This window comes from Cololabis saira, chromosome 22 (genome assembly GCF_033807715.1).
Source record: "Cololabis saira isolate AMF1-May2022 chromosome 22, fColSai1.1, whole genome shotgun sequence".
NCBI classification, from domain to species: domain Eukaryota; kingdom Metazoa; phylum Chordata; class Actinopteri; order Beloniformes; family Belonidae; genus Cololabis; species Cololabis saira.
In genome coordinates, this window is record NC_084608.1 from 23,672,553 (window position 1) to 23,960,910 (window position 288,358).

Here is a 288,358-nt window from a genome sequence, read left to right on the forward strand (position 1 = left end):
ATTGTTTCATTTGACTACGTTTTGGTTCATAATGACAGTTTACGCGCCTTACCATGTAATTTTAGACCCAGGGTTGTTTTTAGCGCTGGAATTTTTCTATTTGAAGCCTTTTGAACTCTACCAACACTTCTGTCTGAATACTGCCCAGGAAACCGGTCAAGTGACACATAAAGCTGCACTGTACTTGGTCCTTCAATGCGGTGAAACGTGTCTGATCAAAAAGGATGAGGCCTGTCTGGTTAGGAAACAGTCTCGTGCTTGATTTGTCTGCGGCCTAATTATACGCCAACAAACGAGTTGCCAATCACGACTATATATTGTCTGGTTTTATCTCAGGAGCTCATCAAGTCAACCCAATTAAAACCTGCAATGAGAAAGACATTGGCAGTGAACAGGGCTCTCATTCAGTTAATTCATGATTGCCAATTAAAATAGAATAGCGTACAAAGTTGTAAAGCTGTCAGGAGGGCCAAGCTAAATTACCCTTTTCCACTTTGAATGATGGATGCGTTCATCGTGGTCTCTTATCTTATTTATTCTCTGGGTAGAAGAGGATGGGTGGAGGGAGCGGGAACAGTTTAAGGGATGCGACGCTAATGAAGACGCTTCCTCTTTATGGAAAACCAAAGTCTACTGGTGGAAATTTATTCAGCTTTTAAAGAAGAAAACGTAATCAAATAAGAGAGTCCTGCATCCAGAGATGCATCACAATCCGTGAAACATGAAAGCCAAAGAGTGAGACAGCACTCAAAGTTAATATTTATATTGATATTCCTGTCTGGTAGCTGCAGGTGCATTAATATGTATCCCTCTTCCAGAAAAATCAACAAATGTTGACAGCATAAATCATGCTTCTGCACCAATTAAAAACATTTACAGCCGCGACAATACCTCTGTAATGCGAGAAGGTAACTTCTGTCTGCTACACTATCAGCCGCTGTTGCTGAACTATTGATGGCCTAATTAAGACGTGTCAGGCTGAAATATGTCACTTTTTAAAATGCTTAAATTGATAGCTCACAATTAATTTTCACTTTCTGAAAATGACCTTTAATTTCGCTCACCAAAAGCAGCCTTGTGTCTTCACCGGCACGCCCTCTTGTTCCCGCTCCTGAAATAATATGTCAATTTGCTTTGACAACGGACGAAGGAAGGTAGCTGTTTGGAAGAGGGAAGCGTCTCCAACCTTAAATTGAAGACCCTCTCAGACTTTAAATATCCATCAGAGGATGGTATTTCAGCGCTGCCTTGTAGAATATTGGCTTCTGTGAATTTATTCAGATCATTATCATCTCTGATAATAACCCACCTCCTCCAGCTTACTTCCTTTGACAATTTTCTCACGTTTTCTCGTCTCTGATTTGTTTCGCTTTTACATTTTTTTTTTTTTCTGCCTTGGAATTTTTCATGTGAAAGGAAGAAAAACAAGCCCCGGATCCAGACGTGTCACCGTGTTGAGGTTTTCCCTGAAACATGCCAGGAGAAAGTGATAGTTTTTTCATTTGTGTTGCCCCGGACAAGGGTTTGTTCCCATCCTCGGGAGAAGTGCTCCACAGGCCAAGGTCTTTGCAGCGGATTAAAAGAGAGTGTCACTAATGTCACCCAGCTGAGGGATCAATGGCGAAGCGAAGGAAATGAAAGCTGTGACAGACATGGACGGCCACATCAGCTTCTGTCACTGCACGTCTGCTCAGAGCACTGTGTTCACCCTGGCAGCCGCCGGGGGCCTGAGGGGGGGCCCTGTCAGCCGCAGCCGGCATGGTTCCGGGCACATTCCTGATCCATGGGAAAGCCCATGGGAGCGCTTCTTGAAAAGGCTCACAGAGCTCCAGAACATCAACCCAATCAACTTCAGCCACTCTGAGCTTCGCCTCGCCGCCGCTGCCCGTGAACTTGGATTCCTACCCAAGTTCAAGACAAAGGAAAATCAATTCAATATGAGAGGTGAAGGAACAGAGAGCAGTTAAATCTGAACCTGCAGTGTGAGCCTTTTTTTTTTTAAATCACCCTGATAAATATCTGAGCTCATCATGTAATCTTAATTTCATATCCTGATTGCACCCCCCTTTTTTATTTAGAAAATTAATTTCATCACCTTTTGTCATCTTAACCATCTTGTATTTTTTATCTCTCCTTTCTTTGTCTGTTCTTTAAATCTCACACTGTTGGGTGTTCAGACGAAAATAGCTTGATATGTTTTCTCAGAGGAGTGTTGACTTCATTTGATCTGAAGAAAACCAACTGCTAACTAACTGGCTACAACAATACTGTGCCAATATTTACGAACACTGCTTTACTTTTATATGTTGTTGTTATTTTCATCCTTTATTGCCTCAGGTTTATTATTCTTTGTTGACTGTTGACATTGTTTATCAGTTGTACGGCACTTTGGTCAACTCCTTGTTTCCATTGTGCTATAGGAACAAACTTGGATGTAGTGTTCACTGTGGACAGTTTAACACTTAAAGGAGCATGAGGCTCCTTTTAAGAAATGAAACTCTCTAGCGCCACCCTTCACCACGACGGCTGTCGGGGGTACTGCAGCCAACAGCGAAGCCGGTGTGAGTACCAGATTGTATCGGGCTGCAATATTTTCCCCGGAAGTGTGCATTTTTTCCCTGCGATGGTATTTTTTTGCCATGTTAAGCTAGGAAGGTAGTTTTTCACCACGTCTTCACATTCAAAACGTCTTTTTTGGCAATTGCGGATTAATCAGTGAGCGCTTAGTTGACGTTATATTTTTTTAATTCTATTTATATAATGTATTATGACTATTTTGCTTAGACATTTACAGATTCAACAATGAGAACATATAGAGACAAACACTTCTGTAAAGTCAGAAGCAGCAGATCATAGTGGAGGTAAAAGGGAGAAGAAACATAACTGCTGTTCACGACACGACCTTCTTTCAATGACTTCTCTCTCTCTCTCGGCTGCTGTAGTCACTCTGTTCCTGGTCTTTTCACGCAAACGGTCAAAAGCCAATCACAAGACGGAACGTCATCACGTACGGGAAACCTCCGATTAAAAAAAAGCAGGTGGGAAAAAAAAGCACCGGCACGGGAGAACGAGGAGAACGCACATGCAGCGTCATGTGACGTCACATCCGCAGCCCAGCGCGGGAAATTCGGGACCGAATTGCAGCACATTTTGCAGCACACAGCCTGTTCAAGGCAAAGGAGAGATACACTAGAGGGCTCATTCTTTTGGGTTTGGAACGCTTCATCTGACATTATTACTAGAAAACTTAAAATGTATACAGATTTTTTTCATAAATCTTGCCACAATCCGGCCTCAAGCTACTTTAAGTTCAGCTCACTTTATTTGTGCAGCACTGGTTCACAACAAGAGTCCTCTCAAAGCACTTTTTTTTTACAAAGAAAACCAAGTCAATACTGTCCACTTCACTGTAATTCACTTAGTTCAATTTATTCCAAATTTCATAAAACCCAACGGATTGCATCAAATCTTCAATCCTGAGCAAGCTGAGAAATACATTTAACGTAATTGTTTAACATACTTTCTTCTACCTCAGGTACCGGTAAGTAAGAGATTTTCAATTAGCTGCCAACCCTAACCTCCTATAATTAGATCATTACCAGCGGTAACTGTTTTAATGGGCACCATTTGCACCATGAGTTGGTTTAAAAACTGTTTTATGTTGCCCTTTTCCTCCAGGTTAATTTTTAAGAGGCAAACACATGTAAAATGGATATGTCAACATATTATGAATAAGTGCAGAGAGTAAAGCAGCTTCTGACCTTGAAACAAAACAATGTACATGTATAGAAATACAATGAGGAAGATGACGTAAGAAGCTGGAGGGTGGTTAGTTGTGGACTCCTCCAGGAGATCCACATTTACCTTTGCTTTTAAACTGCTTAGCCCTTTTTATTAGTAATATTTTGGCTTTAACACTAATTTTCACAGATGTTCGAGAACATTATGGTCCAACTTACTGCAGACTGTGGTTCAGCGTCTGGATGCATGTGCACGTTTGATTGGTTGTCCTTTTCAGGTCGGCTCCACCCTCTCCTCTCCTGTTTCCCATCAGAGCTGCAGTATTTATTCAACAGTCTTCCTCCTGCTCATCGCCACATTATTCTGTCGCCTCAGTGGGAACTGCTGTCAGATTTAGTTAACTGTCTTGTCTCTCAGTGATCTCAGTCGTCTGTCTTCTGGAATTGTCACCACCACAACTGTCAGAAACCACCCACAGCTTCCCACCAGGAGTAACAGCTGAGCCACGTCTCCGGTAACCAACCCTCAGATCTACAACTTCCCTGCCCACAGCTTTCTCCATGAGGACAGCTGGATTCTCAGGAGGTTTCTGAGTCTAAGTCACCATTTTGTTTGCCTTTACCTTTTTCTCTGTCTTCTGTATTTTGGGTCCTGCAGTTTAACAAAAAAACGTAGCACAGTTCTCATTTTTTCTTACCTTAATTTGTGATAATCAACACCAATATAAAAATGATCACTTTACAAATTTGATATGTTTAAATAAACAACAGAAGAAAAAGATGAATTATTGTTAATGTTACTTATGTCTTACCCTCTTGGTGTTGCGTTAACGCACACCTGAATTCTCCAGACCCACATTTAGAAAGATGTAGAGTCTGAAAAAACAACCCCATCCAAGGGGTTGGGGACCCCCTCCATTGGTCACTGGTTGCTTATCAAACTGCCTTTGCCCGCAGTTGGTTTGTGCTTCGACCAATCACAGCGATGGCAAAGGTGATGCATTCAGAGCGACATAAATGAGTCAACAGGAGAGTGTGTAGTGTAGAGGAGTAAATTAAAGTTTTGCTGTAGCCTATCAGCTAAATAGATCTACCGTGCAAAGAAATGATTTGAGTGTTTTCTTTTGTGCAATTTTCAGCAAAAAAGGGGCAAGTCCTTAACTGTCGATGCCAAAGCTGATTCAAACGGCCGTTAATCCTCGGCTGCAGCCACCTACACTGTTTACATCCAGACTGCAGCGTCGCTGCTCTGTCCTCATTGTGCAGAGACTCGCTGAAAAAGAGTCTGATTTTAGTGGCTCACCATGACTTTTGGACATAATTGATGAGCTTGAACGGAGGGTCGCTAGACATACCTGCAAAATTTGCGACCGGTACGTCTAGAATTCTAGGCTACTCCTAACCTGCAAACTGCCAATATGTCTCCGTACACTTGCTAATTATCAGTTCGACAAAGGCTGATAGTTGGCACCAATTGGCTGCTGCCGACCCTCTTAAAAAACGGAAGCATTAAGGGGGTACTTAGTATTGCCCATATTTTCTTTTTTTTCACTAATAATTGATACAGAGAAAGGTGTTAGCTGCTGCTGTTTGTCTGAGGGTGTATTTGCTTAATACAAAGTCGCACTACCACTAGAGGACATAAAAGAAGAAACAAAATCATGGGAGTAAAAGACGTGGTACTTACTAGGGGTGTAACAATATATCGTGCCACGAAATTTCGCGATACAAAAACGCCACGAAACGTGTCGTAGAGGTGACAAGGTGTATCACGATATTGGGTTATTAAAATTAATCTATTGTGTTGCGCATCCGACCCCCATGATCCGACCGCGCGTGGCGACCGCGCCTCAACCCACGGACCAAAATCTTACTCCGCTCAGAAGAAAGTAGTACCTTTTTGCGGTCCCGATCACGGGACTCTAGCGGGGTTTTGAGCTCTGAACTTTTAGGTCTGGTGTAAGCCTTACCTTATTAAATTAAAGCTTTTTCGGGTCGTGAGTAGGATAAACACGGGAAAACTTCTTCCGAGTTGGAGTGTACTTTAATGTCCGCTCAACAGTGTAGGATTTTAGAACGTCAACACAGCAGCTAGTGCCGTACTGTGGCGTATCACTCCCCCCATTCTAAAACCAACTAATCACTAGATAAACTGACTGTCATTATAGTCCCTGATTTACATCAGAATATAAAGAATATATTTATAAAATAATGAACCCTGAATTACCAAAATAACCTTCTTAACAAAAATAAGTCTCCTCTTACACTTATAAGCTGAGCATTAATCAATCTTTTTTATGATTTAAAATGGTATGTATTTATTTACTTTTATTTATTTATTTATTTAATTTTAGTTGTTAAATTTCTGGAAAAGAAAAAAGTCAAATCATACATGAGAGAAACTATTCAGTTTGTGGCAAAATATTTTTATTGTATGAAACTGGAGATGCATAATGCAAACCTGACATTTACTTTTAGTTCAGTTTGTGGAAAATGGTTGGCCTGGCTTTCTCTTTAAAACTTAAACAGTTATAAAGCATTACAAACTGTAACAATAGGGCAAACACACATCATTGTTTTGTATTTTGTGTCTTTCAAATAAAATACAATTTTTTCCAGTCATATGTTCCTCATGCAAGGTTGTTAAAAAAATACTGCTATAATATCGTATCGTATCGTTATCGTGACCTCAATATCGTGTATCGTACCGTATCGTGAGATTAGTGTATCGTTACACCCCTAGTACTTACCCAGCAAAAGACTGTACGCTGAAACTGTGCGATCAGTGTTTTGGGGAGCAAATCCTTTTAAACCAGAATCTACATGGGAAATTAGCAATTTGAAAATGACAGCCTTTCCAGTTTAATTATTTGTTTGCACACAGCACTGGCGGTTTCATAATTATGTTGTTGGTATGCTCACAGTTTATTCCAGTGTGGGGGAGATCCGGCTTACTAAAAATCAATGACAGCAAGTACTTGTCTCTTTATTTCTTATTCTGAACCCTGTGTTCTTCTGATGCAAGTTTGTTTCCCCCGTTGTATTATTTTAAAACAATATATTACTATAGTATAACTTTCTGTACTCAAGGAGAACCTGACCGGTGAGAGTTTTGTTCTCTTCATCTTTCACCCACTGACTCAGCAACTGCTTTTGGCTCATACAATCCTATTCACATAAAGATGCAGAGGAAACTTAATGGGCCGAGCAGAACCTCTCGGTGTTAACGAGAAATATTTCAAACATTCCCAAGAAGAGGAAAGAGACTTGTTATGCTCCTCCGGCCTTCATTATCCGGGGTATTCGGTCAAGCTTGGCTCTCATGTTTTTTCATGTATTCTCATTTAGCACGCGTTGGTTGAGTCCATTATACTATCACACTTTTTCATTTCCCGGAGACTGGGGATGAACTTCTGTCACCGGCAGGAAAGGTTCAGGCATCGCAGGGGCACCGGCTCCAGTTCGACTCGACGACATTTGATTTTCAGACATTTTTTCTTGCAGGACGCAAACACCACCTGGGCTTTTGGCTGCGCCGTACGTGTTCGCTTCTGTCTTTCAAGGAGAATAAAAAGGCCCCGCTTGCTTCCTTGTTAGATGGTGGCCAGGAAACGGGGTGGCTTATTGAAGCAAATAGAATGCAGATGCTCGTGGTGTGGGAAGAAAAAATAAGTGATGTGGGAAGAAGAGGAGCAGGCAGATGAAGGGACTGGTTGGAGGGGGGGGCAACAAGCTTTTTGCCAGCCAGGCAACCGTGAGTGCGATTGCGCTGCTGGAGTGAATGCAGCAGGCTTGGGTTTTTCAGCCTGACTGCTGGGGCATGTGGACACACATCTTCCCCCACCACGTGAGATGAGACTGTCATGACAAAGCCAACGTCTTTGCTTCTGTTTTCTTCTACTGTCCCATCCCGCTGCTCAACTTGGCATCTCTGTCTCATCCTGTCCTCATTTCAGGCTTGCTTGTGCCTCCTTCTTTCATTCTTCCCCATTGTACGCAACACAGGGGGACATTATACCCCCTCCCCTCCCCTTTTTTTCTACAATGAAAGAAAAGCATGTAGGTGAGCTTGTAACATTTGACATCTTCACAGAAATCCAAATTTCAAAGCCAGGCGTTGAAATATAAAAAAGAAAAACAGAACACAAACACCTAAAATGAGCATATTTGCAGTCTGATCCACAAAGTCAAGCACTTTTCTTAATTGATTACACGTATTAATGTAAAGAACAAAGCTGCTTTTTTTCTCATGAGAACGACTGCTCTTCATTGTAATATTCCACACAAAATGCATCTTTTTATGTATCAAAAACTCACCTTCTGTAGATCTGGAACACCTTTGTGAAAGTGTATGTTGCTCAGATGGCGGCGGCTGCCGTCAGCTCGGATTTAAATCAGTTACAGTAGATGAAAGGAATCCAGGCTTAAAAAAGACGTATTGAGACATCAACTGAAACTTCCTCCTCAGTAAAATACACATATTTTCCTTATTCTTCTATTTGCTCAGTACTCACACCTAAATATGGATGCCCCACATTTGCTTGGAAAAGAAAAATCGCAGCACTCCGCTCTTTTGCAAATTTGATGCCGGGCTGCATTTGATCAATAACTTGTGGCTACACACATTGTATACCGACTACAGGACTTTTATTTAAAGTGGACATTATTTTCTGTGTTTGTAGATTTATCTGAAGTGTTGCAACAATGGAAGATTGCATATGCGGGGTTTACGCTCTCACGTAGAACCAAAGATGTAGGCCCACCGTAGCGGGGAACCTGACTTGGATCTCCAAGTCATTGATGAAAATGTAAGTAATCCGTTCATGTGGCACCCCTTCCTTTCATGGAGGGCAGAAATGTAACCAACCAGAAAACACTTCACACGAGAACTTAATTGTTTTAATCCATTACAGAGCTGAAACCCTAATGTTGAAGTCCACAAGATACAACTAAAGCAGTTGGAAATGGTCATCTGTTGTCCACTTTAAGTTCACCACTGTAACTTTGCTGTGGCCTGATCTGGTCCACCTGTCGTCTTATTTCAGTACATGGAGAAATCCGGCTCAATTGTGTCTGGGTCACCAATGATGTGACATTTAATATAATGTGCTTAATCATAGCCTGCGTCCCAGTTCAGGGTCTGCATCTCAGTTGGTACTTTTGTTTTAATTAAAGCTACTATACTTTAACCTTAATCATGGAGTTTATGAAGTCTAACTTCACCAAAAAGTTTTAATGCATAAAACGCCAATTAATCAGGCCAACAAATGAAATTAAGTTTCGAGTTCACTTTGATTGATTAAAGACAAACATTTTAAGGTTGCTATTCAAAAAGACCTACTGCTCTGAGGTACAGTGGGCAGTCTTTGTAGAAGTGGGTGCTCAGGCCGACTTTAACTTCCTCTGTGGAGTAAATAAGATTCCTCGAATAACAGCTAAACTTGTCAACATCTCTGTTCGAGTCTATCATACGCAAGTCAATGAACATGCATTGTCCATTGCAGAACACCACACAAAAAGACAACAGCAACAACAACAGCTTTATGCCCAATGTTTGCCCCATGAACACCTTGACAAAGCCCAAAACTACTAAGTAAATGTTCTGTGGCCTGATAAAGCAAAAGTTGAGTTGCTCAAGGAGAAAAAACAAGAAGTATGGTGGAGGTAGCATCATGATTTGGGCTTGCTTCACTACCTGTACCACTTATTATTATGGAGGAGAGAATAATTACCCAAATTTACCAAAATCTCCTGCAAGATAATGTCAGGGGGGCTATCCCTGCGCTAACACTTGGTAGAAGTTGATTGACGCAGTAACACAGTAAGTATAAAATTTAATCCACCATAAAACATCTGCAGGAAAAGAAAATCCACGCTTTAGAGCGGCCCAGTCGGAGCCCAGATTATAACTCCATAGAGACGCTGTGGAAAGAACATAAAAGAGCTCCTCACACCAGAGATCTTACAAATGTGAAAGCAGCTCTGTGTGAAGAAACAGTCAAACATATTTCCCTAATGTTGTGCAGGTCTGAGCCAGCACTTATATGCAGTTGCTGAGACTCAACCAGATATCAACTCCAAGGGGTTCACTTAGTTTTCTTCCAGCACTGTGAATGTTTCAGATTAATGCAGAAATCCACTCAATTGCAAAGGGTTCACATACTTCTTTTTTACCATTGCAGCAGAAGTCACTTAATCACTGGGAAAGAGGACAAAGTTTCTTTCCTTATTTCCCCACCAGCATTGCTTCTTCCTGCTCAAATAAATTGTACTTTACATCTTTCAGATGTCCTCAATTTGGCAGGTTATTTGAAATTCTGTTGACATTGTATCCATGGCGCCAGCCTGTAACTTAAGGACATTGTGTCTGGCCACCAAGTCATTTCAGAGGTTTTGATTATTTTATGCCTTCCTGAATAGATTCTGTTCAACTTTTGAAACCCTTAACACAATGGGTCTGCCACTGAAAAAGGAAAAATACAAAACCTCCCTGGAGAGAATAAGGTTCACAAGAGCTGAAATTATAGGTTTCCAACTTCTACAATGAACAAAAAGGAAAAAACTGTGCAGCAACAATCTGATTGAGCAGCTCATCGCTGGTGGTTTGTGAGTATCAGAAGCCATTCTCATTTGTTTGTGGACACCTGATAACTTGTTGATGATAAAAACAGACACTGATCCAGTTTTCAACACTTCTGTTTGATTTTTAGTTCAGTAAACAGTGAATTGCTTCCACCTTCCTGAGGTGCATCTTACAGGATAAATGACTGCCCAGACATGGATCTCTCCTGTCAGGATTGTTTCCTTTTCGAAGCCGCAGATTCGAGTGCGGATTGAGAGCGCGGCCTGAGCTGTGACACAGACAAATAAATACGAGCAAGTAGGTGGGTCATTAGGATTCAGATCAGGATGCTGGCTCAGTCGACACAAACCGAGGTGAATGAACACGTCTGTCCACAGTGAGACGCTTCTCTTTCAGAACTTGGCGTCGTGTGCCTGGAGGGAAATTACTAAGGACGACCTCCGCACCCGTCTGTTATCCACGCCTCTTCGCAATCTCAAGTATTTACGCCAATATGTTTCTTCTCTTTTAAAGTTCTCCGTCCGGATCCTCTTGAGGAAGGCGTCGCTTTATTTCTGGATCTGCCTTGCAGAGGTGATACTGCGATATGAAAGCTGCCATAATTTCATGATAAACTTTCAGTGACATTGATTATTCACACAGTTGCAGAAGACTGTCCTTGAAGAATGACTGTCTCTGCAGAGTTGGCAGCCAGTGTCACCAACGAGCAAGTCATAATTTTGCTTGCGTGCAAAATTACATCTGCAAGCATGACAACATTCTATATCACAACACATATATATATGTGGCAGATGCAACCAGAGGCACTGTGTTGCAGAACTCACTTCAGAGAAAATATAGAAAAAGAATTTTGTCAAAGAAGCATGGTGGATACAAATCTGCAACAGTAAATTATTTGGAGTGTAACCCCGCTGCAAGTCAAGATCTAAGCTGCAACTCAGCGAGATTGCCATCCTTCCTGGGTAATCTATTTAACCCTGAAGGGAACAGCAGAGGTATGGGCTAAATTAGTGTAATCTCAATGAGGGTTTCTTGAATATGGTGGTTTTAGCCAATGAGGCCATGTATCCGCCTCCAGCTTGTGCGGCCTGACACACAATGAGGATATGACCATCTGAATCGATACAGCCAATCCCTCATGATTAGGTCATCCATTAGTTCACTTGATCTTTCGACCCTGTTGCAATGGATCTGATGAAAATGTAATCGCTCGATACTTGCTGGACGATTTGTCCAAATCCCTGCTTTTCAAAAGGAAAGGAGCGTGAATGTTTGATGCAGCATATGCTAATTAGTTTAGCCTTTTGTATTTCAGTCATGGTGCCGGAGTTGGGGAGGCGTCAGTATCCTGACCTTGCTTTTAAACACTGAGGCCTCTCTGCTGTGTCTGATCTTGAGCCCTCAGTCTGCCTGTGAACTTAAAATGCGCTGAAAGCCGTGCTCCCATACTGCCCGCTATGAGGAACCCACGCCAGCTGGGATGTGGTAAGTGAATCATTGGCCCTGGTGTGTCTGAGATCAATGTAAGAACAACAAAAAGAGTTGAAATAGAAAAATGAAACAACAAAAAGACTTCAAACACATCATAATTTGATGACCACGAGAAACTAAGTGTCAAGAACACTATGAAAAACATCACTTGCACTGCTAGCATTATAAAAAAACAACCAAGGGCAACAAAATGAAGTGATTCTTTTCCCTATACTCAAGGGCAGAATCAAACTAATAGAAGTATAGATATGGTGTTATATTACAGCCAGAATCTACGTCTCCATACCATCATTGTTTTGCTGCTCTTGGCTGTGCGCCTGCATTCGTACAGCGATGCTCGTAAAAGGTAACATATGTTATGACAGCTCTTTAGATGTGATCAGGACTAAATGTTTTCTTTAAATGTTCTCCCAGAAAATCAATATCTTGTTTAGAGCTGAAATTGTCCTGTCAATGGCACATTTATCTGTTTCCAATGACAGTAAATGGCATTTAGAGGAATGATAATGTCAGCTGTTCCAGTCCATCCAGAAATCAACACCTCGGATCAATTTATCCATTTATTTTCTAGTTGAGAAGTTTATCCACTTATAGCTTAACAATATACGTAATTGGTTACAGCAGAGATGTCTGTCTCGATGTGGCCCAAGGGAGTTTTGGCTGTTTACTGTAAAACAAGTCTGGAGAGAAACCTTGGTGAAAGTGTTAAAATGGGTACCATAATGTAATAAACAAACTTAATGAATGTGCTGTATTAATTAGGAAAGTGGGAATGTAAAAAGCAGACTTTGTGAGGAACTGAAATGTCATAGCAGAAACTTTTTATAGCAGCAAAACTTAAGGCTTCTTTCCTTTGGTGTAACTGGGATTTTGTGACTTCCATCTGTCTCGTCATATAGTTAACCGACCGCCATTCTTTCATCTTTCTGCTCGTGATGTTAATGTACTGCTGTACTGCTTTACTGCTGGACACTCGCCGACTCATCTGAAACTGCGGACAGGCTCACCCGTATCCATGGAGACACGTCTCAGTCATCATTAAATGAAAAGTTGCAAAGTGATAATCACTGTTCTACAAGAATCCCCACAGTTATGGTACCTGTCCCTTAGGGCGCTCCTTCCTCACTGTCATATATTTAGATTCGTACTAATAACAGAAAAATATAACTTTATCCCCCATATCAGAATGTCTTATTTTAAAAACAAATGATTGAGACTTTTCTGATATTTTTGACAAAAACACAAGTCTGCCTATGCATTAAAAAACAACAACAAAACCACATGAAAGCCTTTACTTAACATTGCTTCTCAAAACAATCATTACACTTTATTTGCTACTCACAAACAGTATGTTTCATCAGTGTCGCATATATTTATTTATTTGTAGACAGAGATCATTAGTTCCTGTTTCACTGGAAGGATTTTGAAATCCTAAGGATTCCTCCAAAACACTGAAATTGTACCATCCTCCTTTAGCATTTCTTCACCACGTTGACTGAAGTTTTTTCAAATTGGACCGGAGCTCCTTAAATGTTGACCAGACCAAGTTTTCCTTTATTCTGCCTCATGTTTTCCAGCCAGATATCAGATGCAGGAACTCATTGAGCTAGTTTATGCGAATGCGCACTAGTGTTCATACTACTGTGTTACTGGTTGTGCAATTATAACGTGAGAGAAACTTGTGAGCACCTTGACCAGATCTCTCAAATGGCTCCTTTCGATGCAGAGGGATGGTGACTCTACTATAAACCCCCCAGGTTACCAGTTGACTTGCTGGATCATTGAGCTACTCACCTTAGCACATGATGTCAGACCAGAAACCCTTCAGAGGAAGCTCATTTTGGTTTCTTGTAATTGAGATCTAATGTATTTGGTCTCATACCTCATGACCATGGGTGTAAGTTGGACCCAGATCGACAAATTAATCGATTGCTTTTCTTTTTGACTTGCTCTCCCTTCACCATTACACAGCGCTAAAGTATTGCCATCTCCCCAGATGTTTCCACAATCTACCTGTCAAGGTCCCGCTGGATTCTACCCCAGTCATGAACAAAACCCTGATATACTCAAATGTCTCAACTTGAGACCTCAGTCCTGGTCCTCGGCAGGTGTTTCACACATCACACGGCTTCAAATAGCTCCAGTGACTGGTGGACGTCTCCACTCAATGCAGCCAAATGAGCTGAAGTTCCTTGCAAAATCAACTAAGAAACAATCGTACTCAGTCACTGGAAAGACTTCAACCCCCATATTGCTAAAATTTACTCTGACTTGCAGCTGGCAATGCGAAACAAGCTCTCACTCACATTGTACAGGGACAGAAAGGCCCAGAGCACAGGACCCAATATTCCCATATTCCCCTATTCCCAGAACAACACAAGAGACATGGCTGTAAGCTTTCTCCAAGTCCCCAAACACACGAGGAGCAATAGGGCAAACTCACACACACTCCACTATCCTTGCAAGAGCAAAGAGCTGGTCCAGTATCCCGCAACAAAGATGAAAAACATAATCTGGTGAAAGTAAGACTCCCTAATTCAAAGCGCAAAGAGGGATTTCTTCTTGATTTGGATTGCTCTGCATAAACAATGACGTGGTGTACAATATATTACTCTTCTTACTTTTGTCTTATTATCCTTTGCTTGTGTTCACTTAGACATATGGTGTCAAAATAATAATACATGAATGTGTTAATATTGCACTTTGATTTTCAACCCACTCCATGCTGCAAAACAAGATCTATTGATTTGTATTCATTGACAGCATTATATATTATATTTGCATGAATGCTAACAAAAAAAAACAACAAGAAAACAAATGTGGGTTTATTAAATTTTAAAAGGTGAGGCTAAAGGAGATTGGGGAAGGAGTGAAATTGAGGACTAGCACCCATGAGACCCACAACCTTTCAACAGCTGACCTGAATACCATTTTGCGGGTGACTGAGCAGAGGTAGAGGGTTACAATGAATACTGAGGGGTGAGAGAAGGGCGGTTAGTGTTATACATTTATTACAACGTATACTAGCTGTAATGCATTACATATCACAGCAGTCAAACTGTTTTTTCATAACAAGTCATGGAGAGCACAGGACATACCTTTTGTTGTGTCAGGCTTCAACTTCATTCAATTGCAAAGATGTATTACTTTGTGCACAAAGGGGAGGAACAGTGCAAGTCTACAGCCTTGTCTCCGCTACGCTGAAACTGCTACACGATCATATATGCGAGCAGAAGAACGGGAACGCCCCAGTCACGGAGGAACTCAAACCATTTGTTGGAAGTTGAGAAACGTAAAACTAGATCAACAGAAACAGTTGGGTGTGGTTGGTGTAATAAAAAAACAAGTTACTTAAAGATTTACATGAAGCTGGGTAACTGCAGTTCAGAAAAACAAGCCGCCACTTCTAGTAGTCCAGCGGCCCCATCGCTATACGTCAGACATCAGATGATGAAAAACGTAGTCCTTCAGGCTGATATACAACTTAAGAGAGGCACACAGCAGATTTCCATTACAAAAGAAAAATATTTTCATGCCTTTTTCATGTTTCTGCACATAAAAAAAACCATTGTCGTGTCCTTGAAGGTCAGATTTCATTAAGGTGCCATCAGCTGCAACAGTATCTCACCACTGTTTTTCTTGTTAGCCAGTGTAAAAAAACAGCCATCAAGCGGAGCCTCACAGGGGAGCAGATAACTGTAGACCAGGTGAGCAGAGGTCGGAGCATCTGGACCGGGGGGTGGAGGTGAGGGGGCTGCAGTGGGTGCTGGGTGTGTAATCAAGGCATGGCAGTTAAATGCCGGGGCCGAGTGTGGGATTGGAGAGGGTGAGCGGGACGCAGGCCACATAACCTCAGGCATCTCCTGACCGTGTGTGATTGATGGCGAAGAGCTGACGAGCCAAGCTCCCAATGTCAGTCTCTAATTAAATAACTCTCACCGCTGAACTGCTGCGGACCCCTCCTCCTCCTCCTTCTGCAATAAGCCTCCCTTTTCTCCTCCCTTTCACCTCTTCCTCTGTTATCACACTCGCTCTGTCCCTCTGCACTGCTCACATCCTTTAAGCTGAGCTCTTATTTACTTTACTTTATGCTCCCTCTGCTTTTACTGTCCAGACATCATCCAACCTTTGCCTTTGTGTCCACCGACAGTAGTGTTTCTCTTTTTCCCAGTACAGTCCAGAGTAGCTTATTTTTACCTGCTGTGTCTTGAATTTCAACTCTGCCAGCTGCTCTTCCAGGTATGACAGACAGAGGCTGCTCTTTCTATTAGTTTGGGTCAGTGCTCCTTTCCTAAATGACAGAGCTGAGGAGACAAAAGGAGCTGTGCTATTGTAATACAACTGTCTCCAAAAAGGCAAAATACTCAGAAAAGAATCCATATGTGACTAATTTACTCTTAAATTCAAATTAAAACGAAAACAGGTGTTTTAAACTGTAAAAGTTTGTAAACCACCAGCTTCAAAGCAAATTCCAAGGACCGATTTGGAGATCCTGACAAAATTTGAGAAGAAAATGTTTTATTTCTGGTGTATATTGTATCTTTTGTGTCACTAATTAGCAAAAGTGGTTGGTCTGAAGGTGTAGAGGTGCCGTAGTTTGGAGAGGCCAGCCATATGCTGCATTTTTCTGTCACCACAGGAGCTCAGTTTGCTGCTAATTGGACGAAAAACTAAACTTTTGGAGCACAAATATGGAGCTTCTCTGCACATTTGGACCAATTGGACATTTTACACTGCGTGATAGACAAAAACTCTGCCAGCCAAACTGTTTTCATGACAATGAAAGTGTGTAAAACACAAGGAAATTCTTGTGGGGGATTTAATTAATTCTCAAGGTGAAGTGGTGGAGGGAGGAGGAGGGTGGATTTCCTCTCATTGGTAAAAGATGTCAAGAATTTAGTACTGATTTTCTTCTCACCAACCAAGGCTTTCGTTCACCAGTACACATGCCATCTGGTGCCAAAAACTTGGCAGGTTCGGATTTCGGTTTTCTCTCGTCCCTTGTGCCAGAAGCGCGGCGTGTGTTTTCTGGCTCTCTCTTCGCCAACTTATTTCGGTGAAACTCTTTCGACGGGCTCCATCTTCTTCTCCTGCAGTCGGGGAGAAGATCTTGGCTCGGATGAGAGCGGGTTGCTGTCTGGTCCGGGGTTGTTCCGACTGTGCTGCACGTCCCCAGTCGCTTCAGAAACCCAAAAAAAAGCCTGCAGCTGGGGTTCCCTGCACACGGGCAGCACTGCGCAGGATAGAGGAGGATGAGGGAGGGAGGGAGGGAAGCAGAGAGGGAGTGAGAGGACTCAGAGTCGCCACATCCCTGCGAAGGATGAGCATTTACGCGCGGTCCGGCGGCCACACGCTCCTCCATCAGGACTAATTTCACCAACTTCTTAACTCTCCGTCTCGACGTGAGCCTCGTTGGGGAGGACAGACCTCAACTTTGAGCAGCAGAGATCACCTTTATCATCTTTGTGGCTGTTAACTTCTTCTGTGGGTGAGTAAATCTTTAAGAATTCAAAGCGCAGACGCAGTCATCTTTTAAGTTTTCCATTTTTTTTCCCCCGCTGCGTCTTGGTCAATTTGCGCACAAGCGGAGCGCCTGTGCGTGATCCGGGGGTGTTTGTGCCACGACTTGTCCTGTCATTAGTATTCCACGGACACATGTTTCCTGCGGCGGACTCTCACAGGGATGTTTACTGTCCGAACCCCCCCAAAAAGAAAAAAAGCCTCCACCTCCAGTGGCCGTGTGCCACCACCCTCCCCTCCGATCTCCCTGAAGTTGCGAAGATGCGCAATCTTTTTTTTCTCCGCATTTTCTATTTGACTTTTACCCGTCTTTATTGATATGATATGAATACTTTATTACAGACTCAAAAGGTTCCATATAAAATACATAAAGATACATAAAAATGACAGGTCACACATTAAAATACATGCAAACATCTGTTCCAATGTTTCCATAGTCCAGATGTTTATACCTTGTATCACTCCGTTTGATGTTACTGAGTGCAGTTATTAGACAATTTTCTGACTCATGGAGTCGACACATACTTTTAAATATAAAATTCCTCAGCAGAGCATGGAAGGTGGGGACATAACAATTAGCAAATAAAGTGCTTGCACTTGTCCATCTTGTGAAGCTTAAGGAGGATCCTGAACGCATCATTATATGCTCCCTGCAACTTCTTTAGCTTGGCTTTGGTGGTATAATTACACCAAAGGTGAGCTGTGTAAAGAGGTGTACAATATAGGCTCTGAATAGATTTACTTTAACATCAGCTGTGCACATATGGAATTTACGGGCAAGCATACTGGCCTGAGCATAAAGCTTACAGCACTGACGCTGGATGTCATCATCATCACAAAGATCCTCATTTATGATGTGACTCAAATACCGTCTTAACAACATCTAAGTATTATGGATAATGTGTAATCGATCTGGTTCAGGTGCGCTCTGCAAACTTTTCCCGCATCGTGCAGGTGTTGACAGCAGTGATTGATGCTTAACGGGGGTCAGAGCAGCCAGGTCTCAGGAGTGAGTGTACCTGCTGATTTCCATTGCAAAGAGCTGCTCAGAGCACAACTGAGCCGGGGAAAAGAAGAAAAAAAATCCTATTTCATCTGTGCAATAAAGAAGGGAAAAAGCCCAAAGCGTAAAAATGAACTTATTTTCAATCAAATTAAGAATAAAGACTTTTGTTGAATTAAAAGACCTGCTCTATTTGAAGCTGAGGAAAGCCTGCATGTTTCAAGGAAATTAATAAAACTAATAACTGCAGCCAGGATAAAAAGGGACAGAGATGTACATTATTAAACCACTTACAGAGATGGATTTTTTTCTTCCAAGTGGAAATTCATTCTTTTAATCAAACCTGCTAATTTCTTCCTGATTTACTGCCTGTACTTCTGTCCAGCGTGCTTTAAAGTCAGCACAGTGAGTAGAAAATCAAGAATGGTGTTCTAGTTTTCATTAAAGGATTGAAATATCTTTCTATGTCATGTAGCAGCAAGCAAAGTAAAGGCATAAATCTGTGTATGAGTGCGCGGAATAACTTCTTAAAAGCATTATCCCACAAACACTTTACGAGTCACATTGACTTTTGCAAACATTTCCCACAAATTTATCATAAATCCAGCAGATAAAACTTCACTTTGAGCCTAGCATCCCTTTCTAGATGCAGTTGACTTTAAAAATCCATATAGGTATGAGATTCACATTCACCTAACAACTTCTTTAGTGCTGCATGTGAAGCGAAGTGAGTGTCAGTCTGCTTCAGATCTACTAGTGAGGAGACGCGAGGGGAATTCAAATGAATGTGAGATGGAATAGAAAGAATCAGTGAGAGTGAAGACCACCCTTCAGCCGCAGGGATCAAGTTCAAGCCCCTGTGGCAGCGAGCGTCTAGTCTGTTTGTTGTGTCGGCCCCGGAGGAAAACATCGAATTTCAGTTTCCCCAGCATGACACCAGTATCAATCAATGAATGTTATTATTTATGTGAAGAACTTTTTATCCCAAATAGGCCTTCAGATCTCTCGAAAACACATCAAATCTTTGATACGTGTTAGTTTCCTTCAGCAGACGGACTAAAATTAAAAAGAATGCCCTGTCTGCTAAGATAATACTTCTTCATGAAATGTCCCAAACTGTAATCAACTTAACTTCAGAGCACTTTTGTGTGGTGTTTTCTGGCCCGGGCTCTCAATGATGGAAGAGAATATGGATCAGAGTAAGCGTGTGATTGGTTACTGAGCACCGTGGCGCTGGTAATCCTGTTGTGAGACGGGCAAATGGGATTACAGCCCTGTGTGTAAGAGAAACAGAGTCGCTGGAGGACCGGGAGGCTTTACATTCACAGCTTTATCTCACATTTTCACTTAATTTAGCGCCGTCACTTTGACGCCCGACAGAAATGAGTCTCCGCGGGCAGTCCTGACTCTGACCACTGAAAGGCTTGCATAGGGGCCCGCTCAACAGAATAGGGAGTTTATTTGATGGTGGTATGTTTTTTTTTTTTTTTTTTTTTTTTTTTTTTTTTTTTAACCTTTATTTTACCAGGAAAATCCCTTGAGACTGAATCTCTTTTACGAGGGAGACCTATGTGAATTGTTTTCAAGACAATAAGAAAAAAAAAATCTTTTTTTGACTGAAAACTAGGAGGATTTGTTCCCAAAACGGGCAGGCTCAACTACCCTGGTTATCCAATTAGAATCTGCTTTTAAATAAACAATAACAGGCAGGTTTATATTTGAAATTCAAAGAAAATAACAACTTGACACTTTTCTTGTCTTTTAACAAAGTTTTGTTTCTTTTGAGTTCTTTCAACGCAGTGATGCATTCCGCTGCACACCGCTTAGTGCTTATCCGTACCGTGAAGAAGAAATGAAACCTTTTATGAGGAACTACTCTCCAGAAACGCCCTCATCATGTCTCTGTCACCGTTTGCCAGTCGAGCAGTTCATTAAGACGGGACGCTTCAATTTCTGAAATGACAAGCAACTTCATTGGGAAAAACATTGATTTCCGTCAGTGCAAGACACGCTTAATAATTTAAAAATCAACTGCAGGGTAAATCAGCAGAAGATCGTTCTGCTTTTCCGAGCTCACTTTTGTATCGGCGCTCTTTACCGGCCTCCCGTCCTCTCCGGTGTTTGGGGTTTAGCTGGATGACATGCATTCACTTGGCTCAGAACTGACCCTTTGGCCGATCTCCTCTCCCTCGATACCGGCAGCTGCAACCTGCCTTGTGAGGCTGTGCTGCCCTGCAGCCAGCTCCGCTCCACTTCCCACCTCTGCCATTACAAGATCTCAGAGAGACTTTGAACGTGTGTGTGTGTTTTTGGCGCATTATTCACTTGTTTTCTTCTGAAAAGTGCACACAGATCAAGATAGCTTTTTGCACTCTGACCAAAACCGAATACAGGATTAAGAAGCAGTACACGGTTGAAGATGCCTCTCCAAAACATGGAGGTGTCTGCAGAGGTGACAGTCATGCGGCTCTGATTTATTCCTGTATTAATTATTAGCGCTGGCTAATGACTTTCCTGTGAAGTACAACAAATCACTTCCACAGGATGTGTGTGGTGAGCTGTTTTTATTTTGCTGGGGGGAACGGAGAGGAAGTAAAATGAGAGGTGGAGGATATGTGTGGGAAGAAAGAGGTCAGTGCATGCCAAAGCAATTACCTTCCTCATCCAGGGCCCTGCCAATACTCCACACAGAGGGGAGACAAAGAGAGGTCAGAGAGGAAATAAATATACATCTGGTCAAATGCTCACTTCTCTGAATGTCTGCTGGTGTAGCTCCTGAGGTTCAAATCCTCTGCTCTCATGTGCCTCCTTTCAAATGTTTATCGAGGGATTATGTTGAGGTTATTGCTGTTCCTTAAATCAGACGGATAATAAGAGAAGTGTATGTAACTGCTCGCGTATTCCAGGCCTTGCCAAGATGTGTTGTGACATGAAGAACATTATCTGTCAGGAGCTGATGCTTCGCTCCACTCTGACAAGTCATCATGTTGTGGCATCTTGGGGGATCTGTCACAGTGATGGCATAGAGATGGATTGCCCCCCCCCCTACCCCCCCCCCCCCCGCCCACTGCACGTATGTTCAGGCCGAGCCTCGCACGCCGCCAGCCGGACTAGGGGTCAGGAACGCCCGGCTTGTCGCACTTCCGACGCCTCCGATTTATTTTCTAATCCCTGTGATGGGAACCCGCGGCCCGGCTTGTTAGAGTGGAGGGGCGAGTGTCTCCACCGTCACCCAATTGCACAAAGACAATTTGACAAAATAATGACCTTGCTGAGGTAAAGCCCAGGTAATTGCGAGCCAGCTGAGGGGCGTTATTGTTATTCCGCGCAGTCCTCATCGTCTCATTTTCCCTCCATCTTACGCTCTTTAACATGTGACCTTGTCCAATTTTCATATGTGTTGAAGCATGTGTGAAGATTGTATTTGCTACACTTGTACTCTGTTCATTTTTGACCAGTTTCTCTACGAGTGTTGAAGATGTCATTACCATTGCATCAGCAGACCCATTACTTGCTTTGTAAAGAGACGGCGTTTGTAGAGGGAGTTCTGCTGACGGTCCTTTCTCTCTTCTCTCCTCTTCATCTTTGTCTCTTCCTTTTTTCCCTCTTTCTTTCTCTTTTGATAGGTGCCAGTTACAAAAGGCGTGTATTCAATCCTCCCCAGTCGCCAGTGACCCTGTTAGCCAGCTTTAATGTCAACTCTCTGGCTCCAAAGTGGCAGGAATTACCCCTCTTTCAGTCTCCAATCAGGACAAAAAGAAGAGAAACGTGGCAAAATGCAGAGCTTGACTCGTTTTCAACCCTTGAGCTTTTTTCAGAGTCTGTCTGCTCTTGCTTTCTGGTGAAACACGAGGTCAGGACTGTCAAAACCCTCAGGGTTTTGACATTTCAGCTTTTTTTTTTCTCTCTCTCTTTAATTTTTGCTCCTCTTCTGGCTTCAGTGCATTTTGGAGGGGAGCCCAAATGATGGGTTGGTGCTGCTCAGGCGTACGCAGAGCCCTGGCTCTCCTGGCGCTCCTGTTTGTCTTGCAGGAGAGGGGCTGCCGGGGGCTGGATCCCGGCTCTGGGGAGCTGGAGAAGTCCCCGCAGTCTGATCCAGACCCCTGGGAGGTTCTGCACAGGCACAAACGCAGCTGGGTATGGAACCAGTTCTTCGTATTGGAGGAGTACACGGGAAATGAACCGCTCTATGTTGGCAAGGTAAGTGATCCGTGACTGTTAGTGGGTCAGTGTTATCACACTCTAACAATGTGTCATTATAAGCACCAAAAAAACAAAGATATCATATGCGACTGAATCTGTTTCTGGTTAAAGAACATTTCCGTTTGCTTGTAGGTATCAATAACCTGTTAACATAATGACCTGCCGAATCTGGGACACAGCATAGTTTCTCTCATTGTCCTATATAAAAATGCAAAACGCTTGAAAAGACATTTTGCAGACAGTGTGGGAAAGCCGTCTTCTTTTTATTCCAGCCGGGTTGAAGCAGACACTCTCAGAATTGTGCACTTTTAGTTTCGAGTTTGGTGGTGATGTGACAAGGTAATTTGCATCGTAATCAGTCTCCGGAAAAGGTATATATTACACAAATGTGTCTTTGTGCAGTAGGTGTACTGCCAAGGGCCAAGCAGATACATCAAAGTGATGCCTGTTTTGGCAGGTAAACAACTATGAAACCCTCCCAAAGAGATTTAAAGCAACGTAGAACTGACATTGTTAATGTGGACCAACAAAGAGGGGAATCAGGCTTTTATAACATGCAGCAACGTTGCGGTTTCTTCATGGATTGAGGCCAATATTGAAAGAAGTTTTTTGATTAGGCAACCTTAGCCTTGTTGTTTTAATGACTTCAATATCTATTTTCCAATCTTTTTAATATGCAACACACAAACAAACAAACAATTTAAGAATATGGGATCGTACATGATTTCTAATCAAGATCACTTTTTTTTCCCAAATTCAGTTAATATTTTCTATTTTCTGGCAACTACAAACAATTAAGAGATAGTTCTTGGAGTTTCTTTCTTTGCTATGGCAACTACTGCACCTGTTTGAGTTAGTTTCATCATTGTTGGTGTTGTGCTGGGAGGCGATGTGCAGATGTTGGAAAAGATGACCAGGATGGGAGTCCAAATAGTCGTGGTTTTGGCAAGCGTAGGGTTGGGGGACCGTAAGAGCTACCAGCAATCCAGTACTTCCTCAAGTTAAAATGAAATTGATACTTAGACAAAAAGAAAACTCCCTTGTATTGCTTTGAGGAGAGGACACAGAGTAAACAAGTAAGGTAAGTGGTTAACATTTTTCATAACGCTGTTCTCACAAAAGATTGTAATTGCAGTGCAGGACTGGAGATTGGCCGTGCCATAACTCAACCTTTAAATATTTGTTGTAATCTACAATCAAATATCTGGCCAAACAATCGTAATACTGTACGTCAGGCCCAGAGGGAAAAGTGAAAAAAAATGAGTCCAACTGTAAGGTAACGGTGACGTCATCATTATAGCTGGGTTTTTGTCGTGTTAAGATTCCTGATTGTGTTTGATTAAAGTCTGGAGTGAAATTCCAAAAACAGAGATTTCACGATTCCACAGAAGAAGTCTGATTGTGAGGAGAAAAGCTCAAAGCAGAGAGATTTTTTATAAGCAACAGTGAATCCGAATACACTTTTCAGGTAAAGCAGAGCATATTTGCATACAATCAGGAACCTTTTTAAGGGAGGGCAGTAGAATATCTGCAGAAATTGTCAAAACAAAAAAAAAAGCTCTTGTAGCGTGTAACTTGTAGCATTCAGTGTCATCTAAAAAGCAAAAAGTACTTTATTTCCGCTGAAATATGATGGACACCTCAAATCTCTTGTGTTACATAAGAGCTAAAATCATTATCTGTAAATAAAACATTGTTTCTTTTGTAAAACGTAATGGTCTAATGGAACGTAACTGCAGCTCCTCGGCTTTCAGCACCACAGTGTACATGGAGAGCTCCTGCTGGAGAAAATGGCAACGTTGCATGCAGTGCAAGCCAGATGGGTCTCGGATTGGTCTCTAGATCCCCGTTATCTTTGAGAATTTTCTGGTCTTATTATTAAATTAGTTTTCATCTTTCCGCTCATCTGTAGGATAATCATTCTCATCTCCGTGTATTTGCCGGGTCTGCTCCGGCAAGCCCATTTCCTTGCCGTCTCTGAACTGGATTAGTGTCTCCATCTGGAATTAGGATACATTTGACTGTCCTATTGTTCCCATCTCTGTTTTTTTTTGCTAGAGGGATGCTGGGGGGATCGGGGAGGGGGCTAGGCATGAGGGACATAGGTAGCTAAATCAAAATAAGTGTATCTGTGAAAGTGCTGGAGTTCAACAAAAGGTCATTTCTTGCCCAATTCTCCACTGTAATCCCCCCCAACATCAGCTATGTGTAACTACTTGCTTGTGAGGACCTTTAACGTCATCTTTTGATTTGTCCTTGCTCTGTGTCGGGCCTTTTTGAAAGTAAAAAAAAAAAGAGGCTATTGTCTATAGCAGAAATTTGAAGTGCCTCTTTTCTTTTATACTTTCTTGTATCTGATTGCTTTTCTTGTTAGTAAATCCTGAAGTATGTGAACAGACTGATTACTTATTCATAGATGTGTAGTTGAGATCTGCTTATCCATGTGGAATATACACAAACTCATTTGCCCGCTCCTTTCTTAGAGGCTCTCTTTTTGATTTTTTTCCCCCTCCTTACGTGTATTGATTGATCTTTTGTTTTCTTTGCTTTTGTAATGCTGCTGTTCTACCGGTCTAGGACAGAGAGAGAAAAAAAAAAAAAATACCAGCAAGGGTGTAAAAAGTCAGACAGGCTGCATCTTTACATCTGACCTCCAGCCCAGGCTGAATTCCTTTTAGAAATACAGACAATTTGATTCATTTACTCTCAGCAGGAAGAACAGGCTGCCTGGGAGCTGGAGAGGCTGTCGTATTATTTGTTCACTTGGATCATAGTTGTCACACAGAGTGTGTGTTGTGTGTTGTGTGTGTGTGTGTGTGTGTGAGTGAGAGAGTGCGTGTGTGGTCTCACAAGGGCACTCAGCTGCTGTAAAAACATCTGGGCGGGACGCCCCGACCTCGTGTGACATGAAAGGTCCTGCCATGTCAAGAAAATGGCCTTAATGGAAATGAATTCTTCATGTAGCGTCTGCACTAAAAAAAAAAAAAAATCCTGATGCAGCCGCAACTGGTTTCTCGGACTCAGCTCGAAACTTAGCAGAATTGTCCCAAGCAAAAAAGTGTCTGAATGGCATATGCAGTGATTGCTTTTGTCAGATGTGTCCGGCTATCTAATATGACAAACAATAGAACTCTCTTCCCAAAACAAAAGGCACAGCCTCGGCACAATTTGGTCATTTGTGTGGCTGGAAGCAAAAGGAAATATGATACAGTGGATAGGAAATGGGAAATCATCACTTTGGCCGGGCTTCTCCTTTTAAATCTGCAGTCTGCTTGGCTTTAATGCATTCTGTCAGATTCTGAATTTCACAACCAAACGTCTCATTATGCCTTGGCACCCGGCCCCGGGTAAGTGTACTGGCCCGGAATCAGCTGCAGTCACAACACGCCAGTGGAAACATACATTAAAGAACCTCAAACTGAACAGCCTCCACCACAAATTGGTGACACACATATTCAGAGGAGCGCAAAACGCCGCAGCAAGTCAGCCACTTAACAAACACTCGCAGTTCTGGTAAACACGACGTGATTAACGTTTTCTGCGGGGTGTTCATGTGACTAAATATTTGCAAAGCATCTGCTGAATAAGCCATGTGCGCAGGCGATGTTTGTGATCTTTGTTTTGTTAATGCATTAAGTCTCCTCGCTTTGGAGTGCTTCTTCTTTTTCTGTTCTATAACTTTTTTTTGTGCGGCACGACAAAGCCCTTCTGCTGAATCGTACTTATTTATAGAGATGCCCTCAAAATTGGCAGTCTGACTAACCATCCGAGTAATAGATGGACTTATTTCAACTTATAATTCAAGCTGCGTTCCGGCGGCATTAGCTGGGGCTCCTCTGCTACACACTCACAAAAGGATTTCTTCCAATACAAATAAAAGAATCCCAATGAGTCGCAAGAAAATGAGCATCTCCTGAAGGATAAATCTCTTTCATTTTGCTGCTGAATCCTGAAGTATGACTTGAATTCCTTTTGGTCAATTTGCTCACACTAATTGCCATTAGATGTTTTTATGAGCGTGCTTCATGAGTTATTTGTGACCTACTAATAATTCACTTTAATAATCAAACAGTATACATCACGTTCGGCAGGGTAATATCGCGGATAATTACACTGGAGTGAGCACAACATGCTACTTTGCGAGCCACTTCATTATCATTCTGTGTGGCGTTCACTGTCAAACGGGTTAGAATCATAGAGCACAAGGCGCTGCTGCAAAGGTCAGGCTCAATAGCGTCCACTCACTCTTGCTGGTGCCGCAAACACACCGGCACAGCAGCTGGGGAGCGGCGAGAGCAGCTTGTTGAGCCGGAGAGGAGGCTGATTCAAGCTGACAAGAAAGAGAGGTGGGTGTTGGGGGGTGGGGGGGGACTCGTCCACGCTTTTACCCAGCCGGAAGAGCTCACATAGTGGGGAGCTCATGAGGCTTCTCGGGGGCCTGTGGGTTGGTGGTGGGGAAGCCTTTTTTTTCTGAGCCGGGGAATCAAAGAGGATGAAAACAGCAGCAAAACAAGACATGAGGATAGTTATGAGTGGGCCAGGTGAGAGGAGAGGCAGAAGAGCGTTGTTGATGCTTCGAGTCACTTGGACTGTAGTGGGTTGGAGGCTACATCAGGAAGTAAACAGAAAGTGAGTAGACAAGTTTGCAACAACTTAATAAAGATTTCTAAAACACTAGCATATAGAATACTTTCACATCAAAAGACTCCATCAAAGTCAAAGATCAAAGGTTTTAAGGACTGGGGTAGTGATGCACCGAAATGAAAATTTGTGGCCGAAACCGAAACCGAAACCGAAAATAATAATAAACACTTGGCCGAATACCGAACAATACCGAACATGGTTCTTCAGCAGTTTTTCATTTATTTTGCCAATTTTTTCATCATTGCATAAATCAAATATATTTGATTTAGGCATGCTTTTCAAAGAAAAAAATCTTTTACAAAATTACAAGGTAGAAAATATTTATTGAACATAAAAAAATGAAATTTTTTAAATTTCCCAGCATTATGTTGTTTTGGTTCCACCTCCTGGTGAATGTTAGGTCAAATTCTTATGAGGTTAGTTTTTGGTTGGCCAACGATTTATTACGGGAGCGGCCAGTCTATTAGGTCAAATTCTTATGGGGTTAGTTTTTGGTTGGCCAACGATTTATGTAGTGCACAACGTTACGGGACGGAGCGGCCAGTCTATTTCCTTATTTTACAACGCCGTTATTGTTCGTTTTTTTTCCCCACTTATTCCACCGAACACCGAAAGTGTTTTTTTTACCATTTTCGGCCGAACAATTTCGGTTACCGAACAATCGGTGCATCACTAGACTGGGGGTCTCCTGTGGTCATTATATACACGACTTAAACCAACAATCAATGCTCTTGTTGGTTCTCGATAATAATTATGCCAGAGAATGACAGTTTCCTTGTTACAATACTAAACACCTGTGATGATGCTGGAAAACTTTCTCAGATTTGTTCAATTGCAACCTTAAACGCTGCGACTCAAGTTATGAGATCATGAATCACTCAGTACTCAAGCAACATTCTTCATGATTTCCTGTTATTGTGGAAATTTTAGCCTTACTAATCATATCCATTCATGTCATTAAAACTCAAATCATGGAACAAGTAGCCCTCCCATTCAGCCACTTCCACAGGCACAGGTTGTTCCGAACCATAGTAGGGGCAGGGCGTTACGCGATAACTCATTCAGGAGAGCCAAGACAACTTTTGTACACCCATGCTTCAGTTGTCATTTGTTTGTATACCTTTCCAGTGGCATCCAGAGATAATTTATTCTGCATCCATTGGTTTTGCCCTCTGGAAAGGAAAGTCAGATCCTGGTGAATCAGACTTACCGGTATTCTTTGTATTGAACAGTAAATGAGTTGGGATGGGTGGCTGGGTTTGGATATTTGACTGCATCTTTGAAATTCCTTGTAAAATTGAAACTCCTGAGGGAAGGCTAGGACACAGTCCATTATGAAGAGTCCAAATGCCATTTAATGAGCTTCAGAGCTTCGGGTGGGGAAATATATACACCGAACGACAAAGACTGAAACACTAAGGCCACCTAACAAACAAAAGGTTTTAGTATCCTGATCTCCATATAGTCCTATTAGGACCTAAAAAACAGATGACCAAATATCTTAATATCTGGGCTAATAAACAAATATCCTTGCATCCAAATATTCAGTCAAAAGGATGTGATTTAAAGCAGAGTCTGTCTCCCGTAAAAATCGTAACAGGCCGATAAATGGACACGATAAATGTGGTCCAACACCAAAACTAGTACTTGAAGGTATTTTTTAATACCTTAACTATGTGAGTTTTCTTCATAAGAATTGATCTGATTGGAGCTACAATTTTATGTTGAAAACTAACGTGAGATTATCAGATTTAATTTATTTTACACTAAACTGTCTGCATTAGCCTTTTTATGTAGCCAAATGAGGAAATTTAGATAACAAAAGGTACCAAACAGGGTATTTAACACTTAATTAATAGAATAAGTGCCAAAAGCAGAGGTGAAGTACCGCATTCTCTGTATGTATTTTGTGTGGGAAAACTAACGCTCGTCACTTATCTGAAACTACGACCATAGTAGAACAGCTAATATGGCAAGGTAACAAAATCCACCTACTAGCACCACCAAAGCTCACTAATGAACATCATTTTTCTCATTTTGTTTACTTTGTTGGTTGTGTTTCTGGGGTGTTTCTTTGTTCAGAGCAGTTGCTTGGCAACAGGGAGAGACTCCTGGAAGTTACCGTTGTCTGGCCAAGACTTGCTCTGATCAAATTTGCACAACTTATGCCTTGACTATGTATAACTAAGTAGGTTCTGTTGTTGCAGAAATCCTGTAATTACTGCAGAGTTGTCAAAAGTGTCAAAACTTTTTTTGGGGGGTAATGATATTCAGACTTCCATGAAAGAAACTGTTTTGCTGAAGAAGGGACATTTTCTTTCCTCTGACAGTGGAGCAGTTGAATCTCCTTATGCTTTGATAAGGTCTGCTAAATACAACCAGACTCCAACTGTCCTCAGTGTGCAGGGTAATCTAGTTATTTTATTTATTTCCCTTTAATGATATTGATTTGATATAGCTTTTTCACAAAGGCAGCAAAAGGTTTACACTTAAATTCATCTGAATGAGATGTCATTAGGCCTATGTTTACCGGCTCCGCACGTGTGCAGATGTTTGTTTGCAATTCATCCGGCTCTTCAGACTTCCAGTCAGGAGGCATTTGGATGGCGCTTGCTTATATATTATTTAAAATAAACTATTTGGTATGGACTTGGCAGAATACTAGAATCAGTCATTGGTGATCACACAGGTCTCTTTTACATCTGACCAAGACACTAGTTTTTTCACAAGATACTTCCAAGATAGTTCACGTAAAGTTAAGAGAATATAGTTTATTAGTATGTATTCCCTTATCAGAAAACAAAAAAAACTTTAGGAAATATTAATGTATAATTTTCCATATTATCCCCTACTTTTCTTATTTGAGGCTGTTTCTTACATGCAGGAATTCTTTAAGTAAGAAGTGTCAGAACTCCTTTGTTGAGAAAGGATGTAAAGATGGTTATAATGATGTCTGAGAAGTCCTAGCTGACCAGAACTGAAAACCATCCTCTTCTCTTCTCCTCACCAAATCATGCTTTGAATACCATCAAGTGCAAATAATTTATTTGAAAACATTTTATTGAATCAGAATTAGATTATTCCAGAATGTAAACATTCCTCAAACTATTCTTTTGAGATTTGGAAAACCCTTTTAAACTGCCAGTCTTGAATTAAGCCGTCACTGAATGTTCTTTGAAACAACCATCAAAGTAAAAGGAATCTGTCAAATTAAAATGTTGATCTCTAGACACACTCCTTTTAAAGAATCTACAGTTAGTGTTGAAATAAAAAGAGAGGTGCAGGTCAAAGCAGACAGTTACGTTTCATATCTTTGTTAGAGAAATTGTATTTTTGTGAAACTCAAGTTATTATTTACCAACGAACCTGTAGTAGTAGACTTGCTTCCTCTCAACTCCCAGCGATCCTCGTTAAGTTTATGGTGGTGATGCTTCACTCGAAGCAGATTTACATCACTTCGCCAGCCTAGTGTTCTGTAAACAATAAATATTCTGTTATAGCAGCAAAACTCACTCAATTAAATATTAAGTAATGTGGGCAGCTGAGAAATCCTTGAAATGGTTTGAAACTGTTGTGTATTTTATTTTCATATGGTCTTTCAGTTACTTTTTTCTTTGGATTGTTGTTTTAAAATTATTTTTGTATAAATGAAGACAAAGTTCCTGAAGTTTCAAAAACTTCTGATTTATCGAGTTTTCAACATCACCAACAAATCTGATCTTGAATAATTCAGGCCCGGTCCTCAGTTTGTGCTAAGGGTAAGGATGTATTATGAATACACACAAAGGTTAGGTGTTTCTGATATCTCTATGTTTCCTCTACAAAATGGATAACAAGAGGTTTCAAGACTGTTGTAGTTGGTAAGACCAGGCATTCCTCTCAACTTTGGTTGGATAAAGTATGTATGGCAGGGCACAGCTGCGTACAGTTCATATCAGTTTAGTTGGAGTTCTTCTTGATCTTATCAATGGCTTTTTAAAAGTTTTAAAAGATAGACTGGTGTTTTGTTAACCTTTTTGGAAATGCATACTTTTCCAACTACTAAAGTAGTTGGAAAGTGGGCAGTGCCTCTTGATTGGCAGACAGGGATGAAGGGGGTCTGCAGGGTTTGCTCCAACTCTAGGGGAATCCCAGTCCTCAGTCTCCCTGGTAGGGTCTATGCAGGGCTGCCGGAGAAGAGAGTCTGGTTGATGAATAGCTAGTAAGAGCAGTTTGTATTCTTCTCAAACTCATGTGATTTTGCCCAACCTGTGCAAATATTCTTTGTGGACCAGGATAAGGAATTTAACTGCGATCCTTTTGGGGCTGCTCCAGGAGTAACAGATACTGTGTCTGTTGCTGCAGACCATTCAGTCCTCATATCAGAGTGAGAGTTTGGGCTGCATGTAGGGTAGTTGTTGGAGTTCTTCAGGTGGGAATGGTCTTTGCCAGAGCTGCCCCTTTTCACCGATTTCTGGGTGACAAAGGGCAGCCTTATTTCAAGGAGAAGCCAAGGGACAACGAGGGTGCAGATTGGTAGAGTTAGGACTTCGTCTCTGCTTTTTGTGGATGATGAGTGAGGATCTCACTGGAGAGATTTGCAACCAAGTGTAAAATCTTTCTCATTCCGTAGTGCCTCCCTTCCAGGAGGTTGTGAGTGAGATACCAGTTCAAGTGTAGGAGTAGGAGATTGACAAGCAGATCAGGGCCGCATCTGCAGTAATGTGGACTCTGTAATGGCCTGTTGAGGTGAGAAGAGATTGAGCCAAAAAGTGATATTTTCTGTTTACTGGTCAGTCGATGTTCCTATCCTCACCTATGGTCATGAATTGTGTACAGTGACTGAAAGAAAAAGACTCCAAATACAAACAGCTATGACTTTCCTCCCCATGGTTGCTGGACTCACCTTCATATGGTGAGAAGTTCAACTGGGAGGGATGCAGATAAGGGCCACTGCTCGTTCACGCTGAGAGGAGCCAACTGAAGCAGTTCAGGAATCTGGTTAGAATATTAGAATACGTCCTGGACATCTCAAGGCAGGAGGTGCTTCAAGCGTGTCCACACGGGACAAACTGGAGAGTTTATATATCTTACATGGTCAGGGAATACATTAATATTATTCCAGAAAAACTGGAGAAGGTGGCAGGGAAAGGGAGGTTAGAAGCTTTCTGCTTAGGCTCTCGGCCAAACCCGATATGCAGAAGTTAAAAGATGGATGAATGGATAGTTGGAAAGGCTCAAATAGAGATCATATAGAGGGGGTGGGGGTGGGGTGTTGTTCAAATGACTGTGTGGAGAAGCTATGTTTCCTCAAAATGTAATGAGGGATCATGAAATGATGCTCATTTTTCATGGACTGACATTTCACATGAATATCTGTGGGAAATTGGAGCCTTCGTCTCTCGGTTTAACTGGAAGTGGTTTTCAGGAATCCTGATACGGCACTGGACAAAAGACAAAGAGCAAATGTTTCTTTAAAGGAAGACTATAAAGATATTGAGTTTCCCCACCTCTATGATGTCTCTTTCACTTCAGAAACCCTCAGAGAGTTGCTCATTATGTCAAGTGCGTTTCGAGATTGATTCGTTTTGTATTACCTGCTGCTGCTGCTGATGGCACCCAGGCTCTGAAATCTACCAAAAACTCCAGTCGATTTGATTTCAACAAACATTGTAGCTGTCTGGTAATCCAATTCTTCCCAACCTCAAGATGCAGCCCTAATTTCAGAAACATGCATCTGAGCGAGAAAACAGGTTTCTTCTTTCAGGTTGAGGGAGGAGGGTTATAATTGTGTTAAAGCAAGAAGAAAGCTAATTAGGTTGCCATGTATAGGGCAGGTTTATCTGAATTTATGAGCGTTGAGCTTGAGGATTGATGATTAGCTCAGCTAATCGGACAATTTAATGATCATTTAGTTATCATTTGACATTGGACTAATTTACTAATATGTTTTAAGTCACAACAACCAATGCCAGACTACCGCAATGAGACCCTAAATGGCAGTAGAGGCTGGGAGGGGGTGTAGTCTTCAAGTCTCTGGCACCTTCGAAGCGAGATAAGATGGATCCATGAAAAGAATTCTAAAACTAGTTTGCTTCACTTTAACACCATCAAACCTCTTGGATTGAGTCAAAGAGAAAACAAGAATGTATCTAGATGAGTTGATGGTGTATTGTAATCCAAGAAAGTGCAGAGATAGCAGATATATTGGGACTTTTGGCACTTTTGGCTCAGTTACAGAACTGTCAAGTGGCCAGATTTGGCACAGAGGTCATGAGCTGGGTTAACCATGGTCCACAGCTCGTGCTGTATGGGCCACATGTGGTCCAGTGATGACATACATTAAGCCCTTTCTCACGTTTGCACCTCGATAATCATGTTGGCACAGCCCATCTTTATTTCTGCAGTGGAGGAATCAGATCATGATGCTTCATGTTTTAAATATAAGTTTATGTTGTTCACATTGTTATACTTATGAAAGAGGTGATCGAGAACATCCACAATGCCAACTATAAGACTCAATACACATGTACATTGGTTCTTAATCCGTTAGTAGCCTATATAATACATTTGGCAATAAAGTGGAATGAGGAACCGTTTTTCGTCCTACCAACTTAAGTTACAGTATGGTATTGGTTCTTAAAATACAAACTAGAAGAAAAAGAGTTTAATGATGCACTAACACTAAATATTAACATTCACAAACCCTTACAAATATAATCAGACCACAATTCTTCACGGAACGCAACACAAAGCAAATAGCAATGTTACCCATAATGCAATGCGGTCAACACAATTACTACATGTTACTTTCTTTTACAGCTTAAATCGGAAAATATGCCCCCGAATAAATTATTTTTCCAGGCCTCCAGCTCATATTCAAATGGCTCTACTTGAGGGAGGAGACAGGGAAGAGTGTTGTTCTCCCACATATACGCTCAATTCCACGTTGATTGTGATAATCACAGTAACGTGCATGGATTTGGGCTACGCACAGTTTTAAACTTCAGAATTTTTTTTTGCGTACGCAACAATTCCTCTTAGTACATGAGGCCGCAGGTGAGGAAGTGCTGTGAAATGTGTGGACCATGCTGGCGGCTGTCGTAATCTAGTAAATGAGAGTGGTCCAAGCAGGGGCGCCATGGCTTAAAATCATCTAGAATTGACCACCTGCTCTGCTCCACTAAAAATATGCTTTGAGTCTTTTTTGGCGCTGCACTGTGGGTAAACCATGCCAATTGACACACAGGAGATCAAGCTGACAGGAGGTCAGACACTAGAATGGTACAGACAATCTGGTGAAATTTCAAAAATAAAATAGCATGAGTTGTGGTTGTGACTCCTACATGGATATTATTTAAACTTGTGGAGGCTGTGGGTAAACAAGTCAGAGAGTTTAGTAGACACCCCTCATCCTGTTTATATGTATAGTTTTAGAATGAAAAAGAAATGGTGAGATACACTTCTTTAAACTAGCATATTACTGCACTCACTCACGTGACTTTTCAGTGCCTTCCGGTAAACACATATATCTCACCAATTCAGCCGAGCAGGTACCACTCCCTCCGGATCGTGTTCGGGCCTTGAGGTCATACTGAGGACGGAGCAAAACCACTGCAAAACCAAATCACAGCGCTTCGGCTCCCGCTGGGACTGGCGGTTCAGTGAAGAAACCTGTGGGTCATGTTTTGGACCAATATTCTTTGTTATTTGGGTGGGAGTTTCATGACAGGAAATCACTGTTGGGAGAATGGTCTCATTTGAAAAGATTTGGTAAAAACATTAAGCAGACTAAAACGAAAGTAGGTTACAAGTTATTAGATTATCATCAAATTTGGTAAACCAATGCAAATGAATTAAATACCAGTATATAATGGATATTCTGATAACTAAAATGGTTTAGACACTGTCAAATTAGAGAGTTCAAGTTGTTAATACTCAGACTATCTGAACCACCAAGAAACAGTAAAAAGTTTTACATAGTGTAGGGTTACCATAGTAACTCACACCTTCTTTTGACAAGGAAACAACAGAACAATTGAATGGATTACTCTGAGCAGTATATATGATTACCCATCATGATGAGCTCTACAGTAGATGTACCATCCTTTAGGTTTAATGAGAACAACAGAGAAACTAATCAGATGCTACATTTAATTTGTTCCGTCCTCAGGATGTGTGAGGTCATCCTGGGCACCATAAATAAAAGTACAAAATAATAACAAATTGGTGTTCTTTTGGTACTTTAACCTGTAATATTAGGTAGGTTGCAAAGTTCAGGCTATTTGACACGACACACATGGACAAAAAGCACAAAATACTACTCAATTTGCTCTAACTAACCCTAAATGTAATGTGCTAGTAATCCAAAAAGACAATATTATGACTTCTGACAAAATTGCGTTACATTTTATTATAAAGCCTTTGAGTTTCTTGTAGTAACAGAACATGGCTTGTATTGCTCTGTTTGCCAAGGTTGCTTACTTTAAACTCGGGAATATCCTTAAAGGTTTGGACAGTCTGGTATGATGTGGTGCTAACTCGATTTATACTTATCTGAGCTAAAAAAAATTCCACCTGGATGTGGGCAGTGGGATTCAGAGGAAGCTTACAACCACCTAAAAAAATTATGTTACCGTACCGACCTTGCAGAGGTAATAGGCAAAGAGCATCAGATTTTGACAACTGATTATGCTATCATATAACACAGTGATGTTGTGCTACTTTTCTGCCAAGCGGGAGATTGTAATTTGTCTGCAGCTTTAAAGCCCACAGCACCGATAACTTTCTGTATAGATACTGCAGTGCACAGCTCCCACAACTCTTGTTCCAGACAATAAATATATAAATCCTTGGTCATTTATAGTCTCTCAGTTTCCTCCTGATGGGTCTAAAAACCTTCCTGTTGCAGCTCCTGTCCAATCTGTATCTGTAGTGAGCCTCGGGGGAACCTCAAAGTTATTAGGATTCAGCATCTGGGCCCTATGAATATATGCATCTAAATTAGTGCCCAATCATTTCCTTTAAAAGATTTATACATTTTTCATTGGGAGCCTAAAATGTCCTACTAATAAAGTTGGATGAATAGCCAACTCATTGTCATGTATTTATACATATTTTTTTGTGGTTCTATGAGAAATATCTGGACAAAACGATATCTCTGACTGCTGTTTTATACTAAACTGGCAATTGGCCTCATATGATCCCTTCCTCAGTATTCTACTTGTTAAACTATCAAAACCAAACAATGGGCTTTAATGCCTTTTCACTTTGTGAAATGAAAGTTCTCTTGTGACAAAGGTCTGGTACCTGTCCCATTTACATCTATTTGTGCTGATACAGAACATACCGAACCAATCACAAGACTGAAGGGGTGGGGGGATTTCTGCAATGACATACTCTACACAGGAGTGTCTGAGAGCTTCTTTTCAGAACAGCCAAGATTGTACCAGAATGGCTAACGTCTTTATTGCAAAACCAACAACAATCACTCACAGGGGCCCCGCCTAAACCACATCCTCCTTTCTCTGATTGGTTGTATGTCTATCCAATGGCATTCAGACCATTTTCTTCTGCACCTGCTAGTACTGCCCCCTGGAAATCAAAGTTGTATCCAAAGAAACCAGGCTAATTCATGGTATCAAAGAACTAGGATGGTTGGCAGGCTAACTAAATGGAAATGCTTGCCCTCATACTGTCAATGTTGAAGCAGCTGAAACTACTGAAGAAAGTTCATGAAACAATCTCTTGGAGACAGCGCCATCTTGAGCAAGCAATACAATCAGAAAGATACCAGTTTCAGGTAAATTTTACGGTGAATGGTTTTACGAAGAATTTCTGTCAGATAGATGGTTAGGTGCTCTGTTAACACCACATAAGGCGGACCGTTTTTGGTAAAGCATTTTTTGTTGTTGTTTTTTTTACTCCTAACAAGACAAACGCCTTTTTGAAAAGCTTTAGAAATGTTTTTGTTTGAAGTAACCGTAGAAAAGGCGGAGCATTCTGAAAGACGATGCCGGTATATACTGTTTAGCATAAAGCAAACCCTACGTGCTCAACGCCTACAAGAGAATGTTATTCTTGCACCTGTCACTTGAATTTACTGAACGCGTATTTAGCTTTGCTAGCTCCTGACTGGAGAGTAGTCTCTAGGTAAGATACACAACAAAGTACCTGTCTGGACAAAAGGGGATATGATATGTGGGTGGAGGGAGTCATGAGAATTCCTCTTCTGGGAATCATGATGTGATCAGTCTGAAGTGCATGCTGACAGACGAAGTGGCTAGCAGAAATGATCAAAATGGTGCTGCTGCAGTGAATGTTCTCCCTTGGGACAACTTGTCACTGATCTGACACTTATTAATGACATAATAAATACGGATAAATCAACACACAACTCATGAAAGCAACCCATGAACGATGATGGATTAAAAACACACCCCGCACATGTCCAGATCAATTTCCAAGTGATGGCTGGCCTAAATGAATTGTACTTGAGATCATTTCTCAGAACTGTGAGGTTCAGCGTCGGCATTAAGCATTTGCTATAACAAACTGTTACTTAAGCCTGTGATATATATCATTTGCAGTAAGTCCCCCATGCCAGACAATTTTTTTTTCCTCTTTGGAGAGGGTTGAGGGAAATACAGAAATGCATTATCTCACATTAATCTGATTACTCTCAATAACATGCTTTTATGTATGCCTGTACTCGTGATTCAAAATTGCAGCTCTGCTAAAGTAACTCCAAGCCCTTTACCTCGTTTTCCATCTTCACACACAAACACACACACACACACACACACACACACACACACACACACACACACACACACACACACACACACACACACACACACACACACTTTTATTCGTTCCCAACCCCCATCCTCTCGTTTCTAGACATTTACCATCCAATGCATGAAGAGACCCTAATATGCTAAAACCGGGGATGCATTGGCCACCTCTCGCTGTAATTAAATTCAGTCATAATGAATCATAGTGCCTAATCCTAAAACAGGCTATATTTCCACTGGGAGGAGAAATGACCTACATGCACTGGAAAAGCTCTTAGTAAAGCCTTTCTGCTACAGATTTCTGTCATGGAAGCATGACAAAAACACACCAAGTACAAGTACAGCATGCTTGTATCCATATCACTGCTCTCTCGCTCTATATATTTATATATATATATATATATATATATATATATATATATCTCATGAGTTGTATTTGTATGTGTGTGTGTAAACAAAATTTGGCATAAAATGATGGTGCAACTCAAAGGCTTCACAGTAAGTCATGTCACAGTTTCACAGTTTACAGTTTTTTTTATACATGTTCAAACAGAGTTTTTTCAGCCTTTTCATGTTCAGCTAATGTTTCGTGACTTGAATAACAATGTGATGTGCAAAGGCTCATTGCTTTGTTGGGAGGAATCCGTTCAAAGTAACAAGAAGCCAGTTATTGTCTCAACAAGTCAGAGGACTAATGTTGGTGATTCACCGCGACGCCTCGGTACCTTTGCCTTTTCAAGTGTATTTTATCATTTGCAAAGTATGCTGGTTGCAGCCCGAGATGTTGTCAGAGGTTCACATTGTTACAACATGTAGCTGGAAGATGGGGAACACAGGGATAATGCGTACTCCGCTTTTTTCTGTTTTAAAAGTGACGAACTGGCTGCAGTGGAAGGAAGTCCATTAATTAGGATTTTTATCTTTGTCTTGTGTCTGAAACAGTGTTTCAATTCATTAGTATTTCGTATTTAATTGCCCACAGCCGCTAATTGAATTGCAAAATGTCAGATTTCAGCTTTTCATTCAAGCCTTTGTTTTTGTAAAATAATGGGGCTCAACTTTTGAATGTGTGGCACCGCAACACAGATTTTCTTATGTGGGCAGATGTTGTTTTTGCCACAATAGATCCTCTTCTACACATCTTTTTCACGACGAGCGCTGGTCGATTCTTTCCCATTAATAAGTTATTCCTGCCAGATGTTTGTGGACTCGCTGTTTGTTACTCAAATAAATAATAATGATAGTAATAAAGAATAGGCACATTACCTGAAATTATACCCTGTGTCCAGGGCAATCTTGATTAAGATCGTTAAAACTTAAAAGTGATTGCAAATGAGATTGTGTGTAATTTTTGGACACAATGTTTGCAGTTTAAAGCCAGTTTAACTCATAAATTACAGAAAGGAGCATATTAGAGATGTCTAAAGCGGTGGGACTGAACTTTGTGTGGCCTTTTTCCTGCCAGCTCCCATTTACAAGGTCTTCAAATCATATATTTCAGCCCAGTGTTTCCCTATCTGCTGCAGTAAAGGTTTTTTATTTCCCTGTTCATTATCATTCCCTGTTCCAGGTTTCTGCATTTTTCTCTTTCCTACTTGTTTTTGTTTATGCTTTCGGTGTTGTTGTATTTTCCAGACTGGAATGGGTTTATTCATCTTTGTGTGCTGCTTGTTTTTAATAAACTCCTAGGTTTTTGGTGTTTGGTCTGCATCTTTGTAGATTTACAAGTGTGTGAAAACAAATACATGATTTGTGTTCTTGCTGTCAAGCAGGCGCTAAATGAAGTGGAGGTTAGACCAGAAGCAGTTTTGAGGTGAATTTGTGACAATTGTCAAAAAGAGGTTTATCAAACTGTCACAAGTACTTTGAGAAACATGTCTCCGTCTGTTAGTACAAACAGCTTTTTCTCAGCCTGATTTGCCTTTTGTGCATTGAAAAATTACAGCTCATGAGGTGGATTTTGGAGAGAACTGGTACGCTGTGCTAGCATCCAGTGTAATACGATTTTTTCCACCCTTTTGCTGTATGGGTTACAAGTGTTGGTTGGTTGGAGAATAGGTTTCTCTCCATCGTCCGCCGCTTATCCGTTCCCGGGTCGCGGGGGCAGCAGCCTCAGCAGAGATGCCCAGACTTCCTTCACCCCAGACACTTCCTCCAGCTCCTCCGAGGGGAGTCTGAGGCGTTCCCAGGCCAGCCGAGAGACAATGTCTCTCCAGCGTGTCCTGGGTCTTCCCCGGGGTCTCCTCCCGGTGGGACATGCCTGGAACACCTCCCTAGGGAGGCGTCCAGGAGGCATCCGATACAGATGCCCAAGCCACCTCAGCTGACTCCTCTCATAGTGAAGGAGTAGCGGCTCGACACCGAGCTCCTCCCGGGTGACCGAACTCCTCACCCTATCTCTAAGAGAGCGTCCAGCCACCCTGCGGAGGAAACTCATCTCGGCCGCTTGTATCCGCGATCTTGTCCTTTCGGTCACTGCGCAAAGTTCATGACCATAGGTGAGGGTAGGTGCGTAGATTGACCGGTAAATCGAGAGCTTCGCCTTTCCACTCAGCTCCTTCTTCACCACGACGGTCCGGTACATGGACCGCATAACTGCGGAAGCTGCACCGATCCGTCTGTCAATCTCCCGCTCCATCGTTCCCTCACTCGTGAACAAGATCCCGAGATACTTGAACTCCTCCACCTGAGGCAGGACTTCTCCACCCACCCGGAGAAGGCACGCCACCCTTTCCCGGTGGTGAACCATTGCCTCGGTTTTGGAGGTGCTGATTCTCATCCCTGCTGCGTCGCACTCGGCCGCAAACCATCCCAGCACATGCTGAAGGTCCCGGTCCGATGAAGCCAACAGGACAACGTCATCCGCAAAAAGCAGAGACGAAATCCTGTGGTTCCCAAACCGGATCCACTCCAGCCCCTGGCTGCGCCTAGAAATCCTGTCCATAAAAATTATGAACAGGACCGTTGACAAAGGGCAGCCCTGCCGGAGTCCAACATGCACCGGGAACAAGTCTGACTTACTGCCGGAAATGCGAACCAGACTCCTGCTCTGATCATACAGAGACCGGACAGCCCTTAATAGAGGGCCCCGGACTCCATACTCACCGAGCACCCCCCACAGAATGGCACGAGGGACACGGTCAAATGCCTTCTCCAGATCCACAAAGCACATGTATACTGGTTGGGCAAATTCCCATGAACCCTCGAGCACCCTGCAGAGGGTGTAGAGCTGGTCCAGTGTTCCACGACCGGGACGAAAACCGCATTGTTCCTCCCGAATCCGAGGTTCAACTATCGGCCGTATTCTCCTCTCCAGTACCCTGGAGTAGACTTTCCCGGGGAGGCTGAGAAGTGTGATCCCCCTATAGTTGGAACACACTCTCCGGTCCCCCTTTTTAAACAGAGGGACCACCACCCCGGTTTGCCACTCCAGCGGTACTGTCCCCTTCCTCCATGCGATGTCGCAGAGGCGTGTCAACCAAGACAGCCCTACGACATCCAGAGACTTGAGGTACTCAGGGCGAATCTCATCCACCCCCGGTACATGTGGCCGAAGGTCAGATGAAACGATAACAAAGTCGATCATTCACCTCCGGCCTAGGGTGTCCTGGTGCCACATGCACTGATGGACACCCTTATGCTTGAACATGGTGTTCGTGATGGACAAACTGTGACTAGCACAGAAGTCCAACAACAAAACCCCGCTCAGGTTCAGATCTGGGAGGCCGTTCCTCCCAATCACGCCTCTCCAGGTATCAACAGAACAATGTCCCCAGTTGGAGCACCCCTCCCAGGGACTCCAAGAAGGCCGGGTACTCTGCACTGCTGTTCGGCCCGTAGGCACAAACAACAGTGAGAGACCTTTTCCTGACCCAAAGGCGCAGGGAAGCGACCCTCTCGTTCACCGGGTGAACTCCAACACATGGCGGCTGAGCTGGGGGGCTATAACCAAGCCCACACCAGCCCGCCGCCTCTCACCCTGGGCAACTCCAGAGTAGTGGAGGGTCCAGCCTCTTTCAAGGAGCTGGGTTCCAGAGCCCAAGCTATGTGTGGAGGTGAGCCCGACTATCTCTAGCCGGTATCTCTCAACCTCACGCACAAGCTCCGGCTCCTTCCCCCCCAGTGAGGTGACATTCCATGTCCCCACTGTGAGGGTTTTAGTCCAGGGATTGGATCGTCGAGGCACCCCGCCACGACTGCTACCCAGTCCACATGGCACCAGCTCATCACGGTCCTTCCTGCGGGTGGTGGGCCTACGGGAAGGTGGGCCCACGACGCCGTTCCGGGCTGAGCCCGGCCGGGTCCCACGGGCAAAGACCCGGCCACCAGGCGCTCGCCTACGAGCCCCAACCCCAGGCCTGGCTCCAGGGCGGTCCTTGGTCTTGTCTTATCCATGATTAGCATGTGAACTGCTCTTAGTCTGGCCCGTCACCCAGGACCTGTTTGCCATGGGAGACCCTACCAGGGGCGTAATGCCCCCGACAACATAGCTCCTAGGATCACTCGGGCACACAAACCCCTCCACCACAGTAAGGTGGTGGTTCAAGGAGGGGCCTATGTCTACATTCTGACAAAAAAGGCCTATGTCTACATTCTGACAAAAAATTATTTGTCTCCTTTTTACGGTTTGGCAGGGTGGCAGAATCAATTCTCTTTCTTTTCATTGTCCTACCCCTAAGCATTCATTCAGTTTCAGGGACAACAGGAATAAGTGGATCTTGGCTGGTGCAGATAATGTTTTCTTTTTTCAATGACCATATGAAGCAACATATTCTCTGTGTTTAGGATTTAAATGTACGGATGGATTTCTTTTAATTTGAGTCTTTCTTCATATGAATTTTTTTTTTTTGGTTTACATTTTTTTATCTCTTTTTATTTAAGTTTGATTACTTCATAGAGTTGTAATTGTGACAACTTAATATATAACATTTAAAAACTGACCAGTCACGGACAGGGTGGCAGCTGGTTCTGACCTCTGAACAGTGTTGGGCAGTAACGCGTTACTGGAACGCCGTTACTTTTGTCAGTAACTAATCCTCTAACGCATTACTCTTTAAATAAATTAACTCACTAATGACCCAGGACAGGTGATGACGAGTAAGGGAGGTTGCTTGTTGCTTAAATGGAGGGGAGAGTTTGCCTGTGGAAAGAGGGTTCCCAAAAACAGAGGAACCATGGATCATGGAGTAAAGTTGACAATGAAAATAATAAAAACGTCATAATAAAGTGATAATTTTGCACCCAGACATTTCGGGCTGTATCTGCAAAGTGCATCAGAGTCAATTGGAGGTCTCAACAAATACGGGCGATCCAGTTAGATTGGGACGTCACTTCGCTGCAAAAGTTGTTTGAGGAATTTTTTTAATGCTCAATTATTTATTGAACTTAAATATATACCACACATCAACATTATTTAGCAAGTTGGAACATTTTCTAAGTTTCTTTGCAAACCCACTCTGATTGCTTTGTTCCACCCCCACGTATACAAGGCGTTATTTCTTTATACTTCAGCATTTCTTTCATGTGTACGGTGCTGGCATGTAAGTTTAACATTGCTGCTAGATTTAATTTGTGAGCAGCTGTTGTTATTTTTCATTTTTATTTTTTCATTTATTTTTTTTAATCATTTTCTCGCCTGACTTAAACTATTTGTTGAAAAATTACTTAGTTTTTCAGTTTGTCTTATATTTGGAACACCACTCAAATTGAGTTATAAGGATATTAAAGGGAGCGTTCATCTCGAGTTACAAATAAAAATTCAGGTAATTTTTAACGGCTTCTCACACTCTACCACTCTAGGTTTGACGAAAAAGTGATTTCCAGTCCTCGTTTGTGTGCTCATATTTTGAAAAGTGTACATCTTAGGAAAAAAGGTTTTGGAGAGAAGAGAAGTTTTCCTCCGTTTTGAAGTTTGAATCACATTTCTACCTGCAGGTATGAGAGAGCTAGGTGACTCAGAAAAGACAGCTTTTTTTTACCTCCTCTCATCCACAGTAGGCTTTTGTGACATTCCGCGCCACACAGATGCATGGGAAAATCTCCCAGTTTGGAAATTTGAAAATGTTTTTGCACTTCGTGCAAAAATTATTTGTGCGATCACTCTGAAAATTAAATTCAGGGCCTACAACTTTCTAAATTGCTTCAGAATTCTTTGAGTAACAGTGTGCGAGTGGTGAGACCCCAAAGCATTCTGGATGGCCCAAAAAGCGCACGTTTTCGCACGTTGCGCAAAAACGTGCGCACCAATTGCTAATAAAAGTCATACCACTCGATTCCCCATTAGGGCACACGTTTCTACGTTTTTACTTTTCGCGTTTTCTCAAAGCTGCGGGACTAGTTACGCGCGGAAATTTATACGGAAGAATAAATAATAAGCCTGAGCAATAATAAGAGTGCCTCTGGCACAGCCGTGGCACTAACAAGGGTTGCCTGTTGCTGGATTCATGAGATCAGTTTACCCAAAGAGTTTTAGATCATGAAATACATATTTATTATATTTTTATCCTCATGAAATACATATTTCTCACCGTGCCTTGTCGTGTTTGACATTATACACACAAAAAAGATGAGCAGTGTCAAATAAAACTATTCATGCTTTTTGAGTTCTAATGTAAATGTCAGCACCCTGTGACCTCTCCATGCATGTTACAGGGCCCCTATATGCATGTATGAATGTTGTTTAGGGCACTTGTATGTATAGCAGAGTATAAATGAAATTGTGTTGTGTACTATGAAATGTGCATTGCAATGACAAGTAAAGATACTTAACTTAAAGGAGCTTGAGGCCGGATTGAGGCAAGATTTATGAAAAAAATCCGTATACATTTTAAGTTTTCTAGTAATAATGTCAGATGAAGCGTTCCAAACCCAAAAGAATGAGCCCTCTAGTGTATCTCTCCTTTGCCTTGAACAGGCTGTGTGCTGCAAAATGTGCTGCAATTCGGTCCCGAATTTCCCGCGTTGGGCTGCGGATGTGACGTCACATGACGCTGCATGCGCGTTCTCCCCGTTCTCCCGTGCCAGCTTCACTGTTGGCTGCAGTACCCCCAACGTCCGTCGTGGTGAAGGGTGGCGCTAATGAGTCTCATTTCTTAAAAGGAGCCTCAAGCTCCTTTAACTAACTTAAAATCTTAAGTCCGCACCAGTCGACCACTGAATGTTGTTGGACATAATACTGCCAAAAGACCCAGAAAGGAGAAGAGGCAAATTTTCATTAATATCAAAGTGCGGATCCAGTTCTATTGAAGCAGAAGCCACAAACTCCTCTTTTTGCATGTATTGACAGTAGCACGCCCAACATTTGGTAGTTGATTGGTACGGACTCAAGATGGCAGCAACCTTAGGAAAATGTCAGGCAAGTTGAAATAGTCCTTTTTTAATCATTATTTGGTTTCGCTTTTGATCCCTAATTAACATTTATGCTCATTACCATCTGATAATAGGCCAAGGGTTCATTTAACTCTGAAATGTTCCTTTCAAATAAACACAAAGTAGTCACCATGTTCACGGATGTCCTGTTTGATTTTTATGCACTTTTTAATAGGCCACTTGCCCAAAGTACAAGTGGTACAAATAGCCGAGAGCCAAGCCCTGTACTTAGTAGGTGGCTAGTTTTGAACTGATGACCCAGGTGATTTTTCAGGGCTGTTGTGCCACCGACGTCGGCCACATTGGAACGCCGTATTTGGCAGAATGCCTTTGTCTTGTCATTGCTCAGGTGAAATTGTTGCCACACAGCTGAGGTCTTTGGCATGTTGGCTTCTATTCAACAGCCAAAGTGAGCTGGAACATTACTGTGGGTGACATTCAAAGAGGATCAGTGCATGCAGATGCACAGTTTTGTTGAGGTATTATCTTAGGCATATGGTCGAGCTGGAGTCAAGCTACGATAAGTCAACAACGACAGTGATGGTGGCCATTTTTGTCCTTGTTAGCATCATGCTTTTCCGGTAACACTATACACTAAAACAATATTTGGTAGCAATTATTTCAGGACATGCAAAAAGCTGCCCAGTTACTGGACAGAAGTACAAAGTATTTGATCAAAATCCAATGGAGCAGGAATTACAGTATACCTCCAGTTGTAAAACAGATAATAGATCCATGTACCTGTATTTTGTGATGCATCGCTCAATTGCAGTTTGAAACTTTTCGAGGCGTAGCACAATATCCAGAGTTTCTTCACATACACCATACATTTGGAACATTTGCCAGTACCTCATTGTCTCTTCAGCGATCAGTCAAACAAGCTAAAAATGTCCAGTGTCCGGCTGAACAGTCATTGCATGCTTGATAACAACTCAACTGCTTCTAATCTTTAAAGTCAGCGTTAAAAGAGATAAGTTGCTTCGCTTTGTTCCAAAGTATTTAAGTCGATACCTCTGCTTAATGAGCCAAAGATGATAAATAATCAGAATGAAAGAAGTGACCTTTGCTGCTCTCTCTCTCCTCAGGTGAAGAGTGCAGCCCGGCCGGTAAGCCAAATTACTAGATTCAGATATCGGATGCTTCAGTGAACAAACCCCTCCTCATTTCTGACTTCACATGACTTATTTGGAGGATTTATACATTTAGTGTCAGACTTTTGGAGCCCAAGGCCGATTCATAAAGCCAAAACCACAATTACCGTTTTGGAAAGTGCTGGTGGCAGAATCAATTCTCTTTCTTTTCATTGTCCTACCCCTAAGCATTCATTCAGTTTCAGGGACAACAGGAATAAGTGGATCTTGGCTGGTGCAGATAATGTTTTCTTTTTTCAATGACCATATGAAGCAACATATTCTCTGTGTTTAGGATTTAAATGTACGGATGGATTTCTTTTAATTTGAGAGTCTTTCTTCATATGAATTTTTTTTTGTTTACATTTTTTTATCTCTTTTTATTTAAGTTTGATTACTTCATAGAGTTGTAATTGTGACAACTTAATATATAACATTTAAAAACTGACCAGTCACGGACAGGGTGGCAGCTGGTTCTGACCTCTGAACAGTGTTGGGCAGTAACGCGTTACTGGAACGCCGTTACTTTTGTCAGTAACTAATCCTCTAACGCATTACTCTTTAAATAAATTAACTCACTGATGACCCAGGACAGGTGATGACGGGTAAGGGAGGTTGCTTGTTGCTTAAATGGAGGGGAGAGTTTGCCTGTGGAAAGAGGGTTCCCAAAAACAGAGGAACCATGGATCATGGAGTAAAGTTGACAATGAAAATAATAAAAACGTCATAATAAAGTGATAACTTTGCACCCAGACATTTCGGGCTGTATCTGCAAAGTGCATCAGAGTCAATTGGAGGTCTCAACAAATACGGGCGATGTTTGAGGAATTGTTTTAATGCTCAGTTATTTATTGAACTTAAATATATGCCACACATCAACATTATTTATCAAGTTGGAACATTTTCTAAGTTTCTTTGCAAACCCACTCTGATTGCTTTGTTCCACCCCCACGTATACAAGGCGTTATTTCTTTATACTTCAGCATTTCTTTCATGTGTACAGTGCTGGCATGTAAGTTTAACATTACTGCTAGATTTAATTTGTGAGCAGCTGTTGTTATTTTTCATTTTTATTTTTTCATTTATTTTTTTAAATCATTTTCTCACTTAAACTATTGTTGAAAAATTACTTAGTTTTTCAGTTTGTCTTATATTTGGAACAGCACTCAAATTGAGTTATAAGGATATTAAAGGGAGCGTTCATCTAAAAAGTTACTTTTAACAGTGACGCATTACCTTTTGGTGTAAGTAAACAAAGTAACTGAATGTGTTTTAGAATTAAATAACTAAAAATTTTACTTTTTTCAGTAACTAACACAACACTGCCTCTGAAAGCTAAAAGGTGCAAAACAAAGGATTTCTTATCTTTTCAAACTAAATTTCACATCATTTTCATCCCTTTTTTTATCTTCCCTGTAGATATCTTTTTGACACATACAGCTGCGATTCTGTTAAATCCAGTGGCTCCAAAGGAAGTTTGAGGGATTTCTGTGCAGATATCCTGTTCTTGGAAGCAAGCCCATTCATTTTCTGGCGGAGATGAGTTCATAGTCTGACAGTTTTAAATTATGCCGAGGGGCTATAAGGCTATGCAAAGACTATGGGATGATTCAGAGATGGATCGGGCTATGATCTGAGGTTGTTATTGAATTTGGCTCCCGATATCCTTCAGAATGAAGAATGGAGTCAGGAGAGTGATCTCCTCTCTTTTTTTTTTTCCTGGTGTGAGACTAAATATATTCAGTACTGGAGGGATTGTGTACACATCAAAAGTCTTCCTTCCCAAAGGTCTGCTCATGTTGAGGTTTAATAAGGTATTTTATTGTTTGAAGTAGTACTGCCTGTTTGAGTTGTTTATAATCCCTTTGGATCATAGCATTACAGTCAGTAGTGTAAAGAAAGAAATGGCACTAGCGTCATGTTGTCCTTTTATTCACACCAGCACTGGATTTCAGTTGCATTCTGGATTTTTTCCCCTTTATAATCATTCTTTTGTGAAAGAACTAAAAGAAAAGCTTGTGTCAGAGTTCATGCTATACTTCAATGCCAGCGGTGGGTGATAGGTACTTTTGAATATGGCAGGTGGCAACCGCATAGAGAAAAACGTGATGAGGTGAAAACGCTTCCAGCATGGCTGTAATCTGGAGGTATCTGGTGTTTGAAAGCGGTGACGGCAGCTGAAACATTTACTGTGATCTAAGTTTCAAAGAACAGGCGGTCTCATGTTATTGAAAGTGTTTGTGCAGGTTTTCTTTCTCATAACGTCTGAAAAAATGCTCGCCCTGATTAAATAATGATTGTAGCCTGATAGATCAGACCCACATTTAGAAGGATTTGGGTCTGAAACCGATCCATAGGGCTTCCCGATCCAGGGGGCAGCACCAACAGTTGCCTATCAACGGTTGGCGCTGCGACCAATCAGCAACGGAAACAAGTCAACGGGAGAGTGAGTTGTGGAGGAGTTGTTGCTGTTTTTGCAACCAGAATAGAGAACAACCGGTGTTCTCAGAACCTCAACCTATATCTTTCCACTTGTGTAGCTTACTTTTTGTGTCATAATGGGTCAACAGCACAATAATTTAATTTGGGAAAAATAAAGAAAAAGGTATCAATTTCAAATTTGAAATAACCTAAATTAAAAAAGGTCCTGCAAGCATTTCTCCTTTTTAATTTTTTTTTTTTTAGGAAAATTCAGTTCAGTTCATTTCTGTTCACTTTTATAATACAGTATTTATCCATGAACGTCATGTACATGCCATGAAACAGCAGATATTTTCAGAATTTTGAAACATTAAATGTAATTTTCATTAAAACATCATATTATTCTAATAACAGAGCAAATAACTCAGCTCATAACTTATTTGTTGTTCAGACATAAGGTTTGAAATATGGTCTCGGTGGAAGCTGAAATAAAATTCTGAATCTAATTCTATACAGTGTGTTCCTATCCTATGAATGTTTAAAAAAATTGAAAAATGAATCTGCATGTTTTCTTTCCAACGTTCCCTGACACTTTGTGGCTGTAAAATACCCCAAAATTCAATTTTGAACACAAATGCCTGCAGCAAAGAAACTTGGGCTCTTTAAAATGAGAAAACAGAAGTGACATTATCTTTATTGACTGATGACTGATACGCTGGGAGCTGCCTGTGCCTCTGAAATCTACTCACCTGCGAGAGACTGGGGAAAAGGCTTACCTGATTTCCACACATCTAACGATGTTACCTGTGCAGACGAAAGCTCAGTGTGATGCAGTGCAGGTGCCAAATAGTTATTTAAAAGACAGGCGTCAGTCCGCACTGTTATTCCACGGTGCCAACACACGGCACCTGATCGTGACTGCAGATGCTTTCATGACGATTAGCGCTGCAGCGTGATGCAGCCAGGTCAATGCGCAGTGGGATCATTTGCGTCTGTTTTATTTCCCTGTAATTATCACATGTACTTTACGTGCCATCCCATCATATAAGAGGACATCATTTACATGACATTAAGCACATGAAGTGTGTGCTTCTATCAACGCTACATGTGCGGTAATTTCAATCCTTTGCTGCTTCTGTTCTTATACGTTTCACTATCTGGGACACACTCTTAAGATTAAGACTGATTTTATTACATGCAAATTAAATTCTCATTCTTCCTTTCCCAAATTAGCACAGTAGGTTAAAAGTTTTCAAATTAAATCACATCTTTGATAAAAGCTGCAACTCTTTATTATCACAGCGGATATTAATTCTGACAGAATGTTTTTTTTGTAAAAATGCTCTAACAATGGATGTAATTTGTTGAGGAAAAACGTGCCAAAAGTTATATTTCCAAACTCTTTATCACTCATTGCAGGGTTATGGTTTAATTTTAAATCATTTGGGTCCCCCCCACACACACAAATACAATCTAGTCACATTGTTTTCATGATTTTTAAAGTCTCTATGATACTAACAGAAAAATGTAAAACCTGGTTCTCTGAAACCAATTACTGTGCGATTCTCACGTGATCTCACAAATCCGTGCCCTAGCACACTCTTCCAACCGTGCACGCTCATCAAAACAAACCAGACCTTACGGGTCAGTTGTGCTTGCTCGCAGTGCAGAGAAGACCTTAATCTCACTCACAACAACTGCATGTCCTTGATTCTGATATACTCTAAATATTGACTCTTTCTCACGGTCATTCTGTTCTTTGTGTGTTTTTTCTTTTGGTACGTTACGCCACCGGGGTTTTACGGCACTGTCGAAAATGTACTCTTGCTCTGTCACTCACACCTTCTCTCCAGCCATTATTCTCTTGATCCACTTAGTCACCTCTGCCATGATGTGTGTCGTGGTGCCGTAAAGCGAAACACTGTTGCTGCGAGAGCCAACCAGGGCAGCTGCTTTGGTTGGTTTTATCCCAAAGTAAATGAGATGGTGCTTCCTGATGCCAACCTTACAATTTGCAATTTCACAAACAATTTCAGGGCTGCATGCAGCCAAATTTCCACAGTCGGAAGAGCTTTGGTTGAGATGTGATGCGCTCCATTGGTGTCAGGCGTTAGCTGTAAAATGGCAAAAGGAGGCAGTCATTTACGGATCTTAGTCTGACGACAAAATCAAACATGTTTAAGCATTAGTTCAGGTCTTCTTGTCATTCCACGACACATTTTGTGTCACCAACCAATTCAAAATGTTGGTGTCCGTTGATCCACTGGGTAATCTGGTTGTAGTTGTGTAAACGGTGACCGAGCGGGATCCTCAATCTGAAGTCTGCGACCTAAAACTCTGGTTTTAAAGCTTTTACGTGTGAGTGGGTGTCGAGATGTTTCTAAATCTTTTTTTTTTAACAAAGTCATCGAGTGGGCTTAAGAACTTTGCAAAGTACTATATATATATGGTGTATATTGTATGTATGTATATGTCTCTGGATCTTCAGCTACAGCACTTTTCAAGCCTAAGTGCATCCCACAAGGCTTACAGAGCTAAAACCACCTAAAAATGAAGTGAAGACAACTTTACTTCCAAGAAATACACTGGGCAGCTGTAATAAAAGGAAATAATGGCATAAAAATAAAGATATTTGAGCAATTATTTCAGAGAGAAAAATAGGTTCTTAACCTAAGAGTTCCATTGAAGCTCTACGGAGCAGAGCGTCTTAAAGCTCGGTCTCAGAAGTAAAGGATGTGTTCGTGCCTCCACTGGGAGCCCAATCCACAGGAGAGGAGCAGGATAACTAAAAGCTCAGCCCGTGGGAACCGCAAGCCGACCTGCGCTGTGGGAACAAAGAGTTTTTGTCTGGTAATAGGGAATAATAAGATCTTTTAGATAGGAATGGACTGGGCCAATTAGGGTTTTTTTGTAGGACTCTAAACTCTACATTTTACAGGAAGCCAGTCTGGAGAGGCTGACGCAAGAGAAACACGATCTCTAATGGCAGCACCGGTCAGTATTCTGGAAGTACTGTCTTGGATTTTTTTCAGGGAATTGAAAATCTTGGCGATTTCAAAGAAATCACTTTGTGAAGAGACGACAAGGTTAGCTGAAATGAAATGTTTCTATACGAGCACTAAGCATTAATGATATATGAATAAATGAAACGTGGTGTAGGCCTGTGCTTATATTTGACCTCCATCCTAAGAAGAGTGACACAGGTAAACAAACCCAAGTTTACTCTGTGCTTATGGGGGCTTGTGTAACTTGGTGAACAGAGCCCTGCAAACATATCAAACCTTGAGGCAGATTCAGACAGAATAATTTATTTTCACAGACACATTTCAAATCATCTGTTGAAGAAAAGATTGATGAATTCACCTATACAGGCCTTTTCTTGTCAGTGAGCTTGACGCATTGAAGTTTTACATTTAAGCTAAAACCGAATGTACTTTTGTAAAGAGTTGATTGAACTGTCTCTCGCACTCACCTGAAAGAAGTTATCGCTAGAAAGAATACTTTCAGTGGCGTCCAGTTTTATCTTTTTGCGTGACTGTTTTCCAGGATGTCGGTGACATCTGGCTTTAATTCAACAATCTCTCGATTTTAATTAGTTTTGGAGAAGTTTCTACTCATAACTCAAAATTAGTTAACAAATACACACTTTAACGATCAGATGAATGATCTAAAATCGGCTTCTCTGTCTAAACCAGATTTTTAAGCTGATTGTATTTCTATGGTTAAGTAAATCCAATTTGGTTTACAGGTATTACTTACTCAGTCATCAATTATACAATATTTTTGAAACTTAACGGCAAATTAGTTATCGGAACATAAATATTAAGGATGATTTTACGCAGAGACTGAGCTATAAAGACTCGCCGGAGACCCGTTCTTCATTTTCACTTTCACAGTGATCCATGAGGGCACAATGTTCCCTCCCTGTGTTTTCACAAAGCGTTAAGACTTTCCGCAGTCTGAAGATGGTCCTTTAAAGAATGCCTGGATAACTGGAAACCAGATGTCCACCTAATGAAAAAAGTCTGGATATCTGAATGATCAGGCCCGGCTGGAAGTGACCTGCGCACTCTTTGGTGTTTTGATGTTTGAAAAGCTGTAAAATATTAATATTCACCAAGTCACGCACTTTTGGTTTAATCGAGACTCACGTAGCACCATAACTTCATTGCTTTTACTAAATTTCTGCTGACTGTTCATCTCTTGGCCTCAGGGTCTTTTCAGCAGATGGTACCACATGCAGCAGAGATGTCACGCTCACTTTTCTACTGTCTGGGGCACTTAAGGCAACAGCACATAACAGGAACAGCACACTGGTTTCCCACAAGTGGCAGATGAAATCAAAGAAATCTTGTTCTTGACAGCAAGATTCCCAAATGTCATGTGAGCAGTAGATGGAACACAGCATCCCATAATATCACATTCACACACCAACGTCTGCAGTGCCGGGATCGTTCAGTTCTCCCTAAAAATGTAGTTGGCCAGATTTCCATACTATTACTGTGACTGAAGGTGGAAGAGGTGATAAAAATGAGAGAGTGCAATCTCGGGGTGTAATAGTTTCTGCTGGCTACGAGTCTACAGGAATATTATCACTTCTCTCTGTCATTTAAACCACAACTCCATTTCAGAAATGTTAGAGACACTGTGCAATGATTTACAATCATTTAAATCATATTACAAGAAAATAGTGCAAAGATCAGGTGCTTTACATTTAAAATGCCGTCCTGTTGTGTCTCCTTCGATTTTCTTGATATAAGACTTCAGCTGCGCATGGCTGCTTTTTGTCATGTTTTAGTTTCATAATGCTCCAAATATTTTCCTTCGGCGACAGCTTTTGACTGCAGGCAGGAAAGTTTAGCACCTGGTCTCTTTTACTACGGAGCTGTACTGCTGTAAAAGGTGCAGGGTTTTGTCACTGTAAATAAACAATGCCCTCGCTGAGCATTGACTGGATGTCGCCTTATCTTACTCCAAAACCTGTATTTTTCAGCTATATTGGATGCTTTCAATTGCCCAGAACAGGTGTACTAATGCACCCCTATAACCCCTGTGATGCTGGCTTTACCACTGGATGCTGCTGAGCAGGATGAAGGTCGCGCTCTTCTTTATCCGAAGGTCATCCAAAAAGGAAGAGACTTCAACTTTTGACTCATCAAACCCCTTTACTGTATTTTTTTCAAGCATTTCACGAGACTGATTTGGACGCTGGGCTGCTTAAGGGATTTCTGCTGCTAATGTTTCTGGCACTTTTCAGCATTTGTCATGATGAGTGGGCCATGCCAGTGGGAATGTTGTTTGCATGTGGGAGCAGCTGATGGACTTCTCCAAAGCCTAAAGTAATGCCCAGAATAAGAGTGCAAATCCAGACGGGTTGAGGATGTAAAGGCTGTAAGGCAGAACCTAAACAGAGAATAAGGAGAAAGAAACTTAAAGCATGTATTCCTTTGGCAAGTAAAACAGATGAGTTTGGAGCACAGACGAGGACACAGTAGGAATATCGGGAATGTAGTACTATGCATTTTCCCCGAAACATAGCGAATCGTGAGATATTCCAGTACCTCTCAACCTGACTCTCAGCATGGGTAGAAACAGACTGCAGACAGTTGCAGACAGAGCAGCAACAGCAACGGTGGGGGATTGTCTTTCACTACAGATGTTTTTACTCTGGAAGTGGTTCTTTGTGAAGGAGCCTCTCTGCACCTCGGATATTGTTCTTGTTCTATGCATCGGGTTGCGCAAACCGTAAAATATGCCATGCGTCTGATGGTAGTGTAATTAAACAGTTCCTGTTTCTACTTAATCAAGTTCAAACACGATAGAAATATAGATTGCTGTAATGCTAGTAGAGGATACTGCTGCTCAACATTTAACAGCTCATGTAACATTTGCATTCTTTGCACTGCTACCCCGTCTGAGCTGCATAAAAGGAAGCTACCGCCCAAAGCAGCAGCTAATACATATAAACACAATCTACAATTTAGATCTTGTGTATGAGTTCTTACCACAGAGAAGGATAAATTTAACTTTAGTCATTGTCAGGCTATGTATCCAGTTTCCTGCGACGTTCACGCTGATACCTGGACTTTTCTTTTACACCTCCCTCTGTTCTAAACATCCAACCAATTTCCCTCTTCCTTTCTTTTCTAGTATTTTTTACAGCAGTATTGTCATTTTCCATTGTTAATAATTACCTTTTGAGAAGTAACTGTTACTCAGCGCAACTCAGTTCTTTCAATTTCAAATTAATTCATTTTTTTATTTTTGTTCGATCTGTTACAGTGGCCCTGAAATGTGAAACCCAAAAACACAACCAGCATGGAAAATCAGGCATTTCTGCATATTACAAAGCTGCAACGCTTATTTCAAAGAAGCCAAACAAAACAGAAAATATTTCAGTATAAGTACAACAAAGCAGACATAATTGTTTAAGTTTTTCGCATGTTTTTTTTTTTTTGTAAATTTATCTTACAACTCAAGTGTATTGGCTTTTCTGTTAAGTGAAAGGTTTACATTATTTCATACAGATCCTTTTTTTGAGACAGGATTGTCTGAGAGTTGTGAAAATTGAAATATCTTTGAGTGACAACAAAGTATAACAATTCATTATTTCTGATATAAAAAATTTAAGAGAAACTGTTGAATATCTCCGTTTATACAAGGTCCAATTCAATGTTTCCCAGTCAGGCTCATCGATTGAAAGTTGGTGTCAAAACTGTCTATGAATTGACAATTTGAGAATTTTCAAACCAGCGGCACCAACTCCGGCACAACAGGATTGCTGCATTAGGACATTAGCACACTGGTTGTGCATGGTAATCTCCCACAAGCTCTTAAATCTGATATCTTCTTGAAGTTTTGTCAGGTCTTCAGTAGCACCTCAAGTTGAGTTCAAATTTACATTGCGACTGATTTGCACTCATCAAAGTAAATGTGGAAGCGTTTGGGCATAGAAGCTTCTGGAGGTGCTGATGTGACTGATACATCTTCCTGCTCCAGACGATGCAGAAACTTCACAGACTCATCAGAAAACCTCTTCACGCTTCAACTATGACTTTTACTAAAAGGCCACTTTCAATAAATGTCAGGCTCCAAACATTGGTAAACAGTTTTAGCTCTGATCAAATTCCAGAGGGGTGGTATACACCGTGAGGTTGCCATGTCTGTAGGATTACATGGGTTCCACTTCGGAAATGGCACATTAAACAAATGGAGCATTTCCCTCTGGTGACAGCAGTATTTATTCCCACCACTGAGGAGCCTTGCCCTTTCACTTCACGTCCCACTCGTCCAAACGTTAAACCGGTCCCCCGCCCCGGCCCTTTGCTTGCTTCACAGCAGTTACAGAGAACTCCTGGTACAGGAAGAGGAACTGATGAAATCTTTTTTTTTTTTTCATCCAAATTTTGTGGATCAACCTTTTGGCACATTGTGCATCCTCAGTTTCTCTTCATGTTTTGCCTGAAACTGAACCAAAAACTTTGAAGTAAAGACGATTGCATCAAGCAGTTTTTACTTCCTCCTTCCTTTGATGCACACCTTTGGCTGCCTCAATGCCTCAATGTACAACAACACATTTGTATTAAAGTATTAACAGTTCAAGAGTTTAAAGTTGTATTTTAGTTTTCACAATTGATCCTACATTGATTACAATCAACTTTGTCGATGTGAAAGTGTCACATCCTGTAATATTTTCAAAATTACGAAATTCTGCTATGAGAGAGACAGTTTCGAGCTGCTGCCTTGCAGGGCACACAGAGATGGGAGCTGATTGAAGCTCAACCCAACCACCTCAGGACTGCATGTGTGTATTCCCCCCGGCCTCAGATGCTACAACGCCCAAACAAGGACTTCATGCCATCTAAAGTCTTACATGATTAAGTAATACCACTCCCCTGTTCTTCAAACTGTGTGATTTATGGCTAATAATGCGGTGGTTATCATTCTGCTGATCCACATCTCTGATATTTGGGTTGCTCATCGTCCTTGTCGGTCATCTTCATCCATGTATTCAGGATGACCAGCCCCTGAGAATAGATTATTGATGTCACTGTCATCAGCCGGTCACCTCGGGGCACTCAGTCGACTCCTCGCTGGTTCACAGGTTTTTAATCAAAATAATAAGTGCCAAAAAACAGTGGGAAAAGAAGCAGTGTCCGTAGCACAAAGTAATGTGGTTATTGTACACAATTTTGTCTTAAAGTTTGTAAATTTAGCATTAGTCTTTAGTTACAGCTATTTAATGTATTTTAAAGGTGCACTGTTATAACTGGGCCAAAGGAAAACAATTCGACTTCCTCCATCTGAAATCTCAAAAAAGCACCATAATGGTGGCATGATTAGCAAAACCACTTCTAATTACTTTAGACCGAGACCTAATATTTGGGCAACGCCACATCAACATCAACTCATTGGCAGGATGTGTTTAAGCCCTATATAGGTACCCAAATATTCTCATAGTGAAGTCATTCCTGATAAGGCGCCTGCGATCGAAGCCCTGTAAAACCACCCACCATTAATCCCAACGCTACATTGGATAGGGAATGCAGTACTACGTGCAAAGTGAAAACAGTGATCAATGCATTGCGTAACCGAGCAGTTATAACAGTGAAGTTATCCAGCATGGCTTCCTTTTAGGGCTATTTTCTCCATCTTTGCAGTGTGGTAACATATTACTAAATATCATCCTTTATTGCTTTTATTTGGACCATAATTGGTGCAAATACATGTGAATAGAATAATATTGTACATGTTGGGGTATTACAATGTAACTGTAGTTGATGGTGTAATCACCTTCTTGAGGGATTGAATATTTGAAACAACGCATTGCTTTACTGAATATTATGTTTGTGAAATGACCACTTTTATACGTCATTGAGAACAATGATGGATGACATAAAAAAAAACAATATTAGGATAATTTAAAATGTAAACATCAGATGTTTAAGCACACTTATGTCTTGCATGTAAAAACTGCACTAGAAGCATTGCTACCTTGAAACAGCAAATAACTATCGCCAATCTTAAAAATATGGATTCACTTCCATAAAATTAATTCATGTAACACACCTAAGGATTAAAAAAAAAACATAAATTGGTAGAGTGGGATGTTTGTAAAAAAAAGGTCCACTCAAAAATTTGATATTAATTATTGGAAATGGGGATAATGCTAAATTGCATATTTATAGATATTGAAAAAGACTGTGCATATTAAATCAGGAAAAAAAGGTACAGAATTACATCTACGCTGTAAGCATTTTAAAAAGGCACAAAGGAATTATTTCCATTGAAACGGCCCTAAATCTGGAGCTTTGATGAACAGAGATTCAGGGATTTAATCCATGTCTCGAGGGGAAGTTTAGCAAAAAGAGCCAGATATGAATTTACATGATGTTGAGGCTACTACATGTAATAACTCAGAGCTTCTTGTATATTTTTTCCTCGGGTGTAAGCTTTTGTCAGACATTCCATCGGGAAGATTAGGTTTTGAGGCGCAGCAGTGAAAGACACACATTTTTGATTCTTTCGCTACTATTTATGCTAAACCGATAATTTTGAACCAGCAGCTACCATCACAGCACAAAACATACAAGGAAGGAGAGTGGAGAGTCAATAACTAGACGAGGGTGGTCTGATCCAGTAAATGCCCCAATGCCCCCGATATTAGGGCACTGCGGCACATACACACATGCTAATACAAGTATGAAAATTAATATGGTTCATTTTAAGGCTAACCATGTTCCTAGCCCATAACAAGAATAGATCTAGCTCATTTCCTTAAAATTCTTATTTGCTTATTTATTTCCCTTTCCAACTAGACGCCACTTCACAGCTTAATTAACATTACTCTCACGACTCTCTTGAGGGTCATGTGACCTCATGTGTGATCTCAGCTACTCCAAACCACCTGTAATAGATTTAATGTCCATGAGCATCCACCGTTACAGCTGTTAAGACCTTGTCATGCAGATATGGTTCATTTTAAGGCTAACCATGTTCCTAGCCCATAACAAGAATAGATCTAGCTCATTTCCTTAAAATTCTTATTTGCAGTTATCTTCATTTGAGAATATTATTGGATGTAATTTGGAATCCAACTAATTATTAAAAGTTTTACATGCCAGTGATAAATGACTGAAGTTAATATCTGAATCTCTTTATCTATCCACCAAAAGTATTGTACCCTCTCTAAGTTGTGCAACTTCGTATTGAAGCTTATTTGTCGTAATGGAGGGGTGGAGCAGCCACATTCTAGAGAGGGAGGCAGGACTACCACAAAAAAGTCCTCTATTCTTAAGAGGTACTGAACCGCAGGTTATTCAAAACAAACAAAAACAACTACTTCAGGGACAAAGAACGACACAGGGAAGCAGGAACACAGGAGCACAATGGAGCAACAAAAACAGAGACACTGGTTGGGGGAAGGAGGGAAGACAGGACACAATATTCTCAAGGAGGGTGAAGATGCACGGGTGTGAACGGTCAGGGAACGCCATGAGAGCCAGACAGACTTGTAGTTTCTTGACTGAACCCTGGGGACCGACTCCAGAAATGATCTCCATGGAGGCGTAGTCTGGATCATGTAATAGCCAGCTGTTATAGCTCTAGCTGCTTACTTTTTAGCAGTGTGTTGATGCCTGAGCTCTGGATAAAGATCAAACAGTGCTTAGTCATTCTTATTTGAAAGACGATGAATGACTAAGGATGAAGCTTAGCTAAGCAGCAGGCAGCTTGTGCTAACTGTGTCTATATTTGCTAAATGATTGTAGTCTTGCGATTCTCTGGGGCTACATCACAGCTGAGTCCTGGCTGATGAATGTGGCTCCTTCATTGTAGCCAGGGCTTTATACCGAGGTTTTATCAGCACCCTATGATAGGTCTGCGGCAAGATGCTAACAAGCTAAGGTAGGCGCTGTTGAAACATGGTGTGGGAGTCATTTTAAGGCCCTTCACATACAGGAATATTGGGATAAAGAATAAAGTATAGTCAAGATACAGCTCAAATAAACTCGTCCATCGTTTGAACAAACAGGCCACAAAAATGACAAACTCAGGCTTTTCAAGAAGCAAAACCCCGCCAAAAAAACTCTCATCCCAATGTTCATCCATCGTGGTTTTCAAAATTACACCTGTCTGAGGACGTATAAGCCTCGCTAATGTAGGGATAATACGTAATTCTACACGCCCACACATCTTACGTTATGTTCCGCCTCCCAACTCACCTTCAGGCACAGGGTGGCAAATAACACGCCTTGTGTTTATGTTAAACACGCGTGCATCATCCAGCGATAATAGTGGGATCTAATTTAAAAACACCTAATGTGATTTCTCGTGACAGTATTCCATATTGCCTGTTCACACAAAAGCTTAATCAACATCGCATGCACAGCCCCGAGGAAATCTTCGCAAAAGAGCCCCCTCGAATTTTACATTCTTGCGCGAGGTCAAAGATTTCAAATGAACATTTCATGGGTCAAGACAATTATGAATCATCCTCTTCGGGCTATGGATAACTGTAACAACTCTCATTAATCTGCAATGTCAATATGTTGATATTTGAGTCTGCAGAAAAAAGGGACTGACCAGCGTGCTGGCAACTAATGCTGCAAGTCAGCTCTGTCTAAACCCGCATTAGATGTAAGAATGATCACAGAGGAAAAACTGTGATTAATGCTGGAGTGCTGTCCCAAAATCCCTTTCCAACTAGACGCCACTTCACAGCTTAATTAACATTACTCTGACGACTCTCTTGAGGGTCATGTGACCTCATGTGTGATCTCAGCTACTCCAAACCACCTGTAATAGATTTAATGTCCATGAGCATCCACCGTTACAGCTGTTAAGACCTTGTCTTGCAGATATCGTACCTTTTGATAGTATCTCTATACATAAGGATGAACAGTCTTTCTATCTTCTAATTTAAACAATTCTACAGACAGTTTGCACCTCCTTCATACCACCTCAGTGGGGGGGTGTCTACAGATGCCACAAAGGAGACTCCTGTCTGTTAAAGCCAAAAAATCATGAGACGATGTGCTGGATGAGTCACTTTACAGAGCTGACATGTAAAAAATGAGTGGGTGTGGAAGATACTGCAGTGAAGCGTTCTGCTGTGAGGATGCGGTGACAGGTGAAGACCATAGATTGTATAAGAAGAAGGAGAGAATCCCTCTGATGTCACCTGTAGCTTTATGAAGAGTGGCTTTGAGGCCAGTTTTTGGCATGAGCTGACTCCACCCACCCACAGTTTATCTAAAAATGGAACTGGATGGCACAAAGAAGCGCCATGGCTGGTTGAAACTCCCCCACCATACGTCAGTTACCACAAGATAGCTATTTTAGCTAAGATTTTGCCAACCATTAATGCCAGCTAATGTTGCCATATATTCATCCTGATTAAATCGGTCCATCCATCCTTATTTCCATGTCGCTGCCAAAACAGCATCTGAAACGAGTTCTGCCAGAGCACCAGCCAACGTTTCAGCTCGACGTCCATTTAGGGTAATCGAAGAGTCTGCGGTTTAAGGAAGTGGTCACTGCCAGTACTGGGAGCTTGCAAACTGGAAGCGGCCTGGTCGGCCGTCCTCTGGATCGCCCAACTAGCAGCCTTTTGGCTGCGGGGCTTATGTAGCTTCTACCAGCTGATTTGCTAAGCCTCGCTCCCGATGCTTCCATAGCAATATCAGAGCTTTCCTGAGTAGTCTGATCTTAGATGATCTAACACCACATCGAGCCATAAAGTAAGACTTATCGTGCTCTGTTGCATCTATTCACAGCTTGGAAAACAAATTCACTGAAAGTGGTAAAGTGATGACAGCTTGCTGTTTGATACCATAGAAGGGAGTGCAGCTGTCACTCCAAAAGAAAACCCTTTACATTTATAGTTTCATATAACTTTAGCTGGTGATGTCTATAAAAACTCATCACCAGGGGGTTATGGATGTGACCAAAAATGTTGTTTTTTTTCTACCAGACTGTAAGTGTGTCTATTTATAGCTGTAAAGTTGGACATTTTGACATGGGGTTTATTACAAAGTGGGCACATGTTCATCTTTTTGTCCACCGTTTGATAAAACAGTGTTCTGTAGAAGAACATAATGCCAAGTCTTACTCAGTTGCAACTCAAGTGTGACATTTTGGTGTTTGCCACAGGAAAAAAACCCACAACAAAGCACTTACACTGAGAGTCATCTCATTCTGACTAGGAGGAAGTAAACATGTCTTTGATATTGTTTCCATGATTCAGTTGACTTGTTGTGTGTGTGTGTGTGTGCAGAAATGAAACAGTTGCTGCACTCCTTAGAGTCATTCACGGTGAAAGGAAAAACAATGAGCTGAATTGTTCCTGCCTGCTCAGAATGTTATGTAGAAAATTTCTACCAGGCTGCGCATCCAGAAAGTGGAAGAATATTAAATCCAATGCAATGTCGTGTAAGACAATCTCTCAAAACAACTTCATAGTCTTTGTTTAATTTCTCCAATGACAACTTCTGCTTGGAGGACCAATGTCACTGGTTGATTTAGGATACACCCAATTACCTTTATACAAATAGAGGTAATCAACTTTGTTTGAAGCTGCATTTAAATGACTATATTTTGCATTTGGACATGCAGAAACAGACAGTTTGTTTTGGATTCAGAGGCAAGACACTGCTGGAACGACACTATACTTTTCCAAGGCGTGCTGTTCAGCAGCAGGATGAACCGGCTCTTGCTGAGGCGGGTATTTTCTTACATTGTAATTTCTGCTCTTCAGAAAAGTGGCTGAAACCTGAACTCTAATGCACAGATTGCTTTTTCCTTTTCTTTTGCCTTCTTTCCCCCCTCGTTCTGAACCAGACTCCTTAAATACAAAAGCATTATTTGCCTCCACATGACACATACAGTGGGTGGACTGAGCAGTCATATTGCCTTTGTAACAATGCAGGATTAAAGTTAGCGACCTCTTCTTTTCCTTATATAGGTTCTCATTATTTACAAAGGGAATGAATCATCTTTTTATTCAGTACAGACATACAGTAAATCCCTTTTAGGTTTTCTGTAATACATTCACATAACTGTAGAAGATATTTAAATAAATGTATTCAGATTTGAAATTTTATTACATACTGCAGGGTATGCTGGTCTGCTCTTCATTGCACTCTCAGATGAGAGTCGTTTTGCAGTAGATTTTGGTGCTTCAGTGACGTGCATTTCTCTCATATTTGAAAGGCGATACCAACAGAGCGAATGTGCTGCAAGCAGTCGTAATATTGAAAAATTAAGTGCACGTCTGTGATAAACTAATTGGGGAACGCTCGTAATCCACGACCTACCGCCATAGTCCGTAGGAATTTTATAGGAACACAGTTTGTCAGTGACGAGGATGAGCAGAGCTGGAGCCTGTAAACTCTGGAACCGGAGGTCCAGAACAGGATGTCAGGTGATATTTATAGCCCACTTTAGCCCGTCCTACTGTACTGTATATCCTGCACATGACCTTAGCTGTAGAAATTAGGTCTTTTTGTCACTTCTCTTGGCGTGTTTTTGTCATTGTTTGACTCAAATGCCTCAAGCAATGTCACCTAAACGAATTTGTCTCAATGGAGACACTTTTAAAAAAAACTCTGTGATTGAATTGAAGTTAGTAAACAAACTGATTGATACAACTTCTCACAGCCAGAGAAAATGTCAAGAAAACGGTTCTTGTCATTATTCTTTGCATTTTCATTTGCCCTTTTCATTTATTTAGAACCAATTATGTTTTACTCAGTTTTCACCTGTTTTTCCTATGTTATATTTATAATTCTAAAATATGGTAAGGACCAGATTATTTTTCTAAAACCTTCTAAATGAAAACAGAGTGTACTTTGTTTTTCACACGGCTGTGTTTCAGGCCCAGCAGTTGAATAATGATTTCCTTTTCCGACAATGCCTGATATGGAAACAGACCTCCCATCTGCTGCTGTGGCCCATAATCACTTGTGCCTTAAAAAGAGAAAAAACAACATCTAAAAGGGCCTTTTTTTATGACAAAAGAGCTTTGATTTCTCTATAACAGTTTGTAAGAGATTCACACATGCAGTTCATGTACACACACACACAAACATGCTGAACATAAAGAGGAACCTTTTCTTGATTGCCATTTTGATTACCTTTCAATGACAAATGAGGATGGTTCCAAACTAGAAACGGCATCTGCGCTCCTGGCTGAAAGGTTTTGGAGACACTCCTTCATGTCTTTAATTAACATTGACAACTGACATAAATGGCTTTATTGTGTTAAAATAAATTAGCAAAATCTGAATCACATTCAAAAAGGATTCGAAAGCTCACGCTGACTCAGCAGCACAGTATTCATGTCCACTTTATAATGACAGCTGATGATGATTGTTATTGTGATGGACACGGTCAGAAGCTCAATCAAGGATAATTGTAAAGGCAATGTTAGGCTTTCAATTTGTTTGTCTTTTCATTCAAGCGGGAGTCAGTTGATTGTCAACCATTGTAAGAATTATACCTGTTCTGCCCTGAATGTGTTTTAATATGTTTGAAACTCGCTAAAAACGATGTTGAGATGTTTATTAACTGTTTTTCTACATTTACATGTATTTCTTGCGCCTTTATTTTGAAAATCTCCCGAACCGGAAGTAGGTAGTACAGTGAGAAAGCAGACGGAGAAAAGTTGTATGTTTACATTGTCTCACGGCCGCAATGATGCAGTTATCCTTCAGAAAGCAATGGTTGTAAGTGTTACACATAGTTTACAGGTGTGATAAGATGTGTTAATATATTTCGAAAGCATTTTGTGTAGAAAGGAACAGTTGAATATGTTCTGCTTGTGTTACAGTAGTGTTTACTTACCTGCTAGCTTTTTAGCCGTTGAGCTAATACCTGTCGAGTTAATATTAAGCAGTTAAAACACAGACACTGATATTTTATGGCTGTTATGCTGTTTATTAAGACATTTTTTGTATCTTTCTTTTATAGTTTTACACCGAATTCAGTGCAGTCAGAAATGCTGACCTATGTGTAAGAAGAAATTAAAGGAGCAAGACGCTCACATCCTGGCTTCTGAATAAGGAGTTTGGCTGGCTGTTTAATCTACGTTCACGCAAGAGCATAACACATAGAGAGAACAGTACAATACCTATAAGCTTAGAAACAGAAACACCACACGGGGTTAAAATCCCCGTCGCAAAGTTGATCGTGGTTGGTCAATTTTGGTATTTTGTTTGGATATTTCAAAAGATATTTGAGTTAAATCAACCCTAGGTCTTTTACTATATGGTAAAAGTGGAACATTTTCTTTGGGAGCAAAATGATGTGAATCAAATGAATTCCTAGTTAGAATGGAATATATATGTTTGCAGTAAAAATTGTCAGAATTTTAGCCCGGAGGGTAAGTATGATCAGATTGATATTGATATTATTAGTCTCCAATGAGACTCAAAAATGAAAGTGATAGTGTGGTGTGCTCCCTACCCGCAATCTGAGGTAATTATACCTTTCTGAGTGTTCAAGAGAGAAAAAAAAGAAGAATTTATTATGATGTCTCAATTCCAGGCTCAGCATGAACTTCCTCACGTTCACTCCGCACAAGCAGCTATTCCGAGTCTGGTCTGTGTTGGTCATCACAACCACTGCTTTCAAATAATCAGTCTAAATGATGATACCGACAAGGCATCAGCTGCAGTCAACCATGATCCCTAGAAAGTGAGGTTAAGAGGTGCTGATAACGTCCAAAGTATTGTAGCACTGTAGATGCCACTGAAGAGGCCGAACAGAGTCTGTGTGTGTCACATTTCCCCAGTTTTGACATCAAAGACTAAAACTAATTGAAACATCTGTACGTCACGTTAAGATATTGTGCAATTGCTGTTTACCGGAGGAAGAATTTGTCAAAGGAATGAAAAACAATCTTTCTGCAGATGTGTCAAAGGACTCATCAATTGTTTTCTCATGTATCCTCTTGGTGTATTTACAATCAGAACCAAGGTTGAGTAAGAGGTTGGATGTGAAAGAATGTGTACATTATATATATTTATTTATTTGTTTTGCATAAAAGGATCTCGATTAGACCTCTAGGTCTCTGAAAAAATCCTGATTCAGTTTCCCTGAAACAGAGCCGTTATCTCTGCGGCTGGATAACTCCAGCATGTGCAGATATGAGCTGCTGCTGCCTGATGGAGACAAAAATGTTTGAATGACAGTCAGATTTCAGAAAATCAATTTCACCAAAAAAGCTGATTCTCTCGTGTGAACAGTTGCCACCTCAGAGACAAAGCAGCCTTATCCCCGCGGAGAAACTGCTCCTCAGCATTTTCGTGTTTATCCTCTAAAAAGAACCGTCTGCGCTTTTGCTTTGTACCTGCTGTCAACGCATCACATGCATCCATCTCTTTGTACTGATTCAAGTCTGTTACTCTGCCATCTGAATCAGCTTATTCAAGACAGCATACAATTTCTCCTGAATTACAAAAACCTTTGTTGCTCTCTTAAAGAAAAGTAAAATGACACTTCACTTACTTCAGTTTATATATCGAGTGCGTTCCCTGCCAACGTACACTCTTTAACTTCTAGCGCTCTGTCTCCAGATATGACAGCATACCTGCTTTTTTTTTTCTCCTGCAAATCTCACAATTCAGCTGTCTTGAATGCTAAACACAAAAATGCTGGTAATAATTTATTTTGTCTCAGAGTGTGAAAAGACACAAAACACAGCAAATATTTGCCTGGATTTGTGCGTATTTGTTTCCCCACAAATGACCAACTAAACAAGCTGTAAACTGTGTGCACGTTTATGAAAGAGACCAATAATGCCTGCAGAAAGTCCACGTTTTCCTGTTTATGCATCCATTTATGTGAATGCGCAGCTAAGCCAACCCTAAAATTTGCCTGGAGTTCTGCCTGACATTCAGAATCAGCTCAGACTTACCGTCACACGCAAAACATTTCATCCTTCAAGTAAATGTCCAGTGTAAGAGCCAAAAGTGACTTAAAATGTCATGAAGTACCAGACCAAAACATGACCCATTGGTCACAATCCTGAAGCTGTCACGATCCCCGCCAGCTAAATGGCAACAAATGGTGGGCCCCCCATGGATTTGTCCCCAGCTTCCATGGTGGGATCTATCTGAATTTTAGGTGGGGCCCAATTGGTTATTTTTCTTAAATGGGGCATTTGTCTCTAAAACTGTATGGGATCCACACAAAAAGTCTGTTCCCCATGAGGCATTATAGGAAGCCTCATGGGCTTCCTATAATGCTGAAATCATATGGGACTCCCCTCCCCTCGGTACCCAAGTAGCCCGCTTTTATTTCAGAGGGGCCCACGAGGAAATGCTGGCTGGGGATTAACACACTTATCAGAATAATATCAGAAAAGACTGATATTGTTTGCGCATTTAACACCTTAAAGCAGATATTTTATAATTTGCCTTTAGGGATTAACAAAGTATTATTAAAGCAAATAGAATGTGTTCACCTTCTGAAATTTCTGACATGTATTGGTGTAAATACTACAAAATCAGCCTTTTCAAACAAGTGTTTTCATGTCCGTCAGTGGCAGCTGGTTAAAGGGGGCGGAGTTATCACCGTAAATCCACCCCCTCCTGTGCCTCTTTTGAAAATTCAGTATTACAACTTCGATCAGACTACTTAAGAGGTAAGACAAATTCAGCAACATGTGAAATGTGGTGGAGCTAAAGACGAGTAAACTGGGTTATGAACAGTGATCCGGAGCTGAAAATGTGAACCACTCACTGAATGATAGTTCAAAAACCTCAAACAGCGTGACAGTTTTTGATTTGGGTTCAAAATCAAACAAACAATCAAAACAGAGAACAACTTGTTTCCATATGCCCCCATTAGAACAGCACAAAGGATTTTTTTTCCCTGTTAAAATATTAGTTGAATTTCATTTTAAAGAACAATCTTTTTTTCCCTGCTTTACACCTCAGCAGGTTTGAAGTGGCTAGAAAGATAATACGTGAACCCCTTGAAACCCCTGATTCTCTGCTATGGTTTATTGCAAAATGTAATTTGATCTTCATCCAAGTCAATAATGGACATGGTGCTGGAAGAAAAGAGTACATTTTGTGAAACTGGCATAGAATAAGTGATCACCAGTTTTATTGGGTGAGAAATAAGTATTTTTTATAGCCTTATAATGTGGAAATACACTCTTTCAATCTGTTCACCCAAAGTGTTACAGCTGATGCTAAATGCAGCATTCAGTGTTGATCAATGATGCACGGGGTTCCAGATTAAAGGGCAGAATGCATAGGTGCTCCAACTTTGAAACAAAAATATATAATATTTTTTTTTAAAGGTCATAATTACTATGGGTAATTAGGCACATTTCACAGCCTGCCGCTATCTTTAACCTTAACCCCTCGTAACCCGTTGTATGTCCGACACCTGCCTCTGATGATGAGTTTAGGCTCGCACATTAGCCTGGAGAGCCAAACTGTACCCATTCACTTCACCATTTCCTCTGGTACAGAATGTACCAAACTAGGGCTGAAACGATTCCTCGAATAATTCGAGTAATTCGATTACAAAAAATGATCGAGGAATTTTCTCTGCCTCGAGGAATCGTTTAATTAATTAATTAATTAATTTATTTATTTTTTTCGTTTAATTTCACCAGCTCAAATCCTCGTATTACGCCCGGACCACATTTAATGCGACACAACACGCTGACGCTGCGCACGTTAAAGGGGGGAGAAAGAGGCGGCGGATATGTTTGTTTTGTAACATGCCATGCTCAGGCAGTCTCCAATGGCCCAGACGGGAGACACATGTAGTTCAGTGCTTAACTTTTATTTTTAATCCACGCTATATTCTTCTGGTCCGTTCTCCTAATGTTCCCCCTCTAAATGTTCCGCGTTAAATCGCCGCAGAGTCTACGCCGCTCTCCGGCGAGGGCGGAGAGCGCCGGTCCGGCTGGCGGGGCTGTGCTACGGCGTAGGGTACGCAGCGACGCGCACCATTCTGCGTTGTTGTAACGCGAAACCATAAATCAGCCTTTACCCGGTATATAAACCTCTGTTCCCGCTACAGTTTTAACTAAAAGAAAAGGCAGAAAATGTCAGAAAAATAAAAACGTAATAAAGCTAGGTAGTTTTCATTTCATTTTATCTCTATAGTCATTCATGGATAAAACAAGCAGCACTGGTGTCTAATGTGCTCCAATACAGCAGGTCTCATCATTTTATTTTGAACACTCTAACTCTAACTTAAAACTTAACTAGAACTTAAAATTTGCTTGACACAAATGAAAGTTCAATTGAAACACGTGGGAAAACACCTAACATTTTAAGTTGTGTCTGATATCAGGTGTAATGGCATTTTTAGGTTAGAAATAAGAACATTTCTTGGTAAGATCCTTAGTTTTTTGAGTGAAGGCAGTGAATTTGGTCAACTGGTGTAAGTTCAGGGTTTTTAAATGAACAGCCATGAACCTACTGTATTATATAATTTAGTCTTAGTAATGTCAATTAACATCTAACATCTTATGTATATTTATAATTGCTCTTTAACTAAACAAATACATGTTTTATCCGATTACTCGATTAATCGATGGAATTTTCAGTAGAATACTCGATTACTAAAATATTCGATAGCTGCAGCCCTATACCAAACCTATAGTAAAGGGGCAGGGTTCACGTGATTACTCATGGGCGAAAATCTAATAGCCACTATTAAAAACAACCCAGTTAACTGCCATCATGATTCGTTTCAATTCTCCGATTGTCTCTACGTCTATCCAATTACGTCCAGAGGACAGTTCTTTATTAGTATGTTGGTAATACCCCCTAAAAATCAAAGTCTAATTGAGAGGAATCTAATTAATCTAATTGGCTGGCCAGGCTCTGTACACAAATATATGTAACTGATCTTGCTTGATATTGAGGATGTTTCTTGACAAAAATGGTGGAATCCAACGAGACAAACTAAAAATGCAGACAGTAAAAGCATAAAAAACAAAGTCCAGGTAAAATAAGTGTACAAGTGAAGCACATCAGGCCAGTTACCAGAAGATTATATGCACAAATCCTGTGCATCTGTGTACCATCATGTGATGGCTGGCAGTATCTTTCTTCATAATGGCCTCTGACAGAGACAGAGGAGCCGCTGAGACGCTGAGCTCCTCTCTGAGCACAGCGCCGTGGCTGCTCACCAAAACGTGGCCGGCTGAAAAGATGAAAAGCTAAACATGTCGGGAGCATGTCAGCGGCAGCTGCTGTGCTGCCCCCGTCTACATTATTGGCCCTTTTTAATTCCCATTTCAGCGGTCCTTCTTTGCCTCGTCTGCTGCTCTGTTTTATGTGACATTGGTGTTTGCTTTATTTAATGACTCTGAACTCCTCGCTAGATTTACATTATATCCCTCATAATCGCCATCATTAACTAATGATTTCTGTAGGGTTTAATGAATTGATAGAGTGTGGGATCCACTCTGTGGGAAAGGTTGCAAAATCTGCAGCACCATTGGCAGTTTTTTTTATTTCATTTGCCCCTTTTTAAGTAGGCTACACACTGTTGTACCTTTTCTGCAGATATCATGATAGTCCTAGTTCTGTGAAACATATTGTTGGCAGTTATTGATTGAGGGCCCTTAAGCAACACCAGAGTCTTTTAATGTGTTTTAATGTGTTGAGTACTGCTCACACTTTTACATCCACTTTGGTTGTGCACAGTCCTTTGAGTTGAAGGTATTGTATTCTCTTCGAAAGAAACACAAAACTTGAAATATGGAGCTTAGCTTTTGAGTAAGTAAACCCTTTCAATCAAGTGCTTTCATGTTGTGCATAAAGGAGAAAACTCAACTGGCTGACTGAATGGTGAGGTAGTTCTCGTGAAAGAAAAAGTATGATTTAGTGGAGTTTTCTTCCGTGCTTTTTACCTGTATTCTTTTCTACATGGTAAACATGCAAACACAAAGCTAACAGGTGCGTCCCCAGAGAGCCGCCGGCATACAAAGCGATGATACGTGTCAGCCCTGATTTCAGAAGAGTTTGTGTTCAGATCTCAGCCCTCCTCACAATCCCCAGGAGAGCCTTTGAGTACTCTGTCTGCCATGCGGCACCTCGCTGCATGCCCCCATCGTGGGAAGCAAGAGGGAACTTCTGAGCAACCATGTACCGTATTTTCGCGACCATTCGGCGCACCGTGTGGAAAGGCGCACCCTCATTTTTGTGTGTCATTTTTAGATTTAAAACATACATATGGCGCACCGACCCAAAAGGCGCAGTCTACAGAGCAGAGCTGCACACACGCGTGCCGCAAAACACGCCGGCCGGAAAACACACACACCCGCTGCAGAACGCACACACATGCAGAACGCACACACAAGCACACAAGCGCTTATTTAAAAAATAGAGCGGGAGCAAAACCTCTGTTTCTGCATTAAAGAGCTCCGCTAATTCAGCTGCGCCAGTCCGAATTTCCTCGGTGTCAGTCACTTTCTGCACAACAGTAAATAAACTTTTCATACCCCGTTGTGCGGATCCTCCACCGCGCAGAGCCCGTCTCTCCCCAGCGGGGTGGAGCAGCGCGTCCCGGGTCCCGCGTCCCGGGTCCCGGGTCCCGCGTCCCGGGTCCCGCGTCCCGGGTCCCGCGTCCCGCGTCCCGGGTCCCGGGTCCCGGGTCCCGGGTCCCGCGTCCCGCGTCCCGCGTCCCGGGTCCCGCGTCCCGGGTCCCGCGTCCCGGGTCCCGCGTCCCGGGTCCCGCGTCCCGGGTCCCGCGTCCCGGGTCCCGCGTCCCGCTCCGCGCTGGACCCGCTCCGCGCTGGACCGGGTCCGCTCCCCGCTCCGCTCCCTCGCGCTGGACCCGCTCACACACGCGCTGTCGGGGAGCCGGTACCGGGGTTTGTATCCGACAGGAGCTCCAGTCCGAATTTCCAGACCTGTCTCAGCCACCTGATCATCATCATCCCTTCATCCAGCCCCCCCTTTCCATTCGTCCTTATAATGACTCCGACTGGAAACGTCTTATGCAAAGTTTTTCTTTTAAAAATCCCCATAGGTTTCTGTCCATCAGCTGCGCCCGGCCAGCACCACATAAACCAGTAAGTGTGTGTCGCGCCGCGAATACACACCCGCGCATGTCGGGATCCGGTACCGGGTTTGTAACCGACAGATTTGGCTGCAAATTTCGGAGGGTGAAGCTGATCTGACCTGAGACAGACCCCAGAAATCTCTGCTCTTAAAGCGGCCGGGAACCAGGTCGATCGGACCGCTTTGGGAACCAGGAAGTCGGCTGCAGCAGCGACCATCACCGCGCTGCTGCAGCCGCTGCTTTAACCGGGGAATGTGGACGGTTCCGACATGCAAAACACACGCGCGCTGCAGAACAAGTGTGCTTATTTAAATAGAGCGGGAGCAAAACTTAGTTTGATTGTATTTTATTTCACTTTACACATCAAGCAAATCCTTAAAAGTTTTCATCTTCTGTTTCGCATTAAACAGCTCAGTGGATGGTCTCATTCAGCTTCACCCGCCCCCTTCTCCCTTTACCGTTCTCATGGCCGGCCTTACATTACCGTAATTCAGGTAATAGACACGGCGCACCGTTTCTTAAGGCGCCCGGCACATTTAAAAAAAAAAAAAAAAAAAAAAGTTGCGCCTTATGGTCGCGAAAATACGGTACATTTTTGCAAGTGAAGCAGCTTCGGTACTCTGTAAAAGTAAGAGGACTGGAAATCTCAAATCGCACCTTAAAATGGGCAGCAATGCTTTCTTTGCGGAGCCAATTTTTGTTTGTCTTGGAACAAAAAGCACATTAGCATTGATAGCTGTCGCAGTAAGGACAGAGTGACGCACAGGGAAAATGGATGTATACTACTTTAATCGACAGCTGAAAAAAGAAAAATCGGTCCTTTGAAGACTTAACAAAAATCCTGGATGCTAGACATGTATTATTAATCTTTAAAACACAGCACAAAAGAAAGATTTGTGATTTCTAGGTAAGCAGGTCTCCTTATGTCTCCTCTGCCATGATTCCTCCACAGTTTCTCCGTGTGAGCTAGTTTCATTGTTGTTTATATGTGACATAAGGTGCATTTCCATTAGCGGGGCGGAGGGGGGTTAGGTAGTTTTTCAGGCCGGGTCTTTGACGCGTGTATCCATTACCAGGAACAGCCCTGCCAAAGAGGCCTTCAGAAAACATTCCTGTAGTAGGGGAGCTGCTCAGATCGGCCAAGAGGATACCTGGCAGTGCTCCGCTGCTGACCGAGATTTCTAAATTACGTTCAGCCCTCCCACATGAACATAAATCACAAGACCACAACTCATTTGAAGCATTTGGACCAGAAACATTTTGCTACGAGTGCATTTGATGAAGATGGACATTACAAGAAAAAAAAACGACAGACAGGGTCAGGTTTTGTTAGCTTATTACGCCAGTGAAGGGGTCCACTGGGGAGTTTTCTTCTCTTTTTTCTCAATCTGATTCTGAACTGATTTTAAGACTTTTAAAGTTTTAAATGGATACCACCTCATATCGGTCAGGCTTCCTGCACATCCACACAGCAGTAAGAGCACTGTGGTCAACCTGCCAGTTACTTCCAGACACTTTGCACGAATTCCATCAATGCTGATTATAGCCTTAAATAAAGGAAGCAGTGAAGGTTTTTGAAGTTGGCTTGTATAAAAAACAGATAAAACTATGTGATCAAGGTTTTTCTTTTGATAAGAGCTCCTACCACAGTAATGATGGCCAGGAAGAAAGTAGGAAAAGCCAAACAGTTCACTGAAAAGACCACAGGGTGTGCTTGACCCCCTGACCCAGCTTGCATGCTTTGTAGCCCACCAGCTTTGTCCTTCTTGTTCATGGCATTCACTGGAAACAAGCTGCCACGGATGGCTTCCTCTAGATTAAATGTTGACTCTCTCCAAACCTGAAGGTTTGCCTCAGCCATGCTCCTGTCAGCAGGAGATGGTGAGACGGTGAATAAACATGGCGAGCTCTATGAGAGGGGCCACATATGCATTCTCAAGCTTGAGGACACAGCCAATGCAATAATCGTACCCTTTTAGCACGGCATCCATCAGCCTTCTGATGGATTCCATTAATAAAAGACCTTTGGTGTTGTATCCTCTGTTCAGCATGTAGTCCGTCAGCGCCAGCAAAAATAATATTGACCTAATCATTTTCCACCCCTGCAGCGCTAACTCGGAACCTGAAATAACACTGTTATTTATCCCATAATGAGATGCTGACATTTACAGATCAAATGAAAGCAGAATTTCAACAATAATCTCATACGAGTGTGTTGTAATATAAATCAAAATGTTGTTGGGCGGGGTTTCATTGTTGTTCGACACCATAAATAACAACGAGAAAGCCCAGTGCTTCATTCAAATCTGCTGCGGAAAGTATACGAAAGTCCTTATCTTAACAGTGGAAAATGAGGAAACTGCAATGTAAACCTTTCTATAAAAGCTTTTCAGCACAAAGTAAAATAGATATATACTTTATGTGCTCCAGTGCTTGAGGTTAGGTGTGGCAAGAATATTAAAAGTCTTATGGCATCAAAGACATTCTGTTAAGCTGTCAGATAGCGCAAGAAGAAAGAGAGCAGGCCCTTGACTTGTCATCTTTCATTAGTGATAGTTAGCAGCTGACATCAGGCAGAGATTGTACAACTGAAGAATTCCTGAATTCAAATGTCACATTGTCCAAGAGAAAGATGTGCTTGCAAAGTAGTTCTTAGCAGTGTTTACCAAGACTTAGAAAAAGCACCAAAGCTGGGGTTACATTCACAAAGACACAAAGGCTTCCAGATGCTTAACGGTTGCTGTTGGTTACAGGTCTCATCAGTAACTTCACAGTTGTGAAGGAAACAGACAACCCTGAAAAAGACATTCCAATGTGTTAACAAATGGAAACCAATTTTGGTTAAAAGATTTGGTGATGGCGGGAATAGAAAAATGGATGGATTGTGTGATGATCTTTTGGTTAGAAAACCATCTGAATCACAATTGTTCTCTCATGATCAGCTGAACTCATGATTAATTGAGTACATGGATGTCACCAAATGATGCTCAGATTCTTGTTTGTTTGGAGATGACATGATCATGATTCTTTGAGTGAGTCTGTGGTTTATGATTTAATCTTTTGTTAAAGGCAGGGTAAGTGATTATATGCAAATTCTTATTCAAGTTAATGATATGGCTCTATGTGTGCGTTGGTGAGTGGTGTGTCTAACACGTTTTGGTGTATGTGATTATGCTTGTTTGGATGTCTTTTCATCCTGTAAAGCACTTTGTGTTGCACAAGCTGTATGAAAAGTCCTGTACGGATAAAGTTTAATGACTTGATTGATTTCTTCATACATAGCCAGGCCTCTGCAAACTGAACAGAGGGGACAGCCTGCCGCCCAAACAATTTATCAGTTAATTGCTTATAGGAAGAGGTTATGTGCTTGTGTTAATTCACATTAAGGGCGCTAATTCACATTTTCTCAGCGAGCACTAGATGGAGTAATTGGGGGGGGGGGGGGGGTCATTTCAACAGATGTGACATGATTCAGAAATTACCTACCTAACCTTTAAAGTCTCTAGGTTCTGCTATGTTAAGTTTTGATCTTAAACCACCAAACACAGGAGTGGGCTCTGAGCCGAGCCTGTTTACAGCCTAACTCAACTACCGATAACTGTAAACTGACATAATAGACTCTTTGAGCCATGCCATCTGCTTCGACCACCTAGAGTGAAAACGCATGAATGGGGAAAAGAGAAAAAACACAGCAGCATGAAAAACACCTCCGGCCACCATTCACTGTGGACTGCTTCCAGGTGGAGCCTAACCAGTACCCAGTGTAACTAGTCCTGGGAATAAACCTCCATAAATAGGCTGTAGCTTCTTCTGTTGTGGCACATCAATTTTGGGATACACTCCACTGATCAATTGCATCCTGGGCACCACCTGGGTGTTTTTCACTGACTGCAGATTGTTCATAATGTACATGCTGTGTGCAGCATATTGGGGGAATCAATCCACATTAGCCCATGTTGTCCCTACTTACTAGTCCAATTTTTACCTCTGTCTTATCTTTCTGTTCTTCTTTATCAATACTGTTATTTCAGTCAGTTGGGTTACATTTAGACTTTGTAACAGCCCCCCCCCCCCCCTCTTTTGTCATTTGACGTTGCATTATATAACGTATTTCTTCTCTTAAGACTTAACTCTATATCTGTAGAAAAACCCGGTGAACCATACTCACTTCATCTCATTGTTGCCATCATTTTTTCCCCATGGCAGCATTATGACAGTTCTATGAACCTTCTAGACAACATGCTGATAAAATGGTGAAGTTGCGATAGTTCGAAGGCTTCTTCAGCTTTGCTGCACTGAGCACCAATACAGGAATTCATTCCTGCCCAAGGCAGCAGCCTTACATAATGATTTCCATTAATTACTATTTATCCATCTTTCTTTTTGCTTTTTTTAATATGTTTTCTTTTTTTTCTGTTTTTTTGGTCAGTAATATAATACAATTATCTAAGCTCATTTTGTGATCAAAATGGGCATATATATTAGGAAGAAAAAAAAAACATTTCCTGTTTCGATAATGGAACTGTACTATCTCTCGGGAGCATTTTGACCAATGTGTGACAGACATTTCATTTAGATGTCAGGAAATGATTTGAACTTACTAATAAAGGGCATATTATGTCTTCTTTAATGAAGTATTACTGAATTCCCTTTAATTTGCTTCAGTTTAATTCAGTTGTAGCAAATCTAGTGACTCTGAACAAACTATATACTATATAATACACTTCCTGTTGAAGAGAGCTTTAAGACCAGTCAAACATTTTTCATCTCCTTTTCCAAATGTAGCAGGGCGTTTAGCTGGCCACACTGTAGTGAGTTATGCATATTAACGTATCACCTCTCATTCAGTTCATCTTCAATTCAGTTTTTATTTATACAGCAATCTCAATGTGCTTTACACAGAAAGAAAAATCTTCCAAAGTTCAGTGGAGTCCAATATATACAGACTAAATTGTTGCAACCTGGTTGTAATCTATTTAAATGTTATATAAGTACAAATTCAGAATTCATGCAAAAACAGCCTACTTAAGAACCCAATAGGTTGCACTTGCCATGCCATTAAGGCATGTTTGCCATCCAGGTGGTTCACTGGCTTTTTCTGACATCATTTGTAGGAATAGCTGAGTGCCATCTGCATAGTAAAGAAAGTTAATGCCATGCTGCCTAATGCCTAATAATAGTACCATATAAAAGCATGTACGGAGGGAAGACAACCCAAGTACAGAAGCCTGTTGAACACCATCGCTCTAAGTACCTGGACAGAAAATTGAGTATGGCCCACTGTAGACTTCGTGAATTCAGTAGTTGCAATGTTGTTGATGTGCTAAAAGTGGTGAGACACTTGTTCCCATGACTTTGGTTCAAAATAACAATGGTCAAGTTTTAAAAACCAACCAGTTTTAAATATTAAAAGACATGAAATATTCTACACAAGGAAGATTCATTTTGTTTGGAATTTAGAATTATCAAAATGTCAAATCTTGGCAGTATCATGGTGGTATGTAGTTTAGATAAAGCGGCCAGAAAAGAAAATTCATCCTTGTCACTACAACAGTACTTAAATGTTGAAAGAGTGCACATTTGCACACGGGGCATATAAACGAAGTATATACTCTGCATTTAAGTGTACTCTCCAAACTATGCCATTTTGACCATTACCCATCCCAATTTTAGTGTAGGAGAAACACTCCTGGGTCACATAAACAAATAGAAATTTCTCAAACAAATATAACTTCATGTCATGATATATGTGCTGAAATCTAAGGATTGACATCCGATGATCTTGTTAGACAAATATGCCATGAATGGTGGCTAACATTTCAGACCTATTCTGCTCTGTTGTTCGATAACATAAATACAAAGATATGCAAATCAGATATTGATTCACTGACAATAAATACTTGTTAGTAAAAGTGTCACAAGTGTGCTGGATTTGGCCCCAGATGCAGGATTTCCAAAAACGTTACTTATTAACTTAAACAAAACCAAAAGCGCTGCTGTGCAGAATTAAAAAACCAGAACATGAAAAAAATCCCAAATAATCTGACGTGACACATAGAGGAAGGAAACAGTACAGACCAGCAGGGCGCGAAAGAAACACAAGACAAGATATACACAAACGGCTTAACGAGACACAGGTGCAGACGATCAGGGCAGATGGGAACAAGGGAAATCAGACGGAACTGAAACAAAGACACAGGTTTCAAAATAAAACAGGAACTAAACAAAACTGTGACAAAAAAGAGAGAGTTCAAGGCTGATACTGAGAGGAAGCATAAATCAAATTAATATCATTCTAAAGCAGTATTCTCACGGTTATTGTGAAGATTAAAAAAAATAATATAAAATACCAATATACTGTTTGTGCAGTCTGTCTGAAATATACCAAGTCATACATTTTGATTTGTAACACACAACTCTAGCAAGAATGACAGTTTAAAAAAATGTGAAATACATTACTCTAGATTGGTAATCAAAGTTGTCTTCGTACAGAATGATAACACCCATGGCTTTTGCACAGACAATTTCCACATTATGAATCGCTAATGAACCGAATGATGCTTGGATGGCACAAGACAGAACTCTGATTATGAACTTACTCTGCTTGCATAAACAATATCTGCATTCACTGTTCACATAGTCCCTGATGATGTTGGGCCAGTCGCTCCCATTCATCGTCTTTCATATTCTATTCTCTTTGCAAAATGGAGGTTCAACATCGAGATGAATAGTGCTTTAATATGCAATTCTAATTGTGTCTCAGCGGACTACACTTTTATTTAATTCATCTGGAGCGGGAAACTTTGGGAGGTTACTGTTATTTATTTAATGAAATGTTCCTCTATGGACCAGATCATATTTAGGAGCGTTTATGCTTGAATCCCTAAATTACAAAGCGAGATAAAGCCATTCTTTACAACAGACTAATGTTACCACTTATGTTCTTTTCAATAATTAAATCTCAAGGTTCGGGTGAAAGGAGGGAATGTGGGAGTGTGACGTCACATGTCAAACAAGTAACTATTTAAGAATGGTTTACTAACAATATACCTATAAATTAAGGTCATCTTGTAGAATTGTCATATATCTTGTTGGTGCACCTTCACCGCTAGTTTACTGGGTTCAATATAATATGAGCAAGTTATTACCATTTTTCAATGCAGGATTGGGTTGTTGAACTGTTTAAAGTGTCTGTAGCATCATGCTGCTTATGGTCACCTTGCTATCACTGGGAATAATGTCTGTATGAAAATAACTGTTCAAAGCTCTTTTGGTGTCACCCATGGGTTTTTTGAAGAAGTCTCTGTTTTGTCTTACCATAAAGCGCCATATCACTGATGTCACCCAACGCTGGTTAATCAAAACATGGGCAAATTGGTAGACTGAACAAGTCTGGAAGCTAGCTGAAACAAAAACACTCTAGTTCCAATAGGTTAGCGATTTTAGCTAGGTTGGTTTAGTTAACCTACGATTCCAGCTTGTGGAATCTTACATTCAATCTGATCAAAACTGTTCAAACATCCTTATTTCATATGTTGTTGCCGAACAGAATGCAAAATGAGGACAGTCAGAACTGAAAAAGGGACTAGCAGCTCTGCTGGGACCGCAGTCCGCACCTAGTGGCCTAGGTGAACGAGCAATGGGTAGCTGAGCACATTGGAGTGCAATTGGCTACCTGTTGGGTAATTTAGAAAAACTCTGATATAATTCAAGGCGCAAGTCGTTCAAAGTAGTAAAGGTGATAACAACGAGCCATTAACTACGATGCTATTTAAGACAACACACTCTTTATTATGCAAACATTTTATGTACTTCAACAATGTTACCTGATGAGGTGCTGAGAGTCAGACTAGAAAGCTGGATGAAGCTCCCCTTGTAAACCTGATACTGTCTGTCTGCAGCCCCCTGCATGGGCATCAGACACCACAGCAACTCAGTAGAGCAGTTTTATCTTAGGCAGATGCATAAATACAAGTTAATCCTCCTTCATATTGTTGTTTTGGAGGCAACAAGATTCAAACAGACTGAGAACATGACTTAAGTGCAGATGTTGCTGCCTGAATTAAGGCTAAAATGTAAAAATCAGGAAACACATGCCCTGAAACACTGACTCTCCATGCTTGACTGGTATTTTGTCTTTTTGAGGCTATAAAGACAGAAATTTGCACTCTTACAAGTACTTACAACTAAAAATGATCAATTTGCCCACCTTTCAGTAACATCAGCAGTATCCCCCTAAGATACTCTGTGATTAGCACCTTATGTTGGAGACACGAAGTCTACAGCATGTGGCTGTCAGGCAACTCTGACTTTGAACAGGATTATTCAAGGTTGGTTGCTTTTCATTATCATTTTAATTTCATTCGTCAGACATATTCAGGAGTGTTTTGTTGGAGGTGTGCTTTGAGAAGGGGTCTTAAAGTCATCTTTAAAGTTCTGACTTGTTCCTCAGTAATTTAATCTCCATCATCAGAGGAATGTCATTGTAGCGACAACAAAGATTCAGTATAAAAATGTTTTTTTTATATACTTTGTCTGTCTTTGTAATATCGCAAAGTGGATAAATATAATAGCCAAGGCAAGAAACGTTATCTAAATGATGGTCGCTCACATGTTTAAGAAGAACCAAGTTCTGTTGTAAAGATTTCCTGTCCTACTGGGTCTAAAGATGTGAGATGTGTTTCAGGCTCGTACCACAGAATTTAGAAATGTTCCCAGAAAATAAATGGAAATGACTCTGTTTTGTATCAAAGTATTAAAACCATGTCAGAAGAAATTGGACAACACAATCAAAACAGGCTTTCATTGAAATAAAAAAAAAAACAACATAATTTTTGCACTTTTCTTTGATGAAATAGAATTATTCTCTTAAATCAGAACAAGACTCAGCGGTATTTCTTTTCTTAATGCTTTGTGTTTTTACTGCATAAAAGGGTTGATTGTTGCTTGTTACTTTTTCACAATGGTGAAGATGAGATGCTTTTATCAAAACATAAATTTAAAATACATACAGTTAAACCTTGTAATTCCTTTTTCAAAAGGGTTTCCGGTATGAAAGGGTAAAGACATTTCCAGGAATGTTGTGCTAAGAAGGAAGAACATAAGTGAAGGTTATGGTACAAATGGGTGGGGGTGGAAAAGATGCACCAAAGCTTCTCTTTTCATTGTACGTGATTTCATCGAGGTGCAACATTCCCATCTCAGTGTCTGCTTTTACAAAGCATTATGAGGCTCTGTATTTTAGGACATCCAAATTTACTGTAAAACATGTGAAAGGTCGTGTCATGATATTAGCGCCTGCATTGCAAGAGGTACTAAATGTAACAAACAAGGATGGAAAAACAAGTTTACAGCACCAACCACCAAGGCCTTGAAGTGAAATTGTTTTATCCAGTGTTTGAGAACAAGGGTTGAGAGGAAGTTTGTGGGCATTACAGAATGACAATCTGAACCATGTACAGTATGCTTAAGTTGAATTAATATTTCATATTTTCAAACCAACCATAAAGACATCCTGATATAATTACCATTTGAGACCTTTATAAATAGACCTAGACACCTAGGAAATTACAAACGCATGCAGACCTTTCCGTTGTGGTTAAACACGACCCAAAGAAGCTGCGAATTGTGAAGACTTGACTAAAATAAAATCTGCATGAAAGAAACTACACACCGAAGGGATTATTGAGGGGAGACTGTTGATCTGGAGGAACCCCATTCTGTAAACCTTGTAAGCCAAAGTCCAATGGCTCGCCAACGCAGGACAACTGGGAACTTCCTGTCTGGCTCCAGCAGACCTCTCTAGTCCTCGTCTCAGCTTCACCAGCTCTCATCCCTGACGTCGTTGGTTAGTGGCCAGGTTAGTCAACTTGGAAGGGTCCTTAAATGATACAAAGTGAAAGTTGCTTTACTGGAGAACCCAGCTGCTGTAAGAGGTTGAAGCAAATGAGCTAAACATAGTCCAGCTGGTGTCCTCCAGTTCTCTTTGGCCAGCAGCGTTCCAGTGGGAGTTAAGATAGCTGCTTCAGACTGCTTTACTAAGCTTCATCCCTGAAGCAGTCTCGATTACATTTCACAGCACAACGAGCCATATTATCTTTAGATTAAGAATGATTTGGTTTATTTATAGTGTGCTTTGGCTTTGCGAGCCATCAATCAAAAGTCTATACCTGTCTTTATACAATTTGTGTATCTAATGTGGTGCACAAAATTATGAATAAATCGATAAAATAATAATGATAAATGCAAGTGCATGCTCCAAAAGCAAGTTTTCGGAGCATGCACTTGCTTATAAAGCCAACCTCCAGTGCTCAGTGGTCAGTTACTTCTGCATTGAACTCATTTCCAAAAAGCAGATGTAGTCCCTTGGTCTACAGGGACCTATCCAAACACACTTCAGTGGAGCAACACATTTGCATTTTCTTAAAATAGCAAATCATTTTGACATAGGTGGACGATCATCCCAAATACATATATTCCCCATTTTGTTGCTTCCAAAGAAAGTTAAAAGTCCTTACCACCAATTGCAGTTTTTTAACTCTGGAATGTTTCTTTAACAGAACCCTCATTTTCACTCACGAGAGGTTTCAGCTATTTATTTTTGACAGATTTAGAGAGATTTGCAAAATCCTGTTTTATGAAATGTATAAATGTTACTTAATGAACCCTTATGTCCATAGTAACAATGGATACCTAGTCCATTTGATAAATGATTGCTGTTTCATTAATTCAAACACATGCTGAAGTACTGCATGTTATGCATGTGAGAAAGTCATGTAGAGAGGTTTGATGGAAAACTATTGCTTTAATCTTTATTGAACATTGCCATGGTTAGTGAATAGTACTGCCGTTACAATAAGTGGCATCCTTTCATTTCATTCCATTATTTGTGGCAAAATGCAAATCATGATGGGGTTTTGTAAAATAATGAATGCACAAATGCTGCCTGTTTGAATCCTTTGATCGGATTTGAATATTTGTCCTACAAACACATCGTATTTGCTCTTGTTTTTTGTACGTATTAGTGGAGTCATGAGATAGAAAATCTACATGGTTTAAATATTAAATACTTTGTAAGACTTGCGCATTTTTAACAGCATCTAATATTTATAAAACGTGCTAAATTATCTGAATGACACAAAATGTGATAAAACATAATGTTTTAATTTTAATCCACTTCAATCAATGACCTTGGCTTGTTATATCTGAATAGGCAATGAGAAGCATCAACCTCATTGCTGTGTTCACAATTTAATTAGTCGGTCCTGAAAGATAGAAGCCCTGCAGTCATTGTTTATTAAGCAGAGCATCATGAACTAAATATTGAAGATATTTTGCTCTAATAGATTATGGAGTGTCTGATATGGCCACCTCTGTTCTTTTTTTCTTTCAACAGCTACACTCAGATGTAGACAAAGGGGACGGCAGGGTGAAGTACGTGTTAACTGGCGAGGGCGCCTCTTCCATTTTCACAATTGACGAGGACACGGGAGACATCCACGCCACGAAGCGCCTGGACCGAGAGGCTCAGGCGTATTACACCCTCCAGGCTCAAGCTGTAGACCGATTCACCAACATCCCTGTTGAGCCCAGGTCGGAGTTCGTGGTCAAGGTGCAGGACATCAATGACAACGAACCCAAATTTCTCGATGGGCCGTACCTGGCAGGGGTACCAGAAATGTCACCCTTAGGTGAGCCTCCCTGTTTGTGCCATAACATTTCAATTCAGTGTTTTCTTCCCACACTTTCTTTTTAGGTCTTAAGTATTTCACTTTCTCGTCGACCTACCCTCGCTCCAACTTCTGCGTTTGATAATTTTCCACTTGGCTGAATTTGTCTCCATCTCTCTGAGAATGGAGGTCGTGGGTGGAAGTGGGGTGCGAGATGTTTTAATTTCGGTCCACCGTGTTCGCTCTGCAAGACTGAAAATGTGCTTATTGCATTGGGGCTCTGCTTGTTCAAGGGCCCCACATGAATCACGGTGCGGGCGAAATGACTTGAACTTGGGGATCCCGTTGCCAGAACACGTAGCTGTGTTATGTCAATTAATAAAGACATGGACTTTTTTGCAACAAAAGTTTTATGACTAAAATATACTCTTAATGAAATTGTTTAACTTAACGAGGTTGAGATTAAGAAAGTAAAATACATATGTGCAACACGTTAACTAAACGCAAATACATCTGCAGGAGATATTGGGAGTGAAATGGCAGCGTGGTGATGAGATGACAGGAAAGAGACACCAATAAGCACAGATGAGTCCAGGCAAACCTGCAATGGGATAAAGAGAGAAACAAGATGTTTGACAGTAATAGTGTCATTTACATAGATGAAGAAAGAAGAGAGAAAAATGAGGAAAGTGCTCGAGCATCAGGGGAAATTTGCGAGCAGACTAGACAAACAGAAGTATAACTACATTTTACCATAAAATATATTTTATGAGCCAAATATTAAAGCTTAGGAGGTTGTGTTCGTCCAAAATTAACTAGAAGCTACCTCTACAAGAGAGGAGCTTGATAACTGAAGGCTCTGCTTCCCATTCTACTTTTGGAAACCTTTGGGAACCGCAGGTGTTTGAGGTGCTCTTTTGGGATAACATGGAACTGTGATGTCCTTAGGGAGTAAGGCCCATAACGGCTTTTGATATTAGATGTAAGAAAAGTTTAGATTGGAGAAATATGACCATTCATGGTAATCAGGATTCGTTAAATGGAACTGCATTTCTTTGTCAACAAAGCCTGTATTTTTTATTACTCACACAAGACGTGAATCTCCATTGTAGAGAAAATCCTTTTTGGGATCTCCACAATAATTCTAAGTTTTTCATTACTCCGCATCGTGCAAGTTTTTCCTTCATCCGTGGACTTGAAGAAAACACAGGAGTCAAGTTTCGGCCGGTATTCGTCCAAAAATACTGTGAAGGTCTTTATTGCAAAAAAGTACAATTTAAAAACAGTTCACAGGAGAGCGTCACGGTCCCGGGTCCAAGGAAGCTCTGAAAAACTTCTCTCCGGACCCCTCATTATATACCCTGTGACCTTGAACAGTTGACTACCCTCTGGGTTTTCCCCGCTCTTGTACAGTTTGCCCATGATGGCCTTGAAGTCAAAGTCATGCACTTTTGCTCCTCCTCAGGCCTCCCCTCAATGCCATCTCGCTCTCCAGGTGCTGAGGGCTCCCCCTCCCTCACCCGTGTGTGTGTAAGGCCGGTGTTTTTCCACTTTCTTAGCACAGCCACATTTCTATGAACCATAGTTTCTTTATGTTTGACTTAGTTTAAATGATTATAAAATATTCAAATGATTATATAAAAATAACCTCAACACCATCACAGAAACTGATAATACATGTCAATGTGATATATCAGTATTTAAGTGGAGTGTGGAATTTTTCTTGATAGAGATACTGTCATCATCTTTGGTTCCTAAAGGTACCACTGTAGATGGCACCTGAACCTCGGTCCAAAACGAAAAAGGAGTTGATAGTGTGGCTTCCATTAGCAGCAGTTGGGGTGTAGTTTGAAGGGATTTCCATCGCTGGTGTGTCTCCTTTATCAGAAATGACAACAAAGATTTTCAGGAAGTGAAACCAGCCCTTGCCTTGGGTTTAGTACTTCAGTGTGGCCTGGATCAGGTGGGATGTTGACTCGGTTCTGATGGGATGTGCTGTAGGTAATAGATGTCCTTTAGCCATCTAAATGTCTCAAGTTCTAGTCGTCTCTTCTCATTCATCACCAGCATTGTAGTGTATGCAAACAGAATTGCAGCAACTGTCTCAGCTACTTCTTCAGCCATCTTCTTGATTTATTTATTGGTGAACAGCAACAAGCAAAAGTGCAGACTACCGCCATCATTTGCTTACTCAGTGCATCCCACCGGGTCCATCACGGTAGTGGAATCACGACGGCTAAAGGGATAAAGAAGAAGGTCAGCCCAGTTAAAGTTGCAGCCCATGGTCGATATTTTTAGAGAATGGATTTCTATTCTGCATTTATTCAACATTTTGAAGTTTACTTGCCATAGACTACGAAGCAGGGACTCACATAAACTTAAGTTTTTTTGTTTTTTAAATGAATTCAGTGGGGCCCAGTGGACCCAGATTTCCCACATGATGCATTGCAGAAGAATAACTGGCAACAGGAACGGCAGAGGAGCTTCCTGTGTGCTAAAAGGTGTAAAACCGAGAATGCATTATAACCTAAGTTACTGACAACTTATCAAAGCAGTTTCTTTCTGCAGGATCCATCTTTTGACAGCTCTCTGCTTCTCCAACGTGTAACTGCCATTAGTGCAGAAGGAAAATAAATGGCTGAAATCCCACACTAGAGACTTTATGTCTGTCACAATTAGCAATTATTAATATAAACGTAATAATTGGAGATCATGTCTACACAATTAATCGTTGTCATATCAAATAAAATCTGCAGCATGAAACAATCGGAAATGTTTTCCATCCTTTGATAGAAATGACAGATTGATTGGCTGGCTGACTGACTGCCCATTTTCTGCTGTGGATATGTCATATCTGTCATGAGCTATTTTATTTATAGAGCTTAAAAAGGCCACTAGGGAGGTGTTACCGCCACCCTTTTTTTCAATCCATGTAACTTGATTGATTTCCTATATTTCTATACGTTGCTTCAAAATCAGTAATCAGTCTTTTCTTTTTAAACATGTTTTAACTGCACAAAAAAACAGATTGCTAAAGTCATCCAAGTTGATCCGTGCTAATCGAAATAAAAGATTAAGAGATATGTATCTCTGGCTGGTGGTGTTAGACGAGTCAAAGGATTATCAAAATTAAAGAAATTAATTACAAAATGTCCCCTAATTAGTTTTCTAACAATATTAACATATGTTTAAACTTGTATGATTTCACCTATTAAATAGTACACACTTCAGTATCAAAGTTATGATACATACAGACAGCAGACTGATAACACAACATTTACAGATCTAGAGTAACTCAACACATTATGATGATAAATACAGCTGTCCTACGCCTCAGAAGTTTATACTCTGTTGATCACATTTGCATTTACTGATGCAGAGCGGTTTGTTTTAAAAACCCTCCTCCAGGGCACCATCATATCATACCCTTCCTGTAAATAGCTGTATGGTCAAGATTTTCTCCAAGGTTTTGAACCTGCCCCCCCGAATGTTCAAAATGCAAGTACATGCAAATGAGTGACAACAACATCCTGAGGCTTTTGACTTAGCAGGTGTACAAGGAGCACAACGAGAGCGGGAGTGAAAACCAGAATGATAAGCTACAGTCAGAGTGTGTTTTTTTTTTAATGTTTAAAGTATTGAATCAATTTAGAAAAGCTGGTTTATGTGAGTTTTGGGTTTCATTTTGCAAGTAAAATTTGGTCAGATCAATAGGGAATCACCAAGAAAGCCAAATAAACTGTTCCTCCTCCAGGAATGGATTAACATATAAGTGGACCTTGACTGCTATGAACTTTCAGACATGATTTTAAGAGGGAAAGGTTAACCACAGGTAGGCCAGGCAGCGAAAACAATTTAGAGAATGAAATGTAAACAACCATAGCCAAAGTAACAAAAATGTAATCATATACACATTTGTTTCAACAAATTCTACCCTAAAATACAGAAGAAGATACAATCAAAGGGCAGGAACAGAGGATTAAGGGGGAGACTGAAAAGGAAACAGCTGCATGTGTGCTGAAACAAAAAGGAGAAATGTGATGGTGTTTTTGTCTCAATACATGGACTGGTGCTTACTTAGACGCATATCTTTAAAAGCTCTCCGAGGACCGACTAACAATTTCTGGTTTCCACAACACTCTAAGAAATTACCTTTTGTGGAGGGAATGATGTACGTGTTGAGGTTTTCATGGATTGTTCTCCTCATGTAAGTATAACATTAGTATTTGGCTCCATGCAACATTCCCTGAACGTATGCTAAACGTCTCTAATGTGGAAACCTTTAGACAACCTTTTCAAAATGTCTCAAGAAGAGACCTGCATTCTCTTTTGTATTGTATAAGGGGATTACCAACACGGCTGGTTCGCTGTCACCACAGCAGAAGTAATTAAAGTCTATATTTCCTGATGCTGATTCCTGTAAGAGATGTTGAATTCAGGTTTTCAGTCCTAAATGAATAAAAAAAGAAGGTTGTTGTCATTGTTTTCAGACCATTTTGGGGTTTCGATACGTAGTTTCTTGATGGTGGGTTTCACACTACCCTTGTTTTCTAATTATGAATTGTATAAGTTTAGTGTATAGGATTTTCTGCACACATGTGTCATAGGAGGGGGAGTGGAACCGGTCATTTAGGAGCAAAAACCCATACAGTTCAAGAACAGTTTAACCTAATACCAATAGTTTTGGTTTAAAAACTGTCAGGAGTCAAGTTGTGTTGTAAAAGTGCATAGCAAAACACACATAGTACTTGTGAGTAACTTAGGCCACCCAGCCATACCCCAATTCTCCTTTATGAAATGGGTCTGGTACCCCTTCCATTCGGAGCCATTCCCACCAGTACAGAAGGTACCGGACCAATTCCAGTGGGGTGGGAAGTGGGCTTTGAGCAATGACCCATATACATTATCAAATATCAAAATAATCAGAATGGCTTCAGAATTGCTAATGAAATGTTGAATCAACACATTTTTTAGAGCAAAACCAATGGCATTCCTACTCAACTGCAGGTTGTCTGATTTGTTGTCTGCCTATCCAATGGCATCCTTTGGCAGTTTATCTGCACCTCTTGGGATTGCTGCTTAGTTGAAGGCCAGTTTGCTGCAATATCAGTAAAAACGACTAATGGTCAACTACGATGGCGTAGATGGCATGCTTTGATGCTACAAAGAAGCATAAATCAATGTTTAGCTTTATAAATAGATACTTTTATTTAAAGCAGCGATTCTAAACTGGTAAAAGTGTTAAAAGTGGGTTGTTGACACATTTTCGGACTTTGTCCCCTAGTAAAACTACAATTCTTTTTCAGAACGTTCTTTTCAGTTCTTGCACTTTTTTATTCTATGTATTTTACAGGAAAACACCAGTTGAGTCTGTTAAAATCTTTGCTACTGAAAGGTTTTGATTGCTATGTCAGCTTTGTTTAAAGTTTGATGAGGTGGCTGAATAGTTTTACCTGAACAGTTTTTGTCATATGCGCAGTGAGTTTTTGTTTTAATTTCTTGAGTGTTTTTGGAAGACCTTCTCAGATGTTTGCATGATTTTTATTTCATGCTTGTACATGTAAGCAGTGTCAATTCTCTGACAGGTTTAAACTGCTCTATATTTGTATTAAATACATTTGAAAGGTTGACCATTTTTTGCGATTTAGGTCACAGCTTGTTATTTAGGGGTGATGCTTGGTGTCAAAGGCAGACCAGTTGAGAACCACTGATTTAAATCTCAATATTTAGATGATGAAGGTGTGATAACATTTCAATGGGGTTTGTTGAACGGGCCTAATGGGATATCTTTTTATCCACCCCCACCCCAAAATAGCTATAAATTAAAAGGCCCTCTGGAGTCGGTGCTTGGCTAGTCCAGTCTGGACCTCTGTAATAACATAGTGGAGACACAAACAGTGTAATTCATAGCAACTTTTTATATTAAATGTTCTTTCTAAGGTAATAATAAACCACAGATAGCTCTAGATATTTCACATTAGAGCTTTAATACTACTATGATTCCACAATTTGGTCAGTTAGTTTACGCTCACTGGTCCTGGGCATAAATTGACTTTCTGCGATATTTTTCTAAATAGACCACAGTTACTTGTGAACTGAAGCTCAATGTGCTGTAATTTACATCTATATCACTTCAAATATGCCAGCACAGACCTGCAGGCTCGGAAATGTTGATAAGTGACGAATGTTTGGAAACTAACTTAAGCAAACTTTGGGTCTGAATTGGGCTTGAAGCCCACAGGCATTTGTCCATAAATTGGCGTTCATACCAGGCAATGCTTTTATACCTGCCTGCTGAAAATGTTCAGATGAACACATTTCTGTCCATGCATTATCTTGCCACTTCACCGTGGCAACGCGGCATCAGAACTGGACAGACATCATCATCTCCCTCCAATTCCCCCAGGGGTTCCTACGCTGCTCCGAGGCACGCTGGGAGCTGCGGTCTAATCGCAAATGAGCCACGACTGGCAATTTGGAGAGAGAAAAACTTGGGAACTAAGTTGAAAACACACACACACAAATGTATTTACCCCAAACCAGTGTTTACCCACTTTTATGTGGGGTGTGTGTGTGTGTGTGGGGGGGCTAGTCTAGCGGTTACAGAGGTGGGATTGGGTCGGCAACCAAGGTGAACCACTTTGGGCCCCCGAGGAAGGTCCTTAACCCTAATTGCTCCCCGGACGCTGCAGAAATGGCAGCTCACTTCTCATAGTTTAACTAGTGATGGGTTGAAAGCAGATAACAATTGCGGTGTGTTTTGTGAGATGTATACCGACAAATAAAGATTATTACTATTATTATGTCTGTGAACTAAAATGTAGTTTCTTGGAAACATTGCAAATACAATGTGGTGCAGTTTAATGCCCGGCTGTATTTGGGATGCAGTCAGCATAAACAATGCAGTAATACATCAGTCTGTTAAGTTCTGTTGTAGGCCCTCCACAACAGATTAGTCATTTCAGTTATATCTCATATTACACGTACAGTAAGCTGATGATATTGAGCTGCACTGTTTATTCAAATACTCTTTTTACTGGTCTTCAGTTGTCTTCAAACTGTACAAAATATTCCAGCGAGGTTCCTAATTGGAGCGAATATAAAAGCTGACATGACTCCAGCTTTATCCTCTCTTCACAGTTTACCAGTTTATTTTAGAATTAATTTACTTCCTATTCCTTTATTTTACTTCTTTTAAAGGTTCGGGGGTGCTCTCGTAGAGCAATGTTAGCATTTATGTGGAGTCTTAGATTCCATCACCTATTAAATTTTCTTTTTTTTTTTTTTAGTCTTCATTTACTCCGGAGGGAAATATAGCTGTCTTCTGCTTATGAACTGCTAAGCAGCTAGAGAGCTGTGATAGTGGAGAAAAAAAAAGAAAAGTTATGGGCTAAATAAAGCAAAACTGAAATCGGAAAGATGATTTACAGCATCATTGAAGTGAGTGACATGTATCCCCGTCACTTGTACTGCATGTTGATAAGACAACATGAACAAATGTACTCCTCTTTTAAACTTACGTTTTATTTGTCTTTTCTGCCTGATTGTGAGTTGCAGTATTAATGAACTATTTCCTCAGACTAATATGAACATCTGGCTTTTGAAATCGTGCACGCTTTAGCAACTCAACTTGTCTAGACAAACTCTTCTTGTTCAGTCTTCTTGTAATTATGCTGTCTTAGACTTTAACATTTAAAGTCATCTGTGAGGCCTGTAGGATTACATTTATAACCTGACCATTAAAAAAAAAAAGAAAAACAGGTCTACTCTGGGTAAGATTGGCAGCTGTTTTGACTGTTTACCCCTTATAATAATATTTCCTTACTATAATCTGCTGAACACTATACCCATGTGCAACAACAATTATTTCCCTATGATTGTTGTTTATGTCTTACCCTATTGGTATTGTATAAAACAACACATGCATACTCCAGAACAGCAAACTGCTAAATGTCTGCTTTTATGGAGATCTGCCCACCTGTTGATAATCTATTTATTAAGAACTGAAGATTAGCACCGCCTCCACCTTCCATAACATTGCAGTGTGGGGTAAACTTCCAATTGCCTACATCAGTGTTTCCCAACTCTGGTCCTTGAGCCCCGCCCGTCCTGCATGCTTTAGACGTTTCCCTGGTTCAGCACACTGAGATACAAGAACCTGTGTCATCAACAGAGATGTACAGACCTTGGTGACAAGCTAATGAGGACCATTAATTAGAATCAGGTCTGTTGAGCAGGGAAACATCTAAAACATGCAGGACAGGGGGCTCGAGGCCCAGGGTCGGGAAACACTGGCCTACATGATTTTCTTTTTGTCTTCAGTTTTGTTAAATAAATAACGACACAGTAAAAAAAGGTTATATATTGCATTTATTGTATTTGCCTAATATTAAGGCTCACTATTTAACTGCATTAAACTGGGAGGTGGTAACTTTTGCACAACTCTATATTGTACTTTATTGTGAAAGAAACCAAACGTTGGCTCTTTGGCTCACGTGTGTTTGTGGTACCATCCAGGTAAGAATGAGGGACAATAAACAGGTGTTGTCGCAAGTCAAAATGGAGATTTTTGCAGGGATACATTGGCATCGGCATTGCTTAAAACACAGCTGCACAGGCACATAGATCTCTGAAGGATTACACAGCTGGCTGTCAACAGGAGGTGCAGAGCTCAGGCTTAAGGAACCAGAGGATTAGACTACAAGGGCTTGGAGTCTCGTGTCCAACCCAAGATAAGACACCAAGTCACTGCATGAACCATAGAGGAAGACGCATTGACACCACGAGTGCTGAGATGCAGGGTCACACCTCCACTTCTTTATTTACTCCACCAGTTCCCTGTGAAAGTCTTCATGACAAACTGTGAAAGCAGCAAGAGAATAATGCATCCCCTCTCTTTGTAAATATCTGGTCAAAGCAATTATCAAGGCAGTAAAGAAGAGGGAAGGGCCAAGCTCTTGTCCTCAATAATTCCTTTATAGATGTCTTTAAATCATTAATGGTCACTGCTTTGCACTGCTGATGAATGGGTTCAATTTAGGGAAAATCATGAATTTAATTAATTAAAGTCATTAGAGTTAGAGTACGTCCATATAGACCGAGACCTTATGGCCCGGGAATCTCTGAAGGCTTTTTTCTTAATCACAGAAGGGGCATCAAATAAAAGACAAGAGAGCTTGAGGACGGTTGGAGGTGTGACAATCACGAGGCCTTGCACTCACCGGCTGAGCAGCGAAGGGCCAAAGGAGCAGTTTGAGGGCTCATTACAAGCATAGGGAATGTAATGTCAACCCAAGGCCACGGCACTTGAATTTACTGCTCCCCAGTCCTATATCCAGCTGTCAAAGTTCCCGTCTGTAGGAGAGCACAGATCAAGGCTGAGATATAGGCATTTAATTCTGGAAATGAAAGAGGCTTTTCCACTTGAGGGAAAGTGGATTAAAAGATGATTCTTTAATTAAAGATTTAATTGTTCATACTTATTTATTTTTATTTTGTCATCCTATGTAGAGATGCACTACTCAAAGTGTCTTTGCACAGCTCTGATTATCGGTTCTAATTTTGAACTATCACAATTTTCTTTCCAAGATCTACAATCACCTACCTGTCTCCACAATGAAAACACTCTACCTAGTAAATCCGTAATTTTAATGCGCTTACCCCCTCGCCTGGCCAGCCGTCTAAATTATTTTCCTCTTTCATAGAAATATTTAGTCTGGTTCCTCCATAATTCCCCGTTGATTTCCAGACGCAGTATCAATAGACGCAGTAAAAACCGCCTCCGGACGCCACCGGAGATAGACATATAACCAATCAAAGAAACAAAGGAAAGGGAACGATAAGAATGGTAACTGCTCTATAACTTCATATTATTACACTATGCCAAAAGTAATTACTTATTTTACTTCTACTATTACTCTCTGTTGCATCACATAAAAGTGTTAATTGCATCCTTTAGTCGGAAAATTCAGACCTGCTGTCAAATTGGCAGAAATTGGACCCACGGTGGAGAAGATAAAGGGAACCAGGATTAGCAAACAAAAAGAAAGTCCTTTATTAACAAAAGAATCCACTTCACAAAGCGTGATATCCAAAGCACAAAAAACAAAAATCCACAATTTTGAAGCGTGGGTGGGGATAGGAAACGACATGGATGGAAGTCTGTGAACAGACGGAATGACAACGGGTTGAAAGGCAAGAAGGACCTGGCATGACACAAGTGTTAACAATCCAGCATCATCAAGTGGATGTTTTTGGATTGTGGGAGAACCCAGGAAAAAAACAACACAGAAGCACGTGAGAACATGCAAATAAAGACTATTTATTTATTTATTTATAACACACATAGTAAATATTATTATGAGAACAAATCTTTATTGTTATAGTTAGTATTATGAGAATAGCTTTTTTCACAGGAAACAAGAATAGCACTTAGAGCTTGAAACTACAGTTTTTTCCTGTAGTCATGAAACTGTACACGTCATCAGGTTAAAGACTGAATAAACTTTTGTTTTTGACCAAAATGATACGAACTGACGTGATTTTGATTTTGATTTTTGTGAACAGACAATCCACGCCCGCCTCGGGGGCACCAATACTAACATGTCGCATAACAAAATGAAGGGGAGAAACTCAGCTAAAAGCTTCTAGCAAACATTGTCACCCAAAAAAAACACAACTCAACCCCAATCAATTATATGGACATGTAGCAAAAACACAAAAACAGCACATATCCACTTTCGTAATTCCGAAAGGTTTTGCTACTTCACACACTATGAAGTAGTCAAAATCTGTAAATAGTTATAGATATTTGTTGTTGTCTTCTTGTTTTTTGATACATGTCTGTATATATTTTACATTTCATTCTCTTGTTAATATAGCTGCTATATATATAGCTGGAGTCAAAGGTAATTTCTGTTACATGCTCTTGTTTGAATGGGAAACTATCAGGAAAATGCATATAGGTTTGAGTAAATTTTCTAAATAAATTAAAAAAAAAGTTGTATTTGGATGAGATGAATAATCATAGTGATATATCAGTAAAATATAATTATTTTCCAGTCTAGTCCCTGAGAAACGTATGGTGCCAAAATGGGTGCAAAGGCCTGGTTCTATTCAGATATTACTTTATTAATTCTTCAACCAAATGTGCTACTAGTGTATGATTCAAAGGTATCTTTTGCTCAAAATAATGTATTTATTTTTTTTAATGGTAGAGATAAAGGATTTAAGTAATCTGCTGAATTTCAAATTAATTTTCTCTAACACGGTAAAACACATCTTGATTCTGAAACTTCTTTGGTAATCTTAGCTTTCTTTTGAGACCACGATTATACATACAACTTTTATACTTGTGAATATGTACTCCATCTGTTTTGGGTAAGTGATTGCAGACATGAGGCAGGAAGAAATAAGCTTGACAAATAACTGAATAATTATTAAGACTGACAAAACTCAAAAACATCATTTCACTGGCTGATTTTGTGGTTACGGGCCAAAAAAACAAACTGAGGTCATTTTAAATTAGTATGTGTACAAAAAGAGTCTGGAAACTACTGTTTGTACAGGCATCTCTGCTGTCATGAATTTGTAGAAATCAACTACGGACACACTACTGTCAATAAACAAAGCAAAAGGAGAAGAGTTCATGGTCTTTGCTTCCATAAGACTAGTTACTACCAATACATTTATGATAAAATTGGCAAATGTTTGAGGCCATGAACTTTCTTCTTTTGGTATCTAATGAAGGTACTTCTGTTGTACCTTGCAACAACGGTGGTCGACTTGTATAGACTGAATGGCAAGGTGGCAGCAAGGAGACAAAGAATGCTTTACAAACAATCCTTTCTGTACACATTGGGTACGTATAATGATATTATATCAATTTGTCTGTATGGTCCCTAACTACACTGCATAGTTGCTTTGACCACTTTGTCAACATTGATTGGGATTTTTGCTGCAAATTCAAAGTCCCTTCTAATTCAAAACTGCTTAGATTCATGTTTTATGTTCCCTAATGACAGTTTAACCTCTTAACCATCTAATAATAAACCCAACATTGTTCTAACACCTGAACTTTCAGTAGCTGAAGTATCTGAATGATACCAGTCTCCCCCTCTGATCAGGCATGCCACATTTATTTTCATTACTGGCAGATGACAAGCCCTCAGCAAAGAGACAGGACTGATTATCAAGTGTGTTTTCTACACATCTGTAGAGAATAAATAAAAAAAATTGGAAGATCTGATCCATCACTTCAATGAAGATTGACAAATATCGAAGGGATACTGACAGAGCAAATTGAGTAGCAGATGACAGTCTGGTAGAGCAGAAAGAATCTGTTCAGATATGAGTTTGTTCAGTTTTACCGTTTTTTTTTCCTTCCCTGACATGGTTGGTATTAAGAGGATATTCGTTGGATTCACAGGACAAACAAGCTGCAGAAAACAAGTTAAAGAATAAAACTTTAAAAGCTCAGCTCCATTCTGTGCTGAATGTTAATTTACAGCCTCGTATGTCACGCCGTGCGTGAAGTGATTTTAACTATCAACCTATAATAGAGATTCAGCCGTCGCCCGAGTCCTCGTTCATGCAGTCATCCTTTGACCTTGGTGTTTTAAACTACCTGTAATATAACCTGTCATGACTAAGAGGTGATGATATAATCTAGGTGTCCTTCCACAACCGGCCTGGTGATAACTTTTCCAGCTTCTTCAAGCTTTTTTTTTTTTTCCTTATTATATTGTTCACATCCAGGGCCAGAGCCTGTTAATTCTGCTTTATGGCCAGAATGGAGGACTCTAATCTTCAATTTCCATGATCACTTCATTCAGTAAAAGCCTGTAAAATACATCTCATGGGAAGAAAGTGAGATTTTTATTGGGATGTTTGCTTCAGAGTAAAATATCACCAACTTGTGGGACAGCACTTTCCGTCATACGCTACAGCGCTGGCCCGGGATTGGCCAGGTGGAGTGAAATATTCGAGCATCGACCGGCCGTCATGCGACAGACTGGAAAAAGCAGCGTTCTCTGAGAGCGGTGCTTTTGAAGGTTATTTTAACAATGTCTGGCGTTGATGATTTCACCGCTGCCGAGTATGAGACCGCCATAGGCGTCAGCTTTAAGACCAACGCTGACGCACAGTCTGACGGCACGGAATTTTCTCCACTGTTATGGTTGTTTGTGGTAATTTAAAATTTCATTAAATGTGTTTTCTTCCTCGTTAACGGACGGATATCAATTCTTTGACCTAGAATTACTTTCCCTGAAAATTAAAAAGGAACAAAAAAGAAATCCATACTTGTTAAATGAGCCCAGTTGGAACAACAAGGCTCATTTGTGCCATAATGAACGACCTATTGAAATTGATTGGCACTGATTGTAGCTGATTATGTTTTCGTTGCAAAATCTTCAATCTCTTTCCTGCTTCAATCCCCCGCCCCCGAGCCATGGCTGCCACTTGGAGTCACATCAGCTGCTACGTTTCAAGAAGAGTGCGGAAGAAGTCGCATCTGATGTTCCCTCTTTGGCCTCGGAGGAAGCGCAGGAGACGACGATACTGTGACTGCATGACAGTTGTCAGCCGAGCTCACAGTTGAGTTTGAGGACAAATTTCCCCCTTGTCGGCTGGGGTTTGGGGATTTGAAGGGCACTGCTGGACGCCATTACAAAATCAGACACTGAATCTTGACTTTTATTGAGGTCACGCAGTTTTATATTTCATCTGCTTCATACTTTGGGGCAATAACTCTAATCCACTCAATTAAATTTAAGGCTTTGATCGATAGAAAGGTTTCAGATTTGATTATGAAACAAAGCATAGATATTCTTGTAAATCATTTTAAATTAACAGATTTAAATAAAACTACTAACAAAAGCAGCACCAAAGGAAAACTTTGCTATTTTTAGATCAACAGGATTGTTTGGTCTCTGGATTGGTGTCATTTTCACTTTCTTGACTCCGTCCGCCGCCTCTGCAGTGATGTCACCTGTAGCTCCGTGGCCAGGTTTCAGCATGTGGCCATCATTGACCGTTGTTGATAAGTGACAGTGCTTCAAAGCCATATGCAGCTGTCGCGAGTAGGGATGAGAATCGAGAACCGGGTCTTGTTGAGAACCGGTTCCCAGTGTTTCAATTCCTTGGAATCGTTTGCCTTTTTCGCAAACGATTCCCTTATCGATTCCAGTGGGCGTGAATGACGTCACCAAGCACGTTGCGCACCGTGCGCATCCGCGCCCAGCAGGAAAACACGGAGACAAAGCGGCATAAATGCTCGAAAGTTTGGTTACATTTTACCAAAAAGGATGACAACAGGGCGACAATTCTTGCAATGTGGACATTTCAACAGAGGGGGGAAACTGTTAGGACTCGGCCGGCTGATGCGCTGGGAGCACGGAGTCAGCCGGCGTGTGAAGAGCTGCGCTCTCGGCCACGCGGACGTGACGGGTGCTCCTGACACAGCTGCAGCTCGTCAGCTCATCTATGGAGAGTTAAAGAGCTTCTACCGCTAGATGCTCCTTTCATCAAGGCAGGGAAGAGTATCAGGCCAGAATAGATGAATGTTACCAGCAGTGACTAAGTTTGTGGTGTTGAACATGTTACTGGACATTCTTGTGTAATTGCTATAAAATAATTTATTCTTTTTAGTTAATTGCTACAGAAGAATATTTATTTTATTATTTTATATTAAATACATATTTTACTGTATATTACAAATCATTTTGTGGGGACCCCCTGGCACCATCGAGGAGCCCAAGGCTGGGGGCATCTTAAGACCTCACTTATATTTTAAGATATAAAAGTTGATCTTTGAACAAAAAAGATCAGAGAAACAAAGAAATTGAATCAACTTTGTTTTATTAAAACAAAGTTGATACTAAAATTGTTTCTTCTCCTTTTTTCCAAATGAGAATCGATAAGAGAATCGATAAAGAATCGAATCGTTAAGCAGAATCGCAAATGGAATCGGAATCGAAAAAATCTTATCAATTCCCATCCCTAGTCGCGAGATACGACCGGAGATAAGTCCAGAGTAACTTTGGCTTGTTTTTATGGATAGTTGAGATGTAAGATCAAGAGAGCGATAGGGAAATTCATGCAAGGGCTGGACTCAAACACTTGGACTATCCAGAGCTCGTATGTACATGTCTGTTTCAGTCGGCCTCATCCAGTTCAATAATTTGTGTGCTCACATGCACCTTTCTTAGTGGGGAGGGTGTGCTACTCATTCTGTGGGCCAGACTCTTGTTCAGTCTCACTGGATGTCCCCTCTCCCCACACTCTCTTTAACTCTCACCTGAGAATGTTCATTGTCTATATCCTACCAAGCAGCTCCAGGGAATCTTGTCCCATCTCCCTGAAACTCCACCAAAAAAGCTTTAACCTTTAGTTTATTGGGTAGTTTACTGCAATGAGCTGCAGATTCAGTGCGGAAAGCCTATGAAAGAAAAAAACGTAGGTACTTATAACTAGAGGCAGAAGCTGATCATCGAGGATGGAAAGTTGGGGTTCGCCAAGTGGAAGTAGGATGCAGGGGTTTCAGAGCTAGGTCAACAATCACATTATTGAAAATGGGAGCAGATGGGCAGAGTTTGAGGAAGACAGTAAAAGAATTGTCTGATGAGGCGGCTAGTGGATTTGGAGAAATAATGTCAGCTGGAGCCCAAAATAGAAACTGGTGTTATTAGTCCTTCTCACCTTGTCCATGAAGCGTGAAGGGAGGGTCAGGTGAGAGCCACCAATCAGTTTCCTGAGGAAGAAACTCAGAACGAGGAAGATTTTTTAAGGAAGTGGGAGTGGCCCATTTGGGAGTTGGTGAGTTTGTTTGGTTCTGCTAGGTGTGAGGGAAGTTTGACATCGTCACCTGGAGCTTGCATGAACGGGGAACCTGGGTCTGTTGAAGTTGGCTGGGCTGTTTTGGCCTCGGTAGCCATTTGTTAGGTAATGGAGGTTGTTGAGTTGGTGAAGAGCAGTTAGAACTCAAAGAAGCCAGAAATAACAGTTTAGCCTTCTGGAGGTGACATGGGAAATGAAATGGTGGCAGGAAGCAGTTTCACATCTGAAGACCCCAAAGATGTGCAGCTGTCGCTGTTCACAGGCTTGTAAAGTCGAGGTGTAGCAAGGTGTTTTAGTGAGTGCTAATCCTTATGTCTACAGCTATTTCTTGTAGTCTTCTGCCGAACCTCCGGAGCCCATGAAGCGGTATTGAGGAGAAATATGCAAATCCATCCCAATCTTCTTTACTGAACAGTCACAGCTTTTAAACTATTCAATGATTTTGCCAAACATTTGTTGTCAAGCTGGAGATCTTCAGTACATCTCAGCTCAAGAAACTCTCAGCCGTTCATAGCGATTGTTTTTGGACCAAATCATAATTACACACGTCTTGACAACCAGAAATGAGTAGAGCTATAACTATTATGTAATTTAATGAGATGTATCTTATTACTCTCTAAAACTACTGTTATATTTGCCATTTTAATCAGGCAAAAGTAACATTAAGGAATGTTTTTGGACATTTATTGGTAAAGGTTTTTCATATTGTTGCATGTTTGTGTCTGTTGATTTATTGTTATAATTGTCATTATATATTGATGCAGCAACCGATTTTCAAAATATCAATGTTTTGATCATGTGGCAAAATATATTTATTCCAACTACACGGGAATAAAAATGAAGCTGTCTGATATGTTTTTGAGGTTTAAAATGATTTCCTGGTGCATAAGTGCATTTTCTTTTGCATCTCATTTGAACCTGGAGACAAACTGTGTTCTTTCTGGAGAGATAACACTGTTTGGATTATATAACATTTCTCGCAACTTCATTTCTCTTGTACTACTTATCATTGTACAACTCATCCATCCAGCTAATCTGCTTGATTTACAACAATGTCTGTGTTTCTGGGTACTAATACAAGCATTTGATGGGTTCATAAACAAACACTTCTGACACTTGTGCTGCAGGGCTTCAATCGTGCCTCTCACCTTTAACAAATTATTTGGTATTTTCTGTTGCAGTTTCCTGTATACATGAAAATATATTGTCCCGGAGCTATTTTTCTCTCTCTCTCTCTCTCTCTCTCTCTCTCTCTCTCTCTCTCTCTCTCTATCTCTCTCTCTCTCTCTCTCTCTCTCTCTCTCTCTCTTTTTTTTTTTTTGGACCAAAAGTCAGTATCACCATCTGTGCAAGAATGTTGCTTTTGTGTGGTTGAGGAAAAAAGAATACAGCGATTGTGTTAATTAAAAACTAACGAGCAAAGAAAACAAAATCCAATCATATTAAAACTTTGCTGGAGGACAGATTTAAACTGTCTGACTTTTCTAAAATCAGTTTTTCGATTTCTGTGCGAGAAATGCACTGATTTTAGGTTCTCATGGGCTGAAGTGACTTAAATTCAGAGATGAGTTGCAGACTCGAAGAACAAGGAAGCGCCCTGCTAATTAATCCGTGCAAAGCGAATGGCCAATACTGGTGACGAAGAGATCTCCAAAGGCTTGGAGTTACTCTTTAATCCTCTGTGAATTATAGCAACAACTGAGAGTTTTATTTTGTTTGGGCTCCTTTGAGGCTAAGAGCCACACAGTACATGTCAGATCTTTTGGTTCTGCTTAACACTTCTATGAAGAACTGCTTTAAGCTCACTCGAGCAATTTGTATAAAAATGAAATACAAAAACTAAAGTAAACACCAGTCTCAATAAAAGAAGAGAGTGTGAAAACAATGACTAATGAGATTATTTATTGCCTCAGAAGTTACATTTTCATCGCTCCCCTCTCCCCCCTTTCAAGTAGAATTGGTCGCACGCTCGGCTGGTATGACTATTTCCACATTTAGCTCTGTGTGACTTGGCCTGTGGATGTTGTCTTGGAAACTAATGAATGCCTGTCTGCCCTCAGGAACCATGGTAGTGCAAGTGGTGGCCACGGACGCAGATGACCCGACATACGGCAGCAGCGCCCGGGTGGTCTACAGCATCATCCACGGGCAGCCCTACTTCTCAGTGGAGCCAAAAACAGGTAGCCGTTATTATATTTTACGCCGGAGGTTATGGAGGTTTTTATTTTTGTGCTCCCGACACTGAGCTGAAGCAGTTGAAAAACAGTCATTAGATCTACACTTTCAAGGAAGCTTTGAGTAAAACAGCTGATATCATTCCTGATATCTCCTTGAAATGTGGTTTAAACGTGAAAATGACCAGGTGAAGTGTGGAAAATGTTTTACATTACATACAAGAAGAAGAAAAGAAAAAAATCATCCATTTACCAACAAAAAAAAAATTGAAAAAAAAAACTGTCCCCCTCTTTCACAAAGCTATTCTCCAAAGCAAAAGACTCCAGCACAAACTCTGAGCTCAAGTTCACGAGAAATCCAAAACGTACTCTCTGACTGCGTCTTCTGGACGGTGATTATTCCCCCCGAGCACAAATGTCACACTGATGCGTCGGGGAAGACCTTGTGATGCTCAGCGTGGCAAAGAAATTTCATATGAAGTTTGGTTTTGTCTATTCTGGCAATTTAAGATCAATTTTCAGTGCATGTTCAATGTTGCGTTGTAGTCCAACATGGAAACCAATAACAAAGTCAGAACTGATCAAAGAGGGAAACCGACTGTCTGACAGAATTTAAGACTGATAAGATACATCTTTTCACAGATTCTTCTCGAAATTTCAATAAGTAATCAGCAGTAAGCAAGAAACCAGGGACTGGCAGCGTTCTACAGTTGAAGGACACTGAAAACCTCGACCACAATGAGGAGCTCACCGACCTTTCAGCTGATTCACTGAGAAATATTTTCATGAAAGCAAATGGAAAAAGTTTTGGACTGTCAAAGGACACTGTTGCACTCAAACTGGCCAAGTTTAAAGTTCCAAGGGTGACTTTCCAATTCAGTACTAGTTTCCCGTCGAAGACGGCCTTCGGAACTTGGTAACAATAAAAACAAAACGTCAACGTGACGTCTTCCTCCACAGAATCATGCAAACAACAAGGCGATGGTTCAAATTTGGAGATTATTCTTTTGACCTTTCTGCACAGGCTTGGTGAGGAGCTTTGATGTTGCGGTGACTCAAATACGAAGCACTGAAAAATAAAAAATAAAGCTTTTGTGCACACTTGTAGGTATAATAACTTTGCATCCTTTGCACCCTTTGCTGCCTTTCATTTTTACAGCATGCACATGTAGTCACAGAGGGAGTCATCCCTGTTGAGCGTCACACGCGACACTGCAAGAACACAGACCTCTAAAAGCGAGTAATCATAACCCATTAAAGCTTTCCAAATATCAACCTTGGGGATTCAAAGAATCCACTTAAGTTAATGAAACTCCTCCGCTGAGGCTGTGAGAGTACAAGCTCTGGCCATTGAGCTGAGAGTCTAAAAAAAAACCATGATATGAGAATAATGGGGACTTTATGGGGCAGACATGCCATTTGAACATCACTTATGTAAATGTCTGTTCTCACTCTAATTGATATTGATCTAATGAAATCGCTTTCAAGAGTCATCAATGGGTGAAAGTGTTCTCCCAAACTTTGTTAAGGAGCGTTGAACAGCCAGAGGCGAGGGTTCACATTTCCATCCGTCCTCTGCCCCGGTCTTTGATATTTCTGCTGGTTTACCAAATCCAATGAATTGCTGATATTTCTTCTTTTTTTCTAAAGGCAACCTAAACGATCCACCTCTAATCTTCTGAGAACATCAAATAAACAAGCCATAAATGGATGCAATAAATACTGAAACTGTGTTTAGTGCTTTAAGCCTAAGACGGAGAGAAGCACTTTTTCCATCTTGTTTTACTTTAATTAGCGTGAATTTTTCCCAAGGTAATCATTCCTGAAAGGTGACTAGATGAACTGAAAGCAGCCTCGAGAGCACATTCTAATATCTTTCTCAATTACAGGTGTGTCTCATCCATGAACTGTTTAAAAAGCACTGTTAAACCCTTTGTGACTAATTTTTAAGACCTATGGGGGATAAAATGCTGCCGAGATATAAACCCTGATTAATGTAAGAATTGGTGGACCGAGCAACCCTGCCGGTCACTGTGTACACAGATGCCTTACTTCAGTTACCACATGAAAGCTATTTTAGATTAGCTCTTACTTACCTGTGATGCTAACTGATGTTCCCTTAAATTCATTGTTACTGAATCTGTCCTTCCTCGTTTCAGAGGTGGCGACCCAAGCAGTCTCTGAAACATGGATCTCCAGTGAGGAAATGAGGATGTTATGGCCACAGCAGTCAAACTGCTACCTCTGCCCTTCGGGTGACGGCTCAGCCTTCAGTCAAAGGCTGCTCCGAGCATCCGGGCCACATTCGCTCTCGGATGCTTACAGAGCAACCCAGAGCTGGTCACAGCAGTCTAATAGCACAATTAACAGCACAATGAGCCATATAATAATCTCTGACTATGCTGCTGTGCTCCTAATTCACAGCTGAATGCAATGTCGCCATCACTCAAAGAACACAAGTTATTACGCATGAATTTGTGGCTTTACATAACTTTTCCCGACTGCCTGTATAGTTGTCATGGATGTAAAATCTAGCTATGGAGACAAAAAAATAATAATTTTTTTTGGAACCAGGCTGCAAATATGCTTATGTCTGCCATAAAGTTGGACATTTTAATGTGGCGGTCAGTGGAGATTGACCCGCTCTTGGAGCCAGCTCGTAGTGGCCATTAGAGGGACTGCATCTACTGCCCCTCCCGTGTTGATTTAGATGTTACGGAAGAGTATTAAGGCCACTTAAAAAAAATGAAAAGAATTCTGAGAAAAAAGTCAGAATTCTGACTTTAATCTCAGAATTCTGACTTTAATCTCAGAATTCTGAGAAAAAAGTCAGAATTCTGAGAAAAAAGTCAGAATTCTGACTTTAATCTCAGAATTCTGAGAAAAAAGTCAGAATTCTGACTTTAATCTCAGAATTCTGAGAAAAAAGTCAGAATTCTGACTTTAATCTCAGAATTCTGAGAAAAAAGTCAGAATTCTGACTTTAATCTTTTTAAAAAGTCAGAATCCATCCATTATCTATACCCGCTTTATCCCTTGCGGGGTAACGGGGGTCTGCTGGAGCCTATCCCAGCTCATTTCAGGTGAGAGGCAGGGGTTACACCCTGGACAGGTCACCAGTCCATCACAGGGCCACATGTAAACACACAAACCATGCTCACAACCACACTCACGCTCACACCTACGGGCAATTTAGAATCACCAATTAACCTAATATGCATGTTTTTGGACTGTGGGAGGAAGCCGGAGTACCCGGAGAAAACCCACGTAAGCACGGGGAGAACATGCAAACTCCACACAGAAAGGCCCCTGCCGGGCCTGGGAGTCGAACCGGGGACCTTCTTGCTGTGAGGCAACAGTGCTAACCACTAAGCCACCGTGCTGCCCAAAAAAAAAAAAAAAAGTTAAAAAAAAAAAAAAAAAAGTCAGAATTCTGAGATTAAAGTCAGAATTCTGACTTTTTTTCTCAGAATTCTGACTTTTTTCTCAGAATTCTGACTTTTTTCTCAGAATTCTGAGATTAAAGTCAGAATTCTGACTTTTTTCTCAGAATTCTGACTTTTTTCTCAGAATTCTGACTTTTTTCTCAGAATTCTGAGATTAAAGTCAGAATTCTGACTTTAAACTCAGAATTATTATTATTTTTTTTTTAGTGGCCTAGAATTCTGACTTTTTTCTCAGAATTCTGAGATTAAAGTCAGAATTCTGACTTTTTTCTCAGAATTCTTTTTATTTTTTTTAAGTGGCCCTAATACTCTTCCGTAAGATGTAGATTTAGTCTTTTGGTGTCATCTATTTTTTTGCTCAGGACTAGAGTAAAGCCTGAATTAAGGTTCTGCGTCAACCCAACGCACAGCACACGCCGTCGCCGTGACGCCGTCGTGAACCCTTCGGACTTCTCCGTGACTCCATTTCGCAGCGGTGCAGTACCCCCCGCGACCGCTGGTTAGCAATCTTTTTCTGAATGGTTTATCCGACTTTTTCCGGTCACAGTGAATCAAAGAGATAAGGACAACTATTGTGTAAAAAACCAAAACAAAAAAAATCACACAAACGAAGAAAAGAGCCCTGAAAGTTCACTACTGCTTCACACCGGAAACCGTTAATGCGTTGCTTCCAAGCGAACCAATCACAGCCCTCTCGGTCTGCGTGTGGTCTGCGTCGCCTCGGCGCGTGGTTACAATTTTCGGGAGGTGCACGTCAGTGACGGCGTCAGTGACGGCGTGTGGTCTGCTTCGACGCATAGCACACGCCGTAGGCACGGCGTCGTTTTGACGCAGAACCATAACTCAAGCTTAAGTAAAAAATTAATTTATCAAACATCAACAGCACAGGCTTAAAGCCTGTATGATTTCCTTCCTAACACACAAGTAGCTGTTCGATACAGTAAGTCATCTGTGTACACAGGGTCGTCGCTAAGGTTACGCACACTTGTTTTCATGCTTCCCTGCTCAAAGTCCCACCTGGAGTCACACCTCTCTGACAGCCATCCATGTTATTCAATTGTGACATCAATATCACCTCTGATAGCCGAGAGATCCAATCACCTGCTGCGTGAGTAGAAAGAGAGCCAAGTATAATCAGTCGTGGTCAGACAGAGATGGGCAGCAGAGAGCCGGTTCTGGCAGCCGCCCAGAGGCTGTATCTGGCTCAACATTTTGCCTTGTGTGTATGTGTGTGTGTGTGTGTGTGTGTGTGCACGTATGTATGTGTGTGTTTGTGTTTGTGTGTGTGTGTATATCTTTGTGCTTGATGAGTTAATAAAGTCCCTATTGTTCTTCAGAAAGAGTATCAATGCATTTAAGGTTGGAGTCTGCAACCTTTCATGCTTAAACCATCAAGAAGGAGCTCGATTTCTCTTAGAAATTCTTTTTTTATTTCTTTAAACCTAAAATGCAGTTCTGAGGTTCGGTGTCATTTGACTTTGACACAGTGGAAAATACCCACCCAACTCAAAATGGAAACATGCAATTCCTTGGTTTACAGCAGCTGTACAGCTAAAATAAACATAACTGCACGGGGACATTTTGGTTTGCATGTTTAGTTTTCATATCTATGTGAACTTTGGTCGGGGTGATGTCTTATATGCCCTAGCTGTTAACCAATTCCCGTCTGGGGGGGGGGGGGGGGCAGCATCTCCTAATGTGGTAGGAGACAACGGTGGAGCAGCAGCAGGTCCCATCAATGAGGTGAAAGATGAGACAGCTGAGGTGTGACAGGGCAGCCGTGGGTCAAGGGAGGAAGGGAGGTCTGTTTGGCTGGGGGGCAGGAGCATGTTGAGCTGGTTTCTGCACTGAACCTGTTAAAGAATGTGATCAGTTCATCGGCTGTCCAGACTTTCATCTGTTTGGTCCTCCTCCTGCTTGAAGCCTTAGACGTTTTCTTTGATTAGATTCATTCAGATTAATCAGATTATTTTGCCTGGACTCGGTTTTATCAAACTGCTCCTAAGCTTACATTGTTATAGCGGCATGAAATGGACAGTAAATGAAAATTAAAACATCAGCCAGATATTTGGATGACATTTATCATCTTTAATTGTCAGAAATTAGCTTTCCTTTAGCTGTGAGGGATGATCGGTCGGCCTCAACCAAGAATTACAATTGCTTAAATATCAGCTGAGTTCAAAGCAAAAAAAAAGGAACTATGAAAAACAAACCCATATTCCTTTTAGGTAAGGCGATCATAGTTTTTTAAAACACATGAATCCACAGAAGTTTGAGCTTTGAAGCAACTTGAGGAACTTCATTTGTAATCAAAAATTCACACAGCAATCCCTGAGGAATTTCCGGATCTATGGTTCTTTTCCCCCATTTAGAGGATGTATGAGACTTGTAAATGTTCCCCTAAAAACATGGAAACATAGAAATGTTCACAAATGAAAACTTCAGTGGGACGCGTAATTAGCCAAGGTCTCCAGAAAGGAAAAGAAACAGCAAAGAAACAGTTTTTCTGATCAGCCTTCACTGTTCAACGTGCTGGTGAATTTCAATGCCTCCAACATGTTTTCCTCTTCAGCATCCATAATACCAACACAGTATAAAGCCATTTCTTGTCTTTTTTTGGGGTGGGGGGGGTGGTTTGTGGGAAAGCGCCACTTTCTTCCAATGGTTAGGCTTATTGGATGTTTAAAGTGAACCTTGCAGGTCGCGGAGGAGTTTGTTTTGTGGAGCGTCGCTCTTATTTCTCTGTCTGCCTGAGTGTGAAAAACAAGCCACATAAATCCCTGCATTGCAGTGGCTTTCACCACTTCATGAATCGGAACTACATTCATAAAACTGCAGCCATGTGTGTATGTGTTGCTTTCGAAGCAGAGGATGAAGCCTAATATTATGGGATGGCCCATATTTTCATGTTTACTTGCAAGAGTGCTTTGCATGAGTTAGCCGAGGCGCGGCAGAGCACTGGCTAATGAACCAGATATGAAGATGTAGCAGGGACTGCCGTTGCACTTCCCAGGATAAAACAACCCCCCCTCCAAAGAAAATACACCCCGCAAGTCAACAAACTATCTCACAGCCTTTCTATCCCTTTTCACAGACTTTAAACTGTTTTCTCATTTTAATTCAGATGGCTTTATTACACAAAGTTACAACACTTGCTCGGGTTGGGTTTTTTCTGCCTCATTATCCGGAGCTTCTGTGCAAAAGATCATTATCCGATGATGACAAAATAAAAGCGTGGATTCTGTTTTCAACGGCAGCATCCAGGGACTAAAGTCAGGTGTAACATCAAGCCTTGAAGGCAAACTATGTACCATTTAAGAAGAAGAAAAAAGAACACATCTTCACTTAAAAGAAAAGTTGAATTTATAATCAGTGAAAGACACTTTGTTCTTATGAATACACTCAGGGGATATAAAGCTGCAGCCTAACTTGGACTGGTATGAAAAGTAGTTTATGGTGGCTAAACTTCAGATAGACACTCCGGTTTAATAACGTCTGGGAGCTTCGGTTGCCTCTCATAAACACGCATGGGTGTCAAACTAACTTATTAAATGGCTCCCACGGCTAAATTCTCAAAGATCAGAGGATCGATAGGCTCTGACATTAATGCTTATACTTCTGGTGAAGTTAAAACTAAGAGAATATGTTTCTTATTTCTTATTGCCACTTAAATTACCCTTCTAAAATTTGAGACATCCATTTGAGATGCATTTTTGCTTTTCTCATTTCAGGATGGAAATCTCTCTCTGAAAGCTCACACACACACACACACTTGCTCTTGACTCAGTTGCAATGTGAGCTTACACTTAGTCCTAAAGTGGACGTCCACATAACAGAAGCACCTATTTATCTTTTTCATGTAATCTCTGGACACCTCAAAATAAAATGCAGAACATACTGGAGGATAATGACGCTGTTTCCTGTTGCCCAGCATGCAGTTCAGGATCAGTTGTCCTGCGTAAGAACTAATAAAAGTCATACAAACACAAACCAGCGATCAAAAGCAGCTGATCGTTCAGCTCACATGTGTCAAACTCAAACCCTGTGGGCCAAATTCAGACCAACATCTCTGTGAGAGGATGCAAAGACAGTTACTGTGTTGACCCAAAGAAAAGATTTAACTTTATTCTTTGGCTTTCAACTCATCTAAAAATGTTGCGTAACATTCAGGGTTTAAACTTGCCAGGAAATCTGATAACTCAGCTTCACACAGAGAATAAAGAATAACTGGCCCTCTGATGGTAACTACAGTCCTGATGTGGCAAGCGATAAGTCGGTTGACACACCTGAAGAGTTTGAATGCAAATGTATTCCATTTAAATTGATCAGAGTATCATCTCATATGTCATTTAGATGTACACAGCTTCTATTTTTGGTTGCTGAGACCAAGAATATACCAGAAGGGGTTTACCAGATGCAGCTATTAAGACGTATATTTTGTAATTTCAAGAGCTTAAAGCAGCAGAAATGCTTTTATTCCATCTTAAGGCATCAATGTCAGTTTCAGTTGAATGGATATTTAAATACTTTAAGGAAACATTGTCTAGCTATTGGGACCTCCCAGCCCGGCTTTCGTGCAAAACACTGGCTAAAGTAACTTTGTATTCAGGTTCATCCGTGGCGATAGCTAATTGAACTAGCTTGCAGAGCAACAGCGGATGTCATGGCATATGTGACTTAGATACTCGAGAAAGTAATGATGGATAAGAAAACAGGAATGACTAAGAGATCAAATGAAAGCAAATCTTTGACAGTGTTGCAAAAATGATTTAACCTCCACGCCTCCAGGGGGAGCCTCTGAGCAAAAAGATCACCTGGTGACATGCAGTTCCACTTTGGAGCACGTCACAGTTTGTGGTTTTGTTTCATGTAATAATTCTGAGGTTTTTAAGGGTCTGTTTTGAAAATATCATGAATATATTTAAGTCAGACAACTATTATGATGAACACTTTAAAGCCTTTCACAGCTAAGTGTTGGTGTCCAGGCTTCAATCGAATGCTTCCTCACTTTTACGGTGTGTTCAGATATATTGAGGGTAATGAACATATCTCAACTCCTCCCATATAAATCTGAGCCAACAGGAGGAGGGATTGTACTGTAAGAGCGATAGCAAGCTTGGCGGGCAAAAGAGATTCTAGAGGTATCAAATACTGTTCTCCATTCAACCAGGCTGCAAAAAGAACCATGTGGCTCGCGTTGGACCAAGCTGATGACATACTCTTTATGGATCTACTTCTTCTAAGTGAACACACTGCGGCTGAGGCATCGGATCTTAGACAGCAGCAGGGATTGAGTGCTGTGCAATGGGCATCATGCTTCCGTCATTGTTAGCTTCTAATTAGTCCCATTTGCAGCACACGCCTCAACCATAGCGCTGGATGACTTTGACAAAGTGCTGCAGCGGAAACACATACACTCAGCTCCACGCTGTAATATAGCAGTAGCGATTAAGTGGCAGAGGGCTAATGGCCAGGGGAGGGATGCGTCTGACCCGGTGTTAGGTGGGTACTATCCCAGTTCTTTTTAGTCTACTCTCTTTACTTCAGTTCTTAATCCCAAATTGAATCTACAAGGTGCCCTTGGGTAGAGTACTTAATCCCAAAGTGCTCCAATAACTTCCAAGCAGTGCATCACGTTGGCAAAATACATAAATTGCTGTGCCTAAATGTGCTCTGTTAAGACGGCATTTTGTAATATATATTGATTGATTGCCTGTGGTTTAGTCTGAAGGTGAAGTAGAAATGGTAGCGCTGTCGAGGACTGCGTTCTAATTGATGACAAGCTCAAGGAGGTTTGAACAGCTGCCTTCAGCTCCATACACCTTGGTGATGTGGCAAGTCCTTTAGAAACAATTATTCGCGCACATCAGCACTGCTAAGCATGCATGTATGCTCACAAACCCTTGTAGCTTGAATAACAAGGGAGAAATTCGGTTAGCAGGAAATGGCAAGTTCTTATATGGGGGGGGGGGGGGGTTAATTACATTCTGAGGGGAACATTTAAGATGTGACACGGCGCGCCTCCCCAAATGATGCGAGTATGGCATCTGAATGTGACAGGCACTCAGGTGCAAGGAAACCCTGACGGACTGAGCTTTGTTCCTTCGTGGACTAAAAATCTAATTAAACTGAAATCATTCAAATAAATGAAAAAGGCCACGTCCAATCCTTGTGTACTCTGTAGCTGTGAAGTTTTGACACTGAGGTCGGGAAAGGATTGGGTTCACTATGATCAGGCTCTGATTAAGATATTAGCAAGGGTTTCCTAGAAGCGTCTGCGGCCCCCACAACTTGCTTCTTTAACCCTTCCTAACTAGGCCTGGTTTTGTGATACCTGCTCAAAACTGACAAACCTGATTTAAAATGCATGTCTCAGCAACTACAAGATGTCAAACTGAAGGTATGATTACAGTAGAGGTGTGAGAATTCTGCATAAATGTTATGTATTACACACTGTGAGAGTGTGTAACAGTTTTCAGAGAGGTTTTTGAACAAGGAAATCAAATGCACTGGTGGCTATTCTTAGTGGGAGTAAGACAGAAAGCAGAATGCTGCATTTGAGAAACGAAGCTGGGAAGCCAAGCTTTCCTGTCATACCAACTCCTGGAGAAGCTGCTCTCATACATTTTAAGAATGTTTTTGAGACTGTAATAACAAATTAAGATCAGACATGTCTGGTTTAAGTACCTTTGTGATATGAATTGAGCAAAAAGATCTCACTGAATTTATGGACAGCCGCAACATTTCTCGTGTCCTCAAGACCATAACATTTGAACATGCTGACTGGCCACATTTTCTTTTGTCATGTGTATTGGCACCTCTTGGCTGGACCACAGCAATGCATTGGCTCCTTTCTATCACCCCAGGAGACATGAGGTCAACATGAAAGCAAATTACCCTGTCAAATGTGTCCATATTGTGTATTCACTTTTTTGACATAGCGCCCTCTGCTGCCACAGATCAAATTGAAATGTCCAAATAGTCAATTTGGACACATTTAGTCAGATCTGTGACATTTAGGTTTTTCAGATACCAACCTTTACATTTTGGGATGTTTGTATCAGTTGACCTTTTTAGTGTGTGCTCTTATGTGCCCCCTTGTGGTGCAGCTTCTGAGGTGTGGTTGGTAGGTAAGGCCATATCTCAGGAAGGAATACATGCATTTGTGAATTGGCAGCTGTGAATCATCACTTCAGGCCTTATCCAGTCAGGACAAAGAACTTGCAAGGATTGTATGTTTTCAAGATTTTGGCTTTGCTTGACTGCTTTTGTATGCTAACTACGCTAACTGAATTGATCAAGATCAACATCATTTTATAGAGACTTGGGTTTACATGAACCCAAGTTTTTCGTGCAATATGATTCATGATGGTGAAACGACAAAGGTAAGGCTGAAGAAAAGTGAAGTGGCTCATAGAGGTGTTTCTTATAGCGTTACAACCAGTTGAGTCTTTGCTATCATTTGATAGCACATTCTTGTTAGTAGCATGTAGCAGGTGGTTGCTTGTTGCAGTTTTCTGAGACAATGACTGCATATTTTTAACATTGTGTTTAGGAGGAACTGCATTGTGCTTTGCTTGATTAAAAAAGTGGCTTGAATTATTTCCTGCATCACCTGCGCCTGCTACCAATGGCGCCTGTTAGGAACAGGTCAAAAAAGTGTCTGGTTTGTTGCTGTGACGACTGTGCTAAATCAAGAACGTTACAGCTGAAGGCTAGACATAAATCTTGCTGCGTCCTGCTGTTCGGACAGGTAATATAAAGCAGGAGGTGAAATCTTTCTAATTCTGATCACTGACAACACATAGACCGGATTGCGTGCACAGACAACACTTTCCCTCTCGTCATAACATTATGAATGAGTGGTTCCTGCACCCTGTGACATATTGGCCGTAATGATGTATTTCTTCAACATTTCGGCCTTTTGTGTCGTTGCATCATGTGGCTCTTTCACTCTTGTGGATCCCAGGGTAGCTGTAGAGACTTGTGATTAAAGTGTGATGCTTGAATGTCACTCAGTAATAAAGTACCCGGGCTGCAGGTTTTATTCCCTGTTTGTATGGCCTGTTTTTGTGTTATGGGAACTATTCCTTGTAAGTGGACCGCCCGAGGCCTCAGCAAATCACATACCGCAACCTTCATGTTTAAGTGTTCATCACCTTCATCAGGAGATCTCATGGCCAGAGCCAGAGGGTGCCTCCAAAGCCTGCACTTTTATTTCCCGCCTCACAAGATAAATGTCAAGTATCCGGGTTTTAGCAGCGAGCGCGGCCCACCCGTCTGCCGCCAGCGGTGAGGAGACAGCTAGATGAATGCATGGCTACAATGCGTCTGGCTTGCACCGGAGGCAGGGAGTCACGACGCAATGCGAGGCCGTGCCGCGATAACGACAGAAGGAGTTTAATCATCACCGCTCCCCAGGAATGACACCAGCGCCGCACGAGGAAACAGAGATGGAGAGCGAGGGGGCTGGCACCCGGCAGACAAACAACGGGCTTGTAACATCGCAGGGTGGAGCAACGGTGTCGCTCTGAGGAGTTGGTGTGTTTCTGGCCAGGCCACAGGAGAAAAATCTCTATCTATTTCCTTTTCTCTCTTTAGTCTACTGGAATCAAAAATCCTGGCATCATTAACCACAGCCAATATTTCTCATGCTCATGCACACCGAGCTGATATTAAATAAGTATATCAATTGTGTGTGAAGCCTGTCTATGGTTTAGTGAGAACATACATTTGCCTCACTGCTGACTCCGCAAACTTAATGCCTTTTATTTCCCCCTTTAGGAGCCATCCTTTGCAGCTGTTATGATAATCCAACCATTACCCAGCTTCCTGCTCAGCGTTGCTGCTCCCGAATGTTTAAAGAAGCCTTTTTTTAAAGTCTAGACATACATGCTGGGTTGTGTTGTATGGAGCAGAGAACAGACAAATGTTTCAGTTGTTTGCATCTCGCTAGCGTTTAGAAGGCTCTGCTGGATTGAAGTCTCTTAACTGATGCAACTCAGTAAACAGGGTACGTGCACGTAGGTGTCACCATGGCAGCGGTTCAACCGAATGGTTGGGGGAAGGCTGGAGCTACAAAGCAAGAGAAAAATAAGCGCCAAACGACGATCCGTACGTGTTTTAGGTGCAAAGTTGATCCGTTGAGCCATCAATCACGCTTCACTAGATACTTTTTCTAGATTAGTAGACATGTGACTTCACTTGTAGTTAAATCAATGTAAACATTTAACTCGAGTAGAATATTTTACAGATTTTTCCACCTTTGCTTGGTCTTGAAGGATGAAGTCAGGACTGTGAAAAGTAACCTATATATTTGTGCCATCTGCCCCCCACTCTGAATTCTGTTATACATTGATTTTTCCCATGTTTCCTGTTTTCAGAAAGTTTTATTAAAACATGGTTTTTAGAAAATAATAATATAATAAAGGGCAGTTGTGTTTTCCCCGCACTCAAGTACCACAGCGTCCCTTTTTTCATTACGTTACGCATTGCTGAAATGACATGTTTTTCCAGGCAAAGTAAAGATTATTGTTTTATTGATCAGCATCATCCCCATCGTGAGGCCACAGGCTGAGAGAAGCAGTGGACAGCTCACTATAATTTAACTAACTAAGCCATTTACTTAGAACAACCAATAACAGTTTTCAGCTGGAGGGACTTTAATGACATTAATAAAGGATGGCAGAGAGAGGAAATTAAATACTTAATGGATTTTTTTTTTCTTTTTAATGGTCGAAAGACATTTTTATTTTTATTTCTTCTGTCTTTTTATCAACTTCTATTGATTTTGTTTCGGACTGAATTGCTTGTGAGTGTGAGTGTGAACGCGCGTGTATGTCGGGGGGGCTCTGTTTGCGCTGGCTGTTTCGGTCTCCTGAGCCATCGCTCAGGTTATAGCATGGATGAAAATGAGGCGAGACATGCAGCGACGAGTTGCAGTTTTGGTTTACAGGCCAAAAGTTTGCCTTCAAACTTTCACATATGATGCTGCTGTGTGATTGAAATATTAATAATAAGAAAGACATCTAATCAGCAGTTGCTTTTTGTATGAGTCAAATCCCAGTCAGAAAAGACACAGACATTCACATATACACGTTTGGCTATTGTTGGCTCTAACGAGTTCACTACTTGGAGGCGAAGCCAATAAATCCCTCCAGGGTTGGTTTAATGAAAGGGGTCAAATGGAAGATCTCGCTTTTTGAAAGATAACACTTTGTAGCTGTTCTCTTCACATCTATTATTACGCTTAACACAGTGATGTCAGATAGATATAAGCAGGGCTTCTTCTCAAGCTGGATTCAAGCGTATGTAGCCTACAGCCAACTTACCTTTTGGTCTATATTCATTTCATAGGAATCTAAGAACTTTTTATTCTTCACGACTGATACTGTGTACAGAGACAAAACCTGTTTATTTAACAGTCTGCAACACAGCAGGTTCAGACAGACCTTTATTTAATTTTAGCCAACATTCAGATGCAAATGTGGTAAACAGGGTACTTTAAGAACCTCTAGGCTCTTTCTCACTCCAGTTTTCCTGCCACCTGCGTCCTCTTTCCTGACTATATCCTCGTCTGGATTTTTATATATATATATATATATATATATATATATATATATATATATATATATATATATATATATATATATATATATATATATATATACATATATACATATTCTGCTGGACTTTCCAACTGCTATATGGAACTGCACATATCAAAGTCAGCCATATCTGCTTTGGCCAACCAGTCCCACCTGAATCCACAGAGACAGAGTTCGCCTGGAGCTTTCCTCTGATGAGAACCGGTGGAAGCACCTGCAAGAGTCGACAGGGATGATTGACCCGCTCCCACGAGGGGAAAAAGAAAGTTTCAAAACAGAAAAATTATTTCACTTAATTTAGCTTTTTCAAATAGTTTAGCATCAACAAGTGGTAGCTCCATTTACTATGCGTTTAAATGAAAATAGGTTTGTCAGATTTGTTTAATCAGTCTTCGATAAAGAAAGTAAACCTGAGTGATTTGTATTTTGTGATGTTTGTCACCTTTATCAGAAATGAGGGACCCAATATCACAATTCAAGAAAGGAGGGCTTTAAAGGCAGGGTAAGCGATTCTTCATACACAGCTCTGGTTCTGTGAGCAGACGGAGTGGAGCTGACCCGAAACCAAAACTAATGTTTCTTCGCCAAATCACTGACATGGAGGGCGGAACTAGTGCTTCAAGTTTTGTTTCAAATAACAGACATGAGGTTATCCAGAAAATGTTTACCCTGCTTTTAACGGCAGAAAGTTTTAAATAAAAACTGTGGTCTAGATGATCAAAAGCTAGTGTTGTTTTGTGTGTAATTTCTGTCTCCAATGCTTTTTTGTTGTTGAAGATCTGATCTGGATCATAAACCTATAGCTTTCTGTGCCAGTTTATCAAATATTTCCATGTTGGACTTAAACTCTGTTTTATGTTCTGGGTTGTTAACGATTACAGCACAAATACTACTAAGTGGGATTGTGGCAAAACAAATCAATAAATCATAGAAATTAAATGTCATTTATCAATTGTTTTACAGATTGAAGCTGAACTAGTAAAATAAAAGTCACACCAGAAGAGCTCCAGAATCTGCCTGATCTCCGTAGTTTATATAGGTATCGTTTTTAATGTCACACTTCATTGACCTGCATGTAAAATATTGATTAGCTCAGCTTTGACAAAAATAGATACACGTCTACTTCACTACCTGCAGATACAGTATCTCCTTAACTCTTGTTCTCACTGATGAGATCACACTTCGATCACATGTACTATTGTCATTAATTTAAAGGATCATGAGAAATTCATCAGGTTCCAGCTCTTAGAAAGAATCACTATCTTTCTTTAATTTCCTTAAATCGGACTGTGAATACGATGAAGGAACTAAATATGATTCATATATTCAAGAACTGTGGCTTTGTATGGTTCCTAACTGGTAATTTTCCATGTTCCGTAGGAATATTTAATAAGTGCCATTTAATGAGTGGAAAACATTGGTGGCAAGTCATTAAGTTTGAAAGCAACATTGATTGCTTTAGAGGGATTAGGACACTTTCCTCTGCATTTAAAATGTGTGGCATTAATTTCTACTGGAATTATCTTTGTTTTTTAGTTAAGAGATGAATTTGAGATGAGGAAAATATTATTAAGGAATTATTCCCCATGAGAGTTTTAGTAATTTTGTGAGTACTTGACGTGGTTTCATCATTCTTACTGGGCTTATGTGGAGGGGCAAAGGCACAATAAAATGAACAAATGGCAGTCTTTTGATGGCGGTGTCACATCTCTTATCTTTCTTCTGATACAGATCATCTGTGACAGGGGGACAGACAGATGATGCCTCCCCTGGCGGATAGTGTCCCCTCGCATGTGCTTACTTTTCTGGCAGTGTCTTATCATTAGACTCATCATGCATGAGACTGCTCAACTATTTGGGGTGACACATCTTCTCATGGTCAGAGGAGCCACAAATAAGTGTAAACAAGGGAATAGGCATCACAGACAACTACGTCGGGTCAGGGTTTTCTTGTAATTCCTGCTCGGGAACCATGTTTTATAGTCTGAAGTAAAATCCATTACGACATGTGCAGCCTGCTAGAGCAAGTGCAATGGATACCTACTTTATGTACAAAGCTTGGTGGTTACATTTGGGCTTTTATTTTTGTTTCTAAGCTTCAACCACAGACCACAACTTGATTGACACAAGGGCTCATCAAAATACTGATGAAAGCAAAAATTTAAAGGCAGAGTAAGTAACATTTGGATGATATGCCCCTCTTTTTTTAAGTGGACTTATTGGGAGGAGCTATGGCACAATAAAAGCTGTTAGCTGTTAAAGGAGCTGTATGTAAGAGCAATAATAAAACGAATCATAAAATGACGCCGATATGTCAACAGACATTTAAAAATCATGTTCATTTCAAATACTTATGTCTCTGACAACAGCACTCAAGCCAGGATATTCCAGTTTAAAAAGAGGAGTTGCAGCCCTCAACTGATGTTTATGTTGTCATTTTTTGTTTTGGCCTGAAGCTTCACCCTCCACCTATCTCCCAATCACCAAGTCAGTATTGTTTCTGAAGCTCCACCCTCCACCTATCTCCCAATCACCAAGTCAGTATTGTTTCGGCATCCGAGTTGCCAGCTCGGCTCTAATTATCGCAGCAGCCGCTACGAACGTGTTGGATGAAAAACCTGGCAACCTCTGGTCGGGGGGAGGAGGGGGAGGGTACACGCCACTCAACAATATTTTGAAAGTGACTGCAGTACCAGTTTTGGCCATTTCTTACAGACGGCTCCTTTAAGTATAAACGTGAGATGGGCAGTCACGGCACAACATCTGGTTTTCCTATTTCAAGCAAACCAGAAAGCGTAGGTCCTTGAATGACGTCTTGATGTCACTCCATATAACTTTGTATGGGTGGTAAATCTTTATGTACCTCATCGGATGTTACTTTAGGTACTTGAACTTGGCATCTTGGTGTTAAATAAACACCTAACACGAGCATAAATCATTCTTATTTTGAAGATAATATGGCTTGCTGTGATGTTGACTTCACTAAACAACTGGTTCTGGGTTGGCCCAGAAGGAGCAGAGGTTTGGTTTACCAGGAACTAGCCATGTTTGAGTAGTACTGAAGGCCAGAGCTAACCCGAGGATGGTTGCTAACCCAGCCTGGTCCTCAAGCAGGCCTCACCATGGACCATCTCTCAACTCTTCCAGCTTAACTGATCAACTATTAGCCAACTGGTAGCAGAGCAAAGTAAAGCATGATTTTTTTAGTCTGGCTTGGTCACCCAGGACACACAATGCTAGCTGATCCCGCTCACCCACGGGACCAGCAGAGCTCTGGGAGACCGGATTTCAGCTTTGTCAGTATTCGACTTTGTTCAGTTTGGTAGTGACTTCTGAAATGGGGATAGAACGACAGATTTTATCAGAATAATTGTAAAGTATTGTCAGTTACCATCATAGGTTAGCATAAGCAAGCCTAAATAAAAAAGGAAAAAACTCCCCAAAAACTTGAGCTATGGTAGGTGGGTTGACGCAAACTTTCAGGCTTGCTCATTGTTGGATTAACTGCGGTTCAGTTCATACAAATCTGGCCAATAGGATGTTATCCACACCCTCAAACCCTTACCCTGGATTCACAGTGAAAGCGCCACAGGCATCATAGGCAGCCGGCTGCCATTCATTTTTTATGAAAGCGCGCGTCAAGAGGCAGCGGGAGCAGCACGTCAATTTCAAGTTGAAAAATCGGAACTTTATGCAAATGAGCAACGGCGACGCCGAGGCGTCGTCCAATCACAGACCGGGATTCCCGAAGCAAGAACCCTCAATGCAAATGTATTTTATCAGGAATTAATATATTTCATCCAGAAAACTGACATTTTTGCTGATTTGCTGATCTGCCATTTTTACCTGAACTCTGCTCATGTGAAACACGTAACTGATGGTTGAGGGGCTGGATGGTCCAAACGATTTTATTTGCTACATCGATCCAATGCAAAATAATTAAAACCCGTGCTTATTAATCACAGAACACAGTTTAAACAATATGACCAAATCCGCTACGACCCGGTGTGTCAGTGTTCACCGCAGAGAGACTGCAGCTTCACCGGGAGCAACGGCTCGCTGACGGCTGCTGTTGATCCGCGGACCAAACTTGTTAAAGAGAGCATCAAACTCACTCTTATCTATGCGGAAATAACGCTAAAATATAAAGAAGGCTTCCCAAAGTGTGATCCATGGTGAAATAGGAAACTGAAGATGTGCAGCTATATATAGATATGTGTAGACTATATACACTCCGTTCCCTCCAGTTCTGCAGCGCAGCTTGAAAGCCCACTGCAGGCGTCGACAGTGCATGCAGCTTTCAGTGTGAATCTACCAAGCAGCACGATGCTGGCGTCAGGAGATTTTTGACACTTTCAGTGTGAATCCAGGGTTAGGCTGCAGATCATATCTGGTTTTAGTCATTTTGATAATATTTAACTTGATTTTACTGAGGCACCTGTAATGCGAACATGCATTGGTCAGTGCAGAGTTCAAGCTAATAAACACAGGTGTTGGGTAAGACAGCCCTTTCTGGCTACTTATTGCAGGGATGTACCTGTGTGAAAGTACTGAATCACTTTCGGCAAACTTAAAAAAAAACAAAAAACATTTTTAAAAGTATGAGATAAGAAAAAAAGCTAAAAAATGGCCTTAGGTACAACAGATGCAGTTAAATGAAAAAAAAAAAAAGCAAAGAAAAACATGTTGGACATTAGAAAAAGTTTTCAAATCTAAAACCCCTTTGTCTTTCTCTGTGGCTTCCTCTGCAGGTGTCATCAGAACCGCTTTGTCCAACATGGACAGAGAGACGAGGGACCAGTATGTGCTGGTCATCCAGGCCAAAGACATGGTGGGCCAAATGGGAGGACTCTCTGGCACCACCTCCGTCACGGTCACGCTCACCGACGTCAACGACAACCCGCCGCGCTTCGCCGACAGTAAGACTCTTTTCCTGATTCCCTCCACAAGGTTGATTAGGTTTGTGCATAAGTGTTCAGATACTTAACAATCAGAAAATTCCACCAGCTTATTGAAGTGTTTTTTTTTTTCATTTTCTTGCTCAATAGGGCTTTTAAGGTCCATTATAACTGGAGAACCACTTGAACTGGGAAAACTAAATAGATGCAGGCAATGGCAGAAAAAATGTTTCACCATTAACATGAAACTATTATGCAGTATAAAATACTTTCTATTCTAAATTTAACAAGTAAATGTAATAGAAATCACTCCAATGTGCCATCACTGAGCTGTCTTAAAAGCACAGGATGTGCATTAAAATCTATCCCAAACTGAGCCGTACTAGTTTTCAAGGATTATGTTTACCTTTTTTTTTTTATATTTTTTTTTTTCAGCAAACATTTGGTCTCTTAAAGATACATTAAAAAACTAGAAGTCCTGCAATTGGTGCACTTTTCTGCTTCACTCTTCATCACAGCACGAGTCTTCTCTGGCCTTGGAGACCAGGATCAATTGTGTTGCCTTTTTTTTTTCTTTTTTGTCAGCTTATTTCACGGGCCACTAATGGGTTCCAGGCCAAGCTTTGGGATTCAAAGGCGCGCAGAGCTTCTCATGATAATCCGAAGCACACGGCAATCGGTTTTTACCACTGATAGCCCAAATGCAGCCTGTACTCACCACTGGACCGCCATGAGGCTGAGTCAGTTTACTGTCTGCTGGGTGGAGGGCTTGGGGGGAGGGAGAGAGGGGTTCAAGTTCGCACAACAAGTCATCAGTGTCGTTTTTAACCCAATGCTGTCCCGCTGAGAAGAAAGAGACTTTAGAAGAGCTCTGGGTTTTGCTCCTGCGGACGCGCTTACGGGGTCACGGGTCAGAGTAGAGGCGCCATTACGGAGCATCAGAGCAGATAAAATCCAGGAGCAATGGCTAGATGGGTGGGGGGAGTCAAGGTTAGCCGTGAGAGAAGAAAGACATGGGGTATAGGTGGTGGCGGGGAGGAAGGCACGGGGGCAATATGGAGAGGGGAAAGTAATTTTTTGGTCTTTTAAAGAGCCGCTATTCCATGGCAAATTAAAAAGCTATTATAAAGATTACATGGCGGCAAACAATGTCAGGCAGATTAGCATTTAGACGGTGGCTGAGGGAGACACTGCGAGGAACACAGAAAGGTCTGGTAATGAGCTCTGCCATGGTGATTGGGGAGATTATGATTATGAATGTGATTCCCCTCTTTATTCTTGTAAGTGTACTTTAAATCCAGGGGGTCAAACAAAGGCCCAGGGAGCACAATAGAGAGTTTGAGCGTAATAGAATCCTTGAGTGGACATTTCTTCATGTGAAATGTCACAAAGGGATTAAAACACGACCCCTGCTCTTCATTTCTTCTCACTTTTTATTTCATTTTTTTGATTATATAGGAAGGCCTCTTAGAATATCTCGGTGATTTTCTGTTTTGCTCCACTAATTAATCCACAATGGAAACTGGAATTGTTCTTATTCTCTTATGCTGCTGATTGAAGCAGAAACGGAGAGCTTTGCCCCCTTGTTTGTCACTGCTCCTGCCCGTTAGTGTTATGCAGGCGGGTCGGTAGCGAAAATGAGCACATCCATTACACGCATCCATTCCTGTCCTTCCTTTTCCCAGAGGGCTATCAGTACACAGTGCTGGAATCGCTGCCGGTGCAATCTGTGGTGGCCAGAATCAAAGCGGCAGATGATGATATAGGCTCCAACGCAGAGATAGACTACAGGATCATGGACGGCGACGGGCCCGGCATGTTCAACATAACGACGGATGAGAACACACAAGAGGGGGTCATTATCCTGAAAAAGGTACGGTTTCAACGGCATGCAGGCTTTCACAACAGTTTCTCTGGTTTTTCGCTTTTTAGTTTTTGAAAATTCCAAAGACAACGTCTGCAAATAAACTGGTTTCATTCGAAGTTTAGTTTAGGCCAGTGTAACTTTTACATTTTGGTTGATATTTGTAATGATATCATTTGAATAGATGCAGCTAGTCTGTGCTGCATGCTACTTTTTCCTTAATTAAATGTAATGGTGTCATATTAATGTTAAATCAGAAACTAATGGTGAATGAACTCATTCTGTTACTCTTCTGTATCAGTTGTATTACACTACTGAACAAACAAACATTCAGTAGGGCACTGAATCCCACACAGACCAAAAACTCATTATTTTGATGGTTGACTAACCCGTAATTTTTTTAATTAGTTGATTAGTTAATGACTGTTTTTTGTTGAAGCACGCGTGCCACATCCTTTGCTTTAGTTCTGCCTTGAAATATTAGACCCATAGACTTTATAAAGAGAGCTGTACAGAACATTCTGGATGTCATTCATTCAGGACCGAACAAACCTGGCAGTCACTTGGAGAGTAAGGTTGCCACCTTTCAGAAATAGAAATAAGGGACGCCCTGATTTCAGCAGCGCAGGAGCCAAAAAAAAGCCCCAAAACTTCTATATTGCATAAAAAAGTGGTTATTTTATATGAAAAAACAAAATGCTTTGATTTAAAGTTTAAAGTTCTTTAATAGCATTGAACTTGCATGACTGTACAGACAACCAACCATACTAGCAGCTGAAATATCCTCCTATTCTATGTATGTCCACATCAGCCCAGATGTATAATATAGCAACAGGTGAAGAATATGGTGTAAAAGTTAATTTATTTCAATAATTCAACTAGAATATGGTGTAAAAGTTAATTTATTTCAATAATTCAACTAGAATATGGTGTAAAAGTTAATTTATTTCAATAATTCAACTAGAAAATGGTGTAAAAGTTAACTAATTTCAATTTTATATCCATTGTGATGAAATCTGTCCGTCCATCCTCCTTTAAAATGTTTTGGTATCGATATCTGATAAGAAGACTGGCAAAGCAAAACAAAGAAGGCTGCTTCCCATGGCCATTCATCACCACTCTGACAGCCAGGGCTTACCGTGGTTGGTTTAAGTGGCTCGGGTGGAGAACCGGAAGTCGGACTGCAGCCTAAAGGTTGTTTCGTCTGCCCACTCGGCCACTGGCCAGAAGCAGTTAGCTTCTGTAACCACCTGAACTCCACTTTAGTCTCCAGCAGCACCGGCCGGGCTTCTAGCCGAAGCCTCGTAGCCGCTGCCGGGCGCGTCACCTTCACACTAGGGATGCAAATTATCGATTATTTCATTAATTGACAGTTGATAACCTTATCGATCGATCATCGATTAGTTGATAAGCGGCGTTTTTCCCCCATCTGAGATACAAACATAATTTTTTTTGCTTATATAAAATACAAAGGACATTTTAATGTATTCCTTAATCAAATATTTATTTGATACAAAAGTAACAAAAATACATTTTTGTACCACAAGGAATATAATATAAAGTGCACTTCAAGGCTATTAGTAGTAGCAGCCATAATAGTGTCATTTGTGTCAAGCAAATTTTAAGTTCTAGTTACGTTTTAAGTTAGAGTTTTGGCAGTGTTCAAAATAAAATGATGAGACCTGCTGTATTGGAGCACATTTTCTTTTAGTTAAAACTGTAGCGGGGACAGATGTTTAGAGAAACCTATGTATGTACCGGGTGAAGGCTGATTTATGGTTCCGCGTTACAACAACGCAGAGCCTACGCCGTAGGCTACGGCGGCGGCTCTGCGTCGATTTAAGGCGGAACCTTCAGGCTTTAGGGGAGCATATCGGAGAATAACCAGAAGAATATAGAGTGGATTAAAAATAAAAGTTAAGCACTGAGCTACATGTGTCTCCCGTCTGGGCCATTGCAGACTCATTGCCTGAGCATGTTACTAAAACCAAACATATCCGCCATCTCTTTCTTCTAACTTTATGTGCGCGGCGCAGCGCGTTGTGTCGCATTAAATGTGGTCCGGGCGTAATACCAGCTGGTGAAATTAAACGAAAAAAAATAAATAAATAAATAGATTAATTGTAATCGTTAATTTTAATCGGGTAATTTCATAACGACAATTAATCGAAAATCGATTAATTGTTAACATCCCTACTTCACACTCTTCCAGGACGACTGCAAAAGTCTGTGGCTACAATCAAGAGCTCAGAAAATCTCACCGCCTATTGTAAAAAGACAATACGCGAGTTGTCACATGTCAACTTCACCGAGAATGCTTCTCGATAAGCAGTTAACTGCTTCACACCATTGACTACTATGCAACTCCTAATACCCCCCTCTCCTCCACAACTACACTTAAATTGGAAAGTTTGACTTGACACATGGACTAGATGTTGGATGATGGTTGCTTGCCAGCACTATATAATTAGTTGTCTAACGTTGTCTGACGATGCAACCCCTATCCAACAATGAACAATGATCCGACAATCAATCAAGCGGAGAAGCTTCGTCACTTACCAAAGTCGCACTAAAACATTTAGACAGATTTTTGAGCGCAGTGTACCACATAAAATTGGTTCAAGTTCAGTAAGCACAACAAAATTCACACATAAGGTGCACCCGATTATAGGGTGCACCACAGATTTTCCCTTATAGTACGGAAAATACCAGTTAATGTTTGTCTAACTTTGGCTAATCTTCTGTCCTCCTTTAGTACATTTGACACCTTCTTCTAAAAGCTTTATCAACAGTGGACCTTCTCATCGGGCCTATTAATGCCAATAACTGTTTGGGCATTAATCTGCAATCACTTGTTACCTGATGAAATTGTTCTTGAATAAAGGACGGATGAATGACAGCACAGAGGTTCTTCAGGCCCCGCCCCCAGAAACACCTGCCATCCCTCCACATTCATGAACCATACAGCAAATTTCAGGATGTCATGATGGTCTGAAAGCTCTTTTGTTGGCAAAGTAGAACCATTGATGGCCACAAGGAGGTCCTTTTAGAAAAGTAAATTAGATTTTTTGTTTTGCACCAAACTTCGACAACATAGGAGAGTGTTTCAGACAGTGCATGTGTCAAATCAGTTTGAGTTGCATTGCAAAGGGAAAGGTTTTGAAAGGCATTGCTTTTGCTTTTAAAGAACAAAGTAACTGTAAACTATCAATATTTTTGCAAGTCTCAGTGTTTATTAGCCCCAAAGTGATCAACATCATGGGATTGCGCAAATGATTTTCTAACCGAAGTTAGAGAATACAAAAAGCACATTTCCAGCATTTGTCACCACGTTTTGTGTTTTGACAGGAAACATGAGCCTCTTTTGTATATTCTTTCCATCCTTCTCTTTCAGCCCTTAGACTTTGAGACAAAAAGTGGCTTCGCCCTGAAAATCGAAGCCACAAACAGGAATATCGACTCCAACTTCTTGATGTTGGGCCCATTCAGCGACATTACGTCAGTCAAGGTGACGGTGGAAGACGTGAACGAGCCGCCCGTCTTCTCCTCAACACTTAAAGAGTTGGTCGTTTCGGAGGACGCCAAAGTGGGAACCTCGATAGGGAGAGTCTCTGCACATGACCCGGATACCATCAACAGCTCAATAAGGTACTGAGGATTTGGTTGTTTATCGCATATGGTTCTAATTTTTATACTCAGATATTAAAGACTATTTCCAATTAGTGTTTTTCATAGAGAAAACAAACTCCAACCATCCAAACAAATCAAGCTACAGCAATCATTCATTCAAGTACTCCAGATTATTTACAATCCCAGGCTCCACAGATTCAAAATTCCCTGTGTGGTTGTCATGAAGACAGCGCCAGATGGTAAGGGGGCCAAGGAGTGCTGCATTTGCAAAAGTAAAATGCCATCTTCAACAAGAGAAGGGCATTCCTGGAGGAGGGTCAGGGCTCAACACTTGCGCCGAGGCATTCATGGCTCAAAACAAGCACTCGCTTTGTCAGCCCGTGCTTCGTAACTCTGGAGATCCCCACCCATTCAGCCTTAACTGAATGAATATTGCATGGTATTCATGCTTGGTCTGTTAGGATTGTTAGTAATCTTAATCAGAAAATCTAATTACTGCACTATTGTAGCTGTAAATTGCATCTTTTTGCCCCTGTGACGGTTATCAGAATCAGTAATATATTTCACTACATCAACTGGAATTAAAATTATTGTGGAACTAATGCAGCCACAAGAGTCAAATTACATTGCAATAATACCCTTTGGATGTATGCTAATTGAAGTTGTAAATTTCTCTACAAATACTAGCAGATGCAAATTGAAAGGGCTTGATTAAAGTTGTGTGTTGAGGGACCGATTTCATTTTTTGTTATTTATTTTTTTGATCAAAATTTAATAGGGTTTTGTTTTACTTGCATTATTAAGTTCCAAGTTGCTGCTTTATTTTGAAGTATTCTTTTTCTTGACACAACTTTCTGTCTCATAAATTCATGGGAGAGGACATCATTATTACTTTTCATTGCAGGTAGAAGAAACTACTACACTAAAAATGTAAAGGTGATTTTGTTTTCGAGCGCGTTACCTGTGAGTGTGTGCTTGTGTGCAGGTACTCCATTGACAGGAACACGGACTTGGAGCGCTTCTTTAATGTGGACGCTCTGAGTGGCATCATCAGCACCGCCAAGCTTCTGGACCGAGAAGCCAACTCTGTCCATAACCTCACCATCTTTGCCATAGAGAGCCGTAAGTTTACCCAACACCACATACTCTCAACGTGACCGCATGAGCCATAGAAAACAGTTTTCTGTTACTTCTGAGCTCCAAGTCACTCCTGAGCAGTCATAAAAACAGGCTCCGGAGACCTGTCAAACTTTACATTTCTGTACAATTTGAACTGTATATACAGTATGGGCTGGACTTATATTCTGCCTGTTAAAAAAAATGTTTGCCTGGGAGAGGGAATGCAGATAAAGTCAAGAAACTGTCGGCCTCTTGTGTTGATGGTATATGTATGCGAATTTGTGAAATTGATGCAGTCAACTACGATAAAATAGTGAGAAAGACAGAAGCATAACAAGGGCTTAATAGATTGAAGTAGCTAAAAACACAAAAGAATCATGACATCAGTGATTCACTTTAAAAAGGAACATTCTAGCCATTATTAGGTGGTAAGGACTGTAAAAAAAGATTATGTGAATTAAAGCAATATTGCGTTAGAAGTATGGGGTCAATTCACTGCCAAATCTTTTGTGAATCAAAACCCAAAATCTTAAATAATCTTGGATGCAGATTCTGGGATTTGTTAGGTTTTGCATTTCGATTCTCAGATTTTGTGTTTTATTCGCATCACATTTGGTGTTGAGTTGACGCCAAATAGAACAGCATGTCTTTGCATCGTAGCAAAATGGGAATCTACCTACGCACAATGAGGCAATGTCAAAAAACTGCTATTTTAAGCTACTGCTATTTTAAGCATCTGACAAGACTCAAAAATGTCTCTCTATCTAACTGATAGTGTGGACATAGTTCCTACATACCAACCAAAGTAAACTTTACTTTGCGAGGGTACAGAAAGTTCTGTTTGAACTTGAACCTTCCTCTGGTTACCATCTTGTCCAAACAAGTTGACAACTGATGTTGCATAAACAAAACGTCAGAAAGAGAAGGTGTAATGGTGTATTCTTTGAACACCTTCCTGTTTCCATTGAACTGTGAGAGAAACAGAGGACTTGAACTCTGTTTTTGAATCTGTTCAAATTAACTTGTCTGGACTTACAACAACATGGCGGCGACCTGATGGAAATACCTGTAAAAAACAAACCATTTTATTTCATTTTTCTGCACATCAAAATTACAAATAAGTGACACAACATGTTCAAGTCTTTTCATATTCATATGATGGTTGATTTTGACCGTGCTAACAAGTCCTAGCCTTAGTTTGCATTTTGCAGTAAACAGATTCAAATTAAAGTTAAAACCATTTTGATCCATGTTCATTTAGTGCCCAGTCTCTAGTTCTTACCACCTTTTAACAAAACGAGCTTGTTAACTCCATAATGTTCTTCAAAAACGCATCCTGTTACCAAATCTAGCTAGAAATCCCAAGAATAAGCATTGTGCTGCCACTGTGCGTTCATGTCCCTGTCCCCCACTTCTTCTACACGTATTTTGAATTTGTATATTTTGTGTAACCACTTGAGATGAGTGATTTTCCCACCACAACCTGGGGCACATCAATTTGTCCGTTAGATGCTTAGCACCACTCAGAGATAATATGAGATCTTCGTACATCCTCCACTTTATTAGGCCTGTTAGCCGGCTGCGCTCTGGTCATTCCAGCGTGGACTGGTGGGGTCGGAGCGCGGCTGTCGGGGAATGTTAATTCACGAGCAGGACAGCCGTTTTGACCTCCATGTCTCCCTGAGCCACGGGGACGAGATGCTGACTAAGGGCGGGCGGTCTCACCCCCGGGTGAACAATGTTAATGTGATGTGAAGAAGTGCCGCGTGCCTTTTTTGTTCTTCTGTCAATGCTCCAAGGACATGAACACCTTTTTTTTTTTTTTCCTATTTCGCCCCCCGCTTGATTTCCCATCATTCCACCGCCATCGCACAAACACGGCGGACAACAATCATAGGCACATTTTCCACTGAGTAGTTCAGACAGCTGCGTCACATCAGTATAAGTTATGAAAGACATCCAGGCTGTCAGCTGGCACTCCCTCTGCTTTCACATCTTACGACTGAACACTGTGTAAAAAGGCTGTTTTGTTTTTTTTTTCTCCCAAAACCTTTTTTAAGCATCTTCACTTCAAAGCTGTGTTTTTATTTACATCTCACGGCATACAGATGTACCTCTTGGTTTATTCCCACGTGTAAGCGCCTGCCTGATATAGCAACAAAGAGAAGGCAGCGTATAATAATAGCCATATGAAATGTCACAACAGCCTCTCATGCATGAGGTACTGACTTCTGACAGATAGTGACACTCGTGCCCCGTTTTCAGCTGGAAACATCTCAGAGTTCAAGGACTGCAACAAAATCCACTGCTCTGCGCTGCCTTTTGACAGTATTTATAGTAAATGGGTTCTTTTGTGAGTGGAGAGGGTGAACGGACTCTTGGGCTGAGGGATGTTGTGCATTTAAGCTGCAGTCACTCATTCATCTGCTCTGCCCACGCCAATGACAACAAGCCCACGGCCTCAGGCGCCGCGTGCCCTTTTTATCACCATCAAATCAGTCGGCCCGAATGTCAAAGTGTCATCTCAGGACGGCATCGCGGTGACGCCGGACTAAATCATCATCGTGCGCTCAGACGCGGCCATTTAGCCATCAGTGTGGGTCAGGCGGAGAGAGGCATGAAGCCCACTGTGCTCCCACACAAACCCCCCTCCCCCCCCCCGACAGCAACCCCGCGCCGAGTCTAATCACTCCGGCTGATCCGCGGCAGAGCGGATGAGGACACCAGCTGGTGGGAACGCGCTGCATATTTCATCACACCAGCGCTTTTTGCCACCATCTTTCTGATTAATTAAAACGCATGAGAGGAATCAATAGACCATAATCTCATCATGAAGCACATCAATGTGAAGTTTAGGCTGAACTGACGAAAGTTTTGCGGAAGTCTTTGCCCTTAACGTAACGTCCCCCCCCTGCATTTTATTTTTTCCAGAGGATCCAACTCAAATTGGGAGAGGAATCGCTCTCGTCACGGTGCTGGACATAAATGACAACGCCCCAGTTTTTGCCATCGACTATGAAACTCTTCTTTGTGAAAACGCCATGCCAGGACAGGTAAGACCCAGAAACATCCCAGCAGTTGGCCTAGCTTCCCTTTTTTCCTCCGTCTCTACCCTTCCTTGAAGTTTGACACACAAAGACAGCCCGCTGACTCTCACAGCCATTAAAACTCTCCTCTTCCTCCAAACAAGTCCATTGTGCACAAACAGCATCCACGTCGCAGCTTCTGGTTTTTGCAGGTTATACAGCATTATTAAAAGCAGACAGACTTTATAATTTAATCAGAGGTTTATTGGTTCTCGTCTTCTGGCCTTCACAGATGAATGTCATATCTAATCGCTGGATAGAGTGGTGGTTGTTACTAGTTTGACTTACAGATTTGAAGCTCAGTCTAATGAGATGATCGCCACGGGAGAAGCAGGGGATGAAAAAAGAAAGAAATGCATTACATTATCATGTAGTGGTAAGCAGAGGGATTTCAGGCTCAGAGATTTTTTTCCAAGAAAAGGAGGAAGGGAAAGAAACCGGGTCCATACATTGCATTTCCCCTGCCTTTAGCATTTGGCCCCATTGTTGCTGAATGACTTGTGTGTTTGTGGCAGCGATTTGTCTGCTCTTGGCATTTGGAAAATACAATCAGAGGCAAAGGCTAAAGGAGGCGTGCAGACCTGAATGAGTACAATTGATCAGAATGATGCATTGTATTGGAAATGGCTATTAGGCCCTTTTAAATATGTTATTTGCATTCATATTTCAGAGTTGTTTGTCATCATGCTCATGGGAGGGTGAACAAAAATAGCATAATTATTTTATTAGAAGAAATTATTAGAAGAAAAAAAATGAGACTATATTTCATGTGTTTTATTTTTTCCCGGTGCATAATGCTCTTTTTTCCTGTGAGGTTACACAAACATCCAGATATTCTGGGTGGGCTTCAGTTTTGTTTGCTGCTTTGAAATTTTGTCTTCACTCATACCTAACTGTAAGCAACATTCAGCATAAATAATGTAACCCTCTCTAAGATGCATTAATCTGCAGAATTTAGTATTAAAAGAGGAGTATTGTTGGTTTTGAGTAAACATGTAATACATGTTTCCAATACAACATCTCATGAGCAAAATGCCTTTCCCGCCAAAAAGCCCCTTATGTCATGTCATGTTTTTATTTAAAAATGAATCCAAAAAAGAATAAGGAAAAAAAAAACAAATAAAAGAGAACATGTGAGCAATACTAAGTACCCCCTTACTGCCTTTATAGCGTTTAAGAGCGTAAGCTGCAGCCAGGTGTTGCTGGTCACCAGCTGTCGATGAGCTGAGTGAAGATGTGTTTAGCAGATTGCCGTTCTGGAGCGTTCTGGGTGAATGTTAACACAATGCCAAAAGGGAAAGACAGAAATGCTGGTCTCAGAGAAGTGGTTGATGTGTGTCAATCTTAAAAAGATTGAAAAAGCATTTCCAAGTAATTCTGAGATCATCATCCAACAGTGAAATTGGTTCTTTACCAGTGGAAGGCATGCAAGGCGGTTGCTAATCTTGGCAAGAGTAAATGTGGCAGTTCATTTACCCCAAAGTCAGACCATTCAATCCTCAGAGAAACACAAAGAAACTGAAGAGCTGCTTCTTGGACCTCACAGAGCATGTCAAATGCTAAACATCCATCACAGGATAATCAGAAGACTAAAAATAGTCTGGACTTTTTGGGCGGGTGGCCAAGTGAAATACTCTTCTGTCCAGGAAAAACATGGAAGCGTCACTGAGGTTCACAAAACCACATCTGAACAAATCACAAGATTCATGGAACAATGTGGCTGTGACCAGATGAGTCAGAGTGGAGTTAGTTTGCTTCATACCCAGTGTGATCCAAAACCATTTCCAAAACCAATTTGGACTTTGTTTTATTGTGAGAAAGATTATCCACACGTGAAAAGCATTTAAGATGCCTACCAGTGGGTGATTAGCATTGCTTACTTTCTTACTATTGTTAAATAAATTATGATAAGGTAGCAAAAGCTTTGTTTGTATTTGCCTCAACTAAAATTCACTGTGATCAAATTATTCTTTATTATGTTTTACATAAAAAATAGAAATCAAGGCAGAATACTAACTTTCACATGGCCATCAGTGATCTGAAATTTAATTGATCAAACTTTACTCACAGGTTATAAGAAGTAAATACTGCCTCTTTAAGAGATCCCTCCCTCCCTCCACCACTCCATCCATCCATAGCAATTATTTAGAATGCATTGTACCACATCTGAATGTCTTTTTTTGATTAATGATATCACATGTATTATTAAATACAATTTGAACACAAAGAAACAATGCTGCCACTCAGTATTTCAGCTCTCAGAATCAGTAAATCGGTTGCACAGTCCTCCCCAACAGAGTCTAATGAATTATGGCGCAGGAGCTGAAACGGAGTCATTCCTCAACAATCGTAGCAGCCTGCAGGACACGGCACCAGCCACTGCCCACGACAGCATCATCAGCAGGAAAAGGTACAGCAGATCTGTAATTACTCAGCTGGAGCCGCCAGACTGCTTACCCAGACCCCGCTGATAGCTGAGCCCAGATCCCCCCCCTCGGCGTAGCCGGGAGCTCGTCTGCTGCAAAGCGAGTGGCTGCTGCCCCTCGAAGGCCTCTGTCCTCGTCCATCCAGCAAGTTTACTCGCTGCATTCAAATTCCGTGGATACCGGCTTAAAGTGGTGCAGTCAAAATGAGTTACCATAGCTGGGAGCTGGTGTTAACTTGGTAATCATAAGGACACACCCAGCATACAAAACAGTGTTTTCTGTGGATTTGCGTGGAAAAAACACATTTTTTATTGGAGCTGGGGTAAAAGGTTGAAAAACTGAATAACTGGGAAAAAAAGGAGGCACTTGTCACTTTTTATGGCTACAAAATACAACATGGGTACAGTTCTTGTTCAGCACATATGATATATAGTATCTCAGATTCGTTTCTCTTATCGCACTAGAAAATATATGGCTCAGATACATTTATACTTTATGTGTTTCACTTGGAATAAATTCGGACGTGACACATTTTTTGCTAGTTTGCCAGTTAGTTTTTGCTTTCATTTCTCAATAAGGCCATTATTTATTGAATCTCATTCAAATCCAGCCTTCTGTTAGGCAACACTCAAGTGCACCGGTGGGATCACACCTTCAGACTGCTTAATGAAGCCGCGCAAGATGGAAATTTCATGATGAAATTTACACCCAAAAACACATACAGAGCAAAGGGATAGAGAGAGGTTGACATTTGAAAGTGAAAACACAGTTTGAATTACAACGAGGTGTCGGCTGTCTGCTACCAGACAGACTGGGTGGACTCATTACCTGCCAGATATGCGCTCCACCACCTCCCTGATTCCTAATTAATGAAAATGCCCCTGTTGTGTACAAGCATGTGTGGCTGTAGTGCCGAACAGTTGGCTGTACGAACTGTGTGCGCTTTCATGTAAAGCTTTGTTTAAAAAAAAAAAAAAAGTCTCAGGCCGCCCACTGGCTGTCACGCCCATTGGCTTATTCACAGCTGCGACAAAGATGAAATAATAACATTTTCCAGTTGGGGCCGGGGTTGACTCCGATGCTCTGTAGCGCAGATTAACACGGGGACCGGGGATGGAATAACCTGCCATTTTTCAGGCCTAATTAAGGCAGCCTTGTGACTCGCTCTCTCCAGAGATGCCACTTGTTACAGTCCATCACTGTGCCTGTCTCCTACTGTGATTTTAATTGATATCATGATGGGGTGGAAGGGGCAGGGGGCACAGGGAGAAGGAGGTGGGGCATGTTGTACAGTCTTTTCAGTGTAACTGTACATGAGTAGCCGTTACTCGACTGCCCCTCTGCACAACCGCGAGAGCTTAGCTTAGTTTTGTTGATGAAACAGGGTCAGTGGAGTGATTGGTTTTGTTTTTTTTTTCTCTCAGTTTTGCTTGATAGGATTGAGTCGTAATTGTATTACTGTCAAATATGTTTTTGCTCATTAAAGCAAAAATCCTTCTGCACTTTTGCAACATATGTACTGTTTTTGCCAATTATGCAAGATTTATTTTTACCATTTATTTGGTAATTGCCAATTTTTGTCATTATAATTTTGTTCTTTTTTGCCATTTTTGGAAAATTACACATTTTCTGCAATTTATTTAGTTTCTTACTGATTTTGACTAATGTTGCACATTCTTGCAAATTTTGCAATTTTTACATGTTTTACAGATTTCTTTTCACTCAAAAAAGCCATGGTTATCCAGTTTATTTCGTTCTAAACACGGAGCAAGGTGGAATTGTTCAGCTTTTCCATGTTTACCTCGACCCAGCGTCGTGTCATGCTGCATTCACCGTACTTTGGAAATGGGTTGTGTGAAGTTGTGACACCAAATTTCAAAAGGAGGCACACCCTGCAGTAGACAAGAGGCGGAGGAGGTAGAAGTCAAGCGTCTGACTCTGCACCCTTAAACCGACTGTTTTAAGCAGAACTTCAAAGATAAACTTGAAAGGGAAACTTTTGAAATGTATTCATGTGGTATTTTGACCAAAGCCTGTCGCAGAAAGACCTCAGATAATTGTACAAATCTTTGAGAAAGAGGCACAATGTGTCTATTTAAAGGACTTCTTGGAGGGATGTAGCACAACAAAGACAAACCCATTCCCTTTTAATTCAGGTCCAAATTACTTTTACAAGAAAATTCAAGATTGGTCATTGGTCTTGGTGGAGAACGGTGCACTCCGAGTACATTCTAGTTAATTATTGTAATTTGGCTCATTTGCCAACACAATCAGTGTTTGGAGCTGCAGCAGTTACTTGGATGTGAACCTGAATTAGCCAAGAAGAGGCACAAAAATCCATACTGTTTGACTGATACAAATTGGAACAAAGCAACACTCATCCTGGATAATAAGACAGTCAAGTTTGAACAAAGGAACATATGAAACATATGTTCAAATCTGTGCATTTGATGTCAGCTCTCACACCCACAGCAAATGTCTTATAACTCCAGAAATGTTCCCTCAGTATCACCGTAATGTGGTAATAAATACAGTGTGCACATACACGGGTACACTGCTACAGAAATGGGAACCGTTAGCTGATTCAGCATACTTCTAAATGTGCAACTGTGGCAAAATGTAAACAAATATAGGCAAAAAATATGGCTCATGTGTAATTCACTCTTTGGCATTCTAAATAAATCAAAAAGTAAGTGAATGGAGGTATAAAAGTCAAAAGCACACACCGTTAGTATGTAATTTGTTCTTGTAGGCAGGTCTTTTCTTTCTTAAATACCCTTTCCCTTCTTGGAAAACCTTTGAACACACGGAGAAAACTATTTCTAATGCAGAGGAAGCTGAGGTTTGAGCAGGGAGTCAATATTCTCTCAGTGTCAGACTTGGAAAACTTTTGGATTACAGCTTTCCAAGTTTTTTTGCGTTTCTTTTTTCCCTATATTAAATATCCTCATGCCTCAACAGTCGTCTCAGTCACCTAGTAAAAGAAAATGTCTTCGCACCTCCCGTCCATTCAAATTATCAGTTTATTCTAGGTGTCGCATCACAGCGGGGGATGAAAACGTTTATGTCACGGTGCAAAGGGGGGCTGGTGACATTAGCTTGTGGCAGCACAGTGCACGGCGTATAGATAGACGGCGCGTTGAGCGCGTTTAATCTGGAACCTCACCAGGAGGCGACTTATCCTCAGCAGCCTCGGCTTGTCGGGATCATGTCAGCCAACGTGACTCAGATGTGAAACAAGCGAAGTTCCCAGAGGTAAAAGAAAAGGAGGAACGTAAAGATCTCATTTGAATTAGGTAAATATGAATTGGCAGTATTGATTATATGCATGCATAGGTGTGTGTGTGTGTGTGTGTGTGTGTGTTTGTGTGTGAGGGCGGCAAAAAGTTGTGGGTGTCACATGTGGGTGATGTTTGGGGCGACGATGTTGCAGGAGGCAGCAGGGAGCGGGGTGTGAAAACAGCATGCCCACCACTTCCTTCGTCAACACAACCCCTGGTGACAGCTGTCACATCACCATGGCAACGAGTGCCACCTATTTGATGTGATGCTTATTTATACCCTTGGTTCAACTTTGAAGTGGCTGGCTTCATCTTATTGTGTGACTCATCTGCCAGCAGGGCTTTGGGTGGCTTCAATAAAAAGCTCTCAGCTGTAGAGCCAAACTTATCCTGTTCAGGGTCTGATAATTACACTTTTAGGACCGTCTAACACACTGATGACTGGACTGAGGCTTTACAGAACTGAAGTTTTCCAAAAAAATTCTAATACAGTGCAGTGTTTACTTTCCTTCTATCAAAGTGAGAAAAGTGAGATTTGAAGCCGTTATCAGTCAGTGTGTAATTTGTCCGTCTCACTGTGCTTGCCGGTGCTACTTCTCTGATTAGAGAGGCCGCGTTTCCCCGCACTCAGTCTCGAGACGCAGCGTTGTGTCACAGCTGCTGTGAACTGCGGTCGCTGGAGTACACCAGCACATCTCAGACAGTCGGGAGGATTAAATCTCGACTGTTTGAGTGGCACAGTGGTGAGAACGGATGCCAGGAAGCTGTTCCTGGAATTCCTGGTTCAGCTCCACCGCACAGGTGCTGCAATGCCTAGGGAATCTGAATAACTGCCCTCCAGAGAGAGAGGTCCAACCCTTAGATTTGTCTCTTGATTAAGGACACATATTTATTCATAAAAGCTGAAGTTTATGGTGGAGCATTTGAATCAGTACTCGAGTTGTAAAAAACAATCAGGGGGGATGGTGGATTTTATCATATGGGGACAGATAATTTGTGCTGATTACAAATAATATAATATATTACAAATAATAGCAGTGACCAAAACACCTGCAGAAATACTGCAGGAATGACATAGCAGCAGATAAATGCAGCCTTCTGTAAGCTTGAAATATCCACTGGGCTTACATCAAATACATCAAAACACAACAATAAAAACAGTTTTCTGAACTTATCAATATGACTCTGTCCTTCACAGGATAAGTAAAATGGATCACTGCAAAAACTCAAAATCTTAACAAGAATATGTCTTATTTCTAGTTAAAATGTCTAATTTTAGTAAAAAAAATCTCATTACACTTAAAAAAGACTCATCACTAGAAAAAACAACAATTTTCACCTGTTTCAAGTAGATTTTCACTTGAAATAAGTAGAAAAATCTGCCAGTGGAAAAATATTTTTTTGCTTGTAATAAGAAGATAAATCTTGTCCCACTGGCAGATTTTCCTACTTATTTCAAGTGAAAATTTACTTGAAACAGGTGAAAATGGTTAAATAAGTTATTTTTCTGGTGATGACTCTAAATGTTGAAATAGCAGTAAAACCACATTCATTGAAATGACATAAGGGATGGAAAGGGGTGATGGCAGTTTTACAGGGGGGATGATTTTGACCGTTTTTATTTCAGGGGGGATGCCATCCCCCCTCATCCCCCCTCAACTCGAGTACTGATTAGAATCATATGTTTGATGAATAGAAAACCTCATCTCACAGCTTGAGTTTGTATGGAAAATGTTTGCAAAACAGTTTTACTAAAGTATCTTTGAAAGAAACTTGCTTTAGCCTGTACAGAACTCAACTGAGGTTGTTTTTAAATGTGCTATAGAAATAAACTTAACATCCGCTCTAATATCAGTGTGTAAAATTCAGTAACCCCTCTTTTAAATCCATGTTTTGTTTTTAATTTCAGTATTTGGCAACCTCCGATAAACAACTCAAACTGTTGAACATAAGCAAAAAAAGAGGAAAAACAAATTTGGGCAATACTATGTACCCCAGACTGTTTCCACAGGATATATCACAACCAAGGGTGAAAGGGGGGAAATAAATAAATTACTTAATTGTTGCTGCATATCTATGCGTAAAGAGATTATGCAACCGTGTCCAAACAACATGGGGTTCAAAGCTTTGGTCAGACAATTAAGCATCAATATCACCAGTCTTATACCCTGGACTGGGTGCCAACCATCTATCTTCCAGGGTGAGGCTCAAGCAGAACTCAGATTCGTTGCAGTTCCTCAACTGACTGCAAAAGTGAGTCTCCATCAACTCCCATATTAAAAAGTCCAACTTTTAAGCAGAAATAAACATATTTACAGCCTGGTTCAAAAACATATTTTTGGTTTAAATTATTTGATTTCACACCCATGACACATCTGAGGGGAAACATTTTTTGTACCATGACAGGAGAATTTATTTAAAGCAACACATTTATTACTACTCTGAATGATTGACAGTTCGCTCAGCCAATGGCTATCTATTATTACTTACTCATCCATAATCGCCATGCTTCCGCGCTTAGCAAAGCAATTGTTTCACTAAGAAATACCAAGTCTATTGTGCTTTACAATACTAAATTTACCCCACGGTCCGAAAAAAAAAGGCTCCTCCACAGACCTCATTGAGAATGTTAAAGTGTATCCTATAGTGTTGTCCCGATCGATCGGGTGGCCGATCGATCGGGCCCGATCACGTCATTTTCAAAAGATCGGGATGGCCAAAAAAGTATCGGGACATACTGTTATGGCTCGGCAGGCTGGTTTCCGACTCCGCGACCCGGTAGCGCTGGGAGCGCGGAGTCGGCGCAGCGGCCAGAAGAGCCGGGCGGCTCTGCTCTGAGCCCCAGCTGCAGCTCAGAGCGGCTCCAGCAGCTCCAGGCCAGTTCGTCTTATTTGTTTGCTTATTGCTCTGTGCCTATGTTTTAACATATATTAATTATTTAATCATTTTATAATTGCATTTAACAATACAGACAGTTGATGTGTGTTTATTGTAAGATTTTGGGCAGCGCCGGCGGCTGAAGAATCGTTTGTGCTGGTGGGGAAGGAAGCGTGGCTAACAGAGAGCTAACAGCAGCTAGGCTACGCTCAGATAAACGGTCTGAAAGTTTTAAAAACAAAGAAAAGCTGTCGGAGAAAAGTGACTGTAGTGTTATGTAAATGATTATCCGTCACTCGTAAATCATCTTTTGGTCCACTTTATTGACTCGGTAACAACACAGGGATGACGGACTGCTATTTTGCAGGCTGGTGTTACGGTCTAAAGGGTCCGTGTCTGAACAACCACAATTGGTTCCTACGCTCTGCGTGACATCAGCACAACACAGTGACAGAAAACTATAACAGCCACAATGAATATCTGCTGCTATTCATTTCATGCTGTTGAGAATTCTGCACTACGGTTAAGCCAAAATGTATTTTCATTTTCTTATTGATTGTGAGTTTGACTGGATGTCATTCAACTTTTAAACCTCGTAAGTAAACTACCTCCTTTTGAAGTGAAATTGATTTATTTTTGTTATTTTACTATTCTGAACTTTTTGTTTTAGTTTACAATTTCATGTTTCTACATTTTGTGGCACCAGAGCTGATAAGCTTTGTTTTGATCCAATGATGCAGTCAGTGAAAAAACAAAAATATGTCCATGTTGGAGAGAATGGACAATACAGTTTTTTACTTAATTTACTTTACTTTTTTTTAATTTACTTTTTTACTTAATTCTTTGCCAAAATGTATCTGATTGGGAAAAAGTATCGGAAATGTATCGGGAGCCAAAAAAAGTGATCGGATCGGGAAAAATCGGGATCGGCAGATACTCAAACTCAAGTGATCGGGATCGGATCGGGAGCTAAAAAATCCTGATCGGGACAACCCTAGTATCCTAACATAATATTGAATAAACAATAATGAACAGGTAAGTTCAGCTTACTGAACTACAGGGGGATCACACTTCTCAGCCTCCCGGGGAAAGTCTACGCCAGGGTACTGGAGAGGAGATTACGGCCGATAGTCGAACCTCGGATTCAGGAGGAACAATGCGGTTTTCGTCCCGGTCGTGGAACACTGGACCAGCTCTACACCCTCCGCAGGGTGCTCGAGGGTTCATGGGAATTTGCCCAACCAGTCTACATGTGTTTTGTGGATCTGGAGAAGGCATTTGACCGTGTCCCTCGTGCCATTCTGTGGGGGGTGCTGAGTGAGTATGGAGTCCGGGGCCCTCTACTAAGGGCTGTCCGGTCTCTGTATGATCGAAGCAGGAGTCTGGTTCGCATTGCCGGCAGTAAGTCAGACTTGTTCCCGGTGCATGTTGGACTCCGGCAGGGCTGCCCTTTGTCACCGGTCCTGTTCATAATTTTTATGGACAGGATTTCTAGGCGCAGCCAGGGGCTCCGGTTTGGGAACCTCAGGATTTCATCTCTGCTTTTTGCAGATGATGTTGTCTTGTTGGCTTCATCAGACCGGGACCTCCAGCATGTGCTGGGGCGGTTTGCGGCCGAGTGCGACGCGGCAGGGATGAGAATCAGCACCTCCAAGACCGAGGCCATGGTTCTCCATCGGGAAAGGGTGGCGTGCCTTCTCTGGGTGGGTGGAGAAGTCCTGCCTCAGGTGGAGGAGTTCAAGTATCTCGGGATCTTGTTCACGAGTGAGGGAACGATGGAGCAGGAGATTGACAGACGGATCGGTGCAGCGTCCGCAGTTATGCGGTCGATGTACTGGACCGTCGTGGTGAAGAGGGAGCTGAGTCGAAAGGCGAAGCTCTCGATTTACCGGTCAATCTACGCCCCTACCCTCACCTATGGTCATGAACTTTGGGTAGTGACCGAAAGGACAGGATCGCGGATACAAGCAGCCGAGATGAGTTTCCTCCGCAGGGTGGCTGGACGCTCCCTTAGAGATAGGGTGAGGAGTTCGGTCACCCGGGAGGAGCTCGGAGTCGAGCCGCTGCTCCTTCACATTGAGAGGAGTCAGCTGAGGTGGCTTGGGCATCTGTACCGGATGCCTCCTGGACGCCTCCCTAGGGAGGTGTTCCAGGCATGTCCCACCGGGAGGAGACCCCGGGGAAGACCCAGGACACGCTGGAGAGACTATGTCTCTCGGCTGGCCTGGGAACGCCTCAGACTCCCCCCGGAAGAGCTGGAGGAAGTGTCTGGGGTGAGGGAAGTCTGGGCATCCCTGTTGAGGCTGCTGCCCCCGCGACCCGGGAACGGATAAAGTGGGAAAAGATGAGTGAGTGAGTGAGTGAAGTTCAGCTTCAACGGGACTCTGTCTACTGTCTGCCAAGATCAAAGCACAAAAAACAAAACTGTTGTACCAACCACAAGATTTCTGAACTCATGTCCTGTGGACAGAAGAGGCTGATTTGGTCTTGTAAGCCAAAAACCTAAAGAGCCTTTCAGCAGAAGCAACGTATACCCGGTGTCAGGAACGGTGGTGGAATAGCAATGATTCTGACTATAGGAACACCTCTGTATTTGAGAGTTAATTGAATACATTTTGAAGGGATGCCAGTGTGACTACCTGTTGGTGAAGGTGGCCTAACAGCTCATAAAAGGTTTGCCCCGTGTGAGGGACCAAGCTGGTTAAGCATGAGGACATAAAGATTTTAAAGAAAAAAAGGGTTTTATTCCCAAAAGAACTTTTTACAAAATGGGGCCTTAAAAGAGGTCAAATAAAGAAACTAAACAATAACAGTCACCACACAGCAATGGTAAACTGAACAAACACACACAAACTTAAATACTAGCTGATCATACTAGTGACACACAGGGGTAAAACACTAAACGTTGTTACCAAATAATGTAAAACGGTGAGAATGGCAGTTGCTTTAACTTAACTTCTAAATAAAAAATTAGACTAATGAAACTTAAATTAGAGTGAATATAACACAAAACAAACGGTGATTCCCCCTGTGATGGAGCTGCCCTTGGTACAGTCCAATCGCTTTCATTTCTGGCAGCGGCATCCTGGAATCTCCGAATGGCCATGGCTGTAAACCAAATGTGTGCTTTACAAATGCAATTTATGCATTTCAACAATATACTGTAAATAAAAGTGTGTAACAAATAAACCAAAGTGTCAGTGCTTGAGGTTATCACCATTCATAGCTGCAGGTGCGGCCATCACACCCTTCTCAAAAGGAGTGAGTTAGAGGAAAAGTCAAAGTTGGAAGTGCAGGTGAATGCCTTGTTTGATATGTCTAGGGAGCACTTTGAAAGCACTGGGCTTTTGTGTTAGTACATATGTACTCAGAGGCAGCTGACACTCACATTCAAGAAAAAAAAGACAAGTGGCACCAACCTATTTTCACCTCAAGCTGAAATTGAAATGATTCAGACACAGCTGTTTGTGTCTGTGTGTTAGCTTCTCAATTAGTGTTTACTGGATTAACAGAATCTGATTAAAAATGTGTCAAAAGGTCAAAGTGATCGCAGCCATGCGGAACGGAGACTCGTTGCTCTGGTAACCATTGCGCTTATGTGGGTCCCGTAGTCTCCCCTTCTTGCTGCATAGCGGCCCTTTTATTGTCCCTTACATCCACAAATAGGCAAGTCCGTTCCAAGTGTTACCAATACGTCACACTCGTACTTCCATGTATCTTTCACGTTGCCTTGGTTGTTACGTCCATTCCCTAGTGGGCAGTGCTGAGTTCAGAGTTCACTCCTGCGTTTTGACATCAGTTTCAGACAGCAGTTAGTGGTGGAAATGAACCAACACAAAGTTGTTTAACAACCATCCAAAAACACCAGAAGAAGAGGAAATAGACGAAGGGGAAGCAGTTTCAACAAACATGGTGATGATGGAAGAGATCGTGATAATACACACTCTTAGAAAGAAAAAGTGGGAGTGCAGTAGATGATGGCGGTCTGTTCAACCCTTAAATACATTGCGGCATTGGGCCTTCACTCTGTAATTTCAAAGGCTCGAGCAGACCTTTGCCATTTTCAAATGGCAAAACTGAGACAATTCTTCGGCTGACACACACTTTTCAAGAACACAATGACCCCATTTTTAATGGCATCAATGTTCACTATTTGGGATTTAGAGTTTGTTCAAATCATTTAGATTAAGAAGCAGTGAAAGAGTTGAGGAGGGGAACATTTTATAAGAGGAGGAAAAAAAGAAATCATTGTAAATGTCATCAAAACAGGGATTCAGAATGTTATAATTCAAAGTGTTGGGACCCATTTAAAGTTTGGGGTTTTGTGCCTCAGTCAGGTTTTTTTCAAATTTCAAAAGGTCTATACTCTATTCCTAATCAAGTTGGTCAAAACTGTGGGCCTGGAGGTGTCCACAATCTGACAGAAACTGGATTGTGATATAGTACACAACACCAAATAAGATAATATCTCAAGAAATTACAAATGTAGGACAATGATATATCGTCTGAAAGATATCCACACATTGATTCTTATGTGGAACTGCATGCGTGTATATATATATATATATATATATATATATATATATATATATATATATATATATATATATATGTGTGTGTGTGTTTATGTGTGTATTTTCTCTTCTTTCTTTTTTACCCATAATATGTATATTAACTAATTGACTGTATGTATCGCATGACAGTTAGATATCAACACTGCCCTCCCTCTTCCGACACTTAATTATACTCACAGGCCAACATGCATCCCCATCACACTGCACACGCACACAAATGTCACACACCAAATGTATTGATGATATGATAAATGGAATGCTCCCCTCTATGGACATCCAAAGGTTGATCGAACCTGGGTTATGCAACAGGACGACAACGTGACGCACATCAGCGGATCTACCCCAGAATGGCAGAAAACGTCCAGACATGAACCCAGGAAATGCTGTGATGCTACTTAGAGCTGTGCAAAAGCCAGTGTCCAAAATACTTGATGATGAACCAAAGCAATGCCCTAAAGAATGGACCAGAAACTGTTTCCAGCAACGACAGAGACCCATAAATTCATACAGGGATGACTCCTTCCAGTTGCTGCTGCTAGACGTTGGGTGGATTAACTGTTGAATCATGTTGTTTGAGTGTTTGAGGTTTTTTTGCCAAACTCTAAGAGACTCTCTGATCTTTGATCAGATAATGTTTTTTTAAATGTTTTTTTTTTACACAAAAAACAGCTGGATTATAAAACAGTGGGTTACTAACATTTAAATCCATTTCAGTTTCAACATTTCACGCTTTCATTTAGTACTCGATTAGTCCTCAGGCTTTTTTCTTCATGTACTGTAGTTCTAACCTATATGAGTGCAATTTTTTTTAAATACACAAGTTTTGTAACTTTTTGAAGTTGATGAAACGCATACAAGTCTGTCGCTATAACACTCAATTTTCACGCAAGCGTTTTCCTGTCACTTTACTCCCACTTCTGCTTTATTTAATCTGCTTACCTTTCATTTGATGGTTTTACGCCCATCTGCATATTAAAACATGCCTTAAAGTAATGAATTTTCTATTATAAGACTTGTTAACACTGGATGTGTTAGTCAGCTGTCACCTTTACATCCTGTTGACAATGCTTTACATCTCCAAACTAGGATGCAGCCTCAATGTTTACAGGATTGAGGTTAATTTGCAAGCACAACATCAGAGGCACGCAACTTTTTTTTGTTTGAGTTTGTAGAGTTTTCTGGTTTCTCTTTGTTTTCAATCCCTTTATACACAAGCTCATAGTCGATCATTGTGAGTTAGTTACGCTGCTGCTTACTTCAGTGGGCAGAGGCCATCCTTGTTAGTGCTGGCGTGTTCCAGGATATTTTTCTGACCTCAGGGTCAAAAGCTTTACAGGTGTTGCGGGATAATTCCCTTAATTCTGTATATTAAGTACTGAATGATAAGTAGTTTGGTTTGCAAATTACCTTGATTTTTTTTTTTTTTTTTCATTCCTTGAATATTTCCACAGTAATTTAGTGTAGCAGTTCCAAGTCATGGAGTCTGCCAGACACTGATTCAATAAATAATGACAAACTGTAGCAGCCGAGGCTGAGCTACCCTGACCTTCAGTTCCTAGTGTTGATCAAGTTCCAAAAAAAACCCCACTAACTCCTGCATTTGCATTAACACTGCTGGATAGTGTCATTAGATGCCCCCTGCCCTCATCCCAGGCTCTCTTTAGTGGTGCCTTTGTATTTTCTCTGAGTGTGTGTGTGGCTTTTAACACAGAAGATTATATTTAATTAGACATAACTTCTCCCCAAAACGGGGAGTATTACTTATTAGTATGAGTATTACTCATTGTATGACTTTGCCCAGGTCCAATATATCCAAACATGGGGAGATGGGGGTAACGAGCAGGCTGGAAAATTACCTTAGTTACCTCAGTTAACTGTTTTATAATGGCGTAATGTTCCCTTACATTAGTTCTGATTGGATCTGATTGGATCTGTCCATCCATCCTCATTTCAGATGTCACTACCAAAACAATGTCTGAAACGAGCTTTGGTGGATCTCTGCTGGGACTCACCCAGTCTAGACGCAAGGACCAGTGGTTCAGTTGGTCGACCTGTAAGGGTCCTGAAATGGTCTGAGCTTAAGATCACTTTACTGAAGAGTGAGTCTCCTCCAGTTAATCTTCAATCAGGCGCTGCTTCTGGCAGCTTTGCTGAGCTCCACACCTAGACTCTCACAAGAACTGGTCTCAGGTGTCCCATCAAACCCATTTTATCTTGCAAACAAAAATATTTAGTCACAACTACAGACACATTAATGAAAGAAAGAGGAAAAAAAAGTTAATATTGTATTGTCACTATTCTGCCCTTACTAGGACGTAGAGATGATTCCTAGCTTGGCAGATAGCTAAACAGGTTCTTAAATAAACATCCAGGAGACAGCAGGGACGTTTAGGATGTTTACTGTCAGAAGCACTGTGAAACTGCAATACAGAAAAATAAGACAATAAAGTGTTACAATCTGTATTGTATTTGACCTTTTCTTAAACATCAACAAATGCTATGTCATTAATTATTATGTACAGTACAAATAAACATAAATATTTACTGAAATTATACTGATTCTAACTGATTCTAACTGATAAACCGCTATGAACAACTGGCGGTTAGCTTGATGCTAACGTAACATGGAAAATGCCATTGACATGCTAACGCGTTAGCATCGCTCCCGTTTTTTACGTTTTCCTCCCAAACTATCATCTAATTCCGAACACCATCAGAGGTAAAGTAACATAAAAGGTAAGTATTAATCACAGACATATGCTCTTTAGGGTTCAGCAGAGAAAAAACAAGTTTAGGGAAAAACAACAGCTTTGCTTAACAGCTTTCTTCATTAGACAAGAAACTACGGCAAGTCTACATGGACAAAAAGCACAGCATCTACTACATCTACAGAGTCCATGGAAGGGCAGCGCAGTCACTTTAAAACTGAAAATGTAAGTGAATAAGAGACTATTTATGCGTTGTTTTGCATTCGGATGATGTCAGTTTGGATGAAGAAAAGATAAGAAAAAAGAAAAAAAAGTCAATCATTGTAGGCTACACAAGACTTGACTTGACTGATGGCTGTTTTGAGCAGAGCAAACAAGAAACTGGCACAGCTCCACTCTGCAACTGCGGTGTTTCCAGAGGCTTATTCCATGCATTGCTTTGCTGCTGTACAGTGCCCCACAGGGTGAGCTTATATCTCAATTCACTGAATTATGTGATGCGTTTAACCTTCGAAGAAGACCTCAAGAAGAAAAGCTCTGTTGTAGAAGAAAAAAAAAGAAAAACCATAAAAGTGTGAAACAAAAATGTGACAAAGTGCAACAGATGTGCTGCATAAGTCATGACATACGTACATGAAGACTGTTACTGAAACAGCAACTTCTGCTTGTGAATGAGAAACGGCATCAGGCTGAACCTTCCTCACATATTCCTTACTGTCATGATATTTCCCTCACACATTCCCATCATCTGATGTCTGACAGTTGTTCTGCGATAGAAGATACAATATATCTATATATATTTTGCTTAAATCTTGAGCTACATTATGTCAGAAACTTCTCTAAATAAGCTGAGTCTTTGTATCCTGCAGATTTCCTGCTTTACAGTGACAAATAGAGTCACCTTTGTCCTTTAATATCCGTCTTTTTTCTCTTTTATCCGATATGCAGCCAAGTGTAAACTCAAGAAAGCTTTAATTCAGTGATTCATAGTCCTCCTCAGTCGTTCCCTGCGACAGGCACCAGTCTGCTGCCGCCGTTAATGTCTTTCAGCGAGAATTTATGTCTACAGCCATGCCTCTCTTTCCTATCTCCTACTCAAACCATTAGAGGATTCCCCACCAAACGGTTCGCGGGAACGCCTTGCATCAGAGCCACATTAATGAAAGGCATTATACATTACAAAGTGTTTGATTTAGCGATGATTTACAGTCCTTTTCCTCAGCGGTGAGGAATGGAAACCTTCCTCGAGATAAGCTCTGAATCCACCTGCGACATTCAAAAGGACATCAAAGAGTTCAAATTGTGTATAGGATTCATTGTCGGTGTGTGAACCACAAAGAAATCTATCGGATGTCAAATTTCCATAACAGAGTGAGCGACATGTGAGTTATTATGATCCCGGGATCAATGGCAGCTTTCGTGATACGCCGCCGAGCAAGCATTCGCTTCATGTTTGGTTGCTTTGACTGTCGCTGATCTGATGCCGACACAAACGTGCCTTCTGCCCGCGCTGATGCATATCCCAAATGTTCTTGAGCTGGAGAAGATAAACTTTTAGGATTTATGATCCCCTGATTTACCCCCCCTAAGCTCTGCAGTGCTGAACTGTAAACAAAGAAGGGCGTGCTTTATCTTTTCTGCTGATAAAAAGACCAACTATTCAAATCTTTGCTAATGAATGGAAAATGTTCATGAATTTTCCCCCTGCTTGCCAGTTTTAATAATTAACAAATTAACAAGATGTCCTTTGCCACCTACACAAACACTTAAAACCTGACAACTTGTAACCAGCAGCATTTAATCACAGTTGACAACTGATAATCCATGTCTCTCCACTGATGGCTGGTTGACCCCCCCCTCTTTATCTTTTTTCTCACCCTATTATTATTATTATCATATATTTTTTAAACTTTATGTTAATTTTGTTCTCCTCTTGATGTTTGTCTCAGAGCTGTTTAGAACTGGGGGATGTGATAATTTAGTGTGAATTGCTTCCAAGACCCACTTGGATGCTTTGCACAGGCATGAAATGTCACAGGGTTGGGTTTGGAGATTGCCTACAAACGGATTCATGAGGCTTGATCTAAATTTATAAGGACACTGCTGCAGTAACACCCTCCTTTGATGGCTGTCGTGGTGGCTATCAATTGTTGTCCATATGGCACATCTTGGTGTGTGATGTGCCTCTCATGTGCGGCAAAGACCGAACAAGATTTTTCTCTCTCTTTTTGCAGCTAGATGCAGAAATTACTTTTTCTTATCCCTTTATGGAAAGACAGGAAGTAAAATCATTGTGGAGAAACTGGTTTATGTGGTTTCTTAATTTCCCTGCAGTATTTATAGTTGCCAGCAGTGTCTAATAATAAAGAGGGTATAAGAGTCTTTTTAGTCTTGGGTTCAGGGGACAAAAGTAATAGCATTCACTTGTTTAACTCACAGATACGAATACTTGTCATGCAGTGCCTAAAGCAACAGCGCTTCTCATCATGAGTCATTTTGATTCTAAATAATGAAGTAGACATTCCTGACTGCATAGCACACTCATTTTGGACAGCATTAGTGTGACGACATGCATTACATTGACCTGACATGAGTTTTTATATTTTATTCATATTTTTTTATATGCTGCTTAAGGTCAGCAGGTCTGATGGTGCATGAGGTACTGGCATACAAGGAGTGTGTGTTATTTCATCATATTGTGATCAGCATGCGACCCTGTGAAGTGGAAGTCCCGACTTAAATTAGCCAATAGCTAGCTGTTACTTTAGCGATTTACATTTCACTTTTTGCTACACCAATAAGCTGTGTACTCTTGAACTATCCTACTCCCATGCAGGATTTCATTAGCTGGCATTAACTGCATAGCTGCGACTTGATTGGCTGACGCTTGTGTACAAGTGGCAAAAGTTGAAGGTTCTGGGCCGCTGGGTGAAACATTGGTTAAAGCAAGTTCGAGTCCAAGCCTGCGGCCCTTTGCTGCATGTCATCCCCATTCTCTCTTTACCCCCTTCCTGTCTAGACTTTGAATGAGGCCACGTTTACACATAGCCGGGTATTTACAAAAACGGATATTTCCCCCTCTACGTTTTGAAAAATCTCTTAATTTACACAAACCTGCATAAATACGCTGTTAAGGTGCTATGAGCAGGCAAACCTACAGGGGGCAGTGTAACGAGAAGATAAAGTCATGCTAGCCAATCAGAATCCTGGAAAAAAACGTCAACAAATGACACGTGTGACTTCCAGTTACGTCCAAGATGAACAAGAGTCTTTCGTTTGGAGTGACAGAGAAGTGGAGTTACTTTTAAGTGTGACTTTAGAATATAAAACAGTTAAAATACAAGAAAATATTGACAGTGGCCAAACAAATTGTAAACACAGGTGGCATTCATGACGCTGGTGAAGTTTCTGTTGCATAATGTGACGTTCTGAAGTCTAAATATCCGTTTTCCTCTGTTTACAAGCAAACGTGAAAACTGAGTTTTTGCAAATCTCCACTCTGGCCGGAGTTTTCAGAAATGATTGTTTTTGGTGACTTTGAGCTTCGTTTTCGTGTAAACAAACGGCCAAAACGCATGAAAATGCCACCATTTTTGCTACGTGTAAACGGGGCCTAAAAGGCCGCTAGAGCCACCAAAAAAATTTAAAAAAGTAGAAAATTCCAACTTCTGACCAAAGCAACGCTCCTACCAGAATTCACAGTTCAGTTCGGCGGTGCTTGGTGTCATTAAAAATGATTGGATGGCGCCGCTCGGGAAGCTTTCATTGTGCACGTGTAATCGTATATTAGAGCTTGACACTGTCCTGACGCCACTTTCAAGAGCATGCTCATTTTGATTTAAAAGATACTGTGACCTGTTTTGCTGTTAACTATAGTAAGGGACCACTGCAACCAGACATGGGGGGGCCTGGAGGGGGTTGGCAGGCAAAGCAAAAAACATCCATCTTTGATCCAATTTAAAGGCTGCTAAACTGCAATAATCAGATGACACCAGCTGGACCATCGGCTTCTACCTCCTGCGGCAACTAGGTGCTCTGGTCAAGCAACTTTAGCCTTGAATCATATCAGGTTGCCTCCAGGTTCACTAGCTGGACCATTCACCAAATCAAATCGAAACAAGTGCTATGAGAGCTTATATATGAGGATGTTTGAATAGATTTAAATCAGAATAAATGTAAAGTAATAATTAGCATCATAGGCTAAGCCTGTTGAACTAAAGTAGCAAATTTACAGTAACAGAACTAATATCTAGCTGGCTTCCACACTTGCTCATTCTGCCCATATGATGGGGAAAGAGGGTTCAAAGGCACTTTTCATGAACCCTATGGATGACATCACAGGGCGTTGTGTCCAGTTCTATGACTGATATCCAGCCACGTTCCTTTTACGCCAGGGTTTTTATACGCCAGTGTTCTCATACTGCTGGTCCTGAGGCCAGATTGATGGGGATCTATCATGAAACTGATCCAAACAAAATTAAACCTGTTAGACTGCAGAGTGCACTTGCAAATTACAGCAGATGGTCAGGTGATAACAATTATACAGGTTTAAAATAAGAAGCAGACTCATTCGTGTTCATTCAACATTGATATTTGTCAGGAGGAGAAAAAAAAAGATTGCAATGTAAGGTCTAAAAAACAAGTTTTACTGAACTCAGCTTGAGTGAATCATTTGTACTGCAGAGTTGACATAAAGGGTGAGCCAAAAAAAAAAAAGTTAGAAAATTCCTGAGAGGGCAGGAGTTTCAGAGAGTGTGTCCCACACCTGAACACATAATGTAGCTTTGCAGCTGCATTTCAAGCGCAGAAAAAGTGATGAGTTTTCATGAAATGTACCCTTTAGCACAACCCAGTCACAGTCAAATACTATATTGTCAGCTGTGCATACTCAACGGATCCTATCAGGCACTTCCAAACATCACAATGAGCAGATATGCAGAAAAACGGTGCATTCAAGCAGCTCCTATAGCTCCAATGGGCCTCAAAGGTCATTCCCATATAAAAATACCAAGTTTCTACTGAAAAACAAAACCTGCTCTTCATAGTCGTCTTGTGGCAACCGTTAGGGTGACGAGTTCTGACGACTTACAGTACATTTTTTTTAATCCTTTTTTAGCATTTTTAATTATTTAGGTTTAAGATATATTATTGTAAATATTTAAAGTGTGTAGTACTGTATAAGTAAAAAGGCTTGCTTGTTTAAATCATAATTGCATAGGCCTATCACTGGTGTCTAGCAGAGATTTTATTTTTTGGAGACATCTTGTCCTTTAATGATTTTAAAAATGGATGGTCAGTTGAGACTGGGGAGGAGGAGGGGGAGGGGGGAGCTTTTGTGTTTTTCTCTGGGTGGATTTTTGAAGTGGTTAAATTTAAAACATGCCAAATGGGTTGTGGTATGAGCACTGGGATTGGGGAAAAAGAAAAAATGATTTGCTTTGGAGCAATCACTTGACAAAAGAAAAGACTTCATCCCTAAGTAGGATGCCTAGCTCTTGCCAAATAAGCACTTACTGTACTTCAGGAGATGAATGACACAAAAGCCACAGCCAAACATAACAAACAAACCTTTTCCATCAATCTGGATTGTGTTGGTTTTCTCCAATTCACTCATATTGTTACTTGGCCTTTTAAAACAGGATTTATGCCTGCACGTGAACAAAATCTATGACAAAGTGAAAATTGATGCATATACAAAAGTGCTTTGATGACAGTGCTTTCCTTCAGCTGATACCACGGGGGAGAATAAGCGCTACCACTAACTGCACGAACACAAGCAATTTACAGCTTCAGTTAACAACTAATCAGCCAGTGAAATCAAATAAAGATCACAAAACTAACCGGTCCTGATTGTCTTTCTGCTCTTCTTGTTGTCCACAGATAATCCAGACCATCAGTGCAGTGGATAAGGATGAACCATTGAGCGGTCATCGCTTTTACTTTAGTCTGGCTGCAGCCGTCGTCGGCAACCTCAACTTTACTCTCCGTGACAACAAAGGTACAAAAACATTTTCTGTTTGACATCCTTCTCTTGCTGCCACTGATTGAATGTGGTCATTTTTACCTGTTTGGAGGTAATACAAGTATCTTCAGGTTCAGGAGAGTACTAAAAGTATACAAAACATGGCTTATAGGGTTTTAACCCGTACGTCCCCCACAGGGGTCGGGAGTGTTGCAGTTCGGCTGCATGTGGGTTCTGATCCATCCTCAATGCGACCACAAGTCCCAACGGGAACATTTCAGAATCCAAGTGCATCCCAGTGAGGCATTCTTGAGATTTGGACTTTACCCCAAAAGTGTTGAGATCATGAGAATCACACAGTAATCTGCATGGCCCACTCATGAGAGACGGATGCAAACATGCAAGACTACGATGTGCAGGAACAAATGAGTTATTGATGTATGAGGCTGACTCAGGAGTGTATGACAGAATAATGCAAACATGGAAAAGTAGCTTGTAAGGTAGTGGAAAAAAAATCCACGTACCTGGATTGAAAACTATGTGAATATTCAGGTCCAGTTTTAGTGTGCAGAATGTGATTGTTGGAAGTTGCACGCATGTTTTTGTCCAAAGATATGGATGTAATTAAATTTCAAAGGTAATCTAAAAAACATTTACCAAGGGCTCTGACACAAATCCATACCATAACAAACTGGTTTTGGAGTTGTTGCTGATAAGAGTCTTGATGGTTTGTTTTTGGTTTGGGGCACATGGTGTCCATTTCTTCCACTGAAATATCTGGAATACTGGTTCTGAGCAAGTTTCCACCAGGAGATCGTCCACCGTGGATACCTCAGAGCTCAGAGATGTTGATACCGCCTCCCAAGTAACCTCACCATGTTATTATACATCAGCCCTTGATTAATGTTGGTTCTTGATGAAGTGTCGTCTGAGGGATCAGAGATTACACTAAATCCCATGAAATGTATGATATTACCCTGTAGACGGACAAATAATGCAAATCCTCCCCAACTTTTCTTAGAGGAACATTGCTTTTAGAAATAAATCAATTATGTCTCAAGCTTTTAACACTGTGGAGATCGTCTGCCCATCTCTGATATTCAAGAACTGACAGATAGTGCTACCCCCTCCCTGCCTCATCTGTTAATAAATACAAGCAGAACTTTTTTAATCACAGTGCATAAAAACACGTTTATTCACAGGTCTGTCGTGCAAAGTTTGTAATAGGACCTCGAAGCTCTTCAACAGCTGGTAAAACCTGGGATTGTCTACGCCTGAATGAGTCCATATATCCTTGGGCACAAAAGTCGCAAAAAATTTGTTGATTCTCTCCGCTCTTTGGGAGTTGGAGGACAAAGTTGACACCACCTCATTATTTCTTGGCTGATTAGTCCGTCTGGCTGTGTTCATTGATGCTGCAGATGTTAGGTCAGGCTGAAAACGGCTAACGTAGCTCCTCTAATGAGTTCTGTTACCCAAGTATTTTATTTCTGAGAGGCAAATTTTACATGTGTTAGCTGTTTGTTGAAATCCGATGAGTTTATTGAATCCAAAGTGTGTCCAGATTCCACCTTTTAATAAACACTCTTCGCCCATCTTCTCTGTCCATATGAACCAGCATATTTTAGTGTCGTTATAAAATTCCACCAACAACTAAAAGCAGGACATATGTTGCCTCTTTTCTTCTGGCTTTCTGGGCAGTTAGACTTATGTCATGCTGTCCCAGTGCAGGTGTTTTGTTCCTGCAAGGCCATTGAAATCATAAACACACAAGAGAACATTCTGTCACTGCATTGATTCACAATCATCCATATGTGCAATGAAGCGTCCAAGAGGAGAAACATTTACACGTCTACTGGAAGCGAGGACAGCGATTCATTTACAACAGAAATATGATCATTTTAGAAGAAATGTACCTCTTCATCCGTTTCTCACTGTTCTCATTCGAATCCAGATCAAAATAATGAAATTAATTGGGCCGCTCGGTGGCGCAGTGGGTTAAGTAAGCGGCTCATATTCTGAGGCTACAGTCCTCCTGCAGTGGTCGCAGGTTCCAATCCCGGCCTGCGTACTTTGCTGCATGTCATCCCCATTCTCTCTCTCTACCCCCTTCCTGTCTGCAACTTGAATAAAGGGCCCCTAGAGCCACCAAAAATCTTTAAAAAAAATAAATAAATAAATAAAAAATTATTTAACAATCACAGGTAATGATTTTTACACAGTCCTGGGATAAATGTATTATGTTTGGAGACTTTTTCTAAGAAATATATGCTCCGCCGGGGATCCAGCAGCTCCCTTTTCCTCTCTCTATCACCGTTGCCATAGAGATGAATGATGCAGCATCGCTGGTGGCGGGGCTGCCCTCTTTTCCGGGTCGTCTGGAGCAGTCTGTGTCGCCTGGTTGGGTGCAGGTTCTCCGCTCGTCAGGGCGTCAGAACTTTTGTGGGTCACTCCGTAGCAGTGCGGGTGAATGAGAAGTGCAGTCACTAGTTCTCGGTAGCCAGTGGGCTTCCCCCTACATTTCCCCCTACGTTTCCCCTGCGTAGGGGGATGGATTTCCCCTCAGCCAGTGACGGGTCGCGCTGATCTGAGCTGCGGCTGTAGTCCTTAGAAAGCGTAAGGATGGACAGATGTTGCACTTCGGCTGGAGAAGGTCAGAGAGAGCAAGGTTGGGGAAGCCGCTGCTATTTATTGCCCGGCGGAGATGCTGCATGTCAGTGGTGACCCCTGCCGGGTTGTGGGCTCCTGGCCCCATAAGAGGCCAGTGACACCATTTTCACACTTGTGAAAGCTACAGCTTTAACCTGCATGTGTGGAGGACATGGCAAACTGTGCTCTTGTTTCTGAATTCATGCACTGATTTCTCCAGAAATGTTGTTATGCAGCGCAGACTGAGCACTGAAGATCACCGCTATCCAGAACTGACATCCAACTACATCTGCTTCTCATTCATTTTTCTTCTAATTTTCTGAATATTTTAATATAAGGCTCTGTAGCTAATGACATTTTTTTTTAGGATTTCACACCATGGGAACATTATTGTGTAACACTTTTAGACAGACTGATGGACATGTCCATGTTTACTTCTGGTCTTTTTATAGCCTATCACCTGTTACCAATTAACCTAATTAGTTGCAAGCTGCTTCTCCAGGTGATTCTTGTCGGCGCCAATTTAAAATGAGTCAATTTCTTTTTTGTTTAAATCAAATTCTGTCTCACATTCACCTTTTAGATATGTGTCATATGTTCCGTTAGGAATAAAATGCTGGTTTATTAATTGGAACCGGTGCAAAAACACCATTTAAATATCTTTCAACCTCAGTTCATAGTGACTCTATTCCCTCCTTTCTTTTGAATTCAGTGTCACTGCTTTGCATGGGATTAAGATGGAGAAACCGGATAATTGTGCTCTGATCTGGGTCTGTAATGTCACACTACCCCGCTGATCTGAACAGCTCTCTGAGTTACAAATTCTGATGTGCTGGAGTTTTTAAGACGACGGCCACATCAAACACCCAAACATGTACTCTGTGGGTGTTTGTATTAGCGGAAAGTTGTTGGTTTTTCTTCTTCATAATGTTCTTTTTAAAAAGAACTCGGTCTCTGATCTATATAAAAGATAACTTTTCTTAGTGTGACCTCAGCCACGCTGACAGAAAACTTCAGACTCCAGAACGGATTGGTGAAACCAGGTCCGGTGTGTTGGCTGCTTGCTTCCTTTGAATTGAGGCTGGCAGAAATGCAATCGACAGTTTGGCCTCTGCTCACGTTAACTTTTCACATCAGGCCTAAATCAACTCTGCAATTGGAGTCGAGAGGAAACGTACAGAGTTCCTGGTGCCTCCTGGCATGCCTCAGCAGCACCAAATGAAGCCATAATTCTGTTATAATACTCTAATATTGTTTTTTTCTTCTTTGACATAACCTGGTTTGTGCTCCAGTGTAGTTTGCCACAACATTTATGCGACACAATGTAACTTTGACTTCACCGTGGGGAAATAGGGGTGAAAAAACCCCACTGGACTTCCTGTGGGAGAAGCTAACTTCAATTTACGTAAAGCTTTAAAGACTCCAAAGAATAGCGCTCGACTCCATCGTTATGTTCATCCATTAATCCCTGCCGCTCTGAAAAATAACACATGCAGAGCTGATGGACTCGGAGGTGTTGGGCTCACGTGTGTGGGAGTTCAGCCGAGGCTGCCACGCTACCTTTGTCGAAGGGCAGCATCAGGTTGTACAGGAGGAATCCTCCTGAATCCTCTTGAATGTAAACTTGTGTTACACGTTAAACTGTATGTCTTATAGGTAATCTTTCAGTACAGTAGGAGCAGCTTGACTTGAACACAGTTTTTATATAGTTTTTTTATTGAAGTAATGCTTTATTTCTTGTTATTATACAGTTTATCCTATGAATCCTACGAAATTAACTGGTTTTCTGCATTGATTTGCCATAAAATGTGATCTGATCTTCATGTAACTCACAATAACAAACAAACACGAGATACAGTGGAGAAAAAGTCAGTGATCCCATAGATCAATGACTTCAGCAAATGCTAATTGGATATGCTAGTGTGTATATATGTATAGTGCGTATATCTGGAGTCCAGAGTTTAGAAGTGTTGTATAGAGCTACTTTGACAGATAAAAGAAATTCAAACATTTTGCTGGTTCTAAGACACATCTGCTGATGTGAACCATGTTTCGAAAAAGGAGATCTCTGAAGACATGCAATCAAACATATTGGATCTTCATAACGCGGTAAAATGATATAAATTAATCTCAAGTGTTTAGGTATCCATGGCTCCACAGTTAGAAAGGTTGTCTATAAATGGAGGCAATTTAGTGGTTACTCTTCCTAGAAGTGGGCACCCAGCCAAAATGACTCCAAAGAGACATAATAGAATCCACAGTGAGGCAAAGAACCCACAAAAGACTTGAAGACATCCCTGGAACTGACAGACATTTATGAATGTTTATGGATCTACCGCTATTGCAGAAGCAGTCCAAAAAATGGTAATCTAGCCGGGCCAGACATCATTATTCTTTTTTTTTTTTCTATAATTTTAAAAAGTATTCATCTGGTTTCTCGGGATTGGTTATTAGCATCTTTGCAGCCAGCTTGGTTGGTTTGAACAAAGGCTTTTTGACTCTCCGCATAAACCCACCTCCGCCTCGTTGTGATTGGTTTGGTATGTTCTGTACCGGTGGAAACTGCTGTGAACGGAAGGAATATCAGGTCCATTTCAGGAGAAAATAATCTTTGTGATGTCAATGGCTATTTTTAACTAGACTATTTGACCAAGAAAATGTTTATTGGACCAATGAAACAAATGCTGAATTGTTCGGGATTGATGCTCAGCACTATAAATGTAACGGAAGGGACACCATACCAAGTGAAGTATGTCGGAGGGGGAATTATGACTTGGACTTGCTTTACTGTCTCATTGCCTGGACACCTTGCCGACACCAAGGAGAAGAGAAATTCAGTGGTTTATTAAAATATCCTACAGGATAATGTCAGTGTCAACAAATGAATGTAGAAAACCAGTACTGTAAATTCCAAGGGTTCACAAAAGTTTCCTTGTTACTATATGAGGGGGGAAATGTAGGCCTAAATAAGTCATGGGTCTCTATCAATTTTTAAAAAGTAGTAGTTTTATTGCTTCTGTATGTCCATTTCTACCTTCTCTGTGAAGATTAGTTTCCTTTGTCGTTAGTAGAATACCCTCTAATTTATTAAATGTTGGTTTCGTGCAGTTTAGAAATGCTGGACATTTAGATCCTTACAGAACGGTAACCTTCAATCTATTTCTTGGCCAGTTTCCCACTAAGTGTTTCATTGTTGTGGGGGAGGTGAAAGTGGAACTGTAGGTTACCCCTCTACACGATGTTTGAAGCAATTCGACAAAATACTTCTGCAATGAGCTTGTTTAACTCTGTATCCATTTCCAACTCAGCATTATGATATTGCTGTTATTACTCGACCACAGATGCTTGTCCACGCTGATGCCAGTGCCTATCAGAGTCTGTTAGGGTTGAATGCATTTTTGATTAGGTCTAATTGTCCTCCCATCAATTTGAGTCAGGTCATATGTTGCTTGGGGCTTTAAATGAAAATAAATGGATACACACATGCACGGCGTCAATTTCCTCCTGAGATTGCAGATATGTGTGCATAATTTCCCCGGATTCCACAATTGTAGCTCTTACAGTGCAGGAAATTGCCTCAAATGTTTACAGCAATATCATTTAATAACTTTTCACCAACAAATACAAGAATGTGATGTAAGACAGAGTGTCATGGAGAGCATACTTGGCATGCTCGCTCCCCTTTTACTGATATTAAATCTCTCTGGAACATGCGCAGAACTGATTGCTTGGCATCAACCTGAAAGCATATGTGGTTATGTGCATTCTGAGTCTTGTAGCCAATATCCCACTGTCTGTTAGCATACACCAGAGACACTAATGATGGCGCAAAGGGCTTCAAAAGGTCATGACTTTCATCTGACATAGATATTGAACACTGGCTTAAAATCTAGCCAAAATAAAATTAGCAATTGACTCACACAAGTAAATCTTGTCTAACTATTCGGCATCATAAATTGTCATTGGCTGCCAAGAGCCACCCCACACCCAACCCTGAGAGGCAGAGGGAGTGCACCGGACTGGCCAGTGACGGCATCCATGTTAGCTCAGCTCTCTGTGGATAAGGTGACAAGTTGTTTATGGTTGCTGGGGCAACAGGTGAGATATGAGGGTGCTATTGTTTCATTCACAATCCAAAGTTGTTGATGTAGTGGACTGGTTCCTTAACATTTTGTCAAGACACACTTAAATGATAAAATTATTTTTTCCAAAGCACAGCCCCACATTTTGTAAGATAATCTTTACAACTCATAAGGAAATGTATGTGTTTCAGCAGGTAAGAAATGCTATACAGAAGGGCGGCAACGAATAATCAACGTAGTCAACGAATAGCAGTGACAAAATTGAAAACATTTTAGGCTAATTTTAACATTTAGAACATTTTAAACCCAACCTTATACAAAAGTTCCAGAGATTCAAACCAGGAAGCATGTTGTTGTGAAGCAGCAATGCTGACCACGTGCTCCTGTGCATTCATGCGATATATCCGTCAGTTACTTCCAACTAGCATCCAACACCAGCTAGCACAGTGCACATACTCTGAAGGCTTTTGAAAAACAGGCGACCAGCAAAGGCTTTTTAGAAATGAGAGAATGTGTCTATCATGGCAGTCATGATTTGACGTTAGCGACATTAGCATTGTTAGCCGACTTGTCCATAAAGAACCTTAGTTCCTTGCATTGAACGCAAAGTGGAACGTGATAAACAATTTATAAAAGCCCTTTCAAGATGGAGTTTTTCCACCTCTGGGTACAAAACAGCAAAGAAAGCAATTTGTGCAACCATGTCGGGTACATTTAACTCCTGGACCAACACCCCCCAAAATATTGGGGGACAAATTCATCCCAAAATTTAAAACACCTCACTCTACTAAACATGTTCAACATTATGAAGCTAACAAAGGTGAAATAAAGCTACTAGAGAACAAAGCCTGTTGCCTCAAATGTCTTTCATTGTTGATTAAGCTCAAGTTGACTATAATTCTGAGGAAATAAAATCAGATTCCCTCAAAAATAAATATTAGCAAGTCCGACCTTAGGATTATAGATTGGATCTATTGTTTATTCCTTTGTGTTATGGTTAAGTACATTTAGTGATACATATAGAAGAGGCGTCTTCATGAAAACTTTTCAAGTATGGGACAGGTCTTTTCCCACCTGGGCAAGAAAAGTGCTTGCTTTGGTGTGTGGTTCTCGAAGTTTGTACTTTTCAGAGCCACAGGACTCTTGTTGTGGTTTGTGGCTTTGGTCTTTTGCACTTATTTTCAGTCCATTTTCATTCTCTAAACGTTCTCTTTTGTCCCAAATTGACATTTTACCACATGTGCCTTCTTCCTCATTAGTTCACCTGCATTCACTTAGCTAATCGCCTCTCCCAGTGAATAAAGCCCTGGGCGTTCCTCATTTCTTGTTGGATCCCCTGTTCATTGCTGTTTGTGCTACTGTACATCTTCCAGTGTTTCTTGCTCTGGTCACCTGCTGGTGTTTTATCTTTGTTTTTATGTGTTGTTAATGCTCAGTGGACTTTGTTGCACATGCAGTGCTTTTGTTTGCTCAATAAACTTCAAACTGTATTTGCGTGCATCCTGTGTGCCTACATTTTAGTTTAATATCTTTGGCCAACACCTCCTATTGATTGAAGACGTATGCCATCCAAGGGACAAATGCTGATAAAAAGAGATTTAGGTTCACAAAGTTTACTTAGCTGCAGTGGTCTCCCTTGGCTATGCAGTCCTCACCAGTCCATCCATCACTGCAGCCCAACTCTCAGATTTATTCCTCCCTGTTGGCTTTTTCAGGACATATAAGCAAAGTGATTCTCAAACTGGACATCAAGTCACCCTCAAGGGGCCAGGGAGAAAGATGCAGCGTGAAACTCATCTGGCTAAACATGCCAGAAGTTGTCTCAGCTGTCAAGGTTGAGGAGAAGCTGTCAGAAACAGTTTGTGGGTGGTTTGTCCAGTCTCTGCAGACTTCGTGTTGTTTTCTGTTGTGTCTTAAAGGAATATTGGAAGTTTTAGGAGGTTTTTCTGAAGTGCTTATGAATAGTAAAGCTCTTTCAGAAGGCTAAACTAAGAATTTGGCCAATGTTTTTTTTTTTTCTTGCAATTTAAGCAAAAGCTGGTATGTATTTACCAAGCATCGCTTTTTGCATTTACCCTTTTGGGAGACATGGTGCATGTATTTAACTGAAGTTGCATGGTGTAAAAAAAAGTACATTACAATACTTGGATGCTGGATTTTATCATTCTTTTTTACATGGAGGTCAATGGAGCTCAAGTCACTTTTTAAGCTCCTAGTAGCCATTTAAATAACTATTTTCTTCACTTGCTGAATTGAATCATTGTGAGTGATTGTGAATCATGAGTGAGTGTTGAGTAGTGTTTTTATGTCCTTTTGAGTTGGAGAGACATTGTCATTAAATGTGAAATCTGTATTTAAATTTTACTCCTCAGCTTGAGTTTCAAAGTATTGATGTTGCCATCATAACATGTTTTTTTCCCCTTACAGTTTCCCCCCATGCCACCTCTCGGAAAGTGAGATTTTATAAGATTTTAGCATCAAACCGAAGCCGTTGTTAGTCAACAGGTGGTGAAGACCAGGGGAGAGACACCAGTGTGTCATATAATAAACTGTGTTAATGATACCATCTGTTGGAATTTCTGCTTTTTATTACTGTAAAATCCTTTCAGCCAAAGCAAAGCAGTCGCCGGAAAATAGAAGTTGAGCCTCTCGCTGGTCTTTGGAGTTTTTTGCTCATTTGAAGCCATAAATACAATATGACACTTGTAATTGTATTTCTTTGTTGTTTTTTTGCTGTTTTTTCAGACAACACAGCATCCATATTAACGAAGCGAGGTGGCTTCAGGAGACGCGAGCAGCCCGTCTATCGACTCCCCGTGTTGATCGTGGACAGTGGAAGTCCCGCCCTCAGCAGCACAAACACACTGTCGGTGCGTGTGTGCGAGTGCGACTCCGACGGCGTGGCCTTGTCTTGTGGCGCCGTGGCCTACACGGCCACCGGCCTGAGCACCGGCGCCCTTCTGGCTATTCTGGGCTGCATCCTCACTCTTTTGGGTAAGACCTGAACGACTTTGGCGTGAGTCCATGTTTTCCTGTAGCTGAAGAGTCTGAAGGCTCTCGCTCCTTACTAATGTTAAAGGTGTGAAAACTACTGCTGTGATCTGATTTCCAGACAGACCTCCAGTTAACATGTCAGGGAGGTGTCACGTGTGGGTAGCATGTTTCTGAGACAGTTAAGAGTCTTTGCAGAATGTTCCTTTTATTCATCTCAGAGGTTTTTAACTTTGGAGACCGTAAGGATTATCGTAAAACATTCACTTTGTTCACCTCTTTGTTCACCTTTCTTTTTTAACATAAACATCAAACATGACTCATCCAAATGAGTCTTCTCAGGACATTTTTAACCTCCTTTTTAGTGTTTTTTATTCATTCTTCCTTGCGGTTGTGTTGTATGAATAAAAGTCCCGTTGCTGTTTCTTCCCTAGCATTTAGGACGCTGAAGTTCAGAAGCGGTGAAATGGAGAATAAAGAGAAGAAAATGTAAACCACTTCATCTCTGAATTGTCATGAAAAAAGTATGAGATCACTGGCACATAAAATGGAAGCACTGATGAAGACGAATCAGGACTGTCAGAAATTAAGTAATAGGTGTTTTTGCCAAGAAATGGCTGCAAGGACATATTTTATACCCAGAATTCATACGGGCGGGAAAAAGACTGAACAGAGCACTAAGATTAAAAGCAGTGGGGTTGGGGGGTTTGTTCGTTGTTACTGTGAATGAACGAAAGGTGAGAACATATCCAGGTACCATGCTTTTCCAACAATGTACCTGCCTTTATTTTGTGAAACAAATATGTTGAATTTTAAGACTTTTTATATAACCACTTTAGTTTATATAACTATTGAAGACCAAGTATGATGTGGGCCCCCTTTTTTTTTCTTCTTTTTTAATAATAATAATAATAATAATAATAATAATAATAATAATAATACATTTTATTTATAGGGCGCCTTTCAAGGCACTCAAGGTCGCCGTACAACAGCAAATACAATCAATAAAATAATTAAGACAGACTCATAAAATAATAATTTTAATCTCCATGTGATGTAATTGGGAAAAAAGTGTCCTTGTCCTTTATGACTCAACTATTAAATCATTCAACTTTTTGACCCCCCCCCCCCCCCCATTAATCAAAATCAAAGTGATGCCCACAAAGTAATATACAGGAGTTGAGTGGTCCACTGTGGAAAAATGCAAACCAGGATTTGGTATATTTGGTATCATTTCATAACCAAAACCCACGTTTTATCGGGCCTTATTTTATCCATATTTTACGTTGAAATATTATATTTCCCTCTTGGGAATTATTAAAGCGTAAATGAATTGATTCCAAGGCTGTGAATGATTAATTCAACTCTACTCTCCTTTCTTCAGAACCAGGAAACCTGTATCCCGTTTTGTTTCCCACAAGTACTGCAGAAGTAATACGGATAATTAGGAGAAAAAAAAAACAAAGGAGGGGGAGGGGGGTTCAGATGCTGCACACAGCCGCCCTCATCCCAGACGTTATCACAAGCAGCAACTTTTTGGTTTGCTGTGAAAATAAAGCAATGGTACCCTAGATCTCAACAAATATTCCATCTTTTAGGAAACGTGATTGCAGTCCCTGAGCATGAACTCCCACCTTAAAATATTACAAGGTTGGGGAAAGTGACAGCAGAAAGAAGCAGGCATTGTTAGACGTCTTCAGCTCCCCTGTGAGTGTTTGCATATCAACATAAATGCATTTAATGATTATTCTTATTGAAAATGAATCTGCTGATTATTCTCCTGTTTGATCCTTTAATCGTATACCATGTAAAAGATCAGAGCACTGAGAGAAATCATAAATCCCACCGCACCGCTTGACATCAGTGAATAACTTATAATCAGCCGCAGCTGTGTGCGAATAAACACCGGCATCCCTCACATACTTTAATTTCAATTCTGCATAAACGCATAAAAATTTCTCCAAATGCCAAAACAAAATCTGTCATTGTGATGTAAAACTTTGAGCTCTTTTAGTATTAAATGCTACAGTAATCTCAGGAGGAAAGACGAATCAGGATGAGGAAGAATCTGAAAGCAGCTCAGCAGCTCTCCTGTAAAATTACTGAATATCCTCCTTTTTTCTTCAAAAATAAAAACTCTTGCTCATCTCTGACCCCTCATGCTCTCATTAGTCCGCCTTTTTGCAAATCTAAAGAGTCCGCAGTACTTTGACGGTTTATACGAAGTATTTTACGGCAACAGAACTTCCCACTGGACTTACAGCTTACAGGCTGTGCTTCGTTTGTCGTTTTGAGTTGAAGTGGGAGTATATTTGCGCTTACAACCTCTGCAGTTCAGATTTAAGTGGAGGTATTGTAGATTTACTGTCCTGCACTGCGAACCAAAGAGCATCTCAGTGTTTACAACCCATTCTGACTGACTTTTGGGAATTCAAGGAGCACCTCACTGAGATAAAGTTACATATTCAGGTCTTGCACGGGTTAAACATGTCTTCCTCCTATAAGTCCTGTCTGAGGAATACATGTGACCACAGCTGCTTGGATGTTTTAAAAAAAAAAGAAAGAAAGAAACAGCTACAATCCTGCCAACAAGTTAAATTAGTGAGAGTTGCTGTACTGGGCCTTTGGAGACTTTTGGTGTTTGTGTGTGTGCTTCTCTTTTATTTTACAAGGCACAAATCATGAGGGCAATACTAAGTACCTCTCTGTATTCCCATAAAAGGATAGGTATCCTCCAGGTGCTGCTAATGATCAGCCTCTGAACTGATCATCAGCAGGTCTGCAGATCTCTATACAAGGAGACGTTTTGGCCGTTGGCCGCTGTTTTGGAGCATTTGTGCGTGCAACACAATGCAAAGGAAAAATGTCAGTAATGTGATTAGAGTAGCTCATGTTGTTCCTAATCAGTCTTAAAAAGGGATATAAAACCTTATCTAAGCTGTTTTGCACTGAACACAATACAGCGAGTGTTCACAAGTGGACAGGAATAATGACAGTTCTTGGCAAAGTTGCCAAAACAAAAAGAGGAAAATTTTTAAAGAAAATAAGACCTTTCTGTTGAACCTTAAAGTCGATGACGGCAATTGTAGAAGGGAACCAAACAAGTGCAGGAGACGTCCATTTCCGATGGACGAATGAGACTGAACTGGCGTTGGTTGGCCTTAATCCCCATTGCCACGTTTGGAGACTAGTCAACAAAACATTTCAGCTGAAGCACCTCGTACCCAGAGTCAACCGCGGAGGTGGAGGGGTAATGATTTCAGAGCACCACAGCATCTTTAAGTCGCTGAGTCAACCAGGCAATTTTCTATATGCCAGAATGTTCTAGAAGCAAATGGGAGGCCATTTGTCCGACAGATAAAGCTTAGTTGGAGTTGGGTCATGGAGCAGGACACTGTTGTTCTCGTTCACGAAAACGGAAACGAAATATGTTCGTCAATGCCCATTTTTCCCCGGACGAAAACGAGACGGGACTAGAAAAAAAACACGTGTATAAACAATAACTAGGACTAAATCATTATGCAAGTTCGTTGACTAATAAAAACTAAACGAAAATATAGTTCACAAAATAAATACTCCGCTAAAATCTATGGTCATTTTCGTTCACAAACAAAGACGAAACGAAACATATAATTATAATGAACGTATCACTTCCTCCTGTCTCTTTTGCCATAAAGCGCCGCTGTGCGTTCGCAAATGCTCACCGGGACTGTCCGGGAGCACAGTTGTCTATCACTTTGTATAGGCATTGTTGTCAGGGTGGATATATCGAACATACCCTTTCCCCACACACTCGCACTCACACTCACACATAAACAAACACACCCGCTTTTTGAAGTTACCGCCAGCGCTGCATGCAGCCGCAGCTGCACACGATCTCAACGCGGACATTTAATTTCCATCCATCCATCCATCCATTGTCCACTGCATTTTCATTTCATTAAATTAAATAAAACGGTAACATGCTTTGCACGGGGATCGGGAGAAAGAGAAGGGAAGATGTCTGGAAACATTTTAGATACATTGACGTCGAAGATAAAACGGAATGCTTGATTTTAACGGACGGGGAGCAGTGCGGTCATAAGTTGAAGGGAAAGAACACTAAAAATCTGAAACGACACGTCTCCATTTACCACAAAGAAATCAAGGTAAGCTAAGTTAACATAAAGTATGTTGCTGGTTGTTTACAACATTAAATCAACGTTGTGTTGTTGAGTGTACTGTCAGCTTAATGTTACTACTCAACTCAACTCAACTTTATTTATAAAGCGCTTTAAAACAACCACAGCTCAAACAAAGTGCTGTACATGAGAGGACACATGAGAGGACACACACTACAATAAAACCTCCCCAAAAGTAGTCTACTAGTTAATGTGTGTGTGTGTGTGTGTGTGTGTGTGTGTGTGTGTGTGTGTGTGTGTGTGTGTGTGTGTGTGTGTGTGTGACCTTATGACATTATGAGCAAAGGCTTTCAAGTGCCACTGTTTTCCTTCATTCACATGGTTTTTGTGCAGAAGTTCAAAGCCCCTCTAAGATTATTTTGTATAAATGCACACCACACACACCTGCACAAGAGGTCCATAAACACAAATAAATCCAAACATGGGGCATTTTGAATCACATGAAAGGTGCAGCCATAGAGAGAATCATAACAAACTCCAGCTTTTTGTTGAGTCGTTTACACAGCTGCGACTGCAGCCAAAGTTTATAAAACCTGGCATTTAGAGGGTTAAATCTTTAAAAAAATCATGAATATTTGATATCAATACGTAGGTCAGATATTGGTGAAAGAAATGAGCTCAATTAAAGTAGAATATAATATTAATGTATAATATGTTTTAAATAATTGTCAAACTAAAATTAGACTAAATTGTCAGACTAAAACTAGACTAAAATGCAAATAGTTTTTGTTGACTAAAACTAAACAAATAAATTCACGGTTTCATGGACTAAGACGAAGACTAAAATGCTCGACTTTTAGTCGACAAAAATGTGACTAAATAAAAAAAGGATGAGTTCGACTAAATATGACAAAAAATAACAACGGCGATTGAAACAGGACTAAGACTGAAACAAAATTTAAAAATAGCCGACAAGAACAACACTGGAGCAGGACGATGATCCACAACACTCTATGCCAAAATGGCTGGAAAAATAACATAATTCCACACTTCCCAACTAGAATAGTGTGCTGGGATCTTGAGAGCCAAGGGTAAGAGGAGGCCCAAAAAGCTTAAACAAATGGAGGAAAGTCATAGAGAAGAATGTTGCAAAATTCCTCTACGATGATGTGAGAGTGATAGTCATACAGAAACAACGTCCTTCAAGTTGTTGCTGCCGAGGGTACTCATGAGGGTACTTAGTATTCCCCGCTTTTTTTTTGCTTTTTCTTTCTTTAATTCTTGTTTAAAAATAATGGTAGTTAAATTGGAGGTTCGAACCTTTGTTAGTCAGACAAAAATCAGTGCAGAACCGCTTCCTGATTCAGTTTCTATTTTTAGTGCTCCTGTGGTACTTGTGCATCAGCCAGGCCCTCCTGGCGTTGTGATGTGGATTTTGAAATTTATGTTTGAGTCTTTAAATCCCTTTTTAAGGGCACCCTCATGACAGCCTCCCTCAGATACACGTCGGTGTGTTTTTGTGGGCTTATAATATTTCAAGGAGGTCGCACAAATGCATCCTGTATTGCATTTCAAGGGCGCCGTTTGTTTTTATTTAACACCATATGTTAAGATGTTAGTAACAACACTTGTAAATGAGAATTCATTAGCATACTCTCACAGATGATGCAGCACTGAGCCGTCACCTCCAGGCAGCATTATTGTTCATAAAAACCCACAGACAAAGCGATGCCCCATCAGAGCAGAGTCACAGTTTAACGCTTAGTTGATCTTCATTGAAAGAGGAGGATCTCTGAAGCGCGCGCACAAACTGAGATGAGATCTCTGATGGGGTCGAGCTTCGCATTTTATTCCTCCCCTTGAAGTTTTCCTGCCTTTCATTGTGACGGAGAACACTTTTTTTGTGATAAATGAAAAATCAAAAGAGCAACAAGGGGAAAAGTGTGTGGCAGCACAACCCTGAGAGCGGCATCGCTAATGAAAGCTGGCTCTATTCTGCACGGCATGGCCTCGGGCCACAGGCTTAGAACTAATGGCCTCCAGTTTAATATACCTCCAAGTTGCCTTGTCTTTGTGTTTGTGGGAATGTGCGCTCTGCTTTACCCATCTGTCTATTTTACTCAATTGGATCAGCTCCTTTCCTCCTTTTCTTTGCTTCCTTTATGTGCATGTTCGCTCCAGATCTCCCCCCGGAGACCTCCTTCTCCCCTTGTATTAACAGCCCCTGCATGGCCGCTCTGCCCACGTCTACCCTTTATTCTGATCTTCCTCGATCGTCTTTCATGAAGAACTTATTCAGTCTGTAGGCTCCAATTGAGGCCGTGATTGCACGCAATTGTGATTTTGTGGATGACAATTGATCTGAGCTGCGTCTCGCTGCTGTCATCTTTAGGTGCTGTGTCTCTTAAATCAGCTTTCTTATATTTCTCCCCCTTTTTTTTCTTCTGCATCAATCTCTCTCTCATCATGTGAGAGGCACGTGCATAGTGATTCTGCATCAGTCGTCTCGACTGGGACTAATGTCTTTGTCTTGGTATTCGTATGTCTGTCTGAGGGATTCAGTCATAACAGCTGGTACAGAATGTGCAGCCTTCTCCTGCTGGGCTATAAACCACTCGGAACTATGTGTTCATTCACATTAACTCTATGCTCATAAGCTGAGTGGTCATCAATCATGGGTTGATATATTTTTAAATTAATTACTATGCTTGGCCGGGGCTTCTTGCATTAATAGTCCTGAAAATGCTTGAACGTAACGTCTGTGTGTGTGTGTGTGTGCGTGTTGTTTTTAATAGTACAGCCACTTTTGGAAAATGCATCCAAACTACTAAGACGATCATTATCTCATTACGTTCCAGCGCTTTTTTTTCCACCGGTATAGGTCAGGCATTGCTCAGTCCTCCAGAGGGGCAATTAGTAGTAGCACTCCAAATCTCCAGACATTTTTTGAGGTGATTTATCAGTCATTCTATAAATCGTCACGTCCATTTGTCTGTCTCCTAATTTACTGACCGTCCCTTGTCTTTATTACAGCATTTCTACAGTAGTCACTGAGATTTATATTTGAACTAATTCCTACAATTACCACAATCTCTGACAAGAAAACTAAAAAGTCATGCTTTTAAAGCTACAATATGTTGTAATGGCACCTGTGACCACTAGGGACAGCATATCAGTAAAATGTGTGTGTCAACACTAAGTACCCCCTCACGGCTTCCACAGGATTTAAGGGTTAGTATAAAAGCACACCTTTGGCAACTGTCTGTCTGTTGTCAAAACATCAGAGAAGAGAAAGAGAAAAGAAAAGAGCCCAGTGTATGATGGGAGGTCCCCCAGCAGTTTAGACCTATAGGAGAATAACTAAAGGGATGATTCGGGGCACCCGAGCCAGCCTTAATGATAAGCTGCATTAAAAGGGAACATTTGAAGCCTCAGTAAGCCTGAAAGGATGTCTGTGTCCCAAACACAATCTAGGAGTTGCTTCCACAGGAAAGGAGTCTTGTAACTAAAGGCTCTGCCTCCCACTCTACTTTTGTAATCTCTCTAAGAACCACAGGTAGCTGGGAGCCTCAGAGCAAAGTGCTTTGGTGATATACCCAGCCCTTTTGCATTTTATTCCTTTTTATTTGCTCATTCCTTATCTCCATCAGGGGAGAGCAACACCAAAGTTGACCTTGGCTTTGTCTCTTTGGGTTATTCGTCCTTTTCACACTAGCAGGTTTGAAAGCAGCTCGGCCACCCAACTGGTCTCCAACAGTGTTGTCAACAAAACACAAGGAAAAGAAGGCATAACTATGCTCATAACACAAGCTGTTTCTGCTGACTTGTTCAGAACACAAATGAAGACAGTGAACACGAGTGAAATGGATTAGCACAGATGGACAGCATCTTGTCTAATGTCACGATGACATCAGGCTATTCTTCGCTTTGTCATGGGCTGCATTTTATACGGGTTTCCAGATCATTGCCATGCAACGATATCCATCTGCAATCAGGGATGGCTCGATGCCAAGCGTCTCATAGTTCACACAATAATCGGGTGCCACCGGGAAACCACCAACGACTTACCAACGTCTGTTGGTTCGGTCTTAGTGATCCATCAACATGATTGACATGCAAGTGGAAATACGGCCTCTGCCCGTCCAACTTCTTCTTCATTTGAATGTATGAAAGTAGACACAACTGTATGTTGTGTGGTGATCACCTCTAGTGGAGCAAAGTGGTATTACAAGGCATACAGCGTAAACCTCACTGCTTGAAGCTTTAAACTTTAAAGTCATCCCAGTAAGACTAAAAGCTCAGGATTTTTCGTGGGAGAATCAGAAGACAAAGTCCTACAAGCATTTAAAAAGATACAGTAAGCAAATCAAAACACAAATGCTGTGAAGGCAGTAAATAAACAAACTCCTAGTCATGAGAGATGCACAGTTAAAGGTGTGAGTGATAATACTGGTAACAACGCAGACTTCAAAAAGCTCTTTGATTCATGGACCAAACATTTAGCAGCACCGATATCACAGCAGAGACGGTGAAAACGAGGCTTGCTGAGCTGATGGCAGCGGCCGTTGTGCAGCTCATTACGTCTTACATTTTCTGCAGCCGACAATGACATCGCTGGAGAGAGCCATATCCGTCAGGACACCTCTTTATGTCCTACTTCTGTTCTTCTGCTCCTTCACCTGTGGCAATTTTTGAAATTATTATTTTTTTGTTCTTGTCATTACAAATGTGCTGGAATTAAGAATAGAAAATATATGAATGCACACAACATTCTAGCATGCTACCAGTTTTGAAGAATCGGTTAGTTCTTCAAGACATTCATCATGCAAAAAAGTTCTTTCAGCTTTTTCACATGTAATTTTATCTTTTATTTTTCAACTTGAACTGAAATTGTTTTTATAAATTGCAGATCTCAAACTGAGTGTAGCTGAATATGTGTGGGATGCAGCAGAGGAATCTAAAACCTTCACATCTGACTGGTTCATTCAAAGTTGCTGACTAAATTGCAATGGGAGCCAATTTTTTTGCCATCAGCCTCCAAACGCACCTCGTGCTATGATTCAATCACAGCTTTTTAAGGAATATGACTAATGGCCGTGTATTTTCTATGACATCCTCAATTCAAATAAAGCTGTTGCTGTGTGAGATTAAAAGAAATGGAATGTAAACATTTGCAAATCTTATAAGCCATATTACTTAGGAAAAATACTGGTTTTATTTAGAAAAATATGGGGGAAAATGAATGAAAGGAAACGCGTGCGTGACCACCACGCGACTAACATCGGGTCGGTGACATGACTCGGTTTAAAACGGAGTCTCAGCAGTAAAGATGTGCAGAGGTTCACCGATCTGTGGAAAATACATCTACAACTTGTGAAACTATTCAGAATAATGTTCAACAGCATAAAAATGTGAAGACATTGGATATCTCATCTAAAGTCCATAATATCATCATGATTCAGGGAATCTGGAGAAAGTTATGCGCAAGAGAGAAGGCTGAAAATCAATTATGGATGCCCATGATTTTCAGGCTCTCATGCAGCAGCGCATTAAAAACGGGCATAATTCTGAGATAGTAATGACTGTGCAAGAACCCCGTCCACAAACGCAGGTTCAGGCTCTCAGGCATCAAAGAGCAGTGAAGTTGCAGAAACACCACTATCTTCTCTCAACTGAAGCTCTTTTTAAAATAAACTGAGGCTAAATGGAAAACTGCTCAGAGGTCAGACAATATGAAAATTCCCTCTGAAAACCACCAAACAGCCCATCATGACTGAAAAGGAGGAGACGAGCCATATGGCTTGTTGTCTGCATTTTAGTACGAAAGCCGATTAACCGCCCATGGAACGGGAAAGTCGTATATCTGGAAAGGACACATCAGCCCTACGAAGTATATCCAGGCTTTACAGCAACATGTACCCCCATCCAGATGACATCTTTTTCATGGAAGACCTTTCCTCTTCCAGCAAAACAATGCCAAAACAAGTCTATCATAGAAGCATGGCTTTGTAGGAGAGGGTCCAGGTTCTGTTCAGCTTTAGAAATAAGAGACCCGTCTTGCTGTGAGAATGATGTTGTTCTTGCCTTGAAATGGTACTTTTCCTCTCTTTCCAACATCTTATGTTTTTTGTGTGCATTAAATATGGCTCCATTGTTTGAATCATTGTTTTAGCACCTAGCTCCAAACCTTTTATGAATACTGGTTGTATGTTTACTTTAGTTGGTTATTTCCTCTATAAATTAACGTGATATTAACATTTTGCAGAATTTGCAGTGGTGCGTGTGTGTTCGTGCGTGCGTGTGTGCGTGCGTGCGTGCGTGCGTGCGTGCGTGCGTGCGTGCGTGCGTGTGTACAGTATGTGTGTTCTAATCATGAATAATAAAGGAAATTCACCATAGTACTCCAACAAATAGGATTTGAACCATGAGACTATGCACTATGAAGGTGTGTTCATGCTCATTACTCACATTAAGATTAATAGAACAGATCTTCAGGGCTTTTTAACAATCTTGGAGGGATGTTTTGTTTTCTTTACATACGACTGACTTCACTATAAATGTGCCCTACTTACAATTAATTTGTATTTAAAGCTTCTGCTATCACGCAGCATCGCAGCTGCTGAGTAATACGTCTCTTAGACGCTGCACTGCAGTGCAGAGACCTGCGGTCTGTGTGTGGGTGACGAGGTGAGTAAATAATCACAAGAATCACGCAGCCCATATAGAAATACTCTAATGAGAAAGCGAAGCCTGCTGCTAAGAAAAGGGCAGCGCAGAAAATTCACCTTGTTCACTATTGATTGTGTGAGGTAGATCATTTAAACAATTCAATTACAGCAAAAGCCTTTGTAGCGCTGAATCGATCTCCTTTTCTTCTCTTGTTCATTTGGTTTACATCACCGGTACATGTGCTGTGAAAAGTGGGCTGCTGCCGTATCCTGGCCGAGCTTGCTAAACCACCCTGCCTGGAAATCATGTGCCACAGGACCTGCAGATGCTGCAGGTTATTTGTGTGCTCAGCCATCCACCTGCTCATCCTAGTAGGTCTTGATGGGCTGTTGGCCCGTTTCCAGTCTGTGACACACCACGGCTGCTCTCTAGGCATCAAATCCTAAAGAGATTTGCTGGAAATATTTTATTTTAGGATGTCACTTCGTAATTCACTGAGAAGCCTTAGTAAACTGAAGTGAACGTGGGGTGACTGGGATTCCTGAAATCAGAGGAGGTAATGTCACACGGATGAGTCTGCTGCTGTATTTCAAAGGGCTAAAAAGTGTAATGGATCTTCACACTGGAGGGACCGTTCCAAGTATCTTTGCAAAACTGGTGAGTCTTCAGACGAGAGCTGCTGTTTTTCAGCGCGAGCAGTCACCACAGCGCCAACAGAAAGCTGCCCATTCATCTCCTGCAGTCTTCCCATATGGCACTTTCCTTCCTTCCATCTCCTCCATTTGCTCTCTTATTAGAGGGTGTGAAGTGCTGTTTGAATTTGGTTCTCAGGCCTCTTTCTCTGCTGCCAGCAGTAGCTGGAAGCTGAGCGGGAAAGAAATATGGGTCCCCTGAACGATATTTCACTGGTACCAGCTTGACTTTGATGGATAGAGGATCATTAGACATTTGCCACTTTGCTTGGGCGTAGAGTTATTTTCAGCAATAATGTATGGGGGATGGAGCGGGAGCTGGAGGAGGGCTCCTGCTAAGGCTGCAGAGGGCCACACATTTCAGCTTTTGTCAAGTTCTCAAGTTTGAAGCAAAATGTGACAAAAGAATGTAATGAATATTGTTGCACTGAGCTGGAATGCATTGCTTTCAATGAAAAGTAATTAAAAGTAAAATAGATGACATTTGAAAGGCTTTAAAAGCTCTAAATTGCACTGAATTTGGTTTGAATTAAACTCATTCACTGTTCATATTAAGTGCCCTTTTTTTTAGTCTTGTTCTGTAAATCTGTGTCTATGTTCACTCTACCAGTCGCATAATCCAAATCCAACAGAATTCTGATTTGTCAAAGATACGATTTGAACAGTTTACATTCAGAACTGCAAATGTCTAGTATCAGACTTTCATGTGGATGTGACGGCCGTTTGAAATGATGCATTTAAACACCAGATAGCGTTCGGCATGCATCATTAAAACCAACAAAAACAGAAAAGGTCACATTTGTGGGACCATAATGAAGCAGGAAATCTGACTGGGTTACGATGGAAGCAATCGCAGTTATGTTATTGGTGACATTTAGCTCCAGAGGACGGCGAAGGACTCGCTCAGCATGAAAAGATCGACTTCTGTCTCTTTCCTCCGTCGTTGCTGATTGCCTCCGGTTGAGCATCGTCATCAATTTCCAAACTCGTCACAACAAAACTCAAACGGTTCTGATGTGACTGTTTTCACTCCTGTCGCATGACCACACAGATATAAATCCAACTTACATCCACAAACTAAAGAGACACAATTCTGATATGAAAATCTGAAACCCAACAGTCTAAAAATTAAACATCAGCCACATCAGCCGAAAAAAGCTAAATAACATAGTTGTAGCAAGTCATGATTTTAATTGAATAGATAATTCAAATTAAACTGAAAGGTATTAAAAGTACCATGAATCAAGACTCCTTATAAATGCAGTGGTATTGTCTGAGCACGAGCTCATGTCTGATGCTTCACATCTCAGTTGGCTTTTGTGAATAACAGTCATCAAGTTTTAATGTGCCAAAGTTGAGAGACTACCCAGACTGGTGATAGAAATAAATGCAGTCGACAGCCACGTAATCGAGCAGAAATGTAGATATAAAAGCAGAGGCGCAGATACACATGGGAAAGGCAGGTAGGCCGATTCTTCCTTACTTAATGGAGCTCATAAGGGAAATAGTAAAACACAGTCAAATGCATACTGTATGTACAAAAGAATAAAACTAATTAGCAGAAACTGTTGGGGGGTGATAATAATAAAATTCACACAAATGGCGAGTATAAAATATTGATATCTAAATGAACAAATATGGAGTTTGCTGTGTTGTTATTTTTACTTAAATATTGCATTATTTAAAATAAAGCAAAGAAAAGTTAATTCAGTAACCCTGAAATTGCGTTTAATGAAATATAATTCTTTGTGTGTAAGGAAAATATTTTTTCAATAGTGATTAAGCAAACTTCAAAATATTTCTGCATTTTAACTGTTGCATTTTAATTGTTGCCAAGGACTCCAAACCCTTACAGGTGTAATAGGAAGAAAATCACTTTTCTATTAAAACACATAATTTTATTGACCCTGTAAAGAATCTCTTTACAGAAATATCTACGCACCTGATCAAACGAGCTTGATCGTATTGTTTCTGCGAGCTTGTAGACACAGCATGCTAAGGCTAACAAGTGTCCATGCTAGGGCTGTTCGATTAATCGATTTTAAATCGTAATCGCGATTATGTAATTAGAACGATGTTAAAACGTGAAAATCGTAAAATCGATTTTTCACTTTTTTTTTTTTTTTTTTTTTTTTTTTTATACCTTGTCTGCACACATATTAATGATTGATACCATATTAATGATTGATGTAAATACCTCTCAATACCTGCGACAAGTGCCCCATCGGAGAGGCTCTTTAGTGTAGGAGGGGGCGTTGTAACATGCCACCGGGCATCCCTCAAGTCAGATGCGGTAGGCCGGCTCGTGTTCCTTGCAAAAAACTTGCAAATGTGAATAGCAAATGTAATGAGTGACATTACACACCTCTACCTCCTTCATGGGTTGCATTATTATTTAGAATGCAAAGACCCAGTTTAGTTTAATTAGAAAATGTCTTGTTTTATTTAATTGGAAGTATAACTTACTGTATGTTTGCAAGTGCTGATTTGCTGATTTTTTTTTTCAGAGATAAAACTTTATATTTTATTATATTTTTTTAAACTTTTTTTCAACTTATTTTACAGAGTTTTGCACTTTATTCATTCATTTTTGGTTTAATAAGAGCAAAGTTTGCACTTAAAGCCCAATGGGGCAAATGTTCAATAAAAAAACAGCATATTTGAAATCATTTTTTTGCCTTTTGTCAATTCACAAAATAATCGTAATCGAAAATCAGATTTTGAGAGAAAAAAATTGAGATTTTATTTTTGGGCAAAATCGAACAGCCCTAGTCCACGCTCTAAAGAGTCAAATGAATTCTGTTCAGGTTGTGACTGGAGAACGCGTAGCAATACCAGATCTGACCACATGGGGGCAGATCACAAGAAAGTTCATATCTCATCACCTCCCGAAAGAGAAAATCAAGTGCACCTCAAGTGGGAACATGTGGTGTTATGAGACATATCGGACCGTCCCTACTCATTAGAAAAGTATAGGCAGTGGCAATTAAACATATCTGTGTGTGTTCAGAAATGGTATTGACTTTTTTGTGTGTGTGCGTAGGAAGATTTCTTTCTTTCTACGATTGACCTGTCCTACCTTCAAGACATTGCCCGACCTTAATCTTCAGCAACTGAAATTTTTACTTTCAGCAAGAAGGGTCACAGATTCCTCATTAAATACAATTAATAGGTTATGTTGCTACATGCTTCATGTTTTTTTAAGTGTTTTTCGGACTCAAAGACCTCTCCCTTTCCCTGCAGTGATGGTTCTTCTAATCGTTATGATGCGGCGGAGGAGGAAGGAGCCTCTGATTCTTGAGGAGGAGCGAGACATCAGAGAGAACATTGTCCGCTATGACGACGAGGGAGGGGGAGAGGAGGACACGGAGGCCTTCGACATGGTCACCCTTCGAAACCTCAACATCATCAGGGACCCCAACGTGCGGAGAGACGTCACACCCGACACTCCGACTTTCTTTCAGTACCCCTCAGCCTCCCGCCCATCCTACAAATCCCTGCCGGACAACGTGGTGTTCCGAGAGTTTATCTGGGAGCGGCTGAAGGATGCGGATGTGGACCCATCAGCTCCCCCATACGACTCTCTGCAAACATACGCCTTTGAAGGCAGCGGCTCTGTAGCCGAGTCGCTAAGCTCGCTGGAGTCATTAAGTACAGACTCAGATCAGAACTATGACTATCTCAGCAACTGGGGACCGCGCTTTAAAAAGCTGGCCGATCTGTACGGCAACAGCGAGGGCACTAGCGTCTTCTCATAGCCCCCACGAGTCTTTCCTAACATCTCTCGGACTTTAAAATATACGAGTAATTTATTGTCAGAGAAAATGATTTTTGTCTGCCTTAGTGCATTGGAGAAGAAAATATTCAAAGACAACACACAAGACTGAAGGAAAAATGCTTGACTTCAAAAGTTTTCGGTTTGTTTACCTCCCTGTATGGATTTTCAAAAGCATACCACAGCAAGTTTTGACACAGACTTCAAAAGTGGCTTGACTCGGGAGGAAACCTTGTGTGCAAAAGACATTAAAGGTTTCACATTTTGGGCCCTAGTCCAACTGTTGACTGCAGAATGCATTACATGTTGAAGCTTTTCTTTTTTGGGGGGGTTTCGGGGAGGCACCTGTCCTTTCAGTCCAGCGACGGTCACAGGCTCAGCACTCTCACTTTGATGCATTCCTTTACTGTCTTTGTGCTAAAAAAAAACCCCACAAAAGTTTCTCATGAAATGCTGTCTCCTTGGCAGCTAATCAGTAGTCACTTGACTGCACATATGAAATATGAGAATAGGTTAACGTTTTTTTCCTTTCTATATCTGGTTCTTTTTTCCCCCATAAATATGTACATCATTGCTGCAGCCACATCACTCATGGACTCAATCATATCGCTCAGCATTATAAGAAGTGCAGCTGTGCACATACGGTACAGTAAAATCTCATCTTTGATGTGCTAAGGAAGTGATGTGAATCGTAAAAAGAGTGACATTCTCATCATTTTGATGCCTTCGATGGTTCCGACAGAAAAAAGCATCTTTTTTTTTTCTTCTCTGAACAATACGTTTTGCAGATGTTGCAAAATAGTGCGTGTCTTTTTTTTTTTTTTTTTAATTTTATAATTTTTTTAATATAATCTGTTGGGATTTAGTTGTTCTGCTTTCATGCGTCCGGTGGACCTGAGAAGGCTTCACCGATGGAGCCTACCTTGTTGTTCTTGAGATTCACATTATAGACTCTAGGGAAAAAAATTATTTGTTTCTGAAGTGGCAGTCCTTTTCCGGGTGAAGTTGTAAGTACGTAAATTTGCTTCTATAGATTGCAGAGTTCGGCAGATATTGTCACTGAGACTTGTAAGAAAAAAAAATGTGTGGTCTGAATATTGATGGTGGAAGGACACGCTGTATGATAGTCATATTGTGTCAGTTTTATTTCCGGCTTACAATAGGGTGTGCACATGTCCAACCAATATGTATGATTATTATTATTATTATGAATATTATTTATTTTAAACAGGTGGAAATGTGCAAATGATGTTTTTATCCATTTGCTGAAAATAAAATTTTCATTCAGTTGCTTAAAAGGCTGTAGGGGGTTTATTTCAGGTCTGCTGTGTAAATGAATCTGATCATTAAAGGTAGGGTAAGCATTTCCACATGCTTTCTAACACAGAATACTTTTTTTTCTATCTTCATATCTTCATATCACCAGTTGCCAGTCAGACAAAATGAAAAATGAGCTACAGTAGCTCATTTTTTTGTTGTCTTGTTTCAAATATAGACAGGTGTGACATCACCCAGAAAATTCCTTACCCTACCTTTTTAACCAGAGCCAATCAATGAAGGTGAAACCGGTGCCGCGCTCTCGCCACATTCGAGGAGCTCATGAAGCCAGAGAGGCAGCTGGTTGGAAGGCATGTAGCAGAAAAGATTTATTTATTTTTTTTAGATTGGGCTTTTGTAGTTGAAAGGTCTTGCAGAGACAAAGCCTTCACGCTCCACGGAGGCGTGTGTGATGACTGCAAGGCTCACCATCGGGCATTAGAGAAGCCCGTTTCCAAGTCAGCCGTGCCTGCACGGTTCAGTCAAAGGACACTCCATTATGGATGTGCTCAAATGTTGCATCTCCAGCGATGAAGGACAAAAACAAATGCGTACACGGTTTGCATGTGTGTGGCTGATAAGACATTTATATCCTTTCCTTTTCTTTTCTTTTCTTTTTTTTTTAAACTAGCCTCCAAACGAAATTCAAACCCTCCTTAAGTCTGCACTGCACTTCAGCCGTCATTATTCACAGTCAGTTAAATAATTTTCTCCAAAAATAAATATTTCTTCCTGGGCTTTGTTCTGAAATTGAATCTGCATATTCTAAAATCTATTCTAAAAGCATTAAACATGTGCCTTCACTTCCTTATTTTTTTCTAATTTGCCAGAGACCACACGCAGCCGGTGTTCAGTGTGTTCAACAGCAGCTCGATTGTTTACAACCACCTGTATTCTGGCCAGGTTACTGAAGACACCGGTCTGAATTCACATATGTCTCTCATATGACAAACGTAGGATTTGTAAATCAAGACTGCTCCGCTACGGCTTCTTTTGGGTGGAAATAAATCTGTAATACGTCTGATTTTTAGATCGCAGGGGAGTTTTTATATATATTTCCCCATAAAAAAATTTACAAAGAGAACCAATTTAAACAAAATACACTGTTTTCTCTTCTTAAACAAAGATAGTCTAAGATAACATTGTGTATTTGTGAGTTGTAGAATTGTGAACCTTTGTGACTCTCTCTAATAAAACAATGAAAACTTTCCCAAAGCTGTTAATCAGTCCTGTACATCCTTACCAGAACCAGTCCAACAAACTGCTCATGCTGGATCTTTCCACAACATTTCTGTTGAGTTAACAGCAAGCCTTGGCCATTCCAGGTGCTTTTCGTTCTTTTTTTTCCTCATAAAAGCTGTTTTCACCAGCAACAAGAAGAGGGATTCCTGTAACAGATGGTGCGGACCGTGATTTAAACATCATGGAGTCGTTCTGGGATTACACAAAGCAACAGAAGGAACGGAGACAGCTTGAATGCACAGAGGAATTACAACAGTTCTTTTCAAGATGTTCGGAACAACCTCTTTTTGAAAAATTGCAAGTGTACCCCAAACAGTTGGTGCTGCTCTTAAAGGTTGGTTACACCAACTATTGATTTGATCTTTCTTTTTTTTTATTGTTTTGTTTTTCTTTGTTTTTTATTTCATTCACTGAAGTTCGTGTGAGGTTAACGGATCAATAAAAGCTATCCACAGCTTATTCTGAAACCGTTTTCCATTCACCGTTGCTGCCTAAAACCACTGAACAGCAAAATACTAGTGTATTTATCGTGAGGCGATAAATGATTTCCATTTTGTCATTTTTTTTTTTTTTTTTAAACAAACCATTTCCATGACTTGTGCAATATAAATATGAGTCAGAGAGCAAACATCTTGCATCCGTCGCTGTTTCCAGCAATCAGAGCTTCATGAAGGCAATTCGCAGAAAAATCCACAGTGATGCAAGAGACTGCAACGTTCTTGTTATGCATCTTGCTTGATAAATATGTCGTCTCCTTACAGGTATTGAAATAGTTCCCAAAGCTTTGAACCTGGAAAAGACAAAACATCAAAGATTGCCTAAGTGTGAGTTTGGCGTAAATCATAAAGACTTACTACTTAATTCAAACTTATATGCTGATTCTTTCATATTCATGGGATCTATTACCAGAAAGTCTCCTGCAAAGACCAGTTAACACTCCCGACGAGCCTTTTCTCAGGGCTAGGGTTCTTATACAACGATGCCAAGAAAGGCCAGGCTTGAAATCACTCTTTAATGCGATTATCTGCAGATTGCAATTAATTATGTCATTATCTTTAGATAGAAGAGCTTGTGGGCTAATTTATGTCATTAACTTGGCGTAAAAAGCTATTTTTTTTTCCTTATGATAATGGGTTAAATTACCTCACTTTTAAAGAGACAAAGCAGCAATGAGAGGCCTACATCATATCATGAGGCTGCTCAGACAGCGTTTCAGAGATTTGTTTTGGGTTCGGGAAACGGATGTTCGGCTTGAGTCTTGCTCAGTTCTCTGGTTTTGTTGGGGTTTAGTTTCGCTTTTCTCGGATGCGCGTTTGTTTTTTGGACTCCTGTTATGTGCATTACTTGAGTTCTTTTTTTACTTGGTTGTAAATTGAACATGTTTTCCCACGGTGAGTCTCTTCCTTCGTTGATATGCTGTGTTTCCACTTGTATTTCTCCCAATCTCATTTCGCCATTTGTTCATTTATTTATTTATCCATCTATTTATTCATTCATGTGATTGGTAGTATAACTCGGGAGGTTTTTTAAAACATATAAAGTGTTTTATGTTTCACAATTGTATGACGGGTGCGATACATATTGGCAGTCTTCCAGCAGGACGTTATGATAGACCGTTGAAGCATTTCCTTCAGGGAGGCTGATCGTCGCTGGTTCGAACACAGACATCTGATGTACACTCCAACAGCGATAGCTGCCGCGATGAGATGTTCATTTTGATTGACCAGCTGTCAGTCAAAATCAGCACAAAGTGTCTTAAATGCCTGCTGGCTGATGTACTTATGAGCAATCAGGAACCCTCTGTTATCAGGCGTTCAATCGGGACCTCGGCTGATTGCTTGTGTTGGCCCCGGCGCCTTGGCTGCGGAGGCCTTGGCCGGCGACACACACTTCACTCAATTCTTATCATAACCATGCATCATCAACAAATTGCCCTGACAAAGAGGAGCCCATTTTCAGAGACTCTCGGCGAGATGAGGAACACGCTTTCCCTCAGATTGTCTGCTGGAACATCACTAATAGAGTTTGACCTCTTGGCTGCCTGTTAAAGAAATCATTCTCTGCAGACGCCTTTTGGCTCCACAGGTACCACAGGTGTTTGCTTCCACACAATTACTCTGTTCTGTGGTTTTAATATTCATGTTACTGAAAGCCTTTTTTCTTGTGAATGTGAAATTTCTTGGACTTTTCGAAAGTTTATGAAAAAGGGTTTAAGATGATGAATATTGTAATAAAGATGGCAACAGTCATATCGAGATGTAGGTTTGCAATCGTTCAAGGAATCTGTTATATTTTTGGTTTATAATCCCAACCTCAAGAAGGGGTTGGAAAAGTGTTTGAAATGGAAAAGGAAACATTTCACACAACATTTATTACTCTAAAGCTTTTATAAATCTGTTTCCTTTCCAGATGTGCCAGCTGTCCATTCAGTAGATATAAATGCAGCCCCATACCATCAGGGATGCAGACTTTTGAACTGAAGGCTGGTGAGGCTGAGACGTGACATGCATGGCCTCCAAAAGGAAATTTAAAGTTTTGCCCTACATGACAGAACAGTTTTCCACTTTCCCTAACCTGGTTTGGAACGATCTTTGTCCCAGAGAAGATGGCAGTATTTCATATAGCTTCAAGCATCAAGCAAAGGAATGTTTGCCCCGGTGAAAATACAAGCAAACTCCACGATGGGCTCAGTCACCGTTAAGCCGGTTCAATTCCCACGCAGCAGACAATCAGAAAAAATAATGGCACAGCAAGCAAGTGCAAACTCGGGCATCAACATTATATTAACCCATGGGATGCTGTAGGTAAAAACCTCTGAGGGTCTGAAATGATATTTCAAGCATGTGTGAAGAGAACTTCATTTTAGAAGTCAAAAAGCTTATTTAAACCATTTGAGCCAACGCATCCTTTTTATATGTGTATAACAAAAGAAATGACAGGGCACGGTGAGTAAAACGTCTTTAAATCATCAGATTATCCTCATTTCATGAATCCCGCCATGGCGGCAGCGCTCTCAAGTGCTCTGCTTCCAAATCGCTGCCACTTAGACTTGAGCCTGTGTTGAGGACGGAGCAAAATCGCAGCGAAGATTTGCTTCCACTCTCAGTGGGACTCAGGCTCAGGAATGCTTCTGGAAATCCCCGTCTGACCCCCTACCAACTCAAAATTACAGAATCGTACCCTTTAAAAAAAAAAAAACCTGAGGGAATCCGCTACTGATTGTTCATCCTTGTCCCACGTGCACAGAGGTGTCTTCAAATTCTCTGAATATTATAAACTGTAGATGACTAAATATTCTATCTATATAATTTTATACCATGGAACATTATATTTTAAAATACCTTCACAACTCGTAAATGCAGTTTTTTTTTTACAAATTGGTGGACTTCTCCCCATCTTGACTTCTGAGACTCTCTCTTTGTGAAAGATGCTCGTTTAATGTGACATCGACTGCAAGGCAGCAGTTGCAAGTTGTTCCTTCTGGTGTTTCTATCCTGTATTGCTCACTTTCCCGGCCTTCTGCTGCATATATACACTTTGGGGACGTGTTCATGCCTTCAAACGCAACATTTTTTATGTGATTTCTTGCACATTTTTTTAATTATTTTTTATTTACATTTTACGCGGCCTCATAACTTTTTTAAATTTGGGGTTGCACCTATTTCTACTGGATTTTATTAGAAAGCACAAGATGTTCTCCTTTTTAAAACGGAGGCAGAGGAATCAGATGAATTTCTAAGCCAAGGGGAGATTCAGCCCTTGCATATTTTTGCATTAGGTGAATATTTATTTCTGAGATTACCCAGCATGAAACGCAACTCCAAAGAAATTCCTTGTCCGTCTGCTTGCTCTAACACAGAGTAAATAACAAAAAATAAATAATCTGCTGCCCATCCATCCCGGGGAGCCTGTTTGTGGCAGAGAAACGGGACCCCTGCTCCAGAATCAGCTGGACGGCTCCTCGCTGCTTCTTTGAAAAAGAGAAAAGGGGGGGAAAGGGAAATCAAAGGCCGCTGCAACACCATGTTTTATTCTCTGTCTCTCTCTGCAGCTCACAGTCCGACTGCCTTTAGCAAAAGAAATGTCAGACTCAGGTTTGCGTACGCTGTAGTTGTACCAAAATTAGACTGGTCCCAGACCTGGGCAAAATAAATAATTCTCTTGAGGGCAACGTGTGTGAGTGGGAGCGCAACAGCCCGCTCATTCAGCGCCTGGGGAACGAGGGACGACTGGAAACTAGGTCATAGTGGCAAGATTAGAGTAATAGCGTGTAAAAAGAAAAGACATGTAGGAATATAGACAACTAATTGGGTAATGACTCAAAGCTAACCCATGATAAATGCATTAAAAGTACATGGGGAAAAAAAACTGGCCAGAGTTGTAAAGATCAGTGAGATCAGAAAGCAATTTTACTGGCTGACGTTCTGGGTTTTGTCTTTTTTTTGTTTGTTTTTTATGAGAAATCCTGGATGGTGCTGTGTGAAATCATGAGATGCTGCACAGATGAATACAGGCTGTACTTTCTTTTTCCCTGGGACATCTTAAATTACTTTCAGAGTTTTGCAAATATAACGGGCAGTATCACGTCTGATTGGTTTAGGGGGGTGACAAATAAAATCCAGGTGAAGAAGAAGCAGAAGGGGGAGTTCAAACAGGGTGCTCACTGTAGCAAACGGAGAATAGAGGAGTCAGGCGACACAATCCCACGGACCCAGGAGGACAAGTAAGTGAGTCCATTGTAGCGCCAGATCAATGGGAATAGAGATCAAATTTGCAAAACAAAATGCGATGCCTGAGTCCAGTTTCTAAGTCGCTGAGCTTGCTGCCAAAAATAACTTTGGCAATGGGCACGCAACCCGTCTGCACTCAGTCATTACGAAGTACTGAAAGACACATCAAAGAGGATGGCCCACACATAGCAGAGATGTCTTACATCAGATATCTATCCAGCTAAACGTACTGTATGGAGCGGACTGTGACTCCAGATCGGCTCTCCAGCCGCTGAGCGAGCAAGGCATGAGGCGAGATCACCAGGAGGACGGGGACCTGCAAACCTAACGGGAACGGACTGCACACCATTCAACAAAGACAGCTGTGAATAAAAAAATGGTTGTGTTCTGGACAAGTCATTGCAGTTCATCGTCAATGCAATGTCAACATCGCAAAAATAACCGACTAGATTTAAATAAATGTTGATCTATTATATTCCAAGTTACATACAATCAAACTATAAATGCCAATAATATATTTGGTCAATCACATGAAGAGTCAGTTTTCTATCTATTAAGAACAAGACCATGTTACTGGAAAAGAAAGAAGACACTGTGCAAAATCTATTTACTGTAAAGGATGAAATTTAGGCGAAAAGAGACTCCATTCACTGAAGTATTGGTTTCTATATCTCAAGTTAAATCATCAACACATTTCATCTGTTATATCTTGTCTTCCTAACAATCTGGAGCCTTGTTGAGCAGCAGAAACACCTACTGTAACCCTGAAGTAGATCTGCTGATTCAGGTCCCTCTTTTTAATATTATCCCATTCCCTCTTACCCCTGCCCCACACAAACACACACACACACACACACACACACACACACACACACACACACACACACACACACACACACACACACACACACACACACCCCAATCCCGGAAAAGTGAGTGAAACAGTAAAAAAAGCTAGTAAACACCTCTTTCACTTCTCTTGAAATAACAAAAGAGGGAAAAAAAACGAAGGTTTCAAGACAATTTAACACACCTATGTGAGAAAGTCGATAAATTGTGTTTTTCACATCTTATCTAAAATTAATTCACACTTTCGGAGCCAGAAAACACGTTGTATGAACGCAGATGTTGAACGCAGATGTTGTATTATAGGAGGTTCAGTTAGTGAATTTGAACATAAAAATTAGAAACTATAGATTTTATTCCCTTATTTTTACTCTTTTTTAGTTTTAATTGCTGAAACTGTTGCTTACTATTGTACATTTGTACATATATTGTGGTCTCATCCCAATCCACTGGAGCTAAATGATGCTCTGCTGCCGACAAACTGCTTTTTATTCTCTCCAGTCATTTTAGGTCAGAAGATGAGACTGATGTGAATAACCACAAGTACAATGATGAATTTAAGTCATTAAAATAAGCAGATACTCTGAAGCCCTCTCTAGTGATGACTGGCAAACACATGTCAGGGAAGCGTCAACATTAATGAGCCATAATCGACACAGGCCTAATTAGCAGGGCTTTGTATCTTATGTAGGTTTATCATCATTAGCCAAGCTTGGCTTGACATAGCTCAAAAATCTGGGTGGCGTTGCATGTTTGCTTCTCGTGTCGACACGAAAAATAGTTACATGCTACAACGGCCTGGTGCAGGCGAGAGTTTTTGCAGGCCCACGTGTTCCAGTGGGAAGGGCCTTGGGGCTAATGAGCTCTCTGAAGACTCTGGAAAGTGTGCAAGGAAACGTGCATGTTTAAATAAACAGTGAAATTTGTGTGTTTTGGGGAGCTCCTTGTCATCTTCCGCTCAATTACACATTCAAATCAGGATAACTAATAAATCATCTATTAATGAGACTATTACGAGCCGTTAGTGGATGAACGCGACTTCTGCACGTGTCGCTATCGATGTTTTTTCACAGGATTTCTGCAGGTTAAAACAAGCATATCTTTTCTCTTTTCTTAAATGTCAGTCATAGACAAAGTTCAGACCAACTTCACAATAACACAAGATGTGTAAAAAGGGTGCAATTATTCAAACTTTCAGTCGAGGAGCATCGCGCGGAAAATGCCTCCTTTGTTTTTCGTGTCCACTCATTTCTGTGCAGTCACTGTGTGAATTCAGTTGTGAATATTCAATAGTAATTTTCATTTAATAATTATAGTTGATGGATGGCCGTGCATTTTAATCAAGGCATGTTTATGACAAAAATATATGTTTTTTACAAATAACAGGACAAAACACAACGTTCCTTTAAGATCTCTGAGGATCCACCTGAAGCCTCTTTTATCTTCTGACGTGCCCACGCTGATGTTTGCAAGAAAACAGCGTCTGAAACAAGTCTTAAAGTGTTTGTCTGACATAATTAATGAAAATCTTCATCCATCATGTTGTCCGCCGTCCTCTAATTTGCATGTTTTTACAAGGAGCGACTGGGCCAACAGTCAACTACCTCCTTAATAATTCAGAGGCTGTGCTCCCTTTCCGTTGTCGAGGCGTAAGCCTGCAGGGTTTATTTTTTTCCTAATAAAACCAAATAGCACAATGAGAGGATGGAATTATCCAGGTTGTATTTAATTGAATTTGACCAGGTCTCTGCTCGCTGTCCGTCTAATCTCCGCTCAGCGCTGTAGTCCCACTCCCGGGGAGACGGGAGGCCGATAAACTTTGAAGCTTGCGATGAGAACCTGCTCGCTGCACCTCCTGCATTATTCATGAGGCAGGCGCTAGAGCATCTTCAAATAGCTTGTCATTTACTTTTACCTTCCATCACAATGGCCATATGCTGCACACACAATGGGGGAAGGCGTTTCTCAGCTAAGTCTAACCAAAGAGGAACACGTATAGACTAACAAGTAATGCAAGCTGTAAACTCTTGAACAAGTGGGAACATTTGGTTTAAAAAAAAAAGAATAAAACAAAACTTATATGTTTCAGTCAAGGTTAACCTACTCCCACAAGGTTCACCCCATGCAGCTACTGCTAGTAAATATGAAGATATTTCAAACTTTTAAAAAGAGAGGGATAACAGAGGTTCTTGGAAAGGTAACAACTGCACTTTTACTGTTCAGCCCGAAAACAAAAGATTGAAATCTCTCCTAGTGATGTGCAGTTAAGTTTTTACTTTTTACACAACTTAAAACAAACAAACAAAGAAAAAAAGTGCGGAGGCGTAATTATTGTTCAAGTAGAAATTGTACGGTCTGCAGTCTTTCAATTCTTCTCTCAGATCCGTGACATTTTGTCAGCCACCCCGGAGTCCTCACCACCGATGCTCCGCGCCTTGTTTGTATTTACAGAGTTTGTTTGTGTGACACAACCACACAAGGCGCGTCCCTCCGAGGTAATCGCGGCTGCCGTCATTCGGCCCCCCAACGCCTGCCACTCAGCATTAACATATCATTAGCTCTTTCTGGGACCGTTCACTCAGAAAATTGGAGGTCTCCGTGGACCCGCGGCTCCATCAGTAAGGCAAAGCTAGTTGACAACTCCGCTTTGCAAGTCTCATGAGGACGGAGTCGAATAAAGACACGCGTGGGAGTAGGAACGTGGTTTAAGTGGTTCTGATTATAACCATATATAAAACTTTGCTTTTAGTGCCTGTGTTTGATGCAATACCATTCTCAAAGAACATAACTGATATTTCCTTTCCGACTTTCACCTTGAGGTAAAAAGACACTGCCGACAGATTGTGGAACATGATAAACTGACATATATGGTTCCCGAGGGCTGAAATGGATTTTGCTAAAACAACATCAACCTCAAAGTGATGCGTTAAATGCTATTGTAAGAAGCCTGTCCTTGCTGAATGGTTGAGATGAACTGCACTGCCTTGGTATCTAATAACAAAACATCTGGCAGATAGTTCCAGCGCTATGATGGAATTGCTTTAGCTCCAGCATTTAGTCTTTGTAAATACCTTGTTTTGACACCTATATTGGCACGAAGTGTAATCTGCTTTCGTTGCTGACGCAAAAGCACTTAACAGGTAGGCGCTTTCAAGCGAGGCTCCTCCTCTGCAGGGTAATTAGATGTCAACATTTAAATCCAAATGGAGATACAAATGTATGAACGTGGAAATAACTCTCCATCTGTTTTCTAGCTCTAAATGTGCTATTTATTTAGAGAATGAAAACTGGTCGTAACGCAGAGTTTCAAAAAAAAGCAGCACAACTCTCTCCTTTTTTATTATAAACATAAGATTTTCTACCATTTAATAAAGATTGAAGATCTTACATCACTGGCTGAGGGAGCTTTACTGCTTGTTCACATTTATACAGTTACAGTAATTTGAAGGGGTTAGTAAATCTGTTTTAATACATGTTTTCTGAGTAAAGCCATAATAAAAGCCATGTAATCTTCGTGGGCTTTTGTACCATATATTTAAAGGAAAACCATAATATAACTTTAACAAAAAAAATCAAGCAACGAAGAAGAAAAACAAAGTGTCGTGTTGGCAATACTAAGTACCCATTTGCTGCTTGTTTTGGGAGTTTTCTGGTCTTAAGTATTAAGTATTAATACATCGCTAAGAGGGGAATACATAAGCATTGGCCTTAGAGAAGATATTATTGCTCCACATAGATCTGGAAGGGTTTATAACAATAAACATAAAATTATTTGGAGTTAAATCTACAGTTAGACGGATTATTCATCAGTAGAAAGAATATGCAACAGTTGCTAATTTCCTCGTCAGCAGACATAATAAGAACCATCCTCCCAATTCACTCATACAAATAAACAATACACCAAGAGATTAATTTCAGAGTTTAGGGGACTTCCAGAACATGTCAAATGAAGAAGAATTTTTGTCCCATGACATTGACAACAATGGCAGAAATGAGAGCTGCAACAGGCTCTGATTGTGCAAAAGTGAGTATAAATTAAATAAAATACATTGTAGATGTTGATGTTTCCAAAACAAATAAAGTTATTGTTAACAATACATTGAAATTGAACATTTGCGATAGTATGTTAGTTAATAACTTTTAATTTTTTCTTATCATTTAATTGTCATTGGGGGCATCTCTGGGCCCCCTCAATCATGGGCCCCTAGAATCTATCTACTTTACTCCCCCTTTTCAGCGCCCCAGATGAGGGCGGTGCATCTTCATCAAGGTGGAGATGTGGGTCGTCATGTCAGGACCTCTGTGATGGGGTGGAGTGCAGGGCATGGTTGATGGCATCATCAGTACTCCTGTTTCGGTCATAGGCGAACTACAGGGGTTTGAATGAGCCAGGACATACTTGATAACGCTCCCCAAGAATTTAAGTGAGAGCCACAGAGCTCACCTCACATCCTGCTCTGAGACGGATAATGCACAGAACTCACCTGGTTCGATCCTGCAAAGATGGACACCAGTGAAGTGTTACGGCCGCTGCCCTTTCCTCCTTACGGAAGAGTATTAGGGCCACTTAAAAAAAATAAAAAGAATTCTGAGAAAAAAGTCAGAATTCTGACTTTAATCTCAGAATTCTGAGAAAAAAGTCAGAATTCTGACTTTAATCTCGTAATTCTGACTTTTTTCTCAGAATTATTATTATTTGTTTTTTAGTGGCCTAGAATTCTGACTTTTTTCTCGGAATTCTGAGATTAAAGTCAGAATTCTGAGAAAAAAGTCAGAATTCTGACTTTTTTCTCAGAATTCTGACTTTTTTCTCAGAATTCTGAGATTAAAGTCAGAATTCTGACTTTTTTCTCAGAATTATTATAATTTTTTTTTAGTGGCCTAGAATTCTGACTCTTTTCTCAGAATTCTGAGATTAAAGTCAGAATTCTTTGTTTTCTCTCCCTGCCTCTGCCAAGCTGCACAGCTCCTCCCTCGTTAACCTGATTGGTGCGGCCTCCCGGCTCCTGGCAGTCCATCCCTCCGATCACCTGGGTTCCTGATTGGTGCGGCGTGTCTGGGGCTGGCCAATCCCAGCCGCCCAATCAGGAGTGAACACCTGAAAAACCCCGGCCAGGCTGTCAGTCTAGTCTAGTCTGGGCGGCTGATTGTGGGACAGCTCGCCTCTGGGTGTTGTGCAGAACTTTGTTGAACTTTGTAGCAGCTACTTTGTGGTTGTTTTTTTGTTTGTTAAACCTGTTAAGTGAAACTCTAGGTGCAGGGGTGCTGTTTTCTTGTACTTTGGTTTTTAGTAAGTGTAGACAGCCTTTGTTTTGAGTTAGTTTGGTTATCCATTTTTAGCTCTTAGAGAGTCCTCTTTTGGTTATATTTGGTTTTTGATTTAAACAGCACCCACCGGCCCTCTTCCTTAGTTTGTTTCTTTTTGTTAATCTGATTATCCGGTGTTCCCGGCTATTCTTTGTCAACAATAAACTACCTTACCTTATACCAACTGGGTTTTATGTTACTTCCCTTTCCCCCTGCGAGCCGGGATGTAACAGAGGGAATATATGTAACCATTTAAGTGCTTGTACTTGAAAAATGTGACTGAAAAGCCCTCTGTCAAGGATTGTTCAAAAATGTCTTAACTATTGTAATTGCCATTTTAATAAAGTTCAAAAAAAATAACTCACCTGGTTCGGCGCTGGGTTCCTTCGCATTAGTCGCCATGCAAGTGATGTTGTGCCATGCGTACAAAGCATTCAGCGCTACTACTACCAAAGGATCCATGGCAGCTGGCAAGCCCTTATTACCTTTTACCTAAAATGTTCCAGTCAATGACAGGACAGTTTTTATAGAAGATTAAGGAAGGGTTGCGGGAGAAATTCTCCTCGGCCTAAGGCAAACATGAAAGCAAGACTATATTGAAAAACTGAATCTGAACAACCACAAGACTTCATGAACAGATGAGACCAAACTGGAGATGCCCATGACAATTTTTGGCAAACAAAGAAACAGTATTTCAGTAGAAATTATTCATACCCACCGTTAAGCACAGCAGTGGGAGAGTGATGATTTGAGCCATTTGGGGCACTTTGCAGTCGTTGAGCAGACCATGAACTCACCTGTATACCAAAGTAATATTAAGAAAAATGACATCTGTGAAACTGCAAAAGCTTGTTTGGTTGGGTCCTGCAATAGGACACCGATCTGAAGCCAAATAGAAAATCAACATCAGAACGGCTCAAAAATAAACAATAAAAATCTTGAAGTCCAGGAATCAGTGCAAATGAAATTAAAATTTCACATAAGAAAATGCCTAAAAACCTCAGTGAAAAGAAGCAATGTTGTGAATGATTACTTGAAGTTAGTGATGCTGAAGGTGGATCTACAAGCTACCGACTCATCGGAGTACTTTTTTTAATTTTTAATTTTGGCTTCAATTAAAGAGTTAGATGCTGTTGTTCATCTGAATTTGTATTTGGATGATATTAAGACCGACTACAGTCAAATCACTGTTGTCTTTACAGAACAAAGGGATACAATGAGGAGGTACTACTTTTACACATCAAATGTTCTTAAAGTCTATTTGTAGCAAACACTGGTTCTTTTTTTGTGTGTGTGCATTTTCTGGCCCTGACTGGCCGTTCTTTTACATGTGTTCTATGTTTATATAGAGTAAAGTGTGTTTAAAACCTGATAGCAGACACAATATTCTTCTTTTCTTTTTTATATCGTCGTCTAACTCAAAGCTGCTCTCAGAGGAGTTGAGAGGGCGGGAGACTAACAATGAATTAGAAGCAGATATCTGATCATTTGCATAAAAATACTTTCTCACTGATGTTTTTGGTCCCCAAGAGGGAAAAAGGGATGTTAAGTTATGTCGCACTTTAATTATGAAATTCCTTACTTAAAGATGTTATGAACAGTATGAAAAAAATATACTTTCATGGGTGATGGTTAAAGTTTTTCTACACAGTAGAAAAAGCAGTCTTTGGTGCCCAAAAAAGGGGAGTTTGGTGATGTAACTTCAAATCAGTAGATCTATCATTTAAATATCCAAATCATTAGCTTCTTTCATCATTTTAAATATCTGGATTAGCCTTGAAGTAATTTTAAAATTAAATTGAAAACCTTTCCAACAGCTGAGAAAAAATGTGACCAGGATAAACCAAGTTTTGAACATGGATGGATACATTTTTCACCTTAAACTTCCCTTTTCCATTCAGGGAATTTGGCAAAATTCACATGACCATTCAGAAAAACTGTCAAATTAGAAAATCTACATTTTATATGTTTCACACGCCATCCATGAAACATTGATTCCTCTCTTTTGAAACAAAATTACATGTAAGAAATGTGCAGCTATCTCACCAGACAATGGCATGCACAGGTTGGGAGTCGGTCCGTACTTGAGCGACTCCAAAAACCACTAATCTGATGATGCCGAGATGGTGAAAATTAAACGGGAAGCAAAAAGGCCGCTTCAGACCAGGTCCAGTTCATAAACCACAATTCTAAGACTGCTCAGATTCTGAGTAAATTATCTCTTTAGATACTAAAGACTACACAAATCACAGTTCAGTTAGATGACTCATACAGCAAAGACTTCAAACACCTCAATATTTATGAGAAAAACATACCTTTTTCATCTATGCTCTAACCAATCTGCATTTATTGGGCACATGCAGAGTTGGTTGGGGTGAGGAACTTCACCCCTCTTAAAAGAACCAGAGCCTGCAGGTGGAAGGTTGGGGAGGAGGTGGGATTTTAAAAATGGCTAAAGCTTGGCAGGCAGTGTTGCCAGATACCCAGAACTGAATTATCGTACAGAGAGCCTGAAACTGTGCTGTTTCTGTTAAAATTATCTTACCGACATCAACAGTGGAAATTAGTCTGCAATATTTCTGATGGTTTGGGGCTGGGGCCAAGGAGTGTGTCCGTGTAAGAAAGAGGAAGTGATGAGCGGTAACGGAGGATAATAAAATGAAATTTAAAACACCAGATCAATTAGAAACAAACAACTCTGCTGAGTATGATTCCAAATCAGACTATTGCTCTGATAGTCATGAAGAAATACTTGCTTTTTGAGCGACTATTGATCATACAGAGGTCAAAATTATTGTACAAATACAAATATTATCGTACATCTTGCAAAGAAAGTTAGCAGGTGAGAAATCTGAAAAACATATTCACATATTCAGGTTTTACTCTACACTTGGTTCTGTTTGGGTATTCTGTCTTTGGGGTGAACTGATTAAGGATGGTCTCAGTACATCTTTTTTGTGGTGTTTCGGAGTACGGTTGGTGTTCATACAGAACCAATTTAACCACAGTCATGAGTGATTTTGGGCCAACCTAGATCATGTCAGTGTGAAAATAATATTCTCAAACTTTTAATTAAATTAAGTTGTGTTGTTTTTGAATGGGATCCGATATAAGGTGGTCTAAATGCTTTTAAAAGTAGCCGAATAGACCTTTTGCTCTCAGGTAAATTAGAAGTTGCAACTTGGAAGCTAAGTTCAGCATTGTAAAAATATTTCTGCTTGTTTACCCCCCCTCATTATTTCCCTCATAGCCTTGATTCGTTCATTAGTGAGTAACATGCAACCTATGCTACCCTGTACAATTCCTGTAAGGACTACAGTGACGAATGAGAATCAGCCTTCTGAGTAGTAAAGACCTGTTTTGTTATATTTATGTGGTAGGCTATTTTAAAACAGCTCAATTCTTAAAATTCTGCATCAATGAATTTTCATAGTTAGGCAGATCAATCATTTCAACTAATCTCGGCAACCCGGCAAAGTAAATCTCTTGAAACTCCACATCCTTTAAATAGAAGTGATGCATCTTTTTAGTTAAAGCACAGTATCAGCCCAGAATCATGTTTAAAGAAGATCTCAGTAAGATAATCAAGACTAATGAATAATCTTTGGTGCAGTGTGATAAAATTGTGCCATAAACCCAGTAAACAATTGTCCCCATTTTAGGAAAGATTCGGGCACAAATGAAATCTGAGTTTTTCTTTTCCTCTGAGCCTGTAACTACAGGACATAAAAAAGAAGAAAAACTAGTATAAAAATGGGGGGGTGGAGGTGTTCTACTGAATAGGTAGATTATTAATTGCGTTGTGCAAAATGAGTGACTACAGCAAATTTCAACACCGACCTGGAGAGAGCAGAAGAAAAGAACAGTTGGGGTTAGGTTTGGCTTATTTATTCAGTCAGTCTCCTACAGAGGCATTAATTCAGAGGGAAATTTTCATATGCGAAATTAGACCTTGGTCAATATCAAGTTATTTTATTTGTCACAAAATACACAAAACTACACAGCCGAGGCAGATATTGTAGTTGCTTTTTGCCTCATTATTCCTTGCTGTCTTGTAGAGCCGCAAAAAAGGATGCCTGCTTGTTGTTCTTCTCTAGCGTTTTGCTAACACAAGTAACACAAATGTGGTCACACAAGTTGTGAGATCAGACCAAAGTAATCTGGACAAACCCTCTGGGACGTCAATAGGTTTCTGAAAAATGTTCTTGAAGTCAGTTTTTAGGATATGTGGGATGTCATGAAGCCAAGCTCCCTGCTAACTAAGGCCCTGTTTACACGTAGCAAAAACTGTGGTGTTTTCATGCGTTTTGGCCGTTCTTTACACAAAAATGAATCTCAAAGTCACCAAAAACGATAGAAAACTCCGGCCAAAGTTGAGATTTGCAAAAACTCCGTCTTCACGTTTGCTTGTAAACAGAGGGAAACGGACATTTAGGCTTCAGAACGTCACATTATTCGACAGAATCGTCACCAGCGTCATATGTGCGACCTGTGTTTACAATTTGTTTGGCCTCTGTAGTTACTTGTGTCATTTGTTGATGTTTTTTTTCCAGGATTCCTATTAGCTAGCATGACTTTATGCTTCTCGTTACACTGCCGCCTGTAGGTTTGGCTGCTCATAGCACCTTAACAGCATATTTATGCGGGTTCGTGTAAATTATGGTATTTTTCAAAATGTTGAGGGGGAATCATCCGTTTTTGTAAATACCCGGCTTTGTGTAAATGTGGCCTAACATTTCCTCGCATTCAATCAGGGAAAATCAGGGAGAATCTGTCCTCATCTCAGATGTTTCTACTGAAACAAATTCTGAAATGTGGACTGCCAGAGCCCCTGCCGATCTCGCCCAGATCTACCGCGTGCATCCGTTGCTAGCCTAGACTCTGTCCAGCTAGGTGGAAGAACAGTAAATGCAGGAGCATCTGGACTGAAATCATGACCAGAACTCTTTCAGGTTGGCCTTCAATGGATGAACGTGATTAAAGTGGAGGAAACAAAGTAGGCTGCAACCAGCCCGGCCCAGCCAGTTACAGTAGTTGCAGTCACTAGTGTTGCCAACTTAGCGACTTTGTCGCTAGATTTAGCGACTTTTCAGACCCCTATAGCAACTATTTTTCAAAAAAGCGACTAGCGACAAACTAGCGACTTTTTCTGGTGTTATTGGAGACTTATCTGGTGGGCAGAGCAGAGCAGAGACGAGACCCTCACCACTCCGCGTCCAGACTGCAAATGAAATGCGCTTGCGCAAAGCCGCCGCTGGCTTGCAGAGCGGGATGTAAATGTAAACGTTTCTTTTTTCTTTTGGGTCACTTTGCCAGTCCCAAGCCCGGATAAAGGAGGAGGGTTGGTTGTAGAGCTAGGAATTTCACCCTACATAACAATCTTTTGATTAAATTTGCTGTTATAACATTTAACAATACAGGACAAAACTGATGTGTGTAATGTGGATCGAGACAAAGCATTGAAATCATTAAATGTTGTTAATGTTGAAATTATTTTTGTACATTTGTAGTTCTAAACATATTTAGGGTGTTTTTTACTCACTTTTGTCTCTCCCACGACGTTATTCCTCTCCTACAGCGTCCATTACAGTTATATGCAAATGGGCAATTATGCAAATTAGGTGATGACGTCATTTAGCGACTTCTAGCGACTTTTGGGACAGCCAATAGCTACTTTCCTTACTGAGGAGTTGGCAAAACTGGCAGTCACACCTGGCAGGTCAGTTTAGCTTCCTGTTTGGCTCAGTTCTGCTTCAAAGACCAGAGCCATCCTGCCCAAACCATTTGATGCCACCCAATCCGTTCAAACAGTTAATGGCACAACAAGTCATATGTTTTTGTTTTTTTTAACATTGACTCTTAGCTCTTTACTCACAGCTCTGATATGAAATTAACCAAAACTGCTAAGTAACTAAAGTGATGACAACTACCCATTCCTACCGCAGGCTAAATACGGCTCTTGCTCCAAAAAACATTGCCCTTATTGTGCATATAAACTCCAGCACCCCATGACCCTAAGTGGGATGAAACAGGTCTTGAAAATGGATGGATGAGAATTTGAATCATAAACATATGCATTTAAAAGCGCCAACCGTGGATAAAACTTGGATAAACTCTGAATTACACCTAAATAATTCCATAATGCTTTGCTAATCTATTTTTTTCAGTGCATTCAGTGATATAGAACATTAACTTCTTTGCAATACATTATGGATGACAAGTTTATATTGTTTCACATTATATATCAACATACTGTATTACCCAACTCCAGTAAACATACAATAAATGCCACATTAATCGTCAGCATGTATTTGTTGCAGTCTCAGTATTCTTGTTATGGCACTGCTTTAATGCTACCAGCATAAAATCAGTCAGTAACCTGATAAGAAAAAAAGTTTTAGTCACACAGGGCTACTCGTGTGAATCAAATAAAACGATAGCCTCGAGGTTGCCACAGCTAGATAATGCTATCTGGCCAAGGGGACCAGTTCCGGCTCCTGATGGGGAAATCAAAACAAGCAAATAAAATATTTCCAACGGATGGGCATTAAAAAGCCACTGTACAGTGGTAAAAGCTGTCTAATCCACGCTAGTATGTGTTTCAAATTCCGCAGACTGAAGGAAGCTGATCCAATTCCCTGCATCCTGCAGGACACAGATCTGCATTTCCTCTGCACTTTGATGAAACAGCAGCCAAGCTGTCCGCCTACATTAACAGCTTCTCTGATTCTTACACTGTGCCGTGCGCTGACAAACTCAGCGTGTTTCTGCGGCGGCTTGTGTGTATTTACAGGTGCATATAATAAATATGTTTCAGTCTATATGCCTGTGATGTATGCCTTGGGATGCTGAGATAGCTTTACAGCAAGGAGCTTGAGGTATCTCAACCAGGACAGACGGTGTTTATTTTTAGAGCATTTGGACAGCTTGAGATCTTAAAGGTTAGAAAAAGGGGGGGTGGGGGCATGTTTATCAGGCCAACTTCCCATCCACTGTGATCCTAACACATTATTTTGATAGATATGCTCTTTATTTAAAGATTCTGCTTTTTGAAATGTGTTATCACTTCTATGCAAAAAGCTGTTTTTGCTTGAGTTTCATTCCTTTCTTTTTTTCCCAGACCTGCATGCTATATTGTCAGGTCAGGCCTTGAAACACCTTTATTATACAGCATATGTCTGGGGCAGAGGGATGACATCTCTATAACAACCTCTTATTTAATTGCTTTTATATTACTGTTAACCTCCAGGCATCTCCGCAAGGCATATTCCTGTTTACAACACTGAATGTAGGAACACAGCACAATTACCCCCTCGTGCAAAACCAGCATTACAATTTCAGTGTAAATATTATCATACATTAGCAACAATTGTTCACCCGGCTTACCAATTTTGACATAATATTTTTTAGGTTTTCATCAGGATAAAGCAATCCCAATGTTGGCCCTGACTTGGCCTTTTTTTCCTTTTCCAAATCAATCCACCTCTTTAACTCCGTACTGTTGTTTTTTGTACGGGTGCTGGTGGTGGTGAGGCTGTTTACCCTCGTCATTCTTCACTTATCTCTACAACCTGATTGGGATCACAAATAATACTATCTGACAGCGACCCGGTGACCCAACTGGTCTCCAAAAAACCTTTGGTAATAAGGTGTTACCATGAGCTGAAAACCGGAGTTGTTTATCTGAATTTGAAAATGGAGCAAGAGACCACAAACATGGGTGAAGGAATAATTAGCAAAGGAGAGGAAGCAGACTCTTACTTTTTTTTGTTCACTCGTTTGTGTAAGTCTTGTTTCTTCTATTTCTTTGACTGCTGTTTTTTGTTAGCTGGTTTGTTTTACTTCCTGAAAAAAGAAGTTCGGTTTTGCCAACTTACATGGACGTGGCCACTAGAGGAAAATTGAGAATAGGAATGGTAACCAAACCAGAAGATTCAAGGTGAACTCCAAGGTCAAGGTACATCAGTGTCAGATTGCAGCATCTGTCACTGTTTGAGCCAGAGTGGACCAACGAGAAGGACTCCACTGCTGAAAGCAAACCAAAAACAATGAAACCAACAACAGCAGGAGACTGGAGTTCTCTCAAATAGGAGCATTATTGACTTCTTATTCAAATGACGGCCGGTGCTCAGTAACAATTTATATTTTTGTTGTAAATTCTGCAAAGAAAATCTGTATTGAAAAAACAATAAAGGTCTCAGTGACGCAGCAGTGTTTCAGCCCGCAGCTAAAGACTGAGACTTAACTGCCCGCAGCTCTGTGGGTGCATTAAAAACAACACATGGCAGTATTTTTATACTGCTGTCTCCTCCTAATATATGTGTTATTAGTCTGAGACAATGACACGGTTGTGTAAACCCGCCCTGTTGCTTTCCTAGGTCACATGACTTTAACAGCAGATCAGCATGACGGCGGCCGGTGGCTCAAATACTCAGACTTGAGGCTCTGTTAAATGCCACCGTCGTGTCACAGTTATGCTAAACAATGATCCACACTGCTTGAAGGGCAAGAGAGAGAGGAAGAGAAAAGGAAAAGAAAAGGCATATTTTTGCGTTTCGCCTCCTCGATGACGTGTGCATGCAGGATGGTTAACTACGATAAATTGGTCCAAAATTGCCCAAGTAGTTCAGACGCGCTTGTAATGTGGCTTAAATTGCGTGCCCTTTCAGTCAGGGGAACAAACCTCCTCAATGTCAGCGCTCTCTCCCACATGTTGAGTGCTTAGTTTGCCATGCAGTACAAGATCTCCAGGCCTGTTTAGTATTCACCCACTTGAGTTTCCTAAAGGTTACCAAACCTAATTAGACATTTATGCAGGATCTTCAAAGGTCCCTCCGTTATTAATGATGTGCTACTTCTGAGGACTGCATCGATGGCTTTTTTTTTTTTTTTCTGACTCTAAGAGCAGGCGCTTCACAATATGTGCATACACAATGGAGACACACAGACATCCAACATCCAAGCAGAGGCTGGTGGCTGTCTGGTACTAATTACTAAAACTGCTTGCTTAGAGCTCGTCAGAGAAATTCACGCACTCAGGGTCAAAACACAAGAATAGAGCGCTTCAAAACTTCATATTAATGTAATATTTAGGGATGCAATTTGATTTCCTTCTCATTCATGATCAGCAGGTTATTCGGCAGTTCAAAGTTTAAAACCGATAAATACTTTATGGCAGAATTATTCAGATGAGACAGCGCAGAAAAAATGTTGCATGCACGGTAAATGTCCTGCTACAACATTCTGCTAAGCTTTACCAGCCAAAATTAAATAAATAAACGACTACATCAAGCTGTTATTATGCAGATTGGCCCTTTACAGTATGGAGCGATTACCTTGTTAAATAGCAATATACTTTGAGTGCACAGTAACCTCTGGTAAATCATTGCATACCTTGATCAATGACAGAATGCAAAATACCAGTGCAATTATGCAGGGTCTTTAATTGATAATAATGCTCCATATTTAACCGATGAGTCACATTTTGTTTTGAAAACAAGTAACACCAGCATCAGAACTTCCAGGTTAATTCTCAAGGTGTCGAGTACTGTGGTGGCCTCAAACCTGTTTCAGAGGTGCACACGAGTGTCCTTTGGCATTAGTGTCGGGAGGAAACTGCCTGCGTTAATACTGTACACTCCCATAACACTCGACTGTTTGGAAAGAGAAACACAGCCCAAAAGAAGGGAAATGGCAAACCCTCTCCAGCTGCACAGAGGATGTAGCTTGCAGGAAAACCTCTCCCTCAAAGCTACGCGTTGGACGCGTCGACAGAGTTGATGTCCATTAACTCTGAATACATTGATCCTTGCTGAAAGGAATTGTGGGTCCCTTGCATAGTGATGGATACATCCCTTCCATTGGAATTTGAGAAAAGTCAAATTTTTCAGGAGCTGATGTGGGCGTCAGCCTAAAACTGCAACTGTGCTCCCCAATCTAATCATGAATGTTGGTGGGATTGTCAAAACTTTCTCATGTGCCCTGCTGGAAGAAAATTGATAGGTTCCTTTATCGGTATGACGGGGGCATATCAGACACAACAGCCATCAAGAGTTGCTGCAATGCTCCTGCATGAGCACCCTGTAAAACGAGCAGCTTGGTTGCCAACACAATTGAAAGCTGATGCAACAAAGATTGGCTCTTTTTTTCTGTCCAACAGCAGATTTAACCTGCTTCAGCTCAAAGTGAGCAGTAAACAAAAAAAAGACAACTGCTGTCTTTCCAGCTGATACACCCAGATTTGAGCCGTTCTCATTTTTCCTGGAATCCCAGTTCTGGGTCAGACAGAGGAGGCGAGCTTCAGGTTGCTGTACGGAGCAGTCTCTGGTTATCAAGCTTTCAGGAGCAGAGGGATGTCTTACAAATGCAAATTGGATTAATGCACTTGCATGAGTTTTAGCTGTGTTAGCACAAGTCCTCCATGGGCTTCTTTTTGATATTGTGCCCAGTTTTAGGTACTGGTTACACACTGTAAAAGGAACAGAGCCTGTGCTTTTTTCATAAAATCTTGCTTCCACTATATATTGATGGACAGTGTGAAGCTTATTTTAGTGCTATTTTTGGAAGGAGGGAGTAAAGAGTTTTAGGGAAATCAGTGGTCTGAATATTAGAAGTGTACGTAGCCACTACTGATGCCAAATCCAGCTCCTTTTTAAAGGATTCAAGTCCCTTCTCATCAGTGAAACAGGAATCTGTTGTCTTTAATTACAAATAAATACTTCTGAATTCGATAACTAATGTATATCTATCGCGAAGCATTCGTCTTGTTTTAAGACAATGCTTTAAAATAAAAGATCCATGCAGTTCGGCTTCATTTTCAAATACAAACAGAAAGATGGATCCCTGTTTATGTATAAAGGTTTTAACCATTAAAAGATCATTTTACCTAAACATTCTCGGCTGTTCCAGTTAACCTTCGTGATTTTCCTTTCTTCCTCACCAGGGGCCTCATTTATAAAAGAGTGCGCAGGATTCATACTAAAAGTGCACGTAAAGCCAAAAGCCGAAAATGGCGGGCGCAAAAAAAAATCTGGATTTATAAAACCCTGTGCACGCACACTTGCACGCAATGTTCGCTTTATAAATCACAGTCCAGCTGGAAGGTTGCGCAGGTAAATTCGCCTCATACCCCGCCCTCTACATGCCCACTTCATACCATAAATGGGCAATGCAAAGTAGTATTTGCATATGAATGAGCCTGCTGAGCATGCGCAGCGGCTTCCTGCAGCCTGTTTGGGCATGAATGAGACGTGTCGAGCCAGGCAACCATGCCACTAAATTGAGACTGAGATCTGGATGTTGTGGATGAGGTGGAGGACAGGAAAACGACATTATTTGGTGGTCACAGTACAGTAAAAGTAGAAAAAGTATATAAATAGTATAAAATAAAGCGAGTGAGTGGCAGCACGCCGTTGCTGCCCGTGAGTGCTACGGCGCACTGGGGACAGGGGGGACATGTCCTCCCCCACTTTTCAAAATCGTATTTGTCCCCCCCACTTTTTACAGTTTAAAAACTAACGGTAGGCTCAGCCTGTAAATGCAAATCATCAAGACACTGTGCGAAGACGGCCCAGCAGCCCCGATCCCCCTCCTCCCTCCCCTCTCCCCTCAGTGCTGCTCAAGGCTGATTTATGGTTCTGCATCACCAACGCAGAGCCTACGGCGTAGGTGCGCGTCGCCGCGTACCCTACGGCGTAGGCTCTGCGTCGTTTTAACGTGGAACCATAATTTAAGCTTACGCCCCCGCGTAAAGGTTTCTCGCACGCGTAAAACTCATTATATATATATACAAAAATCAGTGTCCCTTTATGGGCTCCGTAGATCCCCTAAACGATCTACGGAGCCCCTCATTTGTTCTGTCCTCAGTCACTCTCCAGTTGTCGCGGTGGGTGTGAGGAGGTTCCCGGCGTGTCCACCGCGAGTCCTGACTGACGCTGTGCTTCAAACACAGAGGGACACGACAGCGCTATTATATTATAAGTCTGATATGTGATGACATTATTAAGAGTATGACATGAATCTGGCTTCATTTCACCACCTCACCGCCTGCGTCGCCAGTTCTCCATATCTTAAGTATGTTCCTATGGGAGGGTCAGGGTTGGCGTAGGGATACGCAGATTTTTCGGTTAGTTTTTTCTTTTTAAATCCCAACCTTTGCGTAGAAGGTGGCTTGCGCATCTTTCAAGCCCTGTTTTGTGCGCAAGCAAGCTTTATAAATGAGGCCGCTGGTTGTTATCTCACCTTCCGCGTTGGTTTCAGTCCTGCCTCCATCTTAATTGTTCAAATGTTTTGAACTTTCTCTTCAGTGGATTTTGCTCCCGCTTTGCAGCACACTTGTATTTTCCAATTTGATTGTTAATAAAGACTGCTTTTTTTACTCTACACCTGCATGCCTCCTGCTTGTGCTTACTTTTGAATTTGCCTCTGAAATGCTAATGATGCCCAAATCATTATTCCTCTGACTTTTGAAGAGAATCTGGCATCCTTCCTCTTTTTCCAACATGTTAACTAACAGCAAGGGAGAACTCATGAAACATGAAACATGAAACCATGTTTACATCCAGTCTTAGTTATGCATTATGTAACGGCAGTTGTCAAGACACCCCGAATAAAATACAATTTCCATTTATTATTTGCATTTGGATTTTAATCAATTATGAATGACAGCTAATTAGAGGTGTGTGGGGTCCATCGCTCTCTGCAGTGTCAAAGTCTTCTAAATGTACTGTATGTCACGGGGGTTGGACATTGACAAAAATCCTCTCACCACTTTACAGATTTAGGTGTCTTTTTGCTGAGAAGGCTTCACTAATCATCTGTGAAAGGATGTGGCGCACACGCAGCCGCGCACGTGAGCGTCGGCATGGCCGTGCACGCGTTTGATAATAATAAGGCAAGTGAAAATGAAGAGGAGCTAAACTGTGTAAGTCATTTCTCATTTCCTTGCTTCGGTGCCTGTCAGAAGAAAGCCCTGCATTTTGAATGATGGCGTACACAACAAAAAGTGAACAACAAACCCCGTGGCTGTGAGGAGAAAAATGGATGGAGAACAAGAAGGAAAGTGCAAAACATACTTGGAGGAGAAAAAAATGACAAATACACAGTTTTTTAAAAATGACCAAACCAACAAACAAAGCAAAAATCCCAATATCAATACCTTGATAATGCTTCTGAACATGGCCTGAAAGTGAAACATAATATAAGGAGGGGGGGAAATCACCTATACAGTTGGCACTCATGCAGTTTTAGAAGGACCTTTCAAGGGGCTGATTTAATGTGAGAGCATCAATCCTTTTGCAGCACAGGGGCTTGACAGCAAGTGAAAGTAATCTCTTCTTTATTAATGGGACTTTTCACTTTGGACCCCAGGCCTTTGGTATTCCATAATAGTAGTTTCATACAACAGACCCAAGGAAAGAACAATATGAAATCAGATCAAGTGAATGTGTTATGAATCATAAGTGGAGTGTGTTTTTTTTTTTCATTTTTGTAAATTCACTACCGACCTTTGAAAAGAGGGTAAAAATGGCTAGATGAGCAAATCTAAACTCTGAAAAACGGCTTTCATATTGTCTCTATTTATGATATTAAATAACTTTAAATGCTATGCTTCTTACAAGTCAAAGGTTTTAAAATCTTTTATATAGCTGGATTTCAACCTATCTCGAAGTTATTTAAGAGGTCCATGATAAAATAAGTAGTAAAGAAAAGTTTTGAAAGAAAAGCCATGTCAGGAGCTTCCAGTGATTCTTTTTTTTTTGCAAATTGATCTTCTGTTAGTGCAAAATTGAGCTACATCCAAAACCCCAAAGAACAAATGAAGCCACCTTGTCTCTGTCGCTGTGACCAGTGATGTGGAAGGAAGTAACCAATAACGCCAAAGTGAGCAGGGAGCAGTGGGATACTGTATGTAGGAAATGGAAAATAGAGGATTTAAACTGCAGGATTTAACAAACCAAAAACGTTTTTGCATAAAACAAAGTAAAAAATATCTGTTGTGGTTACAATATGGCACAATATGGGAACTTCAAAGAGTTTTCATGTAAGTTTAGTACATCTCTTTTACTACAATGTCTTTCAGTTCTAAAAGTATATGCTTTAGCCTTGGTTGTAGTCTGTCAGAGACTCTGTTAAACATTTTCTTTTTTTCTTTTGACTATGACTAAAATGCTTTTGATGTTGGCTGAGGCCAGTAGTTCCTTCCTTGCTGTGGGAGTCCAGAAGAAGCCAAACAGTGCTTCAAGCTGGGCAAATGTCTTTCACGTGCTCTGTAGCTGGAGACATATTTCTTTTTTTAAAGAAACAAACTTGACAACAGGGTTAAAATGTTTCTCAAATCGTACAATTACCGCACATCTTTTTGTATTTAAAAGTCAAATGTATCAAAGTCCTTGAAAACTTTGCTTTTGTCAGTGTATCTTATGTGTGATATGCTTATAAGAAATTCTGATCCTCTCTTTTTGTCCCGTTAGCGGTGCCTTTAGCTGCTGTTAGCTCATTGTGTTGGCTTTAAATCAGCCATCTTCTTTATTCTCTTGGTCTCATGAGCGCCAAAATGTTCTACAAAAGCAAAATCAAAGAAATGTCTCTGCAGTAGGATTGTGGGATTATTTTTGCAAGCATATCCAGAAGCCAGAATTTGTACCACCTTTACTGCTGAACTTGAGTGTGAGATGGAGATCATTAACAATCTGATACACAGTGACAAGAAAACATATGCATTTGTTTTTTTCATCTAAGTCAAAATAATGGATAAACATAGTGTGATTAAGCTGATGACACACAAACAGTTAGAAGTTGAATCTCTCTTCAGCATTCAGAGAACTGACGGAAGTAAAGTAGACAAGTCCATGCACCAAATCCACCATCTCACTTCATGTACTTACACATGGACCATAATGCTATATCCCATCATACATCTTGTTTTCCGCGCACGGCTCTCAGCGAAGGCGGACGCTTTTTCTGCTCCTCTCCAACCTTATCAACCTTCCCTGCTACTGCTTTGTCTGTCTCGTCTTCAGAGTCTCTTCTTTTTCACTCCTCCGAAAACTCTTCAACTCTACAACATGGAATTTATTAACTGGTCTCTCAGCACAATTGACCAAATTTTTGCGACAATAAGCCAGGGGGTAAGGGAGCCCTCTTGCCCCGACGGGACATTCTTTTCTGGATATACAATCGATTCTTACAAAAACTGGAAGCCTTTGTGTCTCAAAATTCTGTCTGTCGAGGATGTTGAAGACGCCTTCATAATTGGAATTATGATAACAGGATTTCTCCTGATCATCCTCCTGATAGGAGGAGGGGGATTACTTGTGTATCGACAAACGCGTAATACGTTGACAGCTGTTTTGGCTCTCTCAAAGCTGCCGGACATGGCTGAAGGGTCAAGCAAGGTGACCAATGCACAGACTCGGACGCTGGGAGAGCGGGGCCGTAAGCTAGATGGGATTCTCGAACAGAATCGCAGGTTAGCGGCGGTGTTTGAGCTAATTGGCAAGATTGACAACACCTTGGAGAAGTTGGAAGCTCGGCTTGGCGGGAAGTGATCACAAATTCGTCTGATTGGAGTTGCCATTGATGAACCAGAGACTGAAAGGCAGACAGAAAATTACTGAGGCTGCCTGTTTTCAAAATAATTGCTGATTCTATATGTGATGGCCACAGCCACACAGGCCAGTTGAAGAGGGTAATATCCTACACACTAGGCCCTCATTACTTTAAGCACACAGGTTAATTTTATTTGCAGTCAGCCACACCCCAAACAATTCAATTAAACATTAAGGTTTAGTTTATTTGATATATAATGTGTTTGTTTATAGCCTTACACTGTTTAAATAGAGTGCACATGTTTCTTCATTGTAAGGATATAGTTCATTTTTTCTGTTTATATTAATCTTTATTTCCTTGTTTTGAGTTACCATGCTGGTGGAGGAGTTACCTTTCCTGGTGAGGCAAAAGGCGTGGCCAAGGGTGGAAGACTGCTAAATCCTGTGGCAGGCCCATTAAGCCATACTATGTCCTGTTATGTTAGAGGGGGGATTTGGGGTTTAGTTGGTTTCCTTTTGTATTAGTTGTACTTGTTTTCCATTTTGGTTTCCCCTTGTGTGTTATTTGGTTTGGCCAAGCCACTATATATGTTCCCTTCTGTGTCATTATAAGAGGGTCAGTAGTAATTCTTTCTTCCAAAGTCATTTAATCACACTGATTGTGTTTGTTTATTATTGTGACTTGGATGAAGGTCATGTTTTATAGCAAACTGATGTAGAGAACCAGTTAATATGATTGGTGATTAGCACCCAGCTCATAAAGTTAAAGATCTCAGTTTGATCAGATATTTGTGTATAATACTTCCCTGAGAGACAGGGTTGAGTAGTCTCACCATTTGGGAGAGACTCAGAGCAGAGTGCTGCTCTTCTACATGGAAAGGAGCCAGTTGAGGTGGTTTGGGCCGAGCGCCACCCATCTAACATCCGTGTTGAGTCTCATGCGGAACTAAGATTTGATGCAGTTACTCGCCAGAGGCTGGCTCAAAAAGCCAGTTAATCCCCACTGACTTGCATGTTAAAATGTCCAACTTTAGAGCAGAAAGGAACACATTTACAGCCAGTAACAGTGACAGTCATTTTTGATGTTGCCATTGATTCAACCTGTGAAACAGGGATAGTCCGCTGTTAACGTCTGCTGGTAGTTCTGCAGCTATTTTGGCGGGGATCGGCTGATGGAGCTGGTAGCTCGATTCAAAATTTGATTTGAACACGGTGGAAGTGGCTTCCTGGCAACATGGCTGTACTCGGTACCAAGAACGAGAAGTTTCAAAACCGCTCTTAATAAAAACCGATGGTACACATGACTTAATGCTTCATCCATTGATGCCTGAACCAGTGTGTAGTTCAGGCATCTAGTTAGGATATCCGCTGGATACATCTCTGGGGGGCTCCTTGTTGCCTAGGCTGGTGGTCCGCTTATTTGGGGCACAGCTGCTAATGTGCTAACATGCTAAGATACTAATAAAAAGTGCATTGAAGCTTTTGTCAGTTTCTGTTATGTGGCCCAACAACTACTGCTGGTTTATATTTTATTATTCACTGGCAATGTAAAGAAGTTTTTTTTTCAGGATCTGGCAAAAAAAAAAAAAAAATCATTCACTTTGAGCAACTTTGTAACACTAACTTTTCTTTCATGTCTTGAATGTAACATTAACCATTGCAGCATGACATCACCACCAACAAGCTTCTTAAAAACAACAAACAAAGTTTAAGTTCAAGTTTTGGGTTACAATTGTTGCTTTGGAAAATTCATTCAAAGTCACAATCAAGAGTCAAAGGAAAGCTCATTAATAAATGAGAGTAGCTCCCGTAATAGTTTATAAGAAATGTGATTTGAAATAAATCCTGAAATATGAATGTTTTTGCATAATCCTTTAACACTTTCACTGTCAGATTTGACTCCAGTATCCACGCTCGGGTGATAGCAGCCTGATTACGAACAAATCCTCACACATCCAAGATTTGTTGTTGTCACTTTGCTGATATTACAGTTCGGTGAAGGTGGTTAAAGTGCTGATTATTGTGACATTCATACATATATCGTGCCTGGGTCTTGTTCTGCTTAGCACTTCTGGGTTAATCATTTAAAGAAAACAAATTCACGAACATGTATCCACTCATCGATTACTCACTCATGGGTTTCGTATTAATGTTTTAAACAAACAGCTTCCATCCGAGCAGATAAACACTCTGTCAGGAATCTGGACCAAGAAACCATAAAACCCACCAGCTCTGCCTCACTGGCCACTATCGTGGCCGACCTTCCCTCTACTTCAATTTCAGATTTAGTGTGATAGATGGTTTCCAATAGCTAACCACACGCAATCAACTCAACAGATCGACCCTGTTTTACCGTGTAGCCTTGCTCAAGCCATTGTCATTACACCTTGCTTTACACACTGAGGCCCAGATCCCATCGGCCGCAGAAGCGCTGTGGGCCTAGCAGCTGTCATTTGTGGCATTTCTCGAGAACAGCTCTTCAGCAGTGTCTAGTGAATTGTTGGTCCATTGCATTGAGATGAAGGTGCACGAGCATCAACTCATCAAATTGCATCTACACAAAGTCCTAGCCACTGAAATTGTATGTGTGTGGGACACAGGGTAACTTGTGTAATGAGCTGGGGGAAATATTAGTGTGATAGGAGTTTGACAAAGGTCTCATCAGAAGTGACAAAGGGTAGTTCAGAGGTATCCCAGAAGTGACCAATCTCTGCTCTTCTAAAGAGACACATGAAGTCCGTTTTGGATTTCAGCTGCATCAGTTTACACACAGCAGATCAAACTGGCAGGAGGTACACACAATAATTAAATAGAGAATATAAATGAAACACCAAGGATTTAGTCAATATTCTGTCATTCTGCAGAGGCCACAATTAATGCAGGTGTCAAGAGTGATCTCAACCACGAATGAGGAGAGGTTACTTTCAGTAGTTGAAACGCGGGTTTTATTTGACACTCCAGTGTCAAACCAAAATCATACACAGGAATTTGACTGTATAGCAAAGACATCTTTTTACAGTCCAAGCAAACAGGCTGGTGGCCTTGTTGGGATTTACATTTTTCACTACACTAACACTGAAATTCAAATAGTTTCAGGCAGAAAAGCTTTTAATACTGCATTTTCCTCAGAACTCAAGTAATAGTAAAAATGTCTTGAGGCATACAATGAAACGCTCAGCTGTCCACCAGTTACTTCATGCAAGCACTCATATCCCAGGCATGCACTAAAGCTGGTTCTAGTATGATAAATAAAAATCTGTCTGTCTGTGGAGTAGTGTTCCAGATACGGTTGGATTCTGTACTTAAAAGCACACAGATTAAGATTAGATTAGTACCACCGATTACTACATTTCTGTAGGAAGGAAAAATAAGATGTAGCTTAAAACCTTCATGTTTTCATTATGTAAATAGAGAAGATGGAGGAGTTGGTCTGGAAAAGTGGATAAGCTTTTTCCAGACTTGATGCAGACAACACCAATAATGGACATGAACTCTAGCATTACATTACAACACCGCTGTCTCCTTCAATCAGCTAATTATTAAAATTTTCATTGTTGGAAAACTGTTCAGTAACAGCATGGGATTAATGCTGGAAATAGTCAATGCTGTTTCAGAGATACTGATTCTTTCTGAGAGGCGACAGTGCTACAGAGAGCCTGGATACTTCTTATTAAGCCACTTGTACTAAAGGAAAAACCTGTAATTCATGGGAGGTACTTTTAACAGTCCTGAATGGCAATGAAAGGAGCTAAACTGCTAAAGTAATTATTTACATCTGGATGTCATTGTAGTTCTATTTTGTCCCTACTGACCGCCAGGCGGTGCTGTAAGCACTGGATATCTCCCCTTGCGCATGCGCATGTCGAGTACAATACCAACAATGTCACGTCACCCGTGACTCCTGCATGACCCCCGGAAGGGGTATAACTTCCGGCGTCAGCATGGGATCGACTCCTTTTTCTTCTCGCTCCGCGCGTCTAAAGTACGGGACGGAAATAGGAGCTTGGTGAAGCTTCTTCCTTTCCTCCCTAAAACCGCCGGCCCGGTGCAGCTTCGTGCCATTCAGGTAGGAGTAACGATTTTTTTCGTCCTCTGAGGAGCTGTGGCCGGCGCGATATTTGATTGTGTCGGGTTGCGGCGGCGTCTCCCGCCCCACCCCCCAGCGCGGCTGACAGAAAGGTGAGCTGTCAGCTGCGCCTGACACCTGAACAATCTGTGCAGGGAGACAGCGTTTCGCTCCCTTTCCCACTTTATTAATGTGACAACATTATTTTTTCCTTGCAGACAATTTTTTTCTTTTGAAAAAAAAAGGAAAAAAAGGAAAGAAAAAAAAAGAAGACAGAAAAGGATTATTTTTTTCTTTTGAAAAAAACAACACAAACACCTTTTTTGGTCTTTCTTACAGCCGTGGTGAAGGCAGCGTGTCCGCTCCCCTCTCCCACCGGCACATTCGTGGTGACGCACCGCCCTGGCTGGTATGACCAGGCAGCGGCTGGTGTACCTTCACAGGAGTGCGGCCGCTTTCAGTACACCGGGAGGCCCTTCACCAGCCCCCGGGCGTCGCGCCCGGCCGCCTGCCCACGCCGGGTTGAGATGACCATCGTCAGAGACCCGGCAAACATTCTGGCTCGGGCTCAGGTGTTGCCCGCCCTACTGGCCAAGAGCGCCATCATGCCGGTGGACCCCCCGCCGCGGCCTGGGGGTTCTACTTGAGCTACTTTCTCGTCAGCAAGAGAGACGACGGACGTCGTCCCATCTTGGACCTGAGGGACCTCGACGAATACGTGAAGGTCCTGCCTTTCCGGAGGCTTGACCACAGCGGATGCTCTGCGTTGGTCAGGAGAAAGTGGTTTGCAACTGTGGACCTACAGGGCACTTGTTTTACGTGCCGGTCGTGGCACGTCACCGGTAGTTCCGGGGGTTCGCCTACCGGGGCCACCGTTGTCGGTTCAGGGTGCTCCTGTGCGGGCTCTCCCTGTCACCGAGGATTTTTTCACCAGGTGCGTGGTGGCAACCCTTTCCCCTCTTATACCTTTGGGCCTGCTGTCGCTACGCCTCCTACAATGTGGCTGGACAGCCCTCGCCTGGATGCCAAGAGGCACGGGCGCAGGCTGGTCAGGGTTTTGCTGGTGTGTGTCCATACCCTTGCACCCTGGAAAGACGGGACATTCCGGCTGAGGGGTGTGCCCTTAGGCGCTGTCCCCTCCCTGCCGGGAGGCTGTCATCAGTGGTCCTCCCGGGTCCGCACGCGCCACATCGACGTGCTGGAGCTCTGGGCTCTGCGCTTCACACTCGAACATTTTTTGCAACTCCTGTGGGGGAGGCACGTGCCGGTTCGGTCAGACAGTGTGTCCACTGTCCCTTGATCGGCCACCAGGGGGGGCACCGACTCTGCACAGCTGCTGCAGATGTCCCGGGGCCTCCTAGCGTGGACCGCTCCTCGCCTGCCGGCCTTCGGGCGATGTTCCTGCCGGGAGACAGGAACCGGGTGACGGACTTCCTCTCCTGGCGCAAGCCGACTTTGCAGAGGGTCCTCCAGAGGGCTCACGGGCTCCTCTTGGTGGCCCTCTTCCGACCGGGGAAACATAGTTTCCACTGCTGCGGAGGCTCTGCTGCGACACAACATGACGCCCCCCAGAGGGACCGTCTTTTCCAACCAGGGATTCAGGTTTTGCACCCCGACCCCGTCGTTTTCAGCTCTGGGTCTGGCCGCTGCGGGGCCCGACCCATTGTTGTCAAGCTGTCCTGAACCCGTCAGGGCTGGCATCTCGAATGCCCATGTGCCTCCCACCCGCCTCTGGTATGAGTGCGAGTGGGGGAGATTCTCTGCCTGGTGTGCAGACGGGGCAGAGGACCCTGTTCTTTGCCCCGTGGCCACGATCCTGGGGTTCCTTTCGGTCCCTCCTGGATGGTGGCCGTGCTCAGTCCACTCTAAGGGTGTATGTGGCGGTCATTTCGTCGCAACATGCCCTGGTTGAGAATGCCACCGTGGGGTGCCACCGGCTGGTTTCTCTTTCTCAGGGGGGCTCTGAGGCTGCGCCCCCCCCCGAGGAGCCCAAAGGCCCCAGTGTGGGACCTGTCCGTGGTGCTAGGTGCCCTCTCTTCTCCACCCTTTGGGCCCTTGGCCCAGGTGGGCCTGAAGTGGCTCTCTATGGAGATAGCTTCTCCTCGCTATGACATCGGCAAAGCGAGTCGGTGAGTTACATGCCCTCAGTCAGTCAGCTCAGGGGCTACGTTGTGGCCGAACGTGGCGTTCCTGCCCAAGGTCCTGCCACGCACTCGTACTAATCTGCCTATCTAGCTTGGCCGGTTCGACCCCGAGCCTGCAGAGAGTGGGCCGAGCCCTTTGTGCCCCGTACGGGCCCTCGCTGCTTATGCTACCGCGCCTGTGCGACGGTCGGAGCAGCTTGTTCTCTGCCATGGTGGCCCCAACAGGGGACGTGCTGTTTCTGGACAGCGCCGTCCCACTGGGTGGTGGACACCGTCAAGCACGCCTACAGGGCCAGTGGCCGCCCCTTACCAGTGGGGGTGAGGTGCCACTCGACCAGAAGCGTTGCAGCTTCTTGGCTGCCCTGAAGGGGGTGCCTCTGGAGGACATCTGCACAGCGGCTTCGTGGACGTCGCCGGACACGTTCTCCAGATTTTACCGGATCAATGTCGCCACTCCCCAACCATTGGGCGTGGTTTACTCCCGGGTCCTTCTGCCCCTGGTCAGTGAGGTAAGTGACCGGGATCCTACGTGACATTGTTGGTATTCGTCATCCAGTGCTTACAGCACCGCCTGGCGGTCAGTAGGGACGAAATAGAATGAAAGTTACCCCTGTAACTACGGTTCCCGGATGACCGCCAGGCCTGCCGGTCACTCCGAATCCTCGTGCTCTCGCGAGAAGATTCTAGGAGTCGATCCCATGCTGAAGCCAGAAGTTATACCCCTTCCGGGGGTCATGCAGGGGTCACGGGTGACGTGACATTGTTGGTATTGTACTTGACATGCGCATGCGCGAGGGGAGATATCCAGTGCTTACAGCACCGCCTGGCGGTCATCCGGGACTCATAGAACCGTAGTTAGTTAGTAAGGGTAACTTTCGCTTTAGCAGATATGTGCATAAATGCTCACATGTTGTATACAGATCTACAGTAATGACCCACATTCTTCCAACCCTACAGGGGCTGTACCATCCCATCTTTATTTATAAAGCACTTTAAGCTCCTACACTGGACATTGATGTAAACATAAAATGTACAACATTTAATACACAATAAAGACACAGAATTTTCCATTGACATAAAAAAATTAAAAAAAAACACATTTTGTTTGTCTGGGCCAGTTAAAAGGTATGGAGCTTCGGGCTGAACCATCTGCAGCTGAACAGTAGAAGATCCCCAAACCCCTACATAGAACATTAGAGTAATCCAGCCGACTGCTCATAAATGCATGGATTACTGTTTTAAAGTGCTGCATTTAAGAATGGGTTTAAACTGCAACCCTAACCCCTACATTCTTATGCTGGGAAACTAGTGAGATCAGACCTTTGGTGCTGGGCATGTAATGTCTCTTGCATCGGCCGAACAGGATGGCCGGAATCTCGTCATAGAGATATATCCAGGTGGGGCCAGGACAGGAAGACCAAGAGGGGGCAGAACTGGGTTGTACAGTAGCTGAAACACATAACAGGCTATTAAAAACATTGTTCACTGTTTTCTCAGATGATATAATCTTGCTCAAAATATTTTTTTATATACACGTACATAGAAACTTTGAATATATATAATATATATATATATATATATATATATATATATATATATATATATATATATATATATATATATATATATATATATATATACACCTGAAGTGCTGTTAGCTGTTGATCTGTGAGAGTTTTCGGAAGTAAGGACTCAGGTGCGACTATCAGTCGAAGGTCTTGATTATCACCCATCCAACCAGCTGTGAGATGTTTATTTACACATCAAAAGTGAAATGGAAAGTGAACATTGTCGATTCCTTCTTTTTCCAGGGGTGACTACACTGATTGCAAATTGCTAGTTTTCAGCTGATGAATGCTGCAGATGATGTGGATCATTACAATGGGATCTCTGACCTCAGTGGCGCTCAGAAAGAGATCTTCTGAAGTCGGACCATGGTAAATATGTGAAAAATTGCTAATTGTACATGAGCTCAAAATATATTTTCAGTAAAGCTTAATTTATGCTTCATCATGGAATCAATAACATAATAACACAATAACCTTGCATACATTTCTCCAAAAATGTAAGCACACTTCGGGTCATCGTGGACAGCAGAGAGTGTGATTGCTCAGTTTGGTAGCACCGTCAGCATTTCTGTAGCATTTCCCACTCCAACGTTTATGTTGTTTTCAAGCTGTGTACAAAGAGAAATTGCCGCAATGTCACTACAATGACTGTTCCTCACTATTTATCAGTTCTAACTCACATATGCTTTACAGCTCCGTTGCTATGGCTACAATTTGGCTAGATAAAGGAAATAAACAAAAGGAAGCTCAGTCCTGCAAGCTACACCACTGGAGAAAAGAACATGCACTGCGACCTTGTGTTTGGTGGTAATTACCGAGCAATACAAATGACAAGAATAACACCTACAATGACATTGGTCCTATATGAAGGCTAAGTGCACAGCTGCTTCGTAGAACTTTAAAACAGTAAACATACAAAAAAGTGCTGCAGCAACACTTGGTGGCGGGTGTGTTTGATGATTTGCGTTGTCCTGCTTTTGTCAAACCAATAAACAACCAATCAAATCTCTTCCCCATAAGGTAGACAAGAAAGCAGTCCAACCCCCATGTATGAATTCATTGGCTGACTCTTGTGTCAATGCCAGAAGTTGAACTTTTCTGCACTTCTGATTGGAGCAAGGCTTCCTTCACAATGCGACATACCCACAAGTCAGTTTTTCAATGCTCAACATCACCATATTCAAAGTCAATTTGAAGTCAGTGTTGTGAAGCAGCTTAAGGCCATCTTCTGTAGGGGAAACCTTTAAGCTAAAACTTTGCAAAACTTCCTTTGTGCCACTTTAAGCACAGTATGCCTTACTTATTTGTCTGATGTTAGGAACTTCTTGATGGATTCCCATGAAACTTTCTTGGTTTCTTTGGAAACCAAATATGGGGCAATTCCTAGGAGCTGGTTCAGACACATGTCTCAAATGGTGTTTTATACCAACCCTCTGCTGTTCTTAGCTTTATTAAAGTCTCTCACCTACCAATCTTGCTTCTGCTCTTAAAAGCCCCGCTCCTCCCCAGCTTCCACTTGTGGCTGGGGAATAGGGTGTGTTAAGACATGTTCATCACCCTAAAAATCGTTATGGATGCCTTAAGATTGGGAATTTGGAGCCAAAACATCAAGTGTTCTATCATTATAAAAGCCTTTGAGGTCTTCAAAGATTACTACCGGTAACTGTAATGTGTGCAGGTTTGATGTGACGGTACAGTCACTGATTTGTCAGACACCTACAGTATAGGAAAGAATAAAACTCTTTTAAAGTTTGTAACTAATTTGTGTATCTTTCTGGTCCTGCTGCACAACCTCATATTTTCTTGGGGGGAGAAAAAAAAAATTATATTAATTTTTAACACATTCAATTTCCAAGGGGACAGGGTCTGAGGCAGCATCCGTCCAATATTTTTGTTGAGGACAGCTGCTGGACACATTTCCCAAAACAGCGTAATAAAACTCAGCCGCATACAGATTTTAATTTTTATACTCTAATTATGCTCCCATTACTAAATTGCACATGAATCACTTGCTCTATCTGCAGTTGAACCTTAAGGCATACATACTGCTAATGAAAGAATGAATGGTTCTCAAAATCCTTTCAGGCATCTCTCCAATCAACTCACTGTCTGCCAAATGAGGGTTCCTCTGAAAGACCCTCCAGTGTGCTTTGTGGTGCGGTGTGATGAGTTTGGCTTTGAGTTTGAAAAGAGAGGAGCTAAATCTGAAACCTGCAAGGGAGAGCACAGGACAGAGGCAGTTGACAGAGTGAAATCCTTCACGTTGCTATAATGGGTATAATCACACTAAGAAAAGGGCTGTTAGGTTAAATTACCCGTGATATTCACCATGATAATGGCAGAAATTCAGAAGGTTAAATGACACCAGGAGCTGAATGACTTTTGACATTACGGTACAATTGAAAACATAATTATAAAAGAGCTTTTACAGGCGAGTCCACTACACGTTGGATGGTGAAGATTGGTTTGAAAAAATTTTCAAAAAATGGCAATTTTTTTTTTTTTTTCTGAGCACTTGTGTCTTTAAAAGCCATTGTGAGACAATTATTTAGTCTAAAAGGTACTGTCCAGAAAGATAATTTCCAACCACACTCTTTGAGTTGGTGTGATGTCTGAGAAATTGTCTTCCTGAGTGCTGCACGTATTCAAACGAGCAACTGAATAAATTCTTGCCATTAGTTTTCAATTCCTTGTCTGTTACCTTGTGTTTTTCTTCATAAAAGGTCTATGTGAAATTCTTTTCCTTTTTCTCCTGTTAGTGATGACTATATTGTATCTGTGGTCCAAGCGCTGACCTTCACAGCCTACAGGCAGCCTAATTAGTGGATGAGTAGGTGAAGGAGGGTGGACCTGATCACTACACAATTACCTCAAGTCACCCCACGAGCAACCACCTACACAGCTGCATGCAGTTTATCAAATGACCATGAAGAAACCAGAGACACACATTGTATGTTGTTCTTTACCTCCTTTTTCTCCCACCTCATTACAATTATTGTTTTTTCAACAGTTTAACTTCCTTCATACATTTAAAATCAAGTCTCTATGAACTTTCCTCCCCTTTCAACTGTACTTTGCTGGAAGTTATGCAGCCAGCTGTCAGGATGCTTTCCTCACTGCTGATTGGTTGACAAGAAAGAAAACAGAAAGCCTTATTAAACCATTTACCATTCCTTTTTTGGTGTGTTTTCTTACTTGTCTACAGTTAAGATGATGATCCTAGACATGCCCATAAAAACTGAGGTACACATGTGTTGTAGCACTAACAATTTTTACTGCATAACAGTCATTCACTGATCCACTCCTTTACAATAATTGCTCTCCATGGTGTCAGAGAAGGGAGCATTTCCTTGTACGGTCATGTTTTCTGAGCTCAGTGCAGAAGAGCGAGATTTTCAGCATTAATTTACAAAATGGAAGTTTACGACTGCAGAAAAAGGAAACTATACGTTCTTTGTGTTAGCGAATCCGTTAATACTTGCTTTTGTTTCCAAGATGCATCCAAACCTGGCTCAGTGGATGCACTGTGTTTCAGCAGGTCGATAATGAAGCAAATGTATTGGTTTTTTTAACAACACTTCCCTGAGGACCATTTGATTAACAAGCTCACTGTACACTGTTAGATTTGCAGGAAGAAAAGCTGAGGGTTAGTGTTGTTTCAGGATCAGAAAATCGTGGGTGTCAACCACAAATTGGTATTAAAGCTGCAAGCAGCGATGAACGGGCCCTGGTGCATGCAATTTTCACCAACAAAGGTTAATGACTCAAAACCCGAGTCCGATGACACCACCCACAACTCTTTATGTCAAACCATTAAAAAGTTATGGCAGAAAGTAGGAACTATCAGATATCGACCAATCAGATGAAGGGGCGGGGCTAATTTGCACCAATTATGGTCAAGGACTTAAAACCATGTCCGATGACACCACCCATGACTCTCTATGTCAACCCATTCAAAAGTCATTGCAGAAAATAGGAACTATCACATATCTACCAATCAGAAGAAGGGGTGGCGCTAATTCCGGCCAATGAAGGGGAAGTACTCAAAACCGAGTCAGATGACACCACCCACGACTCTTTATGTCATACCATTCAAAAGTTATGGCAGAAAATAGGATCTATCAAATATCGACCAATCAGAAGAAGGGTCGGGGCTAATTTGCACCAATTATGGTCAAGGACTCAAAACAGAGTCCGATGAAATCACCCACGACTCTGTATGTCAAACCATTCCAAAGTTATGGCAGAAAATAGGGACTATCAAATATGGACCAATCAGATGAAGGGGGGGCGCGCTTTTTGGTGTCTATCATCGCCACGTTAATGCTTTTGACTAAGAAAAGTAATGCCCATCGTCGCAGGATCGAGACGCACATTTTGATGTATAACACACCTGGGTGCATGTTACGGTTCAGGCGAAGAAACGGCCGAAGGAATGGCATAAATTGCGCCAAAATTACACGATTAATTCAAAATGGCCGACTTCCTGTTAGGTTTCGGCCATGGTGCCAAGACACTTTTCTTTAAGTTGCTACATGATACAGGTGTGTACCGATTTTCGTGCATGTACATCAAACCGTATTGTGGGGCTTGAGGCACAAAGTTTTCTAGGGGGCGCTGTTGAGCCATTAGGCCACGCCCATTAATGCAAAACATTAAATATCACATTTTTCGCCAGGCCTGGCTTGCGTGCAAAATTTGGTGACTTTTGGGGCACGTTTAGGGGGGCAAAAAGGCCCTAATTTTGTCGGAAGAAAAATAAAAACGAGGAAGAGGAAAAAAATTATTCCTACAGATGCAATAGGGCATTCGCACTGTCAGTGCTCAGGCCCTAATTAAAGCTGCAAGCAGCGATGAATGGGCCCTCACACCCTTGTGCACGTTCAGGCGTGCTGCAGTGAAAGCGCTTGTATGTCTTGCATGTAGATTCTTCAGTCCTGGACATTTAGCGGATGACACCACCCACGACTCTCTATATCAAACAAAATTCAAAAGTTATGGCAGAAAGTAGGAACTATTGAATATCGACCAATCAGATGAAAGGGCGGGGCTAATTCATGCCAATGAAGGTCAAGTACTCAAAACCGGGTCAGATGACACCACCCACGACTCTTTATGTCAAACCATTCAAACTTTATGGCAGAAAGTAGGAGCTATCAAATATGGACCAATCAGATGAAGGGGGTGGCGCACTTTTTGGTGTGTATCGTTGCCACGGTAACGCTTTTGACTGAGAAAAGTAATGCCAATCAGTGCAAATATAGTGAGAACAGTAGCTGAAGTTGCCAATTCTTGCACTTTTATGGTCTGTCTCATACTATCAGTAGAACATATACTCAATTTTAATGCATCACCCGCCATAAAACCAATCATTTTCACTGATAAGCACTAAGAGACGGCCTTGATTGCTGACATCCATTTACTCAAAAGAGGGGAAGCCTTTCTATTTCTTAGCGGACATTTTACTGCATTCCCCACCTCTACACTTGAAAATATATGGTATATTCATGACGAATGACTAAGGACAGTATAATTTGTAATGTTACACAATAGCAGGCGATACGGCGTACTGAATAGAGACGTCCACCTTTAACTCTTGTCACAATGAGTCCGACTGTCCACTTGCATAATGATGTGAGTGTCTGACGTCATTTACGGGAAATGTTGAAAACGTATTTTTGCAGAACATGTTCTTCAAACCTCCAGGAATTCAATGAAAAAACCTTAATGACAAATCTGCAATTTTTTGGGGAAAAGCTTCAACTTATGATTCTTGGTTTTGCATTTCTGAAGGAAAGGAATTAGATGAAAATTAGCACAACAGGGCCACTTTAAAGACTTGATAGTTGATGAATATGATCTTTGAATAGATTTCAATCTGCTTTCAGGGGGAAAAAAGTTAAATATATACATACACATTTATAACAGTACAAATACAAACTGCAAAGATATCACCAAATGACTATTTTCTTACATTGTCATACATTGTTGGTATTTCTCACACTGGCAGGCGTGATTAATAAGACGTCTCATTTACGTAGGGGAAATATGTCGTTGATATTCCCTGGAACCCAAATATCCCCCATGCATAGTATGTTTTATAGTTAACAGAAAATAACCCAAGGTATTTGTATCTCATTAGCTGTTACTTATGTGCAGTGTTAGTTTTCTTCACACCAATTTTTGACATTTTTAACGTTGTCATTTCATCAACAGCAGTAAAAGGTGTTCAGTTACGGGTCTCAGTTAGTCATGCTGTCTAATTGTTTGTACAAACACATCTCAAGGTGAGTAACAGTACACTCGTTGCTGTTGTCATGTTTTTCTCTACATATCCTCTGTTGGAGCAGGTCAGGGCTGTAGGCAGCACATTCCACTACCTAGACCATTTTTTGTCTTTTAGCCTCTGCTTTGTGTGAAAAATATTGTTTTGAATTGTCTTGTTTAAAAATGAATAAATGTCTGCAAAATGTTTTGTTTTGAGGGCACCATGTGTTGCTTTAAAATGTTAGAACCGTTTTTTGTATTCATGCCACCATTACAGAAGTGCTAATGAGTTTTGCAGAGAGCCCCGATACAACCTCAGACCTGAGAGACCTGTTGGTGGTAACAGCCTGGATGGACCTTTTCATCTGTGTTTTGAAACACAAGGTGACAATTTCCTCCAAAAAAAGATCAGGAATACCACAACCATGCTCATATTCAGATACATGGGTGATATGAAATCTGTCCTCTGCTTTTAACCCATCACTAGTTAGACTAGGAGCAGTGGGCTACCATGTTTCCAGCACCCAGAGAGCAACTACGGTTAAGGCCCTGCTCAGGGGCCCAAAGTTGCCAACCCAGTTGCCAATCCGAGGCCTCCAGACCCAAGCCCACCTCTGTAACCACTAGACTACCACTCCTTAATTATAGAACCCAAATTGGCATTTAACAAGAGGCCAATAAGGAACCAGCCGAAAATCCAATACAGCCCCCCATTTTTCAGCCCATGTATATCTGTGTAGCCCCACATACCGATGTTGGCTGATCCTTAAAGGAGCTTGAGGGTGGATTTATGAAAAAAAATGGTATACGTTTTAATTTTTCTAGTAATAATGTCAGATGAAGCATTCCAAACCAAAAAGAGTGAGCCCTCTAGTATATCTGTCCGTTGCCTTGAACAGGCTGTGTGCTGCAAAATGTGCTGCAAGGCTGGGGCCGCTTTTCCCGCGCTGCCCTGCAGATGTGACGTCACATGACGCTGCATGCGCGTTCTCCCCGTTCTCCCGTGCCAGCTTCGCTGTTGGCTGCAGTACCCCCAACGGCCGTCGTGGCAAAGGGTGGCGCTAGAGAGTCTCATTTCTTAAAAGGAGCCTCATGCTCCTTTAAGAAATACTTGTAATTCAAATCAAAATGTTCAAGCCTAGGAAAATTATGGAAAACTTTTTAATTGATCATTCTATGTACATCCACTGAAGCTACCAAATACGATTACGCACCTTATTAAGGGCAGTGTCTAGTTTTACCAAAAGACAGACATTGACGTAGACTGCATGAACCAATATTTTAACAGTAATGACGGCGTACAATCTCTGAAGGGATAACCCACCAGAGACATGACACTAACTGTGCTTTTCCCTTCAACTTGAAGAACCCTTTGCACCGTTCTCATCAGCCAATTTTTTTTTTTTTTTTCCAGCTGCAGCAGGGAGTCCTTTTCAGTGAAAGTCTCTACTTTGGTAAAACCCACTGTGCACTCAGTGTTCGGTGCAACACAACAGACGGGAACACAGAGCTGAAGTCTGGAAGCTAACAAGCTAAGGAGCCATATAATTGCTCTCAAGAGTTGGTGGGGAACAAAACAGAGGCAGGACTGGGAATTCTGGGCTGACTGCAAATTAATAATTATGCTGCTCCACGTCTGCTGGAAGACAGCTGCTACCGACACATTTACTGTGACAACTTAAAAAGATTATGATATTGTCGTATTTTCAGCTTTTTCTGTTGCCTCGAAAAGAAATAGCAGCTCTATAAGTTCACAACTCAAACTTCTAAAGTTGAGCGAAACTATGACAGCCTTTTTTAATAGGAGAATGGATGCAGATGCAGGCTAGAGATGTGTTCCTGTTATAAACAGATAGATGCAGTCACCGTTAGGTCACCCGTTTATTTCTGGACTGCACTTCTGAAGCCTCGTTTGTATGTCATTTGTTTGGACGATGAGACTGAAGTGATGCAGAATCGCTCTAACAAGAAACCTGAGGAGACTACATTTGCAGATTCGTTCAGTTGTAGAAATAACCACCTGTTACTCATAACATGGACACAATCAATCAAAACCTTTAAACTCAATCTTACTTCTACTTTAAATTTAAAAGAGCATTCCACTGTTAAAACAAGCCTGGAGTTAGAGGGTCGGGGCATAAACAAATTTGAATCAAAGCACTTTTGAGTGAGAGATTTATTTCATTAAAATGTAATTCAATCATAGAACCACATCAAAACAAGTTAAATATTTAAGGCTCTAACGAGACTCAAAAGTGTTGTTTGATTGAGGTGATGGTGTTGAAATGGTCTCTGCAGAGAAAGAGGGGTAATTTTAACTTTGTATGTGTACAGAAAATGAATACAATGAGCTGTTATTACAAGATGTGCCTTACCAGAGAGCTCCTTCTGGTTACTGCCATCTTTTATTGAGTCTGTACAAAGTGACCTCCGAATATTGTGTAAAATAGACACACCCATGGCGTCCGTATTAATGGTGCCATCGGTGTGAACCGGAGTCAAGTTCTCTCGTCTGATTTATGTCTGACTTGGCAATAAAGCTTTTTCTGATTCTGATTCTGATTCTGAAATACCGTAAAAAGAATACTGTGAATGGACAAAAAAGGACAGAGCAGTCATGATTGTTCTGCTTTCAAAGAACTGGACCAGTATTTCCTGATAAAGATATAGGGAATATAGACAAAACCACACAACAGCTCAAAGTCCAAACGCGCAACCTTCGGTAGCCGACTTGTATGGACTTGTGACAAGATAAAGTTGACTACAGGGACATGTTAGGAAAGGGTTGTACAAACATATACACTTTTGGATACTCAACGTTAAAATAACTAACTAAAATTTGTTAAACTGTGAAAACTGTCCGAAAATTATTATTTTAATGAAATCCAATTTTGGACTTAAAGGAGCTTGAGGCTCCTTTTAAGAAATGAGACTCTCTAGCGCCACCCTTCACCACGACGGCCGTTGGGGGTACTGCAGCCAACAGTGAAGCCGGCACGGGAGAACGGGGAGAACGCACATGCAGCGTCATGTGACGTCACATCCACAGCCCAGCGCGGGAAATTCGGGACCGAATTGCAGCACATTTTGCACCACACAACCTGTTCAAGGCAAAGGAGAGATACACTAGAGGGCTCATTCTTTTGGGTTTGGAACGCTTCATCTGACATTATTACTAGAAAACTTAAAATGTATACGGATTTTTTTCATAAATCTTGCCATAATCCGGCCTCAAGCTCCTTTCAATGAGTCTTAAGATAGATGAGTCTCACATTTTGTTCTCCAGGAGATATGTTGTCAGGGACACTTGTCCCTGGATGGGTCTCCCAAGAGCCAGAAGGGCAGTTGAAGGGATTCATAAGGAGAGAAATGATAAAAGAAGTCGATATCCCTATCCTGGACGATACCGTAGTTAATGTGGTCCCACCCTGGAGCCAGTTCTGAGGGAGGGGCTCTTTTCCTCTGGTACCTGGGCCCTTACCCATGGGTTCCAGTTGGGCTTTACCTAAATGAGTCAAAGTGGTTGACCTTCCTGTCAGAACGTCACCTTAAGGAGGGGTCATATGGGTTGAGTAGTATGTGATTTTGGGAGTGTCCAAAGGTCAGGTCAAGGTCAGGGCTTTAGCGTGATCTTGTCTCCTCTCCAGGGAGGTGTTTTGGGCATGTCCAACCAGTAGAAGGCCCCAAAGCAGACCCGGGACACAGATTATATTTCTTGGCTTGGAAACACCTCAGTTATCTACAGGTAAAGGTGGAGGAGGAAGCTGTTCAGATGGACATCTGGACCTCCCTGCTTAAGTTTGTGGCCCCGTAACCTGAACCCAGATAAGCAGAAGTTAGAGGGTGAATGATTTGTTGAACTGAATAATACTTTATTGAGGGGTATCAAATTAGCGCGTTAATTACGATTTAATTAATTACAGGCATATTTAGTGCGTTATGTTTTTTAATCGCTTAATCTATTTTCTTATCTCAAGCTTTACTTTTTCAGTTTGCCTTTATTATGAAATCTGTGTTTGTGTAGTGGGCGTCTTGAGTTGTGGGTGGAAAACAATGGTCACTCACACCTTGAAGTGGACATTGATTGGCTGTCACTGTGTTTGGGCTTGTTTAGCATAAGCTAGGCTCCGATGTAGCTGGAAAGGCATGGGGAGGAACGGTGAGTAGCGGAGAAGTGAAAATGTAGAAGCATGTAAAAGTTGTCAGCCCAGTAAATGGGGAATTTACATTTTAAAAACGCCCCGGCGGCACCATTGATAGAGTGATATGTGTTCTTTGTGTAAAGGACTTTGTTTACCACCGAAGCAGCTCAACTTGAGCCTCCCACATAAATGCAAAGCACCCGGTCCCGAGCGCAGCCACAGCTGACGTTAGCAGCAAAGATGATACCACAGCAACGCTCTTCCCCAAACTAGACTCGAGGAGAGCACCGCACATGCACACGTCTGCGACCGAGAGGCTGGCAAATGTTCTTGCCAAGTGGATGTAAATGGCTAGAACTGCATCTGTTCAAATAAGAAAAAAAGACTTTATAAAGCCATTTTTTTGTTATATAGCCTATTAATCTTTTGATTTGCCACAATAATGTAATGAATTTAAAGGATAACACCTCAAGTTGAAGGCTTTTCTCAGCAATTTTTAGGTGAAATTAAAAAAAGATAAATTAGATTCATTAATTACGGATCTTAATTAATTAATCTCTCAATTTTTTAATCACTTGACAGCACTAACTTTATTATTCCCTATCCAAAAGAGAGTATAAGGTTTTACACATTTAAGTTGTTATACCCTGCGGGGGGCAAATGCCATATATAAGAACATACGGTAAACCTGAGAATAGTCAGATGTTAATATTTAAGAAAGAAAGCCTCAGAGGCATAGAAAACAACACAGTATGACATCTCATAATTGATTTGATGTTGAATTGTTTATTGATGATTGTTGAACATACAACATGGTAGCATAAAAAGACAAATATAATTGGTATGTTCAACTCAAAAATTCTTGTTACCTCTGAGCAGTACTGGCCCAACAAGTCCAACAAGCAATCTTAACATGTCAGCATCTATGAATACGTTTTAAACAGCAACAACAGAAGAGAAAGACATCCACTGTACAATATGGATGCTGACAATTTCAGCTATTACTATAGTAGCATTAACATACGATTACCAAAAATGTTGATAATGTCATAATTTAACTTAAATACTAAAATTAGATTTTTTGTAAATGATGAGCACTTGCTTATTATAAAGCTTTCTATAAACCATAATAATTCACTACCTTTTCACAGGCATTTAAATCAAATAAAAAATGTTCTCTGCAGGTAGCTGACATCTCAAACACTTATGCTGCGCAGTCAGAAATAAATTAAATTTTCTAACGTAAAGAACATATAAAAATACAAATATAAACAATTAAATTGTCAAAGAACTTTTACACATAAATACTATTTTTAAAAATAGAAATGTCTGTGTTCTGAATGTTGTTAATCAGTTCACCAACTTTGAAAGTTGACTTGTCATTTCAATCCAAACAAAAAAGTAAAAGTATCAGATTTATACAGTACTGTCACTTTGGAGCAAAGTTATACTCATACTCTAAATATAATGGTTGAAAGCCCAGATTATATTTGTATGTTGCACATATCTGCAGTTATATTTGGCCCAAATTAGATTTGGCTGAGGCTGCACAAACTGGGCCACAAATCCACCAGACGTAGTCCAATTCTTCATTTTCTTCTGTCCATGCTTGACCTTGACAGCAGTTGCCATGTTAAAAACGAGTTTTTGAAATCTGGGCCGCATCTGTCTGGCCGCATTCAGAAAATGAGCCACATCTGGCTCACATAACACTTGTTAGTGCAATAACTAAGCAATGAGTGCTGACAACAATCCAGATTAGGCCCAAATATGTTTGATTTCAGGGAAATGTCATTTTGGAAACGTCTGTTTATGAAAACCAAAACATCCATGTTCATGAATTCATTTCAGCATATAAAAAAATGTAAAAAAAAAAAAAATATTCACAGCCATTGGCATGTTTCGTACAAAATACAGTAACCCTTGTATTTTTTTCCCTCATTTTTGAAAACGTAAGCTTGTCTTACGGTTACACATTCAGATATGATTTAACATGAAATGTTTGATTCATATTTACAGTAATGAATGCATATTTTTGAACGTACACATGAATAAATATTCACCTGGTTAATTCGAGCTTAGCTTGAAGCCTTAAACTGAAGAGGAAACTGGTAGCACAGTGAATCCAAATAAAAGAAACCTGCCAACGAGGCAAACAGGATATAAATGTTGTTAAAAGCGATTATTAGAAATGCCCTGTAGGAGCAATGATTAAGAAATATACAACTTCCTTAAAAGATTGTGTCCTCCTCCTGTCCACCATGCCAAGGGCTGAGTTTGAATAAACTGGGTTTAGTATTACAAATGGGTTGTTCAGGCTCGAGCTCCAAAGTGGAAGAGTCCAATGAGCTCAGAGACCCTGTGGGAGACCCTGACCCCTCATAAGCGTAAGTTCGAAGGCAGTCAAATGGTGGAGCGTACGGATCCTGATCAGCTTCTGCCAGCCTGTCCAGAATAAACTGCCTGAAGGCTTCGTCCTCCGGCCCAATGAGGTGTGACTCTCGGAGTGACATCCGTATGCTGGCCCTGACGTCCTCCCGCCGCATCCTCCTCTCCCTTCTCCTGGGGCGGGGACGCAGCGGGACGACGGGCTGGCAGAGTTCCAGGTCTGTCCTTCCCTCTCCCATTTCACCGTAGTAAAGCACCTTCTGGGAAACGGTTTCTGGCAGCTCCAGCTCTTTCACCTCCACATCCAGCCCCTCCCGCTGTTTCCGCCTGTGTCTCCTCACCATCAGCATCAGAACTGACAGCACTGCAGACACAACACAGAGGGAGATCATTATAGTTAAACACCAGGGCACGAGCTTTGTGAGGAAAAAAAACCAACATACGGTGCCTGATGGAGCATGCATGCAGAATGTAAAAAGTGCACTGAAAATAACAGAAGCCAGATTTGTTTCCCTGGCTCTTTGTCACACTGCATAAAAAGTCAGAATGAGGGAAAATTAAACAAATAAGTTATATTTTTTAAATTTACGCTCAGAAATTAAGGAAATATTTGTATGCTCCATGTGGCACCGAATATTAAACGTTTTTTTTTTCCCGCCAAGTTAACATGGGCCATTGTTTACAGAATGTTAGCATCGCAGGTTTTATCATTAATCTTTCATGTGATGGGTACGGGGAGGACACGAAGCAGCCGAGGTCATAATAAAGCTCTTCACTATGCAAACCCATCAGTGTCCCAGGATGGCATTGGTACTGATGGATTGCGACCAATACACTCATTACCTGCCATCATTGCACTGCAAGCTTTCAGCGTTGTAAAATTGTTTGTTAAAGGCACGCTGGTGAGTTCTAAAAAGGAAGATTCGAATGAAAGTGCAAATTTGTTAATGAAAAATCCTGCTGTTCAACACGCGCTCACATACTTGCCAAAGTGGTGCCAGGTGGAACAGCTTTATCTCGCATCTGCTGCAAAAGAATGACTTTTGTAAACAATAATATTGCAATGAAATAGCTGTTGGACTCATTTCTTCTACAGGCATAAAAAACATTACTTTTTCAGTTAAAGAGACCCGAACATGCTCTGTGGACTTTCCCTTTTCCTGTCAGACACTGTACATTGCTTTTTTTGTACAAAAGACCAAAGGGAATTCATTAGTTCCCGAAGAAGAAACACAACATCCAGAGCGGACTCACTTTCCATCCGCCACCGCTAACTCCAAGATTGTGACTTTGTGGGCCAGGACTAATGTTTCAACAACGGACAACTTGGACTCATATTGACGTCACGCAACAAAGAACCAACACTTGCATGGTGATTAGATAGAATCCCAGCAACAAGTACACACCTCAGTTATAAACAGATGTGCAGAGTAAAACAGGCTTGTTGCTGCAACTGATAATGATGAGACAACCCAAACAGACTTCATGTTTCTTGGTCAAATATCAGTGCGATCCTGTCCACTGCGACACGTGAGCTGAGCTCCACGACATAAGATGTGCAGTGGAGAACAGAATCAAAGTAGCTGCTAATAATGCGATACAGTATTTTCTTTCCTTTTGCACCAGTTGAATTTCATTGTTTTCATTTTGGAACGATGCTCAATGCAGCCCTTCATAATGTCATGAAAATATTTTTTTTTTTGTTGACTTTCCAACTTAATTTCTTTGCTATTGTTCTAAAAAGGTTATTGAAAATTTTCATTAACATTTTCTTGTTTATTTTTTATGTTTTAAAAACGCACTGACTAACAGAAAATTCAAGCTGATTGTTATCATTCTAAGAAAGCGTATTATCTATTTGATTCCGCTGTACAATGAAAAAGCAGTCTGATGGAGTAAAACAATGTCACAAAAACTGGTCTGAACTGTGTTATAAAGGTGAGGGGTCAAAATCTATAAGGTTCATGGCCTAAGGACTGGATCTCAGTGATTGGGGAACCAGTATAATCACTGCATGAAAACATTGCACAAATATATGTATAAAACAATCTTGATTCAGGTGGAAATTCCAGCTGTTGGGAAATAAAAATCATGTCCTCTGAGACATTGTAGAGTATAAGTTGGAAGTTTAAAGAATTAGCAAGTGCTTTTGAAGTTCTTTGCCCAGTCTGCCTCTGTCTGCTCCCAAATGTTTAGTCATCTATTAACATAACGACCAATTACAACAGAGCGCCTTTCTGACTGATCCGATCTCATGAATATTAGCATGTATAATGTAATGCATTCTATTTGATCACCAAAACAAAACTCCGAAGCTGTAAATGAGCACAACATTTTCTCTTCAAATAATAATAATAGTTGTCTGGCATGATTTAAAGTCGGAAGTATTTTGTGTCTGTGAAAACTTTTTCGTTTCCATTATTAGTGAAGTTGTCTTTGAAACTGGAACACAAAAGCATAATCTCTCGAGTTCAGCTCCCTCCAGTGTAAACAGAGCAGACTGCATCTGCAGCAGGCGATAATCTTGTTTATCCAGGAGCCTGGCTTGTCAACGTCTGCAGGAATTCTTGCCAGAAATTTTGCATAACAAGATCTTTGATTATTCTGCATTAATCCGTCTACAGTGACATCCTCTGAAACTCGAAGATGTTCCGCTCCTGAAGAGCACCATTGGGTAATCTACTGTAACTGTTTTGTTAAAGGTCTTGACTTGACGTCTATTGACTCGGGGCATTAACAGCCTGTTGTATACTTGACTATTAAACTTGTTCCCAGCATCCTAGCATGTGCGGTGCTCTTGTAATGCATGATTATTGAGATAAAGATCTTCCACTGAAGCTGCATGACAGATAAGAGATCCAACCCTCTGCTGTATAGCTCCATTACCTGTCAGTTGCCATTTGTAAAGTCAGCTATATTTTCCCGTCGTCTCACAACCTTTTGAAGCTTCCACAATTAGACATCATCATTTAAATGATTGATCCTCCATTTCCAGCTGCCACAAGTTTCCGCCACGCACAGAAAGCTTGCTGGATGTGCTTATAATACTAACTGCGAGCGTGCACGCTTACCTGTAAGTGTGACCAGGCAGACCAGAATCCCCAACAAGGTGTGGATGCTGATCCCCATAGACAGAGCGAGGGCCTCCACTCCTCCTGTGGGGCAATGGCCAGCAGGCTGACACCTGCACACAGTGATGGTCAAGGTGCTGGTGCTGGAGAGGGTTGGAAAACCGCTGTCTGCCACCACCACAGGCAGGAGGTACTGGGTTTGATCTTTGATGGTAAAAGTACTCCTGCGCGCCACAATGCCAGCTGTATTGTCTGAAATTGATTTCAAGAGCGAGAAAGGCACTTCTTAATTTGATTTGAATTAAAAACATAAAGAAGACGTTGACACGGACAACACTAGCCACCATAGTTGATGCCTTCATCCAAGGTATTACCGCCATCGTCAACTGTGGGCAAAGAGGTGGTACCTCCTTCACCGTCGGCATCCCCTCGCCATCCATCGTTGTTATGGATGTTAACATAGCTACCAGCTAATGTAGATTTCTAATGATGTTTGCAATTGTGAAACAAAATTTTTGTTTAAATAGCTTTATTCATCTGCCCTCAACCTCCTGTGAAAGAAAATTAGCCAAGGTGGCTTGGAAACACCACGTGATGATGCGCATCAGAGGGGATTGAGAAGTGGGTATAACCAATGCTGACTGAAAAACAAGTGGGTACACTCTGTAATATTCTGTGTACTGTGTAAACACTGCACTACACACCAGTGTCTTCACCGCTCAAGAGTTAAAAGTCATATATTCTTAGTCTAAATCAGAACTGCACTTTCTCCACAGTCTGCTGCTAGATCAGCTTTAACGCGGATAGTCTGAAATAGTGGAGTGACAAACGTAATGTGATTTACAATCTGCTAAAGATGTATTTGTTTTAGCTGCACATATTGGATTTGTTCAAGGCATTGGACAATAACATATCTGGAGAGAAATAAGCCTTGTGGCATGTAAAATGTGTTTTATCAAATATGTTTTTCTTATTATTCATTTCCCTGTTGTTGACTGGACTGCTGTGCTTGCGTGGCTAACCGCCCACACACTGCATTACTTTATATTTCAATCCAACCTATTCAACACATTCAAATACTGTCAGCTCCATGCTGTTTCCTCTCATTTTTGCTGTTTATATCTATTAATCTCTTACTGTAAAGAAAGAAGTGGTTACTTGACTTAGCTACCAGATTGATGTTTTCTTTTTTTTTTATGTTTTGGTGGTTGAGAATTTGATTTTTATTTGGTTACATGAATCAGGGAGGTCGGCGAGACCTGCGGTCCGGTGAAAGCTCTGACTGGAGCTTCAAGCCTCTGAGGACGTTGAGAAATCCAGGCAAAGAAAAGGTGGTTTTAGGGTGAGGATGTTAATAATAGAGATTTTTGGGCTTTTTAATCTGGGTTTTTGAGATAATGAATTTATCTCAAATAAAGAGGCTCGAGAGCGAAGAAACAGACATGATCATGGGACTGAACAGTCCCATGATCATGATCAAATATATGAACAGTCTTGCATATATTTGAGTGTTCACTCTGTGTATGAATTTTAGTCAACATTTTCATGCTGTTTTTATTTTTTTGTTCTAATTTTCTTTCCACCTCCAAGTAAAGCACTTTAAGGTGCGATTTTTAAAAGCTCTCATAGGTATTGTTTTGGTTGCTGCTCACTGTCGTTTCTGCCGTACAAGATTGTAAGTACGGCTTAATCAAATTTTCAATATTTATTTTAGAATTGAGGATAGTTTTTGAAACTCTAGGATTTACCAAACATGGACGACAATTTGTGTTAATTGTTTGGAAAGCAGCAAGTGGTTGATATAATTCACAAATACAACCTGAGCACTTAGAAACATGTTACAGGAGCACATAAGAAAAGAAAAATACTAGTTATGTATTACATACTTGAAAGAAAGCTTTTTTCAAGTTTGTTACATATTTTTAAAAATGAAGTTTCACATCTGTAGTCATTTTATACCCAAAAGCTTCTTGTAAAGAGAAATTGTCAAGTGTGTGTGTGTGTGTGTGTGTGTGTGTGTGTGTGTGTGTGTGTGTGTGTGTGTGTGTGTGTGTGTGTGTGTGTGTGTGTGTGTGTGTGTGTGTGTGTGTGTGTGTGTGTGCATGTGCATACTAGGTTTTATTTCCCCATGGATTAGTTTGTGTGTGGACATGGAATTCTGAGACTATGTTCACACCAATTGTTCCTACAAGATCCACAAAGATATACTGTGTCAATTGCTGGTGAAAAGCTTCACGACTGTGTTTATTGGATATATGAGTTCCATCCATAGTTAATTAATGGTGGGAAAGGTGCTTTCCTGAAGAAACAGAATACCCCCTTGTGCCTTGATTAGAAAACACACACTTTCATTAACTTTTCTGCAATTTGAAACTGTTACTATAGACATGAATGCAATTTTGGACTGTACAGACCAATCAGCTGCCACTAGATGGCTGACAGCGAGTCAGAGTGCACAGCAGATGCAGGGCCAGATGTATTGACTGGACATCGCAATTTTCCACCTTCTGTGGATTCTTTGCCATATGAATACAATCAAAACTTCCAATAATATTGATATGGATCACATTACCTCGCTGTGTTTTCGTCATCAGCAAACTGATTTCATTGTCGTCATTCTTTTCACTAATTCCCTGATATACCTTTGCTTTAGTTACCTGAGTTACAAGATTCAGATGAAGTAGTTTATCTGAAATGGCGTACCGGACTAAATTTCTTGCAAACCACAGTGCAGTTATTTTGTTATTTTTTTATGTTTTTATATATATATATATATATATATATAAGCAAATGCAGTGAAGACTCAGTCAGCCAAACCATCTACCAGTCCTTAATTGGAGCGTGTATCTGTGGATCACATGCACGTGCAAACTGATCCGTGCTCAAATGTAACCTTATCCACTCAGGTTATACAGGTTAACAATTTGTGTACACAAGAGGCTTTGTAAATATTAAATAATTGCATCTGTGCAGTTAAGGTTAAAAGCGTGTATTCAAAATATGAATATGAATTCAGTTTGTCATGAGTACATTGTAAATTATGTTTAACATGTGTTCAAATTGCTGTGTTTGTCTGAGAACTAAAACTTATGTTTGTCCAAGTTACACACATGGCTTCATAATTCTTTGAAACATAACACACACACACACACACACACACACACACACACACACACACACACACACATATATATGTATATATATATATATATATATATATATATATATATATATATATATATATATATATATATATATATATATATATATATATATATATTTGTGATAATAAGACCAATATTTCTCAATAGCTGTTGCTTCACAGCATAAAGGTTCCATTAGAAAATGCCAGTAATTTGCAGGAGGACATTTATTCTTGCGAGACAGATAATTATATAGATTTCACTTATGTTAAGGGTCTCACTGCAGCAGCACAGTCACCCATGTGCTTGGTTACTGTATCTGTATTTAACGTGAAAAGCATTCAAACCATGACCAAGTCTATTACCATAATAAATTAGCTTTCTCTCTCTCTGTCTCTCTCATAAAAAACAAAACGAAACAACTTCTTCAACCTCAGGTTTTCTACCAGAGGCCCAGAAGATTGAATGTTCTGCGTAGTATTTCCCCTGTTCCTAGGACTGTGCTCTTTTGGACCGTCATCTCTGAGAGAGCTGCTGGAGCTACTCTCTCACCTTCCAGATCTCCTCCAGCAACCCATGGTACTTCTTCAGTTTTTTGTTTGTTTTTCTTGATATTGCGGTCATTTGGGATTGCCACGTCAATCACCTCTCCACTATTTCGATCACCACTATGTCCAGTTGATTAGCCATCACCAGTTTATCGGTCTGATCTGGAAGTCCCACAGGATCTTTGCCCTTTCATTCTCCACCACCTGTGGCAGTATCTTGACTTTGAGACTGCAACCCATATTCATTGCAAGTGTGTCTGTATACTCTAACCACCACCTTGTTGCATCATTCTATAGTATGAGGTACAGTCTGCAGCTGGGGTCTTGTCTGGTGTGGTAAACCCTGACCCCTATCACTCTTGTCCTCAAGCACTGTTATTCGGTTGCCATGATTAATGGCTTTATGTTGTCCTTCAGTCAAGCCTTTTCCATCCACTGTTTCACCATGTCTGCCACGTCTGGGCTTCTGTGTCCATGATATGTTTACTCGTAGATAGGTAGATAGGTAGGTCTGTCTGTGTATGTGTACATAAAACACACCACCCAACACTAGGTGGCAGCACTACTTCCTATCTATTGTTTCTTGTTGTGCTGCTTACTATCTTTCATCATGGCTTAAAAACCATGAAAAATATGTAATTGAAAGAAATATGTAAACAAGCGGCAAGTAATATTCACCATGTCAGGGAAAGGCCCAATGATCTACTGCAAATCAGTGCGCATGTCCAACATGGTCTCGGTAGATTGCTGTGGGGCACAATCATGATGGCCCCATACTGAGACCATCCAATTAAAATGTTGGGTTGACTTATGTCGGTACGTACTGTGCGTCAGTTTTGACAGATGGTAGGATTTTTCTTGAGTCTATGGGTAGGATGTACAGCGGCTTTATATTTTTGCTGTGGCGGTGCGGCACGATCATATACATGAAGCGGAAACCCTGCATTTGATACTCAGCAAATTTGGGTTGTAGGCAACGTCACAGAAAAATTAAAGGCTACAGATAACTGTAAATACTTTTGTGCCCCGTTGGACCTTTCAAGCCACTGGGAGAATTTTTATAAAGAAATACATTTATTTTGAATATGATTGATTAACAGTTAGCTTAGACAATGGCTAGCTATTATCACTTTGTCTGTATTCGTCATGCTACAGTGCTTAGCAAAGAAATCAGCCATTTGTACTAACCCAGGGTTGTCTAAACATCACAGTAGTATCTTTGATTTTGCCATCATATTAAATGGGATATTAAGTTGTAGGGCTATTCCAGTCAGCTTTCCAGGCAACATGGTGATGCAGTGCGAGGAAAAAGAGACCTCAAAACGGCTCTTCGGAAACCAATAGGTCACGTGACTTAATGGTCCTTTCATTGTATTTACAGTCCGTGCATGAAAGAAAATATTAACTACACTAATCACATTTTTTGTACTTGATATCGGCCCAACATGTTACATCTTAACATTTTTGTAGAGGTGCATGTCAGGCTATAGCATGAAACCATCAGGAACAAAATAACCCATCTGTTGCTGTTGACCTCCTAAATAACTCAAAATGAAGGTTTTGTTTTCTTTTAAATTGTCTTGTCTATTTTTTTGTGATCAATGCTTTTTCTTTCTACTGCTCGCTGTAAAACAAATTGTCCCCCTGTGGATAATAAAGATTCTTGATTGACTGATTGATGACAGAGGTAACAGCGTTCTCTGCTACACAGGAGATAAGTCAGTGCTTTAGTGAAGAAACATCCTTGGTCGCTCTCACTTTTTTTATCTATCATTACTTTCTTAAATCTCTTAGACGCCTCTACCATGATGTTCACTGCAGCTTTGTGAGATGGGACCAACGTTACTGATGTATGACCCAGTGCCATAAAGCTATACGCAGCAGAACAGCAGAACAAAGTTACTTAGGGTGGATCGTAACAAAAGTAAGGAAAGGAGAAGAGGTAGATGACTCTTCCTAAAAGTAATCAAATATTCCTTCAACTGATATTTCAATTTGAAAATAAAAAACACTGGCTGTTAAATCGATAGATGAAACTACTTCTTTTATTTTAGGTGTCAGCAAGTAAGGAAACCTTGACCGTCTAATGACATCATCAGAGACTGTTGACATTTTTAAAAAGAGGCTCAAAACCTTTTATTTATTTTATTAGTGTGATTGAATTTATTTGTATCTAGTTATTATTATTTTAACTATGTATTTTTCGATGTTATTATATACTTATTGTTTTATATTAACCTTTTAGGTTTATTTTAATGTTGTTTTTACTTTTTCATGTTAGCTCACTGCTTTTTCCTCATGGGGATATTCCTCACCGAGGGCTGTGCTTACTTGCCCTGTGGGATCGTTGCTGTGGGGGTCGCCCTGTTCGGGGTCGCCCTGTTCGGGGTCGCCCTGTTCGGGGGGTCGCCATGTTCGGGGTTGCCCTTTTCGGGGTTGCTGGGGAGTCCTGAACTGCAGATCTGGGCGATTACCCCGTGGTGATGCCCTCATTGGTCTTTGGTGGGGGGGCCCCTGGTGTGGATAGATCCCCAAGATATTGTTTCTCACCTCAGCGTCAAGCCAGGTACTTATTTATTTATTTAGGTATTTATTTTTCCATGATGTTTTTTTTATTTTTATGATGTTTGTGATTATGCTTTAATGTTTATGTGGGGGCGGGGGGGTATGTGTGCTGTGTGGGTAAAAGTGAGGATGTGTGTCAAAACGACCAGATGTGTGTTTTTAACAATGACTGTTTGAGTTTTTCCAAGTTAAATGTTGATCTTATTATGTAAAATACTTAACGTTACTCGTGTATGAAAAGTGATATATAAAATAAAGTTTGATTTGATTTGATTTGATCTTCATGAAATCAAGCTGCCCTCCCAAGCAATAAGATAAAGGTTTCAATGCTCAGAGTCAAGTAGATGTTTTTCTCTTGTGTTCAGTCATTAAGCTAGCTAGCTATGCTGTCTGTATATCTGTTTTTACTGTGTGAGATTGTTTTCTCACTCCTGATGTGTGTCCTGGTGATAAGAGCTGAAAAAGCATTTGGGATAAGAACTGAAACATCCTTTAAGAACCTCAAGTAGCAAAAAAAAAAATACACGACTTGGATGACTGGTTACGTTCATAGACATCTTGGCAATAAACCAAATGGGTGGATTTAGCAAGATGCATTGCTTCAAGTTCAAAAGGGTTTCTCTGAACTTTTTTTTAGAAAAGGGCAAAACCGTAGTGGCTTAATTTAGACCTGTGCAGTATAGTATGAGGCTGTTAGTAAGTGTTTCTACCCAGCTGAACCTAACCTTGATTATCTCTGATGGTGAAGTTTGGATTGATATGCTTGTCAGGGACCATGGAGAAGTAGAAATGGTGTCCTTCAATGGGGTCATCTGAATCAACAGAGCTGAGAAGCTGAATAACCTGAGAGGCAAAAATACAGAAAAAAGAACACAACAAATAGTAACATACAGATGATTTATGTGATGAGTGTTTTGAGTTCAACAAGGCTATCTTTTTTTCTCTTCTGAGGAAAAGAAACTCAACAATGTACTGTAATAGACCAGCTGTCATTGTTATGAATCCACCTCAGGGTTTACAATTTTCAAATATTTCCTTGTCAGCCTATAATTATTTAGAGGAATACAAATAAAAAGAGAATTGTTGTATTGGAATGAAATATGACATTGTATGGGAACATACAGTATACATACTACATTCATGTACATTCTGATTTCCACGCCGCTTTACAGTAAATGATAAACATCAGAACATCATGATATACATACTTCTCCCGCCTGCGTGCCCTCACAGATATATGGCTGGTAATCTCTTGCAAGCCTTGGCACATTGTCGTTTATGTCCAGCACTTTGATGAACACCACCACAGAGGAGGATAAATGGTTTTGCGCTGCAGTTGTGAAGAGAGACATTTGCTAGAGTCTGTTGGGTGCATGTATCACAGATGCTTTGTAAAGGCTGTGTCAAAATAACACTTAAGACTGATAAATGCTTTATATTCATGACTGTGCCGCCAAAAAGAAAAGACATGCAAGTCACACTGCTTTTACACACACAAAAGAAGAGAAAAAATGTACATGTCGAAATACATTTGTGGGCTCATCTGCTTCTAGTGCTTCCAAACTTTAGATGGTCATGAGGAGATATAAAAATGTGCCTATTCCTGGCATAAATCGCTATATGGTAATGCATGGCCATAACTGCTAAAAGGGGGTGCCACATGCTCCTAGTTACCATAGAAAAGTAACCCAACCACCCAAGTCCAATGCATAACAGATTCACCCATTGTCTTCAAAGTCAAAGGAAAAGGAGTTGTTGACATCTCCAGCATGTGGCTAAGAATGCCATTTGCTTCTGTGCTACATAAGCATCAATATTGACCCTTTTGCACTAGTCCCGCCTCTGCTCGGTTCTACCCGCCACGGCCCCGTTTTGCGCTTTTGCACTAGGGGCTGAGACGGGTAGAGCCGCTCCAAGCCGATACTATTTCTGTAACCATTCTGGCGAGGTTCTATCCGGGCTGAGCCGGGACTATTTCTGACGTCATCACCCTCCGTGCCACTGATTGGTCGGGGGTGGGGCCGTCAGACGTTTGAATCAGGAAGCGGGAGTCAGCGTGAGCGCGATTCGCGGCTCGCGGCGATTTTATTATAAAGCGCAAAACGTCTGTTTGGTGATCCAACTCTGAGGTGCAGATGTTCATAAACCTGGTGGCTAAGGAGAGAATTAAAAAAGGGATGTAGACGGGCTGTTTTACTCTCAGCCGCTCGCGGCTCCAGCTGATTTCTGATCAGCGCCGACATGAACAAAGCGGTTGCGCAATCGAGTACGTCACAGCAGCTTCACCCCAACCTGCCCACTTCTCCCCAGGCTGTGGAAAAACAAACGGGGACAAAACGGGTAGAGGCGTGACGAGCCGAGTCGGGCCGAGTAAGGACTAGTGCAAACGGGGCATATGTGTGCCGGAGAGCTCCCGGTCTGATATGGTGCTCTTGGTTCATTTGCTGTTCACCTTCTTCGTCTTGTATTTTCATAAAACCTCGCAATCCTGCCACCTATAGCTGTTTTCTGATGACTCGAGTCATTTACTGAATGGGTAACTTTACAGAATGGGCGCTCCAGGGAACATTTGCTACTCAAAGTCATCAAGACGAAGAAGTCTTAAGAGGTCAAGATCTTTGGTCAAACCCATCTACATCATGGATGAGGAAGTGGAAGTTGTTGAGCACAATGAGCAAGTTGGCGTTCCCTTGAATAGCAGACAGCACTGCAAAACCAAATCTGAGGACAAAAAAGAGATGAGCAGACTCTACTTTCTAAGGAAGCTCAGATCCTTCAACATGTGCAGTTAGATGCTATAAATCTTCTACCAGTCTGAGCTGGTGAGCGCTATCTACTGTGCTGTGGTCTGCTGGGAGACAGCCTCAGAGCCAGAGATGCCAGCAGGATCAATAAACTCACTTTTAAGTCTGGGAAAATCATCAGAGAGAACGCGGACGTTTGAGTCAGTAAGGGACAGGAGGTCACAAAACAAATTACTCGCCATCATGGACAATCCATCCCACCCCCTCAATGACACACTACTGTGACAACGGAGGTTACTCTCCAACAGACTCACTCAACTGCACTGTCATAAAGAACGTAACAGGAAATAAATCCTCGGTTTTACCATTTTACTAAACACTTCTGCGCCACACACCAAAACACTCCATATCAGTTCAGCTATTACTAATATTACTGCCATACAACACTTTGTCTAGTATATTACCCATCACCTAACTTCTGTTCATCACTGAAGTGTAAGATGAATCTTAAGTCTTTCAAGAATTGTTCAAGAACTGGGAAACTCTAAATTGCCAGTTGCAATACCAACCAAGCTATATTTTTGACATTGTTGGCTCAGATAATGGTGTACAGGTTTATGCTGCATAATACTCTCTAGTAAAATAGTCAAACATACATTATAATAACAATTGCATAGGCCCTTTAAACAGAGGTCTATGGTAGTTTTCAGTCCTGTAATTTTATCCCGCAGTTAGCCTGGCTCACTTTCACAAAATAATAATTTGGTTTTCTCTGCCCCATTTATTCATCTTGTCAGGAGAGAAAAAACCCAAAACAAAATATATTTTGATTTACTCATTAGCCACAGTTCCCAAAGACCCAGTTTGTTCTAGTTGCAGGTTTGATGGAAGCTGTTACTAGCCTTTACTGAGGTGGAAGTGAACCCACAAAGTAAAGTCATATATTGTTCAGTCCTTTTGAAACTTTTGAAAACCAGTAGAGCTCAAACATGATCTTCACCAGACTGAATGTTCATCCACAGCAAGAACTAGGAGCAATGATGTTTCTGGTACAGTGGAATTAGTTGTTTAGTCACAAAACATTCGTAAACATGTTTATATGTGTACCCATGGAGTGGAACACTGTGGAGTTCTAGTTAGTGTAAATGTTTATTGGTTGTTGGAAAAACTTTTATAGTGTCTTCGTGTTTTGTTGGTTATCAAATGCTTGGTTATTTTACATGTCTATCATAACTAATCAAATAATTTAGGAAAAATATTCAGATACATTTATTGCAATAAAAAAACAGCACCATGTTAGCAAAGCTTTGTCTTTCACGTAAGTGTATTGTTTGAACATATTTTATACAATTTTCTCATGTTGTGATAAATATAGCAGAAGTTGGCCACAGCAACAAAATACAAATCAAGGAATTCTCCTTACTTGTTTCCTTCGCTTCAACAGTCACATTGTGCCAGTCTGCAGTCTCTCGGTCCAAAGCTTTAGCGACAGCTATGGTTCCATTGTTTGGGTCTATTTTGAAAGCTTTTGTGGGATCGCTCCTTTTATCAATTGAGTATCTGGAAGGAAATCCAAGGAGAGGCACATTTAGGCGACAAGGGTGTTTTCTGGGCAAACAAAACATTGCAATACCGCGGGGAGATAAATTAGGCAAACTGCTCAATTTTTTTTTTTAATCTGTTGTCAGTTTTCCAACAAAGGGAGTGTGTAAATACACACACACACACACACACACACACACACACACACACACACACACACACACACACACACACACACACACACACACACACACACACACACACACACACACACACACACACACACACACACACACACACACAAGCCGGTGTGAAATGGTGACAACGACACAGTAGAAACACAGCATCCTCCACAGATGGCTCACTTTTGGGTAGGTTTCTGGTCAAATGAATTGAGTTTTATTTTTAATATGACTGGGAATTTTGTTTTGTCCACAGTCATTTTGCTATTTTTTTTCTTTTTTTCTAATATACCGCACATTTATCAGCATTAAACCAGACAGGCAGATAATTTTTTTTCTTTTAAATGAAACTTATTTGCTTGTGGTTGCCTTTTTTTTCTTTTTTCTCAGACATTATTGTACCTATAACATTTAAGTGATTATAACAGCACTGTGAATTAGGAGTACAGGGTAATGAATCATTTCTGTGAGCTACTTTGCTGATAACAACATGGGAAATAAGCCAATTTGACCAGAGCTAACTTAATCATATTTAATAGAACTGTGGAAACCCCTAAAATGTCAGCCAGAATTTATTAATCAATGAGACACTGTCACCAGAGGGACAGTAATAGACGCTATGCTGAGGATGATATGCAGCACCTGCCACTCTTAAGCTCTGGTGAGATGGACTACAGGCACCAGTAGTATGGCTGTCTCCTCTGCAACGTGCCTCACTTGCAAATTACTCCAAATCTCAATTCCATATGCCACCTCGTACGGTTCTTTATTACATTCCCACGTCCTAGCAACGTTGCTTTGTGATAATACCCCGACAATAGATAGAAAAGCCTATGAGATATAAAAAAAATAAATAAATAAAAAAAATTGTCATGATTTATTCAGGAGGGCTCATTTCCCACTAAAGTAATATGAGATAAATATGGCCATGTTCAGGGTATCCAGAGATCAAGGGTAAAAATGGATGCACCGAGCTAGTAACACAATTTGAAATGGAATGATTTTTCACCCTGTGGAGGCAGCTGTCTCCGGATGTTGCGCCCACGCCAGCCCGGGCGCCAACCGTGTCATTATCATGCCGGATGCTGGATGGCAGATGCCATTCTTCCTGGTTTTAGACAACTCGCGTTACCTGATGAGATTGTTGACTATGTCGGTGTCTCTGGCGCCAACACTGCCGAGCACGGTTCCCACAGCCACATTTTCAGGAACTTCCCACTCGTAGGACGGGGAGAGGAAGACGGGAGGCTCGTCGACGTCCTCGATAATAATTTTGAGGGTCGTCCTGTCCCTGAACTCATCCAGGGCCAGGAAGCGAGTGTCAACATGGTCGTTAACTACCTCTGCATTCATGATATAACGGCTCTTGGATTCATAGTCCAACGGCTGTGAAGGGAAAAAAACATTTTTAATAGTTTGTATTTATCAATGACTTTGTTTATCACTATATAATAACTCTCTAGTTTCTTTTGAACCAACTTTTGCTTCTGACAGATGATATCCCCAGGAAATGATGAAATTAAAATTGTTCAATCATTGTCTGACATATAAATAACATGACACCTTTAATAAGAAAACAACATCCAAACATTTCCCACATTAGAAACGTGAAAATGTTGTAAATGTGCTGATTTTCATGATTATTACTGCTTCTGAAATAAAATCACAGTATCAAAGATATGCTCTGTTGAATCGTGTTGAATGGAACACATTAACATTTAGTTTTGCTACCATAGTTATAAATCTGGATCTCATGGTTTGAAAAAAGGTCCAACAAATCATCTATGGTTTTAAATAATGCTGAACCTTAAAGAAGAAAGTTGACACAGAAAAATCTAACTGTCTTGTCTGATTTGGGAGTTTTATATTTAAGAAAGGAATGTTTTTGCTCTCTCATTAAAGATGGGCAGTAGAGAGTTGCATTGGGATTTTATTCCACATCGGACTCTGCACAAATCCCAAGGAAGTGGGAGGTTTTAACACTGCCGCGGGCGGGAGCACACTGCCAAAAAAATAAAACTGAAGGTTCAACACTGACGTCTTCTACTATACTTACCTCGCTTTATCCACAGCCATGAGAATCGAGAGTGGAAAAGTTCAGAAGAAGTTTAAAGCAACCCTTTACTGAAAAAACATGAAGCTTGCTGATTCAGTCAAGCCTAAAGGTGAAATAAAGGTTTGAGGATTGTTTCCAATTGTTCAATTATATGTTGCATGTTTTGAGACCTCATTCTGTACTATGGACTGATTTTTACACCTGTATGGTGTACATTGGCTGTAGCATAATTGCTTTTATGGTGGCATACTAAAAACCAGTGACATACCAGACAGAGTACATACAGTATTGTGTACAGGATGATATGGTCAGTATGCAGTTTTGAAAAAAATGTCCTGATTTGTGACTTTGTACTGTAGGTTAGTCAGCCGTACTCATTCACTTCACAATTCTCCAGAGAAATCAGTCTGGTACAGAACGTACCAGATCGAACGCGATAGGGCAGGGATGGGCTTTATGCAATGACTCACACATACCGTACGTACGGGGACCTCTGAAAACCACCTCAGATCAAAAACATGTGACTACAAAAACCAGCTGCCCTAGTAGGGAATTGGATGAATGTCATGGAGTTGGCACTGTCCCCTAGAAATTAAAATTGAACCCAGAGGAGCCAGACGGATTTTTTTGTGCAGAGGAGAAGAGTAAAATAATTACATACTTAAAACAAAGTGCAAACTGCTAGTTTAATTTGCACTTATTTTAATACTCAGCGATTGCTGTCACAAGCATGTGATTTACTGAGCCAACAACACTTATACTGCTTTCTAATTGTGGCTTTATGATAGCACGATGCCGGCGTGCCAGCTGTTAATTATGTAAACGTCAATGACTGCGCCTTTTCTTTATCAGCGCTTCATTTTGTTGCTGATGAAAAGGAAGCACGATGTTGGGAACATGTTTACCTCATTAAATGGAAAACAGGGAAAGACCCAGTCTAAAGTAAACTGCTATGAAGATAATAAGAACGTGTAGGAGTTAGGTGGTAAAGGTTTTTTCAAAAGTTTACACAACTTCCTGAAGTCTTAATGATACTGCAAAGATCCAGTTTAAAAGCTCCTTTTCAACTATGTCTTTACACTTATGCCCCTTTTCCGTGATACAGTTTTCGACTTGCCTCGCTCTCCCTCGTTTTCCATTACAGTTCAGTACCACCTCAATGTGGGTGGGGCCTCTTTTTCGTTCTGCGTTGCTCCATTGAGAGCCGTCTTGATGCGATCGTTATGAATGATTTTTTTTGTATAAGTTGTGACTTCAGAGTATTACGGTAAATTTATGATTAGCAACACTTTTATTTTTTTCATTATTGTGAAGGAGTGGGAAATCATCCCCCTCACTAAGGTAATAAACACACTCTCAAAACACATTACATGTGTAACGTTGGACAAACTGATTAATATAGGAAGTTCTTTTTTGTTGTTGTTGTTTTTGTACTTTTATTTTGGTGACCCTACTAACCACTGTCTCTTGACTTCCGGGTGGGCGTGTCCTCATTGGTGCATACATGAGCATGCAGCCACAGAACTCCAATTGATGGGATCCAGCTGGTTAGGCTGTACCAAGTAGACCAGGACCAGAGAGGGGAGGAAGTAGAGGGTTTTGTTGAATTTAACTTCTGTTTGACATTCATTCAGTTTATTAGGTATTTTGTTTAATCTGTGTTATGCAGTATGCATTTGTAGATTGTTTATGTAAATATTATTTGCATGATTCATTTGTAAATATATTTTCTAAACTAATTTGGGTGTGTGGGAAATGGTAGAGGCCGCCAGTAGATAGGCCAGGTGTGAGAGCAGGTTTGGGTGTCAGAGAGAGGCGCGTCAGGTTGGGCTTCACCTTTGCTGCCAGGATCTGCTGCACCTGTAAGCCTGTGCTTAGTTTGCCCTGCTCCATGTCTGTAAGAAGTGTGACTTCATGCAACTTAACCGAGAAAAGTAAAGAAAAACAGAGCTCTGGAAAATTCCTGCTGTCTCATGTTTTGTCATTGCTCGCTCTACACCTGAATCCCGCAAGATTTTATCCTGCATGTAAAGGTTACCATCTCCAAAACCTTACAATTATATTTTCAGAATATGTCCCCCGTAAATTCCCACTCGGGCTGCTCTTGTACTCCCGTACCAGTGATCTTTATTTGACAGTAGCAAACCAGGTGGGTGTGCAGAGAGAAGAGGACGACATGCAGCAAAGAGCCGCAGGCTGAGATTTAAACTCTGGCTGACTGCAAGTTGGACTTGAACTCGCTGAGCTACCTGGCATCCCCGACTTCAGTGCTCAGGATTATGCATTTGGCATTGTGACAAACTGCAAACACATTATTCAAACTCATTAATTATGTTCTCTGAATTAGGTAGCAATAAAAACTGATATTTTTAAGTACGTCTTCATTATAATTACTGAATGATATTAGCCATTTTCTCATATTTTCCTTTAATCTGTACTCAAAATGTTCCATGATTGTTGAGCTTACAATCAGTGCACTCTGCATGGTTTGAAGCACGTGTCCAAAAGAGCGGAGTTGCATTAAGTGTGTAATAGGTGTAACAGCAGACTCATGTAGCTCTGCTTCAATTACCAACTTGGCCTTACTCTTTTTTTTTTTTTAAGTGAGGAGACATCAGCGAAAACAGACAATTAAATCCATTCATGTTGTCATTAGCAGAGTATTATCCTCCTTCCTTGCTCACACATATGCATTGGCATTGGCGTTGCTGTGCGTTAACTCTGAATCAGAAACACAGTCAATGTTGCTGTGTGAGCGGAGTTTCAGCCGGTAACCTGCACAACTTCCGTGAATTGTGCCCAATCTCCTAGCTCCGTACGGGACATCCTCATTTTATAATCAACTCCCTATGGCTACTGCGGAGTCTTTCCACAGGGAATCAAATGCAGGTTAAGCACATTTCCATCCATCTCTAAATGGTATTTTTAGCCTTTAGTTTGACATTTTAAATAATGGTGCTTACTCTGTTTTTGGGACAGATTTTCCTCCTCCTGTCTTACTACCTAAAGTTTAAATATGTGGCTTCGTTCTTAGCTTCTTTAAAAGTTTTCTTTGCAGGCTGTCTTTGCTTCTGACATTTCTAACCTTCCCGCAGGCGGCCATGTAACAAGTGCAAAGGAGATTCAAGTCACTTTGCTTGTTGCATGTTAAACGTACTGTAGTCATTGAGTCACCGCTAGAACATTTCCAAAGTACATGATCTAAGGACGATGTACGAAAATGATGACTGTTTCTGTGCGTGACGGCATCAGCCTAATGAGACACCCCGTTTCTTTTCCCTCTTTGATATAAAGAGTTGCCAGCGGACAGTACCAACAGACTCAGAAGAAACAGCCTCTGGACACTAGTGGATATGCATGAAGCCAATCAAAGAAATGGGGCATGTGACATAAACAGAAACAACCAGGCTGATATGAACACGAGACATCTAAAATATTGTGGAGTAGGAATGGCAGTAAATGTTGTCATTTGAGTCTGTGGTTGTCTTGGTGTTGGAGGCTCATGGAAGCTCCTGCAGGAGTCAACACATAAAGCCCACCCCCACCCTGTTGCAAAGTACCTATAGCTTGCCAGGCTAAGTAGATCCAACTTTAGCAGCAACATCTTGAAATAGCCATGTCCTTTATTGGTCTCTAACATCTTTATGGAGGAATTTCGGCCCATTCGTCTTTACAACAGTCAGTTCACTGAGGTCTCAAGGCGTCCACTTAGGCCCAGCTCTTGTAACATCCTTCTGCAGGTTTTAATTTCCTTGAGATCTGGGTTATGACTCAGCCATTGCAAAACCTTTTTTTATTTTCCTGCCACTCTCAAGCAATCGTTGTACTTTGGGTCGTGTGTGTTTTATTTTTTAGGCTGTTGTTACAGAGTGTATAAGGTATACAGATGCAGATGTAATGCTCCTTTAGTTGTTGTAGTAGAAGAATGTGCTATATATATATATATATATATATATATTTTTTTTTTTTTTTTTTTGTTTTTTTGGAAACTCTGCTAGTCAGTTAATGTAAGATGTTAAAGAAATCCTCCTGCTTTCTTGTTTTATGCTAATGCTGCTGTGGTTGTGTCTGTGAGCTATGTGCTTACAGCAGTAACTCATGCATAAGACTATCAGCCTCTGGTGTACATGTGTTTCACTGATTTGTTTAACTGCAGTTTCAGATGTAAATCTTTTATGTTAATAAAAGCAAAATATAAGATGGTATGTTTCCCCATCGTGTTTCACAACATAATTTCTCAACCACTTATGGATTTCTGGCCGTAAAATGTTCAAGTTGAAAAAAGAGGTGTAGATGCAGAACATACTGCATTCCTCCCGTGGGCTCACCACCACCATGTGGAGCTCTAAGGGGTCGGATGCAGCAGTCCAAGGTGTTTGACTTGATGTGCTGACCCCAAACTTGCTCATGAGTGCGCTGCACACCCCTCTTGGGTGATATTTTGGGCCAATCAGAAGAATGACCTGAGGCAGACCCAGGACATCCTGGAGGCATATTTCTTGGCTGACCTGGGCATCACCTTAGTGTCCTCCAGGAAGAGATGAAGGAAGTAGCTGAGGGGAAGGTTGGGCTGCTGCCCCGCCATGACCTGAACTTGGATAAGTTAATGGATGAATAGATGGACATATGGATTCACCTTGGCGAGCAGAACCACTCCTTCCTGCGTCACCGGGTCAGTGTTGATGATAACAATGGAGCTTTTTTCCAGGTCATCCTCCAAGCTGTAAGTCATTTTGGCATGAACGCCCACGTCCCCATCCACTGCCATAATCCGGCCCACGGTGGTGCCCACGGGTGCATTCTCAGGGACGGCAAAGTTATAGAGATCTGAAAAGAATCAGGAGTGGTTTTATGCATTTTTCACACTGTCCACACAAACTGGGGTATCACAAACGGATGCAAAATCGTTCGAAGAAAAGCAACAAATAGAAAAGTTTCTCCACAAGTTGTTAATGGCTGGTCAAGTGAGTTTGCTGCTGGTAAAAGTGATAAGGAGGGAGAACATTGTGATGGAGGGTCAATTTGTGTGAGTCACAGATAACTTGTGTCGCCCACACATAATCCCAGCCTCTAACTCTAATAGGAAGATGAGAAGATGTGATTGTGTCTTTTAGCAGCTCCTGGATGGCTGCCACCACTGGGAGGACCTTAACGAGTGGACAACCGCTCCCCAAGAAATACACCTGCTGATAATAATTCGCAATTATGTGACGAAGCACAAGGTATAGTTCAAAGTGAAGTGTGGTCATCCAATATTTATAGGAACTTTTGACTGAACATAGAATCGGTGGGATACGCTGGCACCTGCAACGAGTGTGACATTAATAGTTAAAAGCTTCATCCTTGCTGTCTTACTCTGGCAGAATTGATTTCCTCCCACTGCATTCGTTTAGTGAGGTTTATCGTGGAGAAGGCTCGGTTTGTTTCCAAAGGTCACGACAAATGTCCTTTCATGTGTGAATGATTAAAATCATCCAGCATGTGGCACATGTATGCGTGCACACTTGGATGAGCATGGCGTCCCCATCCCTTCTCCCGTCTCTTTCACTTCCACTCTCATTTTTCCAGTGTCTTCTTTTAATTTTGGCTGCCGGGTGAATAACACAAACCACCCACCCGCAGCCGGGGAAGCATGATCAAATAAATACCTTGTAGGTATTATATTAAACTCGTCCTCAAAGTCTGCAACGCTTTGTACTCTTTCATTGATTCCCGGAGTGTGTGTGGCTGAGCGTTTGCATCGCTGTGAGTCATGTAAGTGACTCACGGTGCTGGAATATGGGTCCGTTGTCGTTGACATCCGTCAGGCTGACGGTAACTGTGGTGGAGGAGGAGTAACCGCCGCTGAGGCCCAGCATATCCTTCACCTGCACCACCACCAGGTACTCCTCTTTGGCTTCACGGTCCATGTTCGCCCAGGATGTGACAATAATCCCTGTAGGTGGAGAGGACACACAATAACAATGTTGTATTTTGTTCCTATCAGGTTAAAAGTGCTTTGAAAGAAGTTATCATTGATTAACTGATTGTATTTGATTTTGGTTGGATATCCTTTTTATATTTGTGTATTTTTAACCTTTTGCCACAATGTTTGAATGTATTTTTATAGTTTTTACCATCTTTGAATCTTGTTTTGATTCTGTAAAAGCACTTTGAGCTGCACAAGTGTTTAAAAGGGGCTTCAGAAATGAAGTGGATGATAAAGTGAAAGTCTTTAAAACCAACCCAGTATGTTCAGGTGGATTTTAACAAACATCAAGGCTTTAAACTTGAACAGCTCGAAGATAATTGTTAAGTGGATTTCTGATGACATGATGTGTCCTCTGTCTGTCCGTACTGGAGGAAAATTAGATCAACCCAATAAACATGTTCCAGTTTTGCCTTTTAACTCATAATTACAAAATAAATCATCCAATCTTCTAAGGACTTTGTTTGTTTGTTGTTTGTTTTAACGCTATTAAAAGTTTGAATATAAAGCCAGCTAACTGCTGCATTTGTAAAGGATCGGACATGTTTTGGGGTTTGCACTGTTACGTAATCAGGATTGTAATGAAATGAGATTACAAAAATCAGTCAGCAGAATTAGACCAAATCAAATTGGAGTAATGTGATTAACATCTATTAATAGGATTACATTGGCATTACCAATGATTAATTGATGATTAACTGGATTTACTTGTTCCCCCTTTTTAGATCATCATCAAAGGAATATTTATAGAGCTAATGAACCAAAATCAAAGCAGACACATTGGCAAGGCCACTCTCCGAAACAGTTTTCTGTAAAAGTGGACTTATTATTGTTTTTTGTTCATAAATTCTTTATGCATTTTTCCTTTTGCTTTGATATTTTGATTGCAATTAGGTCGTCTTAATGTTGTTAATCTTTTAAAAAAATTTTAAATCTATTTTGTTACAAGGCCTTTTGTTTTTCTCTGTGAAGCACCGTTGAACGTTTACTCAAAGTACTGCATAAATAAAAGGCGTGTTATCGTTACCTTTACATATTAATGACTAATAATTTAATGATCATCCTTTGACTTCTTTCTCAGCAGCGGTTGCAGTAATCGCAATGATTTGTCACAGATTCAAGATGTTTCTGTCCATCTTGTTCAATGTTAAAGATCTTGTTGCTTTGAAGAGTAGTCTCATAGGATGAGAGACGAAGAGTTACGAGAACTACTTTTAATTGAAGAACCCCATTTTCTTGGAAACACTGACCCCCTGCAACCCTACCTTATTTACAAATTCAATGATTCGATTTTCTTTTACGCAAAAGTGGAAACACAACTACAGTCAAGGTGAGTTATCAGTGTCAGTTTTGATTTAGGTCTACTACAGACAGTATATGATATATGTGTAGGAGAGATACACTGTAGTTTTGTAGTTTTAACCTGAGTGTGTCCCTCTGTGGGCGTGGAGGTTAACGCTGTTTTCACCTGTTTTTTCAGTCTGATCTCTTGATCTGGTTTTTTTATTCTTCTATAGTTAGTTAGCCTTAGTTGCCTCTGCCATAACGTTGACTGTAGCTCTGTGAGTTAGTTCCATCATTGTCAATGTGTAACATAGTGCCATAAAACAAAAAGCAAAGGAGTCCAAAATGACTTTGGCCAGTTTTTACTGACCGTATGCATGGAAGACTGAAAGAACTAGACACTTTCCAAAGTAAGCATCTTTTACCTCGAATTTACCTGAAACTGATGTTTAAACATGACTGTAAGGTCCTTTGTGCTGCTTTTCTATGGAATGGGTTATCCTAGGCTACTACTACTACTACTGTCATTTAGCAGACACTTTTATCCAAAGCGACTTACATCTCAAAGAACAACACAAGCAAGACATCACTTAGGAGGGTATTTCAACTCAACACTTTCAATTTCAACTCCCGATTTTGATTAATTTTAGTCGATTTTGAGGTTATTGATGTGCTTAATACATTGGATTTACATTTCAGAATCAAAAGAACTAACCCTAACCCTAACCCTCTAAATGTGATGAGCGACAGGATGACTGGGCTAGGGTAGTGGAGCTACGGGTGAATGGCGTCCTGGACCTGCCTGCAGCTGATGCCCAGTATAACACCACGTGCTACAATGATTTTAGGAAGGTGCCTATTGACTCAAGTGCAAGTCTTAGTTATAAACCAGTTGATAGCTGCTTAGCTGCTGTCATTGACCACATGAATGCAAACAAGTCGGTGACCTGGACTGTGTCAGAGTTACACAATGTATATGAAGCTAATTCGGGGGACCTCTGCAGGAAGCAGATGCTATCCAACTTGTGTGATTATTATGGTGACACTGTAGTTGTACTGAGGGTTGAAGGGTGCCTGACTATTGTTGGCTTTAGACAGTGCGTTGGTAAGTCACTCAAACTAGTAAAACAAGCTGAAACCTCTAGTGATGATGATGATGTCACCAAGCTTGTTAAGAGAGTGCGGGCGGAGGTCCGGAATATTCCCTTGCCCCGTGAATATGACCTTGGCAGCTTCCGACATGACAAGGTCATACAAGACACAAGTCCAACCCTCCTCAAGCTTGTCTCCAGTCTCATGTCCAAGGAAGGAAAGGTGACTAAACCATCACTTACACTTGCTCAATGCATCCAGCAGCACATCAGTAGGAGCTGGAATCAGACAACTCTGGGGCTTGCTGTGAAACTCCACCATAAGCATGGTAGCTCAGACCTGGTTCAGAACCTAAATGAGCAAGGCATTGTCACTACCTATGAAGTCCTACGGTTCCGGAAGTCAGCTGCCAAATATGCTTCTGAGGACCCAGATATGTACCTGCGCGCAGTTGGCCTAGAGAAACGCATCGGCCCTATCCACAGTTTGGGTGATAATTTTGATCTTGTCGTCTTCACACCCAATGGTCGCCGCACGACTCATGCCATGGCCACTCAGTTTGTGCAGAATCCAGCAGGTATCCTGTTCACTGGAGGAGCCACTCCTGGTGGTGGAGTCATGTCACTAAAATTACCCCGTCCTTCGGCAGTTAATACGGCCCGAACCGTAACGTGCACCCAGGTGTGTTTTACATCAAAATGTGCTTCTCCATCCTGCCACTACACGCATTACTTTTCTCAGTCTGGACATGTTAATCTTGTGGCACATAGTTGGTTTGATGGGTTGCTGTAAAGCTCAGGAGGTAGAGAATGTGTTTGAGATGTTGCAGGACTGAGTTCAATTCTATGCAAAACTATCAGAAAATTAAGCCAAGGAATGCTCTGTCAAATATTAAATGTGAGAACTAGTCATTTTTTTTTATTTAAATAGGAGTACCTGCTTGTGTTGAGGTTCAGTGCCCTCTTCAACATGTTCTTTAACATGTTGAACATTTTGAAAGCTTGAAACAAAGGACAAAAGATAAAAAGTTTTCAGTGCAGTTAAACTTGGAACAAAGAGGCTTTTAATGCAGAGGTTATTGGACCAAACCTTACACCTGAACCACTTTTAAAATGACGTCCTTCTACTGACGATTGAAAACTGGCCAGGAAGCCTGGGAAAGAGGCAAGATTGTGGGGCCTCATGAAGAGACTGTGAGTTCAATTTCCGCCAGAGGTCTTCAGCCCGTTGACTTTAAGTAGCACAAATCCACTTTTAGAGTTCAACACACAAAATGAAAAGATAAATGCACTAAGAGAGATGACTTCCCCCAAGGTTACTGGTGGTGTGGAAGGTTTGCTCAGGGCTCTAAGGTGCCAATGAAATGGTGGTGCATGCTGGTTCAAACCATCCTCAGTATCTTGAGGCATCAGACCTTATAATAGGATCACTTTTTAAATTATGTCCTTCAACTGAGGACTGAAAACTGGCCAGGAAGCCTGCAAAGGAGGCAAGTATGTTGTGCACCATGGAAGAGTGCAGCACGTTGTTTAAGAGACTGTGAGTTCAATTCCAGCCGCACTTCTTCATCCAGTTGTCTTTAAGTAGAACTAAATCCACTTATAGAGTTCAACACTCAAAATGAAAAGATAAATGCACTATGAGAGATGTCTTCCCCCAAGGATACTGGTGGTGTGGAGGGTTTGCTCAGGGCTCTAAGGTGCCAATGAAATGGTGGTGCATGCTGGTTCAAACCCACACTATCTGTAGAGGTAGAGGCATCAGACCTTATACCTGGACCACTTTTAAAATGCTGTCCTTCTACTGACGATTGAAAACTGGCCAGGAAGCCTGGGAAAGAGGCAATAATGTGGGGCCTCATGGTAAAGAGTTGCACATTGTTAAAGAGACTGTGAGTTCAATTCCTGCCAGAGGTCTTCAGCCCGTTGACTTTAAGTAGCACAAAATCCACTTTTAGAGTTCAACGCTAAAAATGAAAAGATAAATGCACTAAGAGAGATGTCTTCCCCCAAGGATACTGGTGGTGTGGAGGGTTTGCTCATGGCTATGAGGTGCCAATGAAAGGGTGGTGCATGCTGGTTCAAACCCTCCCCATCCTCAGTATCTGGAGGGGTAGAGGGATCAGGGAGGATGAGAGGTTAGGAGTGCAAGGGGGTCAGGTAGGATGAGGAGGGGTCAGGTAGGATGAGGTGGGGTCAGGTAGGATGAGGTGGGGTCAGGTAGGATGATGAGGGGTCAGGTAGGATGAGGAGGGCTTGGGGGTCAGGTAGGATGAGGACGGCTAGGGGAGTCAGGTAGGATGAGGAGGGGTCAGGTAGGATGAGGAGGGGTCAGGTAGGATGATGACAGCTAGGGGGGTCAGGTAGGATGAGGAGGGGTCAGGTAGGATGAGGAGGGGTCAGGTAGGATGATGACAGCTAGGGGGGTCAGGTAGGATGAGGAGGGGTCAGGTAGAATGAGGAGGGGTCAGGTAGGATGAGGAGGGGTCAGGTAGGATGAGGAGGGGTCAGGTAGGATGATGACAGCTAGGGGGGTCAGGTAGGATGAGGAGGGGTCAGGTAGGATGAGGAGGGGTCAGGTAGGATGAGGAGGGGTCAGGTAGGATGAGGAGGGGTCAGGTAGGATGAGGAGGGCAGGAGGACTAGACAAGAAAGGCAAGGGGGATCAGGGTGTAAGAGCTTGGGGGGGTCAGGAAAGTTGAGGGATCAGGTAAGAAAGTAAGGAGGAGGGGGTCGGGTAGGATGAGGAGGGGGTCGGGTAGGATGAGGAGGGGGTCGGGTAGGATGAGGAGGGGTCAGGTAGGATGAGGAGGGGTCAGGTAGGATGAGGAGGGCTAGGGGGGTCAGGTAGGATGAGGATGAGGAGGGGTCAGGTAGGATTAGGATGAGGAGGGGTCAGGTAGGATGAGGAGGGCTAGGGGGGTCAGGTAGGATGAGGATGAGGAGGGGTCAGGTAGGATGAGGAGGGGTCAGGTAGGATGAGGAGGGCAGGAGGACTAGACGAGAAAGGCAAGGGGGATCAGGGTGTAAGAGCTTGGGGGGGTCAGGAAAGTTGAGGGATCAGGTAAGAAAGTAAGGAGGAGGGGGTCGGGTAGGATGAGGAGGGGGTCGGGTAGGATGAGGACAGCTTGGGGGGGGTCAGGAAAGTTGAGGTAGGAGGGATCAGGTAAGAAAGTAATTACCCTTTTTCAAACCTTTGATTTGTAAAAGGCCCTATCACCTGATCCACCTAGGCCTCCCACCATTTCTTCTTACCTGATCCTCCCAGCACTCCTACCTAGCCTAGTATCTACCCCTCCAGATACTGAAGAAGGGGAGGGTTTGAACCAGTTTGAACCCTTCTTGCCTCATGCCCCCTCTTACACCTCATCCTTCCTGGCCCCCCTCGCCCTTCTCCTACCTAACCCCCCAAGCCCTTCTCAACCTTCCTGATACCACCAAGCCCTCCTCTATACTCATACCCCTGGCCCTTCAGCTGTCCTCTTACTCCCTAGCCCTCCTCATAGCCCCTAGCCCTCACGCCCTCTCCTCCTACCTGACCCCCCTTAACCTTCTCATCCTACCCTATCCCCCAGGCGCTCCTGCCTTCTCATCCTCCCTGATCCCTCTACCCCTCCAGATACTGAGGATGGGGAGGGTTTGAACCAGCATGCACCAACCTTTCATTGGCACCTTAAAGCCGTGAGCAAACCCTCCACACCACCAGTATCCTTGGGGGGAAGACATCTCTCTTAGTGCATTTATCTTTTCATTTTTAGCGTTGAACTCTAAAAGTGGATTTTGTGCTACTTAAAGTCAACGGGCTGAAGACCTCTGGCGGGAATTGAACTCACAGTCTCTTTAACAATGTACAGCTCTTTACCATGATGCCCCACATTCTTGCCTCTTTCCCAGGCTTCCTGGCCAGTTTTCAATCGTCAGTAGAAGGACGTCATTTTAAAAGTGGTCCAGGTATAAGGTCAGATGCCTCTACCTCACCAGATTGTGAGGATGGGGAGGGTTTGAACCAGCATGCACCACCCTTTCATTGGCACCTTAGAGCCTTGAGCAATCCCTCCACACCACCAGTATCCTTGGGGGAAGACATCTCTCATAGTGCATTTATCTTTTCATTTTGAGTGTTGAACTCTAAAAGTGGATTTTGATCTACTTAAAGACAACTGGAGGAAGAAGTCTGGTGGGAATTGAACTCACAGTCTGTTTAACAATGTGCAGCACTCTTCCATGCACAACCAGATGTGTCAAGTAACAAAGTACAAATACTTTGTTACCTTACTTAAGTAGAAATAAGGTTTGAACACAAGCGCTGCAGTGGAAAGCCTCTTTGCATCCAGTTGAGCTACTGAAGAGTACTTTGATATGAGGTTTCAAAATAGTCTATCACAGGGCTCTTCAAGTCCGGTCCTCGAGGGATCAGGTAGGATGAGAGGACAGGAGGGGTAGAGGGATCAGAAGGGTCCTGCATGGTTTAGGTGTTATCTTGCATCAACACACCTGATTCTAATCAATGGTCATCACCAGAAGTGTCAAGTAACAAAGTACAAATACTTTGTTATCTTACTTAAGTAGAAATTTTGGTTATCTATACTTCACTGGAGTAATTATTTTTCAGACGACTTTTTACTTTTACTCCTTACATTTTCACGCAATTATCTGTACTTTTTACTCCTTACATTTTAAAAACAGCCTTGTTACTCTATTTCATTTCGGCCTTTAAAAAACACTATCCAGTTGAATTGCTCCATCCGGATAGAGTGAATTTGGTTGTGGTTGTTTCAGATGTTCTTGTCCAGTTTTGTTCTTACATCCGTTCTCTCAGATTCCCGCAACTAAACTTGGATGTACATTCCAATAAAGGTTAGGATAAATGATAACATGCCTCTGAAGTAGCTCGGCAGTAGCTCAGGTGGTAGAGCGGGTCGTCCAATGATCCAAAGGTCGGCGGTTCGAATCCCGCTCTGTCCCAGTTTGCTGTCGTAGTGTCCTTGGGCACCTTACGCCTCGTGGGAATGTGTGTGAATGTTGGTGGTGGTCGGAGGGGCTGTTAGGCGCGATATGGCAGCCACGCTTCCGTCAGTTTGCCCCAGGCTACAAACGTAGCTTACCACCACCAGAGAGAATGTGTATGGATGAATAATGATTTCTGTAAAGCGCTCTGGGTGCCTTGAAGGGTGCTATATAAATCCAAGTCATCATCAAGTTTGACTTTTTGCACCATTACAATACTTATATTGTTACTTTTTACTTATTACTAAGATGCATTCATTTTCCATGGCTTTTGTCCTTAATGACTTTTTCCCCCTTACATTACTTTTACTTTTATACTTTAGGTAGTTTTGAAACGAGTACTTTTATACTTTTACTTGAGTAAAAAACTTGAGTTGATACTTCAACTTCTACAGGAGTATTTTTAAACTCTAGTATCTATACTTCTACCTGAGTAATGAAGGTGAATACTTTTGACACCTCTGGTCATCAACAACTTGTCATCGAGGTCTACACAACTCCATTAGTGACAGTTTACAGCCAGTGGAGGCTCAAACTGTTGAACTTGTTTTTGCTGCCGGTAAAACTATGACCACAAAATAACGTTTATGCATGCGTAATCAAAATCTATGACTCTGTTTCTGGAATTGACGCCTTTTGAAAAAAAATGTGCTTCCATACCTGTGACCCAAATGAGAATAAGTATGTATGGATGGATACACATAAAGTTTGACATAAAGAGTCGTGGGTGGTGTGATCTGACTTGGTATTGAGTCCTTGACCTTCATTGGCCTGAATTAGCCCCGACCCTTCTTCTGATTGGTTGATATCTGATAGTTCCTACTTTCTGCCATAACTTTTGAATGGTTTGATATAGAGAGTCATGGCTAGTGTCATCCGCTAAATGTCCAGGGGCCTCATCTATAAAGCTTGCTTGCGCAGAAAAAGCGCCTGAAAGTTGCGGAAGCCGCCATCTACGCAAAGCCTCGGATCTAAAAAGAAAAAACTAACCGAAAAATCTGCGGATCCCTACGGCAACCCTCACCCTCCCGTAAGAATCTACTTAAGACATGGGGAACTGGCGACGCATGCGGTGAGGTGGTGAAATGCAGCCAGATACATGTCATACTCCCAGTGACTGCGTCCACATGCACTCAACAACCACTTTAAAACGCGAAGATTGGCAATAACACGAATGTGGACTGCATGTAAACATAGTCAATGTCATCACATATCAGACTTACAGATCCATTTACACCCAAGCCGGCACCATCATAGATCCATGTGTTCCACGAGTAAGTCATTACGCAGGCATTTGCAGGACGTACATATATCATACTCCCATCCTCAAATGAGTGGTTAATAGCAGCGGTCTAATCATCTAATGATCAATCGTGACAAGGTGTGTGAAAACCGTGTCTAATTGCTGTGTAAGAATATAAAATGCACTGTGACAGCCGTGCGTAATGCTGCACAATGTATGCGCTGGCACTACTCGAGGACCACGGAAATGGTTGGATCAGGATGGAGAGACAATTCAGAGATCATGCAGATTTCCTGGCCCATGATGATGACTGGCTAATAAGCCGATTTAGATTCCCAAGAGCAGTGCTCTTGGATCTATGTGCTGAATTGGGACCAGCTTTAGAGAGACCGACCCGCCGGAATCGCGCCATCCCGGTGCACCTGCAGGTGCTGACGACTCTCGGATTTTAATCAGAAAGTGTTCTGATTAAAATAAGGTTGGACTATATAACAATTGCGTTCATAAGGATAAAGTTTTAAACAAAATAAAAATTAAAGAAATAGTCTCTTCTCCCCGTGTGTATCTGCCTGTCATGCCGGGTGCGCGCATGTTGTGTTTACTTTTAAGCCTGAATTATGGTTCTGCGTTACACCAACGCAGAGCCTACGCCGTAGGGTACGGCGTATGGTGCACGTCCCCGCGTACCCTACGCCGTAGGCTCTGCGTTGGTGTAACGCGGAACCATAAATCAGCCCTGAGCAGCTCTGAGGGGAGGAGGGGGAGCGGGGCTCCGCTCCCGTCTTCGCATCGCTTTCGCACAGACAGTCTTGAGGATTTGCAATCACAGGCTGAGCCTACCTAATCGATTCCTGCTGGAGAAATGACAGACTTGCCAGCAGACATTTGCAGAATAACCCATTTCAGTGTCATTTACGTGGCAAAATCAGAGATGGCCACTGCGTCTAGCCAATGTTGGATTAGTAGAAGATGCTGACTGCTCAGTTAAGCTTCGTAAACAAAGGTTAGGACTGAAAATGAAAGGATGACTTGTCGTTGGACAAGCCGGCTGCAGGTCAGAGCCCCTGATTATAATTAAATGTAATGCTTCATATCATTTTAACTCATGTGGTACAAAAAAGTACTTTTTGATGTATTCATAAAATACGAAATGCATAAATTCCCAGCTTTTTAATGCAACTGGAGACAATACTGTAACTGCAAGACGACTGCAACAAATACTGAATAAGATTATTTCATCATCACAAATAATGAAACTAAGTTACAGTAGGAAAGCTTAGACGAAGCGTGATTAACGTTTCCTCCTGGTATCTTAATGCTCGAGCTAAACACCACAACTTGCAGCGGTTTGGAGTCGAGCTCCGCCGGCTCCTGCCTGAGAGAATTAACAATAGGCTCCTTATAAAGACCGAGCTGGCCTTTTACATATTGCATTCATTTGCATTTAAAAATGTTTTTCAACGTCAGTGATGCCCTCCTGAGCCATTTAAAGTTCAGGCCAGCAACGTGTGTAGGAAGTGCTGCAACCGACCTCTGTATTACACAAGAGATCAGTGTGCATGTCCACTCATGGGCATCCGTTCAATTAATTTGTTGCGAATATACTGGAAAAAGTAGCAAAACCTGTCAACAGTTGTTAGGAGAAAAGATTAAAAAGAAAACATTATATTTTGTGTATTAGAGCAGCAGTTTAGAGTCTTTATGGACTGAATGAAAGGATAGTGCGAGTATGTACCTGTCTTGGGCTCTACAGAGAAGTAGGGCTCCCCCGTCAGGATGGAGTAGATGAGCTTAGCGTTGCTCCCGAACATGGGATCATCCGCATCTGTGGCTGTCACCTGGGCCACGGTGGTCCCTGTTGGGGGGGAGCAGATTGCACAGTCAGAATGCGCTCGGGCTGCAGTCCTGGTCGACGGGGAAATAAAGTGATTATGCCACAGTCCCGCAGGGTCCGTCTGACTGACTCAGGGGAGAGCAGTGGAAATAGAAAAGTGGGGAGAAGGAGGGATGTTGACAAAGGGGAGACGGGGGTTGGGAGATGCGTTGGCCTTTCACAACTCTGCGCAGGTGTGCGTGACAACCTCTCTAGCCCTATAGCTACATCTCACTGTCCACCTGCTCCTCGTTTTCTCTCCTTGATTCAGTGTACCTCTCTATCTTTCGCACAACTCTTTTCTCCATGGAACGTATCCTTGCCTTCACCTTTCTGCAGTGTTTGTCTCCTCCTAATACCTCTTCTCAATCTTATTCTTTTTTCCCAGAGAGCTCTCCATCTTTCGCGCGGTGGCAGGGATTTACAGTACAACAGTTTTTTTTCTCTTTCTTTTTCAATTTTTCAATGCCCTCCCTCCAACCTTCCCCATCTCACTTTCACTTTCTCAGTCAAATACATCATGATTTATTATGAGTGAGATATTATGCTGCAAAAGCAGATTACATAGAAATTGAAATGGTAATGTGTTTGGTATGAAAGGGCAGTGGTTATAATATTATTTAAGAGATTTATCCACAAAGGCATCTGAGGCTCGATACAGAGTCCAATACTTTTGACTTCCTGAATGGGGACAGATGACAGACACTCATATAACCTTTTGTTTAATATCTTTAGCTCAGATTTAATATAAGAGAACTTATTTTTGTCAAGGAAGCACATTTATTTTATTTAGAAAGGTTGGATCAAACTCATTACACCAGGTACCACCAGTAAACGGGGAATGCAATGTTTTGCTGCAAAACTAATGGTTTGGGGCTTTGGTCAACTTTTCTTCTTCTCCTTTGTGGACATAAAAACAAATACCCTAAAAGATATAGGGAAAATAATCCTTGATGTCAAAACCCACAAGCATCATTAACCAGTCATTCCTTTTCACTTTGCAAAAATTCTTCCTGTGAAATGGGCCTGGCGTCGGCCCCATCCACCGGTGCTGAATGTACTGCAACAAGGCGGAGGAGGGCTCTATCCAATGATAAAGATGAAAGAAAAATAAAGATGGCAAACCCATGCTGTTGATGTGGACTGATTATTCTAAATAAAAAAAGTCTCAACTCCGTTCTGCGTGACCATGACATTGTGATGTCCGTAAGGCTCCCTCTCACTCGCTGCATCCCTTTCCAAGGGGACCCAAGTTTCTTTCCCATAAATACATAAATATAAACAATACATTTAACCAGATAACGGTAGCAGATGAAAGAACCCCTGAAGAAACTCCTACCGACTTCCACCCTGACTGGATGACTAACTCAGCTTTTTGACAATCTCCCTGGACATACTACCTTCCCAAGATGCTTTGGATATTGTTGAGCACACCTATTCATAGAAAACAAATGGGATCTATGAATTGCAAATGATTCGACACTTATACCAGCTGTAACTTTACATATTGATGATGAAGATAATTTGGATGGCTGTCCAGCCTAGACACTTCCTGCACACGCTAAAAAAAAGAAACAAATGGGGTGCACAATAAAATAAACTAATTGTATGTCTATTTCACAATTTATAAGATTGCGCATGCCACACAATACTGAGTGGATACTGAGAAAAGTATCCTGTAGAACAATGGTTCCTAGAGTGGGTAAAAATGAAGAGAAGCTGTCCATCTGGCAGTGAGAAACGAAAGGGAAAAAAACAAGAGGAGTAAAAAAAAGCTTCAAGAAAGTGGTAAGTAGTACCGATGATACATAATCTAATTTAGCTCAGAGCAGCTGAGTCTGTTCTGCTAATGTTGGGTGCCACAGTATAGACACCTGTAATCAACTTGTTTACTCAGCTAGCAGGCTGAAAATAAAATAGCTGTCTTGGATGAAACTCGTTCTTCAGCTATCAAATCAAAGCTGAGTCCAGTTAAACTTAACTGTCAAGCTGAGAGTCATTGGCAAGGAATTTAGAAAATGTACTGCTAAGGTGCATGGATGGAAATAATTGTGTGTTGCGTGCCAGTGGTGTTTATATTTAATTTTGAAACAATACAAATGTGTACTATATATATAAAAATAAGTGTTAGTGTCAAATAATTAACAATATGAGATTGATTAATTAGTTAGAGGGAAAAAAAATGTTCCTACAGTATAAACCAAAGGGAGGGGCCGGGCAGAAAATGTTTTCTGAGTATTCTTCCTGTAAACCTTTCATTTCAATCATTTGTTTATTAAGGGAGCCATATTTTGGCCTTAAGTCATATTGAGATATCTGCCACGTTTTTGTCAAAACAGCACAGGGCTAAAGAACTAAAAGCTCCCTTTTCATCCATGTCCTTTCAGCTGGTTTGAGGGGCCAGGGTTACCATCCTAACTCCACTCCACTCCGTCTTGTATAGGTTGTGGCTTTGAAATCATCACAGTTTTGTGCTGACCATTCCAACTGTTGAACAAAACTGGGTGGAGATAAAGATGAAAAAACAGATCTGGGTCTGTGAAGTCACTGAACCACGCCTATGTGACCAGCTCACTGAATTACACTTTTCATGGGCCCCAACAGTGTTTAAAGGTTGTGTTATCAAAGTTTTTGTGGTCACTTTAAACACCACATTAATGCTCTTAAAGTGCAGAATACAACCCCTTTAAAATGTGCAGATTAATGCCCAGCTGGAAGAGAGAGAACAGTTTTTGAACAGTAAGGGGAATTTGGTAAACTGACCTTTTTTTAAATGTAGTGTATTATATTCTATCGCTTTATTTTCAGTAGTTAAAGGAAAGGTTTGTCTTCATTACGCTTATACATACCAACTGGACACATTTCGGGGATGCTGGACACATACGGCTCGTTCTGGAACTGGGGGACGTTGTCATTGATGTCCTGGACCTGGATTATGAACTCTGACTGGGGCTCCTCTGGTTCATTGGTCTTCCTGTTTATCGCCTGAGCTTGAAGGGTGTAGAATGCTTTTTCCTCACGGTCGAGTTTCTTCAGTGCACGGATTTCACCAGAATACTCATCGATCTCAAACACGTCTCCAGCTCCTTCTCCTGATAACACGTACTTGATGGAAAACTCCCCGTGGTCATAGTTTGATTTGAGCTACAAAAAGAGGAAAAAAGGGAACAGAGGCACAAGAGGAGGGTTTTTGAACAGGAAGCAGCAGTATCAAGGACATGGCGGACATTCAGGGCAAAGCTTTACCTGGCCAATAACACGAGGAGTGGGGTCTTCCTCCGGGACGAACAGCTGTTTCCAGATCCAGCTTCTCTTCAGGCGACGGTGCAAGAGAGTAGAGCTTGGGGCCAGTTGTTGGGCTTCCAGACCTCGTGTGCCTCTCGTATCACTCAGCACCCCGCCGGGAGCCATCAAAAACACCATCAGCACAGCCAAAACACTTGGGGTGCTCATTTTTACAGTCCATGCGTGCATTTTCTCTGGTCAGTGCACAGTGGATGAAAGGTGTCACTGGTCCAGCTCTGCCAATTCTTCATTCACCAGCACAATAATTCATGATCTCGGCAGCGCTGAGTCCCATCTTGTTATGATGTTGTTTGTATGCATGTTCACAGCTCTGAAATAAAAGTTAACAATTCAATCAATGTGTGCAGTGAGTGATTTCTGGCAGGGCACGGATATTGAAAAGGAAATAGAATCTGCATTATTGTGTTAGTGCTGTAAAACAGAAAAAGAAGTATAACCACAGAAGTAATAAAATTAGAGTTTGGTGTATCAAATGAAATGTTAACAAATTGGAAGATATTTGCAAAGTGTAGCCGAGCAAAAGACACTCATATTCTATTCATGCGTGTCAGAACAACGTAGACTGTCTCCAGCTCTGAGCATAGCAGATAATCATAAATGATAAATACAAACTGAACAGTAAAACTTAGCACTGTTCAAGTTTTTATCTCTCAGAAAGTAAAAGATAAAACCTATAGCTTAAAGTTAATGAATAAAATGTTGAAATAACTACAGTTATAACACTTTCAGAGATCTCCAGTATAAATATATAATATAGCAAATATAGTACTTGGTAAACTGTAGATAACATTTAAAAAAACTGTTAAGTCAACGTTTAGTACTTTAACTTTTTAAAGTTAACATATGAAATAATGCACAGAAAATCCTCTTTTTAAAAAGAAAATATTATTATAGATTGAAATTAAAAGCACTCAATCTTCTCTTTTAAAGTTAATAAAGTTTTTGTATCATAATGAAAACACTGGATAATTTATCTGTTTAGTTATCTGTTTTTTTTTCCCATTAGCATTGTGAAAGTGGAGCAGAGGTTTCAGACTTTCATTTATCATATATCATCCAGCGTTACGGGGTTAAATATTATAGAATCCCAATTGTAAGTAGTTGTGACACTGTTCTCATGAGCTGATAAACCCACATTTTTATTCATTATAGATCATAGGAGGCATATCAAGTGTTAAATGAAGCGAAGCCTCTCGACAAAACTGCGGCGTACCTTCCTAGCCTTTTTTAACAACAGTCCATAAACGTACATCAGGACGAGCTGCTGGATCTCGGAGAGGGGAGGGTTATCCCTCTGATATAGGATTTAAGCAGTTCAACAGTCCTGCCTTGTTTTGGTCATTTTTTTTATTCTTCCACTTCATCTTGTGCAAAAGGTTTTCAATTGGTGAAAGGTCTGGAGTAGACGACCTGTTTTGCGACAAAGCCAAGATTTTCTAATAGATCCAGTATGTAGTTTAGCGTTATCGTGCTGAAAGACGCAAGACAATGTCTGGATCCGAGCAGACGTTGCTCTAAAAACTGCCAATTCTGTAAGAACCCCTCTTTGATTCCCAACTATGCCAATGTCCCAATTTTTTAAGAAGTGTTGATGCCACATGGAATGACTTTACCCTTTAATGCCAGATGTATTATATTTGATACATGAATTTCTGAGAACTTTGTAGCATCCACTTAATCAAAAGAGGACAAAAGAGTTTAATACAAACCAAAAAACTAAATAAAAGCATATGTAAATTTACCCAATGTATTAATAATGAGGAACATAATTATCCATCCATCCATTATCTATACCCACTTTATCCTTTTCAGGGTCACGGGGGTCTGCTGGAGCCTATCCCAGCTCATTTCAGGTGAGAGGCAGGGGTTACACCCTGGACAGGTCACCAGTCCATCGCAGGGCCACATAGAAACACACAAACCATGCTCACAACCACACTCACACTCACACCTACGGGCAATTTAGAATCACCAATTAACCTAATATGCATGTTTTTGGACTGTGGGAGGAAGCCGGAGTACCCACTCGGAGAAAACCCACTCAAGCACGGGGAGAACATGCAAACTCCACACAGAAAGGCCCCTGCTGGGCCTGGGAGTCGAACCGGGGACCTTCTTGCTGTGAGGCAACAGTGCTAACCACTAAGCCACCGTGCTGCCCGGAAAATAATTATATTATATGAAATTGTTTGTATTATTTCATATGGATTTAAAGGGTTAATGGTGTTCATGAAATTGAAATATGTGTCACTTTCAAAATTTTACATTATTTCTTGTGTTCTATTATGAATAAAATATGGGTTTCTGTGACTTGAATTTCACTGTAGTTTCACTTGAATTTCACTCTTTTTATAAAATAAGTTTTTCTTTGATTTAATTACCTAAAAACTAACAATTGATTGTGTTAAGCCAAGGCAAGTTTATTTGTATAACACATTTAATGTACAATGCAATTCAAACTGCTGTACGTAAGAAGATTTAAAAACAAAATGCATTACAAAGTAATAGTTTAAAAGCAGTAATTAAAGACAAAGCTAAGTTAAAAAGAATTAAACAAATGAGATGCAAGAAATAGTGGTTGCAGTGCATTATGGTGGATTATTGAAATGCAGCAGTAAATAAAAAGGTTTTCAACTTTTACTCAAAGCAATTTAAAGTTTCAGCAGCCCTGATGCATTCTGGGAGTCCGTTCCACAAGTGATGAGCATACAAGCTGAATGATGCCTTACCGTGTTTGGTTCTCTAACTCTTGGTATAGAACGTATAACCTGGGGGTTGTGGTTGGTTCATTATGGACCAGAACATCACAGATGTATTTTGGCCCGAGACCATTCAGATACCATAAAGTCCTGCTGAGACATCAGTCCTTTAATCCTTGATATGTTGTTGATAATAGGCTGACTCCACTACTGTCTTAACACGGGTGTTAAAATTCAGGTCTGAATCCAGAACCACTCCCAGATTTCTGGCTTGGCTATTAGTTTTTAGTTTTACTGCTTGAAGCTGAGTGCTAACGTTTAATCTTTCTTCCTTGGGTCCAAACACCCTTATTTCTGTTTTGTCTTTATTTATCTGTAGAAAATGTCACTCTTTAATTTGATCACTGCATTTGATCAATGTTTGAATTGGATTATAGTCTCCTAGTGAGATGGTTATATAGATTTGTGTGTCATCTGCATAGTTATGGTAACACATTTGTTCTTTTTCATAATTTGAGCGAGTGGGAGCATATAAATGTTAAAAAACATAGGCCCCAGAATTGAACCTTGAGGAACTCCATGTGTTATTTTTGTTAACTCAGATTTGTAGTTACCTAAAGACAGAAAATAGTCAGTGTATTTTAGAAGTGAGTTTAACTAGGCAAGTGCTGTGCCAAAACGTCCCACCCAGTCTATCAAGATGTTGTGGCTGACTGTGTCAAATGCAGCACCAAGATCCAGTCAGACCAAGACTGAAATGGTAGCTCTAGTAAAGGTCCTTAATGATATCAGCTTCAATACTGACAGTGGTCTCTCAACAGTGGTTATTTTAAAGGATCTATACAAATAAAGATTGATTGATTGACCTGTCTAGACTATTCTTTTTAAAAGTGGTTTAATGTTGATGGTCTTTAGGCACTGAGGAAAGATACCTGAAAGCAGAGATGTATTCACAATGACTAGCAAGGAAGCAAGTGGTGTAATTCAGATGAATGTCATCCCGGTTCTTATGAGTAAAATGTAATAATGTTCCCACACAATATTTTCTAATTACTAGGAGGGTTTGAAACAAATTGCTACTTGGGAAGTTACAGATGACAAGAAAAGGTTTCTAAATACTGCGATGCACCTTCCCTGAATTCTTCTGGTCCAACAAATCTAACACAGAACAACCAAAAGGCAGATGTGCAACAAAGTGGAAAAAAGGACTGAAACGCATTTTACAGAAAAAAGAAAAAAAAGATGAGACTCTGTGCCTGAACACCCATTTCCTCAACTGGAAGCTGAAAGCAATCCTTTTGTTTTGAATTCAGACAAGGCCCTGCATTGTGGTTTATGGGAGGGGCGGATGGAGAATCAGTAGATCATTCCTTAAACATGACACTGCACTCTGCAGCTGACTAATGAAGACTTCTAATTAGATCAATGTCTCCCCGGACATGGAAAACAGAGACACACATGCCTCTGACGGACTATAAGTCGATGCACCAATTATAATGTGCAGCGGGATCAGGGTCAAGAGTGGAAGGACAATGAACGTCAGGACAGATAGCAAATGTGTCTGGCCCTCACATATATGATGGCATCCAAGAAGGTTGCGATGCTTTTAGAATTCCCTAATACCCTCCAAAAATTTGAGCTGCAACACCATTATTGTTCGGCATTCTGACAGTGAACTTATGTACATGAAAACTGTCCTTGCTTTGAATAAAATGGGACACCGATTAAAACACTAGTCTTATTCTTCTGATTATAGTTACACTCAGTACGTTTACATGCACTAACAGAAAGTCAAATTGTTGCCTTAATTCGACCGATATCACATTTTTAAAAGCCATGTATACACCTTAGCCGGGCTGTAGTCGAACCAAACTCAAACTCTTGAGATCAAGCTGTTAGTGCCACATAATGCAGTCTTAATTCAAGTTATTCCGGCATGTAAACGCAACCCACGCTTAGCCGAGCTAGTGATTGCCCTGGGACTCCCCCTTTCGGAAGTGATGACAGAGCAAAAACCAGAATATCAACGCAAGAAGAAGAAAAACAAAGAAGGAACCGGAAGAATGCCAACGCAAAAGTGCGTGTAGCGTAGCAGAGTCAAACTTACCTCACTCAATAATCGATTGTCTTCTCATACATGTATACTTGGATTTCTCATGAACTCCAGTTTAATCCTTAGCTAGATTGTTGACAATAGCTTGATTTAGATGTGCATGTAACCACACTGATTGACTCTGCCAGACTTGTATAACTACCTGGAATTAACTGGATTCATTTTCCCCAAAGTATGATTCCACTCAATAACAAATAAACACAACGTTGTTCCACTGATATATATATATATATATATATATATGACATTTCTTGTATCATTATTGAACACACCCAGTACCAGAGGGAAAAGAAGGTGAACACCCAGACCAATCACCTGAGTGGGTCAGTAGTTTTCACACTTAGAGTTCAGCAAATACTGTAAAATGAGTCCGGATGTGTGACTGCTGGGAGGGATAAAAGCACTGAAATGTTTTAAGGTTGTTTTTCAAACTGTAAGAAGCACGATGATTCACCTTTTGGAGTGGCCTGCTCAGACCACAATTGATTTTGCTTGCAGATGCTTCCCTAATTTTTGTGTTTAGACGTGTCCAGTCAAACTTCCTTTGCTTATCCAATGCTGTGACCTTGGACAGCAATGTCAACTTTGACTGGATATTGTCCTCATTTGCATGAAGATTGGCCAAGCTTAATTTTTTGACCGTCTGCCCTTCTGTAATGCTTTGCATCGACACCACGAGTCTTCACTTTCCGTAAAAAAAATTAATGGAATCTGTGTGTTGCTATTACATTGCCGTGTATATTGGAAACTCTTGGAGGTTCATACAACTGTTACTGCTAAGGCTCCGCTTTCTTTTTTTTCACCGTACCAGTTATTTTAAATTAGTTCATACATTTTCTTGCCACTGTGTATCAATGCCAAAGCTTGTAATATGATCGATCAGTAGTTCCTGCTTCAACATTTCATGGTTGTTTCTTTTTCAGCACCACTGATGCTCTTTAACCTGGCTAGCCTCATGCGTGCTACCCCTCTCATTCAAAGTTATTTCCACTGGTACAGAACGTACCAGTCATACTTAAAGGAGCATGAGGCTCCTTTTAAGAAATGAGACTCTCTAGCGCCACCCTTCGCCACGACGGCCGTCGGGGGTACTGCAGCCAACAGCGAAGCCGGCACGGGAGAACGGGGAGAACGCACATGCAGCGTCATTTGACGTCACATCCGCAGGACAGCGCGGGAAAAGCGGCCCCAGCCTTGCAGCACATTTTGCAGCACACAGCCTGTTAAGGCAACGGACAGATATACTAGAGGGCTCACTCTTTTTGGTTTGGAACGCTTCATCTGACATTATTACTAGAAAAATTAAAACTTATACAATTTTTTTTCATAAATCCAGCCTCAAGCTCCTTTAAAAACTGTTTTTATCCTGAAGTCAGTTTCTGCACTGGTGTTTCAGCAACCACAAACACCTACCACAAACACCTACAATTTTCATTTTTTTCCTTCATGTTTGGCTAGTTTGTAAAGGGAGAAAAATAATTTGGGTTTAAATACTTCTGTATTTCTGATTCTCACAGTGTCTTTGTCTTGAAATTGTGGATACTTATTGACTGACTTCAGTTGCAAAAGCAACAAAAATATCTCTTGACATGAGTGTCTTTTTACAGCTCTTAAACCAAACAGGAAACATTTTTATCTAAGTCATCGTTCTAAACCAATATAGCGCAGCTTTTGAGAGAGTGTAACATCAGCACACATACTAGATGGTCCTACTAGTGGATTTTCAAATCCTTGACTGCATCACAGGAGCACAAGGATTTGCATTTTTCCTATGTCAAGTCCCATTTGAAATTTCAAGCATACAGTATACTGCGGGAGGTTGCCTCAGCAGTTAAGAGTAGCTGCAGTATTCATACTTTAACAGCTCATAATGTTCATGTTTAATCTTGTAAAAGTAAATTAGCTGTCAGGGCCCATTTGTAATGAGCTGGTAAAATCAATTACTGATGCAGGAATTACTTCTTAAATTAAATTTCGATACAGGACACCAATGAGAGTATGTATTTGTGCTTATGTGCGCCTTTACAGGCTGTATTCATATCACCGAGAACTGTGGAGTGACACTCCAATTAGTGGCCAGTGAATCGTGAGCCGTTGTTGTCTTTCATAGGGCTGCCAAGCATGAGCCCAGACTGAACGCCTTCAGCCAAAACCTCGACAACAGCCCTCGGTGCTGTTACCCTCAGCAACTGCCAACATGCCAAGTTGTCTGGCTCGCAATCATCCTGGGAATATCAGCCTGAAATAGTGCACAGGTCAACAGATATTTAAGTGTCAACCTAACGAGAAGTGGCCTTTTCGAGAATAATAGATAAAAGTATGCCCCAACCCTAAAATTTAAAATAAAAAAACCTCTCTCAGATAGAGGTTTGGAAAGACAAACGTTTTGATCCATGTGTATAAACTTTAATGATACAAGTGTATGAAGGTCCACTTGCATGTGTTAAGTTAAAAATAGATTTGTCTGCACTCAGTGGTAGGTTTTCTCTTTTCAAAAGAAACTCATTGTACATGACATGCAGAACACGCAGAGGGCCCTGTGGTTGACAGCCATTCATTACCTCTAATAGGCCATCCCCCAATTTCCAGCAGGCCTCCCGTAGCCGATATGTACCGAGCACCGCTCCGCCACATGACAGAATGACAATGAGCTGCTGTCTCACAATGTTAAGCACTATATGCACTGAGACCATCCCATCATTTTTCTATAAGACAACGTCTTTTAGCTAATAAAATGTCGCTCTTCTGTAGGACTCGTTCCAGGATGCTATTACAACGGGTCTAATGTGCCAACATGAATGCTGAAACACAGCAATGAAGGAGAAGAAGCTCTTTCTTGACATTGACGGTGACAGATCAATATCAGAACAGGCTGCTAACCGCCAAGTAATGCTAGCTCAAAAGAGCATTAACTGTTTTGTTATCAAGTGTCAGTCTTCCTCTTACTTTATCTTACAGTGGGTAATTGTCTAAAATAAACAAACACTACTTTAGGGTATGTGAAATAAGAAAAGTTGAAAATGTGAGAGTTACACTGGATTCTGACCAATTTTTTTTTAATTCAACTTCTTGAAATGTTGAATAAAAGGCCTCCGTTAAGCCCCACTTCTTTAATATCATGCTTCTCAGACAAAAATGTTCTTAATTGGTCATTTGGGAGTGTTCTGTGGGACTCGCTGTTTACTGTTCAATAACAATAACTCTGACATGGAGCTTATGTTTTCTGACTTTGGGGCCTCAAATGAGTCTCGAGACCGAGTAAAAACAACAGGGGAAATGTCAAGCCATCATGTACTTGTTTGTTAGTAATTTGTTTGATTTCATTAGAAGCGCGAGAGGAAATCATTTCTGCTTTGTAAAATGTCACAGATTTGCACTGACATTAATCAGCAATGACACCACATCCTGTTATTTTCTTTTCTTTTCTTTTTTGAGGAAAACAACTGCTTTTCTGCTAAAGTTCTTACAAAAGAACAAAGAAAGGGTCGGTATATTTAAACTGTTGTCTAAAAATAGTCAGTGAGATAGCAAGTTTGACAAATGTTTTGAAATGAAATGAAATATTGATTCCAGACAGGTTTTCAAGCTGTGTAAAATGTAAAAGAATGCAATAGATGTTATATCTTTTAGACCATACATGTTACAGATCTAGAGCGAAGGTCACACATCAAATATTGAACTTTAAAATATAAAAATAAAAACAGCCAGAGAGGAAAAAAACTAATTGCTTTTTTTGTTTTTTACCCATAGGCTGTGTACGAAGATGTGAACAACCCCTCTATCCCATCAGTCATATGTTTCTGAAGAGTGGAAGCCACTTTTTTTATTCATTTTTCTTTTTTAGACCTTTAAAGCGCATCATGATAGCAGGAAGTGATTTTTGGATCAACAGTTGATCTAAAAATGGGCAAATAGACGGAATGAAAATAGACTGTATAAATAAAACTGCTCAAACCCCCTGTGATATCACCGAACAGTTCCTGGAGAGAGTGGTGTCATGTTGGCTGGAGCTGACTCTGCTGGAACCAGGTATTTTGGTTGGACCGGTGGAGTGAACAAGCCTGGAAACTCAGTGGAGCGAGACAGCCTTGGCTCAGTTACCACCAATGAGCTATTTTAGCTTTGCTTAGTTCATGCTGACTCATGCCAACCAATGACGTTGACTAATGTTTACAGTCATTCTTTCCATCCATCCTCATTTTTCTAACAAAGCAACAAAAAGAATTGAGTGCTGTCAAAGGACTAGCTAAGCTCAGCCGGGACCCACAGACGCCGAGCCGCCCTCAGAACCCTTCAGGACCCTTCAGGAACCTCCAGGACCCTTCAGGACCCGCCAGGACCCTTCAGGACCCGCCAGGACCCTTCAGGACCCTTCAGGAACCTTCCATTGATAAACAGGACCAACAGCCACCAGATGGCCGATCCCGCACCGGCATCCTCGGCTACCTGTTGGCTGGTCGTCTAGACCCGCAGTCTGGTTGACACCACAAACTGCCACCCATAAGACCACTCCCCTAATTATACATAGATGTGTGGCTTTGTATAATTTTACCTGACGAGGTACATATAAAGTCACCACCCAAATATTTGTTACGGACATGGGATCTAGCGATGGAGATCAAAATTATTGTTTTGAACCAGGCTGTAAAGAAGTTTATTTCTGATTTAACGATACATATTTAAACATGTAGGCCAATGAAGGATGACTCGCGTTTGGTTACAGCCGCTAGTGGTAGTTATTTTTAGGGACCGAGCACTTACAGTGCGAAGGTCTTATTGTATCTGTAGGAATTTTTTTTTCCTCTTTTTTAAAAACATTTTTTTCCGACAAAATGAGGGCCTTTTTGCCCCCCTAAACGTGCCCCAAAAGTCACCAAATTTGATATTTCATGGTTTACATTAATGGGCGTGGCTTAATGGCTCAACAGTGCCCTCTAGAAAACTTTGTGCCTCAAGTCCCACAATACAGTTTGACGTACATGCACGAAAATCAGTACACACCTGTATCATGTCGCAACTTAAAGAAAAGTCTCTTGGCGCCATGGCCGAAACCGAACCGGAAGTCGGCGATTTTGAATTAATCGTGTAATTTTGGCGCATTCTTCGCCTAAACCGTAACGTGCACCCAGGTATGTTATACATCAAAATGTGCGTCTCGATCCAGCGACGATGCACATTACTTTTCTCAGTCAAAAGCGTTACCGTGGCGACGATAGATGCCAAAAAACGCGCCGCCCCCTTCATCTGATTGGTCCATATTTGATAGTTCCTACTTTCTGCCATAACTTTTGAATGGTTTGACATAGAGAGTTGTGGCTGGTGTCATCCGCTAAATGTCCAGCCCTGAAGAATCTACATGCAAGTCATACAAGCTTCCACTGCAGCACGCCTGAACGTGCACAAGGGTGAGAGGGCCCGTTCATCGCTGCTTGCAGGCTGCTTGTAGGAATTGCACTTTTGAGGACTCCCAGGGTCATGCCAGTTTGGCGAGCCAGATATTACCCCCTCTGTTCGACCAAGTATCTGTATGTTTTTTATCTAGCCGTCATCTGTTGTTTTAGAGTGAATATTTTAACCATTCTTGTTTGAAGGACATTGTCAGCAAATCAGTACTTTAGGGCTTCTACTCCCAAATGTTTAATTGGGTGACAGATCTGGAATACAGGCAAGAGATTTTAGCTATTCAAAAATCAAAAAAGAAATTACAATTTATTTGACCTTTCAGACCACAGGAGTTGTGCACTTCACTTTTATTTTTATTTTTATGGGGGACTTCACGCTTGGATACAGCGATGACCAGCGTTTACTGATGATGGTTTTGAGGTGTATTACTGGACTCATGCTCTGATTTCTATCACAGAATCGTGTTTTTTCAATGCAGCACTGCCTGAGGGCCTGATGATCACAACCACTCAGGCTGTGATCTCAAACCTGCTCCTTGCATACAGAAAATTATGTGGTTCTCTAAATATTTGAATTATATTGTTTACTCCAGATGGCAAAGTCCAAAAGTTCTTTACAATTTTACTTTGGATAATGTTATTTCAAGATATTAGCGTCCTATCTAATGGATATTGCCCCTAAATTGTGATTAAATTCTGCCCACGTCTACTTTTGACAGACTCTCAAATTCTCCCTCGATCCAATTAAGCTACTGACCAACTGAAAACTATTTAAATTAATTTGGAGATTCTCCACTAGACTTTTGTTTACTTCATAACCTTACATGAATATAACATTTGTCGTTCTTTTTTCCCCCCTGGTTCCCTTCCTCGAAAAATGTTGCCGGCATCAAACTCGAAGTGAGCGTACATTATTAAACATCAATATGGTTTCTCTATTTCAAAACCAGACATGCTGTCTTTGTAGTATTTTGAATTAAATATAGGCATTGTCTGCTATGCAAATCAGTGCATTCGGCTCCTCTTTGCCTTCCACATACTTTAAATACACAGTCAACCTTGAGCTAAGTGTTATATTTTGTTTCTTGTGGTCTGAGCTAGAACGATACTCTAATATCAAGCTATGCTTTTGACCCTTTCATCACTGAAGATAATCTATAATAGAAGATGGTTTAATCTGTGTATCAATGTGTTACTGAACGACAGGACCAAAGTCATGTACTCTCAGTTTTAGAGAGAACCTGTCTGAAAGTTTTTGGTCATCTGTTCAGTACGTCTACATGTTTTGAGGGGTTTGTGTGAGTTTCCAAAGTTGGAATTCAGTGAAAGCTAATGTTTCGAATTTATAAACTATATACATACACACGTTTTAAATAGATGAGTAAATAGGAAATTAAGCTGAGATTCTAGTATCTATCCCTGTGGTTGTGTTAGTCTTTGTCTCCTGTACTAGAAAAACTACATACCGCAGAAAAAGTTCACCACACGCACCTGTTCGTCATTCTGTCATCCCCCAACACACTTGAGTCGAGCAGCCGCCAAGAGAGGACATCTCTAGGTGTGAAGAAGCACCATCTGCTTAACTAAATACCACGGTACTGGAAAGCAATTCAGTCGCCACAATAGGAGAAGCGAGTGCCCGTGGTTCTCGCTACGCGTAATCCCTTGCACTGACGACGTCCTCTTGTCTTCCTCTTCTTCTCCCCTTCTCTGTCCTCCTCAAACTTCCCGGGGCAGAACAAACACAGGCTCTTTTGTCTGAAACTCATATCTCAGTCACTGCAGAACACTCGGGGCCTTCATCGCCATGCAAATAGACACAGCCCAGACTTACAAATGGATTTCTATCTGCTTTTTTGTTTTTTGTTTTCTCTGATTTTCAGTGAACAACCCTGTGCTTTTTGGTGCTCAGCGAGGGCACTGCGCAGATGATAATTCCTCCACTGTAATGTCACCATGTTTGCCAGGGACAGGACAGCAACAATCTGTTTTTTGCCACTGAAGTGGAGTGAGCATGGTGTTCCTGCGCTCTCCTTCCTGTTTTTCTGTCACATTGAAAAAGGGACTACTCATGTCACTGACTGCAGAATCGCTACAGAGATTTCTTGTCCTCCTTATTCCCCCAGTTGTGTGCACGGCCGGGACTAAAGCTGTAAATAAAGACATGAACTGTATCGTAGCTGAGCTTTATATGGCCTTTTTCCTCATTCGCAGTTGTCACGTGAACGGGTCACCAGTCCTTCACAAATCAACCTCTGCCGACCGTACATCAAACGATTCCATAAATCCTCTAGAGAGATTTTGAAAAGACTATTATATCAATCCCTCTCACACTTAGACATTTGAAGCCAGAGTTTAAAAGTTGAGCATTTGAGCACTGGGTTGAACATCTTCAAGAAGCTTTTTTTTTTTGTTTTTTTGTATTTAAAATAATTTTTACATTTTAACAGGGCGCTGTAAAAGGAAATGATTTCCTCATCTGGACTAAGTGTGTACAATGGCAGTTTCGCAGAAGCGAGCCTAACGAAGGGAGAAGTGCCGGCACCAGCAAGTTGCACCAGTCCACTGAACCGGTTCGATAGCCAAAAACTCACCAAAAGACCTTAGTGAATCCCCAAAGAGTTGGATTGTTGAGGGCTGTTTAAGGAAGTAAAAAAAGAGTTGAAGCAACACCGACAATTCTTTATGTTAACTTTTCATCTACAATTTCTTTTGAATTTGATGCTCTGTAGGACAATCGAATTTGTTTCTCTATATGTGCAGCCCTCGGACAGGCTGGTGAGCTGTCCAGGGTGTACTCCTGTCTCCTCGTGACCCTGTGCTGGATTAAGTGGGTATAGAAGATGGATGGATGTCCGTAGGAACTGTTATCTAATTATTGGAGTCTCACTACTATCAGCAAAGATCATCCAGAATAACTCTGGGCCTCCATCCCTGTTGTTCCCCACAAAAGCTGTGTATTCATCAACAACGATGGAACTAGCTCAGTAGTTCATCCTGCTGCAGTGGACAAGGACATAACAAGGGACAGCGCAAGACCAAATAAGAGGGGGTCGCTGTCGGGAGGGAGAAGGAGGAGCTAGCTCTCTCGTTATGTTTATAAATGTCTTTGTAAAAATCAATAATTGTAATGTCATCCAGAAATTGCTTTCCTTGCCTTTAAAGGGGACCTATTATGGCATCTAATACCTATTTTAAACAGCCCTTGAATGTCTTAAAAACAAGCTTTTGATTTATTTTGCTAAATAAATTAGAAATTCAGCTTCTGAGCCATGTCTTTATCTTCCCATTCTCTAACCTCATTATCTATGCAGGATTCTGCATGGGCGGGGAGGCTATGATAATGAGGCACTGTGCTGATTGGCTGCCTGAATGACGCGAAAAAAATGGCGGAAGCTCCGGCCGGCGGAGTTGTTGTTGTTGTTCCGGCCAGAGTTAGTTGTGGGCGTGGTTTCATGCATCAGACGCCAACCTATGTAAATCGCTCCTGTCGTTACGTAACGACGGGAGCAGAATCTGAACAGCTCGTAGAAGCCACATCACACTGGACGGCTCATCCGGGCGGCTGTACAGACACTGCAGAATTTGGTTGCTTTCCTCCTTCTCTGAGTTGGCAGGCTGAGGGGAGACCACTTTATATATGTTAAAGCAAGAAAATAATAAAATAATAGGTCCCCTTTAAGTTTACGGTCAGCACAACATGTATATTTCTTGATTCTGGGAGGAGGAATACCTGGAGACCTCCTAAGTACACGGAGGACGTGAGAACCCAGGTGATATTTGAACTGGGACACTTCAGACTTTCTTTAGCAGGTCTACTGAAGATTGATGTTTTTTTCCTATACCTTTGGCACTTTTATTATTATGCAGTTTAAAAAAAACTGGTGCTTTGATAATATGAGCGTGGTTTACTACAGCCTGATGTAATGACATGCACACGTCACTGGAAATAATTATGAGAATATAAAAAAAAACATACTTCTGAGATCAGAATCAGTGTTTGGTTATTGGGAGTTATTCATCCTAAACAGATTATAACTGAAACATGCTTCAGGTTGGAAAAATATAAACAAATACAGAATGAAAATAGAAAATGTTCAATCAATACAAACTACGTTTCTCAACATACAGTAAAACTATAAAGAATTTGCAGATTTCATTATCTATGGTGGGCAGTATCAATAAATGATTCATTAAAAGATTTAATACAGAAAAATGTCTCTCCCTAAGGGAGACATTTGAAATCCAATATCGAATAATTGTGATTTTCATGCTGTAAAAGCAGCGCTGCATTAAATACAGACATGAGTCTGCCATGGAAATGATTGCCTTAGCTCAGGAAGACTGTCAAAGAAACCAGCTAATCACTGTTTCCACCACAGAAAATGAAGCTCCGCTTTCAGAAAAATCCCACGTATAAAACATATTTAAGCAATATCCAGAAACAATGGTCCTTTTTAAAATCAGCATATATTGAGTGTTGAAAAAAAAATCAAGAACAAGTCTCACATTTAACTGCAGTCTCTTCATACATTTGTTCATTTTTTTCCTGTGGCATCTGGGGTTTCAATGTACTTTTTTTTTTTTAAACATTTGATTATGGTAAGTCATATATTAAATCACAATGCATGGAAGCACAGTTCTAGATTGTCTCAATGCTAAGGCTAACAAAGCTAATATTGCTCTGACTGAAATAAATGGACCTCCAGACATATTCCATGAACACAAAGAAGCAAAAAATACAGCATTAGTGTCCTTCAATATTAACACGTTTCTTGGCATTTTTCATGCTTTTCCAACTCTTGCTCACAGATTGTTAAGTGAAAAAACCTGTCAAGACCAATCTAGAAGTGACATTTACTAACTATGTGGGTACAAAAGAGTGGGTGTAGAACACTTATCCAACGTTGCTGCAGCTCATGGGGTTTTTTTGTTCCAGGGTAAATGCTCGGCAATCAATTCTAACAATAAAAACCCTTTAGTGGTGGTAGTCTTTCCATGTCTGGGTATGGGAGGCATGGCATGGGAGGACCTCCACGATCTGTTAGAATGGGTCTTAGGTATTAACCAGTGGGTCCCAGCTACCCACTGGCATAAACTTGCTGTTCCTCCCCTGTCATCTCCAACACACACCCTCCGGACAACCTGCTGTGAGGGATCAAATCATTCCGGTGGTCTGCCGTTCTTGCCCTGGCTCTCCTCCACGCAGCTCTGGGGTAAGAGGGCTAAAACGATCAACACTGAAGAATTCTTGTTTGTGACATGAATAGGAATCCAATTCAAGATACAATGTAATCACAGGAAGATTTGTAAGAGTCAACATCTCTCAGTGACAGAAATGCTCAAGAAAACATTCAGCAGACCTTCTTGTTGACTTTTTTCACAGAGACAAAAACATTATTATTGTTTAAAATAAATCTTGAAACACAAAATTAATCAATATTTAATAACACCTTAAATCCCTATGTATAACCTGAAGGTCTCTCCAACGTAGCCTATCACTATCTGAACCTTGGAAAATGTAACAGTGTCACTACAAAAGCTTGTGCGTGGGAGGAAGTGAGCATAGTTCACCACTGAAACACTAGAAGGGACTGCAGAGGAAAACTTGTGTATCCACAAGCAAGTATAGTAGAGTTGAACATCAAATCTGGAATTGGCTGGCGGTTAGTGACAATTTAAGCAGAAATGTTTTCCCCAAAGAAGCTAGAGTGCAAAAAGAAGGGCTTTAAAGGAGCTTGAGGCTGGATTTATGAAAAAAAATTGTATACGTTTTAATTTTTCTAGTAATAATGTCAGATGAAGCGTTCCAAACCAAAAAGAGTGAGCCCTCTAGTATATCTGTCCGTTGCCTTGAACAGGCTGTGTGCTGCAAAATGTGCTGCAAGGCTGGGGCCGCTTTTCCCGCGCTGCCCTGCGGATGTGACGTCACATGACGCTGCATGCGCGTTCTCCCCGTCCTCCCGTGCCGGCTTCGCTGTTGGCTGCAGTACCCCCGACAGCCGTCGTGGCCAAGAGTGGCGCTAGAGAGTCTCATTTCTTTAAAGGAGCCTCATGCTCCTTTAATTGTACATCCAATACTGAATTTGTTTTTGGAGTGCAGGAGAGCTTATTGGGATGAAAGTAGAGTTTTATTATTGGAAGTGCAGTGCTTTGAGTGAGAATAGCACAACATGAGAGTGGAAAGGAAGGGAAGCCTTCTCTCTAGTCAGAAAAGTAAAGTCTTAATTACCCCCCCCCCCCCCCCGAATTTATTGTATCTATTGTCAATCTATTGTAAATGCCGTATAAAAGGTTAAAAGTGGCTTCAGTCACTTCAACTTTCAGATTTCTCGTACTCAAGACTTTTTTGATTAGACAACTCAATTATTTTATAGAAAAAAATACCACTAGAGCTTTCATTATGTGCTTCTCATGAACACGCCAAGCTCAGAAAGCTAATTAGCTACCTAAACAATGCTAATGGTTGCCATCATTAGAAAGATCTAAGAGGGCCAAACCAGCAGCGTTGGTGTAAATGTCTCCAAAGTGGCCTCACACAGCCTTCCCTCGTAGCTTTGTGACAGGGTGGAATTTGTTATTTCGGAGGTTGAGATTAGTTCTCTGCGTGAATTCCACTCCCACTCTGATTTCACATCAAACAGAGAAATGTCAGGACCTGCACGGTGACATTTAAAACCTCCGATGTAGACCTTGTCTAATTGAGCTTTCCTCATTATAATGGCTAATGATGGAGTGCGGCCTAACCACCGAGAAAAGAACATCAGAAATGAAAGCCACAGTTCAGAATTATTTACATTCTTCTCTCTGAACAAAGCCACGGAGGCGACTATCTCTCAGTCTCCGGTGACATTTCAAATGCTGTCAGAATAATAGGCACAGAGTGACGGTCAGCACATTGGCAACAAGATAGAGGTGAGCCTGGACAGATCAGCATTCACCGGGACATCATGCTACATAAATAATGTATGCAGTAATTGTGATAAAGTGCTTGCCTATATCTTGTAAAACTATCAGTGAAGATATGTTTCTTGTAGCAGGAGGCACAAAGGCCAGATAATACGGCTTTTGCATTAACAGATCATTTTTCATATTTTCCTCAGGATTCAGCTCTTCGGATAAATGCCTTTGAATATCTTTTTGAAAACAAGTCATTTCCTAATCAAACACAAAGCCAATATAAAGTTCACAGGAGATGGAACACTGTTTAAGCTTTAAAATGTTCGAGGCAAATGCATCCGACTTGTCCCCTTATTGCTGGATTGTCTCTTTGTTACTTGAGGAAGACTGAAGCGTCATTGGCATTCTGATCAGTCTGCTGTGGTGAATCTGATGAGGATGTCACATTAAAAATGCATGTTCCTCATACGTTCTCTGGCCTTTGTCTTGGACACTTATGACAAATAAGGGCAGCACAGGCGCCGCCTGAGGTGGCTCTCTGTATTCGACAGGAAACATCGGCATCTTCTTGGTACTCCACGCGAGAGGAACATTTGTCAGCCACCAGGCCCAGCCAATGGAAAATTAAAAAAAAGAAAGCAGGGTAACGAAAAAGGGGGAAAAAAACATTGCTTGGAGTAGAATATATCAGTCTGGGGTGAAAAACCATTAAAAGCAGAAGTCCACGCCTAATAAACGTTTAGAATTGGCATCTACATGCTGCAAATCATGACACAACTCCTGTTAGAGTTGGGCCGAGGCGAACTTTAAACATCATTGTTTAACAATATTTTCAGTAACTTGTTAATTCTGAGATTACAAAGAAACAAACAGCACGCAGAAGTAAATGTCAGCTGCCAGCCAACTGTTGGCCATCTGCTGTCCAATTACATGCTTGCCTCCAATATCCTCTACTTATCTGCCTCTGAGTAATTATTCACTCCATGAAAAGAGCAAAGAAATATACCAGAACCACACTTTAACATCTTTTTTCGATTTACTAAAAAAAAGCATCTGCAACTTAACCTCTTAGGACACAACATGTTTCAAGGGTGTATGAATGCCTTTCGTCTAAAGACAGACCCCTGTGACCCTGAATAGAATTAGTGACTAGTTCTTGCAGCCTCTTGCTCCCAAGATTTGCTAAATACAAAACTAAAAACAAAAAAACCCACCCAAAATAACTTTAAACTCCATTCTCAGTCATCTCTTGTGACAGTTAATATGGCATTATGGGATGATATGCGTCTCATTGCCAGCAATGGAGCTAGCTGACAGAGCTAAGGTGGACATCATGGGAGAGAGGATTAAGAGACTCAAGGAAGTAAGTAAGGATGAAATAGAAGATGAGAAAGTGACCCAGTGAGTGGGTGAACAAGAGCAAATCTCAGACAGCTATTAAAAACCTCCACATATATAAGGGTTATCTTTCAAAAAAAAGACTTCAATTTCTCTCTGTAATTTTATATCTGTCTCTCCCTTAGATATAAGGTGAGAAGTTCAGTCATCCAGAAAGAATTGAAGTAGAGTCATTGCTCCTTCTCATTGAGAGATACTTTACATGCCCAATAGTACCTTGTGCAGGTTTGCTCAAAGGAGGGTTGTCCTACATGGCTTGTCTGGCATCATCCATCCAAACGAGGCTTTTGAATTGCACCATGTGGGGCATGTCATCCCAGGAGCAATTTGCTTTGGGAAACAATACCGAGGGCAAGCAGTTCCCAACAAGATTGGGGATCACTGATGATTCAAGTAAAGGGAATAAGCTGCTTCCTCAAGTCGTTGAGCTCAAGTATCGTGGTCTTGTTCACCAGTTGGGGTGGAACAGAAAGGGAGACAGATGGGTTTTGGCAGCGTATCCCAGGATGCAGGTGCTTAGTTGAAAAGCAGAGATGTTGCTTTACGAGCCAGCTATGGTCATCACCTGTGGCTAGTGACCTAAAGATTATGATTGGGTAGGGAATGTCTTAGTAATAGCCTGTTAATGATTGAGGAAGTGGCTTGGGAAAGGGAAGCAGCAGCCTCAGGGTCTCTGCTTCAGCTTCAGTCCTCCAAAATGGTCCAAGATGATGGTTCGAACACCACACTGTCAAACCCATAAAACTTAGATGTTAAGGTCTGCTCCACTATTGTCAACAGGCAACTGTTATGAAGTTGAATAAACTGATAATTTATCTGCTCCATACATGTATTCAGCTTTTGGCGTCAGGATCAATTTTTTAGTTTCAGGTCTTCTGCATGTTTTTTACGAGGGTAGCTCACATTAGCTACCCAAGGGATAAAGGGGGAGAACATGCAAACTCCAATCAGAAAGGCCCCTTCGCCAACCCCACCCAGGGTGTGGGCACTGAAGTCATGGGGGAAGTCAACACGCACTCAGCACGTCAGGATCAATTTTGAATTGATTCAAAAACTGTGGTGCAAATTTTGTCCCCAACTGCTCCTAACCAAGTGTTTTTGGATTTGCTGTACCTTTTTATTTATAGTCCATGTATCATTTTGTAGTAGATGGATTTGTCTGACACGTTCAACTCAAAAGAGATAAAATAAATAGGGAATGAGTTCGACTGAACCCTAGCATTGATTGAACCGCCAAAACCTAATCTTTGTGCATTAAAATTGACGTATTTAGAAGTATCCAAGATATCCATCTATGGAATTTTAATGGGTGATAGGCATGGAAATACCCTGCGGGAGATGTTGCGCTTTTTTTTTTCCAATAAATTCTGTGTCCTCTGTGGTTTGAATGCTGCTAGGAGGAGGACTGAAGAGATTGAGCATTTGACCGGAGGGAAAACTCTGTAAGTAAGCCAATGTGGTAAGAGCCCATATGACTTTTTTTTTCTTTTTTTTACCTTTTTAATGCCAGCAAATCTTCATCTTCTGAACTGACAGCATTTCTCCAAGGATTCGCTCAAGGAAAGTGAAGACTGCTTTCTGATCTCAAGGGAAATATAGTTTTAAGTTAAGCATGTGGTATCCATCACGTTGATGAAATGCATAATTAAGTCTCATTATTCCTGTAATTCCTCTCCAGCCTTGACCGCGGAGATGAAAATTACGAACCAGGCATCCACGTCACGACAGACTGGGTGATATCTGTTGTAGTTTTCTCACTCTGCGGCAAGGGAAAATGCAGAGATAAATCAGCAAGGTTAAAAAGAAAAAAAAGAAAGAAAAGTATTTACACAAATAAGTTGAAAACAATCGATCCAGTGCATCACACTGTCATACCCTTCGGGATGTGGTTCCCCTGGAAGAATGCACAATCCCCCTGGCCAAGGTTCATTTTAGAAGCAGATTGTGTCTGATTGATCAATGAGAACCACTGCCGAGCCATCAATCTAACAGGAGCAGAATAGGAAAAAGGGAACATTAACATGTATAAGCTACCGTGTCCTAACAATGTCCTCTACCTTGAGCTGGTGGGAAAGCAGCCACCTCTGAGGACACTGACAAAACTAGAAAGTCTAAGACCTGCAACAAGAATGCGTTATATGAGGACAACAAGGACAGCGTTGACGTCTGAGCTTGTTTTTTGATCCCCTGTCTGTTAAAGCAGAGGCTTTTCATCTCTGTACCGCACAAAGAAAAGAATCAGAAAGCTGCCGCTACTCCTGCCAAGCTTTTCTCTGAATTGTATAAAACTTGAATATCACTTTCAAGTGCCCTCCAGGTAATTATCACTGTAAGCTGCTAATGAAAGCATAAAATTGCTGGCACCTTTTCGGCCACCTCCCTGCTGCAGCATTTTTTTTTTAAAAGCAAACGGGTGATTAATGAGTGGTTTGAGCTGGTATTGCTGGTAGACAGCTGTTCCATATTGCAGCTATAATTGGCCGGTGCAGTTAAAGAACTGTTTGACAATGTCCTTCCATAGAAATATAACATAATAGAGATCCATGACAAAGAGCATACTGTGCTGAAGTATCTGACGACAGACATGATAAGCGTCATTATAAAGAAATCTACAATAACCCTAGATCCAACTGGAAAGTGAGCATGAACCCAAAAAGTTAAATCTTCAGTTTTTCATTTTAAAGAAAGCATTATACACACACACACACACACACACACACACACACACACACACACACATGCGCGCATATATTTAATCTATATATGTATACACCTGTTCCTAGTGGATTCATTTAGTGTAAAGGCCTTTTTCTTAAGTTAGAAATGTGTTAAACATTTTTTTAAGGATATATTTTGTAGTCTGAGTTCTTGTTTGGTTTTGTGCCTCATTTTGGAGCACATCTCTGTCAGATCAACATGAAACTTGAGTGCATGGCGAGTCCAAATGGCACGTTTCCACTAGCAGGAGTTCAGGCTAAATCTGCCAGACAGGAACCTCTAACAGGGCGGACCGTCTCTTCGTCCCTTTCGGCCGACGTGTTTCCATTACACTGCAGAGCCACAAAAAAAAACCTTTTGACTGAAAAAAATAACACAATTCACCACCAGGTAGCAGTGATGTGCATTAATGCTGTTCGCAAACAGCCAGCAGCATAAAACCTATAGAGGACCAAAACTGAAATAATCCAAAATAAAATCTGAAATATATATATATATATATATATATATATATATATATATATATATATATATATATATATATATTGTTTTTACTTTTCCTAATACGTGCATTTTCGTCAATAAATTTGTATATTTTGTTTTTCTTTGTCCTAATGCATTCATTGTTTTTATATTCTCTCATTTCCTCTTTTTACTTTATCTTATGCATTTCTGTCTCATTATGCAAATGAGGAGGGCTGCCCTTCTTAGTCCAGTTCCTATACTGTACCATTGGTCAATAAACGCGAAAGATCCTACTTTTTCCTGTTTATGGACGAAATAGTAGATTGAGATAATAAGAACCCCCCCTCCCCGCCGGACATCTATATTGGTATATGGCAACAAGAGCTGAAGTGACTCGCCGGTCCATCAATCGTTTTTTCATGTAATCGCCAACTTTATAAAATGTAGCAAAATGTCTCTGCTCCACATGCTTAAAGGGGACCTATTATGAAAAACACATTTTCTCTTGCTTTAACAAAGTGGTCTCCCCTCAGCCTGCCAACTCAGAGAAGGAGGAAAGCAACCAAATTCTGCAGTGTCTGTACAGCCGCCCGGATGTCCAGTCCAGTGTCATGTGACTTCTACGAGCCGTTCAGATTCTGCTCCCTTTCGTTACACAAGGATGGAAGCAGATTTACATAGGTTGGCCTCCGACGCCCACAACTAACTCCGCCGGCCAGAGCTTCCGCCATTTTTTCATAGCGGTGTATCGCGTCATTCAGGCAGCCAATCAGCACAGAGCCTCATTATCATAGCCCCGCCCACTCAGAATCCCACATAGATAATGAGGTTAGAGAATGGGATGCTAAAGACATTCCTCAGAGGCTGAATTTCTAATTTACTTAGCAAAAACAATCAAAAGCTTGTTTTTAAGACATTCAAGGCCTGTTTAAAATCGGTATTAGATGCCATAATAGGTCCCCTTTAAATTATTTGTTGTCACATGATTTATGTTCATATGAGAGTGCTGAACGTAATTTAGAAATCCCGATCAGCAGAAACCCCCTTGCCAGGAGCTTCCTGTTGGCCAACATGAGTACCTTTCCCACAACAGGGACATTTTTTACCATTTTTTTTAAAGGTTCCTGAAGGCCAATTTTACAGGGCTGTTCCTGGTAATGGAGACACGCACAAAAGTCCCAGCCTGGAAAGATCTACCCAGAATTCCCGCTGATGGAAATACACCTACTGTCAGTGATGATAGCAGTTAGGTGATGGCACCTCCTGGTTCCGCTGTCCCACGACTTCTGCTACGTTGAAAAGGTGGGGTGCATTTAGGAATGACATAATGCTATAAAACAATATGCAGTTATTGCAAGAGATGACCGAGATGGAGGTCAAGAGTTATTTCGGCTAGTTTTTCCCAAGAGTAGGGAGGGGTCAGCAAAAGAAGTAGATAACATTTTACTTAAAGTGATCAAAGTATTTCTACAAATTAACTTGAAACTGATATTTTGACATGAAACAATTTTTTTGTGCTCCCCTGAATTGCCTGACTTTAAAGATACTGTCAACTCTGAGGCTTATTGGCAGCAATAATGATTCAAAGAGCGCTTTGATTTCACAACTGTCTCATTTCAGAGCTCTGGCAGGATCCTTCTCAATGCTGATACAGGCTGAAAGACCAGAACAGACCCCAAAACACGGTTTAAGCACTGTCAAAAAAGGGTTTTATGATGATCAAATATTACAGAACATAGGGGACTTTGGGCAATTTCTAGTCAATTTTGATTGTGTTTAATTTTTGATAAATTTAACTCCAAAGGCCAAGACAGATGAATTCCAACAGCTACTAGCAGCTCGTGTTAATGTCCTGGAAGTTAAACTGCTGGGAAAAAGGCGCCTTGGCACCAGTTAACAAGTGGTGAGAACAGCATGTACTGTTCGTTTGTTGCCGCCCTCATTTTAGCAGCTAATCTTGGAGGTTGAGAAGGTGCTTCTCCAACCATCCTGTCAGTTTTTACAACCTGAGAAAAGATGGCATTTTATTGCACTCTGTACAGAGGAGCATTACTGCAATCTGAGTAAGCAGTTAATGTGTAGATATAAGTCTGGCGGGTCTATGATAAATAAAATGAGTTTACAAATTATTACTGATTCTGACATTATTTTTATAAGCTGCAATATATCTACGGGGTGAACAAGAGCCAGCTCTGGGGACATACATTATAAGCTTAAATACTGATAGTCAGATTGCAGCAGGATTGGCCTTCTTAGTCGCCAGTCCCAGTAATACTCAACTCCTGGCATTATTCATTCAGTCCCACAGTTGTAGATAATCTCTGTCCCCAAGGCACTTCAGCAGTAATGCACCTGTTAAAGCAAAATCCCCACCTGTATCATTGTGAATTGTTAAAAGATTAGCTAATATTTTATTATAGTTTTGGGGATTTGTTGGACATTTGTGGGTTTTTGTCAGGCTTGAAGGATGTGAACAAAACTCCTGAATTTTAAAGAAAATAAAACACTGTCCATGTTAAAGGAGCATGAGGCTCCTTTTAAGAAATTAGACTCTCTAGCGCCACCCTTCACCACGACGGCCGTTGAGGGTACTGCAGCCAACAGTGAAGCCGGCTCGGGAGAACGGGGAGAACGCGCATGCAGCGTCATGTGACGTCACATCCGCAGCCCAGCGCGGGAAATTCGGGACCGAATTGCAGCACATTTTGCAGCACACAGCCTGTTCAAGGCAAAGGAGAGATACACTAGAGGGTTCATTCTTTTTGGTTTGGAACGCTTCATCTGACATTATTACTAGAAAACTTAAAATGTATACGGATTTTTTTCATAAATCCTGCCACAATCCTGCCTCAAGCTCCTTTAAATTTACTAAAGATATTTCAGACATTTCTATCCTACAAAGCCAAAACTTTGCAGTAACCATGACATCTCAGCCCACACCAAGACAAAGAGCCAATAAGTCAACCAGTTTCAGTACAATAAAATGATTGGAGGTGTGGGAACATGATGTAGATTACACCTTCATTTGTACATATGTAGCCAGCTGTCAGTGAACTATAATGTAGATGTTAGTGTACCAGCTAACCTGTAGGCAACATCCACTAATGGCACCTGCTTGATGTTCTTCATGTTGTAGACGCTAATCCAAATGTAGTTGTGCAGGTTTCTCCTGACAATGTTGGCCGACTCCACTAAACATGTGACGTAAACAAGCTGGAGTTAGCTAACGTTAGTTTGCTCGAGCAGACCAATCATTTTAACATGTTGGTTTAACAGGTGGGAGAACTAAGAAATAGTTCCTCAGTCTCACTGTTTGAGTAGATACTGCACTCTGCCTTTTTATGGCCGAGTTGACACTATCATTGCATTGGTTTTGTCACATAACTCTTTCCTGGTATATCCCTTCACCCCAAACATCATGATTCCTTCTTTTATTTCCATTGATAGAGATATTAGTTTAACCTTAACCAAGGTTGTCGCTTTTAAGATGATGAAACCAGTAAAGACGCATTTTGCTGATACCTCTAATGAGGACCTAAATGCACATGAACAAACAATAAAGCAAGCATGAATATAATAGTCATTATAGTTTCCCCTTAAATTGTGTGTTATTGTTGTAGATATGTGGCTCAGGCTGCAAATTTTTGTAGGTGAAACAATTTGTTCATGTGTTTGAAGCTCGACTAATCAATTTCCATCACGGACCTGCCCTCCCTCAGGCATTCATTGCTTCTACAGTTTTATCTGCAGAGAAAATGGAAGATGAATTGAACTGTGGTAGTCAAATTCTCACTTTGATATAGATTACCTGTTTGGCTTCCAAGCTGACAAATGTTCTTAGATGTTCACAAGAGTAATAATGAACCAAAATCTGTAAGCCCAGAGCCAGCTATGGGGTCACCCAGGAACGAAATTGTGCAACATGTGGGTGTGCTTGATTCGATTTGAACTTATCTTGTTTTGTCCTGTTTTTAAGAGCCACAAAGGAAGCTGGGTCATCAACATTGATCTCTGCGAGCAGATTCCTGATGACAGTCAATGGCGGATCCACTGCAGGTGGCTAATGTGAGAACTGCAGGACAAAATACAGATCAAAAAGAGAAAGCATGATTAATATTGCAATGAAATGTTGAAAATACTAACCCAGAACACCAACTGGAGAAAATATGTAAGCATGTAGCCTCTTCTTTATTGGGCCAATGTTTGCTTAGTTTAACACGCATTCTGTGGTAAAAGATTAAAGATATAAACATTTTAAAAAGTATAAGCTTTTGTACCGATAAAGGATTCTTTTGTAAACATTTGAATGTCTTAAAATAAAAAATAAAGGAGGAGATTTAATTTGAGCCTATACTATATTTCTGTGTTCTACAAACAAAATTAAATATAATTTCTGTTAAGGAAACCTTGTGAT

The 288,358-nt window shown here is 41.1% G+C and overlaps 2 protein-coding genes across 5 annotated transcripts; one reads left to right on the forward strand and one right to left on the reverse strand.

Annotated features, from left to right (window-relative positions):
* Positions 1-17,161: 17,161 nt before the first annotated feature.
* Positions 17,162-177,859, forward strand: cdh7a (cadherin 7a). Of its 2 annotated transcripts, XM_061713207.1 has the most exons (12): positions 17,162-17,302; positions 21,964-22,537; positions 83,320-83,614; positions 101,491-101,610; positions 120,409-120,576; positions 122,241-122,428; positions 125,814-126,067; positions 127,035-127,171; positions 130,100-130,221; positions 152,001-152,118; positions 161,559-161,807; positions 176,530-177,859. In XM_061713207.1, the coding sequence occupies exons 2-12, from the start codon at positions 22,301-22,303 to the stop codon at positions 177,042-177,044; spliced, it is 2,403 nt and encodes an 800-aa protein (XP_061569191.1). In that variant the 5' UTR covers positions 17,162-17,302; positions 21,964-22,300; the 3' UTR covers positions 177,045-177,859. The 2 variants fall into 2 exon arrangements, with proteins under 2 accessions (XP_061569191.1, XP_061569192.1); XM_061713208.1 differs by lacking the exons at positions 17,162-17,302; positions 21,964-22,537; positions 83,320-83,614 and adding an exon at positions 97,060-97,188 and having other exon boundaries at positions 176,530-177,857.
* Positions 177,860-225,019: 47,160 nt separating this feature from the next.
* Positions 225,020-274,124, reverse strand: cdh19 (cadherin 19, type 2). 3 transcript variants are annotated; one of them, XM_061713463.1, is made up of 13 exons: positions 273,955-274,124; positions 262,190-262,559; positions 261,793-262,087; positions 258,806-258,925; positions 248,245-248,412; positions 247,114-247,304; positions 241,554-241,807; positions 240,121-240,257; positions 237,162-237,283; positions 236,679-236,796; positions 229,698-229,949; positions 227,614-227,652; positions 226,910-226,990 (listed from the first exon to the last, which is right to left on the reverse strand). In XM_061713463.1, the coding sequence occupies exons 2-12, from the start codon at positions 262,415-262,417 to the stop codon at positions 227,639-227,641; spliced, it is 1,899 nt and encodes a 632-aa protein (XP_061569447.1). In that variant the 5' UTR covers positions 262,418-262,559; positions 273,955-274,124; the 3' UTR covers positions 226,910-226,990; positions 227,614-227,638. The 3 variants fall into 3 exon arrangements, with proteins under 3 accessions (XP_061569446.1, XP_061569447.1, XP_061569448.1); XM_061713464.1 differs by having other exon boundaries at positions 226,924-226,990; positions 227,614-227,649; XM_061713462.1 differs by lacking the exon at positions 227,614-227,652 and having other exon boundaries at positions 225,020-226,990.
* Positions 274,125-288,358: the final 14,234 nt, after the last annotated feature.

Bases quoted from the DNA above. Each gene is read 5' to 3' on its own strand.
- cdh7a (XM_061713207.1), top strand. From the start codon at position 22,301: ATGATGGGTTGGTGCTGCTCAGGCGTACGCAGAGCCCTGGCTCTCCTG. The intron at 126,068-127,034 runs GTACTGAGGATT...GCTTGTGTGCAG, and splicing joins ACCATCAACAGCTCAATAAG to GTACTCCATTGACAGGAACA. The intron at 161,808-176,529 runs GTAAGACCTGAA...CTTTCCCTGCAG, and splicing joins CTGCATCCTCACTCTTTTGG to TGATGGTTCTTCTAATCGTT.
- cdh19 (XM_061713462.1), bottom strand. From the start codon at position 262,417: ATGCACGCATGGACTGTAAAAATGAGCACCCCAAGTGTTTTGGCTGTG. The intron at 241,808-247,113 runs GTGAATCCATAT...TTCCCTTCACAG, and splicing joins GAGTGGTTCTGCTCGCCAAG to CCGTTGGACTATGAATCCAA. The intron at 237,284-240,120 runs GTAAGGAGAATT...TCACAACTGCAG, and splicing joins TGTTGAAGCGAAGGAAACAA to CGCAAAACCATTTATCCTCC.